This window comes from Pteronotus mesoamericanus, unplaced genomic scaffold (genome assembly GCF_021234165.1).
Source record: "Pteronotus mesoamericanus isolate MK-2021 breed Mesoamerican mustached bat unplaced genomic scaffold, CSHL_Meso_final scaffold_125, whole genome shotgun sequence".
In the NCBI taxonomy this organism is placed as follows: domain Eukaryota; kingdom Metazoa; phylum Chordata; class Mammalia; order Chiroptera; family Mormoopidae; genus Pteronotus; species Pteronotus mesoamericanus.
Window position 1 is genome coordinate 11,258,967 of NW_026555304.1, and position 288,358 is coordinate 11,547,324.

The window sequence follows — 288,358 nt, forward strand, 5'->3', positions numbered from 1 at the left end:
TTCACGACTCCAGGCCGCGCAGTGCAGGGCTCAGGGGAAGTCCCCTCGGAGTTGCTCTCCACCCCGGCTCCCGCCTCGACCTCAGGCTGGGGGTTCTCCAAGCCACCTTGGGGCGCGAGCCCCACTCCAGCCTGAGATCCACAGTAGGCCATCTCCCCACAGAACTCATACGGTGGTGGGCACGAGGACCCCCCCACATCTCCACCCCAGGGCCAAGCCCCGGCCCCAAGCCCAACCCACCAGGAGGACCCTGGAAACTCAGCCAGGTCCGAGGGTCAACCCAGCCTGGCTCCGGCCCTCCTGGCCCATCGCCTCCACCACCCGGTGGGGGCGAAAAGGCAAAGTCGGAAGCCAGGTGTCCCGCCATTGTAAGGACGGCCGGGGGCCTGGTGAAAGGAGGGCTCTCCAAGGCACAGCTCAACACTTCTCCCCCTCCCCAATCCCACCCACTAGCCTTGACCTCTCCTTTTGTTTTCTAGATTGGTGGGTTATTTTTATTCATATTCATTTTTAAGATAACAACAATAATGCAATGAATGAACATCTTGTCTTTCTCTTAGGAATGTCAAGTACTTTCTATAATAGAATATATGAGTATAGTATTAAAATAGTTCCCTTAGGTTAATGTGAGATGAGCTGGTAGATACTTTTATTTTTATTTTGTAGGAAAAGATATTATAGCACATACCATTGGTGACCCACTGGCTCCGTATCACTTCAGTGCTGGCCTGCCCCTTTCCAACTACCAGGGGCCTTCCTCCCTCTGCTGAGGACAAGCAAGGCCATGGTTCCCCACTCACTGCAGGCAGAAGTGCTAAGGGGAAGCAGCCACCCTGCTCCCACAGCATTTCCTATGACCAGTTGCAGTTGGAATATAAATACCCCAGCTCCCCCTACCTTCAGCAATGTAATACCTTTGCATTGTTAAACCTTTGCAGTGAGTCCTATACCATTTCCCACAGTTTCTACACAGAATTAAACTCCAGCTTAATTCCAGGGCAGTGGGCTTAATCATCTGTCCTTAACTGGATGCCACCTCTTCCCTTGCTGCTTTACTCTGCTCTGTATTTCTTATAACAACATGTGCTGGTAAATTGGTGCTCAAAACATAAAGAAAACAAACAAGCAAACAAAAGACCCCGCAGTGATGTGTAGCACTTGCTGATTTCCATGGTATAAATACTATTTCAAGCTCTCAATGTGACATCACTGGACTAAGAGGAGACGTGAACAGACAGCGCTTCCAGCCAGTGCAGCACATGGCGCCCTGTGCCTCCTAAGGAAGTCTCTTTCTGGATTTACTCCTAGGGGCACACAAACTGAGACAGGAAAAAAAATCCAGATAAACTAGATAATTTCCTTCAGTGTGGACACTTGGTCAGTGGCTAAAGGAATGCCTTATTATTATCTAGCAAATTAGATGGTAAGATGTGACATTATTATGTTAGTTATTGATACTTAGGTTTTATTTGTCAAGGAGTAATTCATTAAATAGATGCTTTATACAGAAAAGCAGAAAATCCTATATTGCAACATTCTGTCATATATATTCTTTCAAAAGGCCTGATTTCTCTCCATTTATTCTACTTGCAGTGTCAGTTTCACTAGCCCTGGACTCTTCTTTGCTTATGTATTTAGTGAAATTAATTTTGCACAGTAAGATTAAGAACCATAATATATTTACAGGTTTTTTTTTTTTAGTAGAACAGAAATAAATTAATGTCTTGGGCTTTTCCTTAAAAAAAAAGTTGCTAAAACATATTTAGAACCTCATAACTTTTGAGATCACTGCCTTGAAGTCACTTCTTTAAAAGAAATTTTTGCCACTGCCAAGAAATTCCAAGCAGCTCCTTCTCCTTTGCAACGTGGGCTCTATGTTGCCAAGCACATGAAGCCTAATCTGCAGGAATTGCCCTCCAATGTGCAAAATGAAAAGATTCCAACTATCTGAAACATTCCGTCTTGGCCTGCTGCAAAAATGGGTCAGTGTGCCAAATATGATATGTGATATGAACTGGATGCTAAGAGAAACTTGGATGACTGATTCATACACAGTTTGCTGAACTTCTAACAGTCTGCTCTTAAGAATTGTTTCAGGCTTCTCTGGTAGAAACACTTGCAAGTATCACAGTTTAACAGTAAATAATCATTTCCTTCAGCTCTATTGATCCTGCATACAAATTTTAACTTCTCCTTAACTATGTTTCTATTTATGGCTCTCTCAATATCCTCTTCTATTTAAACCTTCTTTATTTTTTATTTCATATATTGTACCTAAATTGCTCATCTTCCACCCAAGGAGTCCAGGACTATATAAAGCATTTCAGTTCTGAATGCAGTAATTTCTGTATGATGTTGTGACACAGAAGTAGGTACTGGGTCTAATTATGCAAATTAAGAATGAATAAATTAGGCTATTATCAAACTGTTTAGGCCTAAAAAGAGATATGGTCATTTAGTTCACTTAAGAAAAATTTACTAAATGCCTACTTTGTGTTGGGAACTGGACATGCTAAGAGTAGTACTCTTAGTGATTTCAGAGAAGTTATTATCTTAGTGGTTTGGTTTGTAACCCTGGTCAATGGTTTGCTTGTGTCTCCTTCATAACATCTTTAATACCATGTCTTGTATTTATCAATTTCTGTATTTACCTTACCCCCCTTCATTAGATTTTAAGCACTTTCAAAACAGATGCTTGGTTTTATACATATACCATTTATCTAAGTGCCTAGTAGGCACTAGAGAAATATTGTTAAACCAAACTGAATTGAGAGTGAATACCTTATTTTTTCTTTTTGGGTCTGAGCTTGAGCTTGCAACAGAATTTAGAACTCATGACTTCACATTCCCACCTGCTTTACCCTCTATTTGTAACAATTTGTGTTGTAAATGCCTTTCATGTCTAAAGAGTTTATTATTAATGGGATGACTCTCCTGTTTAATATGGCAACATGTATGAATGTCTACTTAGATAAAATTTTTTTAAAGTGTTAGACTTTCTTTTGACTCAGCAGGTTGGTTCTTTCGTTGGCTTCTATAACTGTCACCCAAAATTGTGGGTGGCAAATATGCTGCCTGTGGACCATATGTGTACTCTAGGCCATATTCAAAACACAGAAAGTTCTTGAATTCCAGATGTGACCCAGGCTTCTGGTACAACTTGCCTAAGAAAAGCCATGCCTAAGAGATTCTGAGCCAGTAATGAGGCTTGTCCCTGAAAAATGCATTGCACACCCTTACCGCCTCGCAGTCTATACCCTTCAACTCAGCGCTCAAGCTTCAGCCTGTTTTTAATTGGGTACTTGGGAATCCACAAGAAATCTTTGCACACATTTTTATCTTTCTTACTCTTTCCTCCAACTCAATTCTGTCAGCTTTTGTTCTGGTACCTTCTTCTCTTTACTTTATTTAATCCTCTCATCTCCTTCTCTGTTTCCCTATCCCATCCTCACTGAAACATTAAATCCAACACCCTAGTTGGGCCACATTGACTTAACTTTTCCATAGCCTTCCATCAAAGGTATATAATCCTGTGATATTAATTAAATAGGAGTGTATAAAATGAATACCACAGGAACAAGATTAAAGCCTATCAACTTTGTGGATGATACATATGTTGCATTTGTGTTGTCAGTTTCTCCTCCTATACCTATGGTGTACTGCACATTGCTACTGTATCCTGGAACTTCAACCACTAAGCCCGGACACAATTCAAAAGTCCTTCTTAACACTGATTTTCAGGTATCTACTACCTTCAATCAGAGCTGGCCCACAATCTGACATTTTTTTAAAAAATATCTTCTTTTGAATTCCTTTTCTTGTTGGGTGGGAAGAACTAGTCTTTAAAGGAGAGTTTTCTTCAAGGATGATTTCTAGGCCTCAGCAGCATGAGCATCCCCTGGGAAATTGTCAGAAATATTAATTCTCTGGCTCCAACCTAAACCCAGAGAGTCAGAAACTCTGGGGATAGAGCCCAGGAATCTGTATTTTTTTATTGTGGTAAAATATACATAGTATAAATTTTCCCTTTTAACCATTTGTATACTATATAATTCATTGGTGTTAAACACACTAACATTGTTGTGCAACCATTACCACTAACCATTTCCAGAACTTTTTTATCCTCCCAAATAGAAACTTTGTACCCACTAAACAATAAACCTCCCTTTTTTCCCACCCCACTCTCAAATCCCTGATAACCTCCATTCTATTTCTATCTCTGTGAATTTGCCTCTTCTAGGTACCTCATATAAATGAAATCACACAATATTTGCCATTCTGTGTCTGGCTTACTTCACTTAACTGTAATGTTCTCAAGGCTCATCTATGTTGTATCATGTACCCAAATTTCATTCTTTTTTATAGATGAATAATATTGCATTGTATGTATATACCACATTTTGTTTATACATTGATCTGTTGAACATTTTGGTTGTTTCTATCTTTTAGCAATTGTGAACAATACTACTATTAACATTGGTGTACAGAATGTTTGAGTCTCTGCTTTCAATTTTTTGAATATATATTAATTGCTGGATCATGTGGTAATTCTATGTTAACTATCTCAGGAACTGCCAAACTGTTTCTCACTGTGGCCACACCATTTTACCTTCCCACCAACAATGTACACAAGTTCCAATTTCTCCACTTCCTTGCGAACACTTGCTTTCCTTATATTTTTTTAATAATAGTCATCCTAATGGGTGTGCATTGATATCTCACTTGGTTTTGATTAACATTTCTCTAATGATTAGTGATCTTGAGCATCTTCTCATATGCTTATTGACCATTTGTATATCTTCTTTGGAGAAATACCTATTCAAGTCTTTTGACTATTTTTGAATTGGGTGGTTAATTTTTTGTTGTTGAGTTTTATGAGTTCTCAGTACCTTCTGGATATTAATCACTTATCAGATAATGTGATTTGGAAAAATTTCTCCCACATTGTGGGTTATGTTTTTACTCTCCTGATAGTGTACTTTGATACACAAGAATTTTTAATTTTTATGAAGTTCTACCTTTTTTTCCTTTCCTTTTCTTTTTTCTCTTCTGTGCTTTTGGTGTCATGTCCAAGAAATCATTGACAAATCCAATGTTATAAAGCTTCCCCCCTCATTTCTTCTAAGATTTTCATAGTTTCAGTTTTTATGTTTAGGTTCTTATTTCATTTTGAATCAATTTTTGTAAGTGGTACAAGAAGAAGGTGTAGTTTCCTTCTCCTGCTTGTGGGTACCCAGTTTTCCTAGCACGCTTTATTGAAAAAGAACTGTTCTTTTTCCATGGAATGATCTTGGTGGCCCTGGAGGAATCTTTGTCTTAACTAGGGTTCTAGATAATTCTAATGCACATTCAAGTTTGAGAAGCACTGTTCTGTGTATCCTATCCTTTATCTTACACTTAACGAATCTCAGATTAGGACAGTCATAACCAAAACGCCTTCCCGATACACAAAAGGCATTTTACCTTGAAATTACAACCAGCCTCACTGTAATAACCTGATGGGAACCTTAGATAACAAGATTGTTTATATCAAAAAGGAAAATGTTACCAACTTAAATCCATTCTTGCTATAACCAGAAGTGATTCACTGAATGTTTTATTGTGTTGCCCTTTTAGAATTAACCACAAAAAAGAAAAAGACCCATGACATTTGGTGAATTAGGCTCTAGAAATCAAGTTTACAAACAGATACTCTTAAAAAGGTTTACACACTTTCTGAAACATTTTACCAAACTTGATCTTAAACTTGTTTATGGTAAGCAATGTTCATATCAAGTTTAGTGTAGTGAGTTAAGACAACTAAAATTTTAAAAGCTCTGCTGAATTATGTATTAAAGCCTGATTTGAACCGCGCTAAATTGGTACTTAGCTTTCATGTATTAATGAAAAAAAGAGTCTGACACATCATAAATAAATCTACTTGTATAGTAAAAAACCAGCTTTTATACAGCCAAGCTAAATCAGCCACATCTAAGTGTGGCAACAATATGAATGTCCAAGCTTGGTAGCAATACCCAGAAATTTATCATCGACATAGCCCTGGAAGAGAAACGGTTACATCAGAGCTGCCAAACATGTCAAAATTCAGTGACACAGATTGATTTCTACTTGTTATATAGATATCCAGGTTTATTTAACTGACAAATTAGGCTTTATTTTTTAGTTAAATATATCTTTCAATGGCTGGTCATCATCCAATCTTGAAATAAATGTTACTTGATTAAAGTAGTAAAGGTTAAAACGTTTAAAGCACATGCTGTAGATTTCAAAAATCAAGTCAATATGTGTAAAGGGAAGAATTATTAGAGGATTTATGAAATCTGGCCTGAACAAATTAATTCATCAGTTTAGCCAAAGGTCTGTCAATGAATTCAAGAACCTTTTCAAAAAGGGAAACATCTGTTGCAATTTAAGTTTCTGTTTATAAGTGAATGTTGTGGATTACTCTTTCTGAAAAAGAATACAACAGTTTACACAAATGTATTTGAAAGCTAATTTGAAATTATCCTCTGTCTTTGAGGATGGGGGGCTGGCAATCCTTGGGGGACTTAAACTATTACTGTACTCTCCACCCTTTCCTGGTGACGGAAGGGCATTTGACTCACTGGGACTGAAAGATATTCCAATAAACCATGATGTCACAGTCTACAAAGAGATCACTGTCTAAATGAGTATGCAAAGCCTCTACCTGTGTTGGATTTATTTAAATGATGTACTTGATGGGAAATGTAAAAGTACTTCCAACTATATACATACACGCACACATCATATAATACACATATACATATATCATATACATACATATAGACATACATTTCTGCTTCACACATTTAGAATCTAACCTTCAAATAAGAATAAATTTCACTTTACATATTTTGAGCTAAAGTGGGTATCACACATATATAATAGATAAGGAAACTGAAGCTCAGAATCATTGCATGAATTTGTTCAAGAATGCACAGCTAGCAACTGGCAGGACTTAAACTTGATCTAATGTCATTTGATACTAGAGCATTGTTCTTCCTGTTGCAACACATTACCTTCCTACCATTCCCAGCTGTGTTTTCATAAATAATGAGGGCTCATCAGAGGTCATCGACCCTTGCTACTCAAAGTGTGATCTGTGGACCAATAAGTAGCATTGGCATTTCTTGAGAGCTTGTTAAAATGCAGAATCTCAGGCCCCACCCCAGACCTAATGAATGAATCAGAATCTACATTTTAACAAGATCCCCAGGTGCATATTATTGTTTGAGAGCCTGTTTTAAAACTCACTTTGGGAAACCAATGCTAGAATTTACATCCTAAAAAAAGGAACTGCTGAAACCCTTAAGATTTAATTTCAACTTTCAAAACAATAATTTTCTTATATTTCAAAGACACATAATGATTGATTTGTGTAGATTTTGTTCCAGACTTATTCAAAGACAGAAGATTCACTAACTATTATGGGCTTGAGACCAATTCTTTAATTTTTCTTTAGGAACTGGTTCAATACTACACAGAAGAAATCTGAGCAATTTACTGTTGAAAACAGTCTTCAAATCATGAATAAAACTTTTTAAAAGACTTTGCTAACTTAAGTTCAAAACTCATAGCATCTTCTATTTCTTTCAGCTTATGTTTGGTAATGTTTATGGTTTTTATCGTAATTAATTGTGGGGAATGTATAGCTTTTAGTTTGCTCAAATAATAGTGATCTCAACTCAAATCAGCAAACTTCAAAACAGACTCCCAAAATTTCTCATATTAAACATTGAAATAAATGTAAGTTTTACATACATTTAAGAAAGATGAATAAAAACAAGATAATATTTTTCCAAATTTCTCATTCCAATTCAGGGTTTCTGGTGGCCAGAGCTTTCCCTGGCAACACAGGGTGCAAAGTGGGACCCCTGCTGGACAGGGCACCTTTATATCACAGGGTACATCACACATGCTCACACTCTCCCAAGGTTCGGACAGGCTAGACACTCCAGTTTACATAATGAGCATCTTTTGGAATGTGAGAGGAAACTGGAGTCCCCAGAGAAAATCCATGCAGACATGGGGATAATTTGCAAACTTCACACGACAGTGCCCCCAATCCAGAAGTGATTTGTTTCTCAACATTACAATGAAAGGGCACTGAAGGAAACAGTGTTATTCCAGGGCCTGCTTTACTGCTATTAGAAACAACTTCACTCCAAATTAAAGTACTTCTATTACTAACTTTGATTAACTCCCTAAAACTAAAATCATTCCTAGGCAAAGATATATTTTTATTAGCAGAATGGTAGAAGACAACTTCTACTATCAAAAGCTTTAAACAAGCCTGTGGCTTCATAATAGCCAGCCCCCAATAGCAGAAGTTGAAGAGTCAGTAAATTTTGGTTTTGGAATCTTTGTGAACTGCTAATTTGAACTTGCTCTTAGAAGAAACCCATAGTCACGTCCAAGTCCTATCTCTGTTATTTCCTGTTTGATAAAAATCCATAGAATCAAACTGTGAAATTCTAAATTGTGTCTCTGATTTACCTAAGTGTAGCAGAGACCCTGCCCAAAACAATGCCATTATTGCCATGAAACATGGGCATCATCAGATATATCAAGAAACTTTGCTCCTCGAGGTCTATTCACATGGGAATCCAGGGAACTTTGGTGGAAGGCTGGAGGGTGTGAGTTATTGTAGGAAGACAGTGTTGGCATTTAGTTCTTTCTTAACTACCTTCACAGGTAGTTGGAGCAGAAAGAGGCAGACTTGAGTATCCTGGAAGCTGGGGGAGGATTCAGTGGGTAGAGCAGGCAAACAGCAATAGACATAAGATAAAGGAACAATACAAGCCAAATATCTCAGAGCTATCCAAGTAAGACATGTCCAAACCTGTAAGAATTTTTATAAGTTTATTTCAGCCAAACTGATGACAATCGGCAGGAAGCAAAATCTCAAGGGATTGAGAAAATGTTCTGGAAAATAGCAGTTTTACCATTACTTTACATATCAGAATCAAAAGGCAAGACATAGGGAGTTTCATGGAATCAACTGCTGACAGCTTAGAGAGTTGGGAGAAATCAAAGAGGGATAAATCTGGGACTGGATAAAAAGTAAATGATAGACATATCCTTCTCTTACATAGGTGGATGCAGGATAGTTAACAGTTAATAATGAACATGATAGCAATCATGAGATTTGTGGTCTTCTGCCCTGGTTGGTTGTGCTTTGAGGGGTCTTAAAAAAAGGAAATTACTTGCTATTCCAAAGGCATGCTATCAGATATGTTACCCTAGATGCCAAAGGGTAACAGACAGGTTAGTTCAATTAAGGTAAAGATTGACCTTTGTTAGGGAAAAATACTGCCCTAGTGTAACTGAGAGGTCTGGCTAGATTGCTGGGCAGAGGGGAGGGACACCCAAGAGGGGCTGGGACATGCCAAAGGCAGTGGATTGAAATCACAACCGAAACCACATGACAGACTTCCTTATCTCAGAAAGGGTAAACAACTAAGCAGCTCATGACACAGCTTGCACAGAGCATGTGTGGGCTGAAAAGGTCACAACATACATGTAACAAGGTGATGCTCTCATCCCAGGCAGAGATACTGTGACCTTGTGTGGCTATAAAACCCTCCTTTGCACTTCCAGATCATGGTGGCTGGAGGAGGGGCAGGGACATGCTGCAGGCTGATGCATATGGTGGACATTAGCCTGAACGGTTAAAAAAATTGGACACTCCCACAGCATGTAGGATTTGGGGGCAAAAGATTTAAAACAGAGCAAGCAGAAACTTGACCCTTTTGGTGTTCCTCTTGCCCTGCCCAGTTCTGGGTAGGGGATCAGGTGTTTGAGAGACCCAGCAGACACCAGGCCCTGCTCGTGGCTCTTGTCTTGCTCTGCTTGCACAGTGGGGAGCAAGCCCACTCAGGGCGCTGAGGTCCCTGTGCTGCAGGGCATGGGTCTTAGACAGCTCCCATTTTTTCACCCTGAGAGCAGTGCATAGATGCATGGGCCTGTGATGTTCTCTGGCCCCAGGGATGCAAGCGGCCTTGGGTGCCAGGGCCCTATGGACAAAGCCTGTTTCTTACAACCAGCCATAGTGATCTGGCAGTGCACCCCAGCCCCGGGAAAGAGAATCAGGTGCGGGTGAGGCAATGGAGATGCCAACCACACAAGTGTGCACTCGGAGAGAGAGAGAGAGAGAGAGAGCGCGCGCACACGCACGCACGCGCCTGGAGCTGGAGAGTTGGAGACTCATCCATGTAGCAGCCTTGGACTCCAAAAGGACAGATAAGAATGATATCTGGGCATGGCTTTGAATTTCAGTCTTTTTGGGAACAAGAGGATTTCTATGTTTTGCAGAAGAAGATGAGGATGGCTTGGAGCAGGGGAGGCTCCAGTGCCCCCAGATCAGGCATCTTGTTAATAAAAACCTTTTTCCTTCCCCACCAATTTTTGTGTTTGCTGTGTACAGCAGCAGGCTCCCACTTTGTGTATACTCCCACTTTTTGTTGCCGGTAATACTAGTACGTGACTACCAGTCACAATCCATTTTTAGTTAGAAAGTTTTAATTTCAGACCATACTATGTGGTTACTCTCTGTCTCTGAGTTTATAAGGCTATCACATATACCTCCCCTGAGCTTGTCAGGTTTAGTATGTGGCCCATTTTTCATCCAAAGAGCCAACCTCAGAGAGCAAGAAAAGTTTCATTTATGTAAGTCCCAAACAAAGGACTCACAGTTAAACACAGCATGAAATGAGAATGGGTGTGACACTATCAGTTATTGCACACAATGAGATAGCACTATACACACAGCAGAATAACTAAAATGAAAAGATTAGCACTTCCAAGAGCTAGTGAAAATGTGGAGCAACTGGAACCCTTTTTCATTCCTGAAGGTAATGTATATTAATATACCCACTCTGGAAAACTCTTTAGCAATATGAACAAACATATATTTCATGACCCAGCAATTGTATTCCTATATCACAGAAATAAGTGCATATCCCAGTTTCCAGTCTGGCATATAAAGAGTTTGGGAATCATCACTCTATCCTAACAACAAGTAAAAAGTTGAATAGAAAAATAAACAGCTCTTAAGATGTGTCAGCAAATGAATACAGGGCAAAGTACTACCTCCAAAACTGGAGAGATAAAGAGGCCAATACAGAGATTCACAACTTTTACTGGAGCTGAAACTCATGAGCAGAAACTTCCATAAGAATAGTACCAAAGTTGGAAAACCTGAACTATAACTGACAAATTGCTGAAGGGTCGAAGTGAACAAATCTGAGAGTTGAAAACTCTAGAGGGGTCTAGTCACTGGGGGAGGGGCACACTTGTAGTTTTACCTCAGGAGCTTTAATAAGTTCTATGGTGAATATCAAAGAAAACTCCCCTCACACTTCCCCCAAAGGAGAGGGGAAAAGAAGCCATTTTGAAATAAGCCAGAGCATTATGTTTTTCTTAACAAAATCTGCACAAAGAGAAACTATTTTACCACAGTCTAACCAACTGAGTCTTAATAGAGCATAACCAACCTGGGGGAAAGGGAAAACCCAACTCCAGTTTGCTCTAGCCATCCCATCCCATGTCAGGAAAGGGGAAAAACTGAGAAGCATTTGTGAAGTTTACAGCTCAGGGTCACAAGCTCACGAAAAGTTTGAGTTCTATTCATAAGACATGGAATGCTTACCCTCCTCTTATACCACAACACCAAAAGTCTATTTACTGGAGTTCCTTTTACCAAATACATTATATCTATTTATCAAGAAAAAATTACAAGGCATATCAAAAGGCAAAAAGCACAATCTGAAGATGCAGAGCAAGTATCTGAACCAGATTCAGATATGGCAGGGATGTTGGAATTATCAGACCATGAACTTCAAACAACTGATTAATATGCTAAGAGCTAAAAGTAAAATTATTTCTCTACTCACAATATTCCTGACACCAAATGCATAAGTTTTCCACACTGAGAAATTCTCCAGTTTCTCTGGGAACAGCAATTGGCTATCCTACAATTAAATTCAATTCTGATACTAACTACCCAGGGTTAGCACATTCTCCATAGGCTAAGGGCTCAGTCCCATGAGACTATCACCCACTTCAGATGCCTAATTAAAGTAGTGGGTCCCCAGGTCATCCATTGGTCACAGATCAGGAGTTCCCACAACCCTAGCCTCAAGTTTGATAATTTGCTGTAACAATTCACACAACACAGGGAAACACTTTACTTACATTTAATGGTTTATTTTAAAAGACACGAATTAACAGCCAGATGAAGAGGCACATATGGTGATGCCTGGGAGGGTCTGCAGCACAAGAAGTTCTGTCCCCATGGTTTAGAGTGTGCAACACTCCTGGCACATGGATGCCTTCACCAACCTGGAAGGCGTACAAACTCCATCACTTAGGATTTTTATGAAGGTTCCATTACGTAGACATGATTAATTAAATCATTGGCCATGAGTGATTAACTCAATCTGCAGTCCCTCTCTTCTCCTTGGAGTTCCGGAGGTGGGCCTGAAAGCTCTAACCCTGTAATCACATGGTTAATTCTTCTGGAAACCAGCGCCTGTCATCCAAGTCACCTTATTAACATAAACTACTGAATGGTTGAAGGGGCTTATTATGAAAAACAGAAGACATTCCTATCACCCTTATTACTCAGGAATTTAGAAGAGTTTTAGAAGTTCTGTACCACAAACCAGAGACAAAAAAGAAATATGTATTTCATATTATATCACAATATCACAGGGCTCTAATGAAAAAAATTAGACGAGAGACTAAGAGATGGATGATATAAGCAGACAGATGGAAATTCTAAGAACCAAAAACCAATGCTAAAGAGAAAAAAAACACTGTAACAGAAATAAATGTCTTTGATGGATACATTAATAGACTGGACATGACTAAGGAAAGAATCTCTGAACTTGAAGATATATAGATAGAAACTTCCAAAACAGAAACAAAGAGGAAAAAAAAGACACAATATCCAAGAACTGTGGAGCCACTACAAAAGGTGTAACATAAGCACAATGGGAATACAAGGTAGAGAAGAAAGGGAGAAAGGATCACAGGCTATACTGGAAGTAATAATGACTGAGAATTTCCCCAAATTAATGTCAGACACCAAACCACAGATACAGGAAGCTCAGAGAACACCAAGCAGGATGAATGCCCACCCCCAGAGCCCAGAAAAAAAATACACCCGAGCATATTACATTCACACTTCAGGAAAATCAAAGAAAATAATCTGAAAAAAGAATGGGAAAAAAAAATACTTTAACTATGAAGGGACAAGGATAAGAACTATATCAGATTCCCATCAGAAACCATGCAAGCAAGAAGAGAATGGCGTGAAATGTTTGATTTGTTGAGCAAAAACACCACCAACTCAGAATTCTGTATCTTTTGAAAGTATCCATCAGAAGTAAAGAAGAAATAAAGACTTTCTCAGACAAACAAAAACTTCAAATTTGTTTCCAACAGATGAACCTTGCAAGAAATTTTAAAACCAGTTCTTCAGAGAGAAGGAAAGTGAAGTAGGTCAAAAACTAGAATCATAAAGTAAGTTTTTCCTTACATAAAGTAAGGAAAAGCAATGGAGAAGGAATAAAGGAAGGTAAAGTAAAAAATTTTATTTTCTTGTTCTTAATTGACCTAGCAGATAGGAGTTTGCCCAAAATAATAATAGCAGCAATGTATTTAATAATGTATAATATATATGTATGTATATATGTGTGTGTGCTTATGTACAAGTAAAATGAATGACAACAAAGATACAAAAACAGGAGGGAAAATTAGGATTATCTTGTTATTATAAGGTACTTATACTACCCTTGGAGTGGCATAGTGTTATTTGAAAGTGGACTGGGATTAGCTGTAAATGTATATTGCAAATTGTAGGGCAACCAATACAAAAAGTAAAAAAAAAAAAAAAAAGAGGCATTATCACTATGCAAAGAAAGAAAAAAAAGGAACCATATAAAATGCTCAATTGAAACCACAAAAGGCAGAACAAGAATTGAATTTAAACATAGAAACAAAATAACAGTTGCTAAGACAGTATAAATTATAATAAGTTCTCATCAGAAGAAAAAAAATTTTTTGTAACTATGTATAGGATGAATGTTAACTAGACTTACTCTGGTGATCATTTTGAAATATACACAGATATTGAATCAGTATGTTGTACACCTGAAACTAATATAATGTTATATGTCAGTTATACCTCATTAAAAGAGGAACAAAGGCAACAAATTGAAAACAGTAACAAATATGGTAGATATTAATCCAACTATATAAATAATCACTTTAAACATCAATGGTCTAGATATAGTATTAAAAAAGAAACTGTCAGTGGATCCAAAACCAAAACTCAACTATATATTATCTACAGAAAACCATCTTAAGTATAAAGATATATTTATATAAATAGGTGATATAGATATATATACAGATATAGATATGAAAAGGGAATATACACCATACTAACACTAACACCATGCTAATCAAAAGGAAGCAGGAGTAGCTATATTAATTCAGAGAGAGCAAGAAAAGTTGTCAGAAATAAGCCCCGGCCGGGTAGCTCAGATGGTTAGAGTATCTTCCTAAAAAGCCAAGGTTGCAGGTTTGATCTTCAGTCAAGGCACATACAAGAAGCAACCAATGAATGCATAAATAAGTGGAAAAAAAATCGGTATTTCTCTCTCTCTTTCAAATCAATAAATAAGTTTTAAAAAAGAAATAGAGTATTCCATAATGATAAAGGGGCTAATACTCCAAAAAGATATAACAATTTTTAACATGTATGTACCTAACAAAAAAATTTCAAAATACACGAGGCAAAAACTAATAGAAATTCAGGGAGAAATAGGTGAATCCATTATTATAGCTGGAGACTTTTACACTCCTATATCAGAAATGTACAGATCTATCAGGCAGAAAATCAGTAAATACATAGCTGATCTCAACAGAACCATAATCAAATGTACATACTTAATATCTATAGACTACTTTGTCCACAACAGCAGAATACGTATTCTTAACCTCACATGGAACATTCAACAGGACAGACCACACTATGGAACATAAAACACACCTTAACAAGTTGCAAAAAAGAGAAATTTTATAATGCTTGCTCTCACATACAAGATAATTAAACTAGAAATCAATAGAAAAATAGCTGGAAAAGCCCAAAATACTCGGAGATTAAACAACATACTTCTACATAAATCATATGTCAAAGAAGAAATCTCAAGAGAAATTTAAAAATAATTGTAACTAAGTGAAAATGAAATACAACATCAAAATTTATGAGTTTCAGCAAAAATATAATTAGGGAAAATTAATGGTATTGAATGTATATATTAAAAAAAGAAAAATCTAAAATCAATAATATAAACTTTCACTTAGGAAACTAGAAAAAACAGTAAATTATATTGAAAAGGAGAAGAAATGAAATAATTAAAAATTAAAACATAAATTAATAAAATTGAAACGGGGAATCAATGGAGAAAAATCAAATCAATGAAACCAAAACCTGGTTCTTCAAAAAGATCAATGAAATTGATCTACTTGGGCTAAGTAAGGGAAAAAAGAGAAGATACAAATTACTAATGTCAGAGCTTTTCACAGTGGCGGTATCATAGCCAATGTGGTTTATTTGAGGTGCAATTATTGTTAATTAAAAATTTTTCTCAATACCCCACTGTGACAACTTGAAGTACAGTTGGCACTGGCAATTTCTGACAGTCTCTACAGAGGAAACAAACAAACTACTAATGTCATAAATTAAAGAGAAGACATGACTACTCATCCCACAGAAGTTTAAAAATAAAATTAAGAAATATTATGAGCAACTCTATGTCCACAAATTTGATAATGTGGTGAAACATCCAAACTTGAAAGAGACAATCTGTTAAAATGGACACAAGAATAGACTATCTGAATAAGCCTGTATCTATTTTAAAAATGCAATTAATAATTAACAACCTTCCAAAACAGAAATTATCATGCCCCGATGCATTCACTGGTGAATTCTACTAAATATTTATGAAAGAAATGATACCAACTCTCTACCATCTTTTCCAGAATGTAGGAGCAGAGATTCTTCCTAACTTATTCATCAAAAGCTAACATGAAAAGCAAAGACATTACAAGAAAAAAAAGAAAAAACTAAATACCCCTCATGAACATAGACGTAAACATCCTCAACAAAATATTTGCAAATTGAACACAGCAATATACAAAAAAGAATTATGCACCACAATTAAGCATATTTATCCCAGACACCCAGGGCTGTTTCAACATTCAAAAGCAATTAATGTAATTCATCACATAATCAGGATAAAAAGAAAAATCACATGATAATATCATTAGATGCAGACAAAGCATTTGACAAAATCTAACACACAGATTAGAGATTAAAACTCTCAGCAAACCAGGAAGAGAGGGGAACTTCCCCAACTTGATAAACAATACCTACCAAGAAACTACAACACATTATACTTAATGGCTAAAAACTAGAAACTCCTTATCAGATCAGAATCAAGGCAAGAACATCCCCTCGCACCACTTCTTTTCAACATTGTACTGCAAGTTCCAGCTAATGCAATAAGAAAACGAAAGAAAATATAAAGTATACAGATTGAAAAAGGAGAAATAAATACTGTCTTTATTTGCAGATTACACAATTGTCTACGTAGAATATCTGAAAGAATTTTTAAAATACTCCTGGAATAAATTAGTAATTATAGCAAGGTTTTAGAACACAAGATGAATATACAAAAGTCAATCGCTTTTTTTAATAAACCAGCAATAAACAAGTACAATTTGAAATTAAATACTCAATACCATTCACATTAGCACCCTCAAAATAAAATATTTAAGTGGATATCTTATGTTTACAAGATCTATATGAACACTACAAAACTCTGATGGAAGAAATCAAAGAACTAAATAAATAGAGATATCATCCAAGTTTATAGATAGGAAGGTTCAATATCATCAAGTTGTTCACAACTAGATCTACAGATTTAATGCAATCCCTGTCAAAATTCTAGCAAATTATTTTTTGGATATGAACAAACTGACTCTAATTTTTTTATGAGAGGCAAAACACCCAGGAAGGCCAACACAATATTGACAGAGAAGAACACAGTGATAGCACTGGCATTCCCTGAATTCAAGAATTACTATAAATCTATAGTAATCAAGTGGGAATATCAGGAAGTAGACAAACAGAATAGGCAAATAGATCAACGAAAACAGAACAGAACCCCACAAACAGTACCACACAAATATATTCAACTAATATTTGACAAGGGAGCGAAAGCAATACAATGGAGGAAAAAAAATAGTCTTTTGAACAAATGGTGTTATAACAATTATATGTCCACATGCAAAACAATATATCTAGACACAGAACTTACACCCTTTACAAAAATATAATACTGGGTTGGCTGAAAAGTTCATTAGGTTTTTTTCTGTAAGATGGCTCTAGTTCTGCTTAGTTGTCTTTAACTTAATTTTAAACAATTTTGTTAGGCTGTATTATGACAGTTGTCATATAAGCATGCATTTTAAAAAGCTTATCAAGATTGGTGATTTTTTTTTGTGTAGCTATTTTAATATCGAAGATGGAAGAAAAAAGCAACCTTTTTGGCTTTATTATTTCTAGAAGGGTAAAAATGCAACTGAAACACACACAAAAAAGATTTCTGCAGTGTATGGAGAAGGTTCTGTAACTGATTGAACGTGTTAAAAGTGATTTGTGAAGTTTCCAGCTGGAGATTTCTCACTGGACGATGCTCCACAGTTGGATAGACCAGTTGAAGTTGATAGTGATCAAATCAAGACATTGAGAACAACCAACATTCTACCATGTGGAGATAGCTGACAGACTCAGAATATCCAAATCAATAAAGTTATTGGTGAAAATAAAAAATGTGTCTTTTATTTTATGGAAAAAACTAAATAGACTTTTTGGCCAATCCAATAAAAATAAATCCTAGAACTAACATTAAAATGTAAAACTATAAAATTTCTAGAAGATAACATAGGAGAAAATCTAGGTGAGCATGGGTACAATGGTAACTTTTTCAATACAACACTGAAGGCAAAATCCATTTAAAAAAAAAAGAATTGATAAGCTGTACTTCACTAAAATTAAAAATGTCTGTTCTACAAAAGACATTCTTAAAAGAATGAGGAAACAAGCCACAGACTGTGAGAAAGTAGTTGCAAAAGATGCATCTGATAAAAGACTATAATCCAAAATATACAAAAAGCCCTGGCCAGTGTGACACAGTGGGTTGAGTGCCAGCTTGCAAACCCAAAAGTCTCCAGTTCGATTCCCAGTCAGAGCACATGCCTGGGCTCCAGCCGGGGATATGCAAGAGGCAATCGAATGATGTTTCTTTTACACATTGATTGTTTCTCTTCCTCTCTTTCTCCCTCCCTTCTCTCTCTTTAATAAATAAATAAATAAATAAATAAATAAATAAATAAAATCTTCAAAATATACCCAAAGCCCCGTAAATCTCAACAATAAGAAAACAAACAACACTATTTAAAAAGTGGACCAAGATCTGAATGGAAACTTTACTAAAGAAGATATACAGATAGAAAATAAGCATGTGAAAAGATGTTTTACATTATATATTAGGAAAATGCAAAATAAAACAACAGTGAGACACCACTATACACCTATTAAAATGACCAAAATCCAGAACACTGATAACATCAAAGGCAGAGCCAAAGGAACTCTGATTCATTGCTGGTGGGAATGCAAAATGGTACAGCTATTTTGAAAGACAGTTGGCAGTTTCTTACAGAACTAAACATACTTTTACAATCCAGTTATTTATTGTACTTCTTAGTATGTACCCTAAGGATTTAAAAACGTACATCCACAGAAAAACCTGCATACAGATATTTACAACAGCTTTATTCATAATTGACAAAACCTAGAAGAAAAGAAGATGTCTTTCAGTGGTTGAATAATTAAATAAACTGGTAAATCCAGATAATTCTGTATTATTCAGTGGAAAAAAAAAATGAGCTATTGAGCAAATGAAGTAACATAAAGGAAATTTAAATATATATTACTAAGTAAAAGAAGCTAGTCCAAACAGTCTACATACCGAGTGATTTCAACCACTTGACCTTCTGGTAAAGGCAAAAGTAAGCAGACAGTAAAAGAATTAGTGGTTGCCAGGGGTTAGGGAGAGGGGAGAGATGAATAGGCAGACCACAGGATTTTTAGGTAGTGAGACTATTCTGCCTGATATTATAATGGCAGATACAAGACTTTACACATTTATTAAAACCCATAGAATGTACAACACCAAGTGTCAACCCTAATGTAAACTACAGACTTTGGGTGATACTAATGTATCAGTATAAGTTCATCGTTTGTAACAAATGTCTCACTCTGGTGCAGGATGTAGATAGTGGAAAGGTTGTGCATATGTGTGAGCAGGAGATATATGGGAAATGTCTATACCTCCTGCTCAATTTGCTGTGTGCTATATATATAAAAAAAAGTGTACTAAAACAAAAAAAGTGCGTATGCCCATCAAAAGACATATTTGGTACCAATCAAAGCAGCATACTAGAAATATAAATAGTGCATTTGCATATAATGGACTACTACATAGCCAGAACAAACTACAACTGATGTGACAATGTGAATGAGTCTCACATAAAAGACAAGAAAGGCTGCAGTGGCTGGTGTGGCTCAGTGGATTGAGTGCCAGGCTGTAAACCAAAAGGTCACTGGTTAAATACCCAGTAGGTCCCCAGTAGAGAGCACGAGAGGCAACCACACATTGATGTTTCTCTCCCTCTCTTTCTCCCTCCCTTCCCCTCTCTTTAAAAATAAGTAAATAATTAAATAAATAAATAAGAGATTGGGTAGCCAAGTGGATAAGAAAACATGACCCATATACAGGCTGTCTACAAAAATCCACCTTAGAACAAAAGATTCACACAGGTTGAAAGTGAAGGGGTGGAAAAAAATTTTCATGTAAATGAAAATAAAAAAAGAGCTAGGTAGCAGTACTTATATCTGACAAAGTAGACTTCAAAACAAAGACCATAACAAGAGACAAAGAAGGTTACTACATAATGCTAAAGAAACTGATCCAATAAGAGGATATAACCTTTGTAAACATACATGCACACAGTATAGGAACACCTAAATATTTAAAGAAAAGCTTGGTGGTCTTTAAGAGAGATAGCGACAGCAATACAGTCATAGTAGGGGATTATAACACACCATTGTCATCAATGGATAGATCATACAGACAAAAAAATCAGCAAGGAAACAGTGACCTTAAACTACACATTAGAATCAGATGGATTTGATATTTACAGAATATTCCATCCCAAAGCAGCAGAATATATTTACACTCTTCTCCAGTGTACATGGAACATTCTCAAAGATAGACCACACATTAGTACACAAAATAAGTCTTAACAGTACATGAGTGGATAAAAAAGCTGTGGTACCTTTATACAATGGAATACTACATGGCTGTAAAAAAGAAGGAAATCTTACACTTTGTGTCAGCATGGATGGACCTGGAGAATATTATAGTAAGTGAAATAAGCCAGTCAGAGAAAGACAAATACCATATGGTCTCACTCTTATGTGGACAAAATAAACTAAATGGAACAAAATAAATGGATAAACAAAATAAAACCAGAGGCATGGACACATGAAACAGATGGATACATTTCAGAGGGGAAGGGGAGTTGGGGAGAACTGGAAGAGATTAACCAAAGAATATATATGTATATATGCAAAGCCCATGGACACAAACAACAATGTGGTGTAAGCTGGGGGTTGGAGGCTTGGTGCAGGGAAAAAATGCGGTAAAATGAAGGACATCTGTAATAGTGTCAAAAATAAAAAAGATAAGGGAATATATAGTTTATTGTTCCATTTTCATCCACTTTAAAAGCAGGCAAAACTAATCTATAGTGATAGGAATCAGGATCATAATTACCTTTGGGCAGGGGGAGATTTGAGCTAGGAGGAAGAATGAAAGAATCTTGTGGAGGGATGAAAATGCTCTTTATTTTGATCTGGGTGGTCGTTATTGTCGACCTGACAGACCCTGACAAGCTTAGGGAGCTACCTGACAGTCCTGACAATCTCAATACTGAAATTAACTACATGGGATGTTCTGATCATAAAAATTCCTAACTGAGCAGGTTATGATGGGAAGTCACATTTTAGGCCTATAATAATAGATTAATCTTTACCTTGAGCATGCCCTGTCCTTTTTTTTTTTTTTTTTTTTTTTTTTTTTTTGGTGAATCTAAGATAACATACTTCAAATGTCAGAATGATCTCTTCTCTAGGCCTCCAGAGATAAACACCCCCATACCAGAGCGAGGTAACCCCAACATTCCTCATTGTTATCTTTCACCTACATACTTCTGTAAACTATGAATGTTAAATGTTAACTGTTATGCCCCCATCAGTGTAAGAGAAACATATATCTCTCCATTTTGCTTTTTATCCAGTTCTAGATTCTCCCAGTTTGCCTTCTCCCACCTCCTTAATCTGCTACAAATAGATTTCATGTAACCTTCCTTACCGCTTCTCCTTTAATTCTAATGTATACAATGAACTGTAAAACTGCTACTCCCCAGAGCATTATTTCAATCATTTGAGATTTTACTTCCAGATCTGGTTCTCAGCCTTGGCTCAAATAAACTGTTCAAACCTTTCCTTAGGTTTGGAATTTCTTTTGTCAACATTGCACTGATGTATTCATACAAAATTCGTTGAGCTGCACACTTAAGATTTGTGCACTGGACAACATGGAGTATTTCCCTCAGGTTGTCCTTCAGTCTTGTCCCCATGTTATTAAGCCATGGTTTCAAGAAGAAGGATATATGGCGGTCTTAAATTGAATCCTGTGGAACACTGAGAGCCCAGGGTGCTGGCAGCTTTTGTGATAAAAGGAGGTAGCACCAGCAGCAATGAAGAGGGCCCTTTGTATACAAAGCACTATGCTCGCCTTCAGGCATTTACAGCTTCAATTCCAACAACAGCAGGAACAGCACCTTTAGTTAAATAGTTATGGCCATGGTGATATCACAGATTTTTTTTTTTAATATTTGCCAGGACTAAATACTTCATTACTGAGGTGGAAGGAGAAAAATGGAGGCTACCTTCTGGAAACAGACAGATGAAGAACAAAATGTTAGCCTCATCATTATAGAGCAAAAATGAGAATAATGGAATTTATACTACTTAACCTCAGGATTAGAATGGTTTATTCATCCCGTAAAGGCAGGGTTAGGAAACCCCAGCCCCCTGCTCCCCTGTAATGACCAAGTCCTTACCATTTACCTCATAATGAAGAACAACCTAAAAGCACATGTCTTCTTTAAGGAAGCAGATCCCAACAATAAAGAAGGAGAGAGGAGCTAAAGTCCAAGTCCTCAGTTCATTATCCCATGCTCCCCACTCAGGGAAGTCACTACCTCCCAGAAAAGGAGAGAGAGGAAGGCGGGACTGTGCCACACCAATGGGTGTACTCTACCTAGAAACCTCAGGAGTGGGAAATGAATGCCTTCTAATAACTGCCTCAGATGTCTGGCAAAAATATGAGAATATAGAGTGTCTGCAGAGCAGACAGTGAGTCATCATTATCATTACGGTCAATTGCTGGTCAGATGATGATATGGCCTTGGAATTAGATTATAATAGAAATGGCCATCCTGAATTTAGGACATTTTGTGATAGCATATGGTGGTCATCATCTTATGTTATGGTCCTGAGAGGGCATCAGGAGGCAACAGGAGAAACATAATATGTTTTGTCTATTCATAAGAAAGAAAAAGGTAGCCTCAGGTTTGGATCAAAATGTAATTGCCACAACTTGAGGTGCCTCTTGCTTGGAAAAGAAATAGGCCTTCTTCTTATGAGGTGGTATGGTGGAGGATGAGATATAGTCTCAATGAGGATAGGTCTTTTATCTGGACAGACAGATGCCTCATGAAGAAGTCAAACCCACCCTCTCTCCTGTCTAAAATGGGCGCAGGATGCTGGCCAGGTCTGCTGGGAGAAGCCTCCAGTTACAAGGCATGAAAAAATCTCAGTGTCCCAGAAAGACACATGCTTTTATGTACAAAATAAGCCTAAAAGTGTAATGTTATTTCAAGATGAGAGTAAGTGAACTAAAGTGCTGTAAAGTTTTAATGTAAAGATGTAGAATTGCCAGAGTCATGTGAACAGTGTGTGACAAGTACCAAACTTCAAGTACTTTACAAAAATTGTGCTTGTGACAATTTATTTTCAGTTATTACCGAATAGTATTTTCTTAATGTTTTAGAAATTAATATTTTTGATAATCATTCATATTTCTACCTATAATAATTCATTTAAATGACTTTAAAATCTGTTACATTAAGAGCCTTATCTAGACACTATAATTACTTCCAGAATAATGTAGCTCTAAGTTTATAATGAAAGTCAACCACAACATCACAAAATAGAATTCACTTGAATGATACACTTTAATGTCTTTGGTTTGTTTTAAAACCAAAATCCCACTAGTTCATAGCAACTATGCCATAAAATATAAATGGAGGGTTTCAAATCCTCTGCTAGGCAGATTATCAAGACAATGATTTAGGTCACTCTTCAAGAGAGCAGAGGTGCTCTGGTGGAAGGGTCAGAAAAGAGCCTGAAGGTACACAGAGAAGACTCGACCAGAAGGGTCACCAGTGAGGAAGTGATTGGGACTACAAGAGCAACTACAAACAAAGGAGGGAAGGTTGTTACACCACCCCCGTTTCACAATTTTGCAAATTGTGGGTCTAAACTTCTAGCAAATCAAGATGGAGAATTTATAATCAGATACTTAAGGAAATTCTTCAAGTTTTGCTTTAATCCTTGGCATAGCTTCCCTCTATGCTCTGGATTGTTGCAGCAGTGAGAATCTGCAAGCAAAAGACATTCTTCACAGGAACAAGAAGAACATAAACTATTCTCTTTAATATTGGCACTATTTTTTTTCTTCCTGATTTATTCATTCATGGGCTTCTTCAACTGTCCTGAGTCTGTGGGAAAGAGTATTTACCAGTTAGTCGTTGAATGCCTATTTATCCCCTCCCTGCACTATTAATCAAGAGAAGCAAATTTTTCAACGTCTGAAAGTCCATTTAAAATGTTCTTTGTATGACTCACTTGACATGTTCACTGGTGTTAAGCAATCTCACTATGACTAACCAGCTTTTCTTTTGACATTTTCCAGTAGAAGAAATGAGTTATTGTACAGAAGTTTCCCTTCAGGTGGCCTTTACTTCAATCATAACAACAAACTAATTCTACAATGGGAAACTTTCATTTCAAGAGATTAAAATGTTATATTAATGCAAAGTGCTTACTGCTACCAAGTTCTTCCTCTCAAAATAGCAGAAGACAATGACTTTCTGTTGCTGCAGGGATTTTTAAAAAAGAGTTCTTTACTTGGCATCCAAGAACATGACTTTTTTAGTGTTTCAGATTTTCAGAAAATTAAGAACATTCCTTTTAAGAAGCTATCATCAGCATAAGGTCTCTGAACGCAACTGACTGAAGGATGGGCTTTTGAATGCAAGGTGGAAATCTACATTCAATTGAAGGTAATTAGATAGCTGCTATTTAATATTAAGTTGCCAAAAGGTCCAGGTCCTCTCTTCCTAACTGTCCTGAAGAACCTGATATATTATTCATAGTAAGTTTCAAAGCAGACCTGGACCATGAAGCACTTGAGAATGGGTTGACAGTTATGGGAGCTCTATAGTGTAAGATGAAGCTGCAGTGATGGACTGGGTTTGAGAATATGATAGAGGGACAATGATTAAGTACTTTTCGATGCTCCCAGGGCTTGTTGGAAGCCACAAGGTAATATAACAGATTTTCACAACATGTTTTTAAAGCAAAGGGAAAAAGCAAAAGGACGAGAAAGGTATATAGGGTAGTAGAACAAAAGAAAGCTAAATAGAAAAAAAAAGTGTATTAATTGTAGATTGAAGGTAATGATAATTAAAATTATTTAACATTAATTGTTTAAATTTTCAGTACTAATTTAGGTCACAGCACATCACATAGTTTATGTATAGACCTTGTTTTAAATTATATAATTACCATTATATTTGTTAAAACACCTGAATTAAGTAAGTAACTTATTCCTGGTCACATTGCTTACTATTGTATCAATAAAAGCCAATGCCAGGTATTAAGGAAGAAAGTATCACCATGGCACAACACTAACAGACATTTCTTGAGCTCAGTGTTTCACTTTTATATTTAACAGGTAGACCAATTTGCTACTAAGTTTGTTTCTCCCACCTGAGCTCTGAAAGAAGCAGCATCCTCTGGGAAGCATTTTGGCTTGATGCAGTACTACAGAGATGCCAAGACACAATTGCAGTGAGATCCACACTTCCTCAGGTAAATTCAACTCATTAATGTGCTATGTTAGCTAAATTGGAAAATATTTATTCAGTTGTCTTGCTTACAAAGATTGTTAGATTTTATACAAAGTAAGAATTTCATCTGATTTCTCTATCTAAAATTAAGTGAAGGTTGGATGTCTATGATATTAAAATAATCAAAAATATGCTGATCTTTATGAGCTTAAACTTGTGTAGTGTTCTAAGCCATTAGCATCCTTATTTATCCTTAGAGCATACAAAATGTGCAGAAACACAGATTATTGATATTGTAAAGCCAGCTGCCTATATTTTAACGATGATTACCATTATTTCCTTAGCATTTTATTTAGTAACAGGCTAATGGTATTCTTTGTAAAGAGTGCTTGTTAGTTCTTGAGTGCAGCTCTGTATCTTCAATAAAGAAAATTCCTTTAGCCCTGACTGGTGTGGCTCAGTGGATTGACCGCCAGCCTGCAAACCGAAAGTCTGCTTGTTCAATTCCCAGTCAGGGCACATGCCTGAGCTGTGGGCCAGGTCTCCAATAGGGGGTGCACCAGAGGCAGCCACAGATTGTTGTTTCCCTTTTTTTCTCCCTCCCTTCCCCTCGCTCTAAAAATAAATAAATTTTTAAAAAGGAAAGAAAATTCCTTTAGATCCTTTCTTAAAAATCTAAAAGGACCCTTTTGTTACAAATGCTTAAATATTTTTTCCCCAACTTTTTATTGTGAACATTTTCAGACATAGGGAAAATTAAAAGGAAAAATGCAATGAACATTCATATTACTCCTACAACTATTATGTAGATTCAACAACCATCAACACTTTGTCCTACATGTTTGTGTGTGTGTGTGTGTCTGCTGATCCATTTCAAAATAAGTAGCTGACTTCCTAAAACTCCTAAATATTCCAGCTGTATCTCTTAAACACAGAGCATTCTACTACACAATCACAGTATCATTAATACCTCCAAGAAAATTAATTATAATTCTGTAATACTATCTAATACCCAAACCATATATAAATTTTTTCATTTTTCCCAAACCTATTCTATGTATTATATTGTATAGCTGGTTTTTGGTGTCTCTTTAGTCCCTTTCAATTTAAACAGTGTTCGCCCAAGCTCTCCCCAATGATCAGCACACACATTTTCTTTTCTTGGCACTAAAGTTTTAAAGTGCCCAGGCCAGTTGTTTTTTATAATGTTCTACATTCCAAATACATTTGATTGTTTCTTCAGTGTCATTTAACTTATTCATTTTTCTTGTGTATTTCTTGTGCATTTTAAGTTTAGTCCTTTAGATCCATCTTTAACATTTGATCGACGTTACAGCTGCTTATATTGGCTTTTTTACCATTGAATGTACACATACTTGGCCTTATCCAATAAACTAAGGTCTTTCAGATTTTGTAAAATGTAAATGCCACTAACTGAGACTTCTTTCCTGTACTTTATGATTTCTTAGCAAAATATGGAGCACACATTTGCCAATTGAATCATGCCATTCATATTCAACCTCTTTGCAGTCTTGTAAGCAATCCAAACATTTTCATTTAGTGTGGGGTATACTACACTAAAAATATCATTTTCCTGTCAGTGTGCCATTTTTTTCCTTAGCATTATCTGTCTTGTGTTTTTAATTAAATATATTCTTCTCTACTAACAGGTAATTAAAGTCTTAGAACTATCTAGACAGTTGGTTATCTGCTTCTAGAATAACAACATTTCATGAATACCTAAAAATGAATAAAATTTATAAAGCTAACTACATTTTTATTGCATCAAGTGTGAGGGAAATATTTATGCTACTTCTATAATGTATAATGAGTAACATGAAGTAAGACAGTGTAAAGAGATGTGGAACTGGTAATTAACTCAACCTATAATTACCTGTAAACTGATGTCCAAAAGTTTCAGAGTCACTGCATATTAAACTAATTACAAATATATTACAATTGATAAGTTTGTTTTTTAAATGCTTCTCAAGATAAGATGAAAGCTCAATATCTATTCATGACTTATTTGACTGGAAAATGAGCCTTACATAGCTAGCATACCTGTTTCTGGCCCAGAAGGTCAAAACTCAGTTACAAAAACAAACAGTAAAATGTACAATCTGAGTTACTATACAGCACCTTGCATCTGAGAAGCATTAGATATAGTATAGAAGAGGAGTAAAGAGAGAAAAGGAGATTTTAAAAATCTATTTAGTCATTTAAATTGAAAATTAGAGAGCTGGTAAGGTCTTGAAGTACATTATCTGAAGAGGAGGCCAGAGATCTGAAAATCAATTATTTAAAAGTTGATTTACCAATTTTCAAAAAATTAATTTTCACCGATACCCTTCTTGAATATATTTTCCCACTGGGAATAAATTATTCTTATATATTCAATTAATTCATTCAACAGTTATTTTTTATCCTCACCTGAGGACATTTTTTATTGCTTTTAGATAGAGACAAAGGGAGAGGGGGTGGGAGAGAGAGAAAGAAACACATCAATGTGAGAAAGAAATACCAATTGGATGCATTCTTGTAAGCACCCTGACCTGAGTCTGTGTCCTGACTGGAAATTTCACTCTACAGGTCGACTTTTCAGCCAACTGAGCCACACCAGCCAGGGCTCAACAGATATTTATTGAGTGCTTACTATGTCCAGGCTTCTGTGTGTTTAACCTATAACAGGGAGCATCAATAACAAAAAGTCACTGCTCTCATCATTTAAGGCACATAAACAATGGATACATAAAATATGTAAAAAATATCATCAGGTAGTGATAAACGCCACAAAGTCTCACCCATACTTCCTCTTCCTTTCTTTCCAGACTAAGTATCAGTGGTCTAGATCTGACTTCCATCCCTTAGAGAGGAGCCAGGGAAGCTAAAGTGCATGATAAAAACCTCTTGTGAAAACTAAGCCCGGGGCTAGAGCAGAACATCACTGAGCATCTTTGCTGTTAGAATACTTAATTTTTGAGTCACAGCAATTAAACTCTCTTTTTAATATATGATTTAGTTTTACAGACTTGTTTGGTAGTCACGGTTTCAGCTAGTAGGACAGATAAATCTTCAGGAACTCTTCAAAAGTCAGACAAAAAGGACCTGGATAAAAATATCTAAATAGCAGAGGTCAGTTTCAGGAAATTAGATAACCAGGATCAGAGACTTAAGGACTGGTCTTTGCAAAGGAGCCTTTGCATGCAGGGACTTGGAAAAAAGAAAAGAAAAAATAATCCAGTGACATTCACAGTCACGCTGAGTGACAAGAGAAGGCAGGATAACTGAACCAAACTTTTTCTATACTGTTGCTTGCTAAATTTTAGAACCAAGTATAAAGAAACTGAGACCAGGTTCTCAGATCAGGATAACCTGGTTACTTCAAATTAGGTCCCCATGATCTTGAGCTTTTGGCTTCACTTGCTATCATTACCAAGGCATTCCAAGGTGGCCAGACCAGCCTTCTTCCCAACCCTGTCACCTAGGGTTCTGGTTCAGCTCTTTAATTATCTACCTCACTGCAATGACCTGATGCAGCTGCTAGTAGCCTCCTAGCTTCTCTGATGTCAGCCTAGCCCAGGACTGGGTTTTTATACTTACAGTACAAAAAAGGTGTTGGGCCTGCAAATTTAAAGCCATAAATAAGGACTGTAATGACTTAAAGTGGAAATAGGAATAGATACTTAAGGAAGCTGCAAGAGCAACAAGAAACCAAGAACATATAGAACTGTATTTTAGACACCAGGGGTTTTCCCAGACCTATTGTCACTGTTTCTTGGCAGTAGCTTCAATGATTACTCCATCAAATGAAAGTATGAGGAAATCTGAGAACCCAAGTTGTGTCCCTAAAAGCATTGCCAGTACTCAAATAAACGTTGACAGCTTAGATCAGCAGGAACTCTGGGAACATCAGCAATGACCCCTCTGTCTCTGGAATGTCATTCTCTTGCTATAAACCTTAGTGGGTTCCTACTCCCGTTGGAATAGTGGACTCTTTAGCCTTGCTTTCACTGTCCTCTGAGAGCTCTCTCTTACTAATCCCATTTGTGCACCAAATACTCCAGCAAAACTTTAATCACTGTGTTCCACACCTGACATGAATCTTTTCCATTTTCTAACTTTTCTCAGTTTACTTTCTATTGAATAACATTTTATTTTACTTGCACATCTATTTTTCAATGCCAGCTAAAAATGCCACCCTTTCCAGAATACTTTTTTCCTGATTATACTTATCTCCAATTATACCTGTATCTTTCTTGCCTACTTCACTCAGTATTCTTTTAACTCCATAGTTAAATACGTCTTGTCATCTACCAACATTACACTGCACATTCATCAGGCACAGAGATGGTATTTTATTAGCATTTTTGATTGACCACAGAGTTGAACTAATCATATTCCTTAGTTCATATTAACTAATCATTACAGTTAAAGCAAAACACCTAAATTAGATATTTGTTTCTTTTTATCTCATTCTCCATTCCTATTTCCTTTCCCATTACTCTCCCTCTCCATAGTCATCTGCTTAAATTAGTTTGATGTATAACTGAAAGGTATATGTTATCTTGTAAAATATAGTGTTCTACTATATTTTAGTAGACTACATTCTACAATACTTCTTCCTTCTTTATAAATCATTGGATAATAGGAACTACTCCTGTTGTTCTGTGGTTTGTTATGACTTCAAGCTGCCAAAGGGTATTCCATAGTATGTCCCTTTATTCATCCATTCCTCCAGTGATGAACATGAAAATTTCATTTAGTGTTTGTTACCACAAACAGTGCTTCAATGTCTCTGTGAAAATTCCCATAGATTATATATAACTAGGTAAGGGATGGCTGGTTTGGAAGGTAGATGTATATTCAGTATTACTAAGCACTGAAATTTATTAACTGTACCAGTTTACTTTTACCAGCAGTGCACATGAGTTCCTGTTTTATATCCTTGCAAATACTTGGCCTTATCTGATCTTCTAAAGCTTTTTAATCTAATGGATCACTTGTTGTAATTCATGAATTTGTTTAAATTATTCTCATCTGAGTTTTAATGAATTTGAATATTCTTCAAATATACTTTAGCCATTTAGGTTTCCACTTATGTAATTTGCCTGTACAGTCGGTGCATTTTCCAGTGAATTTTCCTTTTTGTTATTGATTTGCAGAAGTTTCCTTACATGTTCTAAATATAACCACATAGGTTTTAATTTGGCCATGGTAGTCCTTATTGAACAATTTTGATGAAATTAAATAATCAATTTTTTACCTACTCATCTGTGCTTTTTATATCTTGTTTACAAAGTATTTCACTATAACACCAAGGTTATAAAGTTATCCTATATTTCTTCTTATGCTTTATAGTTTTACCATTCATATTTAGGTCTTTAGTCCATCTGAGATATGCCTCTATTTCTTCAATAGTTAGAGTATATATGTATGTCTGGCAGAAGATATAGATCTGTTTTGTTTTTCTCAATATGGTGGACTAATTTTCTCATTACCACATAGTAAATAGCTTGTGCTTTTCTTGGGCTTCCATCTGAGGTCTCCATTCTGTTCCATTTCTTCATTTTTCTCTTTTTATATCAGTACCATACTGTTTTGATTACTATAACTTTGCTGTATGAGGTCTGTCTGGAAAAAGTCCAGCCATTGTTAATACAACAAGAACGGTTTGCACAACATTGATGTAACCTGGCAGCCAAGGAGAGTGGATTGGAATGTGCATGCCTGAACAATGATGATGTCACTGTACTAGCCAGTGGGGGTGGTAGACGCCATTGAGTAAGCATGTCTACCGTGTGACTGTCTCATTCAAAATGACTGAATGAGTAGAGCAATGAATCTGCATCAGATTTTGTGTTAAGCTTGAACATTCCTCTGTGGAAACTGTTTGGATGATTCAGAAGGTAATAGGCAGCTTCATCACAACAATGCAACCACCCATGTAGCACGTCTTGTGTAGAGTTTTTTGGTGAAACATCAAATCACCCAGGTGACTCAGCACCCCTACAGCCCAGATTTGGCACCATGTTACTTCTCGCTCTTCCCCAAACTGAAATCACCTCTGAAAGGGAAGAGATTTCAGACCATTTATGAGATTCAGGAAAGTATGATGGGATAGCTGATGGCAGCTGGGAGAACTGTGTGAGGTCCCAAGGTATCTACTTTGAAGGGGACTGAGGCATCACTGTCGTAGGTACAGTGTTTCTTGTATCTTGTGTCTTCTTCAATAGATATCACTATTTTTCATATTACATGGATGAATACCTTCTGGATAGACTTAGCATATCTTAAGTTTTGGTAGGGCAATTTCTCGCCTTTTTAGTCTTCTTTTTCAAAGTTGATTTAGCTATTTGTGGATCTTTATTTTTCTATATACATTTTAAAATAAGTATTTGAAGTATTCAAAAACACCTATCTACAATTTTGATTGGCATATTGTAGAATTTATGCATGATTTGGTGGAGAAATTGATATTTTTAGAATATTATCTATCCATGAGGGTAAACTATTTGTCCGTTCATTTAGAACTTTATGTCCTATAATTAGGTTTTAAAAAATTCTCCAGAGATATTTTGCGTATTATTTTTAAAGTTTATTACTAGGCACTTCGTACTTTTTTTACTACTCTGTATAGTAGCTTATTTCCTACTAAGTTTTTAGATGGGCATCACTGGTGCACAGATATGTTACTGACTTATAAAAATTGATCTTCTATCGAGCATCTTTGCTGAACTTGCTGATTTATCTTCTTGACCTTTTGTCTTTTTGACAATTATTAACATTGATTGGTACTCTAGACCTTTTTATTGTTGCCGTTTGTATTTCTTTTGTGTATTTTTCAACACTTTTAACTTCTACCCTATTGTTTTGTTTTGTTTTAAAAGTTTCTTATCTTTGCATTTAATGTTTTGTTTTGTAATTCAATATGAGTACCATTTACATTTACTGTAATTACTGTTTTGTCATTTCTGCCTTTCATATTTCCCTTTATTATCCTGCTTCTTTTTCTTCTTCCTATTCTTTCTGCTCTTCTTCCAAATAGATAACAATTTATTCTGCTGGTTTGACATTTATATTCTGATCTTATTTTTCTAAGGAGCTAGCTCTAACTTATTAAGACCTATTTTTACATTTTTCTTATTTTTCTATTTTCAAAGTCATCATTATCTATTATCTTTCCACAAACAATACAAATAATTTATTTTCTCTTACCACTTCTCAATTCTTCCCTGAAATTTTTTGATTCACATCACCTAAAACTTCAGTTTTGGATTGTTATAAATGTGTTTTTCTTCATTTTTTTCATCTTTTTTTTCTTTTTTACCTTTTGTTCCTTAGGTCTTGTCTTTACTTTTTTATACAAGTACAAATTTTTAAAAAGTTATTTGTTCACTCTTACTTTCCTCATCTCTATAACATCATACTGAATTGACCTCTTTTCTTATTGGAGCTCTTCTTTCAAGTCTTGTATTTTTTTTAAAAACTGTGATAAAATACACAGGACAAAATTTACCATTTTAACCATTCTTTATTTTTAAATTGTGGTAAAATACCTACAGTGTTAAATAAAATTTGCAAACATAACTATTTTTAAGTTTGCAGTTTAATAGTGTTAAGAACAATCACACTGTTGTGCAGCCATCACCACTCTCCATCTCAGGATTTTTTTTCTTCATCCCAAACTGAAACTCTGTATCCAACAATCAGTAAGTCTCCATCCCCTCCTACCTCTAGACCCTGAAAACCACCATTCTACTCTCTGTCTCTATACATTTGTCTCTGCTAGGTCCCCCCAAATAGATATAATCACAGCATTTGTCCTCTTATGTCAGGCTTATTTTTTTAGCATAATTTCTTCAAAGTTCATGCATGTTACAGCATGTGTCAGAATTTTCTTCCTTTTTGAGGCTGAAAAATATTCTATCGCATGTATGTATTCTATTGTATCATAGGTATATACTGCGTATTGTTTATCCACTGGGTATCTTTGACCTTTTAGTTATTGTGAATAATGTTGCTATAAACATGAATATACGAAAATATCTGTTTGAATCTCTGCTTTCCATTCTTTTGAGTATGTACACAGAGGAGAACTTATAAATTAATGATAATTCTAGAATCTAGAATCAGATGATAATTCTATGTTTAAGGTTTTGAGGACTAGCATACCATTCTCCACAGTGGCTGCACGATTTTACATCTACATTCTCACAAGCAGCGCATACAGTTCCAGTTTCTTGACATCCTCACTAACACCTCATGTTTCTTTTTTTTTAAATAGCCATCTTGATGGGTGTTAAGTAAGGTATTTTATTGTGTTTTTGACTTACATTTGGCTAATGATTTGTGGTCTTTTTTAAGATTGAACATCTTTTCATGCGTTTATTGCCTTTGGAGAAATGTCTATAAAAATCTTTTGCCCATTTTTGGATTGGGTTGTTTGCAGACTGTTCATTGCTAGTGTTTGGAAATGCAATGATTTTGGCATATTGAATTTGCATCCTGCTACTTGTTGATTTCATGTATTAGTTCTAAAGCCATTTTTGTGGAGTTTTTAGAGATTTCTACATATAAGATCATAGCACCTGGAAACAGATAATTTTTCATCTCCCTTTCTAATTTGGATGCCTTTTATTTATTTTTCTTGCCTAATTGCTCTGGCTAAGACTTCCAGTACCATGTTGACTGTAAGTGGTGAAAGCAGGCATCCTTGTCTTGTTCCTCATCTTAGAGGAAAACCATTGAGTATAATGTTAGCTGTAGGTTTTCCAATAGTGTGCTTTATAACGTTGAGGTAGTTTCCTTCTATTTCTAGCTTGAGTGTTTTTATCATTAAAGGGTACTGAATTCTATCAAATGCTTTTATTGCATCAGTTGAGATGATCATCTTTTTACTTCATTCTGTTCATGTAGTGTATTATTATATTGATTGATTTTTGTATATTGTAGCATCCTTGCATTCCAGGAATAAATCTTATTCGGTCAGGGTGTATAACCCTGTTAATATGCTGTTAAATTTGGTTTGCTAGTATTTTGTTGAGGACTTCTGCATTAATACTCATAAAGAATATTGGTTGGTAGTTTTCTTAGTCTGGCTTTGATGTCAGAGTAATGCTGGCCTAATAGAATAAGAATGTTCCTTTCTCTGCAGTTTTTTCGAAGAGTTTGAGAATGACTGGTATTAATTTTTCTTTAAATATTTGGTAGAATTTACCAGTAAAGTCATTTGGATTTTGGACTTTGTTTGTTGACATATTTTATTACTGATTCAATCCTCTTACTAGTTATAGGTCTATTCATATTTTTTATTTTTTCATGATTTAGCCTTGGTAGGTTGTATATTCCTAAGTATTTGTCCATTTCATCTGTTTTATCCAGTTTGTTGCTGTACAATTGTTTATAGTACTCTTATACTTCTTTTTATTTTTGTAAAATCGGTAGTAAGATCCTCTTATTATTTCTGATTTTAGTTATTTCTGTCTCCTCTCTTTTTCCCTTGGTTAATATAGTTAAGAGTTTGTCAATTTTGTTGATCTTTTTTATTTTCTCTATTGTTTTTCTATCTCTGTTTATATCTGTTCTAGTCTTTATTTCCTTCCTTTTGCTATCTTTAGATTTAGTTTGTTCTTCTTTGTCTAGTTCCTTAAGTTACATTGTTGATTTGAGACCTGTCTTTTCAATAAACTTCTCACTTAATATACCTGTGCTGCATCCCGTAAGTGTAAGTATGTTGTGTTTTTAATTTTTCCCAAGATATTTTAAATTTCCCTTGTAATTTTTTCTTGGACTTATTGGTTAAGAGTGTGTTTGTTTAAAGTCTATAAATTTGTGAATATTTTAGTTTCCTTTCTGATGTTGATTTCATTTCTTTCCATTATAATTGAAAAGCCACTTCGTTTGATTTAAATCTTTAAAAATGTATCAAGTCTTGTTTTGTGGCCTAATGTATTCTTAAGTCCACTCTTTTCTTACCTAGCTTTTCTGTAATTTCTCTATCCATTAGCAAAAGTGGGGTATTAAAGTCTTCTACGATTGTAGCCAAGGGGTTTTTTGGGTTGTTTTTTTTTTTGTTTGTTTGTTTTTTTTGCTGTTGTTGTTTTTGAAGAACAAACCCAGATTTATTGCTCCAGGTTAAACCAATGGACACAGGTTTTGAGAGAGGGGCGCAGAAAGTTGGTGAACATGTCCTCAGGGCCATTGCTGACTTCTCAGAACCCTGGGAAGCTGACCCATGCACTACAGATGTGCTGGTCACCTGCTCACAGGCCAGGCCATACCCCTCTCCCCCAAAGTTCAAGCTGCACCCCAAAGCTCTGGGGAGCAGGGCTTCTTCTGTCCTCAGTGCTGCCCCTGGAGTCAACTACAAAGGTGTGAACATGGAGGCGGAGCTGTGTTCTTAAAAGGCATCTTGGTAGAAGAGGAAGAGGCTGCCTAGTTCTTGGTGGGGGGCCTCAAGCAGCACCAGCTTCTTGGGGATGCTTGTGCTGGTTTTCATCATGTTCAGTCTTCTGGATCGCGACTTTTATTTCTAAGAGTCTATAAAATTTATTAATATTTCTTTTGTAATTCATTTCAATAGCTAGGGAGTTTTTGTAAGAGACAAATAAGAAATAGGTATTTAATAGAATTTAACATTAAACTGAGCTTGTTCCTTTAAATGGTTTATGGATTATATGAAGTAGAATATACACAGCTAGGAATGGAATCATGCAAATTATCATTGGTTTGTATGCTTATATCTGGAGACTGAGAGATATTAGTCTCAAAAACACAGCAACTCTTTATACATGTCACTTATCACACTGTACTTGGTCTACTGCCTTTTCTACTCTACTAAACTATAGCCACCTTGGAAGGACCATCTGTTTTAAGAGGAATAATATAGATGACAAAATTTGTACTGTACTCCTTTAGACTAGTATACATACCACTATATACTAATTAGAATACTTAAAAGTCACTATACAATAATTAAAATAGAAGTGGAAAGAAGTGGTAGTTTTTCTTTTTTTCCTTAAGAATATTCATTTAGGATATTCTCAAGGGAAACCATAGTGACTATAGTTAATAGTGACTGTAGTTAATAATATATAGCACAGTGGCTATGGTTAATAATACTGTATTGTATTTTGAAAGTTACTAAGAGAGATCTTACATTTTCATCACAAGAAAAAATTTGTAACTGTGTGTGGTGATAGATGTTAATTAGACTTGCTGTTACCATTTTTCAATATATAAAAATATCAAACCATTATGCTGTATGCCTGAAATTAATATTATGTCAATCATATCTTAATACCTTAAAAATAATACTATTTATATGAATGAATGTTAAGTTAAAAAGTGAGAATAGGGATTTTTCTTTGCTTAAATCATTGTTGTTATGGTTGTAGGCTTATTTTGCTTAGTGGTATGATTTTTTTCTAATGATAAACAACCATGTGTGAATCCCATCATCATAGTTTCTGCTTCTCTAAACTACCATCTAAAATAATAGCAATAATGCCTGCCTTCAACAGTCATGCAAATTTTACAAATTGTCAAGATATAATCTTTCTTGAACATAAGTAATAAAAAAGTTGATAGAAAAAGAAGAGATTGATCCTCCCATGGTTGTGAATATAGAATGCATCTGGACAGTTCATAGCTATAAGAGGTATTATTGTCACAACATCAGTAAATGCAAACAGACATTAAGAAAATGCTCTGGCTGGTGGAATTCTTTCAGGCTTTAGATATTGAGAATTTGTTTATAAAACTGAACTGTATAAATAACTAACAGTAAGAAAAATAAAGCCCATGTTTTTCCTCAGAAATTGAATGAATTATCGAAATTTGAGAAGGTGTTAACAGTCTTGAAAATATGAATTCATTGGGTTTTTTACTTCTACTGTGCAAAAGTAGTGTGGGATATTTCAACCAGTCTGCCAAATAATCTATGCATAAATTGGAGAGAGCCATTCCCCTGAAAGAGTTGCTTTATATTAAAAAATAGTATCCAGTTTAAAAATAAACTCATTTAACTTTTACATGCTTTTCACATTTCCCTGTCTTAATTAGTTCCTCACATTAATTTATTAACCAAACACTATCAGTTCCTAGATCATGCCATCTCATTCAAACATATTGATGAATATAGTGCAATGTGCTAAAATTATTATTATGAAGGAAGCATAATATTATATTGGCTTTCAGGAAAAGCTTTTATTCAATTCTGCACATCCTATAATAACTACACTGTTTCATGGCTCCTAAGGTATTGTTCCCTTTTAGAACATATTTGATGCAAAGGGTAAAAGTTTCTTCTTTCTTACGGCCTAGTAGTATTACATTTTACCCTTTGTGACAGTATGGATGGACCTGAAGAACATTATGCTAAGTGAAATAAGCCAGTCAGAGAAAGACAAATACCATATGATTTCACTCATATGTGGAATCTAATGAACAAACTGAAGTAACAAGCAAAATAGAGACAGACTCATAGATGGAGAACAGATGACAGCTAGTAGATGGAGGGGAAGGTGACGGGGTGGAGGGATTGAGCATAAAGGAAAAAGGACTCATGGACAACAGTGTGGTGATTGCTGGGAAGAGGAGGGTATAAGGAAATGAAATGATAATGGAAAAAAATACAATAAAGATTAAATTAAAATATGTAAAAATAAAAAAGAACATATTTGAAATGTAAAACTGGCAATGGTCTTTACAAAATACATAGGCATACTTTAAAATTTGAACTTGAACATTTTATGTGTGTATATAGCTTCTTTTTTTAAACAGTTGCCTTGTTTAAAGAATCTAAGCAATGAAAATTCAGGTAGTCTTGGCAGGTGAGGTGATGTGGTCTAAAATAACTTAGAGAAAATGTATCTTTAACAGGAATCACATAGAATTTCAGGCTTGAAATGGACCCTATAGATCATGTAATCTGAAGACCATTAGGGGAGTCATGGTAAGGACTGAAAATATTTTCACTCTGTAATTTTTAATGTGATTCAGAGATTGATGTTTCTATCCTGCTTAGTGAAGGCAAATATATACTTTATTCATTTATTTATTTATATTATCTAGATGTTATTCAAGTGTAATTCTCGTCACTACTTTAATTGGATCTTTTGGGGGAAAAGATTCTCTTAATATGTAATACATTTTTGCACTTAACTTCTTGGAAAAATACATCTTCATTAGTATTTATCTAGTTGGGCAAAAAGTCTTTTTGTTGTACTTGTATCAGCTAATTTCCTATGCTACCACACTCTTGAATAAATATGAGGGAAGGGAGATATGGATTTAGTCTAAATATTGTTTTTCAATATTTTATCTGAAATTGTATTCAATTTTCAATATACACAGTTTTCAAAACAGAGTCTGGGCATTCTAAAATATCATTGTAACTAAGCCTGTATTGGCGTATTTATTTAAAGCAATAGTAACCTACTGATTTACATATAACTTTTAAACTACCTGTGTCATTTCTATAATGCTAACTTAAAGTTGAGTAGCATGTTCTTATATGGATACTGCTTGTGTTTTATGCTGATAGTTTTCATAATGAATTAATCATATATTATAAACAACTTTTATAAGTGTTTTGCATTCATAATTTTTCTGTTTGATTACCATTAAGTCAAAATCTTACATTAACACTATGCTAAAAGAAATACTTCAAACATAACCATATAAGCATCATTTACATGCAAATTTTGACATGCAAACAATAAATACAGTTTAGTTATTTAAAGACTCAGAATAAAGACATATCTAGAAGGCAAAAGCTTCATATATATTTCTACAAGTGGTATAATTATACCACTTGCTTCATTATTCTATCACTTTACCACACATTCGGTATTTGATGGTTGTATTGGGCTGACTAGAAACTTTGAATAGGAGAAAAGAACTTGTTGAGTTGCGCTTTTTTCTTTCTAAATTTAAATCTTTTAAAAAATTTTATAGTTTTGCATTTTATAGGTTTTCATTTACTTGAAATTTAATTTTGTGTTGTGTTAAATAGAAATTCAACTTCATTTCTCTCCCCTGTGAAAAATGAATCATTCCAGTTTTGAATTTATTTATTGAATAGTTGCTCCTTTCCTTTCGATCTCTTACCACAATTGCCTTGATTACCCTTGGCACTTCATAATTTCCCTTTACAATTCCCTTGTCAATGTCTGGAGGAAAAATTGCAGGCAGTAATTTGATAGGGAATCACACTGAATCTGTAGATTAATTTGAGGGAAAATTGACATCTTTATGATAATAAATTTTTACCATGAACAGAGTATATATCTACTTTTATGTAAATTTCCAATGAAGTTATTATTCCCTTATTCCCTCTACAAATATCTTGCATATATTAGAAAAATGTCTGTCCTAATCCTTTGCCCATTTTTAAAATCTGAGGGGGTTTTTGTTGTTGTTGTTATGTTTTACAAGTTCTATCCTAAATGTAAATCCCTTATCAGATATATGATTTGCATATATTTTTTCTCATTCTGTTGGTTGCCTTTTTATTCTGTGACTAGTGTTTTTTGATGCACAAAATTTAAAATTTTTCATAAAGTCCAATTTGTCTAATTCTTTTGTTTCTTATGCTTCTGGTGTCACATCCAAAAATTTATTGCCAAATCCAATGTTATTAAGTTTTTCTTCTGTTTTCGTCTAAGAGTTTTATTGTAATAGGTCTTAAATTTAGTTCCTTGATCCATTTTGAGTGAATTTTTGCATATGATGTTAGGTAAGGATCCAACTTCATTCTTTCACATATGGATATCCAGTTTTCCTAGCACTAGTTAAAGAGATTGTCCTTTCCCCTATTGAATGATTGTGGCACCCTTGTTACAAAATCATTTGACCATCCATGTATGTGAGGCTTTATTTTTGGTCCCTCTATTATATTCCATTTATCTGTGTGTCTGTCTTTATGCCAGTAACACAGTGCTTTGATTACTGTGGCTTTGTAATAGGGGCAAGTGTGAGTGTTCCAGCTTTGTTCTTCTTTTTCAAGACTGATTTTGGCTATTCTGGGTACTTTGAGATTCCATATGAATTTGGTAGATTCCATTCCATTGAGAATGACACCAAAGTGTCATTGGGATTTTGGTAAGAATTATTACATTGACTTGAGAGATTGCTTTTGGTAGTAATGGACATCTTAACAATATTAATCTTCCAAACCATGAACATGAACTCTGTTTCCATTTGTTTATGTCTTTAATTTCTTTCAGGAATGTTTTGTAGTTTTCAGTGTACAAGACTTCCTCTCCTTGGATAAGTTAGTTCCTAAGTATTGTATTATTTTAGATGATATTGTAAAAGGAAATATTTTGTAATTTTTCAGATTGTTCATTGTGCATAGAAATACAATGATTTTCTTGTGTTGACTTTATATCCTACTAGTTTGCTGATTTCTTTTATTACTTCTAGCACATTTTTGTGAAGTTTTTAGGACTTTCTACACATAAAATCATATCACCTTTAAACAGAGATGATTTTACTTCTTCCTAATTTGGATGACTTTTATTTCTTTTCTTTTTTTCTTTTTCTTTTTCTTTTTTTTTTGGCCTCATGGCTAGGACTTCCAATACAATTCTGAGTCTAAGTGGTGAAAGCAGTCATATTTGCCTTGCTTCTGATCATAGATGAAAAGCATTCATTCTTTCACCATTGAATATAATGTCAGCTATGGGTTTCCATAAACAGGTTTTGTTATGTTGAAACAATTTCCTTTTATCCCCAGTATGTTGTGTTTTTATCATGAGTGTTGAATTTTGTCAAGTTTTTTTCTGCATCAATTGAAATAATCATGTTTTTTTCATTCATTTTGTTAATGTGGCATATTATTTTGATCAAATTTTCATTGTTGAAGCATGCTTGCATTTCAGAATAAATCCCACTTAGCCACGGTATATGATCCTTTTAATATGCTGCTGAATTCTGTTTGCTAGTATTTGGCTGAGGGTTTTTACTTCAATATTCACAGGGTCTTAGTTTGTTGTTTTCCTGTAGTATCCTTATCTGGCTTTGGTATTAAGGTTATGCTTCCTGATAGAATGAGTTAAAAAATGTTCCATCCTCCTCAGTATTTTAGAAAAGTCTTAGAAGGATTGGTATTAGTTCTTTAAATGTTTAGTAGAATTCACTAGTGAAACCATTGAATCCAGGAGTTTTCTCTGTTGGGAGATTTTTGATTACTGATTCAGTCTCCTTACTGGTAATAGGCAGATTTAGATTTTCTATACCTTCATAAGTTAATCTTGGTAACTTTTGTGTTTTAGGAATTTGTCCATTTCATAGAGGTTGTCCATTTTTTTGTCATACAGTTATTCATATAGTTTCATACCCTTTGGTATCTCATAATGTCCCCACTTTCATTTTTGATTTTAGTAATTTGAGCCTTCTTTTTTTTTAATTTTATTTTTTCAAATACATTTGTCTCTGCCTACCCCCCACCACTTTCCCTTGCCCTCTCCCTCTTTCTCTCCCTCAGCTCTTCCCCTTTGGTTTTGTCCATGAGTCCTTGCTATATGTTCCTTGACTTTCCCCTTCCCTTCTTTTTCCCAGCCCCCACTCCCTCCTTCCCTCTTGTCTCTGTTGATTTCTTTTCCTTTCAGTGTTGCTGGTCTTATTTTCCTTGCATCTTTGTATTGTTGGTTAGGATCCACTTATAGGTGAGATCATATGGTATTTGTCTTTCGCCCCCTGGCTTATTTCGCTTAGCGTAATGCTCTCCACTTCCATGCATGCTGTCGCGAAGTTTAGTAGTTCTTTATTTCTTTCTGCTGCATAGTATTCTATTGTGTATAAGTACTATAACTTTTTGATCCAATCATCTACTGATGGGCATTTAGGTTGCTTCCAACACTTGGCTATTGTAAATTGTGCTGCTATGAACATTGGGGTGCATAGGTTCTTTTGTATTGGTGTTTTGGGATTCTTAGGATATAGTCCCAGCAGAGGAATCACTGGATCAAAAGGCAGTTCCATTTTCAGCTTTTTGAGGAAATTCCACACTGCTTTCCACAGTGGCTGCACCAGTCTGCATTACCACCAAAGTGGACTAGGGTTCCCTTTTCTCCACAGCCTCGCCAGCACCTGTTGTTTGTGGATCTGTTTATGATGGCCATTCTGACCGGTGTGAGGTGGTACCTCATGGTGGTTTTGATCTGCATTTCTCTGATGGCTAGTGATGCTGAGCATCCTTTCAAATGCCTCTGGGCTCTCTGTATCTCCTCCTTGGAAAAGCATCTGCCCAGGTCCTTTGCCCATTTTTTGATTGGATCGTTTGTCTTCTTGGAGTGGAGTCGAGTGAGTTCTTTATATATTTTGGAGATCAAACCTCTATCTGATGTATCATTAGCGAATATATTTTCCCATATGGTTGGCTCCCTTTTCATTTTGCTGATGTTTTCTTTAGCCGTGCAGAAGCCTCTTATTTTGATGAGGTCCCACTTATTTATTCTTTCCTTTATGTCCCTTGCTTTAGGAGACATATCAGTGAAAAAACTGCTGCGTGGGATATCTGAGAGTTTCCTGCCAATGTTCTCCTCTAGGACTTTCATGGTTTTGCGACTTATATTTAAGTCTTTTATCCATCTTGAGTTTATTTTTGTGTATGGTGTCAGCTGATGATCCAATTTCAATTTTTTGCATGTAGCCATCCAGCTCTCCCAACACCATTTGTTGTAGAGGCTATTATTGCTCCATTTTATGCTTCTGCTCCCTTTGTCAAATATTAGATGCCCACAGAGACCTGGGCTTATTTCTGGGCTTTCTATTCTGTTCCACTGGTCTATGGGTCTGTTCTTGTGCCAGTACCAGATTGTTTTTAGTGGCTTTGTAGTAGAGTTTGATGTCTGGTATTGTGATCCCTCCTATTTTGTTTTTCTTTCTCAAAATTGCTGAGGCTATTCGGGGTCGTTTATGGTTCCATATAAATTTTTGAAATGTCTGTTCTATTTCTGTGAAATATGTCATTGGTATCTTAATAGGGATTGCGTTGAAACTAACAATTGCTTCGGGTAGTACGGATATTTTGAGGATATTAATTCTTCCAATCCATGAGCACGGTATATGCTTCCACTTATTTGTGTCTTCCTTAATTTCTTTTTTCAATGTTGTTTAGTTTTCTGCATACAGGTCTTTCACATCTTTGGTTAAATTTATGCGTAGGTACTTTATTTTTTTTCTTGCTATAACGAATGGTATTTTTTTTTTCTGATTTCTTCTTCTTCTATTGAAGTGCTGGTGTACAAAAATGCCTTTTATTTCTGAATGTTGACTTTGTATCCTGCTGTTTTGCCAAATTCACTTATTAGTTTGAGGAGTTTTTTGGTAGAGTCTACAGGGTTCTCTATGTACACTATCATGTCATCTGCAAACAATGATAGCTTTACTTCCTCCTTTCCTATTTGGATGCCTTTTATCTCTTTCTCTTGTCTGACCACTGTGGCTAGGACTTCCAATACGATGCTGAAAAGAAGCAGTGAAAGCGAACATCCTTGTCGTGTTCCCGATCTTACTGGGAAAGCTTTCAGTTTTTGCCCGTTGAGTATGATGTTGGCTGTAGGTTTTTCATATATGGCCTTTATTATGTTGAGGAATGCCCCATTTATTCCCATTTTGCTGAGTGTTTGGATCATAAATGGGTGCTGTACCTTGTCAAATGCTTTTTCTGCATCTATCGAGATGATCATGTGGTTTTTGTCTTTTCTTTTATTTATGTGATGTATCACATTTACTGATTTGCATATATTGAACCCTCCCTGGATGCCTGAGATGAATCCCACTTGATCGTGGTGGATAATCTTTTGAATGTATTGCTGGATGCGGTTTGCCAATATTTTGTTGAGGATTTTAGCATCTATGTTCATCAGCGAAATTTGCCTGTAGTTTTCTTTCTTTGTAGGGTCTTTATCTGGTTTTGGGATCAGGGTGATGCTGGCCTCATAGAAAGAGTCTGGCAGTCTTCCCTCCTCTTGGATTTTTTGGAATAGTCTGAGAAGGACAGGGGTTAGCTCTTCCTTAAATGTTTTGTAAAATTCTCCTGGGAAACCGTCTGGCCCTGGGCTTTTGTGTGCTGGGAGTTTCTTGATTACTGCTTCAATTTCCCCAGCTGTTATCGGTCTGTTCAAGCTTTCTGTTTCTTCCTCCTTCAGTGTTGGAAGATTATACTTTTCTAAAAATTTGTCCATTTCATCAAAATTTTCAAATTTCTTGGCATATAATTGTTCATAATAGTTTCTGATGATCCTTTGTATTTCTGTGGTATCAGTTGTTATTTCTCCTCTTTCATTTCTGATATTATTAATTTGGGTCCTCTCCCTTTTTTTCTTGATGAGTCTGCTTAAAGGCTTGTCAATTTTATTTATCTTTTCAAAGAACCAGCTTCTGGATTGGTTGATCCTTTGAATTGTTCTTTTTGTCTCTATGTCATTCAGTTCTGCTCTAATCTTGACTATTTCCTTCCTTCTACTTGCTGTGGGATTTATTTGTTGTTGTTTCTCCAGTTCTTGAAGTTGTAGTGTTAGGTCTTTTATTTGAAATGTTTCTATCTTTTTTAGGTAAGCCTGTATTGCTATGAACTTCCCTCTCAGGACCGCCTTTGCTGTGTCCCATAGGTTTTAGACTGTTGTCTGTTCATTTTCATTTGTTTCCAGAATTTTTTTGATTTCTTCTCTTATCTCATTATTGACCCAGTCATTGTTTAATAGTCTACTGTTCAGTCTCCATGAGTTTGCAAGTTTTTGAAGTTTCTCTTTGAGGTTGATTTCCAGTTTCAAGCCCTTGTGGTCCGAGAAAAAGTTTGGTATTATTTCAATTTTCCTGAATTTGCTGAGGTTTGCTTTGTGTCCTATCATGTGGTCTATCTTTGAAAAATTGCCATGAGCATTTGAAAAGAATGTGTATTTTTTTTCTTTGGGATGTAAGGTTCTATATATGTCAGTTAAGTCTCTTTGATTCAGTGTTTCATTCAGTGCCACGATATGTTTATTAATGTTTTGTTTGGAAGATCTGTCCATTTTTGACAGTGGGGTGTAGAAATCCCCTCTTATCAGCGTGTTGCTATCTATATCTTTTTTGAAGTCATCCAACAATTTCCTTATAAATTTGGGGGCTCCTATATTGGGAGCCTATAAGTTTACAATGTTTATGTCTTCTTGATAGATTCTTCCTTTAAGTATTATAAAGTGCCCCTCTGGGTCTCTTTTTATGGCCTTTGTTCTGAAATCTACTTTGTCTGATACAAGTATGGCAACCCTGGCCTTTTTCTCATGCCCATTTGCTTGGAATATTTTTTCCCATCCCTTTACTCTCAACCTGTGTAGGTCTCTTGCTCTGAGGTGGGTCTCTTGTAGGCAGCATATGTGTGGGTCATGTTTTCTTATCCATTCAGCTACCCTGTGTCTTTTGATTGGGGCCTTTAGTCCATTCACATTGAGAGATATTACTGATAGAAACTTACTCATCTTTTCTCTTTGTACCTGTGTTCCTCTCTCTCTCATTCTTTTCCTTCATCTGCTTAAACCAGTCCCCTTAGCATATCTTGGAGTGCTGGTTTGGTAGAGATGTATTCTTTTAGCCTTCTCTTGTCTGGGAAACTCCGTATTTCCCCTTCTATTTTAATGGAGAGCCTAGCTGGGTAGAGCAGCCTTGGCTGTAGGCCCTTGCTTTTCATGACTTGGAATATTTGTTGCCATTCCCTTCTGGCTTGTAGTGTTCTGTTGAGCAGTCAGCTCCCAGGTGTATCAGGGCCCCCTTGTAAGTTACTTTCTCCTTTTCCCTTGCTGCCTTGATGATTCTCTCTTTGTCTTTGACAGTTGCCATTTTAATGATGATGTGTCTTGGACCTCTTTGAGTCCCTCTTGAGTGGGGTCCTCTGTGCCTCCTGGATCCACGAGAGCCTTTCTCTCCTCAAATTAGGGAAATTTTCCATCATTACTTTTTCGAGGAGGTTCTCTATCCCTTGCTCCTCTTCTTCTCCTTCTGGTATTCCTAATACGGATATTATTGCATTTCAGGTTGTCCTGCATTTCCCTAAATGCCTCTTCATTCTTTTTGAGCCGTTTTTCCATTTCTTGTTCTTTCTGGGAGCTTCTTTCTACCTTGTCCTCCATCTCACTGATTCGATCCTCAGTTTCATCCAGCCTGCTTTGGATTCCTTCTACTGTGTTCTTCAATTCAGAAATGGTATTCTTCATATCCTCTTATGTCTTCTTGATAGTTTCTATGTCCTTTTCCAGGCTGATATAGTTTGCTGTAAGATCCTGATAGTATCTCTGCAGTTTCTCACAGTTCTCTTTGAGCTGGCTGAGCTCATTGAGCTTCCTTAGAACCATTGTTTTGAATTCCATATCTGATAGTTCCCTTGCCTCTATTTCATTTAGCTCTCTCTGTGGGAGTCCCCTTTTCCACTCATTTGGGGGGGAACTTCTTTTTCTTCCCATTTTTGTGAGAGTCTGTTAAGTAATTTACTTATTTTTTTAATTTATTTTTGCTTATGCTTCAATTGCGCTGTCTAAATTTCCTGATTTTGTGGATTAAACTTCTATGGTGGTAGGTGGGTCTTTTATTTATTTATTTATTTTTACTTTTCTTTCTGGGCCTGCTTCTGATGATGTCAGTTGTTGACCCTATATGACCTTGGGTTGTTTGTTTGAGCCTTTCAGGAGTCTATTGTCTGTGTCTGTCTCCTGCTTGGGGCAGTTCTGTGACCCCTTTGGTTGGGGCTGCACTATATTTTGGGATTGCTCTGCACTCTCATGCCGGCTCCTTGATCGCGCTCTCCGGCCAGGCAGGATACCCCGCCCGCCTGGGCTCTCCTGTGCTTGCCCCAGCCCAGGGGGCTTATTCACGACCTCGCGTACTCGTCTGGCCCCCCTGGCCGGCGAGCTCCCCGGCACTGGTCAGTTTAGGGTCTTCTATTGTGTGTTTTCCCTGCTTTTGGCTCTTTGGGTGCGTTGCTTGCCCTCCCCAAATGGGGACTACGGAAATGGGAGGAAGTCAGCTCCAGGACTCCCCGGTTAATCCTGTCTCCGGTCTCTCCTCGGTCTGTCCAGGGACTCTGGGCAGCTCTGTGACCCCGGGCAGCTCTGTGACCCCGAGCAGCTCTGTGACCCCTTGTGGCCTGGGATCTACTAATTTTGTGAGCCACTCCGCAATCGCCGGCCGGGCAGGTAAATTTACGCCTGCCCTTGCCTCTCTGTGCACTCCCTCGCAGGCCATATTTGTGCCAAACTGTGGGAGACCTTGACAGCCAGTGCAAGCGTTCGCCAACTCTCGCCGGTCACTCGGTGCAAGTGTGCGCGCCTGCACTAGGTGGTTTTGGGGTGTCTATGTGTGCTTTTCGGCTTTTGGCTCTTTGGGGGTGTGGCCTCTTCCCGCACAATGGAGACTAGAGCAAGGGGAAGGAGTCGAGACTCCCCGGTTCCTCCTCCCGTTCTTTTCCCAACGCCTTCATTTCTAGTCTCTCCTCAGGGGTCTCTGGGCAGTTCTATGACCACTTCGGCCAAGGATCCACCCCCTGTGCAGACTGCGTTTCAATCGCTGGCAGTCTGGTTCGTGCGCGCCCCACTTCTGCCTCTTTGGGGTCGTGCCTTTCGAGCCCACAATGGAGACTACAGAACGGGGAGGGAGTGAGGACTCCCCGGTTCCTCCTCCTGTTCTTTCCCCAATGCCTCCGTCTCCAGTCTCTCCTCAAGGCTCTCCCAGCCAGTCTGCACTTAGCCCCCCAGCTCACACACGCACAAGCTGTGTACAGAGCGCGCAAAAGGCAAGTTAACTGATTCCCTTATGCCTGAGCGAGATGGTAGCTGCAGAGTGGGAGGTGCGTTATCACGGGACTCCACTGGCTGCCCTGTCAGTTCTCTTCATAAAGTTTTCCTCACCAGTCTTTTCCTAGGCACCAGCCCACCCTGCTGCCGCCTCTACCCAGAAATCAAGGAGGGTGGCTGCTGCTGCAATTTTTGCGTTGGCCCTTTAAATGTCTCTTTGCATCCCCAGCCTCCTGTCTCTGGCAGAGAGTGCCCCTAAGCTTTTCAGGGTTGCGTTTTGTATTTTCTTGGTTTTACCTGCTGTAGTTTAGGGGTCCCTGTTTATGATTCAGACCCTGTTCTTCTCGGGGGAAGCTAACTGGTTGTTTCAATGTCCCTCTGGTGCTAGTTCCCGTGGGCACCCAGACCACCCTCTCGAGCCTCCCCCACACTTCTCACCCGTTGGGATGTGTGAGAGTCGAATCCACTGTCCATGGCTCCAAGGCTCCTCTCCCACTATCGTTCCATTGTTTTCCAGGTGATTACTCCACTATTTAGTTGCAATTCCAGTTTGGTCTTGGGAGGAGGTCGGTGTGACTCCCATTCACTCCTCCGCCATCTTCCTAATCCTGAGCCTTCTTTTTTTTACTCCATCTAGCTAATAGTTTATCCATTTTGTTGGTCTTTTTGAAGAGCTCACTTTTTTCCATTGCTTTTTTCTATTTCTTAGTTTGTATTTTATTTATCTTTGCTCTGATTTCCCTCCTTTTGCTAGTTCTGTAAGTTGTAAAATTAAAGTTGTTGATTTGAGATTTTTCTTTAACGTAAATATTTACAGCTATAAATTTCCCCTTTTCACTGCATCTCACAAATTTTGGTACATTGTGTCTTCATTTCCATTACTAAGTATTATCTAATTTCCTTTGTTATTTCTCTTTTGGCCAATTGATTGCTTAAGAGTATAATGTTTAATTTCCACAATTTTGTGTATTTTTCAGTTTTTACTTATTATTGATTTCTAACTTCATCCCATTGTGGTCACAGAAGATAATTATCATACTTTGTATGATACCTACATTTTAAAATCTATTGAGACTTAATTTGTGACCTATTATATGGTCAGTCTATCCTGGAAAATATCCCATGTGCACTTGAGGAAATGTGTATGCTGCTGTTGTTGGGTAGTGTTCTGTAGTCTGTTTGATATAGTTAGTATATTAAGTCCTGTGTTTCCTTAATTTCTGTCTGTTTTTTCTATCCATTACTGTGAGTAGGGTATAAAACTTTCCAACTATTATTACAGAGCTGTCTATTTTCCCCTTCAATTCTGTCAGTTTTTGCTTTATATATATTGATGGTTTGTCATTAGTTGCATAAATGTTTATGATTGTTATATATTCTTGCTGTACTGGAACTCTTATTTAGTGAAAATCTCCTTCTTTGTCTCTTGTAACTTATTTGCTTTAAAGTCTATTTTGCCTGATATTCACATAACCACCCTTTGCTCTTTTTTGCTTAATACTTGCATGGAATATCTTTGTCCATCCTTTTGCTTTTAACCCTTTTGCGTCTTTGGATCCAAATGAGTCTCTTGTAGAGAATATATATTTGGTTTCTGTGTTTTTCTGCATTTTGTCAATCTGTGTCTTTTGATTGAAGACTTTAATACATTTATATTTAAAGTAATTAATGACATCAGAGGCAGATCGAGAAAGAAAAAACAACGGTCTCCTACCATAGAAGTTCACACCACAAAGTCAGGAAATCAAGGCAGATCAATTTAAGAAGCAGAAGCAAAAAAGAAAAGTCTTACAAATAATGGGAAGACAAAGAAACAACCCCAAGTCAAAGGGCAAGGAGGAATCCCCAGAGAGAGAACTAAATGAAATAGAGGCAAGTAAACTATCAGATATTGAGTTAAAAACAACAGTTCTAAGGAAGCTCAAGGAGCTCAGTGAGCTTCGAGAGAATTACAAAAAAACCACATGGAAACTATGAGGAACCTAATGCAAACTATATCAGCATGAAAAAGGACATAGAAACTATCAATAAGAGACAAGAGGAAATGAAGGATACAATTTCTGAATTGAAAGACACAGTAGAAGGAATCAAAAGCAGGCTAGATGAAGCCGAGGATTGAATCAGCAAGCTGGGGGATAAGGTAGAAAAAGCTCCCAGAAAGAGCAGGAAAATGGAAAAAGACTCAGCAAGAATGAAGAGGCATTTAGGGGAATGCAGGACAACCTAAAACATAATAATATCTGTATACTAGGGATACTGGAAGGAGAAGAAGAGAAGGATGGAAACCTGTTTGAAAAAGTAATGATGGAAAACTTCCTTAATGTGAAGAGAGAAAAAGTCACACAAGTCCAGGAAGCACAGAGGGTCCCATTCAAGAGGAACCCAATGAGGCCCAGTCCAAGACACATCATCATTAAAATGGCAAATATCAAAGACAAACAGATAATCCTAATGACAGCAAGGGAGAAACAGGAAGTAACATACAAGGAAGCCCTGGTATGGCTAGCAGCTGACTTCTCAACAGAAACACAAGCCAGAAGGGAATGACAAGAAATATTCCTTCCAAGTAATGAAAAGCAAAGGCCTGCAACCAAGACCGCTCTACCCAGCAAGGCTCTCAAAACAAAAGGCTAAATAAGGAGTTTCCCACACAAAAGAAGGTTACAGGAATATGCCTCCACCAGACCAGCATTGCAAAATATGCTAAAGGGACTGCTTTAGGAAGATGAAGAAAAAGAGTCTATGAATACCCAGTTCCTTTCACAGTCACCAATACTTGGTATTGTCAATATTTTTAATACTTATTAATCTTATTTAATACTTATTGTGACAGTGATATATTTTGTTACTTTATTATTTGTTGAAACTAAACTTGTTTTTGTATATTTCTTGCCTATTTCTATATATTTTTAAAAGTTTTAAATGACTTTTAGGTATCCTTTATTCATTTTTTGAATAAATGTTTGTAGAATTAAAAAAAAAGTGTTAACCCTTTTTTTAGTTGTGCTGAAAATACTTTCCTATTCCATTACTTGTCCCTTTTTTTTAAATGTATAGTACTGTATAGTCTTCAATATTTAATATAGTCATATTGGCCATATTTTTCTTTATAGCTTCTGGGTTTGAATAGCTTCTGGGTAAGAAAAATATTACTTGGTATTTTCTACAAAAACTCCTTAGACTTTACATATTGATTTTTAACTCACCTGAATATTTTTTTGTATAATATGTGAAATAGGGCTCTATATTTTTATTTCAAGTAATAGTAGTCCAGGCACCTCATTTGTCGAATAAGCCTTATTCTCCCCATTGATTTGAAATGTCAATTTAATCATATATTACATTGTTAGACAGATATATGTTTGTTTCTAGAATGCTCATTTTATTTCATTGCTCTACTTGATTATTTCTGTGCTGGTGTCATGTTGTGTTCATTGCTGAGACTTTATGATGGATTTAAATGTTTTAATATTTTATAATGGATTCTGACATTAATAAAATAAATAAAATCAATCTGCATTTTAAAAAATAAGGAAAGATGGAACTCCTACCTTTTGCAACAACATGGATGGAACTGGAGAATATTATACTAAGCGAAATAAGCCAGTTGGTGAAAGACAAATACCATACGATCTCACCTGTACATGAAACCTATTCAACAAAATAAACCACAGACATGGAAACATGGAGCAGACTGAAAGTGACCAGAGGGGATGGGGAAGGAGGACAATAATGGAAAGAAGGAGAAGGAACTAAACAAAGAACATGTATGAATGATCCAAGGACATGGACAACAAAGCGGGAATTGACTGTGGGAGAGGGGGGCAGAATGGGATGGGTGGAGGAGGGCAAAGAGAAGAAAATTGAGACAACTGTAATAAAGTAAACATGATTTAAAAGTAAAAAAAATTTTTTAAAGGATGAAAAAAATAATGATGGAGGGACTTACAACTGCCATTGTGCTATTTTATACATGCTCTCATTTCCTGCATTACTATCTTCTTTTATGTTTAATCGATGTTTTTATAATGAAATGTTTACTTTTTTCATATACTTTTGTATGTATTCTATAGCTATTTCATAGCTACTGTGGAGATTATACTTAATATCCTAAAGACTTCATTTTGAATGTACATCATGTAAATTTCAACATATGAAAATTCTTCTTCACAGCTCTCTCCTGACCCTTTTAGTTTTTGATGTCACAAAATTACACTTTCATATATTTTATGATTGCAAACATAAACTAATAATTCTTACAAGTGCATTAGTCTCCTAAATCAAGTAGAAAACAAGATTTGGACTTAAAACCAAAGTTATAGTAGTACTAGCTTATGTGCCAATGATTATTTTTTCCTTTAAACTTAAATAATATAAAAAACAAAATGTACCATTACAATAATACTAGCTTTTATAATTTCCTATGTATTTACCTTTATTGAAATCTTTATTTCTCTGAACAGCTTTGGGATACTCTCTAGTGTACTTTTAATTTTATGTTGCCGGACTCCCTTGAGCATTTCTTGCAGGCAGGTCTAGTGGTCACAAACTCCTGCTTTTGTTTATCCAGAACTGTCTTAATTTCTCCCTCACTTTTGAAAGACAGTTTTGGTAGATATGGGATAATTGGTTGACTATCTTTCTTCTCTTAGCACTTTGAATATATCAGTCCACTGTCTTCTGGCCGCCAAAGTTTCTGTTGAGAAATCTGGTCATATTCTTGAGATTCCTTGTATGTGATGATTTGCTTCTCTTTTTTTGCTTTCAAGATTCTTTCTATCTTTGACTTTTCTCATTTTGATTATAATGTATCTTAGTGTGAGTCTCTTTGATTCATCTTACTGGGAGTTTGTTGAACTTCTTGGATGTTCATATTTATGTGTTTCATCATTTGGGAAATTTTCAGCCATCGTTTCTTCAAATATCCTCTCTGCTCCTTTCTTTCTTTCTCTTCTCCTTTTGGACTCCCACACTGTGTGTATGGGTCTGCCTAATGGTATGCTGCGTGCCCCTTAGGCCCTGCTTACTTTTCTTCAATTTTTTTTTCTTTATGTTCTTCAGCCTCAGTAACTCCCATTGTCCTATTATCAAGTCCACTGATTCTTCTTCCTGCTCAAATCTACCTTTGAATATGTCTAGTGAGTTTTTCATGTCAGTTATTGTACTTTTCATTTCCAGAATATTTTGTGTTTTCTATCTCTGTTATTTCCATTTTGTTTACACATCATTTCATTGACTTTCTCTACATCTTCCTATAGTTCTCCGAGCATCCTTATGACAGTTGTATTAAAGTTTTTGTTCAGTACACCTGCCATTAGGTGTTTTTCAGGGACAGTTTTTGTTGATTTATTTTTCTTTGAATGGGCCACACTTTCCTGTTTGTCTTGTGATGTGTTTTGTTCAACAGCGGACATTCAAATCTAAAAAGTCTTGGAATCAGATTCTTACCCTTCCCCAGGGTTTGCTGTTTTGTGTTTGTTTTTCTGTTTATTTTTTGCTTATTGTGATGGTTGTAGGCTGTTTTTGTGCCAAGAATCAAGAATCAATCTGAGATGTAAACTTAGTATCTTCTTTTTTTTTAATCCTCATCCAAGGACATTTTTTTTTCATTGCTTATAGAGAGAGAGAGAGAAAGGGAGAGACACCAATGTGAGAAAGAAGCATCGGTTAATTGCTTTCCGTACACACCCAGACTGGGGATCATATGTGTCTGGACTGGGGATTGCACACATCTGTGCCCAGACCAGGGATTGAACCTGCAACCTAGGTATGTTCCTTGACTGGTAATTGAACCCACATCTTTTCAGTTATGGGACGATGCTCTAACCAACTGAACCATACTGGGCAGAGAGGGTGGGGTTTGCAGTAATGGGGTATGTACAACAACAATGGCTTGCTCCTATTTTGTCCTCACCTCTGTGATCAGAAGAATTAGCAATTACAGCACAGATCCCCATTATGTAGAGGATAGAATCCATTTTGCCTATCCTTTCTCCCAAAGGCTTTGTGCTAGCTGCTAAAGGAACACGTTCATACCCCACTGGCTGGGAGTGGGGTATCAATTATTGATATTATACTAAGATCTAAAATTGACAAACACTAACTACAATTTACAGTACAAGTCTTCTCCTGGAAATTGCAAGCATCCAACAGACTCTATAGTTAAAAAATAGGAAAATAAAATCAGTCCTGGCCAGGTGGCTTAGTTGGTTGGAGCATTGTCCTGTATGCCAAAAAGGTGGTGAGTTCAATTCTGTCAGGACACATACCCAGGTTCAATCCCCGGCTGGGGCACATATGGGAGGTCAACGTTTGATATTTTTCTCACATTGATATTTCTCCCTCTTTCGCTCCCTCACTCCCTTCCTCTGTATATAAATTCAATAAAAAAATATATCCTCAAGTGAGGATTAAAAAAATAGTTACAGCAAATAAATCCTGTCAGTGCAATTGTTGTTTAACTAAGGAGAGAGACTTGTGGTGCTTCTTTCTCCACCATCAACCCAGAATCTGCCCCTGAACAATCACAGCTATGATTCTTCCTTTATAACATCTATAATTTATATCTAGCTTTCCTTTATTTTTGAAGGTACCAGGACCAATGGTGAACAAACATGGTAAAAACAGACAGTGTGTTCACAGTTTTAAGAGGTGTGTGTACCACTTCACCAAGTAGTGTTTACTGCAGGTTTGGAAAAGTCACCTTCATTCAGTAAGAAAGTTTCTTTCTATTGTTATCTTCCTAATATTTGGTTGAATTTTATAAAATGATTTTTCTATCGAGATAATCTTTAGAATTTTCTTTTAATCTGTTAATAAATCACTATACTAGATAATTCAATTTTAAGCTATACTTACACTCATGAGACAAACTCAACTTCAACATGATACATTATTGTTGCTGTTAGATTCAATTCACTAGTACTTCATTTTAAAAGTTTTTAAATATTTTCACTTATTTATTTTTAGAGAGAGGGGAAGTGGGGAGAAAGAGAGAGAAACATCAATTGGGGGGAGAAACATTAATCAGCTGCCTCTTGTATTACCCCAACCAGGGACTGAACCCGCAACCCAGACATGTGCCCTGACCAGGAATTGAACTGGTGACCTTTCATTTTGCCAGATAGTACCCACCAACTGAGCCACACTTGTCAGGGCTGACTTAGAATTTTTGCATTTATAATCATAACAGTTTTAACAGGCTTGTAATTTTTGTTTGCCAGGCTAGCCTTATTAGACTTTGCTGTCAAGAGTTCACCAAGTTGATAAAATAAGTTAGGAGTACTCTTTTTCCCTTCTATTCTCTGGAAGAGTTATAATACTGAATCTCTCTATTTGGAAGAATTTGCCAATATAACCCTGTGGATTTGGTCTTTTCTTAGAGGGGTGTTTTCAATAGTGACTCGTTTGTTTTTTTTTAATAAACAGTTGTAGTTTTGTTCAGAGCCTCTTTTCCTTTTTGATATACTTTACAGGAAATATACATAAAACTTGTCATGAAATTGTTAATACTAAACTCCATAATTTTCTAATCTTTTTTTAAATTAATTTATTTTTTCAAATACATTTGTCTTTTGCTCTATTTTTCATTCCTAATGTTTTATTGTATTTTTTTCTCTTTACTTGAGGCATTTCACCAGTGGTTTGCCTACTTTATCATTCTTTTCAGAGTTAACTTTTGGCTTTGTTTTTCATTTCTATTGTATTTTTATTACTTTCATTAATTTATTATTTTTCTTCTATTTTCTTTAGGACTAGATTGCTCCTCTTTTCCAACTTCTAGTGGAAGCATAGGTCATTAATTTTCAACCTTTCTTCCTAATACAAATACTTCTTACCTGCAAGAGTCAATTTCCCACAAATTTTGATACGCAGCATTGCTATTATTATTCAGTTGTAATAGCTGTTGAAATGACAGGACTCCTGCTATGAAATCAGAATATAAGTTTATTTATTTGCTACCCTGCTCATTCAAACCCACTTTGAAGGCAAGTTTTTCTCCATACCCTTGAAAAGAAATTGGAAAAAAAAACATATGGATCTTCTGGACTCTCTCAATTAAAAAACACACTTCCAGTCACTAGACAAACAAGCAAAATCTCAATTTGGCAGTTAATGAGCCCACAGTGATAGTAAAATTGAGACTTCAACACTTACCCAAATTTGAAGCTCTTGCCCAACCACAGTTCATTCCTGCTATAGGTGAGTTGTGTGCAGTGGACAAAGTAGGGGGTGATTGCTTCTTTTATATGACTTAAGCCTCTGCTTTCCTCCTCTACTTGCTAGGACGCTTCTGACTTTTCCAGGACCGATTTGGGAAAAGGATATAAGGTAAGGTACAGGAAAGGTCTTATTTAATACTGGCATGAGATTGGATAGTCCCTCCTCGGACATCTTTCCCTTACAGGATGCTTTCCTGTGTTCTTCAGAGTCACTACTTTACCCCTAGGCATCCGGTTGCCCAGGTCCCCTATTGAGGTCATCTTGAAGTCTCTGCTGGACTCTCCCCTAAGCTCCACACTGCTCCAGAGGAAATGTGCATCCTTTTTTCACAATAAACTTCAACAGTAAGGTGTACTCAAATGCATCAACCTTTCTTACTCAACCTCAGAGCAGTTAGCCAGCCACAGTACTTGTCTTCAGATTTATTTCTTCTTTTAAAGTATACTTTATTGATTGTGCTATTAGTTCTTTTTTTCCCCTCCTTTATCACTCGCCAGCCTGCACCATCATCTGTCCAGCATTTCCCCCCATCCTTATTTCTTGTCTATGGGTGGTACATGTAAGTTCTTTGGCTTTTCCATTTCCTATACTATTCTTAACCTTCCCCTGTCTATTTTGTACCTACCAATTGTGCTTCTTATTCCCTGTACCTTTTCCCCCATTCTACCCACTTCCCTTCCCTGCTGATAATCCTCCATATGATCTCCATTTCTGTGATTCTGTTCCTGTTCTAGTTGTTTTTTTTTTTTTTAGGTTCAATTATTGATAGTTTTGAGTTTGTTGTCATTTTACTGTCCATAGTTTTGATCTTTTTTCTTACATAAGTTCCTTTAACATTTCATATAATAAGGGCTTGGTGGTGATGAACTCCTTTAACTTTACCTTACCTGGAAAGGACTTTTCTGCCTTTCCATTCCAAATGATAGCTTTGCTGGGTAGAGTAATCTAGGTTGTAGGCGACCTAGAGTAATCTAGGTCCTTGCTTTTCATGACTTTGAATACTTCTTTCCAGCCCTTCTTGCCTGTAAAATTTCTTTTGAGAAATCATCTGATAGTTTTATGGGAATTCCTTCGTAGGCGACACTCTCCTTTTCTCTTGCAGCTTCTAAGTTTCTCTCCTTGTCTTTAATCTTGTGTAATTTAATCTTGGGTAATGATGTGTCTTGGTGTATTTCTCCTTGGATCCAACTTTGGGACTCTGTGCTTCCCGGACTTGCATGTTTAGTTCCTTTGCCAGATTGGGGAAGTTTTCCTTCATTATTTTTTCAAGAAAGTTTTCAATTTTTTGCCCTTCCTCTTCTCCTTCTGGCATCCCAATGATTCAGATGTTGGAACATTTAAAGTTGTCCCAGAAGTTCCTAAGCCTCCCCTCATTTTTTGAATTCTTGTTTCTTCACTCTGTTCTGGTTGAATGTTTCTTTCTTTCTTCTGTTCCAAATTGTTGATTTGAGTCCTGGTTTCCTTTCCTTCACTGTTGGTTCCTGTATATTTTTCTTTATTTCACTTTACATAGCCTGCACTTCTTTATTTTGTGACCATACTCAATCATTTCTGTGAGCTTCCTGATTACCAATGTTTTGAATTCTGCATCTGATAGGTTGGCTATCTCCTTGCTGCTTAGTTTTTCTGGAGTTTTGGTCTGCCATTTGGGCCATATTTCTTTGTTTCAGTGCTCCTGTTACACTGGAAGGGGTGGAGCCTTGAGTATTCACCAGGGCAGGGCAACATACTTTGCTGTGTTGTGGCATTCTATGTGGGGGAGGGGTCAGTGAGGGAACAATACTGCTTGCTTGGCTCTCGTCCTACTTTCAGTCACTTCCCTTGCTTCCTGCAAGTGGATTATGCTCTTTCAGGTGCTGATTCCCATGTCGGTGGGTTTGTGTATGTTCTACAACCCCACGGGCCCCACCAACAGACTCTCCTATGAGACTGGGAGTTTCTCCTGCCGCTGAAACCCCCACAGATTTTTATAGCCAGAGGTTTTGAGGCTTTAGTTTTCTGTGCTGCAACCCTGGGTTGTGCAGTCTGTCTCACTCCCCAGTTGTTCCTCCTGGCTTATCTGCATGCAGTTGTGGGATATCCTGGTCTAGCAGCCACCGGCCTTGCCCTCCGTTTCACCAGCTGCTGCCTTGCCATGTGTCCTTGCTTCCCTGGCTTCCCATCTCTGCCCCTCCTACCAGTCTGCATGAATGTTTCTTTAACTCCTTGGCTTTAGGACTTAAACAGAATTCGATTTTCTGGCAGGTCTGGTTGTTTTTTGTTTTTAAATTGGTTGTTATCCTTTTTTCGGTTGTGCAAGGAAGTGTATCTAGCTATATCTCCATCTTGGCCAGAAGTTCAAATTTATTTCTAAGGTTTGAGTGAAATAGTCATCATGTCCCACAAATTTCAGGGGATGAGTATCAAACTTTCCAAGTGATCCTTCTGAAGGCCCTTGTTGTTGTGTTAAGATATGGTACTTAGCAATAGCCCCATCAAAAATATATTTTTCTCTTCCCCTAATCCCCCATCCCTATCCTCTAATGTCTCTCATGCAACCCATTTATATCCTTAATGTAGTCATAAAATCTATGTTGATGACTTCCTTTGAAAACCTTATATGTAAGACTGTCTTGCATTAAAATGTGAGGTTTGTCATTTTAGGGTATCAACTGAAAGTCTAAAAACATTTTTTAAAACTGTTATATATTTATTTTCTTTTTTCCATTATGACTTTTTTCCTGACCCATGTTATTTAGAAGTGTTTTTAAATATCTAAATATATCTTTTAAAAATGTATTAAAAATATTGATTTCTAACTTTCATGGGATCAGAGAACATGATCTGAGTGAAGCAGATTGCTGGAAAGCCGTTGAGGCTTGCTTTAAGACATGGTTCATGGTCAATTTGTATAAATATTCCCTAGGTGCCTGTGAAGATATTTATTCTCTAACAACAGGAAGGAGTATTATATATGTCCACTAGATCAAGACTGTGAATTGTGTGGTTTGATTCTATTTTTTTTTAAATCTGAAAATTACTGTAATGAATATTAAAAATTTCAACTGTGTTTGTGAACTTATGTTACTCCTTGAGATTCTGACAACTTTCATATATTTGAAACTATTAATAAGTGGAAATAAGCTGAGAACCTTTCAACCTCCTTGGTAAACTATGCTTTTTACATTTATATGGTTAACTTCTTTATCCTTGTGGCTTTTTACATTAAGCCTTGTTTTGTCTGATATTAATATTCTGAGCTATTCTAAGTGTTTTTCTTCACTCTTTTCCCAATATATCTTTCTGCTTTACTTTCAACTTTGTTTTTATTTTTTTAGGTGCATGTCTAGTACATAGAGTTGTATTTAGTTTTTATCTAATCTGAGAGTCCTTTTTACCAGGGAAGTAATTAGAGTCTCAGTTGCAACTTCAGACCCTTTGAGAGCTTTGAGAAGCCATGTCTTCTGTACCCACAAGACTGTTAAAACTTAGACCTTTGGTAACTGAGGTAGGCAAATGCCTCCGGGACAGCAGTGACCTAAGTGCCAGCTTAATAAATTAGTTTTCAGCTCCTTCCTTATGTTTGGCCTCTGAGTATTTTACATACTTTTTTGCATTTTGATTATTTTCCTAAAAACATTTCAACCTGAAGTTCTTGGTGTTTTGTTAGAAGATTTTTAGGTTTTGTTACCTGATGTGAGATAAGAAATAGTATATGAAATACAGCCACAGGTTTTAAATTTTCAGATCTAAAAATATCTTGTGTGAAATATTTTTATATACCTCTCACATTAGAATCAGAATCAGGAATCATGTTCTAGTTCTGATTTTGTAACCTTGGGTAAATCACCAAATAGTTCTCAAACTATTTTATTATTTCTAATATTGAGTATCAATGAGTCTGAAGTGAAAAAGTCACTGGTGAAGGAAGACGTAATAATACTCATCATATTTCTAACACTGACCTACCATTGACTGTATATCTATACCTGGCTCAAGCCTCAAATTGTCCTTTTGTTGGCCCGAGTTTGTTTTTTCAATTGTAGTTTAAAAAGTAACATAAAATTTACCTTCTTAACCATTTTTAAGTGTAATGTTCAGTAATGTTAAGTATGTTTATTGTTCAGCCTGGACTTTTAAACTTTAAGGTTTAGGTTGTTTATTGTTAAAGAAGGACCCTTCTGTTTTTACCATCTCTACCTTTATTTACCTCTTCATCTTTAGTCATCTTTAGTCCTGTCATTCCTTATGCTATCATTATCTGGTTTCCCACCCCCTCTACCATGCCTCTTTTTGTAGGTCTAGTTTTGCTAGATCCTTCTTTCCCAATGGTTTTGCAAGTGATTTAATTATTCAGCATTATGAATATTGACTTCAGGAATTCATGAATATTTTGCAAGCCTTTCAATTTCACTTTGCAGTGATTAGCATCATAATGTTCGATGTTCACAACATCAGCACCTAGGCAAGGATGTCCTTGCTATGGGCTCAGACTAAAATGGCTGTTAAGTGGAAAGTGAGGGAATGGGAGAGTAATGTTTGAGAATGTCTAAATTTGTGAGGCATCTAATTCACTAAAACATATTTTTATGTCATGATTATTTTTGCTTTATTATGCATAACTATGGTGATTATGTTAAATATTAGTACTCAGAAAATGAGGTCACCTCCTTTTTTGTAAGTCAAAGGGGTGTTCCTTCCACTAGATGATCTTTCATTTAAATCAAGGTTTACTTTTAAATTTATCTTATGACTTCTATTTAGAGGTCAGATTTTTAAGGATCAACATCATAAATCTGTGGACCTCTAAAAACTTAAGACAATAGTATTGTAACTGAGCAGACAGGGGCCTTTTCACATGGTGCCTTGGTGAATGACCCAACAATCAATGCTGGAAGAAACAGGTTTTTATTTGCAATATTCCAACCTTGGGGGCACTGGGAGTACTTCAGCTTGGAGCCCTTTTCTTTCAGGAGACCCAGCACTTCCCTTACTCCCCAAAAGGCTATAAGCTAAAGGCACCCAAAATTTCCCATTTCCTTATCTTAAGCCAGTTGTTGTGCAAACCGTTCTCTAGTCCCTCTGGAAAGGTACCAGAGTTGCCATCCTCACACAGCAACTCTCTCCTCCAGGATCTGGGGTAGTTGACATCAGCCCCCACCTAACAGTCCAAGAAAGGAAGTGCTGTGTTACACTGGATCATGGTGAAGTCCAGAAAACGCACAAGTCCCAAGACCCCAGACTGAGTCTGGGTCTACAAGGCAGCAGGCCAGCTTCTTGCAAGAAAGGGTCTTTGGTGGCTTTGGAATCAGCTAGAGCAGGCACGATCAGAGCAGCAGTATATCTCCTTCCTTACTATACCAGGCCCCATGATAGAATCCTGACTACAAACTACATAGTTGCTTGCTTACTCCTCCCTTCACATGGCTGCTACATCATTATTCTCCTTCCTCACGGCTCCCTGCTTACTATGCTCTTTCTAACCTGCATGGCAGTTATCTCACCACCAGCAACATGGCTCTCCCTTGTGGATACTTGCCCTTAGTATAAATCCTGACCCAGAGCTTCCTATGTGACTTCATACTTGGCACTATACATACTGAAGGCCATGTAGGCCTTTACCTGGGTGGCAGCAGAGCTTCCCTTCAGGAAGTGCATGACTATCACTTGACATTGTTATGAAAAGTATCTTAAGCTATATCATCTGCTTGTCCACTTCCCTCAACCATGAACTGTGAGGGAACATGCTCTGTACCCCATTTCAGTATTACACAATTAGTCATTTCAGTGAGAGAAGAAAAAATCAGACTTCTCTGGTAGTTGTAGGAATTAAGTAAGCTTGGTTGAAATTTCCATTTGTGACTGATTTTAGAGAAAATATGAAAAGTTTAAGTAAAACACACATATTTCATGAATTCCAAGAAGCAGACTTTTTTCCTGTCATTCGAAATTGGAGATATTTTAAAATTTCCAATTAAAATCAAGTTACAATTACAATCAGCAGGTTCCTCCTCCCAGCCCCCCACTTTTTAAGGCTATACCTAAATAATATGCCTTCAATCCATGGTGTTTTAAATTAAAATGTAGCACAAGCTCTGACAAGTATGGCTCAGTTAGTTGGCATCACCACACAAAGTGAAAGGTCGTTGGTTGATTCTTAGTTAGGGCACATGCCTGGGTTGTGGGCTTGGCCCTCCGTGAGGATGCATACGAGTGGCTCAATGTTTCTCTCCCTCTCTCCCCATTCCCCTCTCTCTAAAAGTTAATAAAATCTTAAAAAAAAAAGAACCTAGCCCAAAATTCCAATTTAAGTAATAATGTGGTACCAACTATTCATCAAAAATATTAAACTTTAGAATGACTATGGAGAAGCAACTTTCAGGTGGATGCACTGCATTGATAACAATAGTAATAGCAATACATATATTCCTTACTATGACCAGGTGCCAAGTAAGCAGCCATATAGTTTTCCTCATTAAGTCTCTGTGGGAAGCAGAATATAATCCCCCTCCTCCCCCCCAAAAAAGACGTTCACATCCTAATCTTTGAAGCACATGAATGTTACTCTACATGACAAAGAGAATTTGTTGATGTGATTAAGGGTACAGATCTTGAAATGGGAAAATTAACCTGGGTTATTCAGGTGGACCCAATCTTATCATATGAGCCCTTAATATCAAACAATCTTTCTCAGCTGCAGGTGTGACTACACTAGGAAGGGTCAGAAAGATGCAACATTGCTGGCTTTGAAGTCAAGATATCTAGAGAGCCTAGCTTATTCCAGAAGCTGGAAAAGGGATTCACCTTAGGGCCTCCAGAAAATAATGCAGCTCAGCTGACACCCTGATTTTAGCCTAGTGAGACTCATGTAGCACTTCTGATTTACAGAACTCTTAATAAATCTGTGTTGTCTATAATACTTTTGTGCTATTTCAGCCACTAAGTTTGTGGTGACTTGTTACAGCAGCCGCAGGAAACTAATACAGGTTTCCTAATTCAGGCTAACCTAATTCAATAAAGTGTTGTACCATATACAAAAACATTTTAACAAGTGAATGAACCATTTCTGTATTAATCTGTTAAGTCTGGAACTGTATTAGATACGCAGTATCCATTTAGCTCATAAGCGGTATACTGCCTTTAATATGCTTACAAAAACAGACTAAATATAATGTGTTATACAGACCACTGGTAACTTTATACGAAAAAACATTAAATTTTTACACTTTTACCTTTGCCTTCTACTTATGGCATGTGTTGCTGGTTTTGTACTCCCATTAGACATTGATGACTTACTATTTTTTAGTGTGTTACTCAATAAAAATGCGCTAAGTTCACTCGGCCTCCCATGGGTGTCTCGAGGCGTGGGCGCTCCACATGGCTGAGGCAGCACTCGAAGAGGGCCTCGCTGGCCTCCTCAAGTTCCTGGTTCGCACTTTGAAGGAAGTAAGCCAGACCGCGGGGGACTACTGTCTGCTACCAGGCCGCTATTCTTCTTACCCGCCCTTACAAGACAACGGCAGGACCAAGCCTGTGAATTTCTTCCAGAGTTCCTTAGAAGACGCAATATACTGCGCCACGTGACCGAGCGATATCGCGACACTTACAACAACCACGGACTTCCGTGTTACAGCCCTCTAGGGGTAGAGGAGACAGCAGGAAGATTGCTCCGCCCATCTAATGCAAGATTTTGTTCTCGCGGTGACAGTTCGGAAGCTTGATCTCGCGGCATTTTCCGACCCAGGGCTGGAAGTTGTGGTGGGCGATACAGGGAGGCTCAGCTCAGAGAGGGAGGGTTGGGGTTCGGCAAGCACATCGGCCGTTCTCCAGCGGCGGTGGGGCCCGAGACGACTAGGTGAGCGCCGCCTTGTCATCCTCCACAGCGCCTTCCGGCTCTGCCGCTGCCTCGGACGCCACCATTCCCTCTCACTGGACCGCATCAGACTGCACCTTTGCTCCCTCTCTCCCCGTGGTGTCGGGGTCTAGGGGGGCGATGTACGGAGGGACTGCGGGAGGTGGTGTTGGCCGCGGTTCTCCGGCTGGCCTCCTCCTTGCGGTATCCAAGAGCAACCAGGCGGCCAGGCCCCACCCCCTGGCCAGATGGATCCCTCCACCCCGAACCCCGGCGCTGAAACCGCCTGCAAAGGTATAAGCTTTGAACTTGGCGATCTGCTGACACCTGTCTTAACTGCGTTGGGTTGGACTGGTTTCTGCAAGTTCCCTTAGGGTTGGGATTTTACCCTGTGGCTCTTCTGCATAACAGCCTGAAATTGTGAACCTCTCCAAGGCTGGGGCCAATCCTTTGCGATTCAGTCGTGAGAAAACCTGAAATCTGGAGTCATACTGCCCTTGGATCTACTACTGGCTCTGTTACTTGCCGAGCAACTTTGGGCAGTTTTATCATCTGTCAAATTGGGATCCTTGCTGAGTTCTTGTGGTTATTAAATGAGATGGTATATGCAAAGCACTTACGTGACCCAGCGTCTGGCCCATAGTAAGCGCCCAGTAAATGTTTGATATTTTTATTCTTTGTCCTTGTGCACCCCAGTTTCCTGTGAATGGTAGAAGATTGTTAAGTAGATGAAAAAATGTTAAGATATTTAGTTCAGTTTACTTTACAATACAAGGAGCTTGATATACGATGTATTGAGTCCAGAGCCTTGATGGAGTCCCCAAGAGAGGGTTTAAGGAGGATTTGCTTATCTGCCACAAGTTATCTGGGATGTATTCTTGCCCCCTAATCAATAGCTTTCATTATAGAGATATAACAAAAGCTTGAGTGCTGGCTCTGTGCTCAGGAATATGCCGATCATTTACGTGCTTTTCCTTGAGGAAGATCTTGATCTCATTAAATAGATGAAGAATTCAGAGCTAAAGTTCAAAGAGGTTTATGTAACAAACCAACATTCTGAAGGCCAAAAATGATGACACTTTAACCTAGGGACCACGAATATCAACGCCTATAGAAACCTGGCAAGTGAAATAAATACATGAAGTTACTGAGTGGAGATTATAGCGAATAGGATTCTCATGCCTCGGATAAAAGGAGCAGAGGCTACTCAGTTCCAGGGAATTGTTCATTCATGTGTGAGCTGGTACAGCACGGTAGCTTCAAGATCAGATAGCTTGGTTCATATCCAGGCTCTGCCACTTTATAGCTGTGTGGCTGTGGCCAACTTGGTTAATTTATATCTGTTTCACCGTTTGTAAAATGGAACTGATAATATTACACTAAGTAACGAAAGGGTTGTTGAGAAGCTTAAACTACTAATCTAAAGCAAATGCTGGCATACATAAGGCCTTCAAATGTTAGCTATATGTAGGTATTTGTTAATTTTACAAGTACTTGAGCTTCAAACATTGTTCTCAGTGCTCAGGTTGAAGTGGTAAACACAAACTAAGCCCTGCTCTAGGGAACTTATATTTAAGTTGGGGAAATAAACAATAACAGGTACTTAATATTTTTCTCTGAAAATGGAATAAAGCAGGGTAAAGAAAAAGAGTGGCAGGGAGTGCTATTTTAGATTGGGTGGTCAGAGATGAAACCTCTGAGAAGATGCCATTTAAGCAGAGACCTGAATGAAGTGAAAGAATGAGTCACTTTGGTGTTTAGGGAGAACGTTGCTGGGAGGAACAGAAAGCTCGGGCCCTGAGGTAGGAGCATCTGTGCCATGGTGAGGAATAGCAAGGAGGCCAGTTTGGAATGCAAGAGGGAGAGCAGGTAGGAAATGAAGTTAAAGAGGAAAACAAGGACCAGATCACAAGGAGTCTTACACTCACTGCAACCCCATACCCCATTCAATCCAACATGAAATCTTCCCAATTTAAGCTATTTATTCTGAAGTTTGAATCTTGAGAGATTCGAGCCCCAGCTCAAGCTTAACTTACTTAGTTCTGGAAATTAGCCATACTCAGGAACGAAATTGATTTCCATAATTTTTTGTGTGAAGCCCATAGGCTTCTGCCCATGCTGTATCGTTTGACTGACATACTTTTCTCAGACCTCCTTCCTTTTTATGTTGTTCCCTCAGTACTCTATCTTACAGCACACTGTTCTCTTCTTCCAGAGCACTTATTATATTTTAATGTTTGTAAACTTTTTCATATGTGTTTCACTCAGTAAATATCAAGGATGCGTGAGATCAAAGATGTGTTTGTTAATAAATTCAGCACATGTTTATTGAATGCCTACCGTGCACTCGTTATGGGGATAAAATTCTGAACAAAGACATTTTCTTTGAAAAGTTATTTTCTAGTGGGAAAGATATAAAAACAAGTAAACATGACAAATATTGTGATATATGCTATGGAGGCAATACAATAAAAAACTAGTGAATAATGGGGTACCCTACTTTAAGTAAGGTGGTCAGAGACAAAATTTCCGGGGGGGGGGGTGCAAGTAACATAAAAACAGCTGAGGGAAGACCTGCTTAGCATGTTTGAATGAAGGGAGAAGTTGACAGATTAAGTTGGAGAAGTAAATAGAGGCAGATTATACAGGGGTTTATAGACTATATAGTAAGGAGTTTGGACTTATGTTTTTGTGCAGTGGATGGTTATTGAAAGATTTTAAGTTAAAGATTTGCTAATTTGTATTTTTAAATAGTCAGAATTGCTGCTATATGGAAAATTGGATTGAAGGGTGAAATAGTGGCAGCAGAGAAAATGGTTAGGAGCCTGTAGCAGTAATTTAGGAGAAAGCTGAAGCTCAAGCCAAAGGTGGCATGCATGCTTTAAGGCAGAAGTTAGCTAACTGTGGTTGTGGGCCAAATCTGGCACACTTATTTTTAAAAGATTTTATTATTTATTTTTAGAAGAAAAGGGAGGGAGAAAGAAAGGGAGAGGAACATCCTTGTGCGAGAGAAACATCAATCAGTTGCCTCTCACACACCCCCCAACTGGGGACCTGGCCCACAACCCAGGCATGAGCCCTGACCAGGAATTGAACTGGCATCCTTTTGGTTCTCAGGTTGGTAGTCAATCCACTGAGCCACACCAGCCAGGGCTGGCACATTTTTTTTTTTTTTTGTAGATGAAGTTTTCTTGGAACACAGCCATGCCCTTATGTTTATGTGTTGTCTGGCTGCTTTTGTGTTACAAGGGCAAGAGACAGGATAACCTGCAAGACCTAAAATAACAGCTAAAACCTAACTGTACCGAATAGTTTACTGACAGTTGTTTCAGAGAGTTGTTTCATGGAGGAAAGTAATACACTTTTGAAGACATTCTGATAGATTGGATGTAAGGAGTAATATAAAAAGAGGAATAAGGGTGGGCTAAAGGTTTTCTACCTTGAAAAGTTAGTTACACAGTGATGCCATTTAATGAAATTCAGGAAGTCTGGTTCTCAACAAGGTTAGTCACTATAATTTTTAACTTTTTTTTCATTTTGTACCCATCATGTGGAGTAGTATCTGGTTAATAATTGGTGTCAAGATGTAGATTCTGAATAATAAATAAATGAATTTTAGATCTTTAAAAATTAGAAGGTATTTTCTGAGTAGGCAAGCAAATCATGTGAAACAGAAATAATGTGTTAAGAATTGCTGTACGGGTTAATTTAGATTTTAATGCCCAAAGAGTACTATTTTGGTAATAGGGCCCATTGATCTATGTGTAATTCCTTGTAAAGTGAATCAAAAATTTACTTTAATATTCAAACTTTGTCTTTTAGAGTAGTGTAGCATTCTTAAATAGTTTGGATCCAAATATTAGAGTGGGAGAACAAATTTTTCTCTGTACTTCTGATTGCTATGCAAAAATATAATGTTACTAAAATTAGTGGGAATAATGGTTTTACTTTTGAGGACCAACTGATAGGAAATAGCATAATGAGCTATTCTTAAGAGAGTATAGACATACTAGTCATATCATTACATAATCATGAATGCTATAAAAACCTAGCTTGAAATAATCAAGAAGACTGTAGGAAACTGTGCCAGTAGTTATCTGATCTCAGTGAGAAATGTATAACAAAAATAATTCTTACTGTTCTTACAGTTGGATCCATACAGTTCTTCTGGGATTCTTGTTATAAGAAATTCCACTTAATTTCCTCTACTTGGTACTTTTTAATTGTACCAATAGTGTATTCTATAGAGACTTCCCTCACCATTCATGGTGTTATATTTTCTAAATAGAAAATAAAGTAGCTGTACAATTAAACACAGAATAAATTCATGCATGTAGAGGTCAGTCTCTTCAAAAAATAATAGAATCTTAACAGAAAGAGATCTTAGAATTCATCTGTTTTTTGTTTGTTTGTTTTGTTTTGTTTTTTTAAGACTCTACTCTTTAAAACCTAGAAGGGAAAAAACCTTGACAAAGCTGGTACACATCACTGAGTTGGAGGTTAGCTGTATACATACATATAAAGCAACAGTTTAGAAGCAGCAGTATTGATAGTGAGAAGAAACAGCTATCTCCAGAGAAAGACAATGAAGTAAATATAAAAAAGCAGACAGAAGAATCACAAAAGCATTGCTGTCCAAAGGATTTTAGTTTATTCCTTACCAAGTTCTAGTCAATATTACTCTACCATATCCTGAATGCCACCATGAATATTTAAATCGGTGGTTCCAAACCCCAGAATCACTGTGCAGCAGAATTAGTTTTTGAATTCGACGATAACAACCAAAAAAACTAATAAAACCAGGTGCCCATGGCCCATATCCACTGAGTCAGAATCAAAAGAGGTAGTGTCCAGGAATGAATGGGGACATTATGACACAACCAGGGTGAGAACCACTGGAAAAAAATTATGGACCCTTTTTCCTGCTTTTTATAGGAGAACATCTGATGATATATTTTAGGAAAATATCTATACGTATCATATGTATAATTTATCTTGTTTTAGTAATTTGGAAAGAGTATTTATGTGAGGCTTTTTTTTTTCTCATAGCAGTGGATAAATTAGGTGGTAGTTTATAAACTAGATTTGGAAACTTTATTCTCTTCTTTATTATTACAGACATATGGTATCCAGGAGAAAGATGTCTTGTCCCTTCTCCAGATAATGAAAAACTTTGTGAAGCAACCGTAAAATCCATAACAGTGGATGAAAATGGGAAGTCATTTGCGGTCATCTTACATTCAGATTTTCAAGAAAGTAAAGTACCTCTTAAAAGACTTCAAGAAGTAAAATCTGTTAAAGATTGTTCCAGGAATTTCATATTTGATGATGAAGATTTAGAAAAACCTTATTTCCCAGACCGAAAATTTCCATCATCTGCTGTTGCTTTTCAGTTATCTGAAGATGGAGACTCTATTCCTTATACTATTAATAGGTATTTGAGGGACTATCAAAGGGAAGGAGCCCAGTTTCTTTATGGACACTTCATCAAAGGAAGAGGGTGTATTCTTGGTGATGATATGGGACTTGGAAAAACAGTACAGGTAATTATTTTAATTACTTTATAATTAAAATTCCATAAAGCCATTTCATCATATACATGAGTATATACCATATGAAAATTTCTATTTTTATTCTCAGTTCTTATGATAGCTAGTGTGTATGTGTGTTTCAGTCACCTGACAGTAAAGTCCTCAAAGTTAAGGACAGTGCTTTAGTCATTATTTTGACTTCAGTACTTACTTAGTATTTATGAAATATATTATTCAAGATAATGTTTTGGTATAACATGGCTTGATTTTACCTTTGGTGATACTAGTACTAAAATAATCAATTATATTTATAAGATAGTTTAACTTTCTTAGTAATGCTTTATGGAAAGAAAGCATCTTGACATTTGTTGAGCTCTATAGCATGGTTAAATTGATTCTTGCAAGTCTTCTGTGCATACTGTGTCAGAAGTTTCTTAACCTGGGATCCTGAGCCACTAGGAAATCTATTGGTGGACTTCAGAGAGGCCACCAATTTCCCTAAAATGTGTGCTGGAATTTGTATGTATACTATATACTTTTCTGCAGAGAGGATCTGCCTAAGTTATCTATTGCTATATAATAAATTACTCCAAAATTTATTAGCTTAGAAATGATACACATTTATCATATTGTAGTTTTTGTGGGTCAGAAATTTAGGTACAGTTTAGCTATGTCCCTCTGGCTCTGTTTCTGACAAGGCTGCAGTCCTAACTTGGAGTAGGGAGCATCCACTTCCTGGCTCATGTGGTTGTAGGCAGGATTTAGTTCCTTGTGGATTGTTTGACTGAGGCCTCAGTTGGTTCCTTGCCACATGGGCCTCTGATTGGAGCTTTTCACAACGTGGCAGCATACGTCATCAGGGAGAGCGACGGATGGGGGCAGGAGAAAGCACTATTAAGACAAAAGTGATGGTCATTTCTAACCTAATCACAGAATAGATAGCTTCTCACTTTTTTCCATATTCACTTCTTAAGAAGCAAGTTGCTAGGTTCATCCATACTCAAAGGGAGGAGATTAAACAAGATTATGAATACCAAGAGGTGGGGATTATTTGGAACTCGGTCAGAAACTACCTACCATGGGATCCTTTGCTTTCATTAGTTTTTCAAAGAGGTTTATGATCCTAAGAGTTTCAAGTTCTGAATATAGACTTTATACTAAATAATCATTCTGGATTTACAGGAGCATTTGTCTAGTTTGTGATTAAGTCCCTTTGTGTTTCCTTCCTTATAAATGAATTTAATCTATTTCATTTTTCATTACACCTTCTTTAAGACTCAAAGGTAAGTGAAAAACTAATTTAACACTCAGAAGTAGCCAAATAATGCAACTATGTATAAAGCTATGGTGTAAAAAGCTAGGGTAAAATTAAGTCCTTCAATAATCAGTGTATTACTGTCAGCCATATGCTCTGTTCCTCTAAATCTAAGCAATGTACATAGTGTTGGGCTTGCACATTGGAGGTGCTAAATAATTGCTTGCAGAATAAATGAATTTGCTTTCTCGGGAGAATAGGTGGAAGAAGAAAGAAAGGAGCCTTTTGGAAACTACTGTCTGTAATTTTGGAAACTACTGTCTGTGACCAAGATACACAGATGAATACTAGAAGAAAATAAATAGTAAAACCATTTTGTAACTCTTTACATATACTTTTACTATTTTTGCTCATGCTAGGATGTTCTTTCCTACACTTCTTTGATTAGCCAATGCCTGTTCATCTTCAAAGTCAGAAACATGAGGGTGCTGCAGAAACTGACCTGGAGTTTTAGAATGCCTACCCAAAAATTACTAGTTCAGATTCTTCTGGATGCTTAGGTTCAAATTTAGTTTTCATCTCTGAAGCCCATGTTACAAAGGAATTCTCTTTATTTCATTTTTCATAGAAGTATTTTTAAAGTGATTTTACTGCATAATTTTGTATTACCTGACACACTGAAATCATTGGAAGGCTTTGAGTTCTGTTTTGTGTTGTGAAAGTCTTTAAGGGCTCGTCTCCTGAAGATCAGGAAATAGTACTAATTTTGATACTTAGCTGGATTTGTCTGATCCTTGGAGACCTAGTTCTCTGTCTCTTGTAACTCAGAGACTAATTTCTACATAAATAGGCAGTTTGGGAGACCCATATAAGACAGAGCTTCTTTAGATGTAATGACTAAGTCAGTTGAAGAAATGTGAAGAACAGTTAATGAGTTCACTAGAATTTCAAAATGCAGTAGAATTAGGTCTATGAAAATGGACCACTGACATTTACTCTGAACTATAACATTATCTTCTTTTTTTTTTTGATACTTTAATTAATTTATTCACTTTTTAAATACATTTGTCTCTGCCTTCCCCCCACCTCTTTCCCTTGCCCCCTCCCACCTTCCCTCCCTCAGCTCTTCCCCTTTGGTTTTGTCCATGAGTCCTTGCTATATGTTCCTTGACTTTCCCCTTCCCTTCCCTTTCCCTGCCCCCCCCTTCCCTCTTGTCTCTGTTGATTTCTTTTCCTTTCAGTGTTGCTGGTCATATTTTCCTTGCTTCTTTGCATTGTTGGTTAGGTTCCGCTTATAGGTGAGATCATATGGTATTTGTCTTTCGCCCCCTGGCTTATTTCGCTTAGCATGATGCTCTCCAGTTCCATCCATGCTGCCGCAAAGTTTAGTACTTCTTTTTTCTTTCTGCTGTGTAGTATTCCATTGTGTATATGTACCATAATTTTTTGATCCAGTCATCTACTGATGGGCATTTAGGTTGCTTCCAACACTTGGCTATTGTAAATTGTGCTGCTATGAACATTGGGGTGCCTAGGTTCTTTTGTATTGGCGTTTTGGTGTTCTCAGGGTATAGTCCCAGCAGGGGAATCGCTGGATCAAAAGGCAGTTCCATTTTCAGCTTTCTGAGGAAATTCCACACTGCTTTCCATAGTGGCTGCACCAGTCTGCATTCCCACCAACAGTGGACTAGAGTTCCCTTTTCTCCACAGCCTCGCCAGCACCTGTTGTTTGTGGATCTGTTTATGATGCCCATTCTGACCGGTGTGAGGTGATACCTCATGGTGGTTTTGATCTGCATTTCTCTGATGGCTAGTGATGCTGAGCATCCTTTCAAATGCCTCTGGGCCCTCTGTATCTCCTCCTTAGAAAAGCATCTGCCCAGGTCCTTTGCCCATTTTTTGATTGGATCGTTTGTCTTCTTGGAGTCAAGTCGAGTGAGTTCTTTGTATATCTTGGAGATCAAACCTCTATCTGATGTATCATTAGCGAATATATTTTCCCAAATGGTTGGCTCCCTTTTCATTTTGCTGATGTTTTCTTTAGCCGTGCAGAAGCTTCTTATTTTGATGAGGTCCCACTTGTTTATTCTTTCCTTTATGTCCCTTGCTTTAGGAGACATATCAGTGAAAAAATTGCTGCGTGGGATATCTGAGAGTTTCCTGCCAATGTTCTCCTCTAGGACTTTGATGGTGTTGCGACTTATATTTAAGTCTTTTATGCATCTTGAGTTTATTTTTGTGTATGGTGTCAGCTGATGATCCAATTTCAATTTTTTACATGTAGCCGTCCAGCTCTCCCAACACCATTTGTTGAAGAGGCTGTTATTGCTCCATTTTATGCTTCTGCCCCCTTTGTCAAATATTAGATGTCCATAGAGACCTGGGCTTATTTCTGGGCTTTCTATTCTGTTCCACTGGTCTATGGGTCTGTTCTTGTGCCAGTACCAGATTGTTTTCAGTATAGTGGCTTTGTAGTAGAGTTTGATGTCCGGTATTGTGATCCCTCCTACTTTGTGTTTCTTTCTCAAAATTGCTGCGGCTATTCGAGGTCGTTTATGGTTCCATATAAATTTTTGAAATGTCTGTTCTATTTCTGTGAAATACGTCATTGGCATCTTAATAGGGATTGCGTTGAATCTATAAATTGCTTTTGGTAGTATGGACATTTTAAGGATATTAATTCTTCCAATCCATGTGCACGGTATATGCTTCCATTTATTTGTGTCTTCCTTAATTTCTTTTTTCAATGTTGCATAGTTTTCTGCATACAGGTCTTTTGTGTCTTTGGTTAAATTTATGCCTAGGTACTTTATCTTTTTTTGTGCTATATCGAATGGTATATTTTTCCTGATTTCTTCTTCTTCTATTGCATTGCTGGTGTACAGAAACGCCTTTGATTTCTGAATGTTGACTTTGTATCCTGCTGTTTTGCCAAATTCACTTATTAGGTTGAGGAGTTTTTTGGTAGAGTCTACAGGGTTCTCTATGTACACTATCATGTCATCTGCAAACAATGATAGTTTTACTTCCTCCTTTCCTATTTGGATGCCTTTTATCTCTTTCTCTTGTCTGACCGCTGTGGCTAGGACTTCCAATACGATGTTGAAAAGAAGCGGTGAGAGCGGACATCCTTGTCGTATTCCCGATCTTAGTGGGAAAGCTTTCAGTTTTTGCCCTTTGAGTATGATATTGGCTGTAGGTTTTTCATATATGGCCTTTATTATGTTGAGGAATGCCCCATTTATTCCCATTTTGCTGAGTGTTTTGATCATAAATGGGTGCTGTACCTTGTCAAATGCTTTTTCTGCATCTATCGAGATGATCATGTGGTTTTTGTCTTTTCTTTTATTTATGTGATGTATCAAGTTTACTGATTTGCGTATATTGAACCATCCCTGCATCCCTGGGATGAATCCCACTTGATCGTGATGGATAATCTTTTGAATGTATTGCTGGATGTGGTTTGCCAATATTTTGTTGAGGATTTTAGCATCTATGTTCATCAGCGAAATTGACCTGTAGTTTTCTTTCTTTGTAGGGTCTTTATCTGGTTTTGGGATCAGGGTGATGCTGGCCTCATAGAAGGAGTCTGGCAGTCTTCCCTCCTCTTGGATTTTTTGGAATAGTCTGAGAAGGACAGGGGTTAGCTCTTCCTTAAATGTTTTGTAAAATTCTCCTGGGAAACCGTCTGGCCCTGGGCTTTTGTGTGCTGGGAGTTTCTTGATTACTGCTTCAATTTCCCCAGCTGTTATCGGTCTGTTCAAGCTTTCTGTTTCTTCCTCCTTCAGTGTTGGAAGATTATACTTTTCTAAAAATTTGTCCATTTCATCAAGATTTTCAAATTTCTTGGCATATAATTGTTCATAATAGTTTCTGATAATCATTTGTATTTCTGTGGTATCAGTTGTTATTTCTCCTCTTTCATTTCTGATATTATTAATTTGGGTCCTCTCCCTTTTTTTCTTGATGAGTCTGCTTAAAGGTTTGTCCACTTTATGAATCTTTTCAAAGAACCAGCTTCTGGATTGGTTGATCCTCTGAATTGTTCTTTTCGTCTCTATGTCATTCAGTTCTGCTCTAATCTTGACTATTTCCTTCCTTCTACTTGCTCTGGGATTTATTTGTTGTTGTTTCTCCAGTTCTTCAAGTTGTAGTGTTAGGTCTTTTATTTGAAATGTTTCTATCTTTTTTAGGTAAGCCTGTATTGCTATGAACTTCCCTCTCAGGACCGCCTTTGCTGTGTCCCATAGGTTTTGGACAGTTGTCTGTTCATTTTCATTTGTTTCCAGAAATTTTTTGATTTCTTCTCTTATCTCATTATTGACCCATTCATTGTTTAATAGTGTACTGTTCAGTCTCCATGAGTTTCCAAGTTTTTGAAGTTTCTCTTTGAGTTTGATTTCAAGTTTCAAGGCCTTGTGGTCTGAGAAAAAGTTTGGTATTATTTCAATTTTCCTGAATTTGCTGAGGCTTGCTTTGTGTCCTATCATGTGGTCTATCTTTGAAAAACTGCCATGAGCATTTGAAAAGAATGTGTATTTTTCTTCTTTGGGATGTAAGATTCTATATATGTCAGTTAAGTCTCTTTGATTCAGTGTTTCATTCAGTGCCACGATATGTTTATTAATGTTTTGTTTGGAAGATCTGTCCATTTTTGACAGTGGGGTGTTGAAATCCCCTACTATCAGTGTGTTGCTATCTATATCTTTTTTGAAGTCATCCAACAATTTCCTTATAAACTTGGGGGCTCCTATATTGGGAGCATATAAGTTTACAATGTTGATGTCTTCTTGATAGATTCTTCCTTTAAGTATGATAAAGTGCCCCTCTGGGTCTCTCTTTATGGCCTTCGCTTTGAAATCTACTTTGTCTGATACAAGTATGGCAACGCCAGCCTTTTTCTCATGTCCATTTGCTTGGAATATTATTTTCCATCCCTTTACTTTCAATCTGTGTAGGTCTTTTGCTCTGAGGTGGGTCTCTTGTAGGCAGCATATGTGTGGGTCATGTTTTCTTATCCATTCAGCTACCCTGTGTCTTTTGATTGGGGCATTTAGTCCATTCACATTGAGAGATATTACTGATAGAAACTTACTCATCTTTTCTCTTTGTACTTGTGTTCCTCTCTGTCTCATTCTTTTCCTTCATCCCTTCTCCCTTCTCCCTTGCTGCCTTGAGGATTCTCTCTTTGTCTTTGACATTTGCCATTTTAATGATGATGTGTCTCAGAGTGGACCTCCCTGGGTCCTTCTTGAGTGGGGTCCTCTGTGCCTCCTGGATCCATGAGAGCCTTTCTCTGCTCAAATTAGGGAAATTTTCCATCATTACTTTTTCGAGGAGGTTCTCTATTCCTTGCTCCTCTTCTTCTCCTTCTGGTATCCCTATTATACGGATATTATTGCGTTTCAGGTTGTCCCGCATTTCCCTAAATGCTTCTTCATTCTTTTTGAGCCGTTTTTCCATTTCTTGTTCTTTCTGGGAGCTTTTTTCTACCTTGTCCTCCATCTCACTGATTCGATCCTCAGCTTCATCCAGCCTGCTTTGGATTCCTTCTACTGTGTTCTTCAATTCAGAAATGGTATTCTTCATATCCTCTTGTGTCTTCTTGATAGTTTCTATGTCCTTTTCCAGGCTGATATAGTTTGCTGTAAGATCCTGATAGTTTCTCTGCAGTTTCTCATAGTTCTCTTTGAGCTGGCTGAGCTCATTGAGCTTCCTTAGAACCATTGTTTTAAATTCCATATCTGATAGTTCCCTTGCCTCTATTTCATTTAGCTCTCTCTGTGGGGAGTCCCCTTTTCCACTCATTTTGGGGGAACTTCTATTTCTTCCCATTTTTGTGAGAGTCTGTTAAGTATTTTTGTCCTTTACTTTTCTTTCTGGGCTTGCCTCTGATGATGTCAGTTGTTGACCCTATAGGGCCTTGGGTTGTTTGTTTGAGCCTTTCAGGAGTCTAATGCCTGTGTCTGACTCCTGCTTGGAGCAGCTCTGTGACCCCTTCGGTCAGGGCTGGGCTATTTTTTGGGATCTCTCTGCGCTCTCACGAGAGCTCCTTGAGCGCGTTCCCAGCGCTGCAGGGTCCCCCACCTGCCTGGGCTCGCATGTGTTTGCCCCAGACCAGGGGGCTTATTCGCGACCTCCCGTGCTCATCTGGCCTCCCTGGCACGCGAGCTTCGCAGCACTGGTCCGTTTAGGGTCTTCTATTGTGTGTTTTCCCCGCTTTTGGCTCTTTGGGTGCGTTGCTTGCCCTCGCCAAATGGGGACTACGGAAATGGGAGGAAATCAGCTCTAGGACTCTCCGGTTAATCCTGTTTCTGGTCTCTCCTCCAGGGACTCTGGGCAGCTCTACTTATTTTGTGGGCTGCTCGGCAATCGCGGCGGGTAGGTCAATTTACGCCTGCCCTTGCCCCTCTGTGCAATCCCTCGCAGGCCGTATGGGTGCCAGTCTGTGTGAGGCCTTGCCGGCAGGTGCAAGCGTTCGCCAGCCCTCCTGGGTCACACACACGCTCGCCAACCCTCGCCAGTCACTCGGCGCAAGTGTGCGCGCCTGCTCTGGGTGTTTTGGGGGTTTCTATGTTTGCTTTTCGGCTTTTGGCTCTTTGGGGGTGTGGCCTCTTCCCGTGCAATGGGGACTTCGGCAAGGAGAAGGAGTCAGGACTCCCCGGTTCCTCCTCCCGTTCTTTCCCCAGTGCCTCCGTTTCTAGTCTCCCCTTAGGGGCCTCTGGGCAGTTCTGTGACCCCTTCGGCTGAGGATCCAATCCCTGTGCGGACTGCGTTTCAATCGCAGGCAGTCTGGTTCATGCGCGCCCCGCTTCTGCCTCTTTGGGGTCGCGCCTTTCCAGCCCACAATGGAGACTATGGAACGGGGAGGGAGTCGGGGCTCCCCGGTTCCTCCTCCCGTTCTTTCCCCAACGCCTCCGTCTCCAGTCTCTCCTCAAGGCTCTCCCAGGCAGTCTGCACTCAGCCCCGTAGCTCACAGGTGTACAAGCTGTGTGCGGAGCGCACAAAAGGCAGGTTAATTGATTCCCTTATGCCTGAGCGAGATGGTAGCTGGAGAGTGGGAAGTGCGTTATCACCCGGGCTCCACCAGCCGCAGTCTCAGTTCTCTTCACAAAGTTTTCCTCACCAGTCTTTTCCCAGGCACCAGCCCACCCTGTTGCCGCCTGTACCCAGCGATCAAGGAGGGTGGCTGCCGCTGCAACTTTTGCGTTTGCCCTTTAAATGTCTTTTTGCATCCCCAGCCGTCTGTCTCTGGCAGAGAGCGCCCCTAAGCTTTTTGGGGTTGCGTTTTGTCTGCATTTTCTCGGCTTTAGCTGCTGTAGTTTAGGGGTTCCTGTTTATGATTCAGACCCCGTTCTTCTCGGGGGGACGCTAACTGGCCGTTTCAATGTCCCTCTGGTGCCAGTGCCCGTGCGCACCCAGCCCACCCTCTCGAGCCTCCACCGCAATTCTCACCCGTTGGGATGTGTGAGAGTCGAATCCACTGTCCGCGGCACCAAGGCTCCTCTCCCACTATCGCTCCACTGCTTTCCAGGTGATTACTCCATTATTTAGTTGCAATTCCAGTTTGGTTTTGGGAGGAGGTCAGCGTGACTCCCTTTCTCTCCTCCGCCATCTTTTTAAATCCACATTATCTTCTTTTATTCATTTTATTTCCTTCTTTCTGATATCATCCCTTTAGTTTACCCCTTCTTACATTCTAACTTGGCCATAATATGAAATTGAGCTCTTTTTTAAAAAATTATATTTTATTGATTATTCTATTATAGTTGCCCCAATTTTTCCACTCTTGCTCCTCCCCACTCAGCATCCCCCATGCCCTTAGGCGATCACTACACCATTGTCCATGCCCGTGGGTCATGTGTATAATTCCTTTGGCTAATCCATTTCCTATACTGTAGTTTACATCCCCTTGGCTATTCTGTAATTACCAATTTGTATTTCTTAATCCTTTCACCTTTTCATTCATTCTCCCCCTCCCCCTTCCCATCTGACAACCATCAAAACATTCTCCATATCCACGATTCTGTTTCTGCTCTTCTTGTTTGCTTAGTTTGTTTTTTACAGTCAATCGTAGATACTTATGTATTTATTGCCATTAATTGTTCATAGTTTTGATCTTTTTCTTAAATATGTCCCTTTAACATTTTGTATAATAATGGTTTGGTAATGATGAACTACTTTAATTTTGTCTTGGAAGATCTTAATGTGCCCTTTGATTCTAAATGATATCTTTGCTGGGTAGAACAGTCTTGGCTGTAGGTCCCTGCTTTTCATGACTTTAACTATTTCTTGCCAATCCATTCTAGCCTGCAAAGTTTCTGTTGCGAAATCAGTTGACAGTCTTATGGGAACTTCTCTGTAGGTAACTGTTTTATTCTTGCTGATGTTAAGATTCTCTCTTTAACTTCTGACATTTTAATTATGATGTATCTTGGAGTGGGTCTCTTTGCATCTATCTTGTTTGGGATTCTCTGTGCTTCCTAGACTTGCGTGTCTATTTTCTTCAGGGAAAATTAGGGAAGCTTCCTTTCATTATTTTTGCAAATAGATGTCCAATTTCTTGCTCTTTCTCTTCTTCTTCTGACATCCCAATAATGCAAATGTTGGAATGCTTGAAGTTTTCCCAGAGGCTACCTAACTGTTCTTGTTTTTATGGATTATTTTTTCTTTTGGTTATAATTGGTTGTTTTGTGCTTCCTTATGTTCCAAATTATTGATTTGACTCCCAGCTTTACTTTATTCACTCTACTGCTGTTTCCCTATAAATCATTCTTTATTTCAATTAGTTTGTCCTTCATTTCTGACTGGATCTTTTTTATGTTGTTGAGATCCTCACTAAGTTCCTTGAGCATACTTACTATCAGTGTTTTGAACTCTGCATCTGATAGATTGCTTAATCTCCATTTTGTTTAGTTCTTTTTCTGGAGTTTTGACCTGTTCTTTCATTTGGGCCATGTTTCTTTGTCTCCTTATTCTGGCAGCCTCCCTGTGTTTGTTTCTATGTTTAGGTAGAGCTTCTATGACTCCCTGTCTCGGTAACATGTCCTAATGTAGTAGCAGTCCTCTAGGGTCCAGTGGTACAGCCTCCCATATCACTGAAGCTGGGTACTTGAGGTATGCCCTTAATGTGAGCTAAGTACACACTCCTCTTGTAGTTGAGCATTGATTGCTGTCGGCAGGTCAATGGGAGGGAACTACCCAGCCAGTCAGCTGCAAGAACGGTCTGTGAACACTTACTACCAACCTCCACCCTCTGCGGAGGATCAACTGTGCAGGGGCAGGGAGATGGTGCCCTGATGTGGTCTGTAGCTGTCCACGGGGTACCCATTCTCTGGGGTTTCTCAGGTGGTGCAGAACAAGGTCAGCCCCAGCCAGGGCCACTCTTCCTGAGCTGTAAAGCAATCTGAGATGGCTGCTACGTGTTCTGGGCTTGGAGATGCCCAGGCAAAGCCAAACTGAATCTAGGCTGGCTGCTGCTAGGGCTGGGCCTGGGGCCACTTAGCAAGAGGTACGCGGCTGGGGGCTTACTCAGGCTGGCTGCTGCTTTTTTTGATAGGATTTAGGAAGTTGGGAAGTATGAGCCAAGCCCAGCCATTCATATGGAAAAGTCACAGTTAACAGTTTGGATGGGGCTGTAAGTTGGGTAACACAGAGTCTCGGGATCTTCAGGGCAGGGCAAACAGTGTTGATGGAGTCTCAGATAATGCACCTGCCTGCCAGCCCTGGGGCTCTTTGGGGAGGAGGAGACTCAGAAAAGGGATAGTGGCATCTGCCCTCCTTTCTGTCTGGGAGAAAGGTGTCCCCGCTCTCACCTTGATGGCAGACACTTCAGTTCCTCCCTGTATGCTATTGGTGCTTTTCAAACTACTACTCCAGTGCTGGAGCTCAGAGGGAGTGAGTCTGAATAAGTTCATGTGTGAGATCTTTTAGGGTAACTGCTTGGGACTCCAGAAATTTCTTCCACTGACTCAGCCCCTGCTGGTTTTTGCAGCCAGAAGTTATGGGGACTTATCTTGCTGGCATTGGAACCCTGGGTCTGGGGCCTGGTGTGGGTCTGGGACTGCTTGCTCCTGAGATAATCCCTCCCAAATTTTTATCCACCACATGTGGATGGGGGACCAGCCCATTTTGCATCTCCACCCCTTCTGCCAGTCTGGATGGATATGGTTTCTTTAACTCCGTAGTTGTCAGACTTCCATTCAACTTGATTTCTGATGGTTTTAAGTGATGGTTCTATATTTTAGTTGTAATTTTGATGTAGTTGAGTGAGAAGGCAAGCAGTGTTTACCTATGCTGCCATTTTGATCCAAGCTCTTCTTTAAAAAAAAAAAAAGAAATCTTGCTTTACATACCAAATAAAATTTGCCTAATTTCTAATTTAAAAGTTGGAACATTTAATATTTTTCATTCTTCAAAGGATGAGTATTAAAAAATGCCTGTTTGATTTAGTGACAAAGAAATCATTGGTATCTTGAGAAAGAGCGATTTTGTTGGCTATTTGTAGGCATAAGCCAGAATGAAGCAGGTGAAGACATGGGCACAGGAAGTATCCTCACCTCTATAAGAAATGTGGCTTTGAAAGGGAACCAAAGTAATTTAGTAGTAGCTGAAGGAGGATGGGATTTTGAAGGAGTTTCTTTTTTGTTTGTTTTGTATCATTTAGGAATAGGGGTAACTTGTGTATTTTTTAAGCTAATTAGAAGGATCTGGTTAATATTGAGCATGGTACAACATACATAAATATATGTGTAGCATATAATACAAATATGCATGTATGTAGTATACAGACATACATAAATATGCAAAAAGTGGTATCATTACTATCTTATAAACTGATTTTTTCCCAACATCCTATAATGAAACTTTTCAAACATAGAGAAGAGCAGGAAAAATTGTGCAATGAATACCCACTACTTAGATTCTGTTAATTTTCTGTTTCATCGTATATAGTTTTATCAAATTATGTGTCCATCCCCCAAGCCATCTTTTGTTGCATTTTAAAGTAGCAGACATTAGTATATTCTGTCCCCAAATACTTGAGCATGCATATCATTAGCTAGAGTTCAATATACATTTATAGCTCTTCTTTTCATTTTTGAAATAAAATTTACAGTGAAATGACAAATCTTAAGTATACTCACCATTCCATGAGTTTTGACAAATATGCATCTCTGTGTAAGCCAAATAAACCCTCTCAAGATATAGAATATTATCATAACTTCAGAAAATGTCTTCATTTCCCTCCCTTGCCCTGCCACAAGCCTGACGAGGCAATCATTGTTCTGCTTTCTTATGTCATAGATGATTATTTTTGCCTTTCATTATTGCATTGTATAGATACTTCATTTTGTTTATCCATTCTTCTGCTGATGAACTATTTGTAGGTTTTAGCTATTATGAATAAAACTATTTACAATTTTTAAAAAATTTCTCTTGGGTAAATAATAAGGAATGGAATTCTTGGTAATAGAGTTAATGTATGTTTAGTTTTATAAGAAATTGCCAAATCTTTTTTCATAGTGTTGGTACCATTTTGCATTCCTTTCAACGTTGTATGAGAATTATGGTTATTTAATATCCTCATAAAATTTGGTTTTGTCAGCCTTAATTTTAGCAGTTTTTTTAGGTGTGTGTTTGCTTGTATGTGTTAGGTATATGTGTATGTGTTTGCTTGTGTGTTGTTTATATACTTTATTAAGGTGTAGTTGACATACAATAAACTATATAACTTTGCAGTATACAATTTTGTAAGTTTTATACATACACACACACCAAGAAATGATCACTACAATACTATACACAAGATAATAAATATATCTATCACCCATATTTTTCTCATGTTCATTTGTGCCTATATATATGTTCAACACTGATGAGTTATCAACTATGATTTTCACTTTTAGTTTTTGATTGGACTAAGAAATTAAATTGGGAAGAAGTACAAAATCCTAGATTTTTATGAAAATTTTCCAATATATTACAGGATTCTCACATCTAATTCAATAGGTAATTTGAAAATGACATCCTTCTATACATTTACATTATATTTAATTAGCTAATTAACTATAATAAATGATTTCAAATGGACTGTACAGGTTTGGGAAACTGACCTTTTATATCAAATAGCTCAAATGATAGGAAGGGAGGTAGAATGGGAACTTACTATAGAGCAGTGCTTTCTCAAAATTGTGATATCTGGACCAGAAGGATGAGCCTCTCCTGGGAACTTATTAGCATTTTAACTTCCAGGATCTTACTCCAGACATATTGAATCAGAAACTCTGGGAGTGGGACTCAGCAATCTTTGTGTTAACAAACCTTCCAGATAATTTGAGGCCCTCTAAAGTTTGAGAACCTTTGCTCAAACTATTGTTTTTCAGAGGGGATGGAAAACTTCAGTTAATTTGGTGATTTGGTTCAGTAAAGTTTAGTTAGAAGGTTAGGGTGTTTAGTCTATGTGAATATTTATACATATGATGATGACCATTTTACTAAACCATAAGCAGGAATCTCCAGCCTACAGGAAGAGAGCTCAAAAAGTACACAGATAACAGTCAGCTGAGAAAAGCAGCAGGGCTGTTCTCTGCCAGAGACAGGCGGCCGGAGATACAAATAGCCTTTTAAAGGGCCAATACATAAATTTTTATTTGCAGCCACTTACCGTGGACTCTGGCAAAGGCAAGGGCAGAGTGGGCTAGAGATGCTGGAGGAGAGACTGGGAAAGGAGGCTTTGGGAACAGAGCTGGGAGAGTGGCCGGCAGGATCTCGGTGCTGACTCCTCTCCATACAGAAGCAACCATCTTGCTCAGGCAGACCACTCCCCTGAGTGGCAGCAGCATGAAAGGACCCAATAACCCCAACCCTAGGAGGGACTCTGCCCTGCCCTCTGGTGTCTAAGCTGGCCTGCTGAGTGCAAAGTGACTAGTTTAACAACTGAAGGAGATAGCCACAGACAGTAGATTCCTGGAAGTCTCGAACAGACTGCCAAAGGTCAGACAGGGTCAGCATCTGACAACATCACAGGCAGATCCAGAAAAAAAAACAGAGGTCTCCTACTATAGAAGTTCATACCACAAAGTCAGGAAATCAAGACAGATCAATTTAAGAAGCAGAAGCAAAAAAGAAGAGTCCCACAAGTAATGGGAAGACAAAGAAACAACCCCAGTTGAAGGGAAAGGAGGAATCCCCAGAAAAAGACTAAATGAAATAGATGCAAGTACTATGAGATATTGAGTTCAAAACAACGGTTTAAAGGAAGCACAGTGAGCTCAGGGAGAATAACCAAAAACTACAGGGAAACTAGGAGGAACTTACTGCAAACTATATCAGCATGAAAAAGGACATGGAAACTATCAATAAGAGACAAGAGGAAATGAAGAATACAATTTCTGAATTGAAGAACACAATAGAAGGACTCAAAAGCTGGCTAGATGAAGCAGAGGATTGAATCAGCAAGCTGGAGGACAAGGTAGAAAAAAGCTCCCAGAAAGAGCAAGAAAATGGAAAAAGACTCAGAAAGAATGAAGTGGCATTTAGGGAAATGCAGGACAACCTGAAACATAATAATATCTGCATAATAGGGATACCAGAAGAAGAGGAAGAAGGGATAGAAAACGTGTTTGAAAAAGTAATGATGGAAACCTTCCCTAATTGGAGGAGAGAAAAAAGTCACACAAGCCCAGGAAGCACAGAGGGTCCCATTCAAGAGGAACCCAATGAGGCCCACTTCAAGGCACATCGTCATTAAAATGGCAAATAGCAAAGACAAAGAGAGAATCCTAAAGGCAGCAAGGGAGAAACACGTAATAACATATAAGGAAGCCCTGATACGGCTAACAGCTGACTTCTCAACAGAAACACTATAAGCCAGAAGGGAGTGGCAAGAAATATTCCAAGTCATGAAAACAAAGGCCTGTAACCAACACTGCTCTACCCAGCAAGGCTCTCAATTAAAATGGAAGGTGACATAAGGAGTTTCCCAGACAAAAAAAGACTAAAGGAATATACCTCCACCAAACCAGCATTGCAAGATACGCTAAAGCTACTGCTTTAGGAAGATGAAGAAGAGTCTATGAATACCCAGTTCCTTTCACAGTCACCAATAGTTGATATTACTAATATTTTTTAACACTTATTAATCTGTATGTGATAATGATGTGTTATTTTGTTACTTTATTTGTTGAAACTAAACCTGTTTTTGTATATTCCTTGCCTTTATTATTTTTAAAAAGCTTTAAATGACTTTTTGATATTCTTTTTCCATTTTTTGATTAAATGTTTGTATAATTTTTTCCCTAAAAAAACTTATTAACCTTTTTTTAGATGTGTTGCAAATACTTTCCTATTCTGTTATTTGTTCTTTAATTTTTTCTATATGTATATTACTGTATAGTCTTCAATATTTAATATAGTCATATTGGCAATATTTTTCTTTATAGCTTCTGGGTTTGAATATTTTGAATATTTTACCTTAACTCACCTGAATATTTCTTTTTTGTATAACGTGTGAAATAAAGTTTCAAGTAATTTGTTTTTTGTTATTTTTTTATTTCAAGTAAGAGTGGTTCATGCACTTTATTTGTTAAATAAGCCTTATTTTCCTCATTGATTTGAAATATCAATTGAATCATATATCACATTGTTAGATATATACATTTGTTTCTAGAATGCTCATTTTATTTCATTGGTCTACTTGATTATTTCTGTGCTGGTGTCATGTTTTAATTGCTGAGACTTTATGATGAATTTAAATGTTTTAATTTTTTATAATGGATTTTGACATAAAAAATAAATAAATAAAATCAATCTGCATTTAAAAAACAAAATGAAAGAAAAAAAAGAAGGAAATCCTACCTTTTCTGACAACATGGATGGAACTGGAGAATATTATCCTAAGTGAAATAAGCCAGTTGGTGAAAGACAAATACCATATCATCTCACCTGAAAGTGGAATCTATTCCACAAAATAAACTAATGAACAAAATAAACCACAGACATGGAAACATGGAGCAGACTGAAAGTGACCAGAGGGGATGGGGAAGGAGGACAATGGTAGAAAGAAGGAGAAGGGACTAAACAAAGAATATATATGAATGACCCATAGACATGGACAGCAGAGTGGGAATTGACTGGGGGGGGGGGGGGGGGGGGGGGTGCGCCGAGTGGTATGGGTGGAGGAAGGTGAAAGGGGAAAAACTGAGACAACTATAATAGAATAAACATGATTTTTAAGTAAATAAGTTAATTAAATTTAAAAATAAAATTTTAGAAATGGATATGATATAGTCTTGTTCAGCTTCTATTTTTTTAAAATATTTTATTTATTTTTTTAGACAGAGGGGAAGGGAGGGAGAAAGAGCAGAAGAGAAACATCAGTGTGTGGTTGCCTCTCGTGCGCCCCTCAGCTGGGGACCTGGCCTGCAACCCAGGCCTGTGCCCTGACTGGGAATGGAACCGCGACTCCTTGGTTTGCAGGCCACTGCTCAGTCTATTGAGCCACATCAGCCAGGGAGCTTCTTAATAAAAGAAGAAATTGAGACAGGAGTACTAAATAACTTCTCTATCTAAGATCGTGTACAGGAAGTAACTATTTTCATTTTCTTTCACTATTGTTTTTCATCCTATTTACCCTTCGTTGCCTCTCTCTTGGAGTCTTATATTCAGCTTTTAATCAACTGCATTCATTTAATGAGTTGATATTTATTAAGTTCCTTATATGGGTCAGGCCCTGTGATAGGCAATGAAAAACCTAATATAAATGTACACAATCACTATACTTACAGTTCACAGATGGTGATAAAAAGAAATGAAATCAAAGGGTCATCAGTTAGTCTGGTAAGTGGAAAGGAAGGAAGAATAAGCCTGCCTGTGGGCATCAAGGAAAGCTTTCCAGGGATGTAGCTATTTTCATTCTTTGCTTTTTGTTGAGTGTACTTTTGAAAACCAAACAAAATTTAGAACTAATTTGAGTGATATTGGTTAAGACATTCAGGGCTTTTTTCCTCTCGCTTTTTCTTTGAAGGCATAGCTCTAGTACGGTGTTCAAAAGGTTCATCATAAAAGTTCTCATTCAATGAATCAAAATTATTTTTAATCATAATTTGGTAATTAACCTTCATAGGCACAAAGTCTTAAAAACTACTATTAAATAAATACAATATGTTATACATAATATTTGCCCATCTGCTTTCTGAGCAGCAGAGGAGAGACAGAAATTTGTAAACTATAAAGATTTTCTTTGAATCTTTTTTTATACTAGTAGATATTACATAATCAAAGATGTCACCTCTGAAGAATCATTTTTAAAACGGTATGTATAATAAACTTCAGTCCTCAGAGAAATGCTGGTATTGCTGATAATTACAGCTTTCTTAGGTTATTATCAATACCATTTTCTGGATAATATGATCTTATATTCAAAAGCTATACTAACATCTAAAAAGTTCTTTAGATCACAAGTCATGTTGTTTACTCAGGAATATACTAATAAAGAAAAAACCAATGATGACTGTATTTTCGTTCATGGATAAAATGCCATAATATTCATTGTGAGAGACTAATTAACCTCCAGAGCTACAAATCCTTTAAAAAAGAAACAAAAATGCCCTCATGTTTTAAAGATATATTGCCTTTTTTTAAATTTGGCCTGAAGTTCAGATTTTAGGAATAGAACTTTCTAAAGATAAATGGGATAAGTCCCGTTTCAAAACAGCACTTTGTTATTGTTTTTAAGCAATCAAAAATCATACTTTTTGAAGTATAATTCAGAGTACTCTCACTTTTCTATCTCCCAGAGAGATGAAAAATAAGGAATGTAGGCTTTTTTTTTTTGTCATTTAAGAAACAGTTTTTGCTATGTCTTCTCTTAATCTAAGGGAAGGTTTGTTGCATTATTTTCCTGCATCTGATTTACTCTGTATATCATGAGGTGTCTGTATGTGAGAAATGGCCCATAAAAATGTTTGCCTGACATTTATAATGGAATGCCTGTAAAAACAGGAAGTTTTCTCAGAGTGTTATTTTATTTCTGAAACACAGTTTTTCAACTTTTACTATTCTATAGGTGTCTTATTTGAATGCTTATTTTTGTTTTTTTTTCATCTCTAAACATAATTTTAAAACTATTTCACATTTTAAAATGTTCTAGATTGGTTTTGTAAACCTTCACTGTAAATATATCATTCACCTGTGACTTAAGATTTCAATTGACCTTTACTATATTAGTGTAGGATGATAGAGATAACTAGATCTCTACCTTTGTTTTCTCAAAGTTGGGGCCAGATGACAGAGATTACACTTCCTAGTTCCCTTTGCATGTCTTGGGATTGTGCTAGATTCGGTCAACAGAAATGAGGGTGGAAGGGCTGAGTGCCAATTACAATCCTAGTCCTCCTGTGCTATTCTTCCCATTCTCCCTTTATCTCCCTTTTAGATATTGACACATTACTGCTAGCATTACCTTAATATCATGAACTAAGTTTCTCAGTGATTTTAGTTAGACTCTCCAGTTAGTGTGTATTCAGTTGGATTCCAGACTGCTGGTGGATAAAAATAAGCCTTTCATCTAATGTTTTTCAGCACCCAGCACAATACCTGACATATAGTGGGTTATATTTACACACACACACACACACACACACACACACATTTTTATTAAATATACTCATGAATTTTAAGTTGAATTACATAATTTTAATGTTTTTACAGTTATAGCTTACATTTAATGATTCCTATATGCCAGGATCTATTAGAGATGTTATCCATTAAATATACATGTTAATTAGGCATTAGTGTCTCAATTTTATTGATGAAAAAATTGAAATTTGTAGAGTGAATGAAATTTATAGAGTTAATCTGGCCCAAGGTCAGATTTAATGCTGGTTAGTCAAACTCCAAAATCTTTGCTATTGACTCCTGCATTACAGTTTCTTATATAATATGAGTTAGGAATGCAAATTTTGCTAGAAAATTTTAAGACTAAGCACAGGTCTAACTGTTCTTGTATATCATTAGTTTATAATCTTTTAGGTAACAATTTGTTGAAAATCTACTGTATTTATTGTGATAATATTGGGTTGGCGAAAGTCTTTATGGTTTTTTCCATAAAGTAAAAGACATATTTTTCCTTTTTACCAATAACTTTATTGATTAAGGCATTTTGAGTATGGCAGCTATCTCCTGCGTGGTGTAACATTGATTATTCTCAATTAACATTTCAGTTTAATCACTATCAATTTCAACTGGTCTACCTGACCATAAAGCGTTGTCGAGCAAGAAATCTCCTGCACGAAGCTTTGCAAACCTCTTTTGACACATTTGATCAGTCACAGCACCTTCTTCATACACTGCACAAACCTTCCTTTGCATTTCTGTTGTGTTTTTACCTTTCTTGAAATAATAAAGCATAATATGCCAAAAATGTTATTATTTTCTTCCATCTTCAATATTAAAATGGCTACACAAAAATTCACCAATTTTGATAAGTTTTTATTTTAAATGCATACTGATATGATGGCTGTCATAATGCAATCTAACAAAATTGTTTCTAATGAACTTAAAGACAACTAAGTGCTACTAGAGCCCTTATGGAAAAAAACAGATGAACTTTTTGGCCAACCCAATACAAAATTGTATAAAGGAAATAAAGCCAAGCTTTCTAACCTAAGTGGAATGATGCTAACAAAAATAGCTCCTATTTATTTAATCATTTATACATACTAGCTTCACATTTTACATATAATTTTTACTTTTTTCAAGAACTAAAATAATATTGATGATACCAAAAACATACAAATGCATTCTTATAAATAAACAGGCTGTAATTTTTTCACTTAAGTGAAATTCATGTAACAGTAAACATTTTAATGTACACAATTCAATGCATTTAATGCATTTATAATGTTCAACCCTTATCTCTCTCTGGTTTCAAAACTTTTTCATCACTCCAGAAAAATACCCTGTACCCAGTAATCATCTATGTCTTCCCCTCTCCTGCCATCCCTAGCAAACACTATTTGGCTTATTATCCCAATGGGTTTGCCTTTTTTGAAGGAATCATACAATTTTGGTTTTTTATATCTGGCTTCTTTGACTGAAAGTTTTCAAGGTTCATCCAGGTTGTAGCAGGTATCAGTACTTCATTCTCTTTGTAGTTGAATAATATTCCATTATATGTAAATACTACGATTCGTTTATCCATTCATCCTTTGGTAGATATTTGTGTTGTTTCCCCCTTTTGGCTATTATGAGTAATGCTGCTATAACATTTGTAAAAAGTTTCTGTGTAGATACATGCTTTCATTTCTCTTGTATATGTACCTGGGAGTGGAATTACTGGGTGATACGGTAGTTCTGTTTTTAATTTTTTGAGGAACTGATAATTCCATTTTCTACAGTGGTTATACTATTTCTTACCAGCAGTGTATGAGGTTTTCTATTTCTCTACATCCTTGCCATCATTTTTTATTTTCTGTTTTCTTCATTGTTACTATTCTAATGCATGTGAAGTGGTGTCTCATTATAGTTTTGATTCACGTTTCCTTAATTACCAATGATGCTGAACAACTTTGCATGTACTCTTTGGCCATTGGTAAATCTTCTTTGGAGAAATGTGTATTCAAGTTGCTATAGATTGAATGTTTGTGTCCCCCCACCCCAGATTCATGTGCTGAAACTCTAATCCCCAATGTGATAATATTTGGAGATGGGTCCTTTGGGAGGTAATTAAGTTATGAGGGTGGAGTCCTCAAGATGGGATTAGTCCCTTTGTAAGTAAAGAGTAGAGACTCCAGAGAGTTTGTCTCTTCTCTCCACTCTCCATCATCTGAGGATACAATGAGAAGACTGCCATCTATAGGATTAGGGCTCTCAGCAGACACCAGAGCAGCCAGCACAGTGGTCCCCAACCTTTTTGGCACCAGGACCAGTTTCGTAGAAGACAATTTTTCCACAGATCGGGGACTGGGGGCGCAGGAGGGAGAATGGATGGTTTGGGGATTATTCAAGTGCATTACATTTATTGTGGACTTTATTTCTATTATTATTACATTGTAATATATAATGAAATAATTATACAGCTCACCATAATGAATAATCAGTGGGAGCCCTGAGCTTGTTTTCCTGCAACTAGGGGTGATAATTACCATCTGTGGGTGATAATATGTATTTGCAGCTGCTCCCCAGTGCTAGTTATCACAGCCTCAGCTCCACCTCAGATCATCAGGCATTAGATTCTCATAGAAGGGAAACCTAGATCCCTTGCATGCGCAGTTCACCCTAGGGTTTGTGTTCCTATGAGAATCTCGTGCCACTGCTGATCTGACAGGAGACAGCTCAAGCAATAATGTGAGGGATGGGGAGCGGCTATAAATACAGATGAAGTTTTGCTTGCTTGCCTGCTGCTTACCTCCTACTGTGCAGCCAGGGGTGGGGTGGGGGGGACCCCTGAGCCAGCACACTGATCTTGAACTTCCTAGCCTTCAGAAGGGAGAAATAAAAGTTTGTTGTTGAAGCTACCTATTCTATGGTAATTTGTGATAGCAATCTTATGTGACTAGATATAAAGTCCTTCACCCATTTTTTAAACTGACTTTAAATCAAAAGATACCTTGAAACAAATGAAAATGAAGACACAAAATCCAAAATCTGTTGGACACTGGGAAAGCAACTCTAAGAGGGAAATTCATAGCATTACAGATCTATCTCAAAACAAAACAGAACAAGAAAATCTCAAATAAACACTCTAACGTCATACTTAAAGGAACTTGAAAAAGTGAGTAGAAGGAAGGAAAAGAAGATCAGAGCAGAAATTAACAAAATAGAGTCTAAAAAAATGATGCAAAAGACCAATGAATCCAAGAATTGGTACTTTGAAATGATAAACAAGATGGACAAACCTTGAACCAGACTCCTCAAGAAAAAAAGAGAAAGGACCCAAATAAATACAATCAGAAATGAAAGAGGAGAAATAACAACTGACACCAAAGAAATACAAAGGATTGTAAGAAAATATTATGAACAATTATATGCCAACAAACTGGACAACCTGGATGAAATGGATAAATTCCTAGAAACATATAATGTTCCAAAAATAAATCAGGAAGAATCAGAGAATCTGAATGGACAGATTATACCTAATAAAATTAAACCAGTAATCAAAAAATCCCAACAAACAAAAGCCTTGGACCAAAACACTTCTCTCTCAAACTACTTCATAAAATTCAAGAGGAGGGAATGCTCCGAAACTCATTTTATGAGGACAGCATTATCCTAATTCCAAAACCAGGTACAGACACTGCAAAGAAGGAAAATTATAGGCCAATATCCCTGATGAACATAAGTGATAAAATCCTCAACAAAATATTAGCAAATTGAATACAGCAATGCAGCAAAAAGATCATGCACCATGATCAAGCAGGATTTATTCTGGGAATGCAAGGTTATCCCAACATTTGCAAATCAGTAAATGTGATTCACCACATAAACAAAATGAAGGATAATAACCACATGATCATATCAATAGATGCAGGAAAAGCATTTGATAAAATCCAGCACCCATTTATTATCAAAACTCCCAGCAAAAGGGGAATAGGGGGAACATACCTAAACATAATAAAGGCCATATATGACAAACTACTGCCAGCATCATACTCAGAAACTCTTAAGTGCCCCTCTTAAGATTGGGAAATAGACAGGAATGTCCACTTTCACCTCTGTTCTTCAATATAGTACTGGAATACCTCACCACAGCAATCGGACAAGAAGGAGAAATAAAAGGCATCCAAATTGGAAAGGAAGAAGTAAAAATCTCTTTATTTGCAGATGACATGGTATTGTACATAGAGAAACTCAAAGATTCCACCAAGAAATTACTAGAATTGATAAAGGAATTCAGCAAAGTAGCAGGATACAAAATTAATATCCAGAAATCAGTTGCAGTTTTACATGCCAATAATGAACTAACATAAATTAAGAAAACAGTCCCACTCATAATTGCTTCAAAAAATAAAATACCTAGGAATAAACCTAACCAATGATGTAAAAGACCTGTACACAGAAAATTATAAGACATTGAAGAGAGAAATTGAAGAAGATACAAATAATTGGGAGCACATACCATGTTTGTGGATAAAAAGAATGAACATCATTAAAATACATCTACTTCCCAAAGCAATCTGTAGGTTCAACACAATTCCTATCAAGATTCCAACTATGTATTTCACAGAACTAGAACAAATATTTCAGAAATTTTTATGGAACCACAAAAGGCCCCACATAGCAACAGCGATCCTGAGAAGAACAAAGTTAGAGGAATCATGCTACCTAATATCAAACTTTGCTAAATGGCCATAGTAATCAAAACAGCCTGGTACTGGGATAAAAACAGACATATAGATCAATGAAACAGAATAAAGTGCCAAGAAATAAACCCACACCTTTATAATCAATTAATATTTGCAGAGGAAGCAAGCACATACAATTGGCTAAAGATAGTTTATTCAGTAGATGGTGTTGGGAAAACTGGACAAATACATGCAGAAATATGAAAGCAGACTACCTTTTTATACCCTATATGAGAATAAATACAAAATGGATCAAAGACTTAAATGTGAGACCCAAAACCATAAAAATTCTAGAAGAAAACATAGCAAAATTTTGGACATTGCCTGGAGAAATTTTTTATTGGATATATCTCCTCAGGCAAGGGAAACAGAAGAAAAAATAAACAAATGGGACTACATCAAACTGAAAGTCTTTGCACAGCAAAGGAAGTCATCAACAAAATAAGACAGCCCACAGAGTGGGAGACATATTCACCAATACATCCAGTAAGGGGTTAATATCCAAACTTTATAAAGTGCTTAAAAAACTCAACACCAAAAATAAAAAACAAACAAACAAACAAAAAACCAAATAAAAAATGGGCAAAGGACCTGAATAGAAACTTCTCCAAAGAGGACTTACAGATGGCCAATAGACACATGAAAAGAAGCTCAATATCACTAAATCATCAGAGAAATGTTAATTAAAACTACAATGAGATACCATCTCACACCTGCAGAATGGCTATCATCAATAAATCGACAGACAACTAGTGCTGGTGGGATGTGAAGAAAGGGGAACCTTTTTGGACTGTTGGTCGGAATGCAGATTAGTGCAGCCACTGTGGAAAGCAATATGGTGATACCTCAAAAATTAAAAATGGATCTGTCTTTTGACCCAGCGATCCCACTTCTGGGAGTATATCCAAAGGAACCCAAAACACTAATTCAAGAGAACATAAGCACCCATATGTTCACTGCAGTGTTATTTACAATCATCAAGATATGGAAGCAGCCCAAGTGTCCACTAGTAGACAAATGGATAAAACAACTATGGAACATTTACACGATGTAGTTATACTTGGCCATAACGAAGAAGAAAATTGTACCCTTTGCAACAGTATGGATGGACCTGGAGAAAATTATGCTAAGTGAAATAAGCACAGTCAGAGAAAGACAAATACCATGTGATTATTTATGACTTCATATGAGTGAAATCATAGGGTATTTGGGGAATCTAATGAACTGAACTATCAAGCAAAATGGAGACAGACTCATAGATGGAGAGCAGATGACAGTTTGGGTGGGGAGAGGTTAAGGGGTAGAGGGTTTGAGCAAAAAGGTAAAAGGACTCATGGACATGGACAGCAGTGTGGTGATTGCTGAAGGGAGGAGGGTATAAGGGAACTAAATGGTAATGGAAAAAATACAGTAAAGGTTAAATTTAAAATATAAAATTAAAAAATTTCAAAAATATTTTATCCTTATTTTTGATAATTCAGTTACTTTAATAGATATGAAGCTATTCAGATTTTTCCTTTCTTGCTATGTTTTGGTTAGTAAATTTTTTTTTCAAATAATTTATCCATTTTATGTTGTCATATCGATTGACATAAAGTTATTCATGACATTCCTTTATTATTCTTCTAATGTTTGTGAGATCTCAGTGATACCTATCTGCATTCTTAATGGATACTATATATTCTCTATTTTATTCTTGTTTAGCCTGACTTGAGGTGTATTGATTTTGTTGATCTTCTCAAAGAAACAGCTTTTAGCTTTAATTTTCCTTACTGTTTGTTATTTTATCGATTTCTGCAGTTGTCTCCATTATTTTCCTTCTGCTTACTTTGGATATTTTTCACTCTCCATTTTCTAGTTTGTTAGATAGAACCTTGGGTCATTAATTTCATACCTACCTTCTTATATTCTAAATTTATGTTCAAGTGTTGCTTTATCTGCATCCCACAAATTTTTATGTCTTATATTTTTATATTCATGTTTTCAAACTTGTGATTATTTTTGATCTTTGGGTTATTTACAAGTGTACATTTGACTTACCAATATTTATGTATTTTTCCTAGATATATCTTCATTAATGTTTTCTAATTCCATAGTATCTAGTCTATAAGATTTCAGTATTTTGAAAACTTATGGGAGTTCTTAGCGGCTCATTTTATTGAACATACTATACGCATTTCAAGAGAATATGTAGTTTACAGTTGGATATAGTCTATAAATATCATTTAGCAGGTCAAGGTGATTGATAATGTTCAGATTTTCTTTTTTTCTTGTTAATTGCTGGGAGGGAACTTAAAATTTCTTACTACGTTTGTGGGTTTGTTTACTTTTTAATTCTAACAATTTTGCCTTCATGTATTTTGAAGCTGTTATTAAGGTCATAAAACTTTATGACTGTCATATCTTCCCAATGAATGGGCCTTTTCATCATTTTGAAATATCTGTTTCTGAAATCTATTTTATCTGATATTAAGATAGCCCCTCCTGTATTCTTATGCTTAGTGATTGCATGGTATGTCTTTTTCGAACTTTCAGAAAGCTGTGTCTTTATATGTATTTACAGTATATCTCTTAAAGATAACTTATCCATTCTTGACAATATATTTAATTGACATGTTTAGTGCATTTATATTTAATGCAATTCCTGTTTTGTTTGGATTTGGATATACCATTTTATTGTATTCTGTTTGAACAGACTGTTTTCTGTTTTACTGTTCCTTCTTTCCTCTCTTTTTTGTGTTAATAGATTTTTTAGAATTTCAGTTCTTTTATTGACCTTCTATCTATTCTTCCTTGCATTACTTTTTGTGTGTGTGTGTGGTTGTTTGAGTGATAAAAATACGTATTGTCAAATTTTCACAGTGTAGTAAAAGTTAATGTACCACTGTATGTAAAATGTAAGTATCTTATAATAAAGTAGGTCACCCTATTCTTATTTTAAGGAAAGTAAGAGCTAAGAAAGTTAAGTATAATACCTATCCTACCTAACACCTAATACCTAAATTTTGAAGGTGAAATCAAACTTCATTTCTAAAACCACCCAAACTTGGTTTTTGTATATATGCCTTTTAAAAATACATTTCTGCGTTCCATTTGCTGATATTTTAAAAGTTTTGCTTCTATATGAGTAAGAGGAATTGACCTGTGAATTGCTTGTATTATAATATTCATGTTAGGTTTTTTTTTTTTTTACCAAAGTTATGTGGAACTCATAAAATGAGTTGAGAACATTTCCTTCTTTCTCTAAACTTTGGAAGAGTTTTTTTAAGATTGGCATTGGATAGACTTGGTTGGTGAAGCTACCTGACCCTTAGTTTTCTTTGTGGAAGGATTATAATTTTGTATTTAAATTTCTTTACTAGTTATATGAATATGTAATTTTTTTCTTTTGGGTCAGCTTCAATAAATTTGATTCTGTTTCTTGATTTCATCTAAATTTTCACATTTTGGGCATAATATTGCTTATTATGTCCTATTTATATTTTTTTTGTATTCTCATAGATTTTCTTTTTCTATTATTTTTGCTAGGGATTTATCATTTTTAAAAATCTACACAAAATGATAATTTTGCTTTGTTGATTCTTTTTATTGTATGCTTTTCTGTTTTATTAATTTCTTTTTAAATATTCTGTTATTTCTATAAGTTTTTTGAAATAGATTCTTAAATATCTGATTAGCAGCCCCTCTTCTTTCTTAATATATGCATTTAAGTCTCTAAAGTATGACTTTAGATGTATTCTACAAGTTTGATATGTAATTATTACTTGTTATTTTTCAACTTAAATTATTTTCCAGTCATCATTGTGAGTTCTTTAAACCATATTCCTTACTTTCCAAACATTTGGGGATTTTCTGCTTATATTTTTGCGGAAAATATTTTAAATTATTACGAGATTCCTCTATTGGGGTCAGAGAACATATTCTATATGATTTCTGGCTATTGAAATGTATTTAAATTTCCTTTATGACATTACATGTCAATTTTGGTAAATATTTCATGTGATACTGTAGTGTTCCAAAGAATTTCAGAGATAGGTTAGCACATGTTTTATAGACTACAGTAAACCCTTTGACTTCATTGATCATGAAAAACTATGGGTTACTCTGAAAGAAATGGATGTGCCTCAGCACTTCATTGTCCTGATGTGCAACCTGTATTGTTTACAGGGAGCCACTGACAGGACAGACTATGGAGAGATACAATGGTTTCCTTTATGCAAAGATGTCAGGCAAAGGTGCATTTTTAACCGCTAGTTTAACCTGTATGCAGAACATATACAAAAATTGGGCTAGACACGGAAGGAGGAGTAAAAATTGGTGGAAGAAATGTCAATAACTTATGATATGCAGATGACACCATCTTACTGACAGAAAGTAGCAATGATTTGAGATGACGTCTGATGAAAATGAAAGAAGAAAATGGCAGAGCAGGACTACATTTCAATATTAGGAAGACAAAAATCAAGAAGTACACAGCTTTAACATAGACAATGCAGACATGGAAATTGTTAAAGATTTTGTTTACCTTGGTTCAGCCATCAATTTAAATGGAAACGGCAGGTAAGAAATCAAGAGAAAACTGAGACTCAGAAGGGCAACAGTGAAAGAATTAGGAAAGAGCACAAAGAGCAAAGATGTGTCATTAAAGACCACAACTAAGATCATCCACACTCACATACTATGTACAGATAATGAAAGTTGGACAGTGAAGAATGCTGATAGGAAAAAAGTTGATACATTTGAAATGCAGTGTTGGAGAAGGTCTCTAGAGATACCCTGGACTGCCAGAAAGACAAACAAGTGAGTCCTAGAGCAAAGTAAGCCTGAAATTTTCCTGGAGGCAATACTATTTCAGGTGTATCATGAAAAGGTATGGTTGTTTGGAAAAGACAATAATGCTGGCAAAAATAGAAGGTAGCAGGAAAAAAAGGAAAACCAAATATGAGATGGACAGACTCCGTAAAAAAAGCCATAGGCATAAATCTACAGGAGCTGAGCAGGGCTGTTGAGGACAGGACATTGTGCACATCACTGATTCATAGAGTCACCAGGAGTCAGAGATGACTCAGCAGGAGCATATAATACACAAACTTTAAATGAAACTATGTTTTGCAGCAGCATGCAGTGTTCTATCAGTTGTTCATTAGGTTAAGTTTGCTAACTATGTTATTCAAATAGTCTATATCTTTACTGATTTTGTTCTCACTGAGTTATTTCAAAATCCACCAGTGTTCTGTAGATTTGTTCACTTTCAATTCTTGCATTCTTCTAGTGATTACCCCAGAGATTACAACAGATATTCTTGATTTGTCAAAATTTAATATAAATTAGTACTTTTATTTTTGCCTGGACAGCATAGGGACCTCTGAATATTATAACTATACTTGTGCCCTTTCTAACTGATATATATTTATTGTCATATATTTTCATTCTTCTGTTCTTTAATCCCAGCAAAATATGTTTATTATTTTTATTGCCATTAATTTTTCCCTGTATCTCTTAGTGTCTACATAGGATCATTTTCTTTGTGCCTGAAAATATCCTTTAGTTATTTTCTTTAGTGTTGCTTTTTTGGGTGATGAATTTTCTCAGTTTTTGTTTGTCTGAAAGTATCTTTATCTTCATTCTTGAATGATAATTTAACCAGTTATAAAACTAGATTGCTTTTATTTTCTTCGGCAGTTTGAAAATATTATTCAATTATATAGTGTCTCCCATTTCTTTTGCTGCAAGGTCAGTTATTTGTCAAATTGTTGCTTTTTTGTAGGTCATCTGTTGTTTTTTCCTCTGGTTGTTTTAAGATTCATTTTTAACGTCTCAACTTTTGAGCAGTTTTTAATTATCTACTTGTGGATTTTTAAATTTTTATTTATATTTATGGCTTGATGTTCTTAATGGATCTGGATTATATGGCTTGATTTTTTTTTCACTTTTAAAAAGTTACCAGCCTTTATCTTTTTAAATTCTCCTCCTCACCATTCTTTTTCTTCTATCACTTGGGATTGAAATTATAGGTATCCACACTCATGCTAAAAATAGTATTTTCTTATAGCATTGCTAATTCACCTTTCTTTAGGTTTTAATATTTATATATTTTAAAGTAATAATCAATTATTTCCCCTCATATGGATATCTCATGCTTTTCCCCTTGAAACTTTAAAACAACCCTGCCAATACTATTTTTGCTGTTTTCACATATTTTTACCATTATACAAAGAGGTTAACTAACTGGCCCAGGTTCACATAGCTGCCAAACAACTCAAGTCCAATTGATTATTTCTTGCTCTTCATTATATAAGGTTATATTTCCTTTTTTCTATATCTGTCTTACTTGATTTTTGTAATGATGTGTGTGTGTGTGCGCGCGCGCGCAGCACGCATGAATTAGCTTATCTTAAAATAGTTTAGTATCATTCTACCTATATTTACTGGGTAAACAGATACACAAATTTATGAGCTAAATATTACCCCTTGAAGGAATTTCTTCTTTTTACATAGAAAAAAGAATATACACAGTTTATTCTAGTAGAGAATATGAACAGTTAGTTTCCATGGATCAAAACAAATTAAAAGATAATGTCCTCATTGATGAGATCAAGGAATAATTCATTAAGTACGTAGAACTTATCATGAAAGATGTGGCAATATGAGAATTTTTTTAATTGTATTTAAGGATAACATGTATATTATACATTTGTTTTTTAATGCAAATAAAGAAAACCAGTACTAGAGTTTGTCACTAATTAGGTAGGTAGTCATTTAAGCAGTAAAATATTGTCCATGATGTTACATATTGGTTGAAAAAGGTTTTTTTTCCCCAGGTTATTTCGTTTTTGGCTGCAGTTTTGCATAAAAAGGGAACTCGTGAGGATATTGAAAATAACATGCCAGAGTTTTTACTAAGAAGTCTGAAAAAGGAACCTCCTTCTTCTATAGCAAAAAAGGTAAGGTATCTAGGAGCATATGTGTACAATTCATGAAGCGTATATTGCAAAAACATAGAAAATTTTAAATACAACACATTATATAAAATTCAAACATAAGAATTTAAAAACATTATTAAAATATTTGTTTTAAATCTAATTTTTGAAGGATTGCCAATTGTATCCTCAAGCTAAATATTATTTACTCTTGGAGTGACAAAATATAATTTCAGGTTGAATTTGTTTTGGGGTTTCAGTCTTTTGCTTGGCTAGGTTTATGTGATTCATTTCGATTAATTTGTTAAATATCCATGAAATGTGCATGTAAAGTTAGTTGAAGTTAGTTATACTGTTTTTATTTATGTGAGAATGGAAAGGAGACAGTTGTTGATATTGGTAGCAAAGGTGCATCATTGACATTTAAAGTTGCTTAGAAAACTACATTTCCAAATATGAAACAAATTTTTCTTATACAAGGAACATTGAAGTTGGAATCAGAAAGACTAAGGTCTAGGCTTGCCTCAGTCTCTCTGCCTATGGGACAATGAATACTATTCATGTTGATATGTCAGCTTTCTCCTTTGGAAATCTGTTTCTAAATATCACACACATGATTTTTGTAAAACAAAAAGATAAGATCTTTCTAACAAAATAACGAAATGCAAAAAAAAGTGTGCTATATTTATGTGTCTGACTTTTATATTCCTCAGCATCCAGGAAACTGGATAGAAATGAAGAAAATGATTTTATGAAGTTATTGTTATATTATGGCAATGAACCACTTTCCACAAATTTTTAAAGAGGCTCTCGCCCTGGCTGGTGTGTCTCAGTGGATTGAGTGCCAGCCTCAGAACCAAAGGGTCACTGGTTAGATTCCCAGTTAGGGCACATGCCTGGGATGTGGGCCAGGTCCCCAGTAGGGGGTGCTTGAGAGGCAACCACGCATTGATGTTTCTCTTCCTCTTTTTCTCTCTCCCTTCTCTCTAAAAATAAATAAATAAAATCTAAAAATAAAAAATAAAAAGAGACTCTCATACATAAGATTGTTGAGAAGTCCAGGTTTACTCTTGTGTGTTATTAGGGTTTTTCAGTGCAAAACTTTGAGAGGTACTGGCTTAAAGCAGGAGTGTCCAACCTTGAGTTGTCTTGGGTCACACATTAAATTCACTGTGACGTGTAATCACAAAAAAAATCTCATAATGTTTTAAGTAATTTATGATTTTCTGTTGGGCCCCACTCATAGCCATCCTGAGCTCCAAGTAGCCCATGGGCCACAGGTTGGACATCCTTGGAAAGTATTATAATTATTATTACTTTAAATTTTCTTTATTATATTTAATAGCATCAAATGGATCCTGAATGTCAAATTAAATTTGATCCTAAAAAACATTATGAACTTACTGTGTTTTAAATCTCCAAAAGTCCAAGTGCTGTTTTTAGCCCTGGATTCAGTTGTTTTTTGCTTCTAAATGTCAATGTGGAGCTTACATATCTCTAGTATATCACTTGTGACAATTAGCAGAGGGGAGAGAAAAAATAGGGAAAGTAATACTTTAGATATTTAAAAGTATTTAAAATATTTTAGAAAGAACAAGAATAGGAGAATAGAGAAATGAAGATTTATTTGATGGTGTGATAAAATATACTCGTAGCCACCTTAATTAACATTAATGGCTGCCTCTCTCCCCTTCCTTCCTTCCTCTCTCCCTCCCTCCCATTCTCTCTCTCTCTCCATGCATTATTATATACATATTACACATTACGTATGTGTAATCAAATTACATATATAATCAAATTCCTTGCTAAAATATACATTGCTGTTTTTTTCCTTCCTCCTTCAGTTAAATCCTTAATTCATTTACTGTATTTTTAATCTTTTCTTGTATTTTAATAAATTCCATTAAGGCTATAAATGTTCCTTTGAGTACTTATTTTGGCAGTATTCCGTAGTTTTATATATGTAGTCTTTTCATTATTCTTTTCTTAATTATCTCTGATTTTAGTTTTTGTTCTGTTTTACGTAAGTACTTCTAAAAAGGAAGTTTTAAAATTTTCTAGCGAATACGTATTATTAGGTGGGGGAGTGCTAGGAAGGCTCAGCCTTTGTTGTTGATTGCTTGTTTTGTTGCGTCAGATGAGGATCCAATCCTGACCTGATTTTTTTTCCCTTGGAAAAGAGATTTTCTTTTGGTTTGAAAGTTTTTAAGATTTTTTCTTTATTCATGAAATTTAGAACTTTTCTCAGCCCCAACATTCACTGTAGAATTCTTCCAAAAAAAAGCTCTCCTGCTTTAGAAAACTATATGCAGTACTTTATATAGGTGAAGTGGAGTCCTGATGCCAGAATTAGCTTCTCTAAAGGAAATGACTGATATAATATTCTCCCTTTAATTAATAACTGCCATTCCTTTTGTTTTCTTATAAAGAAACACAGCTGATTTTTGTATACTGCAACTCTACTGAATTTGTTAGTTCTTACAGATTTTGGTGGACTTTTAAGAGTTTTCTATGTGTAATACCATGTCATCTACAGAGACCATTTTACTTATTTCTTTTTAATTTGGATGCCTTTATTTCTTTTTCTTACCTAATTGTCCCAGATAGGAGTTCCAGAACTATGTTTACTAAAAGTGATAAAAGTGGACATCTTTGTTTTGTCACTGCTCTTAGAAGAAAATTGTGTACCTTTTCACCATTGTGTGATGTTAGCTGTGGGTTTGTCATACATAGCCTTAATAGTGAACTACATTCCTTCCATACCCTAGTTGCCTAGTTGTTGAGAGGCTTTTTTTTAATCATTAAAGGATGTTGAATTTTGTCACATGCTGTTTCTGCATCGTATGCTCATTCTGTCATCTATTGAGATGATTGTAAAATTTTTATCCTTCATTTTGTTACTGTGATGTATCAAATATTGATTTGCATAGGTTGAATTATCCTTACATCCCAGAAATAAATTCCATTTGTTCATGGTGTATGATCCTTTGAATGTACTGTTGAATTCCATTTGTTAATATTTTGTTGAGGATTTTTGCATCTGTGTTTATCAGAGATGTTGGCCTGTACATTTCTTTTCTTGTAATACCCTTGTGGGGTTTTGGTATGCTGGCCTCATAAAATGAGTTTGAAAGTGTTCCTTCCTCTTTTATTTTTTAGAAGAGTTTGAGAAGGATTGGTGTTTTTCTTTAAATGTTTGATAGAATTCTTTAGTGAAGCTGTTTGGTCCTGGATTTTTCTTTGTTGAGAGATTCTTGGTTCCTGATTCAGTCTCTTTACTAGTAATTAGTCTGTTCAGGTTTTCTATTTTTTTCATGATTCAGTCTTGCTGGGTTGCATGTTCCTAAGTATTTATTCATTTCTTCTATGTTATCTAATTTGTTGGCATATAATTGTTCATAATGGTTTCTATTGGTCCTTTGTATTTGTCTTGTCAGTCATAATGTCTTCTCTTTCATTTCTAGTTTTATTTATTTCAGTCATCTTTCTTTTTTCTTAGTCTAGCTAAAGGTTTATTAATTTCCTTTATCTTTATAAAAAATTAGCTTTTAGTTTCATTGATCTTTCCAATTGTCTCCCTAGCCTCTATTTCATTTATTTTCTATTCTGACATTTATTTCCTTTCTTCTACTGATTTTGGGTTTAATTTATTCCTCTTTTTATAGTTTATTAAGTTTTAAAGTTAGGTTTTTTTATGTGAAATCTTTCTTTTTTCTTAAGATGAGCCTTTATTATCTCTATAACCCTCCCTCTTAGAACTGCTTTTGCTACATCCCCTAAGCTTTGGTGTGTTGTGTTTCCATTTTCATTTGTTTCAAGACTTAAAAAATTTTTCTTTTGACCTGTTGGTTGTTCAGGAGGAAATTGTTTAATCTCCACATATTTGTGAATTTTTCAGTTTTTGTCTTCTAATTGATTTCTAGTTTCATACCACGTGGTTGGAAAAGATGTTTGGTACAATTTGAGTCTTCTTAAACTTACTGACCTGTTTTGTAGACTGACATATTATGCATCCTGGAAAATATTTTTTGCGTGCTTGAGAAGAATGTGCATTCTGTGGCTGTTGGATGAAATGTTCTATGTATGTCTGTTAGATCAGTGTTCTAATATGTAGTTTAGGTTCAGTATTTCCTGACTTTCTGTCCAGATGACCTGTCCATTGTTTAAAGTGAGGTATTGAACTCCCTTACTATTATTGGATTGCTCTAGTTTTCTCTCTTCAAACCTGTTATTATTTGTTTTATGTATTTAGATGTTCTGATGTTAAGTGCATAAATATTTAAAATTGCTGTAACTTCTTGGCAACATAATTATCTAATGATTTCCTTTGTCTCTTGTTACAGTGTTTGACTTAAAGTCTATTTTGTCTGATATAAATAGAATTAACCCTGCTTTTTTTGATTTCCATTTGCATGGAGTATCTTTTCCTATTACTTTACTTTCAGTCTATGTGTCCTTAAAGCTAAAGTCAGTCTCAGGCAGACAACATATACTTGGGTCTTGGTATTTTTGTATTTTCGATCCATTCAGCGACTCTTATGTCTTTTGATTGGAGAATTTAGTTTATTTACATTTAAAATGTCATTCCTTTTATTATTACCCAGTCCTTTAAACTGCCTCTGCTTTGTTGAGTTTTTTGTTGTTATTGTTTTGTTTGTTATTGTTATCATTTTTAGGTTCCATCTAGGAAAACTCACACTTTTTTGAAGTGTCCTATTTCATAGGTATTTGATGAATTCCTCAGTTCTTCAAGTAAGTCTGTTCTCATCTGTTCTCACACTGTTCTGATCTGCTGGAAGTGTGTTCTTCCAGGCATTTACCACTATTATTTATTTATTTATTTATTTTAATTCTTTGTTATTTTGTTTCATTGGCATCAATAAATACATGTGTTTAGTTAATCATTTGAGCTGTTCCATAAAGAAAATTTTTAATGGGATTGCCAGCTCCATGTCATGTTATACCTCAGAAGTAAGTCCAAACAAAAGTTATAATTTTGTGTAATGAAATTCTTAAAGGAAAAATTCATGTTGGCCCATTGAAAACTTAGTGTACTTTTAAACATTTTTGTTCTTTTGTTGATTCTAGAGAGAGGGGAAGGGAGGAAGAGAAACATCTATGCGAGTAAGAAACATCAATTGGTTGCGTCTTGCATGTGCCCTGACTGGGGACCAAACCCTCAACCCAGGCATATGCCCTGACAGTCTATGAAATAGCTAGAGAAGATATAAATGACTTTATATTTATTATGCTAATGCCATAATTGCAATGGAATCCTGTAAAATTAATGTTGGAAGTCCTTGAAAACATCACTTTAATGAATTGAATGTTACACTAAGAAGTGGTAGGTTTGAGGTATGTGTTTCATATATGTCTCATACATTTTAAAACTTTTTAAGTATGAGTAAATCATCTAAGAATGAGTGAATAGATGTTTTGTGCTAAGAATAAATCTTTTGTCCATTATATATTTTGAAACTATTTCTATATATTTTAAAAATTTAGGTAGTTAAATATATCTGTCTTTGTAGATTCAGGGTTTTATGTCTGCCCCAAAAAGTCTTTTGTACACTGAGACTGTAAATAAATTTGCCATGATTCTTTTATAATGTGTATGATTTGATTTTACACGTTTATATCTTTGTTTGAGCTGGAATTTATTTTGCTACAAGGAATGATCTAATAGTCTAGTTTCATTTTTTCCCCAGATGGTTATCCAGTTACCTTAATGCCTTTTGTTGAATAAGCCCTATTTTTCACAATGATTTGAAGGGTCACTTTTGAATAAAACTAATTTATATGCTTGAATCTATTTCTAGACATATTGTTCTATCCTATTTACTTATTTGTTCATTTCTCTTTCAGTACTAAACAGTGAATTATTTTAGCTTTAAAAGTATTTTATTTTTGGTAGGACTAGTTTCTCCTCAGATTTTCTTAACTTTCTTCTAAAACCCTATTGATGTTGATATTAGTTGGTATTACATTGAATTTATAGGTTTACATAGGAAGAATGAATATCTTTACAGTATAGATACTGTATATCCAAGAGTTATTATTTGTCCCTCATAGTTTCTAGTTTTCTTCATATGACCCTATATCTTGATCATTAAGTTTAACTAGGTATTCTATTTTTTGGGTTGCTATTACAAATGAAATTTTAAAAATTTTATTTTCTAACTGTTATGTTTTTGTATATATTAAAGCCATATGTGTTTTATAAATTCTACTTTCTTATACTATTTATAATAGTTAAATTTTACTGTTCAGTTAGTTGGTTTACCTGTTTCCTGCAAATCATTATAATTTCGTCATTACCATTCTCATATATTATATACTTGTTTAATTGCAAGAGTTGATAGTTATTGATTTGCTGTCCATTGATGTTATATTGGTTTATAAGTTTCTGTTTTGATACACTGTTTCTCAGATTGTAGTACTATTATCGTGTTCCTTTGCTATAAAGGATTTGGAGGGGCTCCTGACTACAGTGTATTCTAAATGTTAATTCTCATATATTAAGTAGCCAAATAAAAAGTTATTAACTATGCACAACAGGGTGTGAATTAGATTGGGCATTATTGAAAGAATTGATTATAAAGGTTACTACAGAGAATATTTAGAACTTTGTTACTTAGTAGTACACTTGTCATATAATTGTCCATTTGTGTGCATGGGTGAATGTTTCCTGAACTCCTTGCTGATAACAAAATCCATAGATATTCAAGTCTCTGATATAAAATGACATAGAACAATGCATACAGTCATCCCTCCACATCCACTGATTGCCAGCTGTGGATCAAAAATACTGTTTATGATCAGTGGTTGGTTAAATCCACAGATGTGAAACCTGGGTACAGAGATGGCCAACTGTTTATTTATTGAAAGGATCCAAGTATAAGTGAATGCACACAGTTCAAACCCGTTGTTCAAGGGTCAACTATATGGCAAACATTCCAATTTATGGTCTGCAATTTCTCTCTGTAAGGTTACATTTTATTTTTCACATTGATATCTCACTTCCGGCCATGTGCAACCTTTGTTACAGCTCAGTTAGTATGGCATTATCCTCTGAATATACAGTGCTGTTCCTACATTGGAATTGAAATGCAAGGTTTCGTTTTATTTCTCATTTGAACACCTTTGTTTTCTAGGCATACTGCAAAGTACTGGAATGACAGTGGTAAATAAAGTGTCTCAAGATCATGGATTTTCCGATTTAGGGTGCTAACATGATGTATCATGGCAATTAAGCGTTTTGGACTTAGGCATGAGTTCAAATACTTACTTTGACAGTATGATCTTGGGCATATTTTTAAACACTTTAGTTTTTTCATCTCTAAAAAGGAAATATTAAATATTTCTACTTTATAGCATTTCTATGTAAAGTCCTTGTGTTAATGTCAGTAAACTACTTTGCACAGTCGTTGGCTCACAGTAAGTGCTCAATAATGAGAATGATGTTGTTAACACTAGAACTATTTCTGTCACAAAAATCATCATATATAAAACATCTGTGGGTGTCTCATCACTATCCATACCACATCATTTTTTAAAGTGTAGTGCATGAAGAATCAAACTTTAAAAGCATGTGCCTCAATAATTGAACTACACTTGTTGAAAGGGATGAAAAATAATTCAGTATTCTCTAGTTGCACTGTTAAACATGGCCTCTGTTAATTTTAGTAATATTTAAGTGAGCAAATTTTAATTTATTTGTATTATATTTTAGATTTAGTTTTATAAAATTGTTTCTTAGCTTCAGAATAAGAAATAGAGTTGCTTTGTGTGTATTGACTTAGCATTTGGACCCTGCTTTCAATTTTATTGTTTGGCTTCCTTTGCTAAAGAAAGGTCTTTCACAATTTTGAAGACCAGTAATGACTGTAAGAAATGTCTTAATTTTTAAACCTCTTCTGGAACCTTCAGGCTGTTGTTTTCTAGAAAATCTTTAGTTCCATGCATCTTTGATTAATGACCCCTCAAGTAAAAAACCACTCAAAGTGCTCAGATAGAATTTGGACCCAACATTTTCATCTTGTAATATACAAAAAAAGGGGAGGTGAGGAGACACAATAATTGGGCTTAGTTCTTATAGCCCCAGTTTTATATTTAAAAATAGGAGAAAAATAGAAGTCTCAGCATAAATTCAAAAGTACTTTAAGCAAATCAAGTATGATGAGAAAGTACTTATAGTATATGCTTCATGATGGGGTGGGGAAAAGGAAATCTCACATTTAGTAAGTTGGTCTTGTGTTCTTTTTCTTCTTTCTCTTTCCAAAACAGGAACAGATTTGACATCTTATAGACGGCAAATGGCATAGCTGAAATAGTTCACAGACGAGAATGAAGAAGAGTAGTCTTAGTCTTACATTATTTTTTTTGTTGTTAAACTGAAATTGTTCAGTATGTTTAATTGGTTCATCTATATCAAGTAGGACAAGTATAAAACTTTAGAAAAGAAATTTATAACCCTATTAAATATAATAGCTTAGGAGTAGTGGGAACAGTGAGAAATAAAAACATTAAACATTAAAATGATTGATGACAGCAGGATTAGGGTTCATATGAGAAAGGTCAGTGGAACTTTGAAACATTCGTGTGAAGACTTAACAGAGATAATTGGTAATTTTGACAAGGACTGCTTTAGCAGAGGCTTAGGGCAGAAGTTGCACTTACATGAGTCAAGAGAGAACAGTAGGAAAGTCAGTAGAAATAAATATTGATAACTCTTGAGGACCATTGTTACAAAAGAAGTAAAGCAATGGAGGAAAGCTAGAGAGAAATATGAGGTTAAAGAAGAGGTTTCTTTGGTATTTTTTTTAACCCTGGGAAATATTAAAACATGTTTGTGGATGGATATTGTCAATTAAAAAGTGAAAATTAATCATGTAGGGGAGAATGCAGGCAGTTTCTCCAGCATTGACTTTAGGTTGGCAAGAAGATAGGAGCTATTGTATATGTTCAGATTTTAACAGTGCAACTAGAGAATACTGAATTATTTTTCATCTCTTTCAACATGGTGATTAGACATTATATAACTTATGACGCGATCACCCTGATAAATCTAGTACCTATCTGACACCGTACCTAGTTATTACAACATTATTGACTCTATTCCCTATGCTGTACTTTATATCCCCTTGACTTCTTTTATAACTGGAAATTTGTACGTCTTAAGCCCTTCTTCCTTTTTATCCATCTCTTCAATCTTCCTCCAGTCTGGCAACTACCAAAATGTTTTCTGTATCTATGTGTATTTTCTGTTTTGTTTGTTCATTTATCTTGTTTTTCAGATTCCTCATGTAAATTAAGTCATATGGTATTTGTCTTTGTCTGACTGAGTTCACTTAGTATAATACACTCGAGGTCCATTCATGTTGCAGATGGCAAGATTTCATTCTTTTTCTTTATCCATTTATCTGTTGATGAATACTTAGGATGCTTCCATATCCTGGCTATTGTAAATAATGCTGCAATGAACCTATAGATGTACTTGTCTTTTCAAATTAGTGTTTTGGATTTCTTCAGATAAATACCCAGAAGTAGTCTATTTTGTCTGATGTAAGTGTTAGTACCCCAGATTTTCTTTTCATTTCCATTGTCATTAAATATTTTTTCCATCCCTTTACTTCCAGTCTTTGTGTGCTTTTCCATCTGGAGCAAGTCTCTTGTAGGCAGCATGTGTAAGGATCTTCTCTTATCCATTCAGCTCCCCTATGTCTTTCAATTAGAGCATTTAATCCATTTACATTTAAAGTAATTGATAGATATGTAGTTACTGTCATTTTGTTATTCATATTTTTATATTTTTCTTCTTTAAGAAGTATCTTTAACACTTCTTGAATTACTGGTTTGGTGGTAATGAGCTACTTTAGCATTTTATTGTCTGGGAAGCTTTTTGTCTGTCCTTTGATTCTAAATGATAACATTGCTGGGTAGAGTAATCTGGGTTGTAGGTCCTTGCTCTTCATCACTTTGACTATTTTGTACCAGTCTCTTTTAGCCTTCCGAGTTTCTGTTGAGAAGTCAGCTAACAGTCTTATGGGAACCCCCTTTTAGGTAACTACTTTTCTCTGTGGCTTTTAAGAGTCTCTTTGTCTTTAACCTTTTGCATTTTAACTATGATGTGTCTTGGTGTGGGCCTCTTTAGTTTCATCTTGTTTGGGACTCTCTGTGCTTTCTGGGCTTGTATGTTTGTTTTTTTTCACTAGGTTAGGGAACTTTTCCATTATTATTGTTTTCAAACAGGTTTTCAATTCCTTGTTCTCTCTCTTCTCCTTCCAGTACCCTTATTACATGAATGTTGGTACACTTGATGTTGTCGCAGGGGCTCCTTAAACTATCCTCATTTTTTTCAGATTCTTTTTTCTTTTTGCTGTTCTGATTGGGTGTTTACTGAGACCTTATTTTCCAAATTGCTGATTCAATCATCTGCTTCATCTAATCTGTTAATTCCCTATAATGTATTATTCATTTCAGTTATTGTATCCTTCATTTTTGACTGGTTCTTTTTGTGTTTTCTATCTCTTTGTTAAAGTTCTCACTGAGTTCATTGAGCATCCTTATAACCAGTGTTTTGAACTCTGCATCTGATAGAAAGCTTGTCTCCATTTTGTTTAGTTCTTTTTAGGGAGTTTTGTTTGGTTCTTTCATTCGGCCATGTTTCTTTGTCTCCTCATTTTAGCTGTCTCCTTGTGTTTGTTTCTATATATTAGGTAGAGCTGCCTCATCTCTCAGTTTTGTAGAGTGGCCTTATGTAATAGTTGTCCCTTGGGGCCCAGTGGCACAGTCCCTGGTCACCTGAGCTGAGTGCACCAGAGCTGTGCCTTGTATGGGTTGTGCATGCCCTCCTATCTTAGTTGACCCTTGATTGCTATTGGCACATCAATGTGAGGGGTTGACCCTCAGGCTTATTGGTTGCGAAGACTGGCCATGACTACAATGGGGGAGCTATTATGCAAGGTCTGAACCTACAGAGCAGAATTCACTTTAGTGGGGCTCTGGTGCCTGCTGAGTCTGCCCTTTGGGTGTGTCATCTGTGGAGGTTGTTGGTGGTGCTCTTGTGTGGTCTGAAGCTGTCCACCAGGTGTGTTGGTTTTGGAGCCTCTTGGGAGAGGCTCTGGTACAGGCCACGGTCATCCACTGCTGAGCCCTGCTCTGGACCACTTGGTATAAGCTACACTAATGCACATGGTTGACATTTGTGCCAGGCTTGGAGGTGCCTGGGAGAGACTAAGCTGTGAACTGAGTCCAGCTGTTGCTTGAGGCTGCTTTAGCAAGAGGTACTCAGCACACCAAGGCCGGGTGCTGCTTGTTTGGGGTTTATGAATCTTTGAAAGATTTTAGACAAATCTGCAGCATGAACCAAGAAAGATTGTATGGGAAAGCCACTGGAATCAGCTTGGATAGACTTGAAAGTTGGGTGGGATGGAATCTCAGGGAATTATTAATATGGGGCAAATGGTGTTAGCTAGGTTGATGAAGACTCACATATGGCCGAGTGGGTAGAGTGCTCACCAAAGGAACAATGGCCTCTTTCAGGGAAAAAGCTGCTTCTCCAACCCACATCTTTAAGCCAGACAATTCAGTTCTTCCCCATATGTCCCTGGTGCCTTTCAAAATGCTTCCCCAGGACTGGGGCTTAGTGTGAGTGAGTCCATCAACAATAAGTCCATAAGTCCATGTGCGTGTTCTTTAAGAAGAATGCCTGAGGAGGCTCCAGCAGCCTGCTGGCCTCCTCAGCCATAATCTTGGCTGGTTTTCAGAGCCAGAAGTTATGGGAACTTCTTTTTCAGGAACTGGAAGCCTGGACTAGGGACTCAGGTGTGGAGCTTGCACTCCTTGCTCCTCAGGGGAGACCTCCTCAACCCAAATATCCCTCCTGATTTTTAACCCACATGCGTGTGTATATAGCCAACTCATTCAGCATCTCTGCCCTTCCTACCAGACCCAAGATGGTTCCCTTGGTATGTCCTTAGTTACAGGACTTCCGTGAAGCTACACTTGAGGTGGTTTCTGATGATGATTGTTCTATAGTTTAGTTGTAATTTTGATATGGTCGTGGAAGGAGGCAAGCGCAGCATTTACTTATGCTGCCATCTTGACCAGAAGCTTCCAGGTTTTCTTTTAACTGCTTTGATTTTTTTAGGTCTTCAACTAACAGTGTATGAACACAGGGGGAAATTAAATGGGCTAGGGCAGTGGTCCCAACGTTTTTGGCACCAGGGACCAGTTTGGTGGAAGACAATTTTTCCATGGCGGGGAGCGGGGATGGTTTTGGGATGATTCAAGGACATTACATCCAAGCTCACCTCGTGCTGTGTGGCCCAGTTCCTACCAGGCCTGGACTGGTATTGGTCTGCAGCCTGGAGCTTGAGGACCCCTGGACTAGGGAAATGAAACGGAAGAGAGCTCTGGAAGACCATATGTTTCAAGAAAAGTACCTGGACTGCTTTGCATATTTATATTACCCATTTGACCCTTGAAGTTGTAATTGGGATCCTGATTATACCTTTTCTCTGTTTTGTAAAATTACTTCTCTTTTATGTATCAACTCCTTTTTGGGGGGAGAAATAAAAAATAGCTGTTACTTTAAACAAGATTAAATATCTATTTTGTCCTAATAAAAGGCTAAGTAAACAATAAAGTTTTTTTTAATGGTTTTCTACCTCCAGATATATCCAATTTCTCAGTTGTATTTATTATTATTAACTCAAGTGTCATAAATCAAAAAATAAGGCTATTGATAATCCTGGATTTCACTTTGGGATTTTTTCATTTTTAGAAAATATATCAGAATTTTTTTTCTTTTTTTAGATGTTCTTAATAGTTGCTCCTCTTTCTGTCCTCTACAACTGGAGGGATGAATTGGACACCTGGGGATATTTCAGAGTCACTATTTTACACGGTAACAAAAAAGACAATGAACTGATTCGTGTAAAGCAGAGGAAATGTGAGATTGCTCTAACAACTTACGAAACACTGCGCTTATGTCTGGATGAACTTAACAGGTAATGGTAATTGAAATGATTGCATTATTATTCTGCTTACATCAGTTGTATTTATCCCTTTATATTGTAATTTTTTAAAAGCTCTAAATATTCTTTGGCAGGATTTCATTTCATTTCAGTATTATTGATATTGGCAGTCTATAATAATTAACTTCTTTTCTAAGAAGGAAAAGCTGCATCAGACTTACCAGTTTCTTATTCTGTTTCTTCTATTACCTCTCCAAACAGTGCCTGTTAAAGAATGGTAAGACTTGTTCTAAACACAACCTTTTATGCACATGGTGCCTCAAGACTAAGACAGTCATTTTCATGAATGAATTTAATTAGATGAGTCTGTTGTGAATGAAGAGTAGCAAAAAAAATGCATATTCATATTGAAAAGCATTGTTCCAGTTTCCCTATATCCTTGTCAACACTTAATATTGTCTATCATTTTTTATTATAGCCATTCAAATGGTTTTATAGTGGTATCTAATGACTATTGTTGAGATCCTTGTCATGTGCCTATTTTTCCATTTGTACCTTTGTTGCTGAAATATGTATTAAAATCTTTACTCAGCGTTTAAATTGTATTGTTTTAGCTTGTGTTGAGTTGTAATAGTTTTTTACGCCTTCTGTATACATGTTCTTTACCAGGCTATGATTTACAACTGTTTTCTCCCATTTCTGTAGCACTTTTTGTCATTTTCTTAATGGTGTCTTTAAGACCAAAAGCAAAAGTTTTTCTTTGATGAAATCCAATTTATCAATTTTGGGGGGTGTCATATCTAAGAGATCTATGCCTAACCCAGAGTCACAAGATTTTTTTCTTACGTTTTAAAGTTTTATGGTTTCAGCTCTTATATTTAGTTCTATGGTCTATGTTGAGTTCATTTTTGTGCATGGTGTGAGATGTGAAGGTACAAAAATACCTTTTCTCCTGTCTTCTAAGTTCTTCTAACTGGGCCAATAATCAAATTGACATGAGACATATTAATAAGAGAAAATGTCCAAAATTCATTATGGATGTACATTTGGAGATGCCATAAGATATGAGACCTGAAGACACATTGGGCAGTTGCGGTTTATATGTCATTTTGCACAGAGAAGAAGGAGGGCAGCAGTCTGGGATTTCAAAGAGAAATTAGGCTCTTTACAAGTAGATAAGAAAGAGCAAACATGGTAAACAAATTTTTTCTGGGCCACCTAGAAACAGTGGGACACAAAGGGGAATTTGGCAAACAGAATTTTGTTAGATCCTCCCTTTTTGTCACACTTGATTCATTTGTGTTCAGGTGATTATGCTAACATGAATATGCCAAGATTCTCTTCTTGAAGTAGGTTTTTCTATCTGAATTCCTTTTCTTTCTTAATAACCACTTTAAAATCAATATCCCAAAGGCATGCTTTAGGGTGGCAAAATTTTGGTTCCCCTCAGAGATGAGGGTCTAAATTATTTTTCTTTCATAGAACTTCCTGGGTTTTTATTTATTCAATGTTTTATACTCAGTCGTAGTCATTCTTAACGATACTCAAAATTTCTGATTAGCCTGGAACCTGTGTCCTTTGGACATGCCCCCATTTATCTTTGGACATCTGTGCTGCACACTTGCAAACAACCATTTCTCCATGGAGCTCTGGTTCCTTTTAGAGGATTGACTACTATGGGTGCTCATTGCTACTGTGACAACAACCAATTTTAAACCTTTGTAGTGGATAGAGCTATATAATACAACTTCTAAAACCATGAGTTTATAATGGTGTTTTCTCTCAGATTTAACATTGCAAGTATTGCTTCCTATATTTTATATTTATTTCTCTTGTTTATCACTTTAAATTTTTTTGTCATTTTAGTAATGTTTAAATGAGTTTTTATTTCACCATCATTACACAGATTCTCTATACCGTTTTGCCTCCATCTACATTTTATTTTCAAGTGTTATCCAAACTGTGACCATTTAACTAACTAGGTGAGAATGCAATGGACTTATCAGAGAATAGAGAGGAAAAATGTCCAAAATTTTCATAGAGAAAGCCACTTTGTAAAAATTATATAGGCTAAAAAAAAGATGTTTTCTCAACATTCTCCCCTTTTTTTTCTCACTTTATAGTTTGGAATGGTCAGCTGTCATTGTGGATGAAGCTCATAGAATCAAGAATCCAAAGGCTAAAGTAACAGAAGTTATGAAAGCTTTAAAATGCAATGTTCGCATCGGCCTCACTGGAACCATTCTTCAGAACAACATGAAAGAACTGTGGTGTGTTATGGACTGGTGAGTGCTACACTTTTTTTTTTTTATTTAATACATCCTTAACTTAATGTTAGCTTGTTTGCTAATTATTACTTTCTGTGAGAGAAAAAAATCACAATTATTTGTCTGTTTACAGAAACGTTTGATCCCAAACATAGTATACAAAATAGAGTCCCATGAAAAACCTATCTGTACTTTTGTTCACTGAAGTAAATCTCTGAACTTATTTGCCAATTTTATTATCATATAGTTATTTACTGAAAAAGTGTCATAAAGAGAGAATGTTATATTTATTTGCCTATTTTATTGCTGTCATTAACAAACAAGTGAGTTTAGTTTTTAGAAGCAGAAAGAAGCGAATGTTTTTCCTTTTACATAATTCAGTAAAGCCCTAATATTTTTTTATTGCCTTTATGAAGGGCTGTGCCAGGACTTTTAGGTAGCAGGATCCACTTCAAGAAGCAGTTTTCTGACCCAGTAGAACATGGTCAGAGACACACAGCAACAAAAAGAGAACTAGCTACTGGCCGAAAGGCCATGAAAAGGCTTGCAAAAAAAATGACTGGATGCTTTCTCAGGCGTACCAAGACTCTAATCAAGAATCAGTTGCCTAAGAAGGAAGATCGGGTGAGAACTGCTTTTGTATATATTATTAATTTCTAATTGTGTTTTATTTTTTCCTGAAAAAAATTTTTAAGAGGAAGCCTCTCTCCTGTGATATTTCGTGAATATAATTTTTTTCCCTTTTACTCAGTGTGAAAAAAATTGCTTTATGGAGAATTTCAGAAAATATCAATTAAGCCCAATCATTTTCCTTACTAACTTTACTAACCTGTCAGCTAATAGGTATATTGTTGGTATACATTACACTCATTTCTCCTATTTTGGAACAAAATACTTTCTTTTCTTTTCATTTAATTGCATTTTTCTTTGTTTTCAGTGTTTTTATTTTTTAATCATGTTTATTCTATTACACCTCCCTCTGTTTTTCCCTTTTGCCCTCCTCCCCCACCCCACCCCAGCCCCACCCCAGCACCTCCTACTCCCACAGTCAATTCCCACTCTGTTGTCCATGTCCATGGGTCATTCATACATGTTCTTTGTCTAGTACCTTACTTACCCTTCTTTCCAGCACTGTCCTCCTTCCCCATCCTCTCTGGTCATTTTCAGTCTGCTCTGTTTCCATGCCTGTGGTTTATTTTGTTGAATAGATTCCGCTTATAGGTAAGATTTTATGGTAACTGTCTTTCACCAACTGGCTTATTTCACTTAGCTTAATACTCTCCAGTTCCATCCATGTTGTTGCAAAAGGTGGGAGTTCCATGTCTCTCTCTCTCTTTCTTTCTTAAATGCAGATTGATTTTATTTATTTATTTAAATGTGAAAATTCATAATAAAATATTAAAAAATTTAATTCCATTATAAAGTCTCAGCAATTGAAACAACATGACACCAGCACAGAAATAATCAAGTAGAGCAATGAAACATAATGAGCATTCTAGAGACAAACATATGTATCTAACACTGTAATATATGATTCAATTGATATTTCAACTCAATGGGGAAAATAAGGCTTATTCAGCAAATAAAGAGCCTGGACCCCTATGACTTGAAATAAAGCAAATATAGAGCCCTATTTCACACATTAATAAAAAATATTCAGGTGAGTTAAAAATCAATATGTAAAATCTAAGGAATTTTCGGAAAAAATACAGAATAATATTTTTCTTACCCTGAAGTAACATATTCAAACCCAGAAGCTATAAAGTAAAATACTGACAATATGACTAATTTAACATTTAAGACTATACAGTAATATACATATAGAAAAAGTTAAAGGACCAGTAATAGAGTAGGAATGTATCTGCAAACATCCCAAAAAGGGTTAATAGTTTGTTTTTGTTTTTAGGGAAAAAATTCTACAAACATTTAATAAAAAAAGGGTAAAGAATACCAAAAAGTCATTTAAAGCTTTTAAAAAAATAATAGAAATAGGCAAGAAATACACAAAAACAGGTGTAGTTTCTACAAATACTAAAGGAACAATTAAAATAACATCATTGTCACAATCAGATTAATGAGTATTAAAAATACTGGTAATATCAAGTATTGGCTACTCCAAAAGGAACTGGGTATTCATAGAAACTTTTCCTTCATCGTAAAGCAGTCCCTTTAGCATATTTTGCAGTGCTGGTTTGGTGGAGGTGTATTCTTTTACCCTTCTTTTGTCTGGGAAACTCCTTATTTCGCCTTCCATTTTAATTGAGAGCCTTGCTGGGTAGAGCAGTCTTGGTTGCAGGCCTTAGCTTTTCATGACTTGGAATATTTCTTGCCATTCCCTTCTGCCTTGCAGGGTTTCTGTTGAGAAGTCAGCTGCTAGCCGTATTGGGGCTCCCTTATATGTTACTACCTTTCTCCCTTGCTGCCTTTAGGATTCTCTGTCTTTGATATTTGCCATTTTAATGATGATGTGTCTTGGAGTGGGCCTCATTGGGTTCCTCTTGAATGGGACCCTCTGTGCTTTCTGCTCTTGTGTGACTTTTTCTCTCCTCCAATTAGGGAAGTTTTCCATCATTACTTTTTCAAACAGGTTCTCTATTCCTTCCTCAACCTCTTCTCCTTCTGGTGTCCCTATTATACGGACATTATTACGTTTCAGGTTGTCCTGCATTTCCCTAAATGCCACTTCATTCTTTCTGAGTCTTTTTCCATTTTCTTGCTCTTTCTGGGAGCTTTTTTCTACCTTGTCCTCCAGCTTGCTGATTTGGTCTTCAGCTTCATCTAGCCAGCTTTTGAGTCCTTCTATTGTGTTCTTCAATTCAGAAATTGTATTCTTCATTTCCTCTTGTCTCTTATTGATAGTTTCCATGTCCTTTTTCATGCTGATATAGTTTGCAGTAAGTCCCTCGTAGTTTCCCTGTTGTTTTTTGTAATTCTCTCTGAGCTCACTGAGCTCATTGAGCTTCCTTAGGACCACTGTATTGAACTCAGTATCTGATAGTTTACATGCCTCTATTTCATTTAGTTCTCTTTCTGGGGATTCCTCCTTTCCCTTCGAGTGGGGCATATTTCTTTGTCTTCCCATTATTTGTGAGACTCTTCTCTTTTGCTTCTGCTTCTTAAGTTGATCTGTCTTGATTTCCTGACTTTGTGGTGTGAACTTCTATGGTTGGAGACTGCTGTTTTTTTCTTTCTGGATCTGCCTCTGATGATGTCAGTTGTTGACCCTGTCTGACATTAGGCAATCTGTTCAAGACTTCCAGGAATCTACTGTCTGTGGTGGTCTCCTTCAGCTGTTAATCTAGTCACTCTGCCCTCAACAATCAGGTTTAGGCACTACAGAGTGGGAAAAGTCCCTCTTGGGGAGGGGGGTGCAGCTTTTGTGTCCTCTCACACTGTTGTGCTCAGGTAAGTGGTCTGCCTGAGCCAGATGGCTGATGCCAAATGGGGAAGGAGTCAGCACTGGGATCCTACGAGCTACTTTCTCCATTCTCTCCCCAAAGCTCCTTTTGCTGTCTCTTCTCAAGTGTCTCTAGAACACTCTGCGCCCCTTTTAGCCAGGGATCTAATATCTGTGGCTGCCTCTCTGTACTCAGCAGTCAGGCTTTCGCACCACTGGGCCAGGGCCGAGTCCCTCCTGTGGGTGGGGCTGTTGTGTCCTCTCACATTGTTGCCGCTCAGGGGAGTGGTCTGCCTAAGCAAGATGGCTGCTGCCACACGGGGAATGAGTCAGCACTGGGATCCCGCTTTCTACTTCTCAGTTCTCTCCCCAAAGCCTCCTTTCCCAGTCTCTCCTCAGGAGTCTCTAGCCCACTGTACCCCTATCTTTGCCAGAGACTAGGGTAAGTGGCTGCAAATAAAAATTTATGCACTGATCCTTTAAACATCTCTGTGTCTCCAGCTGCTCATCTCTGGAAGAGAGCATCCCTACCACGTTTCGTAGCTGGCTGTTCTCTGTGTACATTTTGGGCTCTGGTGCTATAGGCTGGAGATCCCTGCTTATAGTTTAGGCCCCAATCTTCTCAAGGGGATCCAACGGGCCACTTCAATATCCCTCTGATGCTGCCTCCCTTGGGCTCCCCCCTCCCACCTTCTCGAGTCTCTACTGCACTTTTTACCAGTTAGGTTGTGCTAAGCTGATTCTTCTGCCTGTCCGAGGTTATAAAGCTCCTCTCTTGCTATTGTTCAGTTGTTTGTTCCAGGTGATTTCTCCAGAATTTAGTTGTAATTCCAGGTTTGTCCTGGGAGGAGGTCAGTGTGACTTCCGTTCACTCTCTACCATCTTGATTCTAGGACAAAATTCTTTCTGTATAGTTCTTCTTCAATGAAGAAAGAAGAGTTTATCTCCATAATGGGTTTTCTGTTCATATTTTATAACTCCTCCATTGTCTACTCTCTACAGCTCAGTACATTCTTTAGTACCTTAATTCTAGCTACAAGACCAAGTAGTTAAAAACTTTTTGTTATTATACTTTTGTTTCTTATAGAATGCCATTTTCAGTGACACAACTAACCTAATTCTACAACTTTGTAGGAAAATTGCTATTAAAGTCTATTAATTGTTTAAGGAAATATGAGAATTTGACGTCAGGAGGATTTTTTAAAATACAGCAGTTCTCTTTTATAGTTTTTGTGTGGTTCTTCTATCTCAGACAATGGAAAAGGATTCTATAAATTACTATAAACTAAGTCTAGCTAATGTTGTCCCAAATAACGGCAATCCTATCAAATACCCTCTGGTCTTAGGGTAGCCTGATGATCATTACTTTCAAAAGATCGAGTTGCAACAAAAATATGATGCTGATCTGCAAGTTGGGAAACTGATATAACACTTGTCTTTTTGATCTAAAGCAAATATTATTTAATTGGAAAATTTCATGAGCTTCCACTTTTTAAAAATGTTTTGTTCAATTTAATGTATATTATTTAGTTGTCTATCTAGTAAGGACAACAAACCATAAAAATATGAAAAGAAAGTTCTACAAAAAAGTTTAGAGATTGGGTTCTGAAATCAAATGCTATAGATTTGAATCTTCACTCCCCTACTTATGAGTTTTATGACCTTGAAGAATTTGCTAAGTCTCTCAAACCTTGATTTCTTTATCTTTTTTTTTATTTACTTTTTAAATACATCTGTCTCTGCCTCCCCCCCACCTCTTTCCCTTGCCCCCTCCCACCTTCCCTCCCTCAGCTCTTCCCCTTTGGTTTTGTCCATGAGTCCTTGCTATATGTTCCTTGACTTTCCCCTTCCCTTCCCTTTCCCTGCCGCCCCCCCCTTCTCTCTTGTCTCTGTTGATTTCTTTTCCTTTCAGTGTTGCTGGTCATATTTTCCTTGCATCTTTGCATTGTTGGTTAGGTTGCGCTTATAGGTGAGATCATATGGTATTTGTCTTTCGCCCCCTGGCTTATTTCGCTTAGCATGATGCTCTCCAGTTCCATCCATGCTGTCGCAAAGTTTAGTACTTCTTTTTTTCTTTCTCCTGCGTAGTACTCCATTGTGTATATGTACCATAATTTTTTGATCCAATCATCTACTAATGGGCATTGAGGTTGCTTCCAAGACTTGGCTATTGTAAATTGTGCTGCTATGAACATTGGGGTGCATAGGTTCTTTTGTATTGGCGTTTTGGTGTTCTCAGTGTATATTCCCAGCAGGGGAATCGCTGGATCAAAAGGCAGTTCCATTTTCAGCTTTCTGAGGAAATTCCACACTGCTTTCCATAGTGGCTGCACCAGTCTGCATTCCCACCAACAGTGTACTAGGGTTCCCTTTTCTCCACAGCCTCATCAGCACCTGTTGTTTGTGGATCTGTTTATGATGGCCATTCTGACCGGTGTGAGGTGGTACCTCATGGTGGTTTTGATCTGCATTTCTCTGATGGCTAGTGATGCAGAGCATCCTTTCAAATGCCTCTGGGCCCTCTGTATCTCCTCCTTAGAAAAGCATCTGCCCAGGTCCTTTGCCCATTTTTTGATTGGATCGTTTGTCGTCTTGGAGTAGAGTCGAGTGAGTTCTTAATATATCTTGGAGATCAAACCTCTATCTGATGTATCATTAGGAAATATATTTTCCCATACGGTTGGCTCCCTTTTGATTTTCCTGATGTTTTCTTTCGCCGTGCAGAAGCTTCTTATTTTTATGAGGTCCCACTTGTTTATTCCTTCCTTTATGTCCCTTGCTTTAGGAGACATATCAGTGAAAAAATTGCTGCGTGGGATATCTGAGAGTTTCCTGCCAATGTTCTCCTCGAGGACTTTGATCGTGTTGTGATTTATATTTAAGTCTTTTATCCATCTTGAGTTTATTTTTGTGTATGGTGTCAGCTGATGATCCAATTTCAATTTTTTGCATGTAGCTGTCCAGCTCTCCCAACACCATTTGTTGTAGAGGCTATTATTGCTCCATTTTATGCTTCTGCTCCCTTTGTCAAATATTAGATGCCCACAGAGACCTGGGCTTATTTCTGGGCTTTCTATTCTGTTCCACTGGTCTATGGGTCTGTTCTTGTGCCAGTACCAGATTGTTTTGAGTATGCTGGCTTTGTCGTAGAGTTTGATGTCCAGTATTGTGATCCCTCCTACTTTGTGTTTCTTTCTCAAAATTGCTGCGGCTATTCGGGGTCGTTTATGGTTCCATATAAATTTTTGAAATGTCTGTTCTATTTCTGTGAAATACGTCATTGGTATCTTAATAGGGATTGCGTTGAATCTATAAATTGCTTTGGGTAGTATGGACATTTTGAGGATATTAATTCTTCCAATCCATGAGCACGGTATATGCTTCCATTTATTTGTGTCTTCCTTAATTTCTTTTTTCAATGTTCTATAGTTTTCTGCATACAGGTCTTTTGTGTCTTTGGTTAAATTTATGCCTAGGTACTTTATCTTTTTTCGTGCTATATCGAATGGTATATTTTTTCTGATTTCTTCTTCTATTGCATTGCTGGTGTACAAAAACGCCTTTGAATTCTGAATGTTGACTTTGTATCCTGCTGTTTTGCCAAATTCACTTATTAGGTTGAGAAGTTTTTCGGTAGAGTCTACAGGGTTCTCTATGTACACTATCATGTCATCTGCAAACAATGATAGTTTTACTTCCTCCTTCCCTATTTGGATGCCTTTTATCTCTTTCTCTTGTCTGACCGCTGTGGCTAGGACTTCCAATACGATGTTGAAAAGAAGCGGTGAGAGCGGACATCCTTGTCGTGTTCCCAATCTTAGTGGGAAAGCTTTCAGTTTTTTCCCGTTGGTATGATATTAGTTGTAGGTTTTTCATATGTGGCCTTTATTACGTTAAGGAATGCCCCATTTATTCCCATTTTGCTGAGTGTTTTGATCATAAATGGGTGCTGTACCTTGTCAAATGCTTTTTCTGCATCTGTCGAGATGATCATGTGGTTTTTGTCTTTTCTTTTATTTATGTGATGTATCACGTTTACTGATTTGCGTATATTGAACCATCCCTGCATCCCTGGGATGAATCCCACTTGATCGTGGTGGATAATCTTTTCAATGCATTGCTGGATGCGGTTTGCCAATATTTTGTTGAGGATTTTAGCATCTATGTTCATCAGCGAAATTGACCTGTAGTTTTCTTTCTTTGTAGGGTCTTTATCAGGTTTTGGGATCAGGGTGATGCTGGCCTCATAGAAGGAGTCTGGGAGTCTTCCCTCCTCTTGGATTTTTTGGAATAGTCCCAGAAGGACAGGGGTTAGCTCTTCCTTAAATGTTTTGTAAAATTCTCCTGGGAAACCGTCCGGCCCTGGGCTTTTGTGTGCTGGGAGTTTCTTGATGACTGTTTCAATGTCCCCAGCTGTTATCGGTCTGTTCAAGCTTTCTGTTTCTTCCTCCTTCAGTGTTGGAAGATTATACTTTTCTAAAAATTTGTCCATTTCATCAAGATTTTCAAATTTCTTGGCATATAATTGTTCATAATAGTTTCTGATGATCCTTTGTATTTCTGTGGTATCAGTTGTTATTTCTCCTCTTTCATTTCTGATATTATTAATTTGGGTCCTCTCCCTTTTTGTCTTGATGAGTCTGCTTAATGGCTTGTCAATTTTATTAATCTTTTCAAAAAACCAGCTTCTGGATTGGTTGATCCTCTGAATTGTTCTTTTCGTCTCTATGTCATTCAGTTCTGCTCTAATCTTGACTATTTCCTTCCTTCTACTTGCTCTAGGATTTATTTGTTGTTGTTTCTCCAGTTCTTGAAGTTGTAGTGTTAGGTCTTTTATTTGAAATGTTTCTATCTTTTTAAGGTAAGCCTGTATTGCTATGAACTTCCCTCTCAGGACCGCCTTTGCTGTGTCCCATAGGTTTTGGACAGTTGTCTGTTCATTTTCATTTGTTTCCAGAAATTTTTTGATTTCTTCTCTTATCTCATTATTGACCCAATCATTGTTTAATAGTGTACTGTTCAGTCTCCATGAGTTTGCAAGTTTTTGAAGTTTCTCTTTGAGGTTGATTTCGAGTTTCATGGCCTTGTGGTCTGAGAAAAAGTTTGGTATTATTTCAATTTTCCTGAATTTGCTGAGGCTTGCTTTGTGTCCTATCATGTGGTCTATCTTTGAAAAACTGCCATGAGCATTTGAAAAGAATGTGTATTTTTCTTCTTTGGGATGTAAGGTTCTATATATGTCAGTTAAGTCTCTTTGATTCAGTGTTTCATTCAGCGCCACGATATGTTTATTAATGTTTTGTTTGGAAGAATTGTCCATTTTTGACAGTGGGGTGTTGAAATCCCCTACTATCAGTGTGTTGCTGTCTATATCTTTTTTGAAGTCATCCAACAATTTCCTTATAAACTTGGGGGCTCCTATATTGGGAGCATATAAGTTTACAATGTTGATGTCTTCTTGATAGATTCTCCTTTTAAGTATGATAAAGTGCCCCTCTGGGTGTCTCTTTATGGCCTTTGCTTTGAAATCTACTTTGTCTGATACAAGTATGGCAACGCCAGCCTTTTTCTCATGTCCATTTGCTTGGAATATTATTTTCCATCCCTTTACTTTCAATCTGTGTAGGTCTTTTGCTCTGAGGTGGGTCTCTTGTAGGCAGCATATGTGTGGGTCATGTTTTCTTATCCATTCAGCTACCCTGTGTCTTTTGATTGGGGCATTTAGTCCATTCACATTGAGAGATATTACTGATAGAAACTTACTCATCTTTTCTCTTTGTACTTGTGTTCCTCTCTGTCTCATTCTTTTCCTTCATCTGCTTAAACCAGTCCCCTTAGCATATCTTGGAGTGCTGGTTTGGTAGAGATGTATTCTTTTAGCTTTCTTTTGTCTGGGAAACTGCGTATTTCTCCTTCTATTTTAATGGAGAGCCTAGCTGGGTAGAGCAGCCTTGGCTGTAGGCCCTTGCTTTTCATGGCTTGGAATATTTGTTGCCATTCCCTTCTGGCTTGTAGTGTTTCTGTTGAGAAGTCAGCTCCTAGGCGTATCGGGGCCCCCTTGTATGTTACTTTCTCCTTCTCCCTTGCTGCCTTGAGGATTCTTTGTCTTTGACATTTGCCATTTTAATGATGATGTGTCTTGGAGTGGACCTCCTTTGGTCCCTCTTGAGTGGGGTCCTCTGTGCCTCCTGGATCCATGAGAGCCTTTCTCTCCTCAAATTAGGGAAATTTTCCATCATTACTTTTTCGAGGAGGTTCTCTATTCCTTGCTCCTCTTCTTCTCCTTCTGGCATCCCTATTATACGGATATTATTGCGTTTCAGGTTGTCCTGCATTTCCCTAAATGCTTCTTCATTCTTTTTGAGTCATTTTTCCATTTATTGTTCTATCTGGGAGCTTTTTTCTACCTTGTCCTCCATCTCACTGATTCGATCCTCGGCTTCATCCAGCCTGCTTTGGATTCCTTCTACTGTGTTCTTCAATTCAGAAATGGTATTCTTCATATCCTCTTGTGTCTTCTTGATAGTTTCTATGTCCTTTTCCAGGCTGATATAGTTTGCTGTAAGATCCTGATAGTTTCTCTGCAGTTTCTCATAGTTCTCTTTGAGCTGGCTGAGCTCATTGAGCTTCCTTAGAACCATTGTTTTGTATTCCATATCTGATAGTTCCCTTGCCTCTATTTCATTTAGCTCTCTCTGTGGGGAATCCCCTTTTCCACCTATTTGAGGGGAACTTCTTTTTCTTCCCATTTTTGTGAGAGTCTGTTAAGTATTTTTGTCCTTTTCTTTCTGGGCTTGCCTCTGATGATGTCAGTTGTTGACCCTATACAGCCTTGGGTTGTTTGTTTGAGTCTTTCAGGAGTCTAATGCCTGTGTCTGACTCCTGCTTGGAGCAGCTCTGAGACCCCTTCGGTCAGGGCTGAGCTATTTTTTGGGATCTCTCTGCGCTCTCACGCGGGCTCCTTGAGCGCGTTCCCAGCGCGGCAGGGTCCCCCACCTGCCTGGGCTCGTATGTGCTTTCCCCAGACCAGGGGGCTTATTCGCGACCTCCCGTACTCATCTGGCCTCCCTGGCACGCGAACTTCGCAGCACTGGTCAGTTTAGGGTCTTCTATTGTGTGTTTTCCCCGCTTTTGGCTCTTTGGGTGCGTTGCTTGCCCTCGCCAAATGGGGACTATGGAAATGGGAGGAAATCAGCTCTAGGACTCTCCGGTTAATCCTGTTTCTGGTCTCTCCTCTAGGGACTCTGGGCAGCTCTACTTATTTTGTGGGCTGCTCGGCAATCGCGGCGGGTAGGTCAATTTACGCCTGCCCTTGCCCCTCTGTGCACTCCTTCGTAGGCTGTATGGGTGCCAGTCTGTGTGAGGCCTTGCCGGCAGGTGCAAGCGTTCACCATCCCGCGTGGATCACACACACGCTCGCCAACCCTCGCCAGTCACTCGGCCCAAGTGTGCGCGCCTGCTCTGGGTGTTTTGGGGGTGTCTATGTTTGCTTTTCGGCTTTTGGCTCTTTGGGGGTGTGGCCTCTTCCCGCGCAATGGCGACTACGGCAAGGAGAAGGAGTCGGGACTCCCCGGTTCCTCCTCCCGTTCTTTCCCCAATGCCTCCGTTTTCAGTCTCCCCTCAGGGGCCTCTGGGCAGTTCTGTGACCCCTTCGGCCATGGATCCAACCCCTGTGCGGACTGCGTTTCAATCACAGGCAGTGTGGTTCATGTGCACCCCGCTTCTGCCTCTTTGGGGTCGCGCCTTTCCAGCCCACAATGGAGACTACCGAACGGGGAGGGAGTCGGGACTCCCCGGTTCCTCCTCCCGTTCTTTCCCCAACGCCTCCGTCTCCAGTCTCTCCTCAAGGCTCTCCCAGCCAGTCTGCACTCAGCCCCGTAGCTCACAGGCGTACAAGCTGTGTGCGGAGCGCACAAAAGGCAGGTTAATTGATTCCCTTATGCCTGAGCGAGATGGTAGCTGGAGAGTGGGAAGTGCGTTATCACCCGGGCTCCACCAGCCGCAGTCTCAGTTCTCTTCACAAAGTTTTCCTCACCAGTCTTTTCCCAGGCACCAGCCCACCCTGTTGCCGCCTGTACCCAGCGATCAAGGAGGGTGGCTGCCGCTGCAACTTTTGCGTTTGCCCTTTAAATGTCTTTTTGCATCCCCAGCCGTCTGTCTCTGGCAGAGAGCGCCCCTAAGCTTTTTGGGGTTGCATTTTGTCTGTATTTTCTCGGCTTTAGCTGCTGTAGTTTAGGGGTTCCTGTTTATGATTCAGACCCCGTTCTTCTCGGGGGGACGCTAACTGGCCGTTTCAATGTCCCTCTGGTGCCAGTGCCCGTGCGCACCCAGCCCACCCTCTCGAGCCTCCACCGCAATTCTCACCCGTTGGGATGTGTGAGAGTAGAATCCACTGTCCGCGGCACCAAGGCTCCTCTCCCACTATTGCTCCACTGCTTTCCAGGTGATTACTCCATTATTTAGTTGCAATTCCAGTTTGGTTTTGGGAGGAGGTCAGCGTGACTCCCTTTCACTCCTCCGCCATCTTTCCCCCTCTCTGATTTCTTTATCTTTTACATGGGGGAGATGATAACAGTGCCTCACTCATGGTGTCGCTCTAAAATGTGTGACATGAAGGAATTTTTCCGTAAATGTTATTACAGGTTTTAATAATAGCAAATGAACAGTAAAATACTGAAGAATTTAACTAAGGAGGTAAAAGACCTGTACACTAAAAACTTGAAGACATTAATGAAAGAAAATGAAGTCACAGATAAATGGAAAGATATCTCATGTTAGTGGATTAGAATAATTAATATTGTTAAAATGATTTCAAACTATGCTACAAAGCTATAATAAACAAAACAGCATGGTACTGGCATAAAGACATACACGTAGACTAATGGAATAAAATAGAAAGCCCAGAAAAAAATCCATGCATATACAGTCAACTAATATTTGATAAGGGAGCTGATAATACTTAGTGAAGAAAAGATAGACTTTTTAATAAATGATTGGGTATTCACGTGATAGAATGCAGTTGGACTCCTATTTCACACCATTCACCAAAAATTAACACAAAATGCATTAAAGACTTAAATATAATACCCAAAGCCATAAAACTAGAAGAAAACATAAGGAAAGAGCTCCTTGACTTTAGTCTTGGAGGTGATTTTTTGGATATGACAACAAAAGCACAAGTGAAAATAAACAAATACTACTATGCCAAACTAAAAACCTCTGTATCACAAAAGAAACATTCAACAGAATGAACAGGCAACCTACAGAATGAGAGAAAATATTTGCAAAGCATCTATCTGATAAGAGGTTAATATTAAAAATATAAAAGGGATTTATTTATACAACTCAATAGCAATAATAATCTAATTAAACAATGATCTGATCTGAATAGACATTTTTCCAGAGAAAACATACAAATGGCCAACGGATACATGAAATGATGCTCAACATCACTAGTCATCAGGGAAATGCAAACCAGAACCACAATTCGGCATTACCTCATGCCTATTAGAATGGCAATTATGAATAAGACAGGCAATAATAAGTATTAGTGATGATGTGAAGAAAAGGGAAGCCTGGTGCACTGTTTGTGGGAATGTAAGTTAGTAGAGCTACTATGGAAAAATAGTATGGCAGTTCCCCAAAATTAAAACTAGAACTACCATATGGTCCAGCACTCCCACTTTTGGGTATATATACAAAGGAGATGAAGGTAGAGCTATCTGAAAGTCCATGCTTATTGCTACATTATTCACAATAATGAAGACATTAAACAACTTAAGTGTCTGTTGACAGATGAATGGATAAAGAATTTGTGATACACACACACACAAACACACACAAACACACATATGTAATGGAATATCATTCAGCCATAAAAAAGAAGGAAATCTGTAAGTTTGAAGACGTGGTCAGACCTTTAAGTCATTGTGCTAAATGAATAAGTCAGACAGAGAAAGAAAATGTTGTATGATCTCATATGTTGACTATTTTAAAAAGCCACACTCATAGAAACAGTATAATAGTGGTTGCCAGGGGCTACGGAGCAGGGGAAATGGATAGATATTAGTCAAAGGATACAACCTTCAGTTTTAAGATTAATAAGTTCTGGAGATCTAATGCATAACATAGTGACTTGTTAACAGTACCATAGTGTATACTTGAAAGTTGCTAAGTGAATAAATTTTAAATGTTCTAATCACAAAAAAATTAATATGTGATCCCGCCCTGTGCTGTCTAAGCCACCTGCTGAGTGCAGAGTGGCAGCCACAGACAGTACATCCCAGGCTAAAAGGGGCACAGAGTGTTCTAGAGACACTTGATGAGAGTGGATATGGAGGATTTGGGGGGAGAACGGAGGGAGTAGCTGTCAGGATTCCCATGCAAACTCCTCCCCAATATGTAGCAGCGTGAGAGGACCCAATAACCACACCCCCAGGAGGGAATCGGCCCCACCCTGAGCTGTCTAAAGTGGCTTGCTGAGTGCAGAGTGACTAGATTAACAGCTGAAGGAGACCACCACAGACAGTAGATTCCTGGAAGTCTTGAACAGACTGCCTAATGTCAGACAGGGTCAACAACTGACATCATCAGAGGCAGATCCAGAAAGAAAAAAACAGCAGTCTCCAACCATAGAAGTTCACACCACAAAGTCAGGAAATCAAGACAGATCAACTTAAGAAGCAGAAGCAAAAGAGAAGAGTCTCACAAATAATGGGAAGACAAAGAAATATGCCCCACTCGAAGGGAAAGGAGGAATCCCCAGAAAGAGAACTAAATGAAATAGAGGCATGTAAACTATCAGATACTGAGTTCAATACAGTGGTCCTAAGGAAGCTCAATGAGCTCAGTGAGCTCAGAGAGAATTACAAAAAACAACAGGGAAACTACGAGGGACTTACTGCAAACTATATCAGCATGAAAAAGGACATGGAAACTATCAATAAGAGACAAGAGGAAATGAAGAATACAATTTCTGAATTGAAGAACACAATAGAAGGACTCAAAAGCTGGCTAGATGAAGCTGAAGACCAAATCAGCAAGCTGGAGGACAAGGTAGAAAAAAGCTCCCAGAAAGAGCAAGAAAATGGAAAAAGACTCAGAAAGAATGAAGTGGCATTTAGGGAAATGCAGGACAACCTGAAACGTAATAATGTCCGTATAATAGGGACACCAGAAGGAGAAGAGGTTGAGGAAGGAATAGAGAACCTGTTTGAAAAAGTAATGATGGAAAACTTCCCTAATTGGAGGAGAGAAAAAGTCACACAAGAGCAGAAAGCACAGAGGGTCCCATTCAAGAGGAACCCAATGAGGCCCACTCCAAGACACATCATCATTAAAATGGCAAATATCAAAGACAGAGAATCCTAAAGGCAGCAAGGGAGAAAGGTAGTAACATATAAGGGAGCCCCAATACGGCTAGCAGCTGACTTCTCAACAGAAACCCTGCAAGGCAGAAGGGAATGGCAAGAAATATTCCAAGTCATGAAAAGCTAAGGCCTGCAACCAAGACTGCTCTACCCAGCAAGGCTCTCAATTAAAATGGAAGGCGAAATAAGGAGTTTCCCAGACAAAAGAAGGGTAAAAGAATACACCTCCACCAAACCAGCACTGCAAAATATGCTAAAGGGACTGCTTTACGATGAAGGAAAAGTTTCTATGAATACCCAGTTCCTTTTGGAGTAGCCAATACTTGATATTACCAGTATTTTTAATACTCATTAATCTGATTGTGACAATGATGTTATTTTAATTGTTCCTTTAGTATTTGTAGAAACTACACCTGTTTTTGTGTATTTCTTGCCTATTTCTATTATTTTTTTAAAAAGCTTTAAATGACTTTTTGGTATTCTTTACCCTTTTTTTATTAAATGTTTGTAGAATTTTTTCCCTAAAAACAAAAACAAACTATTAACCCTTTTTGGGATGTTTGCAGATACATTCCTACTCTATTACTGGTCCTTTAACTTTTTCTATATGTATATTACTGTATAGTCTTAAATGTTAAATTAGTCATATTGTCAGTATTTTACTTTATAGTTTCTGGGTTTGAATATGTTACTTCAGGGTAAGAAAAATATTATTCTGTATTTTTTGCGAAAATTCCTTAGATTTTACATATTGATTTTTAACTCACCTGAATATTTTTTATTAATGTGTGAAATAGGGCTCTATATTTGCTTTATTTCAAGTCATAGGGGTCCAGGCTCTTTATTTGCTGAATAAGCCTTATTTTCCCCATTGAGTTGAAATATCAATTGAATCATATATTACAGTGTTAGATACATACGTTTGTCTCTAGAATGCTCATTATGTTTCATTGCTCTACTTGATTATTTCTGTGCTGGTGTCATGTTGTTTCAATTGCTGAGACTTTATAATGGAATTAAATTTTTTAATATTTTATTATGAATTTTCACATTTAAATAAATAAATAAAATCAATCTGCATTTAAGAAAGAAAGAGAGAGAGAGACATGGAACTCCCACCTTTTGCAACAACATGGATGGAACTGGAGAGTATTAAGCTAAGTGAAATAAGCCAGTTGGTGAAAGACAGTTACCATAAAATCTCACCTACAAGTGGAATCTATTCAAGAAATAAACTAACAAACAAAATAAACCACAGGCATGGATACATGGAGCAGACTCAAAGTGACCAGAGGAAATGGGGCAAGAGGACAATGGTGGAAAGAAGGGGAAGGTACTAGACAAAGAACATGTATGAATGACCCATGGACATGGACAGCAGAGTGGAAATTGACTGTGGAAGTGGGGGTTGGGGGTGGAATGGTTGGAGGAGGGTAAAGGGGTAAAACTTGAGACAACTGTAATAGAATAAACATGATTTATAAATTAAAAAAATAAAAATAAAATGTCATTATGTGAAGTAATGGATGTGTTAACTAACCTTATTGTGGTAATAATTTTGTAATATATATGTGTGAAATTATCACATTGTACTTCTTAAACTTACACAATGTTTTATGTCAATTATATCTCAATAAAGCTGGGCAAAATAACAACGCAAATTTCCCTCCATACCTTAATCATCAACCTCTGTCTTCTGTATTCTTTTTTTATTTTTATATGTACTTTTGTATTCAAGTACAGCCAAGATATAGCTAATATGTTATGTATAGTTTTTTAAAACTCTATCATTGTTTTATATGGACAGCCCTGTATTTCTTTTGATGCACATTTTGTCACTTTTTACAGTAATATTTATTGTAGCGATATACACATATAAATATTTATAAATAAATGACTTTTCCCTTTTATTCACATTGCTTAAAACTCTATTACGGGTATATTTAGTTTTATGTCCTTAATTACATACGGCTTTGACTAGAAGAGTTTTACCAGTTTCCAGTACTCCTGGAAATAGTAGGTAAATTGTATATCCCATAACATATAGCATTATTTTATCATACTGTTTTTGAAATTGGACACAAAGTAGCAACTTGTAGTTGCTTTTATGGGTATTTACTTAACTATTTTCATTACTAATCTTAGGAATTTATAGGAAGATATTAAATACAAATACTTAACTTATGTTTAGTAATATGAAGTTTTTGATATTTTTCTAAGTTTTTAAAGTAGTTCTGTAATTAGAAGTCTTACCATTGTTCTAAAATTTTTCATTGTTCATTATCTAGTTTCTGATTTGACCTAAATTTTAATAATGTATTTCCATGATAGACTAATAATGTAGAACCCTAAAAAGCCCACAATTTTGAGAAGTATACAGGGTGAGGGAAAAATAGGTTTACAGTTGTTCGTATGGAAAATAATATGATAATTAATAAAAAATAACACAAGAATAAACTTTGTATTTTGTATGCTCACAACTGTGAACATACCTTTACCCAACCATTAAGGAGATCTCATCAGTAGTTTTTTCATATTTTGATTCCTTTTAATTAAAAAACAAACTCTTTGAGATATATTTGAAAATAAAGTTATAATTTGTATAGTTTAGAGTAGGGTGCTGGCAAAAATTATGGGAGATTATGGAGAAATTGCTGTAATCGCATATCTAGAAGAAAAATAGTTTATGAGCAATTTTCACTGTTACAGTCTCTGAAATCTGATGTACATTGTGATTATCACTGTAGAAAAAAATACTAATAATTACCTTGTGTTTTTCTTGGCAGATGGTGTATTGTTCTCTAACGGATTTTCAAAAAGCTGTCTATCAAACAGTATTAGAAACAGAAGATGTGACTTTAATACTTCAGTCTTCTGAGCCTTGTACCTGCAGTAGTGGCCGGAAAAGGAGAAATTGTTGTTATAAGGCAAGCATTTTAATTTGATATCTTTACTATCTTATTTTGATTATATAGTATTCTGTTGTAAGTAGCAGGTAAAATAAATTTTCCTCAGAAAGTTCCTTACTTTAGAAGCCGTAAGTTAATAAAAAAAGATAGTTTTAAAAATATTTTATAATATCAAATAGTAATCATAGCAAAATACAAGATTCAAATATATTTTCAAAAAACTAGTTTTTGGCACTGGCTGGTGTGGCTTAGTTGGTTGGAGCATCATCCAGTAGCCGTTGGATTGCAGATTCGATTCCTGGTTGGGGAAGGTCCCTGCATTGCAGGTTCTATCCTCAACCCTTCCAGGCATGTGCGGGGGCAGCCAATCAATACTTTGCTCTCACATCGATGTTTCTCTCTCTCCTTTCCTGTTTCCCCTCCTTGCTCACTAAAAACAATGAAAAAAATGTCCTTGGGTGAGGATAAAAAAAAAAAGCAAACTACTTTTTGAAAGTAACTTCAATTTGATATTCTCTCTTTCAGTTTTTTTTGGGAAGTGTCTTACTTTCATCTTGAAATTTCATTTCATTTTCAGGAAGTCTCACATTCTACTAAAAAACTTACTCTTTCATCATAGGCTTAAAATATTATTCTGATATGAGACATAGTATTATTTTAATAAAAACTATATATAATATAGAAAATATTTTTATTCAGAAACAAGTATTTTTTACTTTCTATATTTCCCTCTTTTACCTCTATTTTATTATAAAATTACCTGCCATATAACACTATACACAAACGGACCTACATAAATATTTGTATAGATTGATACTTATTCTCACTCTCATTTATTTTGCTGCTTTTAACCACTTCATTTTTTTTGTAATAGTTCAGATTCATAGCAAACCTTGGAATATAAATGAGAGGAAAGAGTAAAGGGATCTGTACAACACTACCACCTTACCATATAGTTTTATTCCCAGGAACCTCGTACGCCAGCATTTCTGTGATTGTATCAGGAGGATAAATACTTTCTGGAATGAAGACATTCTCCTCTCTTTTGTTAAAGATATCACTGTGTTATGGTTCACCAAAAGTATGATTCCTTATTAGTGTTTCATGGATATTTGGTATAAAAAGTTGATCATCATTTTCTCAGAATGTATTGTGCCAATAGTAACCCAATAATAAACATTACTGCAAGTGATATATTTATGATGTAAGTAGTTACATAGTCATGTTAGTCCTTTGCTTGTTTTTATTTTCTGTATTTCTCTGGTTACAGACTAATTCCCATGGTGAATCAGTGAAAACTTTGTACTTCAGTTACCTCACAGTCCTTCAGAAGGTAGCTAACCACGTCTCGCTACTGCAGGCTGCTGGTGCCTCCAAACAGCAGGTTTGGGTTGTCTTTTAAAATGTCTTTGTGATGCTATCTATTATAAATATTTCATATGTGATATGAAATTTCCTAACCAAATATCTTTGTTATTTTTGTATGAAATACTGACTTGTTCATTTTTTAATTTATGTGTTAAAGAAGTACATGCACTTAAGTTTTTAATCAAAGTAAGAAAATTTAAACTTAAGTTAAAATAACTCTTTTTTAAAATAATTTTGCATTCAACTTATATGGGTTTAAATGTGTTAATATTTCTTTTCATTTTCCTCTTCCTTTTAAGGAAATACTGATCAAAAGAATATGTGATCAGGTATTTTCCAGATTCCCAGATTTTGTGCAGAAAAGCAAAGATGCAGCCTTTGAAACACTTTCTGATCCAAAATATAGTGGAAAAATGAAGGTAAGAGCTCTTCCAATTTGCATACACATAAGGATGATATACAAAATATTTATCAGATGGTATGACAAGGACACCAGCTAATCAGAACAGATGCCCAATTGTTCAGAAGAGATGGTGGCCAAAGACAAATGGTCTACTTGTATCTGCATGCACTAGCTCACTATGATCCTGTATCTGGTGGGTTCCTAATTAGAAGTAGTTATATCAGATATACTTCAAACTTTCCTACAGTATTGTATTCATATCCTCTTTAAAAATGTATACTGTTGCCGCATGTATAATAATGTGTCTTCAAATTTTTAAGGAAATAATCTGCCACATACATAAATGCTAATGCCAGGTAAGAGGATGAGGAGAGGTAGGATCTCTGAATTAGGAAAAGAAACCTCTTGAAGAGTTCTCTAAGTTCTCTATTAGAATTGTAAGGATTTTCAAGGCCTCTATGTCTAGACTGAATTTTCTGTCTCTTTTTTTTTACGTGCCAACCTAGATTTCAATGTTGCTCTATTTCATTTATGCAAGGGAGCATTTGTTGTACTCTGGGAAAGTGACCTATAGGTGTGCTCTTGGTGAGGAATTACTGAGGGAGGAGTATGAAAGGTGATGCTAGGTTCTCCAACAGTGACCCATTCCTCTGGGCATTGTCTGTAAATACTGACAGTTTCTAGCTTCCTTTTGGCAGAATTCAATTGTTTTACCCCTTAGTAACTATCGAGAATCTTCTTTATGGATTCAAGGATTTTTACAGAGCAATTTCCAACTCAATATTTTAATTAACAAAAGTAAGTTATTTCTTTTGGCAAAAAAAAGGAAGTAATTCAAAGCAGGTGGTTTTTTTCTTTGAAATTCTGGAAATATTTTTAGCAGTTAATCTGTGCAAGCTCACCATAGTTTAGTTTGTCTGGACCACTAAATTCAGTGGTATAAAATGTAAACTTGGAAGATTACCTTAAAACCTGATGAGTGTATTTCTTTTTTTTACAGAGATATAATTGGCATGTAACATTGTATTAGCGTATGTATACATATACACATAAAGATTTGATGTATGTAAATATTTTGAAATAATTACCACAGTAAGTCTAGTTAACATCCATCACCTCACGTAGTTACAGTATTTTTTTCATGTGATGAGAACTTTTAAGATCTACTCCCTTTTAAATTTAGTGTGGTATTGCTAACTACGGCCACCATGCCGTACAATACATCCTCAGGATTTACTTATCTTATGGAAGCTTGCATTTTGACTTCCTTCACCCATTTCAACTATCCTCCACCCCCTGCCTCTGGCAACTACTAATCTGTTCTCACACCTATGAGTTTGATGTTTTGTTTTATTTTAAGGTTTCACATATAAATGAGATCAGATAGCATTTGGCTTTGTCTGACTCACTTCACTTCCCGTAATTCCCTCAAGGCTTTTTCATGTTGTTGAAAATGGCAGGATTTCTTTTTTCTTTTTCTTTTTGTTTTTAAGGGAAGGGAGGGAGAAAGAGAGGGAGAGAAACATCAGTGTGAGAGAGAAACATCAGTGGGTTGCCTGTCACATGTGCTTGATGGGGGACCAAACCAGCAACTCAAGGCATGTGGCTTGGCCAGGTGATGAACTGGTGACCTTTCACTTTGCAGGATGATGCCCAATCAAATGAGCCACACCAGTCAGGTCGGCTTTGCTTCTTTTTTATGGCTGAATAATATTGTTATCTATTCATCCATTAACAGAAACTTATGTAGTTTCCATGTCTTGGCTCTTGTAAATAATGCTGCTGTGGACATGGGAGTGCCGATCCATATGAACAACTGTAACCTACTTTTGCCCCCCCCCCCCATACTGCATTTGTATATTAGGTCAAATGATTTTTTTTTTGGTGGACTCTTCAGGGTTTTTCTATATATAACATGTAATCTACAAATAGAGGTAGTTTTGCTTTTTTTCTGACTTGGTTGCTATTTATTTATTTATTTGGCCCAATTGCTCTGGCTAGGACTTCCAGTACTATGTTGAATAAAATTAGCAAGAGTAGGCATTCTCTTCTTATCTTTCTCCTGATCTTAAAGGACAAGCTTTCGTTTTTCACCATTAAGCATGTTAGCTGTGGGATTGTCATACATGGGCTTTATTATGTTGTGGTATGTTTTTTATACCCACTTTGTTGAGTTATGTATTTTTAAAATAAATAGGTTTGTGCTGATGAGAATACTCTATATTTTCACGATATATATTTCAAATCTAATTATACTTTATAACAATAGTAAATTTATTTTTGGCACCCATTAATGTACACTAAGTAATGAGCACTAAGTATCTCATAACTGTTCTTTTTTTTAATCCTCACCTGAGGGGATATTTTTATTGACTTTAGAGACAGAGGCAGTGGGGGGAGAGAGAGAGAGAGAAACATCAATGCATGAGAGAAGTACCAATAGGTTGCCTCCCACCTGTGCCCCTACTGGGGAATGAATCCACAACCTAGGTCTGTGCCCTGACCAGGAATCAAACCCACAACCTTTGGTGTATGGATGACACTCCAACCAACTGAGCCACCCAGCCAGTGCTAATTATTCCATAATTTAAACCAGTAGAATATTTTCCAAAATCATGGCCTCCTTTGAAAACTTCATTATCTATTCCTATTTATTTGAATTTTATTCATTTTGACTCTTCACTAAAAAGTTACTACTCTTGAAATTAAATTTTATAACTCTGCACTTTAATTAGAGTTATATATTTAGTAATAATGTCTGATTAAGATAATTACTGCATTTTCATTTTATTAAGAGTTTTAGAAGCGTAAAAACAAGCATAAATTGTTGCTAGAGGCTAAGTGTCTTTATGTGTGAAGGAAGCATGTAATTTACTTGTTTTGTGAGGAAGCACCAACAAATCAGAGACGATGATAAGCTACGGTTATATTTTTAAGGCTGTGTTTCATCATTTGATTAGGAACATGATGTGGTGATTTAGCAATTCAAAACCTACAAGCTTATTATGGAATTATTGCCTATAATTCCATAGGCAATGGGTCAAGAACTCCAAATGCATGTACTTCTTTAATTCAGGTGACAAAAGATCGTAGTTCTATTTCTCTTATTATAGGTTAGCCTGCAGAAACAATTTATTCACTTCATAGCCTCAAAGCTACACTCATGAACTCCAGCTCTTTCTCTTAAGCATGGAGGACCTCAACTACTATTCAAGGGGATGGTTACGAGTTGCACTCATTTCCCTGATAAGAATACTCACTTTTCTTTCCCTTGAGAAAAATGTTGCAAAGCCACTTACTGTGGGGGGTGGGGAAAAAAAGACTAGGACATCCAGTTTAGCACTGCTGGAATCATACAAGGGTCATTTTAATCTTTGTGCCTCACTAATCTGAGCCAAGGTAGATCCAAGATTTCTTAACTGTGATCATCCCCAAATTTAAGATTCATTTTTAGGTGGATTGTCCAAGTCTATGAAGGATAAGCAGATAATAAAACACTGGGCCTGTATTGTTAAGACTGCAACCTATAGTGACTACACTCATTTCTGAAATTTCCAATAAGGGATATTAGTTTACAGTTATGTATTTAGGTAATGAGTCATTTGTTTGTTTGTTTGTTTGTACAAGCCTAATAAATACCTTCAGTCCAAAAACATTCACTATTTTTTTTTAAAAAAGATTTTATTTATTTATTTTTAGAGAGAGGAGAAGGGAAGGAGAAAGAGAGGAAAGAAACATCAGTGTGTGGTGGCCTTTCATGCTTCCCTTACTGGGGACCTGGTCCACAGTCCAGGCATGTGTCCCGATGAGGAATTGAACCAGTGACCCTTTGGTTTGCAGGCCGGCACTCATTCCACTGAGCCACACCAGACAGGGCCACTTTTCTTTTTACTTGTAAGATATTTAAGAACACCTGAAAATGCAATAGGTATGCTATCCCAAACAATCAGAGTGGATTTCTATGCAAAAAACCTTGATTTAAAATGTTAATTGTCTTTGCCCTGGTTAGGTGGTTCAGTTGGTTGGAACGTTGTCCTATGCACCAAAAGGTTGCGGGTTTGATCCCTGGTCAGAGTGTGTATGGGAGGCAAATTTGATTGGTTGAATCATGTTTCTCTCTCTAAAATTAGTAAAAACGTATCCTCAGATGAGGATTAAAAGAAAAAGAAATGTTAATGCCTTTAAGAGAACAAAAAGACAAGCCACAGACTGGGAGAAAATATTTGCAAAACAGTAAGTAACTGGTATCTAAAATGCACAAAGAACTCTTAAAACTTAACAATAAGAAAACAAACAATGCAATTTAAAAATGGGCCAAAAAACTGAATAGGCACCTCACCATAGAAGATATACAAATGGCAAATAAGCAGATGAAAAGATGCTCAACATTATATGTCATTAGGGAATTACAAATTGAAACAGTGAGACACACTGCACACCAATTAGAATGGCTAAACCCAAAATACTGACACCCCCAAATGCTAGCAAGGATATGGAGCAATAGGAACTCATCTGTTGCTGATGAGAATGCATAATGGTGCAGCCACTTTGGAAGACAGTTTGAAGTTTCTAATAAAGCTAACTATACTCTTACCATAAGATCCAGCAGTTACGCTCATTGGTATTTACTCAAATGAGTTAAAAACATGTTCATGCAAGAACCTGTATACAGATATTTATAGCAACTTTATTCATAATTGCCAAAACTTGGAAGCAATAACGATGGCCCTTCAGTAGGTAAATAAATAATCAAACTGTGATCTGTCCAGACAACGGAATATTGTTTAACAATAGAAAGAAATGAACATTCAAGCTTATAAAAAGACAGAGGCACCTGAAATGCTCATTTATAAATGAAAGAAGCCAGTCTTAAAAGGCTACATAATGTATGATTCCAACGATGTAACATTTTGAAAAGACAAAACTATAGAGAAAGTAAAATGATCAGTGGTTGCCAGAGGTTTGCAGGGAGAAAGGCATAGATAAAGCGCAGGGACATTTTAAGGTAGTGAAACTATTCTGTATGATACCATTATAGTGGATACGTGTCATTATACCTTTGTCAAAATTCATAAAACTGTATAACACGATGAGTGAACCCTAATGTGAACTATACAGTTTGGTTGAGAATAACATCAGTATTCATTCATCAGTTGTTGTTAATGCACCACCCTAATGTAAAGAAGTTTATAGGGAGAGCTGTGCCGGGGAAGGATGGGAGTGAGTGGAAGAGGGAGTCCTTGGGAGTTCTCTGTACATTCTACTGAATATTTCGCTCTGAAAAAATAAAGTATTAATTTTAAAAATTAATGTATTATTTGAAATTAAATACATATGCTTTATATAGAATCATTTATTTTATAAAAAATAAAGCTAAATGCCAATAAAACTCCTTTATATGTTTTCTAAGTATTAAAATAATGTGTACCTGATCTGTGACATTTTTACTGAACAGTTGATTGGTTATCTGAGTAGATTTTTATTTTAACTTCAGTTTTTTTATTTTTTTATTTTTTATTTTTTGAGGGACTGTAGGGTAGAGGTCAGAATGAGGACAATGTCTTCTGCTCAAATATTAAGAGTTATATTGAGTATAAATTTTTTTATTGAAAACATTAAATGTTTATCATGAATAAAAATATTACTTAAGTATTTATTGCAAAGCTCAAAAAAACCTTATACTTTGTTCAGAAAATTCCTTTTCTTCATGGGTTGCTTTTTCACAGTGTTCTAGAGCTGTCATTGACAGATGTGGAAATGCCTATTTTTTAAATAATATTATTACTATTATTCACAGGCTTTGGATTATTTGCTTCCTCCCTAAAAAGCACCATGTGTAGAGGCAGCCTCTTGGTATTTTGAGGTCAAAATCAAATGTGGAAGTCAGGGCTTACTGTAAAATAGAGAAACAGAGAGGAGAAAATGAGAAGAGGTAGGTATCTGACTGATAATTTTAAGAAAATAAATATCAAGAGAGATTTTAAATACTTCCTAAGAGAAATGCTGCTCTCTAATTTAGTTTCTAAACATATTGTAGGTATTAAAAAGTGTATTTTAGAAATTAAATTAATCCATTAAATTTTGTCTCATAATCTGAAATGATTTCTTTTTATTAAAACAAGATGAAATGAAATAAAAGTCTTTGGGAACTTTACCTCATTATTCACAATATGATGATTAACATTTCATATCATATCTAATACTTTATTTCTCTAACTTGCCAACAATGAAGGGAATTAGGAAAGCTGACTGAGGTTATGTTATACAAAAATACTTTTAAGAAATTCTCAAGTAATGTTTATATGTATAGAGTATGCTCTTAATTGGAACTGGTTCACTGATGTTCTGTGGTTCATTTCCAGGTCCTTCAGCTGCTTTTAAGTCATTGCAGGAAAAACAGAGATAAAGTTCTTCTTTTCTCCTTCTCCACCAAGGTGAGTTTGGTCTGAAGTGTATTCTTGATCAGCCCAGCCTTAACTCCTGAAGCAGAAAACCTCAAATAAAATGGCATCCAGCCATAGTTTCTGTCTTATACACACTGTAGGAAATGGTAGTGAGGTAGCTAAGTGACTTTTAAGTCTCAGTTATATTAGGGTTCCTGTCAAATAGCAAACTCAAAGATAGATTTTTAATTTTCTGTTGATGTTTTTGTTGATAACTAAAATGTTCCTTAAGAAATTTGAGATTTTAAAAAGTAGGAAATAGCATAAATAAATGAAATATATTTATATAAATGATTTGTCTAATACTTTTCTTTTTATTTGGTTTTAATTTTAAAAACTGAAGATTGATTTTTTTTCAAAGAACGGTTGCTGAAGGTTAATGTCAGTTTTAGAATAATAAAATATATGGGTTAGAAGTCAGAAAAATATTTGTTGTTCTTGTAATTGTAAGAAAGAAATTGTGAGCAGCAATAATTAATACTTAGTAAATTTTATCTCTGTTATGGTATGAAGCTTACTAAACCATGAATTTGCTTTTGTCCATGTCTGTACCTTCCCTCTAGTTGCTTGATGTGCTGCAGCAATACTGTATGGCATCTGGGCTTGATTACCGACGACTTGATGGAAGTACAAAATCAGAGGAAAGAATCAAGATCGTGAAAGAGTTCAACAGTACACAAGATGTTAATATTTGCCTTGTTTCCACAATGTAAGAAAATAAAACTTGGTAACTAGATTTTTATCTAATTGCTTTTAAGATTTAGGATAATTTTAAAACTATTACTGAATTTTCAGTGGTTATGCTTATATGGCTTTGTTTTATTTGACTTAAGGAAAAGCAGCAAAAATGCTATTAATTATGATTGAGATAACAATTTCTTGAGTTTCACATAATCTTTTCTCTTAATTCCCTCATTATCACTGAATTCCCTTATAGATGTCTGTGTTTTTAAAGATAATAATCCAAAAAATAGATTTTTTAAAAGAATTTTCTGTAGTAGTGTTCTGACTCATGTCTGTGGTGAGAACAAGGCTGAATTAAGTAATTGAGTTATTAATCAAATAACAGAGAATCATTTGTAGCATTGGATTGCAACCTGTGGTCAAGGAGCCCTAGAGAGCTGACAGGGCCTGGCAAGCCAGGCAGTTCCCTGCTTTGTCTCTACCTAATCTCCACCAGAGCAGCTCCACATTTGTATCTTTTATTAAAGTTAAATCAGTTCTACCACTTGTTTACAAGTCTCTAATTAAAATCTTTTAAAGAGTACAGACACTTTAGATAAAGAGTTATCGGTAAGTCAATATAAACACCTAAGTAAAATTAATCTTTTGGAGGTTAACAGATCTGTAATAGTGGTATCTAATGTAGTAAGTATTTTGTAGATTTGCTCCCACTGTCTTTTAAAAAGAATTTCAAAGGGTTTTAAAAGTAAAATTATGTCTTGTATAATGCAAAAAATAGAAATAAGTAAAAAATTACTTAAATGAGGAAGAAAATGATATATATATGATGAGTGAGCTATCAATACTTACTCTTGAGCACTAAAATTACTCTTGAATTCTTGCAACTAAGGCAAAGGAGAGAAGCTCTGGATTCCCAATTTCCTGTTAATGAACTCAGGTTGTATTTCTCACATGAGTCCTTACATACAGAGCATTAAATGACATAGAATACTACCTTCAGTTAATTTTTATAAAATAAATATAAGTATTCTTAAGTTTTTCAAAGTAATAAATGCCTTCAACAGTTCAAACAGTACAGAACTTATGATAAGCAATTATCTCTCAGTTAACTCCCCCAGTCTAATTTGATGAACTCTGCCAAGCTCATAATTATTCAACTGTATTAAAAATTGCTATTTAATATATCCATTGAATTTTTTATTTTTAAAGACTGAATTTTTCATATTTAGAAGTTCTATTTGATATTTTTCAAATCTGCCTGATTGATTTTACTTATATTTTGTTCTTTGTGGTTTCTAGCCTTTCTTTTATTTCTTTAGTAATTTTAATCTCTCTTAAAATATCCTTTCGGTGACGTTTTTGCTCTGTTAACTGCTGTACTTGGAGGTGCTGATTCTTTATTTGATGTTTCCTCTGGCTTTTGCTTATGGTAGAAGGTTTCTTCATACATTTTTCAATTTATTATTTTGAGCTAATATTCAGTGGGTCTTTATCCTCTGCAGAAATCATTTTATTGTAGGAGTTTTCCACTACTGTGGTTTTACATTGACTTCTGCTAGGAATCCCAACAAAAGGAAGGGAAGAGTCTTAGATCTCTATTTTCCTGTGACTGAATTCAAGGAGTATTTTGTTGCATAAGTCTTTATACAGTAAAGGATCTTATATAATAGAATAAATACATTCTTCCCCTGTGTTTTGCAAAAGACATGTCAGCTCAGTTTTTGTTTTGTTTTTCTCATTTTGCAATAGTTTATATTTAATTTCTAGATTTTGTAGCAAAAGAATTATTACATCATTTCACCAGAATCCTAAGTCTTCTTTATCTTTTCATTTATCAACATTACACAGCTTGGATTCCGTCATGAAAGAGGAGGACTTAGTCTACTTACACTACTCTCTCCCCACTTTTCACACAGTCTTTATTATTTTTACTTTTATTATATATCTATAAATTTATTTTGTAACTTTAAATAAAGTACTTCAATTTTTTATGTTTTAGCCCATCTACTTCCTACAATATCTTCTAATTGCTTGTAATGGGTGGTATTAGCATTAGCACGCATCCACGTTTTCTTCTACTTTTATCAGCTCTTCATATTATCTGTCAACTATTTTAACTTTTACCTCATGAGGGGTGTAAGGATTTTTCACAGAGTCCTGCAACAATAACCAGGTTTTCCATGTTCTGCCCATAGGTTAGCTCTAAAATTTAAAAGCTAAAAGACAGCATTTACATTATTATGATTTTGTAAACATTGTTTAATGCTGCACTCACACAGTGCTAAGATAATTTCTCTGAATGTTTTGACCTCTTGACCAGTTTAAGGAGAACAATCTTAACATCAACATCAAATGAATTCTTTTTTCTAAAACTTCATTCATCATCTTATGTTTACACAGCTCAGTTTACTTCATGTTTAATCGTAAATTTCTTATTGTTTTGCCCTCAGTGTATTTTTGCCTTTTATATTAATAATAATCTTTAATATATTACTAGTTCATGTTCACACTTTCTTTATGTTAACTCCTCTGTTTCTTGAAGAACTTTCTCCTGAAGGCCTGATAACTATTATCTTGAAGTTTTTTTTCATTGCTCTTCTGCATTAGATCCACATCTTCTGGATTTTATGCCATCTTTTTGGTTTGCCTCCTTGTTTCACTGGAGAATATCTTTAAGTAACTTTATAAATCAAGATTACAGAAAGTAAATTTTCTGCATCTTTGAATATCAGAAAATGTCTTTTATGTGCTCTCTCACTTAATTGTTACTTTGGCCAACTGAAGGATTCTAGATTGAAAATAATTTCCTCTCAGGTCATGGGTGGTTATTAAAGCATTGTTTTCTGGTAGTTATATTGCTGAATAGATATCTAAGGCCAAGCCGACTATCATTCCTCTTTGGGAACTCACAAAAATTTCTCTTTATCTGTGGTATTCTGAAATTTTATAGTGATATTTGAGTCTTGATATGGGTCTTTGTTCATTGTGTTAGGCACAATCTGGAGGCTTGTAGAAAATTCTCCTTGATTATTTCTTTGTCAGTAGATTCTCTTCTGTTTTTCCAGTGTCTCTTTTTGTTCTCACATGCCAATTTGTCAGATTTTAGAGCTCCTATATTGATTTTTTAAATCTCTGTACTTTTCTTTCATGTTCCATGTTTTTAATCCTTTTGTTCTATATTCTAAGAAATGTTATTTTCCAATCTTATTATTTTATTTTAAAGAATTAATTTTTAGTCTAAAATATTCCTAGCTTTTCAAGCTCTTTTTTCCTCTGAATTATCTTTATTATAGAATATCTATACTGTAAAGCCTAGCTTTTCACAATTATCTCATTCAGTTAATTAAAAAGGGTCATCTGGCATTTTTCCTTGGGTTTGAGATTTTTATTGGAATCATTGAATTTATAAATACTGTGAGAAGAATTGGCATTTTTATGATAGTGAGCCTTAAGTTTTCACAGAAAGATTACTTAAGTGAATATTTTGACTTTTTATAATAGTTAAGTCTTTTTTTTATTTTAAAGGTTTTATTCATTTTTATTTTTGATTTACTTTTTAAATCATGTTTATTCTATTACAGATGTCTCCATTTTCCCCCTTTTGCCCTCCTCCACCTATCTCCCACAGTCAATTTACACTCTGTTGTCCATGACCATGGGTCATTTATATATGTTCTTTGCCTAGCCCCTTCTCCTTCTGTCCACCATTGTCCTCTTTCCCCATCCCCTCTGGTAACTTTAAGTCTGCTCCATGTTTCCATGCCTGTGGTTTATTTTGTTCGTTAGTTTATTTTGTTGAATAGAGTCCAGTTATAGGTGAGATCATATGAATTTGTCTTTCACCAACTGGCTTATTTCACTTAGCATAATATTCTCCAGTTCCATCCATGTTGTCACAAAAGGTAGGAGTTCCTTCTTTCTTTCTTTTTTTTTAATGCAGATTGATTTTATTTATTTTTTAAATGTCAGAATCCATTATAAAATATTAAAAAATTTAATTCCATTATGAAGTCTCAGCAATTAAAATAACATGACACCGGCACAGAAATAATTAAGTACAGCAATGATATAAAATGAACATTCAGAAACAAATGTAAGTGTCCGTCTAACAAAGTAATATATGATTAAATTGATACTTCAAATCAATGGAGAAAATAGGGCTTATTCAACAAATAAGGTTCCTGGACCACTATTACTTGAAATAAAACAAATATAGAGCCCTATTTCACACATTATACAAACAATATTCAGGTGAGTTAAAAATCAATGTGTAAAATCTAAGGAGTTTTCAGAGAAAATACTGAATAATATTTTTCTTACCATGAAGTAAAATATTCAAACCCAGAAGCTATAAAGTAAAATATTGACAATATGACTACATTAAACATTTAAGACTATAATAGTTAGGTCTTTACACGGTAAAGAATCTTTACTACAGTCTGGAGGCTTGTAGAAAACTCTCTTTGATTATTTCTTACAATAATTACTACCTAACAGTAAAACTTAATTAATTGAAGGCATTTTTGTGGAATATTAAGATATAGTTAAAGTATAATTTTTGATATTGTTATTTGATATAAGAATAGCAGGACCTAAGGAATGAATAGCTTGCATGCACATTATAGGTCTGTCTTAATATCAGTCTTTAGCATGAAGAGGTCTATATTTTATGTTATGGCTTAAGGAATAGGCCTCTGCTGTTAGTCATATGACAACACAGTTGCAGATCTGAATTGTGTTATCATAAAACAGAGAATCATCTTGTCTCCAGAGATAGAGTTTAGAGGGTTTTTTGTTTGCTTGTTTTTTGAAAGGAGCTTTGTCTCTGCTGTAATTCAGCCAGCCTTCAGTTGTATCAGAATCTCTTGGGAGATCACTGTATCAACTGGTAGAGGCTTTTCTGTGGCTTATATAGGGCATCTGAGATAAAGTTATATCAAACCTTAATGACAGCAAGCTAACTGAAACAGCTGGTGATTTATTTTTGGTGGTCATTTAAGTATTATAAAATATTTCTTAATGTTTAATTTTATTTTAGTTATAACTTGATTTTCATGTAATCAATTATATAATCTAGTGAACCTTGTTTCTTCCATTTTTTCTATCACAATATTAGATAAACTTTTAAGTTCTCTTCTACTTCCTTTGTGTCAAAGTCCCACCAACTCCCCTAATTTACCCATTACTTTTATCCTTTCTAAAACTCTCCCTATCCCAATTCACTCTTTTCTTTGTGTTCAAGTCTCTGTGGTATCTTTATGCTATCACCTCTATGTCATTTTTCAAAAGATATCATTCGTTTTCTATTGTACACTTAACTTTAAGTCAGTATATTTTGGGTTTGTCAGGGAATATTTAGGTGCCCCTAATTATTCCAGTCCTGTGAATCATAGTTTGAAAGGCTCTTGAGAAAAATAATTTAATATTTCTCTTAACCTTATACCAGAAAACTGTATCTTAACTGCCTCAGATATATTAGGGCATTTTTTTTTTTGTTAAATGTCCCAAAAGAAAGAGATTCTAAACCACTCTTCAAATAAATCATTAGAATCATGTATATACCTATTGTTAAAACCTGCCTCCAATTTTTTATTTTGTTACATTATCTAACCAGTCTCACACCCCTTTGTTCAATTTAGTTGTCTTCATTGAAACTTACTTAATGTAGGATAAGAAAAATAACAGACCTTTTTTTTCTTTTCACCTGTGAGGAGCACTATGAGCAATAAATGCTTTACTGGAGTTATGCGTAAAGTTTTCATGAGCATTTAAAGATTAGGTATATCAAGAAAGACCATAAAAACATGAGGATGTTTAAACTGGCCCTTTAAAGATAAAATTTCACTAGAAGGAAAAGCAGGTTTACATAAAGGCCATTTTAGGCAGAGATAACAGCATAGGTAGAAAAATGACCAGGGAATTGAAGTGGTTAGAGCTTAGGATACATGGAGGGAAGAGCTGGTATATCACTAAATATGAGGAATCATTAGTTAATTTAACAGAAACCATATTGAGTGTTCTATGACATGTCCTGGGGAAGAAAGGCTGTAAAAGGTTCAGATCCAGCTCTTTTAAACTTTGTAACTAAAAAAAAATATGAGGATGGAGTGAATAGTTCAGACATGTGTAAAAGGGTTCTTTCAATATAGTATGGTAAATGCCAGCAGAAGGAGGCACAAAGGAGAAATATTTACTTCATCCTTCATTAGTAATGCTGAGGGACAAGTAGTTAGCCAGGCAAAGAAGAGAGCCAAGAAAATTGCAAGTAGTGTATGAAGGCAACTTTAAGTATAGTGGTAGTTCCCTGAAATAAAGTCCAAGTGTACAAGAATTAGTCTCTGATGGATAAGAGTAAAGGTATTTAAAACAGAGGAATGGCATACTTGTTTTCATTTTTATATTCTGTGCTTAAAAAAATTTTATGTAAGATGAGAATGAATTTAAGGTCTGAGGTAAGGGAAGATAGTTAAGAAGCCAGTGAAATAATATCAGAACTTATAGGTGCATTATAATAAGGGCTTGAAATAGGGTAGGGGAAATAGGAATGGAGAAAGGCCTAGAGAAAAACATTTTTTGAGCTAAATTTGACAGGATTTGCTATTGAATAGCTTTTAAATTTTTGTGGGGGGTTTTCCCCTTTAAGTCTGTCAGTGACAAATTCTCTTAGTTTTTCTTAATTTAAGGATATCATAATTTCCTTTCATTCCTGAAGGATATTTTTGCTAGGTATAGAATTCTGGATTGACAGTTCTTTCAGCACTAGAAAAACGTTGTACTGCTTCCTTCTGGCCTCCGTGGTTTCTGATGAGAAATCTGCTGTCATTTGAATTGGTTTTTCCTAAAAATAATGTATTTCTCTCTCTTACTTTCAAGAGTTTTGTCTTTTATTTTCAAAGGTTTAATTATGATGCATCTTGGCATAGATTTCTTTGGATTTATCTGTTTTGGAGTTCATACAGCTTCTTTAATGTGTAGGTTTATGGCTTTTTCCAAATTTGGGAAGTTTTTAGCCATATGTCTTCAAATACTTTTTCAGTCTCTCTTTTCTCCCTCTCGGATTATAATGATATGAGTATTAGCTCTTCTGTTACTGTCCCTCAAGTCTCTAAGATGATGTTCATTTTATTTTCAGTATATTTTCTTTCTGTTGTTTAGATTGGGTAAATAATATTGACCTGTTCTCATGTTAATATATTCTGTTCTCTGTCATTTCCACTGTACTATCAAGTTCATTCCAGCAAGTTTTGTAATTCAGTTCTAAAATCTTCATTTGGTTTATCTTTATATCCTCTCTATTTTCTTTACATCCTGGTCTTTCAATTTACATTGGAAAGTTTACATCCTGAAACTTTCAATTTTTAGTTTGTTTCAAGCATATTTGTAATTTCTTATCAAAGCATTTTTATTATAACTGCATTAAAATTCTTGTCAGATAATTCCAATATCTCATCCATTGTTTTCATCTGTTGATTGTCTTTTCTCATTCAAGTTTGGATTTTCCTAGATCTTGCTCTGACTAGTAATTTTTTTATTGTATGCTATGTACATTTTTAGTATTATGTTATAAGACTTTATATCTCCTTTAAATCTTTTTTAACCAGACACCATGCCAGACACAAAAGAATGGAAACCCATGTATTCTACTTGGCCTGTATTGAATCCTGAGAGTGAGGTCCTTCATTGCTCTTTCTGGATGGTCCCCACTGACACTGAAGATGGGGACCTAGTTATCACTGGGAAGAAAGGAAAGTCCCAGCTACTTAATCAGTCTTCCCTGACACCACACCAGCAGGGGTTAAAAGTGTCTCAATACATTGAAGCAAGGTTGGAAATATAGTCTCTTCACATAGTCTTAACTGACCAGGTTGAGGGAAGGCCACAGATCTTTTTCTGTGGTCTTTGCAGGAATAGGCTGGTTATTATCTAACATTTTTCTGACTTAAAAGGCTACATATTTCCTTTTTTTCACTAAAGGAAGAAGGATTTGCTTGGGGCTTTTTTGGTCTGTGATTCCTGGCATATCCAGTTCACCAGCTTTACCAAAACCCAGTCTGGGGTATAATAGCAAGAAAAAAAAAAAAGCCAGGAAACTCACTGCTATGTCATTGTTCATGTCATAATTCCTAGCCAGTCTGTGTTCCCTCTACCTTTCAGTGCCTTGTGTTTATTTTATATATAATACCCAGGGTTTCTCTTTAGCTGCACTTAATGGAGGAATAAGGAGAAGTATATCTACTGGCTTGATTTTTTTAAATGTGCATATTACTTTATTTAGCTGCAATATACCTATTTTGCCATGTATGATGTGCACCCACATTTTGACACACATTATACATGGGATTATTATGCTCATTATTATAACCATGGTATGTAATCATTATACCCATGTATAATGTGCATCCTTATTTTTCCCTCAAAAATTTGGGCAAAAGAACTGCTCATTATACATGGCAAAATACAGTACTAACAGTTTTTAAAAATTATGATAGGAAAATTTTACAGAAATAGTATTTGAGTATAACCACCATAGTCTACTTACATGGGTTCTAATGGCCAAATTTTTTAGAGGTAGTCTAGAGTTGTAGAAAAAGAATATTTCATAGCTATTTTATTTGTGACATATTTGTGTTTTAATCTCCTTTTATGATGTGAATGCAATATTGTGTTGATTTGGTTATAGAAATCTGGCACAATTGAGTTATAGGATAATTTTTTTTTTATTATTTTAATGTGCTCTGTTTCCTCTAGGGCTGGTGGACTAGGCCTCAATTTTATTGGTGCCAATGTTGTTGTATTATTTGATCCTACTTGGAATCCAGCCAATGATCTTCAAGCTATTGACAGGTATAATACTGACAAAACGTAAAGTGGTTTGCAAATATTTTTAACTGAACATTTTTCTGAATTGGTTAGGTTGTTTATCATATGACTCTGATTAGAAGATAGGGAAAACCTTGTTTTAGAAAGCTATTTAAGATAACCATGGAGTTCTGAATCCAACAAGCAGGCTCATAATACCTATTTATGTTTCATTCACCTCAAAATCCCATTATTTTGTCAGAGTTGACTTAAGAAGAAAAACTGAGTCTGCAATTCTTCAGGAAAATAGGAAAGGTTACTATTAGTAGATCAGAAGTATCAAAACACTCTTGCAGTACAGAAGGAAAACAGGATCTATATGATCAAGAAACCAGCAGAGTAAAACCATAATCCAAAATTGACAGAAGAGCACAAAGAAATGAATATATTAGAACACAAATAATTACTTAAACAGGAAAGAAAACATACATAGATACATCTTGGTGATATTTCTAAGTTCCATACATAAAGAGAAGTGTTACAAGATGCCAGAATGAGAAAGAGAGGGAGAAAATTATTTATAAAAACAAAGACCAAAACAAAAAAACACCCAGTTTATCACAAAGAAATTTGTGTTAATGCATATATGATACATAAAGCAATTATGTGTGACATCAGTAGCATACAGGTAGGGCCAGAGATGTAAAGAAAGGTTTTTAATGCAACTAAAGTTAAGTTGGTATCAATTAAAAATAAATTGTTATAACTTTTGGATGTTATATGTAATATGCAGGGTAACCACAAATATGTATATAACACATACAAAAGGAAATGAAAAAGAAATTAAAATATGTCACTAAATAAGTCAGGTAAACACAAAGGAAGGCATTAATGGATGAAACAGGACAAAATAGCTCTAAGGTATATAGAAAACAAAATGGCAAAAGTAACTTCTTCCATATCATTAATTACTTTAAATACAAATGGATTAAATTCCCTAATCAAGAAACATAGATTGGTAAAATGGATTAAAAGTATTATCCAACTATATGCTGTCTATAAGACTCTCATAGGTCTAAAGAACATACATAGGTTGAAAGTGAAAGATAAAAAAAGATACTTCATGAAAAGAGTAACCAAAAGAGAGGGGAGGTGGTTACACTAATATCAGACAAAATAGACTTTAAATTGAAACCTATTGCAAAAGATTAACAAGGATGTTATACAATGAGAAAAGATTCAATTCACTAAGAAGGTATAACAATTATAAACAAAAAGTGCACCAAACATCTGAGTCCCAAATATATAAAGCAAATACTGACAGTATTAAAAGTAGAAATATCTAGCTCCACAATAATATTAGGAAACTTCCATATACCACTTGCAATAATGGATAGGACTTCCTGTCAGATAATCAATAAGGAGAGGACTTAAACAACACTTAATACAAATTGGACCTAATATACATATATAGAACTGGCCTCACAGCAACAGTGTAACATTTTTCTCAAGTACTAATGGAACATTTTCCACAAAAGATCATATAGGTCACAAAACAAGTCAATAAATTTAAAATGATTGAAATTATACTTTTTTTTCCAATTACAATAAAATAAAAATGAAGTTGATGGCAGAAGAAACACAAGAAAATTCACAGGTATATTGAAATTAAACAACACACTCTTAAGTAACCAGTGGGTCAAAAAGAAATTGCAAAGGAAATTAGAAAATATCTTGAAAAAATTAAAACACAACATATTGAAACTTATGGGATGCAGCAAAAGCAGTACTAAGGGGGAAATTTATAGCTATAAATGCTTACATTAAAAAAGAGGAAAGGTCTCAAATTAATGATCTAACCAAACACCTTAAGGAACTAGAAAAAGAAAAACAAACTAAGCTCAAAAGCAGCAACAGAACGGAAATAAGTAAGATTGGAGCAGAGATTAAAAATAGAGACTATAAAACAAACAAAAAAAATTAAGAAAACCAGGCGTTGTTTTTTTCAAAAAGATCAACAAACTCAACAACCCTTTAGCTAGAAAGAAAAAAAAAAACACAAATAACTAAAATCAGAAATGAAAAGAGAAACATTACTGTTGACTTTATGGAAATATGAAGAATTATAAGACAGTACTATATATAATTATACATCAAGAAATTGTACAACTGAGAGAAATGGACAAATTCCTGGAAACTTCCAAGCTACAAAGACTGAATCATAAATTAAAAAATACGACTACATCTACAACCAATAAAAAGATCCAGTCACTAATCAAAACTGCCAACAAACAAAAGCCCAGGACAAAGATGACTTTACTGGTGAATTCTACCAAATATTTAACGAAGAATTAATACCAGTCTTTTAAAAACTTGTCCAGAAATTAGAAGAAGAAAGAACACTTCCTAATTTATTCTATGAGGCCAACATTACATTGATACTAAAGCCAGACGAAGACCTATAAGCAAAGAAAATCACTAACCAATATTTCTTATAAATATTGATGCAAAAATCCTCAATAAAATACTAGCAAAGCAAATTTAACAGCATATTAAAAGAATGATACAACATAATGAAGTAGGATTGATTCCTGGTTTGACATGCAAAAATCAATCCATGTAATATACTATATTAACAGAATGAAGGAAAAAGATACATGATCATTTAATTAATGAAGAAAAGGCAATTGACAAAATTCAACATATTTTCATGATAAAAACACTCAACAAACTAGGGATAGGAAGAAACTATCTCAACATAATAAAGCCCTCTTATGAAAAACCACAGATGACTTTATAATGGTGAAAGAATGAATGCTTTACTCTAAGATCCAGGAACAAGGAAAAGATTCCTGCTTTCACCACTTCTGTTCAACATAGCCAGAGCAATTAGGTAAGAAAAGGAAATAAAAGGTGTCGGAGGTGGAAAGGAAGAAAAAAAGTGATCTCTGTTTACAGGTGGCATGATCCTATGTATAGGAAACTCTGAAGGTTCCACCTGCAAAAAAACCCAAAACAAAACAAAGAACAGTTAGAGCTAATAAATTGATTAAGGAAAGTTGTAGGGTACAGAGTCAACATAAAAAATCAGTTTATTTTCAAACACTAGCAATGAACAATCTGAAAAGAAAATTAAGCAAACAATTTCAATTAACAATAGCATTCAAAAAAAGAAGAACCACTTAGGAATAAATTTAATAAAGGAAGCAAAGAACTTGTACACTGAAAACCAAACACATTGCTGAAAGAAATTAAAGAAGGCACAAATAAATGGAAAAATATCCTGTATTCATGAATTAGAAGACATACTATTATTAAGGTGTCGATACTTATCAAAACTATCTATGAGTTCAGTGCAATCTCTATCAATATGTCAATGATGTTTTTACAGAAGTAGAAGTAAAATGTTTTAAGAGACCACTATGAACATGAATTTATGCCAATAAATTGGATAGCCTAGATGAAATGGACAAATACCTAGAAACATACAACCTACCAAGACTGAATAATGAATAGAAAAATCTTAATAGACCTGTACTGACTATCAAGATTGAATCAGTAATCAAAAGCATCCCAAAAGCCCTGGGCAGCTCAGTTGGTTAGAGCATCATCCCCATACACCAGATTTGAGGGTTTCATCCCCCGTCACCAAATCAACCAGTGAATGCACACATAGGTGGAACAACAAATTGATTCTCTCTCTCTCTTTCTCTCTCTTCCCCTCAACTCCCCATCCCTACCTCACTCTCTCCTTTCCCTTCCTTTTTCTCTAAAATCAATCAAGCAATCAATTAAAAAGAAAAAAAAACCCTCAATAAACAAAAGACTAGGACCACTTGGCTTCACTGGAGAATGCTACCAAACATTCAAAAAGAATTAACACCAGTTCTTCTCAAAGTCTTCCAAAATATTGAAGAGGAACACTCCCTAACTTAATCAGTAAAGTCAGCATTACTCTGATACCGAAACCAGGCAGATGATGATGATGATGATGATGACGGCGACGACGATGATAATACCAACCATTATTTTTATGAATATTTATGTAAAAGTCCTTAATAAAATACCAGCAAACTGAATTAAGTAGCATATTAAAATAATGATACATTATAACCAAGTTAGATTTATTCCTGAAATGCTAGGATGGTTCAACATTCTATAAAATCAAGCAGTGAAACACATCACATTAACATAATCATCCTGATACAGAAAAGGTTTTGACAAAATTCAACACCCTTTCATGGTAAAAACACTCAACAAACTATAAATAAAAGGAAATTACCTCAACATAATAAAGGACATTTATGAAAAACCCACAGCTATCATCATAATCAGTGGTGAAAGATTAGAAGTTTTTCCTCTAAGAACAGCAATAAGGAAACAATTCCTGTTTTCACCACAAAGAAACAAATATGATTGAACTAATATGAGGTACCAAGGATTGGCAAATTCATAGAAACAGAAAGTAGAATAAATGGTACTAAAGGTTAGGGGTGGGAATAAAAAGTTACTGTTTAACGAGTACTATTTTTCAGTTGAGGAAGATAAAAAAGTTCTGTAAATAAATAGTCACGGTGGTTACACAGTAATGTCATTGTACTTAAGTCCCTGAAGTGTACATTTAAAAATAGATAGGAGCTTCTAGTCAAGATAGGAGCATAGGTAAACCTGATACTTGCCTCTTCTCACAATCACATCAAAATTACAACGAAACTATAGAACATCCATCATTGAGAACCACCAGAAACTGAGCTGAATGAAGTCCTACAACTAAGAACTTAAAGAAGAAACCACATCGGGACAGGTATGAGGAGGAGATGTGTAACAGGCTGGTCCCACATCCGGAGGGATAAAAATCCAGAGGGATAGCTTATCCATGAAGGTCCCCGTGAGGAGCAAAGGGTCTCAGCCTCACACCAGGCCCCCCCACCCAAAGTTCCAGTGGCAGGAAGAGAAGTCTCCATAACTTCCAGCTCTGAAAACCAGTGGGGATTTAGGCTGAGGAAAATGGAAACTTCTGTAGTCCCAGACAGTTCTTAAAGGGCCCATGCAAGTACTTACTCAGACTCATTCCCTCTAGGCTCCATCATGGGGGCAGTATCTTCAAAGACACCAAGGATGTACCAGGAAGAACTAAATTGTTTGGCATCAGGGCAAGAGCTAGAAGGAAAGCTTTTCTCCCAGACAGAAGTGCTGGCAGAAGCAGTGTTCCTTTGCTGATCCCTCCCCCAACAGAGCTGGCAGGCGGGCACCATGTATAAGGCTCTGTTAACCTGGCTCACACTATTTGGTCCACCCCATACAACTTTCAGGCCCACCCAAGCTGCTTTCCAGTTGTTTTTCCATACAAATAGCTTGTCCTAGCTCATGCTTCAGATTTTCCTAAATTCTCTCTCTCTCAAAAAAAAGCAGCATCTGGCCTCAGCAAGCCCCATACCTCTTGCTAGGTGGCCCAAGGCCTGGCAGTAACAGCAGCGAGCTTGGGTACACAGCTTGGCTTCACCTAGGCACCTCCAAGCCCAGCACAAGTAGGGGCCATCTGCAGATTGCTTTGCAGCTTAATGCTGGTGGCCCTGGGCAAAACACTGGTGGTGGCTCACATCGGCCTGCACCTCCTGGGAGGCTCCAAAGCCAGTGCACACAGTGGACAGCATCAGACCAATCTGAGCACCGACATCCAGCCACCACCATAAGTGACACACTCAAAGGGTGGACTCAGAGGGCACCAGGGCCTTGCTGAACTAAGTACCATTCTGTGGAGTGGGCCACTGCACAGCTGGTCCTCGACAGTAGTCAGAGGGTGGTGGTCAGTGATCACACCCCATCCTTGAGCTGATTGGCCTTGGTAAATCCTTACCATTGATGTGTCAACCACAATCAAGGCTCAACTATAAAAGGAGGGTGTACACAGCCCATATGATGGGCATACCTCAGGTACTCAGCTTGGGTGATACAGGAGGCTGTGCCACTGGACCTTACAGGACACCTACTACATTAGGCCACTCTACCAAACCTGGGATATGTAGCAGCTCTACCTAATACATAGAAACAAATACAAGGAGGCTGCTGAAATGAGGAGACAAAGAAACATGACCTGAATGAAAGAACAGAACAAAACTCCAGAAAAAGAACTAAACAAAAGGGAGACAAGCAATCTACTAGATGCAGAGTTCAAAATGCTGGTTTTAAGGATGCTAAATGACCTTAGTGAGAATCTCAACAACATAAAAAAGAACCAGTCATAAATGAAGCATACACTAATTGAAATAAAGAATAATTTACAGGGAATCAACAGTAGAGTGGATGAAGCCAAGAATTAAATCAGTGATTTGGAATATAAGGGAGCAAAAAAACACTCAATCAGAAGAGCCAGAAGAGAAAAGCATCCAAAAAAAAAAAAGGATAGTATAAGGAGCCTCTGGGACAACTTCAAGTATGCCAACATTAGCATCGTGGAGGTGCTGGAAGAATAAAAGAGAGAGCCAGAAATTGGAGATCTGCTTGTGAAATAATGACAGAAAACTTCCCTAACTTGGTGAAGGAAATAGATATACAAGTCGAGGAAGCACAGAGAGTGCAAAATAAGATGAACCCAAAGAGGCCCACACCAAGACGCATCATAATTAAAATGCCCAAGGTTAAGGACAGAGAGAATCTTAAAAGTAGCAAGAGAAAAGCAGTTAGTCACCTATAACGGCAATCCCATACGGCTGTCAGCTGATTTCTTAACAGAAATTTTGCAAGCCAAAAGAGATCAGCAGGAAATATTCAACTTGATAAGCACAACCAAGATTGCTCTACTGAGCAAAGCTATCATTTAGAATCAAAGGACAGATAAAGAGCTTCCTGGACAAGGGAAAGCTAAAGGAGTCCATCACACCAAACCAGTATTACATGAAATGTTAAAGGGTCTTCTTTAAGAAGAAGTAAAAGGTAAAAAAATATGGACAATAGAATGGCAATAAATGCTTATCTATCAACAATTGAGTCTAAACAACAAATAAACAAACAAGCAGTACAGAAACAGAATCATGTATACAGAGAACATTTTAGTTGTTGCCAGATGGGAGAGGATTGTGGGAATAGGTAAAAATGGTGAAGGTATCAAAAAGTGCAAATTGGCTGTTATAGAATAGTCATGGAGATGTAAAGTACAGCATAAGGGATAAAGTCAATAATAGTCTAATAACTAGGTATGGTGTCAGTTAAGTGATATTTATCAGGATGATCATTTAAGTTATGTCTAATCACTGGGGTGTACAGCTGAAACTAATATGATAATGTATGTCATCTGTAATTGAAAGTAAAAAATATTTTAAAATAAAAATAAAAGCTTTTTGCCTTCAAAAATAGTTAAAATGATTAAATTTTGTTATGGATATTCTACAATAAAAATAATGAGGAAATCAAGAGAGGGAAACTGATTACTTAGAAATAAATAGCAATGAAATTACTATGAATCAGTATTTAAGTTCTGTTGCTAATTTAGAGTTTTAAATTTATTTCTTAGAAAAGAAAGATGGAAAGTAAGTGAAAGAAGGATATCACTTAGCAAAGTAGAAAAATAAAGTAAACCTAGAGAAAATAGAGGAAATTGCATAAATTACTAAGTTATTAAAATAAAAGCAAAACATAACAAATCAAAATTTTCATTATTCATTGGAAAGAGGAAAATAGACCAACTTTTGAACAGTCTAATCTGAGGGGGGGAAAAGGCAAATCCACAAGAAAGCTTAGGAAGCAGAAAGGCCAAATAAGCATCAAGAGTATTTATTTATAACATCCAACATTTTCTAGAATATAAATGATTAAGATTGATTGAAGACATGAAAAAATATTTAAATAATCTTAGAAGTAACTGAAGGTAGAATCAAAGATGTACTTCTTTATGAAGGACTTAGTCCCAGTTTTTTGTGGTGTTTTTTTAAATGGAGATATTTCATTTATTTTTCAACGTTATACAGATAAACATCAAAAATACTTCCCAGTATTCCCTTGAAGTGCAGTGCTGTGGTACACAATGAACATTAGCTGACAGTAAAACTAAGGAAGCAGCGTTCCTCTTCTCTTCCCTCCCCTTTCATTGACTCTGTTAGGAAGAACCAAGAAAAGAAAATCATACCATGTAACAGTTTCTCAACACTTGTCTCTACATGATAAAAGACTCATGTTACATATCCCTCCCTGCTGTATATACTAAGAAACTGGTGAAACGTAAGGCCAAAGTAACATGTATATAAGGTTTTGGTCTGTCAAGATTAAAAAATATGTATTCTAACAGAATCTGTCCCATTCTTTTGGGTGACTGTATATTCAAAAGACTTTTCTTAAATCCATTTTTAATTTTTTTAGACCCCAACTCCACTGTGGGAGAGAAGGGGATTATGAGCACTCCTGTACGTAGGCTGCAGGATGGAAGCGACAGTGCAGTAACTTACCACTCTCTGTGCCATGTCACCGGAGCCCCCACTCTCCTGTGGAGGTATAAGGTTGTTGGAACTCCATGATACCCTCTTGTAAAGCCCTTTCCTGTGAGGAGGAATGGGTGAGGGAGGCAGAAGGAGCACCAGCCAAAACAACATAGAGTAACTTTACAAGGTCAAAATTAAATGTCCCCCAAATTGTAACATTTTCCAGCATGAAGCAGTATGGCCTTGCCCTAGATCCCCCTGGTGACTGTAACAGGTATTTGGAAGCAGGTGACCTCATTCTGAGCATCCAATAAAGCCTCCACCTGGGAGAAACTCAGTGACTAGACCCATAGTTAACCAGTGTTGTGAATCAGGTTAGAGTTTTAATTAGTACTGTGGTTCCTATCAAAACACCTGGGGTACTAGTCAACCAAGTGATTCAGTCAGAGCCCATGGAAATCTCTGTGGATGAGGACTATAAATCTGCACTTCCTTAGGGCTTACTCCTTTAACTCCTTTTGCCCACTTTTTAAAAAGCAGTTTCACTGATGTATAATTAATACACAATAAACTGCACGTGTTTAAAGTGTACAATTAATAATTTTTGATGTATGTATACAAATGTGAAACCATCACCACGAAAATAGTGAATATATCCATCACCCTCCAAATTTTCCTTGCGCTCCTTTGTAATCCATCTCTCCTGCCCCTCCCTTGGTCCCTATTCCTAAGCAACCACTGATCTGCTTTCTATCACAGTGGATTAGTTTGCATTTTTGAGAGTTTTATATAAATGAAATCATTTGGGAACTTTCATAAGTTTAAGCTTAAGACCACCATAAAAGAAAAGGCTGAATTTAAGAAAAGTTTTTGGACAATGGAAGGTGATGTTAGTAACAAAAATGAACTAGATATGTACATTTTTCTATAATACTTGTCTCCTACATGAGTGGACTTTTTATATGAGTTTCTACTTTGCATTATTATTAAATACTATAGCATATCAAAACATAATTTTTTTCAAAATTAAAATTTTACTAATGTTCCATTTTTATGTCCCAAAGATACTGCCTGAATGCAAAGTTGTTTCACTTGATTTTGGTTTTCTTTTGTTTTTAATCTTTTTTGCAGAGCATATAGGATTGGGCAGTGCAGGGATGTCAAAGTCTTTAGACTGATATCCTTGGGAACCGTGGAGGAGATCATGTACTTACGACAGGTATACAAGCAGGTAAATATATTTCCCTTCTGATTAAAAAGTAATCATTTGCCTGTTCTCAAACATTAGGAACAGATTTGCATAAAAATATATTTTTAATTATATTCTACCTATAATATGGCATTTAATAAGATTATGAAATATACTCTAGAATATACTTTTATAAAACATTCTTATTTAGGTTCATTGAACTTTAGAGCTGAAAGTTTCTTAGAGCAGTACTTCTTAAATTTTAATGTACACTCAATCAAGTAGGGATCTTTAAAATAATAGATTTTGTCCTGGCTGGGTGGCTCAGTTGGATACAGCATCATCCCATGCACCAAAAGGTTGTGGGTTCAATTCCCATTCAGGACACACACCTACTTTGCGAGTTTAATCCCCAGCCAGGAAGCATATGGGAGACAGATCTGTGTTTCTCTCTCACATCAATGTTTCCCCCTGTCTCTCCTTCTCTAAAATCAATAAACGTTTTCTCAGGTGAGGATTAAAAAAAAAAAAAAAATACAGATTTTGATTTAGTAGGTTTGTGTGGAGCCCAAGATTCTGCATTTTTAACAAGCTTCAAGGAGTGCCAAACACTACTAGTCTGTAGAGCACAATTAGAATAGCAAGGTCACAGTTTCCCAATTTGTGGGCCAAACATAACGTTATGCCATCAATGGGATAAGGATTCCCTGAGACATTGATCCCACAGCTCTGAGCAGCAAGATTATCTAAGCTGGAGTCGTCCAACCTTGAGTAACAACCTCTATTTACTCCAGGTAGATGTTACCATTTTCTATATGTGCCATGACAAAAAGAAGAGTGAGGAGAAATGCCTTAGAGATAGCTAAAGCAACCATTTCAGAGCCAACCCAGTAAGTAGAATTTACAATCAACTGCAAGTGCCCTACTGTGCTGGCCCTGTTAGTATTCATTTAAAATTGCATTAACTCTTTAGTATCCTTAGGGTATCAATTACTATTCCATTTATGCTTCTAAATAAAGTTTATTTAGTTTAGAACTGCTGACTTGAGAAGATCTGGAATGAGGTTCAAGTTTAATTATAAATGTTAAATTTGAATTACTCCCTATATATTGAGTTGGCATCTCTTTAAGAGCAAACATCTGCCACATGTGGTGGTAGTTAACCTAAGAATGATCCAATCTTAAATTAATGCTGTTTTCTTAATTCTAAAAATAGAATTGTACACAGCAGTTTTTGTTTCTTCTTAAAGCATTTAGCTCTGTAAAAAGCCTTTCATCTTTTTGTTCCTTGGTATAACACAACCACTTAAAAATTACTTTTTTAAACATATTTAACCAATCTTAGAAAAAATAGGATATTATTTTTTCAACTTCGAAGCAGTTCTTTAGAATAATATCTTAACCTATCACAAGTAAGAGTTTTTCCTCAACATGTAATTTTTCTCAGTCCCATTACTACATATATATACAGGGTGGGGGAAGATAGGTTTACAGTTATAATTAATAAATAATAGTATGAGAAATAAACTGCTTTGTGTACTCACACTGTAACCTACTTTTGTTCTACCCTGTATATACTTTTTAGCTATACATCTAACTCTATAGTAAAATAAAATGGCCTGTTATATAATGTATATTATATAATATATAATAAAAAGGCTTCAGAAGATGATGCTAATTTAGGTTTTCAGAACTTTGTAGGATCTAGTTACTTATTAAAATATTTTTTAATTGTGAGCTACTTGGGGAAGATTCAGCCAGGCAACTTGGTAGACACAAAGATAAGATGGCAGACATGTGAGGAAAACACATTAAATGTGATTTCAAGATTGATTGGAGTTTGAACCAAGGGTACATGTGGCATGCACACTCTAGGCTCTCAAGTGTTCCTCAGGTCTTTTGGGGAAAATAAACATCCAAAAATGACATTTAGAAAAAAACCTATAAAAATGTTGGGAAGCAAGAAGAATTTCTTATGTGATCCAGAAGTTATAAGAAATCCTGAAGGACAAAAAACAATTGAGATCCTATTAGAGGAAGAAACTAAGCTAATAAACTCAGTCAGGAAAAGGCTACTGAAAAAGGTAAGTGTAACTTCCGAATAGTCCAAGGTTAGAGTTACCAGATACTGGAAAAATAAGGGAGCATGGGGGTAGCTGTGGCACTCATTCTTTAGATTATCACTGATGACCTAACAAGATGGTTTAACACTTAACGGTATTATCCCATTGTACCAAAATGCAGCCATCAGAGGTGTCTGTTCTCAAGAGGAACGATAATTAGAAATATTGAAAGCAAAAAAGCGAGACAGGCTCCAGATTTTTGCTGAAATCAAAAAGAAAGTTCTTACCATTGCCCAGGAGATTAAATACTCGCACATCCTCCACTTTGAATTATCCTGAAGTAGGCTGAGATAAGCATGTAAGATATTTGAAGACAGATGAATACCCAACAAAAAATAATTATTTAACGATTTAGGAAAATAAACACTGAAAATGGCCCTCAAAGATAATTAGGTTCTAATCCCAGAATCTGTTTGTGTTCCTCTGTATGGGGAAAAAGGTATCTTTGCGGATAAGATTAAATTCATGATTTTGAGATTAGGGTGAATAGCCTGGATTACCCAGGTGGGGCCTAAATTACAAGTGGCCTAATAAGAAAGAAGCAAATGGAAATCTGACACAGACAGGAGAAGACGAGGCAGTGAGACCACAGAGGCAGAGACTGAAGTGATGTAGTTTTAAACTGAGGCATGCTGGCAGCAAGCAGAAGCTGAACAGGAAAGGAATGATTTCTCCCCTAGGGCATCTGGAGAAAGCACTGCCCTGCCAAACCTTGAAGTCAGCCCAGTGATACAGATTTCAGAGGTCTGACCTCCAGGCTGTAAGAGTATATCTGTTTTTTAACCCACCAAGTGTATGAAGATCTTACAGATGCCATAGGAACTAATAGCAGACACTCAGAATTAGAATTTGCCGCAAAGAAAAGAGAATTAATAGAAGAATTATGAAAGAAATATAAAGAATATATTCAAATGGTGAGTGAGTTTGTAGGACCCTGGAAACAACAGTGTACTTGGAAAAATAATCCATTAGAAACCCCCAAAATGAAAAACTTCAAAGATAGGCTGAGTGGCAAAGAGCAAAGTTTTTATCTAAAAGGAAGGCACAAGAAATTCTACATTACAGAGCAAAAAGAGATACCACGCATGGAAGAAGAGTTGAGGAAATGAAGGCTAGATCTAGAAGTTCCAGTATCAGCCTTTTAAAATGGTGTTTAGGGAAAAAAAAATTTATTTAAATTTTTTAAAATTAGTTTACATTCGATATTATTTTGTTTTACCTTCACTTGTACAGCACAGTGGTTAGCCACCATTATATCAGTTTTAGAGTTGAAGAAGAGAACAGAAAAAAAGAGGAGGGAAAGCCCCAAATAAAAGAAACATGTAAAACATAGAGAACAAGTCCATGGATTATATGGGCCCACCAAGTGCTTAAACGGGATGAATGAAAATAGATCCACATTTAACACTATCTTTCTATAATTGTAAAACATCAAAATAAAGTGAAAAATCCTTGAAATTTTCAGAGATAAGCTTTTTTGAGAGGAAAAAATTATCTACAATAGTAGTCGAATTAGATGGACATCTTAGTTCTTTTTTTTCCTCACCTGAGGATGTTTATTGATTTTAGAGTGAGAGAAAAGCGGGGGAGGAGAGAGAGGTAGGGAGAGGGAGAAACATTGATGTGAGAAACACTGATCAATTGTCTCTTGTCCGCACACCAACTGGGGATCGAACCTGCAACCTAGGTATGTGTCCTGACCAGGAATCTACCCCACAGCCCTTTGGTGTTGGGGATGATGCTCCAACCAACTGAGTCACCTGGCCAGGGCGACATCTAACTTCTTATTAATGATATTTGATACTTAGGAGCAACAATTTCAAATAAGGGGAAATAATAGCCCTATATTGTCAAGGAGAGTGAATTATTAATTCAAAACTTTCCACAAAGAGTCTAGCCTAGGTGACTTCAGCTGTGAATTCTATCAAACATCTAATACTCTTTTTGGAAACAGAAGAGTAGGGAACACTTACAACTTAACTTTAGAAAGATAGATGAATCCTGATACCAAAACTTGACAAAGACATTCCAAAAACTGAAAATTACAGGCCAGTATCTCTCATAAACATAAATGTGAAAATCTCTAACAAAGCCTTAGTTAGTTTAATTGTGCCCTTCCCTCCCATCCCCCCAAAAAAGATATGTTAAAAGTTCCAACCTCTGGCATTTGGAATGGAATCTTATTTAGAAGTAGGGTCTTTGCAGATACAATGAAATTATGATAAGGTTACACTGGAATAGGGTGGGCTCTAATCCAATGATTGATGTCCTGTAAGAAGAGGGAAATTTGGACACAGATGGACACAAAAGGAGAATGCCAGGTGACAAGGGAGACAAAGATTGGAGTGATGGAGCTGCAAGCCAAAGATCACCAAGGATTACCACCCACGACCAGAAGCTGGGGGGAGTAAGGAAAGAATCTTTCCTTAGAACCTTCAGAGAGACCATGGCCCTGCGAACGCCTTGATTTCAGATTTGTAGCTTCCAGAACTGTGAGAGAATAAATTCCTGTTGTTTTAGGGCACCAAGGTTGTGTTACTTTGTTAAACAGCCTTAGGAAACTAATGCAGCCACTAATTTGACTATATTTTTATATGAAACTTCTATATGACAAAGGAACTCTAAGGCAATTTAAAAACAAGACTAGGAGGAAATATTTGCTGTATATATATGATACAACAAAGGATTAGCATTTACCATATATAAAGAACTTCCACTTTCTATATAAAACAATAGAAAAACTATGATTAGGTATTTCACTAAAGGAAAAAAATACGAATTGCTATCACATGTATGAAAAAATGCTTAACCACAGTTGTAATCTAGAAATACAAAATAAAATAAAGATTGTGTTCTGCATGTTCTTCTATCAAGGCTTTTTGTTTTGTGAGGTTTTTTTTTTATTTTTTTAGGGAAATAGGGAGATTCATTGTTCATTGTTGGTGGGTGTATTGTAAAGAGCTATTCATATACTGTTTTTGAGAATACAATTTGGTACATTTATTTTAGAGGCTAATTTAACAGCATTTTAAAACACACAGCACCTTCTCCCTATGTACCTGACAGTAACACTCTCACATATAAACAGTGAAGGATGACAAGGATTTATATTCACTGTCGTTAGCCTTTGCTTAAAAAAATTAAAAATGAAACAGCCTAAGTGCCCAATAGTAACAGAATAAGAACATGAATTCATGTATACCCATATTATGGTATACTCTGCACAACAACAAAAAAATTATAGAGCAGATGTGCTAATGTGGCAAGATTTCTAACACATTTTTAAGTGGGGCAAAAAAAAACAACTTGCAGAACATGTGTGGCAGTTGTGTTTATTCATAAAACTATTCGATATTTCTGTTTGAAAGAGATCTGGAAGATACACCTTACCAGCTCACTGGTGGCTAGACTGATAAGGAATGGTCTGTATTGTTCAAGGGGGACTTCACTTTGATATGCTTTGTTTGCATTTTTGGGGGTAATACATGCAGATATTTTACACTTTTTAAAAATAAGAACATCGTCTACACAGCAACTTTACTCCTTCGGGTTTGGAACATTGTGTGTAATCTAAGTTTGGCATTCAGAAATTCATATTTCATATATATATATATAATTTATTTAGAAATAAGTTTGTATATACAGGAGAGTTGCAAGAACAGCACAAAGAAGTCCCAATAAACTTCACCCAAATTCCCTGGTTGTTATCATTTTACTCCATTTGCTTTCTCTTTCTCTCAGCTGTGATCTTTATTCTTTTTCTGAACCATTTGGGAGAAAGTTACATGTTTATCATCTCCAAGTTGTCTAGTGTATATATCACCTCCAAATTGTCTAGTGTGTATTTCCTCAAAACAAGAACACTTTCCTATTTATATATACATATAAAAGTAGTTTTAGGCATTATAAACACTTAATTTTACATATTGTTCTGCACCTTGTTTCCACTACCCCCCACCACTGTCCTCTCAAAAACCGTTATCCAATTCAAAAAAACTAACATTGATACATTACCTTGTAATCCGTAGAACCCATGTGATTTCAGTTTGCCTGGTAATGTTTGCTTTTTCCTTACTGGTTCAGGACCCAAACCAAGATCATAGTTACAGTTCTTTTTGTGTCTCTTCAGTTTTCTAACACCTGGAATAAGCTTTTCTAGCCTTTCATGGTCATGATAATTTTAACAAATAAATCCACTGATGTTTCCTCATGTCCAGACTCAAGCCAAGAAGGCTTGGCATGAGTAAGTATGAAACCATGTAGCGCTCTACTCATTGCATTGGTCAGAAAGCACGTGGTGGTGACCTTTCCCCATTGCTAGTGATGTTAAACTTGATCACCAAGCGAGCTATGTCTGCCAGCTCTCTCCACTGCTAAGTCACTGTTTTTCTGCTTTGTAATTGATAAATATTTCATGGAGAGATCTCTGTGACTGTGCTAATATCCTGTCCCTCATCAAACCTATACGCATCAGCCTTAGCATTATCTGATGATTCCCACCTGAATCAGCCACCGCTATGATGGTTGTCAGATGGTGATTCTTCTATTTCCATTATTCCTGTTTTTTTAAAAAAAATTAGTTGGCATTCTAACATAAGAAAGAGCTTTTTCCCCTTCTTTTTATTTATTTAACCTGTGTTGACTTATGGGATCATATTTTAGTAACATTACAACTCATTGAATATCACTATTTACATTGATATTCAAACTATCTCATTTTTGGCCAGTGGGAACCCTTTCGAAGTGGCTCCTGTGTCATTTTGACAAATGGCCATAATTCTTTTTGCACTTCCTTAAACTGTGGTGAACTGAATAATTGTTCCCCAAAAATGTCCACCTCCTTATCCCCTTAAACCACCTGGATTATCTGGGTGGGCCCCATGTAATCAGAAAGATTCTTACTGGGGGGAGAGGGGCAGAAGGGTCAAACAGAGAAGTGACAGCAGAAGCAGAGAGGCTGATAGGGAGATGCCACGCTGCTCTTCTGGAAAATGGAGAAGGAGTCATAAAACTCTTAATATGATGAACATTCCTTTTTAATTCCTTCATATCTTTATGTTGTGGATAAATCCAAGCATTTTGTAGCCTTGTATGAGTTTTTCTTAAGATGGAAACCAAGCTACATTTTCCAATTCCTGATTTTTTCCCCCTATCCTCTTGAATTCATTGTGATTTTAAAAATATATATAGTTAACCTACAGATAGATGCATCTGGCCTTCACTTTTACTGGAACCACTTTGGAAAACTTATTTTAAGTACAAAATAATGTGCCTTTTATAAGTTTTGTGATAAAACTTTGGTATAAAACTTATAAAGTTTCAGATTTAATGCTTACAAATTACTTTGGTAGTATATTTTGTAGTAATATTTAGTAGTTCTACAGTCTGACAATACTGTGTAAAATACTAAGGTAAAGTTAGTAGCAAGAGTAAAATCTTCAGGTAACCAGGCCACCAGATACATCAACTGCTATTGTGATTCTATATTCCCAGGACTGTAGCCCATGTTTCTGGGACATTGATATGGAACTGAATAAGCTGATATTGTTGATCTATAACTTATTCAAAGTAAGGTCCCAAGAGTCTTGTTTTAAGAGGAACATCCTGGAGGTGAAAAATTATTGCAAGTATAAATTTTGGATTCAGCCCAATCCAAGTATAAATTCTAGAAATGACAATTTGTAGCAGGGCAGCTGTGGATAGGCACTTAATTTCTCTAAACTTAAGTTTCTTTATTTCTAAAATAGAGCAACTCCAGTTAGTTAGTTAGTTTGTTTGTTTCTAAAAGGGAGGTAATATCTTATAGGCTCGTAAGGGATTAAATGAGAGAATATAAAAATGCTGTACATGCAGTAAGTGTTCAATAAATACCAGTAAATTATTAAGAATAATTTCAGTTGTCTGGAGTAATTTATTACAGTGCAAATCAACTCTGACAATAATCACAATAACCTATGATTTCTTATTAATCCTTCTATCAACAATAGGCTGAAGTTGGTTTTCATCCCGTGCATTCTTTGTTTCTTCTAAGAAATTTTAAAGTGTACATGGTATTAATCAGATTGTGTTTACATTACATAGTAAAATATCCAGTCAATAAAGAAAGACTTTAATGTTGATATGACAGTGATATATATCCTTAAGGGTTCCATGTCAGTATTTTCTCTATATTCATAATTGTTTCAGAAATGCAGTGTTTCTAAACAGCAGTTGAGTTCTTGCTATTATTTGACAATATAGCGATCACCACAGTTAGTTTAACACCAACATGGTTATCATATAATCACTTCAGATTATAATTTAGTTTCGGTAAGGTGGCAATTAGTTCTACCAGTTTTGGTAGTACCTATTGTAATAAGAGTCTAGAAAGGAGAAAATTGTATCCAAATGTATGCCTATGTTATTAAACATTTTATATCAGGTGGATAGTCCTTAGAGATGTGATCTTGACTGAGTTGGTAGAAACAGATAAAATAGGAAATATAAGAGCTCTTCTTCAATAAGATTGGCCATTATTTCATCATTATGGCAACATCTGCTGGGGAAATTAAAATAAAATGTCCTCCCTAAGGAGAATCTGCCTGCTCCAGCTAAAGCAGTGTGTATACATGGAATGCCAGGAAATTCTGACATATTGTTGGAGCAAACACTTCAAAAATATCTTGTTTTTTCTATTTTAGCAACTTCACTGTGTGGTGGTTGGAAGTGAAAATGCCAAGCGGTATTTTGAAGCAGTTCAAGGATCAAAAGAGCATCAAGGAGAGCTTTTTGGGGTCTCTAATCTCTTCAAACTAAGGTCCCAGGGGTCTTGCCTTACAAAGGACATCCTGGAGGTGTGAAATTGTTCTCTGACCTTTTCAATAATATTTTAAACATGGTTTTCTCCCTCAGGAAACTTGAAATATAATTGGTGGTGCCTTTTCAGAGAAATTTTTGGTTTTCTTTTTAAAAATGCCTTATGTTTAGAATTTCTACTTTTTGAGAAATAAGAAATAAATTATTGTACCTCTAAACTAAGATTTTCCCATGCGTAGTTATAAATAATGTACACACACCAATACAGATACATGTACTAGATGGTGTGACCTCCAATGCCATTTTCAGACTGGGAAAAAGAAGTTTATTATTTTGAAACAGCTGTTGAAGTCAGGAACTAAAAAAAGAGACTTTCCTAAATAAACAAAAATATAAAATGTGTTTTGATTAAGTTACCAAATACTCCCTGAGATGCACTCTCATGTCTCATGGAGATTTTTGTTTTCTGTTCCCAATAAAAATTCCACCACTAATATTTCAAACTCTACCAGTTGTGTTCATCCTCAGCTTACAGATGTTTCTTATTCTTCAAACAGGGTATTTATAGCCTTTAAAAAAGTTATTTAAATTCTGTAATATATCAGTCTACTAAGGATATTAACCTATTTTCTGGTTGATATTGATATGAGAATCATAATATCCTAGACTGTTATCATCTTTTCAACCTCCTCACCCCATCATATATATATGAGGAAACTGAGTCTTGGAATTAAGGACATTTTCCTTAACTTCCAAGACTTTGTAATAATAAAATGTATACATCATTTGTTCATTAGCTACCGTAAAAAAGTTCAAGGAACAATTGGTCCCTGTCCTCAAGGAACTGAGACCATCTTGATGGGAGGTGGGACAGAACATCTACATAATAAACATGAAACATCAGAAAGCATATGTAAAGCAAGTAGCAGTATGATTCTGACCTAGTGCTAACCAGTGATCACTGAAGGATGGTTAGCAGGAAGGTGTGTATTATTTGTATCCTGTGAATATTGCCAGTGCTATATAATGTCTGGTGTCTACTGCTGAGTATTTTACAGTAATTGTTTGATTCTTAGTTGAGTGACCCATTTAAAGTCCCCTTTCTTTGATCTCTTTCATATTTTTTAGTATGCTGCTGCTCATTACGGACTTGTTTTTCCTATTTCTTTTCTCTAACCTACTTGATCAGCTTGTTTGCCCTCCAGGACCCCCTCAGATCTTACCTCTATCTCAGAGTACTGTACAACATACCAGCCTATATTCATCGTTCTAATTTGAAATCATTATCTATAAAATATATCAACATTATATCACTTATTCTGTCTTCTGTCATCGTTTATTTCTCTGTTTTAAGAGAATGACCACCGATTCCTTTGTTAACAAGTATTAACAAGTGTTGGGTAAGTCATATCAGTATGACAAGTTATTAAATAGAAATTTCTCTTGTTGCTGGTTGTGCTAAGTATATCTTGTTTCTTCTCCAGGAGTATTTGTTTATTAATGACAGGACCCTCAATGTCTTATTTTGTTTGCGGTTCTTGCTAGGCAAATCATTGGCCCTCGGTTATTAATTATTAAGTTAAAATTGCTCACTTGTTGTCAACCAAAATTTAAAATTATTCAAGCCTGGTTAAATTCATGTTGCTTTTGTCCAAACAGTGTTTTAAAATATCATTATTCCAAACCCTGTATAATGAAAGCATATATATTAACATAAAATAAGAATTTCACTTGTGATTCATTTTGATTTTTAAAGGCTGTAGAAAATCCTTTTTAAAATGTGTTAAGATGTGGAAATTTGGATTTATATGACATTCAATCTGATGATTTCTGAGCAATTTAGTTCTATTTTTCATTGACTTTTAAATCTATATCATAGTTTCTCTTTAAAGTTATATCGACAGTTCACTTCACAAATATTTATTGAGTATATATTAAATGTCAGATATTGTTGATAGAGCTACACATACAGAAATGAATAAAATACAAAAAGTCCTGCCTACAGAAAATTTACATTCTATTTAATGGAGACAAATAATAAGCAGAAAAAAATAAATGAATTATAGCATATATTATGGTGATAGGTTCCAATGCTACAAATAAAGCAGGTAGAATATGAATAAGTTCTGGAGACCTAATGCACGACATAGTGATTATAGTCAACAGTACAGTATTGTATACTTCAAAATTGCTAAGGGACTAGATCACAAATGTTCTTACCACAAAAACAATTATAATTATGTGACATGATAGAGATGTTAGCTAAAGCTGTGGTGGCAATCATATTGCAATTGTAAATGTAAAAATCAACATGGTGTACACCTTAAATGTGGACGTGTTATATGTTAATTGTACCCCAATTTTAAAAAATGAGAGTGGGAAGGAAAATAGGGAGACTATCAAGGAAACAGCGTTTCATTTATAAATGGAGTAGCCAAGGAAGAGTTCACTGTGAGATTACATGTGATCCTTTGAAGAGACTAGGGAGGAAGACATGATTTAGCCATAGGAACAAATGCTAAGGCCATGAAGGAGGAGAATGTCCAGCATGATTTCAGAATGGCAAGGAGGCCGGAGTGGCTGGAGTGGAGTAAGCAAGAGAGCAAGGGATGGGGCCAGGGAAATGACAGGAAGCAGGGCATATAAGAACTTTGACTTTAACTTCGAGGGAGACAGAAAGCAATTAGGGTTCTGAAAAGAAGACAGAAATAGTCTGATCTATATTGTCTACATTAAATATTAAGAATTAGACTGTAGCTCTGGTCAGTGTGGCTCACTTGGTTGGAGCATCATCCCATAAACCAGAAGGTCACGGTTTCCATTCCTGGTCAAGGCATATGCCTGGGTTGCCGGTTCCAGCACATAGGAGAGCCAATGGATATTTCTCTCTCACATTGATGTTTCTCTCCCTATTTCCCTCCCTTTCCCTTTCTAAAATCGGCAAGCATGTCCTTGGGTGAGCCTACAAAAAAGAGAGAGAGAATTACACTGAAGTACAAGAGTGGAAACAGGAAGTGAAATAGGGGGATAATGCAATAATCCACCTTAGCGAGGACAGTGGTTTGGGCCAGGGGATAGTGGCGATGGATTAGATAGAGGGTATGAGAAAAAGAGAGGAGCTAATAATGACAACTCCAAGGCGTTGGGCTGCATTGCAGCAAAACCTATCACAGAGGGGTTCTGATCACTTGAAAGATTTCTGGTACTGCCAATAGGATCTGTTGTAGCCATTTTAATTCTGTTGAAAAGAAGAAAGGCAGTCCTGGGAAGGAGGCTCCTCACTCCCTTGCAGTAATAACCCCGAGACATTGGAGGAAAAAGTATAGCAACTTACGAATTGCTTGTAATTCTCTAAATATCTTTAGGGGAAATTCTTCCTTGTTGCCCTGGATACCAGGTGGCTGGAACCATGCCATTGGTGTGTCTGTATATTCATAAGTTGGACATTTATAACTCTGGTGATGGTAGTATTGTTTCCCCTTGTTCTATCAACAAATAAAGCCTTAACAAAAGAAATACATAAATTTCCTTTTGAAGGAAAATTAAATATTCAAGAATTTAGGCAAGTAAATATTTCTACTTGAAATGCATAAATACTTTCCCAAAAGGTATAGCAAACCTGTTACATAATTAAGACCTTTTTTAGTTTCATATTAGGATGGACCTTTCCATTTTGATGTTTACTATACCTAATGAATCAATAAACATTTTAATAAATATGAACAATAAATACACTAGCAATGTAGGCTAGCATATCAAGTTCCCAATGCTCAACAATGACCTGTGCTGTTTCAAATGTAGACAGTATGTCCTTACTATAATTATTATATAGACATGGTTATTATAGAATCATTACTGTGAATATATATATTTTTCCACCTTCTATCACCTACTAGAGCTTTTAATAGAGTTGACTGAAAAGTATTAGTAGTGGTATATCTGAAAAAATAAGCTTTAAAAGAAGAAATAAGAGTATTTTATGGACCCAGCAGGCTTTCGCTGTGCCACTCCAGTCCCTAAGAATTAAGTTTTTTTAAATGTTATATAAAGTGTATATGAGTTCCTTAATTAGCAAATTGAAAAATAACATTAAGAGGGTTCAAGTAAGCTGCACTCAGTTCTTCTGAACTCAGTTTTAGCATGCCATTGCTGTTATCTGTTTTTTTTTTTAGCCCCATATTTTACACAGTTATTTGCATTATTTACAGAGAGAAGGCCAAGTGGAAGCAGGGGTCATGACAGCCACAACATGGTTGAAAGAGGAACCTCAAGTACACAAACTAGAAACAGTAAGCAATTTTTTAATCTATTGCCCAGAACTCCTAGAAAGCATGTACCGTGACAATTTTAAGTTTACTTTCCTTTTTCCTTCATTTTTCAATGTGTAAAGAAAAAGTCTTTTTAAAAAAAGTTAAGGACACAAAGTCAGAGGACTATCAGTGAAATTAATAATTTAAGGTAATTTAACATTTTTCTAAGGTTAATATTTATTGTATTATTTTCCATTACCATTTAATCCCCTTATAACTGCCTCGCCCCAGCAATCACCACACTATCTTCCATGTCCCTCAGTCCTAAAAACAAACTCCGGAGCACTCTTCAGGCATTTATATCTAGACTGGAATTTTAACTGTACCAAACTGTAAATCTAAAATTAAATACACTGTGTAGGTCACCAATCCAAATTAAATAAATAACTTTTACTGAACAACAAATTAAATGGAAATATAGCAATCTAAGTGTATTTAAGATTATTAAATCCAAACATCAGACTTATTCTCTTTCTTAAGTAGATATGTTATTTTGAGTCCTTGACCTAATAATCTTTTTAGTAATTTGTCATCTCACATACTACAAAATATGTATGTGTTATCAAAGGACATTTTTAAAAGTAAAGAAGATATGTAGAAGATTTTTTTCTTATTGTAGTTGCTGGTTTTTCTTGTTTGTTTTTAGAGGTTTAGTAATTTTATACTAGCTCAGTGATTTGGAATATGGAGTCAGTATTTTTCTGAATTTATAGAAATACATGAATATCAAATGTTGATAGAGGTATTGCTAGATAATATTTTCCCCAAAGCTTTTACTAATAAAGCCTCAGGTTTTTGGCGGGGTGGAGGGGTTCAGTTTTTCTTGGCAAAAATCTACAATTTTCTTTTTTTTTATTCTTGTTCAAGTACAGTTGTCTCCATTTTCCCGCCACCACTTTCTCTCACCCCTCACTCTCAATCCTTCCCCACTTTGGCTTTGTCCACGGGTCCTTTATACATGTTCCTTGACTTGACCTTTCCCCTTCTTTTCCCCCATTACCTCCATATCTCCGCCCCTCTGGTTACTGTCGGTTTGTTTTTTATTTCAATGTTGCTGGTTATATTTTGCTTGCTTGTTTGTTTTGTTGAGTAGGTTCCGCTTATAGGTGAGATCATATGGCATTTGTCTTTCACCGCCAAGTAAAGCCTCAGTTTTAGGAAACTAAAGGATATGCTGAGCTCTGACTGATGTGAAAAAATTAAATATTGATTTAAATTTGTACCAAATTTTGCTTCAAATATTTTGAATATTTTTTTTATTTCTGGTTGTCAAGATCCTATTCAATCTTATTTTTATTTTTAATTGATTAGAAACATTTTTCCAGCTGTGAATTATTTTCTTTGTTAACTCCTATTTGTTTCCCTCTTAGAGCAGGATTAGAAGCATCTGCTAGATTCCAGTAAGCAATAAGTTGTGTGCTTTTGACTTTAGAGGCCAGAATGGGTCCCGGCCTCTGATAAGCTGACTACTGGGCTCTATCTTTTTCTTATAAATAATTTGGTCATGTGGCACTCTAGTTAAAACTTTTATTTATTTTGGACAGTTATCCAACTTGAAAAGAGAAAAGAGTGTACCAGACTATAATATTAAATCCTTTACATTTGTTTATTAAATGTACTTTTACAAAATAACAAGTAATATACTTGTACAAATTATCTGCCCAAATTTATTCCTTTCCAGTGTAATAGATGTGATGTCATTGCCTTGATATTTTCTAATATTTTTTCCATTGCTTCTTATATAGCCTGGAGAGCCTGACTATCAAGAACACAGAGGGCCAAAACAACCTGCATGTGGTCTATGCAGTGATTTTAGCGATGATGAATCAGTGGAAAACTCAAGATTAAAGTCTACTAAAAACAAAGTATCTGACTCAAGTAAAGCTTCAGGTTCTCCTGGACAGCTTACTTTACTCCAGTGTGGTTTCTCTAAATTGCTTGAGACAAAATGTAAAGCAGTTAATGGTAGTGATGAAAATATTGCATCGGATAATGAAAGTTCTGATGAACAGCCCACATGCCTTTCAACAGAAGCCAAAGATGTTGGTTGTGAGAAAAGTCAAGTCCCTCTTGGTACTTCAAAACATCAGAAATTAGCCAACATCCTAAATCCAAATGAAAAATATATTTTTGATGAAACTGAAAAGATTTTAGAACAGACTATTTCTTCTGAGTCTTATGATAACAAAAGTTTTAAAAATACAACTGACCACCATTGCATTTTACAGAATTCTGTCACAGAATCAGAAGATAGTGATGTCATCTTTCCCACACAGTATACAACTCAGAAATTCCATGAGGATAGTATAAGTTTCAAGCAGCCCAAGGACGGATTTGAAGATTCCGAAACAGAAAACTCTGTAAAAATAGCAGATAATAATGATTATAGAAAGACTGATGTCAGAGAAAGTGGACTAATTTCAAAACAATTAAATCCTAGGAACCCGAAATCTATTATGGAAAGAAAAGGTAGTAGTGATATTAGCGATGAGTCTGATGACATTGAAATTTCCTCCAAGTCAAGTGTAAGAAAACAAAAAACTACTAGTTCTTTGAGGTTTAAGAGAAAAAAGGAAAATAAAAAGGAACTTTACACTTTTCCTAAAACAATGACGAAAGCAAACCAACTGTATGCAACAGGTGAAGATTGTAATTCTCAGGCTATTGATGCTTTTTCATCCTCAGATGACGATTTTTCTGTTAGCCACATCAATTTCTCTAAACAGAAACATAGACCAAAAACTTTAAAAGATAGAATTGGTTTCTCTCCAAAATTGCCTGGCCATAAGAAAAACAGCACTTTCGTACCAAGAACACCAATGAAATTTTCAAATGAGAGAGCTGTCAATCAAGAGCAGATGTATGAATCAATGGATAAATTTTTAGGTAACTGCAGATAACTTTCTGAAAACTTTTTTTTAATATGTTTGTTTTGGAAATCAAATAGTTATGTGAGAGATTCTTGAATTAGCTTGTAAAATAGCTAATGCTACATTGAGGCACAAATGAGGAACTTGGGTGGGCGGCAGAAAAAAGGGAAGACCACCTAGGTCAAGATAGAGAAGTTTGTCATCCCCGCCGGACCCCTTACATATGCCCCATTCTCCTAACTTTTATAATAATTATTTTTTTGCATTTTTATGGTTTTTATCACACAAATGTGTATCCCTAGACAAAGTTTGGTCTCTCCCCCTCCCTCTTTTTAATTTTATAGAATCTCTTTTATTCTATAGTATTCTTTCTTCATCCCTTCCATTTCCATATGATTTCTCTAGGCTATCTATAGAGTTTTCCTCAATTTGAATTTTGCTAATTATGTTCCTTTGGTGCAGCTGAGCATATTCCTCTACCCTCTATATTTCCTGAAAATGAGCCGTATCTGAGACTGTATCAAACTCAGGTTAAATTTCTTTGACAAAAGTTACTGTTTGGGAAGGCTACAGGAGGCACAAAATGTTTGCTGATCTTTATTTTTTTAATCCTCACCCTTGGATATGTTGCTTTTTTAAAAAATTAATTTTAGAGAGAAAGAAACATCAATTGGTTGCCTACTATACATGCCCTGATGTGGATTGAACCTGCAACCTAGGTATATGCCCTGACCAGGAATCAAACCTACAGCCTTTGGTGTACTAGACAATGCTCCAACCAACTGAGCCACCCAATCAGGGCACTGGTCTCTTGGCAGCCATTGATGCTTAATGCCTGTAACTATTTATTCATTCAGAGTAGCAAAACATTTTCTACTTCTCTCATTTCTGTTTTGTTAGAATGCTTCTGTAAGGACATCCTTGCATTTACTGTTACCCAGTGGTACAGTTCATATAAAGAACAGGGAAAAGAATTCCTTTCTTTACCAGCTTTTAATATAATAAATTGATCCCTTATCATCCCTAGAGGGAATGATCTTTCTAAAAATCATTATGAATTAATTGATTGAAACACATTTAATGGATCTCAATATACTGCAATTAATATCATTTTTGATGCTTAATTGTCTCATCTTTGCACAGTGGGAGCCTTTGCACATGAGCATTTTGGTTCCCAAGACCCTTTGACATCATGCTCGTCATCTCAAATTGCTATCTGATATTAAGACTGTTCTAGGATCATCTCATATATTTTCTGTTCCAGACAAAAAGTCTTGGTTTCTTTTAGTGAGAAATCATGTTTCAAGACCACAGTCTTATGCTAGGAATGATCTTTGCTACTACTAGCTTGGTTATTATTTCTGGGCCTTTTCAGTGCATAGATTGTATATGTGTGCATATACACGCATGTATATAAACGTGTGTATATGTGTGTATGTATGTATGTTAATATGCATATTTATCTACACATGTATTTTATGTATGATAATACTTCATGAGTTTCTATTGATACTTCCATATTTATATTGATAATTTGAGACTATAAAGTTTTTACTAAACCTCTTCTATATTATATTTGTATACCATTTTATCTTTAATGTTAATTCTGGTTCTTAAGCATAAGCATATGAAATAAGTAATTTCATAATTACTCATTTGTTTTATCCATATTTTATAAAAGTCAAAAAAGTAAAAATACCAATACTACTACATTATGATTCTTGGAAACGTGCTTTCCCATTTCTTCCTATTTTAAAAGCGGATATACTGTGTCTATAGTGTCAGAACATGCAGGCATCACATAATATTGCCTTCCCTTCTTAGACTTAATTTATTATTGGTTTGCAGATAACTCTCAATTTAATGCTCCCCATTATTCCTTATAGCAATGTTTCTCAAGTCATTTTGGTTTTCTGAAGCTTATTTTCTAGCAGATGTCTCAGGAAGTGTTCATGAGAATAATGTTCCCTGAGATTCTTGTTTATAACAGTTCGTGCCTTTTATACTTAAAAGTCATTTTTACTAGATATAAAATCCTTGGCTCACACTTTCTTAAGTATTTTAAGTATGTAGTTTTATTTTCTTCTGGCATGATATATTGGGGGTGGGTGGGTGGGGGGGGTGGGGGGGTGGGGGGATGTGTGTGTGTGTGTGTGTGTGTGTGTGTGTATTTTCCTAGGTGCTCAAAGGGGTTTCTTTTTCTTTCATTAATGTCCAGAACTTTTACTAGGTTGTATTTTGGTGTTTGTCTTAATCAGCTCAGGCTGCTATAACAAACTACCATAGACTGGGTGGTTTAACATTTATTTCCCACAATTCCAGAGGCTGGGAGTCTGAGGTCATGATGCCAGCATGATTAGGTTCTTGGTTAGGACACTTTTTTATAAGGGTACTAATCCCATTCATTAGGGCCCCACCTTCATGACCTTATTGTCTCCCAAATGTCTAGCAAATCTCAGCACACTGGGGATTAGGACTTCAACATATAAATGTTGAGGGGCTGCGGGGGCGGGGGTGGGGGGGGGGGGGGGGGCGGTACAAATGCTCAGTCCACAGCAGTGTTGGTTATTCAATATTCTCATAATGTAGTTTCAACTTGGTTTTTATTTTAGGAAAACTTTCTTGTACTAGTGTTTTTAGTTATTTGTTTTATTTCTTTTCTTTGGCTTTCTTCTTCAAGGACTCCTATTATTCAAATGTTCAGTCTTCTTTACCTGTCCTCAGGATCTGTCACATTCTTTCAAATCCTTTTTCATATCTTTTTCATTTCTTTTTGCTTCTAAAATATTTTCTTCTGTTTCTCTTAAATCATTATCTATTGTGTTCATTCCATCTTATGTTCCTTTTAGTTTAGTCTTTATTTCTGAAATAATTTTTTTAATTTCTAAGTTTTTTTTAGTTCTGTCACTCATTTGTAAGTTATTTTCATTCTCATTTATGTTGCTGGTTCCTGTGTTTTATCATTTTCTGAAAGTCCTTTACATCATTTTGAAATCAGTTATGATTTTAATCTGTTTTGTGAGCACATATAAAAGACATGTTTTAATTATAGGGATAAATTCTGCTCCTTACTCTCTTTTTTCTTTTAATAATTTTTATGAGATTTGACCCTCTTGCTTATTTCTATAGAAAAATTTTCCCGGAATTTTAAATGAGGCAGAATGTAAGAAATGTTTTGTAATGTCACAAGGATCCGTATCTGTGGTTTTTCTATAGTGTTCTCTCTATCCCTTTCCCCTGCTCTGCTCTAGACCTTCTCTTTCCCTCATTCCTGTTCTTCCGATTCTGCTCATTTTGACTCCCTTCCAGGAGTTTTTGCTCATTGTGTGGCCCTGACCTGAGCGTCCTGGTGGGTCAGTTTGGGAAGTTCCTAAGTGCTAGCTAGTTCCAGCCCCTCAGGCTTTCTTACCTTAGCCCATGCACTCACACAGCTCTGAAGAGTAGAAAACTTTCCCAGATTCACTGCTACCTCCAATTGGTCCATTGTCCTTCCCAGTGAATACCTGTTGGCTATTCTGGGATCTTCTGTTCTCACATCTATCAGATGCCATTCTGTTGCTTCCTTCTTCCTGCACGCAAAACCTGATGCCATGCAGAATGTGTAGCTCTTGGTGAATTTTCCCCACTTGCTTATATTTTAGGTCTCATAGGACTATCTTGTCATCTGGTTTTGTTGTTAGTGCTGTCCATGGCTTTTGGTTCTGCTCTCTAGCTGCTGTGTGTTCTCATGTAAGGATTCAGAATGATTGAAGAACTGCTTCCCCTGACACCACCATGTGCCAAGCATCTGATTAGTGATTTTGAGAGTTAGTTCAAAAGTGTCTGACTCATTCCCAAGAGCTACGTGAAAGAAGCTAGTATATAAGCAAGGATACAATGATACAGAAACCTTAATCATTGTGAGTAACTTATTCTCAAATCAAGCTTTTTTTTGCAGTTATTAGTAGTCTCATTTAATCATGGCAATATGTATTTTGATACCCTTGTTACTAAGTGCTGGACTATTCTTTGGTTTGTGTGCTACAGTTGGATTGTAGATTTGAGGAATTATTGCATAAACTATTTTTAAAATCAGCTAAGGCTTTTTCGTTTGTTTTTTTACTGTCCAAAAGGTGTCAAAAGTTAGTGTGGAACTAATGCTATTTTGAGTAAGGCATAAAAACCTATCATGAAAATTAAGAAAAATCTGACTAATTTTGTACCAGAAGAATCCTTATGAAGATTTAAACTGTTGCCATAAGGAGAATATTATCTTAGTTGTTCTTTCAGTCATTTTATTTAACATCTTGTTTTCACATGATTGGCGATTTGGGTTGAGAGAGGTTCAGGACTGAAACAGCACAAGTGTTGAAGGTCATAATCGAGGTTCATTGCCAGAGCTGTTTGAGAGAGCTTTTACAGACCTCAATTCTAGCCTTCTTTTTTATGACCACAGTTTAAAAGTAAATTATAGGTGCCTAGAAGCAAAGCAATAAAGAAGTAGCCATTTTTTTAACTTTTTTCAGATAAAAGCTATAAGTTAATTTTTTTCATTTCCTAAAAAGCTTCCAATTTTGACATTCTCTGGGCATATGTACAAAAAAGACAGAATATAAACAGTAAAACTGAACAAAGCCAACCAAACGAAACTCCCTGGTCATAAACCCTTTGCTCCCACTTCATCACTGTAATCAAGTACATGTTTAAAGAAACAGATGAGGCTTGCACTGTTCTTTAAATTTGTAAATAATTTTTTTTAAATAACTGGAAAACAAATTCATAGAAACGACCCTCCACCATGATTTTTGTGTTGGCCAAAACTCTCATTTCTGATTTAAGTCTAAAGACTGTTACCTAATCTTAGATGTTCTCATATTGATGCAAGGGAAACGTCCTTTCCGAGTTAACCCAGACCAACACATTTGAATGGTTTTTCTTTTTAATTTTTTTAAAAAGAACATTATAATATTAATGGACAAACAATGTGTTTTGAGGATTAAAAACAAAACAAGCATAACTTTTTTAGTGTATTGCTGATAATTTCTAAAGTATACATAGAACCATATTGCATCACAATGAGACATCACTTAATAAATATCAATTATGTCCTAGATGGCGTTCAGGAAGTGGCTTACATTCACTCGAACCAGAATGTGATTGGATCAAGCAGAGCTGAAAATCAAATGAGCCGATGGGCAGCACGTGACGTATTTGAATTGAAGCAATTTTCCCAGGTTCCTGCTAACATAGCTGTTTGCATTTCAAAGGTAAGAAGCATGGGGATACTGTCATCTTTTGTTTTTATCTCATTTTCATAGAAGTTACTCCACAGGATCTTCTCTTGAGTACCATCTTCAAAGGTAGCTACTAAAATTATAAGTGACATACGAATAAGTGTAAAACAACATTATATGGAGCACTGTAGTCATTGAAGATGTTTTATAGTACAAGACAAATCAATATCTAAATATCTAATAATTTTGAGTCGCTTAATAGTTTCCCTCAATAAAAGTTTGCTAGAAATGAAGAATCTGAGGGAATAATGCAGTTAAATCAAAACCAAAACAAGATTTCCTCCCAAAATTTTCATCCAAAATGAAGACACACAGAAACTAGCTTCATATGGAATTTACTTTTTCAGTGAAAGGATTTTTATAATGTTAAAAGTAATAAATACTTTTATGGGCTTTTCTCATTTAAAATTGCTGTTATATAGAAATAAGTCTTTATATAAACATGATATTTATTCGCAGTCACTTTCATCAAAGATTTTAAAAATATTTTCTCTCTTTAGCTTATTAATCCTTTATTCATTCCTAAAAACTTAGTGTGTGAGGAGCAGTTTTTCTACTGCTTTATGTGTAGGAGCTAAAAATGCATACTGTATAAACCAATGGTGCTTAGTTTCAAGTTAGCATTACTCTTAAGAATGAAGGGAAGAAAATGCTTCTAACTACCAGCTTTCTTCATTTTTTTGTACCTCATCTGGTTTGACAAAGGATTTGGATTGTCTTAACGATAAAATCATAATGGCAAATGAAATTCAGGACCAAGAGAAATATAAGTTAAGCTGGAAGTTGAAGACTGGGAGAAAGTTAGAATGCAGATATATAGGACATAATGTTCTTACCCAGATATTTTTTAAAGGACAAATTTGATTGAGTTGCCTGGTAGACAAAACAAAGGAAGTAAGCAATTTATTTAGTGTGCTCCCAACTAGTGCATTTGGAAATGTGTGTGGGCAGTTTGGGTGGTCACAATGACTGAGTGCCCGACTGGCATTAATGTCTGGAGGCCAGGGATACTAAATGGGGTGTGGGGGTGGGGTAGGAAGAGGGACATCCTACTTGCCAAGAATTGTTTTGCCCAAAATGCAGTGACACCCTGCTGAGAGATACTGAGCTAAATGGTTGTCCTTAAAGGAGGGGGAGTACGGGGCGGGGGCGAGGACTGTAATACCATCTCTGCTAAAAAGGAAAGCTTTTTCTAATATGATGGAAGTTTTTCCCTGGGATTTTAAATGAGTACCACTGCATGATCTAGTGAGCAGTCAGTTGTCTATATAAATAGAGTATATGAGATAACAGACTTTGAAAGGCTGTACTTTTAGTATTTTTTAATATAATCCAAACTTCCAATCCAAAATTGAACTCATGAAAAATCATGCTATTTTTTCATATCCTACAAATATACTGTCTCTCAACCAACAGTATAGACAGCATTTCTACAGTTTGACTATCTTGTGGGAACTATCTGGAAAAGGTCATCAGAAATACATAGGTTTGTCAGAAATTTGCTTTATTAGAATGAAGAGCATATTGGTATCTTTTAAACAGATAGGCAATTTTTTATTAGCTTTTTCTTTAAATGCTCCTTTCTAAACAAACAAATTTTAATGGGAAAAAAAGTAAGATAGCTTGGCAAACTTTGTAGTAGGTGTTAATGAAATAATTTAACTGTATATTAGGCATTAGCTCATTTAAGTATCTTTCAGAGAAGAAATTTACAGGCATAGAATTTCTCCCAAAATGGATCTGAGAAGAAGCCCTTAGATATAGAAGCAATAAAAAAAAGTCCCTTGGGAAACTTCTCAAGGAAAGTTGTAAAAATGAAAATGCTGCACATTTACTTTGTCTTTAATTGGCAGGGAGTGAGAAGGGCAAGAGGGAGTTTCTTTTATCCTTATATTAACAATACCAGAAGTTATCAACCTTTTCCAGCCCCAACATTCTCGAAGTGGACAGCACAATCTTATCAGAAATCTTGTTTCTTCACAGTAATGTTCATAGTAAGGGATATTTCTTACCAGGAAGCAAATTGTAGTTTCCTCCCCTGGGGTTTCTAATATGCCCTTTGAGGCCATGTATCTCTGCCATCACATGTAGACCAACTTAGTAGATCTTTTTCAGGGAACAGGAAGAAATGTGTTGTTTCATGACTAAATTGTGGTTGGTATAAAATATTCAGGGAAGTTTTAAAGCCATTAAGCAGGAGATCCAATCTTAGGCCACCACGAGTGCTAGCAGGCCAAGAACTGTATGTGTAAAGATGCTCATTTCAGTGGCTAACTTCTTTAACTCAATACTTGATACAGTGAAATTCCAACAGGATAAGATTCAGTCCATCAGGTTTGACCCTATACCAGTTAGTGCATCAAGTTAATCGTATAGCTGTACTTTTAACATCTTGAAAGTTGTAATTATTACCTATATACAAAAATTACTCAGGGACAATATTAGAATCTTGCCATTAAAAAAGAAAGGTCTTGCTTGTTATATGAAAATCAGAATTTTCAAAATAGATAGTGATCCTACATATTTGCAATGTTTTTAGTTTTTCACCAATGTCAGAAACTAAAGCTACTATATTTTTGACATAAAAATATAACCCCTGAGACATACGTCATGTTTTTCTCCTTTTACATTAACTGGAAATAAATAAATAAAAGAAATATGATGAGTCCGTCTTCAATTTGTTGAACTCTGTTATCTTCCAGAGGCAGAAGGAATTTTGATGGTTATAGCTAGCCTATGGCATGGACTCTACCCAGAATGTCAAAGAATTTGAATTCTAGCTCTATGTCATACTCCTTGTATGACCATGAGAAAGTTACTTACCTTCTCTGAGCCTCAATTTCCTTGTATTTAAAATACAGGTAATTTTGTTGTTTGCTTCAAAATGTTTTATAAAAACTATATTAAGTAATACCTATAAAATGCTCTGAACAGCACCTGACACAAAATAGCACTCAATGAATAACAAGTATTGTTATTAGTATCACTGGATAAGACCAATGTCTTTTAATTCTCTTAGAGTTTTTGACCCCTGGGGGATCAACAAGGAAAAATCCAGAAACAGTTGTATGCAATCACATTTAACTATAAATAAAAGAATGGGTGATACTAGAGAATCTGAGGCTTTGGACTTCCTTAAATTTAAAAAAAAAAAAAAAAGGAATGTTCATTGAAGAGTATTTTTCAAAATTTTATATGTGACTATTAAGTTTTTGTTTATGAAAATAGAAGGCCACTCAGTACTTTATAACTTACTTTATGATAGTCTATATTAGAATTTAAGTTATTAGTAATGCTTTTCCTTAAAGCTGATAGATTTATTTTCTCTTTAAATTCACCAGTTGACATGACCACTCCTAGTTTAAGCTGCCTCCCTTGGCTGCTGACTGACATTCAGATGAGTGAGACGTCACTCTGCCATCAGGACTAGTCTTTTTATTAGTCTTCAGTTCCTTATCTTTATACATAATATTCTGGGTTTTCCTCATTATAATTCTTCTGGAAACTAAATGCTCCTTCAGTAATGTCAGGGAGATAGAATGATGGTAATGTTGTTTTTCTCTTCACTGAAACTATTTGTAAAGATGGTTAAATTATGGATTTCTGGAAAAATGTTTAAAATAATATTATTTCACATAGATGAGATATTGATGGCATCTCAAAGCCATCTTACAGAATTTCTGAGAAAAAATGTTCACAATCATTGATTTCATCATATCTGGTCAATATTACTTCAACACCTTTAATGAGTAAATCATTGAAACATTGGTTAGAGATATGTATCTCACTCACTGAAAGGTTTTGCAACTTTAGTGGTGGGTGGCAACAGTAATCTAGCAGTTTTGAAAAATATTAAAAATAGGTATGGGAAGAAAAGAGAATAAACTAAGGTGAAGGGAAATGAAGCAGGGTGAAGATAAAAGACACTCAGCCATAGTGTTAAAAAAATTTGCAAACCTCTCTCTTCTGAAGATTCCAAAAATCCCCAGACCTCCCACCTATAGTACAGTGTCTTTCATCTGGGACTCACATCAAGAATCTTTTGATTACTGAGAATCCTTCTGAGTGCTTCATGTCTGTCACCAAAGTTTTATTAGAGACCTTTACTTGTGTTTGAAAGATTTTGTGTTTGTATGTGTGCATGTGGTCTGTGTGTGTGCACATGTGCTTCTGCAGCCCGATGCACATGTGTGGCCTCACTTCCTAAGAAAACAAATGCTATTTATTTGTATGACGGCAGTACCTGATTGACAGTGATCCCAATTTGCAAGTATTTCCCTTTCCAAGTTGAGTCTAAGTTAAAACCTTTAGCTAAATTGCACAGATATATACTAAATGGAAAACTTACAAAAGAGAGGTAACGTCTGTCAAAATCCTAGATAAAATTCTGTGGTCTTTCAGAATTTTTGTCCTTTTGATATAATTCTTGATAACCAAAATGATGAAAGCTATGAACCTGCTTTTCAAATTCAACTACGTATTAAGAAAAGGCTAATACATATACACTACTGCCTTTTCTATCACTCCTTCGGTTTCTTGTAGTTCATACTTTTATAAATAATTTTTACTTAAGGGACTCATTTTATAGATGTCTTGAATGAAAACCTACTACTCCTAAAATAAATTTCTAATTGTACTTCTGTTATATAATATTACAAACAATATAAAATAAGAGCTCGTTTTGCCTTAAATTGTACTTCGGTATTTTAGAACCATTTCTGAAGACAGCTTATTTTAAAAGATGAGATGACTGATAACAAAAGAGAAAACCTGTGTGATTTAGGGTTAAGCTCAGACCAAAAAAAAAAATTTTTTAAGCATTTGAAGGGACAAATAATACCTTTATTAGAGTTAATTTATTCTTTTGATATGTGGAACTATGTCTCAAAACTTAGCTATACCTGTTTGAGATGTGGTGTGTGCCTCATTTTTTCAATCAACTGCATGTTTTCAACTTAAGTTTACTTAAAGTTTTCTGAAAAGAAATGTACAAAGACAGCATTCAATTAAGGATTAATTGCTATGGCAACTGAGATGTGGCGACTGAAAGGGGGAGGATGTATTCTCCCCTCAGTTTCCTGCCAGCTGTCATAGTCAACCTCTGCTGCCTGAACCCAAGCCAAAATATAGACTGTGACCAACTCTAAGAAACTATATCTGTATTTTTATAAATTGGTACAAGTATCAGACTATAAAAGAAGACTTAATCCTCTGAATTGGATGACAGACACTTGGCACTCTCTCCAGCATTTGACAGAGAAATAACGGGCCGCTTTGTAGTAAAACCTGGATTAATAGTAAACCCTTCTTTATGTTATTGCACTGCGGTGTAAATGAGAGAACTAAGCATGCTGTCAGCCTGGGGGTTGTGGGTGGCGTGGGGGAGGGTGCCTTTTATATAACCAGTGCAGGTTTAAGCACTGTTCAGAATACTGTAAATGCAAAATATTGTGTTAATAAGAACTTCTCTTTCTTGTATTTGCATTAGATTGGCATTTTGTAGATGACTTAAAGGATTTCTATGAGCTATGGTGGATTTGATTGCAGTATGTTTATACAGCTTTCAGAGTCAGCAAGGAGGTATGGACTGTTTACAATAAGCAGACTTTGGGACGATATAGCATTCCATTATCCTATTTTTCAGGATAGTGAATGGCATGATGGTTTAAAGTAATTGTTCACAAATGACTCATTTATGAAGTAGTCCAGTAAGTAAGGTTTATGGTTTCAGCATGTAATGAAATTAACTCTTACTGGGTGGGATTTTTCATGGTCTTATCATTTTCCTTTTTATAACTAGATGTTGATTTTATGGTGTTTTATCAGGAAGTTATTCTTTCAAGTAATTTTAGTAAAGATCAAGGTTTTTTAGATTGTGTATATAAACAGGGTGGGGAAAAGGTAGGTTTACAGCTGTTCATGTGGAAAGTAATACCATAAATAATACATCCAGAAGGAGGACATGAGTACAATAAAATAATACAGTAATTAATAAATAATACAAGAATAGACTCTGTTTTGTGTGCTCAGAACTGCAAACCCACTTTTGCCACACCCTATATGTTTGAAATTCTGTGACTAGTGTTGACATAAAAAAAAGGCCTCTGTGTTTCTATCTTTAGAACTAGGATTGATTCAAAACAATAGTTTGTCATTTCTGATGAACACCTGTTACCTAGTCAAAGGAAGAAGAATCCAGTGTTAACTATAAACATATGTACCTATTCCCCTCCTAGCTGGTGGCTATGAGAAGCTGTGGCATCTTTCCTCATAATGATGTTACCAGGATTAGTAGAGTAATGTGACTAATGTGTTCATAACACATTCAACTCCCCCAAAGAAAGACATTAAAAGTACTCACAATATAAATTCTTATTTTAATTATGTTTATTTATTATCAGCAGAGGTCATGAGTGAAGCTCCCTCTTATTCTCTACAATGACCTATTATTATTTTTGTTGTCAATAGTACCAATAATAGAATATGTTAGAATACCATAACATAAACCTAGTCCAGTCCATTCCTCTAATTACTTAGATGGACTTCCTTGAGCTATGGCTGATTTGTCATGGCAAAATACAATAGAGAAAAATTGTATTTGAAAGGAATTATAAACTAATTTGGCAATGGACCAGACTAACTAAAATAATCTTTGGTTATTAGGAAACAGTTTAATTCTAACTCTTCTAGTTGGTCATTGTTCTAATTGCATAGAAGATAGATATGGCTTCTTTGAACAATTTCTCTGTTTAGAATAGCCGAAAGATTCTAGATAGTTAAAAAAAAATACTATTTCTTCAAATAATGACTTCTAAGGAACAAGAAAAAAAGCTTAGAGATATCTCTTAGAGATATAAGGCCTCATTGAACTCTGATTGACTACACCTAGTGACTTAAAGAATGTTAAGTGCTTAGCCCTTTTCAAATTATATTTTATCCCTTTATGAAAACCATGGTATTGATTGGACATGGCCACTTAATGGAAACACCTATTGCCTTGTCATCTGAGAATCCTGCCTCTGCACATATAAATTCTGAATTTTTATTGGATGAATAAAGCAAAATTATAAGGCTAAGGAATCATAGTATTTTAGAACTTGAAGGAATCTTGGAGACTATGTATTTAATGCAAATATCTTATTTTACTGATTTTTTGGAATAAGAGAGTCAGTGGCTTCCATTAGGCTCAACAGTGGCAGTTACCTTAAATCACTATAGTATCAATCCCCCTGTCTTCTCTTGGGTATTTTCCTCATTTCTTTTCGTTTCTATTTTGTGTGGGAGGTTTTCCTTTTTTTTTTACTCCATTTTACTTTTCCAATACAATAAATCAGTCTAATTTTCCAAGATAACTTGCCTGTGAAGTATTATCCTCACTTCAGCAAGTAAAAAAATTTTAAGTGGTTTAAACTGTCTTTCTCATGAATAACTCATAGTTGTTCTGATAATTTGATATTGTTCAGAGTTACCACTGAATATATTTAATCAGCCAGAGGAAGCGGTCCCTTCTTATCTGAATGAGAAGTGTTCTCAGGTTTGCCTGGCATTCATGTCTTTGATAAATTCACTCAGTCTGTACCTCCAATCATCACCTACTGTCTGAGCCTCCATTCCAGGTGAACTCAGTTCAAGTTTTGCTCTCCTTCCATGTATGTTGCAAGCTGCTGAAGGATCAGGAAGGACCATGGTATACATGTGTATAAACACCACCACTTAGCAACAGGCAAAACAGGAGTTCACAAAATGTGTATTGTTGGTAATTCCTGCACAGAAGTGCTACATAAAGCAGATCTCCACAACCATTCTCACTACAAGCAAGTGCTGCTCATCTCTTGGCTCTACGAATTAATATTAAAGTGGGTAAAGATTTTAGTCATGTTAGAGTAGCATAAGTGCTGGTATTCTTCACCTTTACTCATTATTTGTCATCTGTTGGCCATAGTGCTGGTATAGGAAACCCACTCAAGAAGGGAGAACATGGAGAATGGTGTCAGATATCTCTACCCCTACATGACCTTGTGGGTTTTCCTCATCTAGCACTAATAAATCTGAGAAGCCACTGTGGGACTTAATTTTCTGTTTTCCACAGGTCTATGAAATGTCTTGTGTTCTTTCCATGGCACACAAGGCCTATTGCAATCTGGCCCCAGCTTGCTTTTCCAGTATCACTGTGAGATACTCGTTCAGGATTATTGACACTATGTGCCAGGCACTGTGCTAGACACCAGGGATGTAAAGGGAAATAGCCCTTCAGCTTCTGAACCAGTCTCCAAGCATACCATGGACCTCTGTTACTCTTCCATGCCTTTCCTTCTGTGGTTCTGTTGTTTAAAATTCCTTTTCACCTGTGTTTGCCTATTGAATTCCTACCCCTTGTATCATCTGTGACATCTTCTTAAAGCTTCTCCACAGGCTACACAATACATCATTAACTAATTAAAATATCAGTGAGTCTAAAGGGAGGTTTTTCCAAGGCAGGTGATATAGCCCAATGGCATGTAAGGATTTGGGCTCTTTAATTTTTCTGCCCCTTCTATCCTTAGTAAGTTAATTTTTACTCAGTCTCCAGGCCTTTTGCCTCCTGCCCTAGGGTGATGACTGCATCTCAAGAACTCATTTCCTCATGCAAATGAATCCAAAGACAGGAAGGTGTGGCTGGCTTTATTTATGCGGGGTGGAAATCTTTCTGGAAGAATGTGATTGACTAGACTAATCTCCATTTATCCCAAAAAACTAAGAGAGTGATCCACCTTCCCTGAGCACAAGTCTAAGAGAACCCCAGTTTTGCTCAGACAACAAAGAGGGAGGCAGTATCTGTTGATAGGTCATCAACAATACCCGATACCGTTTTCCTGGTGAGACTGTAAAATTCTTTTTGCATTAGGAACTGCATCTTAATCTGTGTTTTATTCCCAGGACCTACTGATTTTAATTGAATTTCCAGTAGATACTGAATAAAGCCTCAGAGATTCTATAAGTAAAAATGTGAAGAATTACTCTAATTTATTGGTATAAGCATGAATTCTTGTATGGTAGATTGGCTTTTGGAGGGATAAACATGTCTGAACTGCAGTCCTTGATCTAATATGGAATTTGTAACATTTTTTGCAAACTGCCTGATGAAGATAATACTCATTTTCACATAACCAGGGTCAGTTCTCACAGCTTTTATGGCAAGATTGTTGGTAAGTTGATGTTTTATTTTAAAAGTGTCAGTCATCTTATAGCCAAGTTACTGTCAAAATCAAATTTCACTTAACTTGTAGACAGTTTTCATGACTATTTAGCATTAACTACTTCAAAGTGGAATTATTCAGTATTTAAGGCTATCCTGTTACTATTGCCAGGTAAAATAATAAATACCTTAAGAGGAAGAACTTTTTACTTTGTTCATAAAAATCATTTGGTAAATATCTTCCAAAAATTATTTTTAGTTGTGTTTTATAAGTTTATATTCACTTATTGAGAGCCTGTAGGGCACATAACTCAAGATTCTGTACAAAAAAATCTATATATGGTTGCTTTCTCGATTAGAAGCACATATGGTCTACTTAAATAGGTAAAATCTAAACAATCAAAAGAGTTTTCAACAGTATAGTGGCCCTACCTAGTCAAAGAGAGTGCTTTCTCTTTTCTTTCTTTCTTCTTCTTCCTCTTTTTTTTTCTTTTCTTTTCTTCCTTTTTTTTTTTTTTTTTTGAGAGGGTGGGGATGAAGGAAAAGAGAGAGAGAGGGAAACATCATATAAGAGAGAAACATCAATCCATTGCCTCTCACATGCCCCTTGACTGGAACCATACCTGCAATCCAGACATGCGCCCTGACCAGTAATCAGACCTCCGACCCTTTGGTTTACAGGATAATACTCCAACCAACTGAGCCACACCAACCAGCGCTAAAGCTCCTTTATTTTGTTGTATTTTTTTTGGAGGGTGAAGTTAAAATCTTTGACCTACATGCAGAATTGTCACTGCTTGATTTGGTATGCTATGTGTGATTACATAAAATCTTAAATCAAGATAGATTCCATTTATATAATAAATGAGAAATTGAAATAACAGTGCAAGAAAAAAATACTCAAGGAAAGTCTCATGAAGCTGGACCTTCAAGCATGGATAAGATTATGTTGGGCAGAGGCAAGGCTGAACAAATTTGGCACCAGCAATAAATGTCATGATGCATTTGTCAATAGTGAGAAGACTGGCCCAACCAGGCCAACTTCTATTGGACAACAAAGAGAATAAAGCTGCATAGGGGATAGGGAAGAGATCATGAAAGGTCCTCCATTTAGAGAAATAATCAATAAATGTTAAAATGACATGAACAGACTAAAATATTAGAGTTACTCTGGCAAGTAACTTTCCACATGTGGCATATCTAACCATTTCATGGTTGAAGAAGGCCAAGAGCTAGGACTCGAGCAGGGATCAGGAGTGGACCCCCCAAAAAATGAATTATCTTCTAGAGGGCAGGCCCCTTGTAGTACAGGCTTCCCTCGCTGAGTGAGTGCTCTAGGAACCCATGTGTGTGCTAGCTGGCATTGTGGTGAGAGGCTGCATTCAGCTTCAGTGAATTTTTTTTGAAGACTCAACACATTTTTCCATTTCATGATGGGTGATTTACAAGCACACTTGCCCACACCCCGCTGAGTGTTCTGCAGTTTTTGACCAAAACTGGCCTGACACCCTTGCCCCACCTTCCGTATTCACTGAATCTCACCTCAAGCAATTTTTTTTTGTTTGTTGCCCTGGATGGAAAAAGTCCTCAGAGGGAAACATTTTGCTGATGTGGAAGAGATGAAACAAAAAGCAGCAGAAGCACTAAAAGAAATCAAAATCAACAAGTTCAAAAACTGTTTTGAGCAGTGGAAAAGTCTCAATAAGTGTATTGCATCAAATGGAGAGTACTTTGAAGGTGACTGAAATATAAACATATAAGAATAAATACACAAGTTTTTATAAATAAATTCTGGCTTTTTGGGTCTCACCTCAGAGATATATTCATTAATTTAGACAGTAAAGCTGGGTGGAACCAAAATCTACTATTGATCATCCAGGTCATATTACCAGTATGGAGGTATCAAGTGTGTGCTGAATGAAGGCATGCCAGTTTTTTGCAGTCAAGCAGTTTGCAACATGTGGCACGTGGACCCTTAGGATATTTGAGACTCTTTCAGGAATCTGCAAGGTCAGAACTGTTTTCAGAATATTAAGTGCCCTTTTCACTTGCCAACATTTCCACAAATGGTGAAAAGCAATGGTGGCAGCAGTGCTGGCAGCCTAGCATGAATCAATGGCCCTAAAATGTACCAGTGGTCATTGGATTCTTTACTGTCACACACTTACAGAAAAAGAAAACTGGTTTCTCTTATGAATATCCTTGATGAAGCAGTAAAAATTACTAACTCTATTAAATCTCAACCTTTTAGTTATATTTTTAATATTCTGTTTGATGAATTAGGAGTTACACATAAACACTCGGGCAATTCATCTGTGAAATGAACTAGCCACTTTTTTGTGGAACACTGTTTGAACTTGAAAGAGTAACCAACAGACAAACTTTGGTTATTTAGACTTGTGTTTTTAGTAGATATGTTCTATAAAGTGAACTTAATGAGTATATCACTTCAAGAAAAATAACAGACAGTACTCGTTGCCAGGGATAAAATTCATGCTTTTAAATGAAAACTAAAACATTGAGCCATTCATCCCTGGCCAGATCGCTCAGTTTGTTGGAATGTCATCCCATACACCAAAAGGTTTTGGCTTTGATACCTGGTCAGGGCACGCACAGGAGGCAATCAATCTATCTCTCTAACATATTGATGTCTCTCTCTCTCTCCCCCCGCCCCACCCCTCTTCTGCCCCCCTCTCTAAAATCAATAAAAAACGTATCTTCAGCTGAGGAAAAATAACATTGAAAAACTTGTATTTGCCACCATGTCCATGACACCTTCCCCATAAATATTTTTCTGATAAAACAGATGGTGATAGCAACAAAAATGATTTTACAATGTTGCATAATTGAATGTGTCAACATTTTGAAGATCTGCTATAACTCAGTTAATCAGTATTTTCCAAATGAACAATGACTATTGCAAATCATGCATATGGGGGAAAAATCAGCTAAAATACAAGATATACCAGTGAATTTTAATTTTATTCATTTATTTTTGTTTAATTTTTATTTTATTTTTATTGTAATTTTCCATTACTATTTATCCCCCATAGTCTCTTCCACCTCCACCCACCCTTTCCCCCCAGTGAATTTTAATTTTAACAATATAAAAAAATTACTGGTATGGTTTCATATTTTAAATAGCCTGAGTTTTGATATAGTATCAAAAAGAACATCTACAATTTCCTGAAAAGGCTATTAAAATATTCTTCTCATTTCTACATATCTGTATGAGGCTCATTTTCTTCAGTCATTCCAACTAATACAATATTGTGGCCATAGAGGGAATGGAGAAGTAGAAAAGAGAATCCAGCTGTCTTTTTTTGGCCAGATGTTAAAGAGGTTTGCAAAAAGTAAAATATAGCCACTCTTCTCTCTCATTTTTATGTTTGTTTGCTTTGGATAATAGAAACTTTTCTGTTATTGTTAAAAAGAGTTCTTTAGGTTAACATGTAATTGGCTTATTGTTATTTTTAAAGAATTAATATATATTTTAAATTTTCAATAGCTTTGGCCTATGAAAACAAAAGAACTTTATTATCCTTAATACTTTTTAAAATATAAAGGGGTTCTGAGACCCAAAGGGGACCAAAGTTTTGCCATCCCAAAATGTGCCTTTGGGATGTTGATTTTAAACTTGTTATTAAGAAATAGAAGACTTGGAAACAACCTTTGATCCTCCCTCTTCTTGCCTAAAGGGAATTCAGATAGAGAAACCTGCTTCAGGGAGAGAATCTTCTTAGCATATTCACCTTAGCCTATTTGAATCAAGTATGGCAGACAGAAAGGATCCCAGCAAAAATCTGTTTGCTAGATTTCTCTCTGTGTCCCATTCTTTCTGTGTGGCCTAGCAAGAATTTCTTGGCCATATACTTGCTCTTTCTCCTCTACCTGTCAATTGCCTACTTTCCCTTGGAAGTCCCAGGCCCTTGCCCCTGCTGCTTCTTTGTCCAAAATGACATATAAACAAACCTTAACTGCCCTGTGTGTCTTTGGGTCTCATATTTGATGGCACCCCCAAATGTACATTCATAAAATAAATATTAGAAAATTTCTCCTCTTTATCTATCTCTGTTAATTTATTAGCCCAGCCAGAAGAGCTTAGAAGGTGGGAAGAAAGGGAGGTTTTTTCAAACCCCCAACAGACCAAAAAGTTTCAGAACTGCTATTTTGGATCATATGGAGAGTCATATGTCCTCATGGGTCATGTTTCCAATTGGCCTTTCTCTATGTGAAAGCTTTACTTCCTTTCCTAAATGACACATGAAAGCGTATCAGAATAGGAAAGTGTGAAATGATGTGGTTATAGGGAATCTACTTTAAGTTAGTAAAAAAGTGAATCATTTAGAGTTTTAAGTACTTCATTATTAATTATTATTTATTTACTTATTATTAATAAAAATAGTCTGCATCACACCTCACAACTAGTTCCAGTGTCTCAGTGTCCTTTTTGGCAGTCGCTTGAAATGTCCTTCCCTAGGTGCTGGAGAGCCGTTGGTGGCCTTCTAACCAAGACAGCCTACACCCTGTCTGGAGGCCACCGGGAGAGAAATGAGGAGCCTAAAGTGGCACCTGGGAAGTGCCAGCCACTGGGAAGGCAAGCAGGTACAGGGGCCTGCCAAGAAAGGCTTTTAAATTTTTTTTCCATCAATAGCACCCTTCTGTGATCTTTGCATATAACAGGTATCATTTAGTATAAGACCTTCAAGTGGTCTTTACAGCAAATTTTACAGTAATATAAATAAAACTCAATACGAAATTTGAACTTGCGATTAGGGCTATGCGATGCTAAGGACCTATTAATTACTCCTTACTAGAGAGTCTTTAAAGACTGGTAGAATTGTGAATTTTAAATATGGAAGAGATATTTAAGATGGGAGCCCCAGATTCAAATTCCGCATCCTCCAGATCCTGATGGGGCTCAAAAAGACATAAGACTCACCCAAATTTATGCAATATGTGTCCAGGCAAGGCCAGGACCCCAGGGCCTGTGGTGCTGAATGTGGTCCTCAGACAGCTACCCCAAAAGGCCCAGTCCTGCTCTAGGCTTTGTCTGTAGGAGTACTAAAGGGACTTTCTCCCTGACTTCCTGCCTGTGGAGGACTGAGGTTATTACTGAACGTACCACGTGGCTCATCTGCAATGATGCACCACGTGGCTCAACTGCAATTTGGTGAAGGTGATTGCCACTGTCTCACCCAGCCCTTTCCCACAGGTTGACCGCTGTGATCATGAATGGCAGTGCCTTCAGCTTAACAGATTGCAAGGAGGAGGGGCTCACATATTTCTGTTTGTAGTGTGTGCTCTCCCAAGGCTGTCACTTTGTTCTTTCTTTTAAATAGGTAAGTTTCTTGGATGATGAGAAATGGACAGTTAGTTGTGAATAAAAAAGGACCTAAGCTCAGGGCAGTCATTATAAAGTTGTCCTTTTGTGGCTCACTCAGAAAGCAAAGCAGTATGAAATCTACAGTGGTGAGCAAAAGTAGGTTGACAGTTGTAATAAAAATAAATAATACAATAAGCATTGTATATGTAGATAGATTTTAACTATAGTTACAAACTTTAATCTGCCTATCCCCTCCTCCCAAAAAAGATTTTGGATTTAAATCTTAAGTGTATTTTCAGAGTTGAATATAATTTTTAACATACAAAGAAAACTTGACTTTAGTATACAAGGTCTGTACAGAGGTATCCAGCCATGTAATATGAAAAATAGAAACATTTATTGAAGAAGATACAAGATACAAGAAACATTGTCCATAGGACAATGACGTCTCAGTCCCCTTCAAAATAGGCATCTTGGGACCTCACACAGTTCTCCCAGTCACCATCTGCTACCCTGTTGTATTTTTCTGAATCTCATCAACGGCCTGAAATCTCTTCCCTTTCAAAGGTAATTTTAGTTTTTGGAAAAGCCAGAAGTCTCTAAGTCTCAGAAGGCACCAAGTCTGGGCTGTAGTGGGGCTGAGTCACCTGGGCGAGTAAATGTTTCACCAAAAAACTCTGCACTAGATGTGATGCATGAGCAGGCACATTGTAGTGATGAAGCTGCCAATCACCAGTTGCCCATTGCTGTGGCTTTCTGAATCATCTAATAGTTTCCATGAAGGAATGTTCAAACTTAACACAAAATTTGATGCATATTTGTTGCTCTACTTGCTCAGTCATTTTGAATGTGATGGCCATACAGTAGACGTGCTCACTCAATGGCATCTACCACCTCCTCTGACTAGTACAGCGAAGTCGTCATTATTCCCACATGCGCATTCCAGTCCACTATCCTTGGCTGCCAGGTAACATCAATGTCATGCAAACTGTTCTCATTATATTAACAATGGCTGGACTTTTTCTGGACAGACCTCATATGTTTGTGGTAAGTCCTCTAACCAGCTGACTTTTCTCTAGAGGGAGGGTGAAGATAATTAAGGGTAGCTCATAATTGCTTTAGGTTTTTGTTGAGTGTTGGAAAACATTTCATACCAACAGTCAGATATCTTGAATGATTACTTTGAAGAAATGCTTTTTCACACTTGTGTGAAGATCCTTAAAAGTTTTTGTCATTTTAGACTCGGATGCCATTTGAATAAATTTGCTTGCATGTGCAATGTTTTTATAGTACTCCTGATTCCCTGCCTTGCAAAGACAAGCAAGTTTATGACTTATTATGTGTTTACAGGTTTGGCCCTTTCCCAAAGAGAGATTGCTTCTTAAATCTTTTGTTTGAACAGATATGTAAACAAGAGCATTGCTGCTTCTCAGACCTCACTAATTAAGGTGTAATGAAGAAAAAAATGAAAAAGCACTTGACTTTTTTTTAAGCTTTATGGCAAAGTAGGTGTGATCAGGTCAATATGAGGGCCTGTGGTCACATGGTATGCACACAGGTGGCAGTGACCATTAGGTGGTTTATGAAGCTCTGCACTATTCTCAGGAACAAGGGGTAGATCAAAAAGCTTCCTTCTGACTGGCAGACCTTCTAGTGATCCTAGAATCCAAACTTTAGTAACTCTTCCCACTTAGGCTGCTCAGTGGGTCAGAGCCATCAGGACCTTCTAATACTTCCAATTTTCTTAAAAACTAATCAAGCCTAATCATATGGTTAAGGGAAACCAGTACATAGGACTTTGAAACATACATTGCTGTTTGTTCTGGTATATGCTGTCTATAATGTGTTTCTAGAGAAACCAGCTCAGCACATAGACTCATTCCAAAACTGCTTAATAAAACATTTCAGTAATTTCTGGTAGCCGCCTGTGGACAGCCGGCCCATCCCATCAGGCTGTTCTGCTTCATTGTGCACTGTCCCCGCAAGATTCCCCTTCTGCAGAACATAGATGAGCAGAGGAGAATAAATCAGCATTATCTGCACCAGGAATTAGGTCTCCAGGAATTAGCCTCAAGGAAGTTCAGAACGATGGCAGAGATTACAATAATATTTTGCCTGCCAAAATGGAACTAGAGGCTGTTCATGATTGCTTTTGAAACTCACTCTCCTGGATAGTAATATTTGTTGCCCCATTTTTTACATGGGAGTGGGTTTGGGAAAAATTGGTTTCTATCAACTTTTCTCATTTCCTTGCCATTCCTACATAGGTGCCCTCTACAGTTCTTTTAGTAATTTACCTCCAAAATTACATTTTACTCAAAGACTATTGAGTTTTTCTTTTCCCTAAACATCCTCTGCACTATTTCAGTGAAGTGTCCTAGTATATAAAGATAGATTTCATATGTAGCAGAATAAGTAGAAAAAATGCTAATGTAATCATGGCTGTGAGGTACAGGGAATACTCCTTTTTATCTTTTCTCAGTACACTGACATCAAAAATTGCCTTCTGTAAACTTTTTAAGAGTCAGTTTTATTTTTTCTCACTCTTACACATTGAAAATTTATATATACCTTATCTTTAATTATCAGCTGTACCTTTTAAAAAGTAACTATTCGAAGAAAATAATATAAAGCTTAGATCTAATGCCTTGAAATATAAAGAAAGTGTACTATCAAAGATCATGTGAATATTTCATCCTATTGGTTTAAAGATGGGGAACTTTCCTGGTAGAACCAATATAAACCTAAAACAACAGTAAGAAATAAGTTGTACATAGACACCTAGGTATAGAAAACAGACTTATGATAGCCAGAGGGGAGGAGAGTTGGGGAACTGGGTGAAACAGGTTAAAGGATTAAGAACTGCAAATTGCTAGTAATAAAATAGTACCAGGGATGTCAAGTAGAGCACAGAAAATACAGTCGATAATATTGTAATAACTATGTATGGTGCCAAGTACGTACTGAAAATATCGAAGGGAAGGGACCACTTTATAAAGTATATGATTGTCTAACTATTATGCCATGCATCTGAAACTAATACATTAGTGAATGTAAACTCTAATTTAAAAATTAAATTTAGCCCTGGCTAGTGTGGCTCAGTGGGTTGAGTCCTGGCCTGCAAACAGAAAGATCATCGGTTTGATTCCCAGTCAGGGCACGTGCCTGGGTTGTGGGCCACGTCCTCAGTTGGAGGCATGCAAGAAGCAACCAATCGATGTATCTCTTGTACATTGATGTTTCTCTCCCTCTCTCTCTCTCCCTCCCATCCACTCTTTCTAAAAATAAATAAATAAAATATTTTTTAAAATAAAATTTAAAAAAAGAAATAAGTTGTACGGAATTGTGCACAGATGATTAGGTCTAGTATGGATACATTTTGGCTACTATAGAAGGAAATTTTTCCTATAACAGTGCCCTCTTATTTATTTAACCCTAATATATATCTTTTATAACTTAATTATAACTTTTATTTTACAGAATATATACATTTTTAAATTTTACACTTTGCATATACATCAGAAAAATCAATAGTAATTTTATAACTTTACCAAAATTAAATCAAAGCCTGTATTTAGGATGTTTTTATTATATAGATCAAATTAGGACTTACATAATTAGCCATAGCCCATCTTTTATTCTCTTAGACCTATTTAACTGTGGTCTGAAGGGGGTGGTGTTTGGTGTTTCCCCCTTTTAAATTCTCAACTGACTGCTTTATATAGTATGTATATGTCCAAAAGAGAAAGATATATTACTCATAAATTAGAATTACTACTTCATTATTCTGTTAAATTCAGCCTAAGTAACCCCCCCATTTTCATGCAATAATCTCATCATCAAATGAATTTTTAACTCTACATTATCTAGAAATGGTTACTGCATTCCTGACACCAAGTTTCCTTTTTAATAAAGGTTCCAGAAGTTGAATTTAATGTTTTTTATACAAATACTATAGTAGAAATACTTAATAATATCCAATAACTTATGAAAATAATCACAAATATAGCAAATACTAAGTTATAAATTATACTCTAACAGTGTCAAGTTTCCTAAAATGCTTATTAGCAGATATACTATACAAATATTGTACAAAGTTCTTGTATTCATAATTTCTTTCTTAGTATTAAAGCCATAAATCTTAAGATGTAGGAAACCTTCATCAGAATCACAAATATAGAGGTACTTTCTGATGGCCAATCTTGATCGAGAATTTTGAAGGAACTTTTAAAAGGTAAAGGAACAATTAGGGGATTTTGCAAAAACTGGGGTTTCTGCTTTCTGTATGTGTGATCACAGAATTTCCCATCAAATACAGACATAGTGTTCCAGTTGTTGGTCATTGCATCCTTGGCAGGAAAGAGAGTAGATTCACTTTGGCTTCTTAAACACGCAACCTCATCTTCTATCCTAAATTCCGAATCCAGCTCATTTTACTGAATTGTTGTTACTCGAGCCTTCCTTATATTGCTACTTGACAGTATTGCCTCAGTATCATGTAACTTTGCAGCTTTGACATAGGTGGTAATGAATGAGTTTGAGTCCAATTCACATAATCTAGAATATTTCATCTTGGCCACAGACCTTGTACTTTGCTTCATAATAAATTATAACTGTCACTACAATTGCAACTGCACTATGGCATTATTTTACCTTGTATCAGTTGTAAAAGATTGCAAAGCAACCTATTGTAAAGGATTTCATCTCTATTGGATTGGATACTATTGCAAAGGTTACTATTTTACTATAAAGTACTGAAACCAGCTTTTATAGCACAAGCAAAAAATGTTTATTAAATTAACAAAATTTTGTTTCACAAACTTATTTAACTAAAGTGTTAAAGTACCCTACTAAAATGGAAATCTGAACCTAGATAGATTTTTTTTTAATAAAAAAATAAAAGATATTGAGCCCAGGTGAGAGATGAATGCTTTTCCCTTTTTATTATTGTATAAAATAATCAGGTTTTAAAATGTATAATGTACAACAAAAACAAAAAAGATACACATATCTGATAGCTATGGTTGGAAAGGCTGAATTTTCCTGAAAAGTTTATAAAACTGATTTATGAAAAATGCATCTGTACAAAATGTAAGCTTTGTATTGCTTCCAGGGTCAGAAAGACCCATAGTAATTGTGTAAATAACTAAAGATTTTAATTTCCTGGCATTATTTCTCTGGCTTCAGAAATTGCATATATGAGGAGGGAGTGTTCTTGATTGGCACAGTTCCTTCTCTTTATGTTTACTCCCTTTACCCTCATCCAAACATTCCTCTCTCCTTACAATAATCAATAATTCTTTCTTGGTGGTCATCTAAGATAATGAGCCTCTTTATTAGGAATTTTTACCATTCACCTTGTTCTCTTGTGATGTAAAATAACTGCATCAAATCTCTTTCAAGCTTATCTTTAAAGGTCAGCACTTTCCTTTATTAATAATGTTTTAAGATTTAAGAAATTGTCTTTAAGAAAAGTACTTTCAACATTGTCCATCTCAGTCACAGTAGACTTTGAAAGAAGTCAATTTATTTTAAGAATGGCTTGCTACTAAAGAACATAGAGTTATGTCTTGTTTTTTCTTATGTTCAGTTTATTTCAGTAAAATGAACCTCAATATAAATTGAAGGGATAAATGACTGATTTTTAAAAAGAAAAATCCAAAATGCCATCTTTTTTTAAAGAACATGATTTTCAATTTTAAGTCTCAAGGATATTTTGTATCTTTGTATTTATAATTATCATTGTTCCCAACTGCAGAGTGTGGTGACAGGAACATAACAGGTGCATAGTAAATATTTGTAAAATGAAGAGCCGGTCCCTACCTACATCCATTGATATATGCCACTTCAGTTCCATTGAAGTCTTATAAAAGAAAAATCTTTCTTTAGGCAAGAACCTTTATCTAGTAAACCCTTACAGTCTTTGTATGTCAGAAAATTTCTCAAATGATAGATTAACTAGGTATAGAATTCTAGATTGACAGTTTTTTCTCTCTACATGTTGATAACATTATCTCACTGTATTCTGGTTGTGGTGATGACATTAATAAGAATTCTGCCTTTAGTTTGATTATCATTTCTTTGTGGGATATCTTGTCTTTCTGGTATTTTTAAGATATTCCCTTTAGATTCATTTTAATTTTTCTGCTAGAGAGTTTCTTTCTTTAGTTTGACAATTCATGCCTTCTTCAATTCTCTACTATATAATCTCTTTGTTGTTATCTCTTCCATTTTCTCTGTTCTGTTTTTCTAGTATTTTAGATATTTTGGTATGTCTTCTGTCTCCTATTTTTCTTTTTTCTTTTTTATTCTTTTTTTCTTGTTTAATCTCTGTGACTTCATTCTCAGTAATTTTATTCTACCAGTTTATCAATTAACATTGTAGATAGAGCTGTTAAATCTGCTGTTTAACCCATATTTTGACTTTGTTTCTATCTCTATTTTTCATTTCAAAACTATATTTCCTTTCAAGAGTTTGTACTTGGTTCTTTCTCAGACATGCCTATATATTATTCAGTTCTTGGTGATGAATTCTATCTTTTCCTTTATCTTCCTGGATACGCTAATGATTTAAAGTCTCTCTCAGAATGCTTTATTTATAGTTTCTCAGGTCTAGATTCTCACATTTTCATCTGACCATTTTCATGATGGAGGGTTTTATGTGATCCTGGTAATTTTTGCCTGAACTCCTCTCCCCTTTCCCTCAGCCAGAATCAGAAGCAGAAGCATTCTCTAGATTATGGAAGTCTTCCAATGGTATGTTTTTATATTCACCCTTCATTGGGATCTATGATTTTCACTGGTCCCAAGAGAGTTCTTTGTTAGTTTTTAGCTTAGATTTCTTTTTTAAATCATGTTTATTCTATTACACTTGTCTCAATTTTTCCCCCTTTGCCTTCCTCCACCCATCCCACCCCGCCCCCTGCTCCCGCAGTCAATTCTCACTCTGTTGTCCATGTGCATGCGTCATTCATATATGATCTTTGCCTAGTCCCTTCTCCTTCTTTCCACCATTGTCCTCCTTCCCCATCCCCTCTGGTCACTTTCAGTCTGCTCCATGTTTCCATGCCTGTGGTTTATTTTGTTCGTTAGTTTATTTGTTGAATAGGTTCCACTTATAGGTGAGGTCATATAGTATTTGTCTTTCACCAATTGGATTATTTCACTTAGAATAATATTCTCCAGGTCCATCCATGTTGTTGCCAGAGGTAGGAGTTCCTTCTTTCTTTTTTTTAAGTGCAGATAGATTTTATTTATTTTTTTAAATGTCAAGATCCATGATAAAATATTAAAAAATTTAAATCCATTATAAAGTCTCAGCAGTTAGGACAACATGACACCAGCACAGAAATAATCGAGTAGATCAATGAAATAAAATGAGCATTCTAGAAACAAACGTATATATCTGTCTAACAATGTAATATATGATTAAATTGACATTTCAAATCAATGGGGAAAATAAGGCTTATTCAACAAATGAGATGCCTGGACCACTATTACCTGAAATAAAAAAAAATATAGAGCCCTATTTCACACATTATACAAAAAATATTCAAGTGAGTTAAGGTAAATATTCAAAATATTCAAACTCATAAGCTATGAAGTAAAATATCGGCAATATGACTATACTAAACATTTAAGACTATACAATAATAAACAAAAAAAGTTAAAAGACAAGTAATAGAATAGGAAAGTATTTGCAACACATCTAAAAAAGGGTTAATAGTTCTTGGGGGGATTTTTTAGGGAAAAAAATTCTACAGACATTTAATCAAAAAATGGATAAGGAATACCAAAAAGTCATTTAAAGCTTTTTAAAAATAATAGAGATAGACAAGAACTATACAAAGGTTTAGTTTCAACAAATAATAAAGTAACAATTAAAATAACACATCATTATCACAATCAGATTAGTAAGTATTAAAAATATTGGTAATATAAAGTATTGATGACTGTGAAAGGAACTGGGTATTCATAGACTCTTTTTCTTCATCGTCCTAAAGCAGTCCCTTTAGCATATCTTGCAATGCTGGTATGGTGGAGGTGTATTCTTTTAGCCCTCTTTTGTCTGGGAAACTCCTTATTTTGCCTTCCATTTTAACGGAGAGCCTTGCTGGGTTGAGCAGTCTGTTGCAGACCTTTGCTTTTCATTCCCTGGAATATTTTTTGCCATTCCCTTCTGGCTTGCAGGGTTTCTGTTGAGAAGTCAGCTGTTAGCAGTACAGGGCTCCCTTGTATGTTACTTCCTGTTTCTTCCTTGCTGCCTTTAGGATTCTCTGTTTGTCTTTGATATTTGCCATGTTAATGATGTGTCTTGGAGTGGGCCTCATTGGGTTCCCCTTGAATGGGACCCTCTGTGCTTTCTGGTCTTGTGTGACTTTTTCTCTCCTCCAAGTAGAGAAGTTTTCCATCATTACTTTGTCAAACATGTTCTCTATCCCTTCCTCTTCCTCTTCTTCCTCTGGTATCCCTATTATACAGATATTATTACATTTCACGTTGTCCTGCATTTCCCTAAACGCCTCTTCATTCTTTTTGAGTCTTTTTTTCATTTTCTTGCTCTTTCTAGGAGCTTTTTTCTACCTTATCCTCCAGCTTGCCGATTCGATCCTCTGCTTCATCTAGACTGCTTTTGATTCCTTCTACTGTGTTCTTCAATTCAGAAACTGTATTCTTCATTTCTTATTGCCTCTTACTGATAGTTTCTGTGTCCTTTTTCATGCTGATATGGTTTGCAGTAAGTTCCCCCTAGTTTCCCTGTTCTTTTTGGTAATTCTCCCTGGGCTCATTGAGCTCACTGCACTTCTTTTGAACCATAGTTTTGAACTCAATATCTGATAGTTTACTAGCCTCTATTTCATTTAGTTCTCTTTCTGGGGAGTCCTTCTTTCCCTTAGATTGGGGGATGTTTCTTTGTCTTCCCATTATTTGTGAGACTCTTCTTTATTGGCTTCTGCTTCTTAAATTGATCTGTCTTAATTTCCTGACTTTGTGGTGTGAACTTCTATGGCAGGAGACTGCTCTTTTTTTCTTTCTGGATCTGGCTCTGATGATATCAGATGTTGACTGTGTCTGACTTAGGCTGTCTGTTCAGGACTTCCAGGAATCTACTGTCTGTGGCTGTCTCCTTCAGTTGTTAATCTAGTCAATCTTAACTGTCAGACTTAGACACCACAAGGCGGGGCAGAGTCCCTCCTGGGGGCAGGTTTATTGGGTCCTCTCATGCTGCTGCCCCTCAGGGAGGTGATCTGCCTGAGCCACATGACTGCTGCTGTATGGGGGAGGGGTCAGCACCAAGATCCTGCCAGCTACCCTCTCTGTTCTCTCCCCAAAGACTCTGGCTCTAGTCTCTCCTCAGCCATTAGACCACTCTGCCCCTGTCTTTGCTGAAGCCCAGGGTGAGTGGCTGCAAATAAAAATTTATGCATTGGCCCTTTAAAAGGCTCTTTATATCTTCAGCCACCTGTCTCTGACAGAGAGCAAGCCTGCCGTTTTGCGCAGCTAGCTGTTATCTGTGTACTGCTGGGGCTCTGGTGCCATAGACTAGAGATCTCTGCTTATGGTTTAGACCCCGCTCTTCTCAGGGGGATCCAACTGGCCATTTCAATATCCCGCTGGTGCTGCTGCCTGTGGACGCAGCCCCCTCCCCAGCCATCTCGAGTGTCTACCAACCTCATTACTGATTAGGTTGTGCTAAAGGTGATTGTTCTGTTTGTCCAAGGTTATAAGGCTCCTCTCTCACTATTGTTCAGTTGCTTATTCCAGGTGATATCTCCACAATTTAGTTGTAATTCCAGATTGGTCCTGGGAGGAGGTCAGTGTGACTTCCATTCACTCCTCCACCATCTTGTTTTTCCCCTTAGCTTAGGTTTCCATACCACCCAGGTAGTACTGCAAAATCAGATTCCACAAATGGCACAGTCTAAGCATTTCATCTTTTCACCAGTGAATCTTTCTGCAATATCTGGAATAAGAAGGAGCCTGCTTGTATCCTATGTTTCCAGTTTGGGGTTTCCTAGCTTTAAGTTGAAAATTAGCTATCCTTTTAACTTCTGCTGTTTTGGTTGGTTTGTTGTTGTTTGTTTGTTTGTTTGTTTGTTTGTTTGTTTTTTAAATCTGGGAGCTTAAATCAGTTTTCACCTCCCCTCCACACATGAAGTCCTACAGACCCTATCCAGGGGGCTACTCAGGGCCACTCACCACTATGTTACTTCTTTGTTACTGGCACCTAGAGATTTTTCTTTCTTACTTTTAAGCTCAAATATAAATTTATTGTTGTTAAATTGTATCCAGTATTCTTCTTTGGGCAATGGAATGGTCCTTATTGGGCTCTGACAAGAGAATTGCCCCAGCCGGGTTGGGAGTCCCTTTTGGATTCTCTGGGCCTCTTTATTAGCCTTATCTACAATAAGCCACCTTTCATCTGCCATCAGCAGGATGTTAAAGAGCTTATACATCTACCCAGTTTGGATAGCGAGTGACAAAACTTGAGGTCATAAGAGCTACCATTTTTTGAAGATTTTCCCTGTAAGGGGTTGGAATTATTCCAGTTCAGTAAATCTGAAGTGGAAAATGAAGTATGGGCCCAGTAGTGGACAGCAGGATGGTCTTCCTGGTTTATTCTGCCTGTAGTGTACTGCCTCAAGAGGAATTGTCCCACTCCAGATAGGAATGCTCCCTGGCTAAATTGGGTGCCTTGCCGGATCTTCAAGGGAGAAACCATTTCTTCATCATGCAGGGATGGGGCTATCACCCCTCTGGGTGCTATTTCAAGGGTATCTAGCATCAGGGATGGTGTTGAGGGGAATCTTCCTGCTGCTAATCCTGGGCCCCCCAAGTTCAGGGCATTAAAGAGACTCACCTCATTTTCCTTTTCGTCCTGTGTATCACTATCAGGGAGGAGTTTTAGAGCCTGTCCCCTTCTCTGCATCATTAGGTTGTTCCCTTTCTTTGCTGAATCTTTATTGTGTAAAGACATAAGCACCTAGACATAAGGGATATTGGCCCATTTCCCAGATTATTGGAACAATTCCAACTGTATGACGATGTAGTAATTTAGGAAACCATTTAGCAGCCATTTTTCTCCCTAGTCTAAAGTATACATAGACCAACCAGTGTTACTGTAGAAAACCAGTTCCTTCTTAGTCATTGGGTCATAGCTGTACCTGGACCGATCCTGGACCAATCTGCTAAAATTTGGCCCAGTAGGCTCCTTTTAGGAGTAGAAATAGAACAACCCCTGATGGCACAGAAGTACAAACCCAAAACCATAATCATAGAAAGGCCCCAGACAAAGTGGGAACATATAAACCAAACTTAGATCCATAACTCCATTAGTCCAAACAAGCACTCATGGGCAAGTCCTAGCATCATATCTTCTGCCAGCTGATACCACAAGTGGTCCTGACCATACCTAAATGGTACAAAGCCCAAGGGACATGAAGCCCAAGCAGCAGAGATAGCCTAGGATAGCCTACCAAATGGTACTACAAATAATCCTATCTGGACTCAAGTGGCATGAAGCCCAAGTGGCAGGAATAGAGGACACCTGGTGTGCCTGCTACCAGGTAAGTTTGACTTACTATGTTGGAGTTTGCTCCCCAGAAACCTGTTTCCTTTCACCTTGTGGATAACTGGGTAAAGAACTAGAAACTAGCCAAGTATTTCAGGGGGCTGAAGCCTTAAGAAGGAGTGCAGGGAAATTTCCTGAGGAAAGTTATCAGTAGCTGCTGGGAAGTTCCCACAGCCCTGCTCCTGGGTCACCCTGCCACAAGCAGCTGGGACCTCAGCCCAGGCCCTCCAGGACTTACTGAGGTGTCCACGCTGTCCCACTAGAGTCACCAAAAACTGTAACCAAACAAATGGAGGTTTGGCTTCCTTCCTCCGTGAAAGCCAATTTATGAGACAGGTGCTAGTACAAAAGGAAAGTTTATTCAGGTGCTATGACCAAGGAGAACAGTGGAGTCCCATCTCAAAAGACGATTTCCCCTACCTGCTCAAGTCTGCAGTTCTTGTAGGGGTTTTCCATCCAATTATTGTGCTAGCTTTTGGCATGCTCAGGTCCTGTCCATTCACCTTACTAGCTTTTGCCATTCTCAGTAAAAGAAAAAAAGCCCCAGGACTGAGCCTGGAGGCAACAGTGGCCTTCAATGTGCCCACTCCAACCGTCTTGACCAATGGAGGAGACTTCCCAGCACTGTGACTGATGTCTATGGTAACACTTCCTTTCCTTTTTTCAGACATATAAAGACAAGAAGAAGGCAGATACATTGACACATACAAAGAGAGGCCATCAACCAAGTGAAGAAGGCATTTCATTTCCTCTTTACATTTCACACCCTGTGAGCCAGAAGAAAAAGAAAGTTTACCGTACAGACCAGACCACCTTCATAATTGGAGAAACACCAAAAGGGATTCGTAGGTACGTCATCTGTAACAACATTGGACTTTAAGAATAATTCTCAAAAGAAATGTAGCTCCTCAGTAAACAAATTACTTTAATTTTAACCATACCTGGCATCTGAATATTGTAGAAAAATCTCTATTTGTACACTTTAAAAAATAAATTTCAAGTGTTTTAGATGTGCTTAGAAGGCTAATCCATGAATTGATAAAAAATGAGATTACTTTATATAGGTAAATGAAATACTTAAGTGCATTATATTCATTCACTCATTAAATATTTATTGAACACCTAATATGCACCCAGGCATTGTACTGTGTGCTGAATATACAGTGTTTAAAAAAAAAAAGACAGAGTTTACAATGCAGTGAGTGGAATGGGGGTTAGCATTGACCATATAATTTCAAAAGTAAAAATAACATAAATAAATAATTGTATAATGATTTGTTATAAGAAAGGTAGGAATAGGCCTCCTTACTGAAGAATAATGGGAATAGGAGGGAAGCACCTTCCTTTCTTTTGGGTAGTCAGGGAAGCCCTTGCTATACAGGTGACATTTAACTTGAATCTTGAGAGATAACTGGGCAAAGAACTAGAATAAGAACATCCCTGATGGGGGAAAGAGGTTTAATGTGTTTGATGAACCAAGAGAAGACTAGTGCACTTAGTACATAATGAACTGAGTAGAGTGGCAGGAGATGAAGGTAGAGGATATAGATGGGGCTGAAGTATGCAAAGCCTCATAGATTTTGGGGAGTGTTTGGATTTTGTTCCAAATGCAGTGGAAAGCTGTTGAAGCATAATATGTTTCTAAAACATATGTTTCTAAAAGATTGTTCCAGCTTCTATGTGGAAGAGGGCAGGGTGGATGAAGGAAGATCATAAGGAACTAACTAGGTGATTCTGATTTGCAATAGAGTCATTGGCAGGAAGACACAGCCGAACGAATGTGTGGGGTGTTGGAGGGGTTTTTGGGAAAGAGAAAAGACAGAATTACTCCCAACTTTCTGTCTTGAGCAACAGATTGGATTTACTGAATTGGGGAAAACTGGAAGAGAAACAAGTTTGAAGTTTAAAAAAACTCAAGTTCTCTTTTGCTCATATTAAACTTGAGGTTCTATGAAAATATTGAGTAGAACAATGGATGAGCTACTCCGGGGATCTGGGAACTAGGATCTAAATTTGGAAGTCATCTGCACAGAGATTATACGTCATGTTTCCTGCCATGAGACTGCGTGAAAAGCCTAGGAACAGAGCACAGAGAAGAGAGGGAAAGCCCCAGGGCTGAGCCTAGAGGCAACAGTGGCCTCCAACGTGATTAGGACACATAGTATGAGGTCCTGAAGTCCAAGAGAAGTGAATTTCAAGAAGGAGGGAGCTCTCAACTTTATCAGTTTTTTTTAATTGTTCAAATACATTTGTCTCCATCTTCCTGCCACCACTTTCCCCTGCCCTCCTTTCCCACCTCCCTCCCTCAATCCTTCCCCACTTGGCTTTGTCCATGGGTCCATTATATATGTTCCTTGACTTGCCCCTTCCCTTCCTTTCCCCCCTGCCCCCCAGCCCCTCAACTTTATCAAATTTTGTGGGAAAGTGCCCCCTGGAGTGGGCAACAGAGAGCTCATTGGCCTGAACAGTCTGAATAGACAGATGCTGGGACGAGGTAGACAAACAGTGAATAGAGAGAATCTGCTATAGCTCTTTAAGTTTGGATATGAAAAGTAGCAGTAGCTGGAGGGCATTGTGGGATCAAGGGTAAGCTGTTTTTGTTTTGTTTTGTTTTTTAAGTTGGCAAGATAATAGAACCTGTTCATGTATTGAGAGAACAGACTAATAGGGAAAAGAGAGATTATGCCAGAGTGAATGAAAAGTGTGAAGTGCTAGAAACAGGAGAGGGTCCTATCCAGACCACTGGTGAAGTTCCAGCCTTTGAGAGGCATTGAAAGAAAAGAGATGGTGACAGGTGCAGATATAGTAATATTTCCTCAGTTAATTGAGAATTAAAGTCATCAATTCAGAGGGAGATAGATTTAGGCAAAGAGAAGTTGTGAAATAAGTCATTTTTAAAGTAGGAAAGCAAGCTTAGTGGGACTAGAATTCCTGGGTAATATTAAGTCCTTGTTTGAGAGAAATTCTGATAAAAACTGTCTGCACAGTCATGCATACTTCATTCTGCAAGCTTCAATTGCTTAGTTGCAAACACAGAATAGAAAGATGGCTTGGGTTTTCCTAGAGGTTAATATGGCAGAAAACAGAAGCAAGGAAGATGAAGAGTGTTTGCAAAAGAGTGACTATAACATTGAACCTAAGTCCTGGCTGGTATGGCTCAGTGGATTGAATGTCAGCCTGCAAATCAAAGGGTCAGGGGTTCAAGTCCCAGTCTAGGGCTCATTCCTGGGTTGCAAGCCAGGTCCCCAGTAGGGGGACGTGCAAGAGGCAACCATGCATTATTGTTTCTCTCCTTCTCTTTCTCCCTCCCTTCTCCTGTCTAAAAATAAATAAAAAATAAAACAATAAAATAAAATAATTTATTTTAAAAAGAATATTTTCAATAAAATAAAATAAAATTGAACCTAAGCCTGACAAGGAGATAACAGAGAGCAGAAAAGTCACTGAATTGGAGGACTTGATTTCAGCATTGTCTTGGGGGTTCACAACTGAGCTGGAACATGAGATGACTGAGTCAAGGACTTAGAGGTAGTGCAGTTAATGGTAATGCCTGGCAGTATATGAGGTCATAACCTTGGAAATAGGGGCCTGGCATGGAATTGAGTCTTTGGAGTGAGGTAAAGAAATTGGTGGGCCAGGAGTCAGGTGGGACATCCACATGAATTTTGATGATAATTATTAAGAGTGATGGTAGGATCCCTGATTGGCATGGGTCAGTTGGTTGAGTGTTGTCCCTCAAGGTGAAAGGTTACCAGGTTGATTCCTGGTCAGGGCACATGCCTGGGTTGCAGGCCCAGTCCCCACTTGGGGTTGTGCAATAGGCAACCAATTGATGTTTCTCTTCCTCTCTTTCTCCCTCCCTTTCCCTCTCTCAAATAAATAAATAATTTTAAAAAATGATATTGGGAGATGGATAGAGCAACATTAACCAGGGATCAGTTACTAGCAGGAAGCCATAAGGGGTCAGTTAACAAAATGCAGGAGAGAATGGTTTAGCTGGATAGCATAAGCCTTATAAGGGGAAAGGAGTCCTTAAGAAAATAACGGTCTGGATGCAACAATGTGAAGCATGAGCACTGATGTTGAAGGGTGTGAGGTATGAGCCTTGATTTGCAAATACTACATGGGAGGAAGGCAGTATCATGAAGCAGCCAAGGGACCATTTGGCATAGGAGACACAGGGAAATTGGTAGATCATAGCCTGGTTCCACGGGTGATGAGGAATGGTCTGGAAGGTATGGCGGGTCAGATTAGATCAAGGATGTAAAGAGTAGGAAGAGATGAGAGGCCAGGGGTTACAGTAACGAAGGAGCAGAGACTGAGGTATACAGGGATAGGAGGCATGGTTGAATTGGTCCTCACGGCATCTGAGGAGGGTAAGAAAATGCTGGTGATCTGTGGGTTCCAAATGCTTCCCTTGGGGATTTGGCAACTTCTAGTCCTTCGCTGTCCCAGCAAGGCTGGTCCCTCAGCTCCTTAGCTGCTGGTGTGGCAGATTGGCTGTCAGCTGCTCACCTTTGCCCATGAAAGTGAACACCCCACATAGTTACAGCAGTGCCTCTCCTCAGATTCACAACAATGATTTTTGCAGGGTGTGCCTTTTCACTTTGGGCAATGATTTTGCTAGAAGGCCATCTATGTTTTACCATCTTTCTGGAGCACATTGCCTTCATTCCCTTTAACACTGTATATTAAAAAAAATTAAAGCATTAACAATGAATAGTTTTGCCTCTCTCCCTTTTTTCTTTACCCAGCCTACAGAATAAATGCCTCGTGTTAAGTAAAAAGACGAAGGGTATCTAATATTAAAATGCCAACATTTGAACTAGGCAAGTGTCGAAACTGTTGACACTTCCTTCTTACTAACCATCCTACATTTATGAGAATCAAAACTGTTCCATGCTACAGCCCCATGGATCATCTGAATGACGTGTTTGGCCCTACCTTCCCTTCAGAAAGCTTAGGCAGAGATAAGATGATGATTTTAGCTGTGTTCTATCCCTGTTGCACCAATTCCTCGAGAAAAAGGGGAGAGAAATTTGAATTTTTTTCATGATATAAAACTAGTCTGGATACACTTGCTGAAAGATACCTATTTTTTGTTTCCTTTCTTTTTCTCTCTTGCTAAGTGGCGTGTGAGTGTCTCTTCTAGTTTACTAAGTTTTCCTACCCACTGGTCATACCTCCTTAAATTTTAGATAAAATTCTTTTAAAACTAAGAATTTTGAAAGCAAGTTCAATTTTTAAAAATTTTTTAAGTTGAAAAATTTTATTAAATTTTTATTTTTTATTTTTTAAATATTTTTTAATTGTTCAAATACATTTGTCTCCACCTTCCCACCACCACTTTCCCCTGCCCCCCTCCCCCACCTCCCTCCCTCAATCCTTCCCCGCTTTAGCTTTGTCCATGGGTCCTTTACACAGGTTCCTTGACTTGACCCTTCCCCTTCTTTTCCCCATTAACACCCCCCCACGCCATCCTTCCCTCTTGGCTCTGTTGGTTTCTTTTTTCTTTCAATGTTGCTGGTTATATTTTCCTTGCTTATTTGTTTTGTTGATTAGATTCCACTTGTAGGTGAGATCATACATTTGTCCTTCACCCCCTGGCTTACTTCACTCAGCATTATGCTCTCCAGCTCCATCCACGCTATCACGAAGGGTAGTAGCTCTTTCTTTCTTTCTGCTGTGTAGCATTCAATTGTGTAAATGTACCACAGTTTTTTGATCCACTCATTTACTGGTGGGCATTTAGGTTGCTTCCAACACTTGGCCATTGTAAATTGTGCTGCTATGAACATTGGGGTGCATAAGTTCTTTTGAATTGGCATTTTGGGATTCTTAGGGTATAGTCCCAGCAGAGGAATCACTGGATCAAAAGGCAGTTCCATTTTCAGCTTTTTGAGGAAATTCCACACTGCTTTCCACAATGGCTGCACCAGTCTGCATTCCCGCCAACAGTGTACTAGGGTTCCCTTTTCTCCACAGCCTCGCCAGCACCTGTTGTTTGTGGATCTGTTTGTGATGGCCATTCTGACCGGTGTGAGGTGGTATCTTATTGTGGTTTTGATCTGCATTTCTCTGATGGCTAGTGATGCCAAGCATCCTTTCAAATGTCTCTGGGCCCTCTGTATCTCTTCCTTGGAAAAGCGTCTGCCCAGGTCCTTTGCCCATTTTTTGACTGGATCATTTGTCTTCTTGTAGTGGAGTTGAGTGAGTTCTTTATATATCTTGGAGATCAAATCCCTATCTGATGTATCATTGGCAAATATATTTTCCCATATGTTTGCTTCCTTTTTCATTTTGCTGATGTTTTCTTTATACTACCCAATGCAATTTATAGATTCAATGCAATCCCTATTAAAATACCAATGACGTATTTCACAGACATAGAACAGACATGTCAAAAATTTATATGGAACCATAAACAACCCCGAATAGCCACAGCAATTTTGAGAAAGAAGAATAAAGCAGGAGGGATCACAATATAGGACATAAAACTATATTACAAGGCCACTGTAATCAAAACAGTCTGGTACTGGCACAAGAACAGACACATAGATCAGTGGAACAGAATAGAAAGTCCAGAAATATACCCATATCTCTGTGGTCAATTAATCTTTGACAAACGGGGCAGAAGCATAAATTGGAGTAAAAATAGCCTCTTCAACAAATGGTGTTGGGAGACCTGGACAGCTACATGCAAAAAATGGAAATTTGATCACCAACTGACACCATACACGAAAATAAACTCAAGATGGATAAAAGACTTAAATATAAGTCGTGACACCATAAAAGTCCTAGAGGAGAACATAGGCAGGAAACTCTCGGATATCCCACGCAGCAACATTTTCACCGATATGTCCCCTAAAGCAAGGGACATAAAGGAAAGAATAAACAAGTGGGACCTCATCAAAACAAGAAGCTTCTGCATGGCTTCTTTAAAAGAGAAAATTCTTTTAAAACTAAGAATTTTGAGAGCAGGTTGGAAGGCAAAATAAAATGAGTTACAATTATAACTCATTCTGTAACAGGCAACTGCAAGGCATAATTGACTTGCATACCACTCAGATCAAACAGGATCGGAAGCAGCTCACCTCCAAGAGGTGACAGAGTGGCGGGGTCAGGGGAGAGGTCAGTACAGCAAAGGCAAAAGTCCTTTGGCAGCTGCTGAGACACCACCAAGCGTTGGATAAACAAAAGACATCAGCCTGTAACTTTGCCAATAACTTAGTCCTCAAAGCATAAATATATATTAGAAAGACCATGAACATGGATTTGGAGATGATTAATAAACAAAATAATACTACCTCTGTTGCTTCATGTGAGGTGAAAACTGGAACCATTTAAGAACGCATTGTTGCTTTCCAACAAGAATATTGGCAATTTCCAGGACACATATTTGGAAGCTTGTATTTGTGATACTAAATATTCTGTTGATCAAACAGAGGCAGCACCTGGATTTGAACAGTTAACAGGACCAGTGTGGTGAGGACTAGAAGCCACAGTGCTCACCTGAAGCCTCAAAGGAAAGTCAGGAGTGCACAGTAAGGTTTGCCACAAAAATCAAAGGAAACACAAACTTTATAGAGCCTGATCTGTATGGCAAAAAAACCCAAAAAAACCAAAAAGTGACTTTAAAGGTCCTAGTTGCACACATATGAAAAAATATTTTTACCCTCAGGATTCTCTGTTCTGTGCAGAGTAAAATAAAAAGTGAAATTGACATACAGACCTGTCATGATTTTCAGCCTTGTCCTTGGCAGTTTCTCCCTCCCCTCTATGCACCAGGTCCTCTCAGAACTAGACCTGTGTATTCTCTCTCTCTCTCTCTCTCTCTCTCTCTCTCTCTCTCTCTCCCCCCCCCTCTCTCCCCCTCCCTCTCTCCCTCTCTCTCTCTCTCTCTCTCCATCCCTTGTCCCTACCACCTTGCCCATTGCCAGCCACTGGTTTAGGTACCCCTTGTGTGCCCTGCACTAACCCCATCATGGGATTTACCACTGTTCTGGCTTGATTTTCATGCATCTGTCTCCCCCATCTAGACTATAAAATCCTTGAAAATAGGGAACTAGTTCTGGTGTATGGTTCCTACCACAGTGCCTAGCACCTAAGAGTGTTCTACAAATATTTGTTGAATGAATGAAAGAATGTTTTAAGGAAATAGTATATAAAATATAGATGTAATTCTAAAATTTTGGGACTTAAAATTATGTGCTGCAACACCATCTATGGCTTTGTTTAAAATAATGTTTACAAACGCTGGGCTTTCTTGACTCATGGCCAAATTCAGCATCAGCAAAACAATAATACCCTCTGTCTTATTTACTCTACTCAGGGTGCCATAACAAAATTCCACAGACTAGAGTTTAAATGATGGAAATTTCTCACAGTTCTAAAGCCTGGGAAGTCCAAGATCAAGGTGCCAGTTGATTTGGTTTCTGGTTAGGGCTCTCTCCATGGCTTCCAGACAGCCACCTCCTCACTGTGTCTTCTGACAGAGAGCTGTCTGGTGAATCTATTTACCCTTAATTACCTCCTGATAATACTTCCTGAAGGCTTTATCTCCAAATATAGTCACACTGGAAATTGACTAGGGCTTTAACATATAACTTTTCAGGGAACACAGTTCAGTCCACAGCACCCTCACCTCGGGAAAGGAATAGAGTCTAGTGCCCGGGGTCCCAAAACAACTCTTTTGCCTCCATCTGACCAGCGTTCCAGAAGGCCCATTTCCCACACATGCATGTAACAGCTTTAATCAGTACCTTTTAGTACTAAGAATGAAACCTGCTTTTTGAAATAGCGTCTCGTGCCTTTTTTTTCCTTAGTTTTAGAAGTGACATGTATTTTTATTTTTGTGTGTCTTTTTATTTTTTAGTTACAGTTGACATCCAATATTATATTAGTTTCAAATGTACCACATAGTGTTTAGATATTTTTATAACTCACAAAGTGATACCTTGATAAGTCTAGCACCCACCCGGCACCATACGTAGTTATTACATTATATTGACTACATTCCCTATGCTGCACTGAACATCCTTGTGACTATGTTGTAACTTCTAATTTGTACTTTTTAATCTCTTCACCTTTTTCACCCAGGTCCCCAACCCCCTTCCCATCTGGCAACCACCAGTTTGTTCTTTGTATCTATGAATCTGTTTCTGTTTTGTTTGTTCGTTTTTGTTTTTCACATTCCACATATAACTGAGATCATCTAGTATTTGTCTTTCACTGTCTGACTTATTTCACTTAGCATAATATCCTTGAGGTCCATTCATGTTGTTGCAGATGGCAAGATTTCATTCCTTTTTATGGCTGAGTACTATTCCATTCTATATATAAGTATGTACTACATCTTCTTTACCCCGTTATCTACTGAGGGACCCTTAGGTTGCTTCCATATCTTGGCTATTGTAAATACTGTGGCAATGCACACAGGGTTGCATTATTTTTAAAAATTATATGCATCCCTGTTTGGGATTTCTTCAGGTAAATTCCCAGAAGTGGAATTGCTGGGTCATAAGGTGGTTCTATTTTTAATTTTTTGAGGAACTTCCATACCTTATGTTCTCCACAGTAGCTGTACCAATTTGCAATCCAACTAATAGTACCCAAGGTTTCCCTTTTCTCAGCATCCTCACCAGTACTTGTTTGTTGATTTATTGATAATAACCATTCTGACAGGTGTGAGATGATGTCTCATTGTGGTTTTAATTTGCATTTTTTTGATGATTAGTGACTTTGATCATCTTAACATACTGATTGTGGTCAATATGTCTATTGACCATCTGTTTGCCCTCTTTGGAAAAATGTCTATTCAAGCCCTCTGCCCATTTTTTTAATTGGATTGTTTCTTTTCTTGATGTCAGGTTGTAGGAGTTCTTTATAAACTTCAAATATTAACCCCTTCTTCCATTCAGTAGGTTGTCTTTTTGTTTTATTGATGGTTTCCTTTGCTGTGCAAAAACTTTTTGGTTTGCTGTAGTCCCATTTGTTTATTTTTTTTCTTTTGCTTCCCTTGTCCAAGGAGATATATTCAAAAAATATTATTAAAAGCAACATCAGAAGGTTTACTGCCTGTTTTCTTATAGGAGCTTTATGGTTGCAGGTCTCACATTTAAGTCTTCAATCCATTTTGAGTTTATTCTTGTGTATGGTGTAAGAAAGTGATCTAGTTTGTTTTTCTCCCCTCTATCTATCCAGTTTTCCCAATGCCATTTATTGAAGAGACTTCAATGAGGTCTTTACCCCATTGTATATCCTTGTCTCCCTTGTCACATATTGATTGACCCTATAGGTGTGGGTTTATTTCTGCGCTCTCTGTTCTGTTTCTTTTATTTATGTGTCTGTTTTTTATTCTAGTACCATGCTGTTCTGATTACTATGGCTTTGTAGCAGAATTTGGTATCAGGTAATGCGATACCTCAGACTTTGTTCTTTCTCAAGACTGCTGTAGCTATTAAAGGTCTTTTGTGATTCCATATAAATTTTAGGATTATTTTTTTCTAGTTCTGTGAGAAAAAAATAGCATCTCACTTCTTAGTTTAGCATTTATACTGAAGTTGGACCAAATGGGGTAAGAAAGAATCTAAGTTTATCAGTTTAGAACTTTTGTTTAGGCTTATCAAAAAGTTGTGTGAAATTTCTATGCTGCATTTGTGTGGAAGAAAGGGAAAAGGGACAGAGAAATAAAAAATTCCTTTCTTATGTTTCATAATTTTCTCTTTGGGATTTATTAAGACTCTTCTTTGGTAACATTATCTTATGGAACTTGAGTGCAATGTAGATCTTGAAATACAGAGTATATGAATTGCAATTCTCATGTCAGTCATAAATTAGCTGACTAAAAGATTAATATGCTAAGATCCCGTAATTCCCAGGAAATACCTAATAGTATAAATTGGGATAATTTCAAAAGCTGGTGATTTCATGAGCTAAAATATTTTTTTCAGTAGTGTAAGGAAAGAAGTCACACTCTTCTAGTGTAAAATGCACTTTTGCTCTGAAATTAAGTTAATATATGCCAAAGGAGTAAGATTGCTTTGTTTCTACATTTCATATCATAATGACAAATTCTTTGAAAATAAAATGTAATAAAAAATAACCACTGGTTTTGTTTATTAAATTTCAGAAAACAATTTGAAGAAATCGCTTCTTATTTTAACTTGTCTTACGTGGAATTTGCTCAACATGTAACTAATGCCACATCAGAAGAACGACAGCAAATGCTAAGAGATTTTTATGTTACTCAGTATTCAGAAGTAAAAGATTTTTTTGTGGATACTGCTGCAGAATTCATTAAACCTGCCTATGAAGAAGGAAAGAGAATAAGGAATAAGTCTGGGAAGAGAGAATCTTTTGTAAAAGAAAGGCTGCCAGATTCTGAAACCTTGTCATTTAAAGATTCTATGAAAAAAATTTCTCAAATTTGCAGCCCAAAAATATATAAAGAAAAATCATTTAAGCCTCAAAGTCATAGATTCTGTACAGAAGAAATACTTTCTAATGATGTAGAAACTCAGAAATTACCCATAAGCTGTACCCAAGAAACTGACAGTGAAAAAAACCGCCAAGTATCCAAAGACACTGTAGCATCCAGTTCCCTGAACAGTAAGTGTGAAGCACATGAGAAAAAATTAGAAAATACCATGAAAGACCAGCAAGACCTCACAGGAATGGGCATTTCAAGAAATGAACCCCTTTACCAAATGGAAAACAAAAAGATAAAAAATCCAGTGTTAGAAAATACTTCTGTGGTAGGCTTACTCGGTGACACCTCTATTCTTGATGACCTCTTTAAAAGTCATGGGAACAGTCCCACACAACTGCCAAAGAAAATTCTTTCAAGGCCCATGGAAAAAGCAAGACAGAGACCAAAAGATTTCTGGGACATCTTGAATGAGCAGAATGATGACAGTCTTAGTAAACTCACCGACTTGGCAGTGATAGAGACTCTGTGTGAAAAAGTGCCCCTTGCTGCATCCTCCAAGAGGAAAGAGGAGCCTGAAACCTCTCTTTGGAAATCAAATGAGAACTTTTTGTGGAAAAAATTGAACTCAAGTGATACAGATGAAAACACAACCAATACACAAGAATAATATATAAACATATAAATGAATTACTACACCAATGAACTTCTGCCGTCAATGTTTACAATACTATTTCACCCTAATTATATTAACTTGAACACATTTGTCAACATATATTTTTATTGAACTCTTGCTCCAGGATTTTTTTAAAAGTCTAAAATGTTACCATGTATTTGCTTTCCTTGATATCTTCTTTGATCTTTTTAAAAAAATGATTTTATTATAATATAAACCTGTTATGGAATGAAAAAGATTCTGTATTTATCAGGAGACTCAGGGCATATCTCTCACTGAGTAATTATATGACCTTAGGTGATCACTTACCCTGGTGTTCAGCTATTTCCTAATAGGAAAGATGAAGGGCTTGAACTTGATCAATATGAGCATCCTTCTAGTTTAAAAAGCTTTGGTTCACTCCCCCAGATTCCATTAAATTATAAGCCAAATTATGTTCACACAACCCTCCCAATCAGGTGCACACTGATGTGCTTCTTTCTTACTAACATTTGGGAATTAATTAACTGTTTTCCTTTACCTTTGGTATTATGTACTATTGTTGTTAAATTACTTTAGATGACATTAATTACTAGAACTGAACATACGGTATTACATTAAAGTAGTAAGTTTATAACTGCTCAAAGGGTTAGTGTTGTATAAATTTACCATATGAGATATAATGCTGAAGTAATATAATTATTACCTTAGCCACAAAATGCCCATGGCAACTTTTTAAGTATTATGATTTCATCAGTATAAACCTTTGTATAGTACTTTTGTATTTCTCAAGTATAAAGAAATGAGTAAATATTTCATTTTATTTGAAACCGATATTTTGTTGGATTTAATTTATATGGTTTATACCCAATGGAATGTGCTCATTGCTGAATTCCCTCATTCAGAAACATTCAGTCAGCCCCTGACTGTACTGTGCTAGAAGCTCAGGATGTACAGGTGCAGCACTACTACAGGTAAAAGAGAGGGACCCCTGTCTGTGAAGAGTTGTGATCATGAAGCCTCTGACCTTGTGCCTGGCACGCAGTAGCAGTGACCTGCAGCTTCTTCTGACCCACATTCACATGCTCTAGAGAAGCTTTCCTTCAGTTGAGCTCACAGGCTGATAGGAGGAAGTGTCCAGGAAATAGCCATGAGCCAGGAAATTGTCATGTTCAGAGATCGTTGTTGCTGTGTTGAAGGGAGAGGCCCTCAGAAGACCCAGGAAGAAGAGCCATTGCTCCTTAATGAATAAAAAGACAGAAGGAAATCTCTCCTCAAGGGACTGAATGACCAAGTAGGTTTTTCTCTAGGGCAAAGTTGAGGGCTCTGAAATATATTTTATATCATACCAGTATAGATGTGTTAATACATACATATCATTGAAATACAATATTTATGAACTACTTCTCTTAAGGCATGCAATATACTTTGGTATTTTCTCTTCTTTTGGTTCTCTGCATGTATTTATTTTTAGTGTTCTCACAACTCACTGAATGGATTTCATGACCCACTAATGATTAGGAACCACAAATAGGAAGTCACTGTTTTAGCTTATGTAAAGTTTTGGGTTTTTCTGTGGGGTTAGGTTTTTTTCCTACTTGGAGGTGAGTTGTGTCCAGATTTACTTGACCCATAAATATTGTTAGCCCCATGCAGTCAGCTATATAGGAGCTATCCTTCTTCATCTCAGTTTATATACCAGACAGTAGAGTTCAGGCATTTTAATAAAAATATATCTTTAATAAAATAAAATATCTTTTAAATTTTTACATAGGCATGACCTTAGGATCATAAAATTTTCATACAAATATCAGCTCTATACTCTTCAAATATTAATAAAGTACTATTAAAGAGATTTTGATTGGTAATAGTCAAAATGAGAGCAAATATACAGACATGGAGTTTAAATTACTTCCCAACGGTTGCCAGTGAGACATTTGTCATTATTATCATGCAGAAACAGTGTGCCAAGCAGAGCACTGGGTCCAATATGAAAAGATACTGGTCAGAAGGTTCCAGAAGGGGATCTGGAGCAGTGGAAAATTTACTCAGCCATAGATGAATCTGGGAATAGACACTGTGAAGGGTCAACAGTAAGAATCCTTCCTACCCACCCCACTGGTGTGCCACCAGGTTCTGCCAAGTAAACGGGACCACAGGCAAATCCTGGGGCTTCTTTCAGCCTCATTTTCCCTTTATACTTGAGACGGACTGAATCAGTGGTGTTCAAGCATTTTATTAAGCATTTGAACTCTATCTTAACTGGAAGTTCAACTACGTAAAGCAATTAAAATGGAGGTCTTTGGTTCAAGTAGTATCGCTGTGGCTCCATAGAGCACTAGTTTGGAAACCACAGGGATGAGATCATTACAAAAAAAATTTTTCCAAATTCGTTTCATGAGTCTATTCACCACAGCCTGTTTTCTTTACCTCTCTCTAAAGTAATTGTTACTGGACAGAGAAAGCCTGGCCCTGAGTGGGTCTCTCTAGGGCCAGCTGTAGTGTGCAGGTTCTTGACTTCATGTAGGAAAGATTTCACAACACAAGTCCAAGTGACTATGAAGATCTGTTTATTAAAGCTGGGGCTGGTAAAACAAGGAAGGGCTTGGCATAGAGGAAGCAACAGGAGAGCCTAGGCTGGGCTGCTATAGCCCACTGGGAAGTCAGAGAAGAGGGGGCCTTGGGGACAGGTTCAGGGGATTAGCCTGGGACAAGCTGCCAGCTGCCCATTGTCTTAGAATTTAGGAGATGCATGCCTGTGGGGAAAGAATTTGGGGGTGGGGGGGTGGGGTTGAACAGGGGAAAGGGAATGGCCTGGGCTGCACCCCAGAAGGAGGGCACACAAGCTGGGTCCTATGTTTTGAGCTTTTATCTCTGTTGCAGGCGAAATAAGGGAGGTGTCAGGGGAGGGTTTCAGTAGAATATTCATCAGTTTTCCAGGTGTGCTTTCTCAAGGTCATGGCCTCCACTGATTGTCAGTGCCAGAGGAGGGGGTTATTAGCCATTGAAGCTGATCCTAGTGTTGCCCCTCTGGTTTTGCTGCTTTTCTGGGCCTGGAGCTGAAATACAACTGAGGCCTAGATGTTATCTCTAGGGAGGTGACCTTTTGTACCTGGCTGTATATTGTTCAGCCACTGCATTCAGCTGTCTGTCCCTATGCCACTTGCCAGCCAAGGAATTTTCCTGGCTTCTTACTATCCTGTCCAACAATGATACAGTTTCTGGCTGCTAGCACTCAATACACAGTTATTAATATTAGAAGCTGAGGCAAGATATTGAGAGACTTTTGCACTTGAATTCCTCAGGGTTCTCTTAAAGCCCTGAAACTACTTCTTTGAGTAAATTAACATCTGCAAGTGGTGTGGCTGCCCTTAGTGTTCAAGGCAAAGGAGACTTAGTTTGAAGAGATAAGTTGGTGATAATATTTTTTTTTATCAGTCCACAGAAAATGAGAAAGCCAAGGGCTATGTAGGGTTGTTTTTAAAATTCAATGTGCTCAGTTTTAAAATTCATTTCTTAAGTATATTTTACTGATTATGCTATTACAGTTTCCCCCCTTTGCCCCGCTCTGCCCAGTATACCGCTTCCCTCCAGCAACTCCTGCCCCTTAGTTCATGTCCATGGGTCGTGAGTATAAGTTCTTTGACTTCTCTGTTTCTTACACAATTCTTAACAACCCCCTGTCTATTTTGGTCTACCAATTATGCTTCTCAATCCCTGTACTTTTTCTTCATTCTGCACCTTCCCCCTCCCAGCTGATAAGCCTTCGAATGACCTCCATGTCTATGATTCTGTTCCTCTTCTAGTTGTTTGCTTAGTTTGTTTTTCTTTTTTAGAATCAGTTGTTGATAGTTGTAAGTTTGCCATTTTAATGTTTATAGTTTTGATCTTCTCTTTCTTAAATAAGTCCCTTTAACATTTCACATGTAATAATGGCATAGTGATGATGATCCCTTTAGCTTTACCTTGTCTGGGAAGCTCTTGATCTGCCCTTCCATTTCAAATGATAGCTTTGCTGGAGAGAGTAATCTTGGTTGTAGATCCTTGCTTTTCATCACTTTGAATACTTCTTGCCAGTTCCTTCTTGCCTAGAAAGTTTCTTTTGAGAAATCAGCTGATAGCCTTATGGGAACTCCTTTGTGGTTAACTCTCTGCTTTTCTCTTGCTGCTTCTAAGATTCTCTCTTTCTCTTTAACCTTTGGCATTTTAATTATGATGTGTTTTAGTGTGGTCCTCCTTGGGTCCAACTTGTTTGGGACTCTGTGCTTCCTTGGCTTGTATGTCTATTTCTTTGGCCAGATTAGGGAAGTTTTCTTTCATTTTTTTCAAATAAGTTTTCAATTTTCTTGCTCTTCCTCTTCTCCTTCTGGCAACCATATGATTTGGATGTTGGCACTTTCGGAGATGTCCCACACTCTTATTCTCTCATTTTTTTGAATTCTTATTTCTTCATTCTGTTCTGGTTGAATGTTTATTTCTTCCTTATGTTCCAGATCATTGATTAAAATCCCGGCTTCCTTTCCTTCACTGTTGGTTCCCTGTGGATTTTTCTGTATTTCACTTAGTGTAACCTTTATTTCTTCTCTTACGTTTTCACCATACTCAATGATTTCTCTGAGAATCCTTATCACCAGTATTTTGAACTCTGCATCTGGTAAGTAGCCTATATCTGTTTTGCTTAGTTCTTTTTCTGGGGTTTTATTGTGTTCTTTCTTTCTTTTTTTTTAAATGAATTTATTTTCTCAAATACATTTGTCTCTGCCTTCCCCCTACCACTTTCCCTTGCACCCTCCCTCAATCCTTCCCCTTTGGTTTTGTCCATGAGTCCTTGCTATATGTTCCTTGACTTTCCCCTTCCCTTCCATTTCCCCTGCCCACCTCTCACTCCTTCCCTCTTGTCTCTGTTGGTTTCTTTTCCGTTCCGTGTGGCTGGTCTTATTTTCCTTGCATCTTCGTTTGTTGGTTAGGTTCTGCTTATAGGTGAGATCATATGGTATTTGTCTTTCGCCCCTGGCTTATTTCACTTAGCATAATGCTCTCTTGTTCCATCCATGCTGTCGCGAAGCTTAGTAGTTCTTTTTTTCTTTCTGCTGCATAGTATCCCATTGTGTAAATGTACCATAATTTTTTGATCCAGTCATCTGATGAGCATTTAGGTTGCTTCCAACACTTGGCCATTGTAAATTGTGCTGTTATGAACATTGGGGTGCATATGTTCTTTTGAATTGGCATTTTGGGATTCTTAGGGTATAGTCCCAGCAGAGGAATCACTGGATCAAAAGGCAGTTCCATTTTCAGCTTTTTGAGGAAATTCCACACTGCTTTCCACAATGGCTGCACCAGTCTGCATTCCCGCCAACAGTGTACTCGGGTTCCCTTTTCTCCACAGCCTCGCCAGCACCTGTTGTTTGTGGATCTGTTTGTGATGGCCATTCTGACTGGTGTGAGGTGGTATCTTATTGTGGTTTTGATCTGCATTTCTCTGATGGCTAGTGATGCCGAGCATCCTTTCAAATGTCTCTGGGCCCTCTGTATCTCTTCCTTGGAAAAGCGTCTGCCCAGGTCCTTTGCCCATTTTTTGATTGGATCACTTGTCTTCTTGGAGTGGAGTTGAGTGAGTTCTTTATATATCTTGGAGATCAAACCTCTATCTGATATATCATTAGCAAATATACTTTCCCATATGGTTGGCTCCCTTTTCATTTTGCTGATGTTTTCTTTAGCCGTGCAGAAGCTTCTAATTTTGATGAGGTCCCACTTGTTTATTCTTTCCTTTCTGTCCCTTGCTTTAGGAGACATATCAGTGAAAAAATTGCTGCATGGGATATCTGAGAGTTTCCTGCCAATGTTCTCCTCGAGGACTTTGATGGTGTTGCGACATATTTAAGTCTTTTATCCATCTTGAGTTTATTTTTGTGTATGGTGTCAGCTGATGATCCAATTTCAATTTTTTTGCATGTAGCCATCCAGCTCTCCCAACATCATTTGTTGAAGAGGCTATTATTACTCCATTTTATGCTTCTGCCCCCCTTGTCAAATATAGTTGCCCATATTGGCATGGGCTTATTTCTGGGCTTTCTATCCTGTTCCAGTGGTCTATGGATCTGTTCTTGTGCCAGTACCAGATTGTTTTGACTATAGTGGCTTTGTAGTATAGTTTGATGTCCGGTATTGTGATTGCTCCTACTTTGTGTTTCTCAAAGTTGCTGCAGCTATTCGGGGTCATTTATGGTTCCATATAAATTTTTGAAATGTCTGTTCTATTTCTGTGAAATACATCATTAGTATCTTATTAGGGATTACATTGAATCTATAAATTGCTTTGTATAGTATGGACATTTTGATGATATTAATTCTTCCAATCCATGAGCACGTTATAGGCTTCCATTTATTTGTGTCTTCCTTAATTTCTTTCTTCAATGTTGTATAGTTTTCTGAGTACAGGTCTTTTACCTCTTTGGTTAAATTTATTCCTAGGTACTTTATTTTTCTTGTTGCTATATTGAATGGTATTTTTTTTCCTATTTCTTCTTCTTCTATTTCATTGCTGGTGTACAAAAATGCCTTTGATTTCTGAATATTGACTTTGTATCCTGCTGTTTTGCCAAATTCACTTACTGGGTTGAGGAGTTTTTTGGTAGAGTTTACAGGGTTTTCTATGTATACTGTCATGTCATCTGCAAACAATGATAGTTTTACTTCCTCCTTTCCTATTTGGATGCCTTTTATTTCTTTTTCTTGTCTGACCGCTGTGGCTAGGACTTCCAATACCATGTTGAAAAGAAGTGGTGAAAGTGGACATCCTTGTCATGTTCCCGATCTCAGTGGGAAAGCTTTTAGTTTTTGCCCGTTGAGTATGATGTTGGCTGTAGGTTTTTCATATATGGCCTTTATTACGTTGAGGAATGCCCCATTTATTCCCATTTTGCTGAGTGTTATGATCATAAATGGGTGCTGTACCTTATCAAATGCTTTTTCTTTGTCTATCGAGATGATCATGTAGTTTTTGTCTCTTATTTATGTGATGTATTATGTTTATTGACTTGTGTATATTGAACCACCCCTGCATCCCTGGGATCAATCCCACTTGACCATGGTGGATAATCTTTTTAAAGTATTGCTGGATATGGTTTGCCAATATTTTGTTGAGGATTTTAGCGTCTATGTTCATCAGCATAATTGGCCTGTAGTTTTCTTTCTTTGTAGGGTCTTTATCTGGTTTTGGGATTAGGGTGATGCTGGCCTTATAAAAAGTGTCTGGGAGTCTTCCCTCCTCTTGGATTTTTTGGAATAGTCCCAGAAGGACAGGGGTTAGCTCTTCCTTAAATGTTTTGTAAAATTCTCCTATGAAACCGTCCGGCCCAGGGTTGTTGTGTGTCGGGAGTTTCTTGATTACTGCTTAAATTTCCCCAGCTGTTATCAGTCTGTTCAAGCTTTCTGTTTCTTCCTCCTTCAGTATTGGAAGATTATACTTTTCTAGAAATGTGTCCATTTCATCAAGATTTTCAAATTTCTTGGCATATAATTGTTCATAGTAGTTTCTTACACTCCTTTGTATTTCTGTGGTATCAGTTATTATTTCTCCTCTTTCATTTCTGATATTATTTATTTGGGTCCTCTCCCTTTTTTTCTTGATGAGTCTGCTTAAAGGCTTGTCGATTTTATTTATCTTTTCAAAGAACCAGCTTCTGGATTGGTTGATCCTTTGAATTGTTCTTTTCGTCTCTATGTCATTCAGTTCTGCTCTAATCTTGACTACTTGCTCTGGGATTTATTTGTTGTTTCTCCAGTTCTTGAAGTTGTAGTGTTAGGTCTTTCCTTTGAAATGTTTCTACCTTTTTTAGGTAGGCCTGTATTGCTATGAACTTCCCTCTCAGTACTGCCTTTGCTGTGTCCCATAGGTTTTGGACTGTTGTCTGTTCCTTTTCATTTGTTTCCAGAAATTTTTTATTTCTTCTCTTATCTCATTATTGACCCATTCATTGTTTAATTGTCTACTGTTCAGTCTCCATGAGTTTGCAAGTTTTTGAAGTTTCTCTTTGAGGTTGATTTCCAGTTTCAAGCCCTTGTGGTCTGAGAAAAAGTTTGGTATGATTTCAATTTTCCTGAATTTGCTGAGGCTTGCTTTGTGTCCTATCATATGGTCTATCTTTGAAAAACTTCCATGAGCCTTTGAAAAGAATGTGTATTTTGCTTCTTTGGGATGTAAGGTTCTATATATGTCAGTTAAGTCTATTTGATTCAGTGCGTCATTCAGCTCTACAATATCCTTACTGATGTTTTGTTTGGAGGATCTGTCCATTTTTGACAGTGGGGTGTGTTAAAATCCCCTACTCTCAGTGTGTTGCTGTCTATATCTTTTTTGAACTCGTCCAAGATTTTCCTTATATATTTGGGTGCTCCTATGTTGGGTGCATATAAGTTTACAATGTTTCTGTCTTCTTGATAGGTTCTTCCTTTAAGTATTATAAAGTGTCCCTCTGGGTCTCTTTTTATGGCCTTTGTTTTGAAATCTATTTTGTCTGATATAAGTATTGCAACACCTGCCTTCTTCTCTTGCCCATTTGCTTGGAATATTTTTTTTCCATCCGTTTACTTTCAATCTGTGTAGGTCTTTGGCTCTGAGGTGGGTCTCTTGTAGGCAGCATATGTGTGGGTCGTGTTTTCTTATCCATTCAGCTATCCTGTGTCTTTTGATTGGGGCATTTAGTCCATTTGCATTGAGAGTTATTACTGATAGAAACCTATTCATTTTTTTCTCTTTGTACCTGTGTTTTTCTCTTTCTCACTCTTTTCCCTCATCTTCTTAAACCAGTCCCTTTAGCATATCTTGTAGTGCTGGTTTGGTAGAGATGTATCCTTTTAGCCTTCTTTTGTCTGGGAAACTCCTTATTTCCCCTTCTATTTTAATTGAGAGCCTTGCTGGGTAGAACAGTCTTGATTGTAGGCCCTTGCTTTTCATGACTTGGAATATTGTTGCCATTCCCTTCTGGCTTGTAGTGTTTCTGTTGAGAAGTCAGCTCCTAGGCATATCGGGGCTCCTTGTATGTTACTCCCTGTTTCTCCCTTGCTGCTTTGAGGATTCTCTGTCTTTGATATTTGCCATTTTAATGATGATGTGTCTTGGAGTGGGCCTCATTGGATTCCTCTTGAGTGGGGCCCTCTTTGCCTCCTGGATCCATGAGACCTTTTCTCTCCTCAAATTTGTGAAATTTTCCATCATTTCTTTTTTGAAGAGGTTCTCTATCCCTTGCTCCTCTTCTTCTCCTTTTGGTATCCCTATTATGTGGATATTATTGTGTTTCAGGTTGTCCTGCATTTCCCTCAATGCCTCTTCATTCTTTTTGAGCCATTTTTCCATTTCTTGTTCTTTCTGGGAGCTTTTTTCTACCTTATCCTCCATCTCACTGATTCGATCCTTGGCTTCATCTAGCCTGCTTTGGATTCCTTCTACTGTGTTCTTCAATTCAGAAATGGTAGTCTTCATATCCTCTTGTGTCTTCTTGACAGTTTCTATGTCCTTTTCCAGGTTGATATCGTTTGTTTTAAGATCCTGATAGTTTCTCTGCAGTTTCTCATAGTTATCTTTGAGCTGGCTGAGCTCATTGAGCTTCCTTAGAACCATTGTTTTGTATTCAGTATCTGATAGTTCCCTTGCCTCTATTTCGTTTAGCTCTCTCTGTCGGGAGTCCCCTTTTCCACTCATTTGGGGGGAACTTCTTATTCTTCCCATTTTTGTGAGAGTCTATTAATTAATTAATTAATTTATTTATTTTTACTTCTGCTTCAATTGATCGGTCTAGATTTCCTGACTTCGTGGATTAAACTTTTATGGTAGTAGGTGGGTCTTTTTATTTATTTATTTGTTTGTTTGTTTATTCTTTACTTTTCTTTCTGGGCCTGCCTCTGATGATGTCAGTTGTTGACCCTATCTGGCCTTGGGTTGTTTGTTTGAGCCTTCCAGGAATCTACTGTCTATGTCTGATTCCTGTTTGGGCTGCTCTGTGACCCCTTTGGCCAGGGATCCTCTATTTCTGTGGATCGCTCTGCACTCTCACGCCCGCTCATTGAGTGTACTCGCCCCAGCCCGGGACCAGTGTACTCGCTCTACCTAGCAGGCTTGCCTGCCGCCTGGCGCACACCCAGCACTGGTCAGTTTAGGGTCTTCTAGTGTGTGCTTTCCCCACTTTTGGCTCTTTGGGGGTGTGGCCTGCCGCGCAAAATGGAGACTATGGAAATAGGGAGAAGTCAGCTCTGAGACTCTCCGGTTAATCCTGTCTCCAGTCTCTCCCGAAGGGTCTCTGGGCAGCTCTGTGACCCCTTCAGCTAGGGATCCACTATTTCTGCGGACCGTAATTGCCAGCCTTCTGGCTCCCGCGCTGCTTCTGCCTCTTTGGGGACGTGGCCTGCCTGCGCAAATGGGGACTACCGAATGGGGAGGGACTCTGCTCCAGGGATCTCAGATAATCCACCAGTTTTTTCCCCAACCCCTCTGTCTCCAGTCTCTCCTCAAGGCTCTTTATGCAGCTGTATGTCCCCTTTGGCCAGGGATCCTCTATTTCTTCCAGCCAGTCTGCACTCAGCCCCTAGCCCACATGCCCACAAGCTGTGTGCAGAGCACGCAAAAGGCAGGTTGATTGATTTTCTTATGCCTGAGCGAGGTGGTAGCTGCAGAGTGGGAGGTGAGTTATGACTGGGGCTCCGCTGGCCGCTGTCTCTGTTCTCTCCACAAAGTTTTCCTCACCAATCTTTCCTCAGGCACCAGCCCACTCTCCTGCTGCCTCTACCCAGAGATCAAGGCAGGTGGCTGCCACTGCAAATTTTTGTGTTGGCCCTTTAAATGTCTCTTTGCATCTCCAGCCACCTGTCTCTGTCAGAGACCACCCCTAAGCTTTTCGGGGTTGCGTTTTGTCTGTGCGTTTTCCTAATTTCAGCTGCTGTAGTCTCGGGGTCCCTGTTTATGATTCAGACCCTGTTCTTCTCAGGGGAAGCTAACTGGTTGTTTCAATGTCCCTCTGGTGCTGGTGCCTGTGAGCACCCAGCCCACCCTCTCGAGCCTCCACCGCACTTCTTACCCATTGGGATTTGTGAGAGTTGAATCCACTGTCTGTCCGCAGCTCCAAGGCTCCTCTCCCTCTATCATTCCATTGTTTTCCAGGTGATTTCTCCACTATTTAGTCACAATTCCAGTTTGGTCTTGGGAGGAGGTCAGTGTGACTCCCATTCACTCCTCTGCCATCTTTTCCTCATCCTTACAAAGCCCTGTTCTTTCATTTGGGCCGTATTTCTTTGTCTCCCCAACTTGGCAGCCTCCCTGTGTTTGTTTCTGTGGATTAGGTATAGCTTCTTTGACCCCCTATCTTAGCACACCACTTAAGTTGTAAGGGGCAGAGCCTTAGGCATTCGCCAGGGTGAGGCAACCCACTTCACCACTTTGTGGCACTGTGTGTGGGGGAAGGTTCAGAGAGGCAACAGTACTGCTGCCTGGCCTCTGGAGGCTTGCCTGGCACTTGCCCCATTTCCAATCACTTCACCCACTTCCCATGTGTGACTAATGCCCTTCTAGCTGCTGCCCTGGTGCTAAATCCCAGAGTGCGTGGGTTTGCATACATTCTAGGACCATGTAGGCCTCTTAAATAGACTCTCCTGGGAAACTATCAGTTTCTTCTGCCACCCCAACCCCCACTGATTTTTATAGGCAGAAATTGTAAGGCTTCATCTTGCTAGTGCTGGAACCCTGCAGTACATGGTCTGGCCTGGGGCTGGGATTGCTCACTCCCAAAGTATCCCTTCTGATTTTTATCCACCACATGTGAATGTGGGACCACCCATGCCACCACCACCACCGCCTCTCTGCACTGCCCCCTGTTCTCTCACCCCAGCTCCCCTTCTCCATCCCTCCTACCAATCTAGATGAATGTGGCTTCTTTAAATCCTTGGTTGTCAGACTTCCATACAGTTCAATTTTCTGGCAGTTCTGGGTGTTTTCTGTTTTAAGGTTAGCTGTGATTCTTCTTATGGTTGTTCAAGACGGCAAAGTGTGTCTACCTATATCTCCATCTTGACCAAAAGTCTGTTTTAAAACTGAAGTTATTCTTTTTGTATATTAATATAGCCCTGTTTTAATGAAATGATAATAGATCACAGTTTGGGGGCTTTTTCACTGTCCTTGATATAAAAGATGATAACCACATGTCAATTCCCAAAAGTTTTATTTGACATTACTAGTCTATAAAATCCAAAAGAACAGGATCACTCTCTGCCTCAAGGATAATTTTTTAACATATAAGGGAGGGAATAGAGCTCCATGGTTATTATGTCATAAATACAGTCAACAGCGAGTCTGGGAGCAACCAAAGAAGTCGGTGAACCTATAAGATTCTGTAAGGTCCATTACTTTCCAAGAGCACAGAGAGCAGAGCACTTTCTAGACTCCTCACCTAATTCTCATTTAATCATCATTGATGTGGTTCCATCCCCTACCTGCTTTTGCAAAGCATTCTCCAACTAGGATTTCTGGGAGGCCTTAAAGGGGAGGCTGGTAAGCTTGGAACATGTCTTGCTGTGAGTGACAGCCCCTTGCACTTCCTTCCCCACCAGATGCTCTCCCATGTGGTATTTGTGGCAGTAGAAAGAACAGCTCACTTTTTCTCTGATAGAGAGCAACCATGGGTGCAAAGTTTTAAGTGAAAACAGCTCTTTGGGCATTTACTCTGTGCCCCTAGGCAAAAGATTAAAATTGGCAATCAGAGGCTGTATGGTTCTGAGCCCCAAAGTGGCAAGTCAGACCCCATGCAGAGACTTTTTACACATAGGTGCCCAGGTCAATCCCTAGGAGATTCTAGATCAGGAGATCTAAGGTTCAGCACTGGCACCCAATTTTGTTTTTGAAGCTTCACAGTAATTCTGATGTGCTAATATCTTGTCTAAGACTTTGTCACTGGGCTGGACTCACCTGCCTGACCTCTCTGCTAAGTGAGCCCCTCTCAGCCCCCATGTGAAACCAGCAGACCTGCCACTGAGCCCATGCTGTAGCCACTCTGCATTTTTAGGTCCCAACTTGTTAAGGTTCCAAGAAAATATCCACCATAGTATTGTTTCTCTAATTATACTTTGTCAATATAGACTTCATTTACTTTGTAGCAGGTTAACACATTGTGATGGTTGTATTTACCCCCCTAACTGTCCAAATATAAGACCAGTCTTAATTATATGAGTATGATACCTTCCTGTCATTGACATGGATATTGTCCAGTTGGTCTTCTTGGTTTTGTATTGCTCTCCATAGTAAAAAAATCAAGAGTGCCTCTTTCTAAGATGTCTTTTTGGCTTCCTCAATCTCATTGAAAGATATAACTGAAACTCATTCTGTATTCTTTTAGCTTGTTTAAACAAGGGAGAAAGTATGCATCTCTGAATTTCATTAATGTTTCTAAAGAAATTCTAGTAAGTCATCCTGTAAAATTAAAATATGAATTAGTGACCTCCCAAAAATCTTTTAAGTTTGGATTTTATTTTTTTTGGATGCTTCTGGACTGAAAGATAAACTTCAAAAGAAAGCTCATAATAGCTAATTCACCTTTTTTAATTTGTAAAACTATTATAAAAGCATTAAAGACAGCAAGAGGGCAAGATGGCAGAGGAGTGAATGGAGGTCCCACTGACCTCCCAGGACCAATATGGAATTACAACTTAATTGTGGAGAAATCACCCAGGACAAACAACTGAACAATAGCGAGAGAGGAGCCTGATAACCTCGGGCAGACAGAAGAATTGGCATAAGCACAACCTGACTGGTATGGAGTCTGGTAGAGACTCAAGAAGGCAATCTGGGTACCCACGGCTGGCAGTGCCAGAGGGATATGTAAATGGCCAGTTGGATCCCCCTGAGAAGACTGGGGTCTAAACCATGAGCAGGGATCTCTAGCCTACAGCACCAGAACACAAAAACTACACAGGTAACAACCAGATGTGAAAAGCAGCAGGCTTGCCCTCAGCCAAGACAGGTGGCTAGAGATGCAAAGAGCCCTTTAAAGGGCCTACACATAAATTTTTATGTGCAGCCCTGAGCTCTGACAAAGAAGTGGACAGAGTGGATTACAGACACTGGAGGAGAGACTGGGGAAGGAGGCTTTAAGGAGAGAACTGTGTGAATAGCCAGCGAGATCCTGGTGCAGTCATCCCCCATGTGGCAGCAGCCATCTTGCTCAGGCAGACCACTCACCTCAGTGTCAACAGTGTGAGAGGACACAGCTCCACCCCGAGAAGAGACTCTACCCTCATCAGGTGGTGCTTAAGCCTGACTGCTAAGTAGAGAGTGTCAACCACAGATAGTAGATCCTTGGCTAAAGGGGGTGCAGAGTGGTCTAGAGACACTTGAGGAGAGACTGTAGAAGGAGGGCATGGGGAGAGGATGGAGAGGGTAGTTGGCAGGATCCTGGTGCCGATCCTCCCCCATATGGTAGCAGCCATCGGGCTCAGGCAGACCACTCCCCTAAGCAGGACCAATGTGAGGACACAATAACCCCGCTGCCAGGAGGGACTCTACCCCACCCTGTAGTGCCTAAGTCTGACTGCTGAGTGCATAGTGACTAGGTTAACAACTGAAGGAGACAGGCACAGACAGTAGATTCTTAGAAGTCTCAAACAGACTGCCTAAAGTCAGACAAGGTCAACATCTGACATCATCAGAGGCAGATCCAGAAAGAAAAAAACAGTGGTCTTCTACCATAGAAGTTCACACCACAAAGTCAGGAAATTAAGACAGATCAATTTAAGAAGCAGAAGCAAAAAAAGAAGACTCGCACAAATAATGGGAAGACAAAGAAACATCCCCCAATCTAAGGGAAAGGAGGAATCCCCAGAAAGAGAACTAAATGAAATACAGGCAAGTAAACTATCAGATATTGAGTTCAAAACAATGGTTCAAAGGAAGTTCAGTGAGCTCAGTGAGTTACAAAAAACAACAGGGAAACTAGGAGGAACTTACTGCAAACTATATCAGCATGAAAAAGGACATAGAAACCATCAATAAGAGACAAGAGGAAATGAAGAATACAGTTTCTGAATTGAAGAACACAGTAGAAGGAATCAAAATCAGGCTAGATGAAGCAGAGGATCGAATCAGCGAACTGGAGGACAAAGTAGAAAAAAAAACCCTAGAGCAAGAAAATGAGAAAAGACTCAAAAAGAATGAGGAGGCATTTAGAGAAATGCAGGACAACCTGAAACATAATAATATCCACATAATAGGGATACCAGAAGGAAAATAGAGGAGGAAGGGATAGAGAGCCTGGTTGCAAAAGTAATGATGCAAAATTTCCCTAATTTGAGGACATAAAAAGCACACAACTCCAGAAAGCACATAGGGTCCAATTCAAGAGAAACCCAATAAGACCCACTCCAAGACACATCTTAATTAAAAAGGCAAATATCAAAGACAAACATAGAATCCCAAAGGCAGCAAGGGAGAAGCAGAAAGTAACATACAAGGGACCCCCAGTATGGCTAGCAGCTGACTTCTCAACAGAAACACTACAAGCCAGAAGGGAATGGCAACAAGCATGCCAAGTCATGAAAAGCAAAGGCCTGCAACCAAGACTGCTCTACCCAGCAAAGCTCTCAATTAAAAAGGAAGGTGAAATAAGGAGTTTCCCAGACAAAAAAAAAAAAAAGCGGGGGGGGGGGGGGCTGAAATATACACCTCCACCAAACCAGCATTGCAAGATCTGCTAAAGGGATTGCTTTAAGAAGATGAAGAAAAAGAGTGAGAAAGAAAGGAACACAGGTACAAAGAGAAAAAAATGAATAAGTACCTATGAAAAATAACTTTAGATGTAAATGGATTAAATGCTCTAATCAAAAGACATAGGGTAGCTGAATGGATAAGAAAACATGACCCACACATATGCTGCCTACAAGAGACCCACCTCAGAACCCAGGACCTACACAGACTGAAAGTGAAGGGTTGGAAAAAAATATTCCAAGAAAATGGACAGGGGAAAAAAAGCAGGATTAGGAATACTTATATCGGACAAAGTAGATTTCCAAAAAAAGACTGTAAAAAGGGACACAGAAGGACACTTCATAATACTCAAAAGAAGTATCCATCAAGAAGACATAAACATGTAAAGTTATATGCACCCAACATAGGAGCACCCCAATATATAAAGAAACTCTTGGAGGACTTCAAGAAAGATATAGACAGTAAAACAGATAGTAGGGGATTTTAACAACCCATTGTCAACAATGGATATATCTTACAAACAAAATATCAACAAGGATATTGTGGAACTGAATGATGCATTAGATCAAATGGACTTAACTGACATATATAGAACCTTTCATCCCAAAGAAGCAAAATACACATTCTTTTCAAATGTGGGTGGAACATTTTCAAAGACAGACCACATGATGGGACACAAAACAAGCCTCAACAAATTCAGGAAAATCAAAATAATACCATTTTCTTGGACCACAGAGGCTTGAAACTAGAAACCAACCTCATTGAAAAAACTCAAAAACATTCAAACTCATGGAGACTGCATATCATGCTATTCTTCAATGAATGGGTCAATGATGAGATCAAAGAAGAAATCAAAAAGTTTCTGGAAACAAATGAAAATGAACACACAGCAGTCCAAAACCTATGGGACATAGACAAGGCAGTCCTGAGAGGGAAGTTCATAGCAATACAGGCCTACCCGAAAAAGATAAAAACTTTTCACATAAACAACCTAACCCTACATCTTCAAGCACTGGAGAAACAACAGCAAAGCCCAGAGCAAGTAGAAGGAAGGAAATAATCAAGATCAGAGCAAAATTGAATGACACAGAGACTAAAAGAACAATATAAAGTATCAACAAATCCAGGAGCTGGTTCTTTGAAAAGATAAACAAAATCAACAAGCCTTTAAGCAGACTCATTAAGAAAAAAAGGGAGAGGACCCAAATAAATAATATCAGAAATGAAAGAGGAGAAATAACAACTGATACCACAGAAATACAAAGGATTGTAAGAAATTATTATGAACAATTATATGCCAAGAAATTTGAAAACCCTGGGTGAGTTGGAAAAATTTCTAGAATAATATAACCTTCCAACAATGAATGAAAAAGAAGCAGAAGGCCTGAACAATAAAACCTTGTGAAATTGAAGCAGCAATCAAAAAACTCCTGGCACACAAAAGCCCTCGGCCAGACAGTTTCACAGGAGAACATAAAACATTTAAGGAAGAGCTAAGCCCTGTCCTTCTCAGACTATTCCAAAAAATTCAAGATGAAGGAAGACTCCCAATCTCTTTTTATGAGGCCAGTATCATCCTAATCCCCAAACCAGATCAAGACACAACAAAGAATGAAAACTATAGGCCAATATTGCTGATGAACATAGATGCTAAAATCCTCAACAAAATATTGGCAAACTGCATCCAGAAATACCTTAAAAGTATCATCCACCATGATAAAGTGGGATTCATCCCAGGTATGCAAGGATGGTTCGATATTCGCAAACCAATAAATGTAATACATCTCATAAATAAAAGGAAAGACAAAAATCACATGGTCATATCAATAGATGCAGAAAGCATTTGATAAGGTACAGCATCTATTTATGATAAAAAACACTCAGCAAAGTGGGAGTAAGGGGACATGCATCAACATAATAAAAGCCATATATGAAACACCTACAGCCAACATCATACTCAATGGGCCAAAACTAAAAGCTTTCCTACTAAGATCAGAAACAAGACAATGATGTCTGCTTTCACCGCTTCTATTCGAGATATTATTGGAAGTCCCAGCCACAGTGATTGGACAAGAAAAAGAAATAAAAGTCATCCAAATTAGAAAGGAGTAAGTAAAATGGTCATTGTTTGCAGATGATATGATTGTGTATATAGAGAACCCCATAGACTCCACCAAAAAACTACTCAACCTAGTAAGTGAATTTGGCAAAACAGCAGGCTACAAAGTCAATATTCAAAATTGAAGGCATTTTTGTACACCAACAATGAAATTTCAGAATCAGAAATGAGGAAAAAAATCCCACTTGATAGAGCAACAAGAAACATCAATTACCTAGGAATAAATTTAACCAAGGAGGTAAGAGACCTGTACTCAGAAAACTACACAACACTGAAGAAAGAAATTAAGGAAGACACAAATAAATGGAAGCTTATATCATGTTCATGGATTGGAAGAATTAACATCATCAAAATGTCCATACTACCCAAAGCAATTTATAGATTCAACACAATCCCTATTAAAATACCAGTGACATATTTCACAGATATAGAACAAACATTTCAAATATTTATATTGTACCAAAAAAGACCTCAAATAGCCTCCGTAATCTTGAGAAAGAAAACAAAGGTAGTGGGATCACAATACCTGATATTAAACTATACAACAAGGCCACTGTAATCAAAATAGTCTGGTACTGACATAAGAACAGGCACATAGATCAATGGAATAGAATAGAGAGCCCAGAAAGAAACCTAAGCCTCTATGGTCAATTAATATTCAACAAAGAGGGCTGAAGCATAAAGTGGAGTAAAAATAGCCTCTTCAACAAATGATGTTGAGAGATCTCGACAGCTACATGAGAAAAATGAAACTCGACCACCAGCTTACACAATACACAAAAATAAACTCAAAATGGATAAAATACTTATATATAAGTTGCAACACTGTAAAAGTCCTAGAGGAGAACAATAGGCAGGAAACTCTCAGATATTCCACACAGCAATCTTTTCACCAATATGTCCCCTAAAACAAGGGACATAAAGGAAAGAATAAACAGATGGGACTTCATCAAAATAAGAAGCTTCTGATGGCTAAAGAAAACATCCACAAAATGAAAAGGAAACCAACCTTATGGGAAAATATATTTGCCAATGACACATCAGACAAGGGTTTGATCTTCAAAATATATAAAGAACTCACATGACTCCACTCCATTAGAAAGAAAAACAATCTAATTAAAAAATGGGCAAAGGACCAAACAGACACTTCCCCATGGAGGACATACAGAGGGCCCAGAGACACATGAAAAGATGTTCAACATGATTAGCCATAAGAGAGATGCAAATTAAAACCACAGGCAGATACCACTACACACCGGTCAGAATGGCCATCATAAACAAATCAATAAACAAGTGCTGGTGAGGTTGTGGAGAAAAAGGGAACCCTAGTACACTGTTGGTGGGAATATAGACTGGTGCAGCCACTGTGGAAAACAGTTTGGAATTTCCTCAAAAGGTAAAAATGGAACTGCCTTTGACCCAGCGATTCCACTGCTGGGATTATACCCTAAGAATCCCGAAATACCAATTCAAAAGAACCTATGCACCCCAGTGTTCATAGCAGCGCAGTTTACAATATCCCTGTACTGGAAGCAACCTAAGTGCCCATCTATAAATGAGTGGATCAAAAAACTATGGTACATTTACACAATGGAATGCTACGCAGCGGAAAGAAAAAAAGAGCTACTACCCTTCGCAACAGCGTGGATGGAACTGGAGAGCATTATGCTAAGCAAAATAAGCCGGGGATGAAAGACAAATACCATATGACCTCACTTACAAGTTGAACCTAATCAACAAAACAAGCAAGAAAAATATAACCAACAACGTTGAAAGAAAAAACAAACCGACAGTAACAAGAGGGAAGGAGGGAGGGGGATAACGGGGAAAAGAAGGGGAAGGGTCAAATCAAGGAACATGTATATAGGACCTGTGGACAAAGCCAAAGTGGGGAAGGATGGAGGGTGGAAGGTGGGGGTAGGTGGGGCAGTGGAAAGTGGTGGCAGGAAAATGGAGACAAATGTATTTGAACAATAAAAAAAAAGCATTTATAAGAACAAAAAACCTTAATTTTTCAAAACATAAATGCCAATATGTGTTCCATAAGAACCTCTGATGTCACCTGATCAGAGCCCCCCTGTCCTGCTTACCTGCCGGCGCCCTCACTGTGCTTCCAATAGCGGACTCTGTCTTTCTGCCCAGCCAGTACTCAGTGCCCTATCTCCCCATTGTGGCCCTCTGGGCAAAGCTCCAGGTTCCTCCTGGGTCAGTCCCTGACACCCCTAAGTCCATCCCTTCTCCTTATGCATCCAGTTCACAAATCTCATGGAACTCTGTCTAATGCCCTGTGCAGCAACCTAATAGCTTTCCCTCCTCAATTCCTCTCCCCAAGAACTGCATCATACTCAGGCCTCTTAACTCTCCCAATTCCTGTTTTAGTAGATCCCTCACTATCCTGCTCCACTTGGGTGGGGAAATCCTTTCAGCGAAGTTCAGCAGCCTGAGCAAGGTGGAAGGAAGCTCTGAATACTTGGGACACTCCAGAAGCCAGATCACCAGGCAAAGTCATCCCTGGCAACAATTCAGTAACCTGCCAGAGAAAGGCACCGCCAGCCAATCTGCTTGCAGAGGTGCCATTTACCTCCTGCAATAGCCCAGAACTGTCATATTGCCCTGAGAAGCACAACAGCTTCTGCAGTCTTTAGGGCATAACAGTGTGCTGGGACATGTTGGGGTGGACAAGCAGATCTCAGGAAACTTAGTGTCCCTTCAGAGGGCATGTGAGGAAGGGTCCAAGACCCACCAAGGAATGCAGGCACAAATGGGTGCTGAGTGCTGGAAACAAGGTAGGTTTCTAAAGTCCAAAAGGGGGAAAAGAAACATGCTTTGGGCTGGAATGATCAGAAAAGGCCAACACCAAATTCTTGGACTGGGTTGGTGACCAGGCCTGAAAGAACAGGAAAGCCAGAACATCACTTCCTCCAGCCTCTCTTGGCCTTTAAAACCCCAGATGTGCAAGAATGTGGGCCTAGTATAGAAGTTCGTGTTTTGGATTGGCCAAATATATACAACCTAACTTCCAAGGTTGGGGGGTGGGGGTTGGAGACAAAAGGAAGGAAAGGGACAGGGGTGGAGGGGTGGGGGAAGGGGAGGGACAGGGACAGGGACAGGGACAGGGAGAGAAAGGCCAAAGTGCCCGGAGATCCAGCAGCGCCTCGCAGAGATTTCCCGCCGGATTCCGGCCCGCACACAATGCCTGAGCCAGGATCCGGGAGGGGAGGCTTTGGCCTTTCCTCCCTGGCATGTCACTCTGTGGGATGGTGTCCTACAGCAGGAGCCGGGTTGCTGCTCTGCCCCGCACTCAGGTCTTCAGGAGCGCCTCCATTGGAGAGTCCATCTCCTGGGTCCGCAGATATTAGAGAGCGTGTATAGGTAGAAGTTGCGTCCAATAAAGTAAACCTCCCTTAAACATTACTGTGAGTTTCCGGAAGGCCAACCGCCGCTGAGGATCGTGGCTGGAAACCCCTCTGCGGTGCCACCAAACCTTGGCTGGAGATTCACCGCCTCCTCCCCCCGCCCCAGCAGGAGAGGCAATCTGCTTCTTTGAAACAGGGTCATTTTCTCCTTTTGAGGAAAAGAAAAAGAAAGCTAATGAAATTACGCTCAGGCTGTATTGATGGAAGACATGAAAGCAAACTCCAGGGGCTCGCGCCTCGAGGGCTTGTTATCTGCCATTAACCACAAACCTCAGGAAAGTCCCCAACTCTCTGGATGAGCAAGAAGCGATGGGTGGTCGGCTGCGGCTCTCCACCGGGCCCGGGTGTTTGTCCGCCCCGAAGAGGGGGGCAAGGAAGGTAGAGGGGCAGCCTTTTGTGGGGTTTTGCCTCCCTCGAGTTTCGGGCGCCTGAAACGTGTGATAATCCCCAACCCTTGGCTCTGGGGTAGGACGCGGAAGTTCGCACGCGGTAGGGCAGGCGGCAGCGGATCCTGGAACAGCAGTGGGGGTAAGGGGAATCCCCAGATTGCGATGGGCGGGGCGGGAGAGGCCGGGACCAGGGAATCCCTTACTGGCGGTGCGCGAATTCTTCTGGTGCTCACAGACCCCAGAGAGCGACTCACAGGCTGCGATGGACTCCGCGCGCCGACCCCTGCGGGGTCAGAATGTGGGTTGCCGAAGCGAGCCCCTCCGCCGGCCGCCGCCGGGCCCGATGGGATTGGGCCGGGAGGACCCCTCCCCTGCCGCCGGCTCCCTCCCCGTCTTGGCCACGGCCGGCGCGCGGCTGCCGGGTGTGAACTTCCGCGGTTCTTGCGGTCTGGCCGGGGGCCCGCGGGGAAACCGGCCTCAGCCCGTCTAACTGAGCTCCTGGGAAGCTGGAAGGCGGAGGCGCGGGGAGGTGGGCGGAGTGGGATCTCTGACTGTGGACGATGCAGAAGGAAGGAAAGGAGCTCAGCTACAGGGACAGCCTAACGGGGCCGAAGCGCACTGTCAGCCAGTGACTTTGGGCGGCACCGCCGGGCACACTGGACAGCCGCGAAGCTGCTGGTCCATGGAGGAAATCGGGCTTAATGCCTCACCGCCCCTAGTCTGAGCCCAGCTGCGCCGCGAAGCAGGTCCCCCATGTGCATGAAATATGCCAACCCCCACCCCTGCGTACACCGCGCCTCCGGGCCTGCTGCTTCTGCCTCAAGTCCCCAGCCACACGTCTCCCGTCCACACACCCTAAGATCTTCCCTGAAGCTGCCTTCCCTACCTTCCACCTCCCTCGGGCCATCAAAGCTGGTGCCCTTGGCCAAGTCTCCGGTCCCAGCCTGTTATCAAGTTCTAGAGAGAACATCTCCAAACTATTTCTCAAATCCCATGGCCAAGGGCCCGAGTTCCCCCGCCTCTACCTTTCATCTGGACGCCTGCAAATTTCTTCCTGGATTCCTAAACTTCAGCCTTCTCCCTCCCTAATCCATTTTCTACATTGTTTCCCCCAAGAGCAGGTTAAAACACCAGTACCCCAATGGTTGTAAACCTCATAAACCTCTGGTGAGCAGGCCTAGAGGGGTTGGGCTCCAAGAGCATGGGCTCACATTTACTGAGTACTTACTATGTGCCATTTGATAAATATTACAAGTGGATTTTCTCATTTAACTGCCTAGCAACCTGTCTGGGTATTATTATCATCTCTGTTTGTAGAGGAAGAAACTGAGGCACAGAAGGTCACACGGCTTGTGAGCAACAGAAGCAATCCCCAGCCAGGCTGTCTGCCCAAGTCTGTTTCTCCCTTACAGCAGTGCTCTTCTGCTGAAAGCCCTGAACGTCCTAACAAGCATGGAATGACCTACTGCACCAGCTTTGTCTGGGGACCTGGTGGCAAAGACTATCTGGTCCCCAGACAAATCTGTTAACTAAGTGGATGGGACAGGTGGATGTTAGGTCCGGTTTGATCTGGAATTCCTCAGGCCCCCCCACCCTCCCCCGCCTTGCTCTTCCACCTGACTTTAATGAATTAGCCGTCTGAGTTTATGGGTATGGACAAGTTAGAACAGTCTCTATATTTGGCTCCTTCTCATTCTCACCTGACAGCCTCCTATACCCTCCTTTTGCCTGACAGCATCCTGGAGACACCACAGGTGTCCTAACCGCAAGGCAGACGTGTAACATTCTCCTCCCTTTCCCACAAACACAGGCTCCTTAGAGCCCTCCATACCCAGCTTGCCCTCCCATCCCCAGCCCTGCCAAGCTTTAGTCTCTGGCCACTTCCTTTGCATGTGAATGAGGCCTTGTCTGGGCTGCCTTTGTCCTGGGAGTGGTGGTCTTTATTAATTAGTGGCTGGGAAATCAGAAGTCAGCAGCACCCCTTCCAGGACCCGCAAATAACACAAGGGTCCCTTCCTGCGTAAGAATTAGAGTGATTCCTCCCCACCTGCCCTACTGTGACTGGCCTAAAGTAGGCAGAGACTTGGAGACAACAGTAAACAGGAACCATCTGACTAGTGTTTGCTCTAGTGAATCCCAGTTTTTCATGTCTGTGAATTTATCTATTATATACTACTTATGCTTTTTTTTCTTCCTGGAATACATATCCTACTAGAGGTGCTATTGCTATTTTATATCATTGTAATTAATTTTTCTGTATAGATCAATAATATGACATTCGAAGGGTACAAAAGAGCACACAGTTTTCCTCCTCAGCCAGAGGCAAACTCTACTGTCTCTCAGTGTTACCAGCTTCTTGTGGGGCTTTTTCAGAAATCATCCACACATTTATGAACAAACCAATGCTTTGAAAAAAATCAGTGCAATTTCAGAATGGAGCACTGAGATTCTCAGCACTGAGCTTGTGTCATGCCCAATGACACACACTCTATTACCCAATCAAATGGGACTGGGGCAGGAACGGGGTTGGGGGGTGTACGCCTCAAATAGAGACTGAAAGATTTACCCCCATCTCCTCTGGGTGCAGAACAAGATATCAGGGGGATGTGAAATACACGAGAATTAAATAAGACTTGAAACCATCCTCATGGGAGGAGTTGTTGGGTGCTGGAATCTGTGAATACAATATAACCATATATTCTAACAACCCCCGGGTATCCAAGAAAGACTGGCTTTCTCTTTCTAAAGTAATTTCTCTTTCTAAAGTAATTTCTCTTTCTAAAGTAATTTCTTGGTCAGTTTGGGGGGCTCCCATTTCTCAGCTTGTCTCTCATCTTTCCTAGGATGCTGCCTTCAGTCAAGGGGTAGTATCACACCACGCACTTACCATTTATTTTCATGCTTCTAACTAATCCGTATATGGGTGTTCACAAATCTTCACCATAACCCTTGACCTCTCTGAGTTTCAGACACACAGCCCCATTGCTTTGGTGTGACTGTAACTCTTTGGATGATCTACGGGTGCTTCACACTTCTGTCCAAAGAGAATTCTTTATTTTCAACTCTACCTTCAACCTTCTCCTATATTTAACTCGCAACTCAATGATTTTACTGTCAGTCATTGACCTTAATACCTAAATCTTATCACCACCATATTTTTCAGATGCTCATTTCTTTCACTATATTTACTCAGTAACTGAGACTTATATCTGCAGTCTACCTCCTCCTTTCCAATATGTACCACTGAACTAATGCCTGAACCATTGCAGTGGCTTCAAGTCTTTCACTTCTTAAGTCTTCTAGAGAAATCTGTTGTATCTGGTAGAACTCTTTTGATGCAAATGATACAAACTAGCCTAAGGAAAAAGGATCATTGCTGGTGTTAGGCTGATTTCAGGAGTGACTTGGTATAGAAGTTCAATGGAAATCAAGCCTAGTGTCTCCATCTCAGACCTCGGTTCTCCTCTCATCCAAAAGCTGGCTTCGTTCTCAGGCTGCTTGAAAGGGCAAAATGGCAGCAGAAGCTCTGGCTGATGTGCTTCCAGCTCCAAGTCCTACAGTAAAGAGCCTGAGCCACATGTTACCTTCACCCCCCTGCTGGGGAGATAGCCCCCTCTGAATCTCATGGACTGAAAATGGAGGAGGGGGGGATGGAGGCAATGACCAGGAATAGCATGAATTGACGCTGAGCAAACACATCAGAAATCCACCACACACCTGACTCCACATAGAATCCTTTAACATTAACCCAAGTCAAACTTGTGGCAATCGAAATTTTGTCAAGATGATTTGACTTCTGTCAATACACAATTTTCATTATTGTTGAGCTTTCTCATTTAGTTTATATTGATATTTTCATCAGTCATCTTGTGTAAGAGTTGAAATTTAAAAATGATCATCTGGATTTATCTATTAACTGGCCAGGAAACTGAGCAGTGCTGTGAGAGTGCGTCAAGTCAGACCTAGGGAGAGAGAGAAAGAGAGGGAGAGTGCTTAGGGGGATTGGACGCACAATGGATCGGGCACACTCAGCAGTGACCGGTAGGATCAGAGGGGCTGATAAGTCCCTCTCCTTCCACTTCATACTCTGGACTTCAACATATGGCACACACATATATATCACACACACACCACATACCATGTGCACACCACAGAAACATACAAGGTCTGTCCAGAAGGTATCCTGCCATGTAATGTGAAAAGTGGAGACATTTATTGAAGAAGATACAAGACACAAGAAACATTGTACATAAGACAATGACATCTCAGTCCCCTTCAAAGTAGGCACCTAGGGGCCTGACAAAGTTCTCCCAATCACCATCAGCTGCCCCATCTTATTTTCCTAAATCTCATGGGCAGTCTGAAATCTATTCCCTTTCAAAGGTGATTTTAGTTTTGGGAAAAGCCAGAAATCTCAGGGTGCCAAATCTGGGCTGTAGCGGGGGCTGAGTCACCTGGGTGATTTGATGTTTTGCCAAAAAACTGCATGAGACATGATACATGAGCAGGCATATTGTCCTGATGAAGCTGCAAATCACCAGTTGCCCATAGCTGCAGCCTTCTGACTCATCCGAATAGTTTGCGTGGAGGAATGTTCAAGCTTAACACAAAATTTGGTGCAGATTTGTTGCTCTACTTGCTCAGTCATTTTGAATGCTATGGCCACACAATAGATATGCTCACTCAATGACGTCTACTGCCCCCACTGACTAGTACAGTGAAGACATCCTTGTTCACACATGGACGTTCCCGTCCACTCTCCTTGACTGCCAAGTTACATCAATGTCATGCAAACTGTTCTCATTATATTAACAATGGTTGGACTTTTTCCTGATAGACCTTGTACATTCCACATGAATGTCACACACCATATAAACATGACACACATTCCACACACATACCATACACACCACACCAACACACATACCACATAAACACCACAGGCCATATAACATGACACGCACCACACACATCACATAAATACAACACACACAACACATAAACATACCACAGACGTATATATACCACATGTACCACACACATGCACATACCACACACACAATATACACCACCAGCAAATATACACACACACACCATGCTTTGCTCATGAGTTTCCCGACTGTAGGTTGGTCCTCAGAAGCAGTCTCAGGACAAGTGTTGGTCTGTATGTGTTATGTTAAAGAAGTGCCCCCAGGGGAGCTGGAGAGAAAAGGAGAAGGCCAAGCAAAGGCGTGATTTCAGGCTGCTTTAGGTGGATGCATGTTCAGCCTGATCGTGCAGAGGACTCTAGAGTGTAAGTGGTACTCTGGAGTTTTCCTAACCTGAGGCCAGAGAGACTGCACTTCCTACTTCTGCATCTGGGAGTCAGAAGTGTCTGGGAGTTCCTAGAATGTCACACGCTCACGAACCTCCTCCTCCCTGGTGGCTCTCAACCAATGGCCAACACTGCCAATTCCATTCCAGTCAAGATGGGTGGTTGTTCAGAGTTGCCACTTTTAGAGGGCCTTCCTTCCTTCCATCTTTCCTTCTTTCTTTCCTTCCTACCTTCCTTCCCACTTCCTCTCATATCACTTGTGGGATCCTGGCTGAGATTACAAATGGAGGCCCTGGCTTATAGCCTACCTTCCTTTTCTCCCTGCCCATGGCTCCATCACTCACTGAGGGTACCCCACCCACAATAGTGTGGACATCCCAACTCTATTTCTGCAGCTCCTTGGCCACCCCTGGCTCAGCAGTCCATATAGCAGACACATACTCCAGGGAAGAGACCTTTCCAAGCCTTGGAGACAGTGGAGTATTTTCATTATTTCTCTTTTTCTCTCTCCTTGGATAAAAGCTAAACACTCTATTTTCCTTATTTTGTATTCCTAAACATTTTAGTATGCATACTAAGAACGTCAAACCTGTGGGTAATCAGTGTTTTTACCCTCCTTTCAAACAACCCAAGAACCTTGAACATTTTAACTCTGAGCTTCCTGTCCCAACTTATATACTCTTTTTGTTATGTATTATCTCTTTTTAAAAAACCCACAAGATGTTGTTTGTTGTTTTATAAAGATAATTCTGTTTACATTTATGCCCATGTTTTTACTTTCATTGTTGATCAATCTTATTGCTTCTCAGACTGTCCATTTGAGACCTTTTCCGACTAGCTGAAGTATATCCCAGAACTTTCTTTAGTTAGTGTTTGTTAGAGAAAACACTCTAAATTTATCTTTTTCTGAAAAGTGCTGGTTTCAGCACTTTACTAACTGGTTCACATCCTAAAGAACTTTCAAACAGCTTTTGTATTATCCAGAAAGAGTGGTTGACAAAAAAAATAAAAGAAAGAAGTTGACGACTATTCAGTGAATGGAAAGGTGGAGGCAATGCTTATCAACTGCTTCTCTTGGGTCTTCTGTTGTGCAAATACATAAAAAAATACAACTTTGAGAAAGTCTTGCCAACAAAAGAGAAAATGATTCATTATTATCTGAGTTTCTTTTATATGGTGCTCACCTCTTTCTGATACTTACAAGATGTTTCAGTTCCCAAATGGCCAAAAGCATTTGGTCATCTGAGCCTCATCAAAAGGATCGTTTATACTCTTGGGCTCCATCTCATCACATCCTACTGTTAATTCACCTTAGTCTGGTTTCCAGCCTCATAATTCTGCCTAAACATCTTTCACTGAATCATCAGTGGCCACCATATCAATTCAGGTCCTCCCAGAGGCTGACTCAGAGGTGGAGTTAGAGAGAGGTACATGAGATTCATTGGGTAACACCTATGGAAGATACAGTGGAAAGGAGGAGGAAGCAGGGGGAGTCTTCCATTGCAGATCTGTAACCTGCGAAGGAGAGAGGTGGGGAAGGAAGAGGGTAGGAAGCTTGATGGGCTGCAGACAGCTCTGAGAATGTCTGGGCAGCTCAGATGGAGCTGTAACGCAAAGTTTACTCACACAAATGTGAGTCCTTCTATTACCATTCTGCCCATTCGCTGGCTGAGGGCTTTCCTGGGGGAACATGTCCCTGCTCAAACTCAGAGGCAGACATGAAGGCACCCACAAGGAGAAGCCACCAATAACTGCACTCTTTGGTGCAGGTTTTCTCTTGAAGGGAGATCTGAGTGGTATACCTCCACCCTGCCACAGTCACTGTGGAAACAAGTCCAGTGAATGTCTCTCAGCCCTCTTCTCAACAGACCTCTCTGAAGCTCCAAGGTTGTTGACGTGTTCCTTCTTCTGAGACCCCACCTGACCTGGGTTTCTATACCTTAGTGTTTTCCTGGTTTGCCTCAAATGTTGATGGCTGCTCTTTCTGAGAATTCTTCGCAGGTTCATCTTCATCTACATGGACTTTTTATGTTGATATTGTCCAAACCTTGTCCCTAAGCCTCAATGTTCTCCCCTAGATGATCTCACCCACATCCATGGCTTAAATTACAATCCAATTTAGGACCTGGTCCTAAATGGGAAGCTGTCTCAGGTTCAGTGGGCAGCTTTATTCAGTTTTGTTCATTTCCTCTCTTTTGGGCTCTCAGCTTTCTAAGAGCACACCGCATCAATGATCAGTTCTCTGATCTGAGCTGAGCACACTACACTCAAAGGTGCTCTCTAACCTGCAAACTCACACGGAATTATGGTACTATGGTAACAGTTGGCAGGCTGTTATTCCTGAAGTATAACTCTGGTCATCTATTTTCTAGAGAAAACATCCCAAATCCTAATCTCCACATTAAAAACTCAGTCCCAAATGCATTTTCCACTATTCCCCTTCATCCACTCTGTTCTGGCTCAGCATTTCCCAGAGCTGTGTTCCTTGGAACACTAATCCCCTTTAAGAGATAAGTTGATGCTCCTTGAAAAAGGTCGAGTTTGGAAGATACTTGTCTGGAAGTTTAAAATATACTTTCCCACATTAAAGGTTCTGAGAAGCATAACTTTTTTAAACCAGTTTTCCCAACTGACTTAGCCACAGAGTCTTTTTTATTTTCTCATTATACCTTATTAAATTCCCATAGATCATAGATTCCTATATTCCACACTATGTAGGTATCCAGGCAGGTGGAGCAACTTACTCTTCCATCTCAGAGAGGTTGTCCTCAAGTTCTTGCTACCAGGATCCCCCAGTAGAGTGGAGCTCTGATTTGCATCCTTTTCAAAGCCTGGCTCTTCCCCCTTTTCCTTCTATTCTGTGAGCTACTTAGAATGGTTCCAATCAACCCACCTTTCTGAATCAAGTTATTCAGGCTAAGTTCTGTTGTTCACAACTAAAAGACTCCCTGACACCTCAGGGGACAAAAGCCAGTAGAGACCTCATAGTCTCAACTGAACATTTTTTAAAGGCTCCTTAACATTTTAATGGATAAATGATGTGTCATGTATCTGCACAATGGGATACTGTACAGCTATGAGAATCAACTGTCTTCAACTATATGCAATAATATGAATTTCACAGATTAACTAGGAAAAAAAAGCTAGACAATATAAATTCATTTATACGAAGGTGAAAAAGACACAACTAATCTATGCTATCGGACAGCAGGATGGTGGTTACCACTGGAAATGCAGGGGATACAAGAGGCTCTCCGACTGCTGTTCTGTTTCTTAATCTGGGTGCTGACTTCCTGGATGTCTTCAGCTTGTGAACATTCATGAGCTGTGCCTTTGATAGATGCAATTCTCTGTATGTATGTTATCCTCCAATAAAAACATTTGGGGGTCTCAGAGAAATTATTCCCATTGAGGATTCCATTGACAAAGCCACCCAAAGCAAACATGTTGATTTCAAGACCAATGGAAACAGAATGATCCCCCTAGTTTCTTAGCTCACTCCAAGTATATTTGTTTCTCACATTTGTCTAAATATCTATGCCCACAACTTTTATATTTCTGCATATATTGAAGAGTCATAATGTTTTAATTGCATTTTTTATTTTTTCTATTTTATGATGCTATGACATCCTGGGGCTTTGCAGACCCAGGGAGGGATAGCCCTTCCCAGGGTTAGAGAATTCCTAACGATAGCAAACACCTTGCCAATGAGCATGCCTATTATATGCAAGCAAATGCATCCGGAGCCCTACTCAGAATCACCTCCTCTTCTGGCTTTTCTAATCCTGGAGGCAGTGTTCATCAGCCTTAATCACCAGGAGTGGACCACTAGGGGTATCACTATAGCCCAGAGCTCACAAAATTAGTCCAACCATTTCATCCTAAATCTGCTCAGCCACTTACCCTGCCTCGCCCATTCCTTCCCAAGAAAGCCACCATAAAAACTTGTGACGATTATTTCTCCTCTTTCCTTCTTACTAATGGATCCTAGGCTTCCCTGTGTGGGCCTGTGTGGTGTGCTGAGCCTCCTGTTTTTACTGGAAAGGGGACATGGCCCAGAGCATAGTATGTGGGTTCATGACTTCATGTAGGAAAGATTTCACAATATAAGTCCAGGTGATTTTTAGAGGATAATGTTTATTAAAGCTGGTGATAGTGAAACAAGGAAGGGCCTAGGATAGAAGAAGCAACAGGAGAGGGACTGACTAAGTAGAGATACGAACCTGGGCTAGGCTGCTCTAGTTCAGAGAAAAGTGGGCCTTGAAGATGGTTCAGGAGGTTAGCCCAGGCCGCGCTGCCTCTGCCTATTGCTCCCTGATTGCAAGTCTTGTCGGAACCCTTAGGGTTTAGGAGGTGCATGACTGTGGGAGAATAACAAGGGGAAGAGAAAGACACAGGGACTCGTTTTGGGGGGTTTTAAAGGCTGGGGGTGGTTAAGGGATGTCTTAGGAGAGGATCTCAATAGAATATTCATCAGCTTTGTACTGATGAACCAAAATGAAATGTATTCCCTTAACTTCATCAGTCCTTGGGTGCGGTTGGCAAATGGCACTAATTGGATTTCTGCTATCTTTCTCCCTGGATAGAATGATTTAAGCTATTTACTTTCTGGCTGTGGAGAATGCAAACCATCTACTTTTAAGTGCCCTCAGTTTAAGGAAAATAGAATTTACTACATGGCTACAAACTGCTGTTTAACTATCTGTCCGTTTCCCTATTCTGCTTGTCCTGGCTCACTAGCCTGTCTCGCTGTTCCTGGGGACCTGTGAGTATAGACTCCTTCCTTCATGACAGTCACTTCTGTCATGACAGTCATTTCTACATGTCTTACCAACATGATAAAAGCCAATGTCGTGTACATGTTAAAACACATTCATTCACTCCATAGTATTTCAAAGCACCTGCTGTATTTCTGGCACTGTTTAGATGCCAATGATGGAGCAGGGAGCCTGCAGACAAGGTCCCTGCTCTGGCGGGGCTCACGTCTAGGGCAACAAAGACAATAAACAAGCAAGGAAATAACTATTTCCAGGGAGACTTAAGTGATATTAATGAAATAGGCCAGGGTAGGTCATTTTGTGTTGGTTTGCCTGTTTGTTTTAGGGTTGTTTGTTTGTCAGTTTGCTTTTAGGAAGACTAGTCAGGGAAGGTCTCCCTAAGGATGTGACATTTGAGCCAAGGCTGGAGTTGTTGTTTGTTCACCAAAGACCCCCAGAGGTCTGTGCTGGGTGCCTGGAGGCATCCAAAAGAACAAGAACCATGTATCTCCTGCCGGCACTCAGCCAGAACAAACTCTCTCCTTTTCTCAACAAGCAAAGGAGGGCTTCAGTCCAAGAGAAAATAATTTTCCAGCATCAGCAAAGTCCACGGCCTAGTCCAATCAAGTTGTCTTCCAAATGCTATAAACCTGAGGCGCCCCAGCACCAGGACCCAGGGGACAGGTTGACTACATGCCAGAACCCTCCGGGCAGCAACCAGCTTGAATATGTGTTTACATATTTGCAAATAAAAATGAAGTGCCCAAATCCTTGAGCACTTTTTTCTCCCCTTCCCTTGGGACCCACTGCCTAGTTCAGCTTAGCAGTAACATACACCTTCTCTGGTCACTGCAGATCTGAACCTCCCACCCCACCCTCTGCCCACGCCTGGTCAAGCTGGCCCTCTGCTGTCCATAGCACACAGACATGCCCATCTTTCTGAAAAAATTAGATCCACCTTACTGTGGACAACACTGAAATCAAATAAGGGTAGAAAAATTACATCACAGGCCCCCAACTCCTCAGTGGTACATAATGGGTCACTGACCAGACACAGGTCCTCTAAAGGCCTGCAGCTGAATGATACCTGTGCCTGGGGACAGGGAGGGGGTGGCAGCTTCCACATTCCCCTTCCTCAAAATCCTCAGGCTGGGCCTGAGTGTCCCCCACCGGGAACGCTGTTTCCACACACAGCTGAGCCCTGGACCCAGTATCCCATACGCTTCCCTTCATCGAAGGAAGACCAAGTTCCCCAGATCTGAAAAGTGACTCCCGTGCTTTCCACTGGAACCTCCTGAAAGAGCCCCATTTCATTTGGGGCAATGGGACCTGGGCCAAGAGAAGCCTGCTTTGCTAAAATGGAAGTTGCATTTAGCACTTCGCTCAGGCTCCTTTTCCACAGCCTCTCTCCCCTCATAGGGTTTGTGCCAGTGACAGCTTCTTTGGAGAACATTTCCTATGAATCCCGGTCCTATCGCTCTAACTGGTTTGTTTATCTTTGCCTCAAATTCCAAGAGTTTGTCTCTCACCGTACAGCTCTCTGGTGGGTGTGTTTAGCTATTTATACAAATGCAGCCCTCAGCTTTGATAGTTATCCCATGGGAGTCTTTTCAGTTGCCAGTAACGTCACGTCCCTGAGCTACGAAGACTCCGACACACCGCTCATACTTCGGAGCAATTTAAAAGCAACAGAGAGCCCACCAAGCACAGAGGCTGGCACCGCCACAGAGACTTTCTGTGTGGCCATCACACAATGCTGGCCATCTCTTCACATGTCATTGTCCTCCACAATCCCCACCAGGCCCTTGATGGCATGTGAAAGGCCCATTCCCTTGTATGGAGGTCAAATCTCAAATTCTCAAGCTGCTCAGCTGGCTTAAAAATGTCAAAAAAGAATCTTTCTACTTATCAACCATTTTATATATCCCCAATTAAGCAGGAAGTCTGCCTCCTGTTTAATCTAACTGCCAGGCCTCAGGAGTTGCAAGTCGGCAATTTAATAACCTATACGCACAGGCACTTCTTTGGATAAATCAAAGCTTCCATGGAAAGTGCCTAAATCCTATAAAAAGTAATTTATTTGCTTATCCACAAAATTATAATATTCATTTTGTTTGTGTAAACCCACCAGTCATCAGTCATTAATATATGAACCGCAAGAAACCGTTTCAAGTAGGATTTCATCCCAGACATACTTTCCAGTTTGAATCTGACATATTATACCTGGGAGGATTGCAGGAAACCATAAATAATTCCTAATTCCTATGTTGGGTTTATGTATAATAAAGATTTTTTGTTGTTTTAAAACACATCTATACACACACACACCCCAGAAGGCTGGGAATGAGCAATCCAGGAAGGAAGGGCAGCCTTAGGACAACACTGCCTCTTCCAGGAGCCGTCACAAAATAAAAGAGATGCCCCTTTCTATCTTTAGTTATAATTTGGGCCGATTACAAAAACTTATTTCGGCTTTGGGCACATGGTTTGCATCAAGGTCCCCAGAGCAGGATCTCAGACATGCTGGCAGGAAACGCGAGGGTTTCCCCTGCCGGTCGGAGCAGAGAGGCCAAGGCCAGTGAGCGGCCAGCCTTGGGAAGCAGCCCGGCTGCCCGGGGTGGTGATGCCGAGCTCCGCTGGGCCTGCTCTCTGGGAAGCACATCAGAGGCTGGCCCAAAGCCCCTGTTTCAGCTCCCAGGCTGAAAGCCCATGGAGTTTGTGCAGGTTGGGGACAGGGGTGGGGTTTCTGGCTGTGGGTCCCCAGACGGTTCACACCCTTAGGCCCTGTTATCCAACAGCAGCCCACTGCTTGGCTCCCTCAACCATCAGCTTTAAAGAACCCCTGGATTGCTCTGGTTTGCTAATGTATCTGGAGGAGGAAACAACACATGGCAAGTGGCAGGAATACCTTCTAGGGATCATCTGAGGGGTGTCAAGCAGACCATTTGCCTAAAGCTTCCCCACTATGGCCCATCAAAGTGCCTGACTTTCTTACTTTTAAAGTTTCTTCCATTTACCTTAATGCAAAAAGAAAAAAAAAAAAAGCTTATTTTCCCTCTGGCTAATCATACATACAATGTGGAAATAATGATACCTAGACCTTCAGAGGAGGCTCCCTAAAAGGCGCCTTTCACAGACAAGCAAGACTTAGGTTGCTGGGACAGGGTAAAAGGCATAGCAAGTAAAAGGACAGCCTGTGCCCTGGACAGCAGACGCAGAGGCCCCAGGGCTGAGGGCAGAATGGCAGGTCCGTCCACAGGATGAGGAGGTGTGATGCTGGGCAGAGATACCCACTGGAGCCCAGAGGGCTCCATGTGCCCAGCTGAGGACTTTGGGATTTTTCTGGAAACAAGCAAAAAACAACTGAAAGGCTGCACAAGACAGACACAAAGTTAGACTGACTGTTGAGGAAGATCACAGTGGCCACGGGGTAAGACATGGGGGGATGAGGGTGAGAGGGCCGGCGGGAACACCGCTGAGGAGGGAAGGGGATGCTGGGCGCAGTGCAGGGAGCATCTGTGCTGTACCGTGAAGGGCCCATTCTGTGTTCTTTCCAGTCCTTCCCGGAAACGTACTTCTGTAAAATGAATTACCACGAAAAAGAAATTTTAGAAAGACATACAAAGTACACACTCTGATTTTTAATCAAAAAAATTCATTCAGGTAAAGTACACATAATATAAAATGTACCATCTTAGCCATTTTTCAGTGCACATTTCAGTGAAGTGCCTTCACATTGTTGTACAACCAGTGACCCCACTGGTCATTAAGCAACAGCTCCCATTTCCTCTTCCCACCAGCTCCTGACAACAATTATGCTACTTACTGTCTCTGTGAATTTGACTATGCCAGGTACTTCCTATAAGTGGAACCATACAGTATTTGTCCTTTTGTGACTGGCCTGTTTCACTTAGTACAATGTCCTCAGGATTAATCCATGTTGTAGTATGTGTAAGAATGTTTATTCTTTTTAAGGCTGAATAATATTCCACATCTTGATCATCTTTACATCTGTCAATGGACACTTGGGTGTCTTCCATCTTTCAGCTATTGTGAATAATAGTGCTATGAATGTGGGTGTAAAAATATCTTTTCAAGTCCCTGCTTTCAATTCTTTTGGGTATATACCCAAAAGCAGAATTGCTATATCACATAGTAATTTTATTTTTAATTTTTTGAGAAAACACCATACTGTTCCTCAGTGGCTACACCATTTTGTAATCCCAGCAGCAGTGCACAATGGTTCCAGTGTCTCCACATCCTCACCAGCACTTGTCCTTTTCAGATCTTTTGATAGTAGCCATCCTGATAGAGACAAATACCAATTTTATATTACGTATAAAATTATCCTGTTGCTATGTCAGTTTTAAATGCTTTTAAAGGCTTACTCTCAACTTCTGCACTTACAGCAGACCAGTAAAAGACATTTCCCAAATCGATCCCAGTCTGGGGACCAGGCTGTGAGTGGCACCGCATGGGCGATGCCTATCCCTGGGAGCAGAGAGAGGAGGACCAGAGAGTGAGAGCCAACATTTGCTGAGCTTCCACTCTCTGGTACTATCTGTATTTGTCACTTAATCAGCACAAACTGATAGAAAGTAGATGCTGTTATTATGTCCAGTTTATTGATAGGAAAACAGAGGCAAGTTAGGAGCCCTACCCAGTGTCAGCAGGTCGGGAGATGGCAGAAGCAGCTGTGATCCCCAGCTCTATGGTCTCAGCCATTTTTGTTATTGTTTTCTTTTTCAAGATTACATAATTGATTAGCTATATAGGGAGAAAGATGGAAGTTCTCCCAGCTCCTGGCTTGAATGACTGGGTGGAGCGGGATGCCAAATTCTGAAGGAAATGTGATCGGTCTATTTTTGGGCATGTTGAGGTTCACGTTCATGTGTGTCATCCAGGTGGCAGCACTGCAAAGGGAAGCTGGGTAATAGATTCCAAGCTCCCGAACAAGGACGGGGCTCAGAGTGCAGTTGAGGAATGCCAGGGCGAAGATAACATGCGTTTCATGATATCCCTCAAAGAGACCAAGAACATTTTAAAAAGAAGCAGAAAAGCCAGAGAGGAGTGAGGAGCCAGAGGAGAATGGGGTAGGGAGGTATATTCAAAAGGAAAGGAGGTATCACCAGGGAGTTTAGGGCTGCACAGAGGCCACACAAGACAGGATAATCCAAGGCCTGTTCCATTGGCTCTGTGCTGTTGACAGTGTCACAGAGGCCACGGAGTTGGAGGCCAGGTTGCTGCTGTAGGTTCAGAAGTGGATGGTGGAGGGAAGGGTGCAAAAAGTGACCAAATGTGCAGACCACTCTTTCTAGAAGTTCAACTGTGAAGTGGAGGAGAAATAGGACAGTCTATGAAGGGGAGTTAGAAATGTCTCCTAGGTGTGTGTGTGTGGGGGGGGGGGGTGGTGAGCAGAGATTGGGCCAAGGATAAATTATTATGTTGTTTTGTCTTTAAAAAAAAAAAAAGGCTGGATGTCCTGCCCGGGTGTCTCAGTTGGTTGGGACGTTGTCCCATACACCAAAACAACCGGTTGTGGTTCAATCCCAGGTCAGGGCACATACCTAGGTTGTAAATTCAATCCCCAGTTTGGGTAAGGACAGGAGGCAACTGATCAATGTTTCTCTCCCACACCAAAGCTTCTCTCTCTCTCTCTCCTCCACCCCTTCCTCGGGTGAGGATTTTTTTTAAAAGGCTAGAATAAGCACAAGTTTTTACATAGTTGGTGGGAGTGGGAGGTGGAATACACTAGGAATCCACTAGAAAGACTGATTGAAGGATGGGGAACTGAATCAAGAATGGTTATTCTTGAATAAAAGGGGAGAAATTCCTCTTCCCCTAAGATGATAGGGAAGGAAGATAGTGTACGATATAGATTTATATCATCAGTGGAGTCAGAGGCAAATTGCCCCCTGAGAGGAAGAGGGGGATGGGTGGTATATGGGACTGAGGTGAGAGGTGGGCTTTGGATGTGCCACCCAGATATAGCAGCGAGAGTCACCTGGGATCTTGGGGAAGATGCCCTGGAAGCAGGAAGAGCTTGGCTGAGCTGGAGATAACATGTCAGCATGGTCCACACGTCCTGTCTGTGGGATTTGTCTCCTTCAAGGCTCAGCTGCCCAAACACCGGAGCAGAGAAGGTAAATGACAAGATTCATCTAGGGTTAAGGTTTCACAAATTGTATCTGGCTGCAGTCAAAGGGGCAGTGAATGCTGTCATGAGAGGGAAAAGATGAAGTGTTGAGGTTTTAAAATGTGTCCACAAATTATTTGATACTCCCTTCTGTAAAAGACAGTCTCATTTCCCTACCTTTCAGTGTGGGCTGGACTTAGTGACTTGCTTGTAAGGAAGAAAATGTAGCAGAAGTGTCAGTGTGTGACTTCCAACTCTAAGTCACAAAACACTTTGTGGCTTCCTCCTGGACCACTTGTTCTGTTAGGGGAGAAGCGAGCTGCCATGTCACAAGGATGTTCAAAAATCCCTTTGGAGAGGGCCTTGCGGCGAGGAGGTGGTGCCTCCTGTCAACAGCACCCTGGAGCCACCTGGGACACAGACCTTCCAGCCCCGGCCCAGCCTTCAAATGACCACAGCCTTGGCTCACATCTCAACTGCGACCTCCTGAATCACAGCCGCCAACTAAGGCACAGAAACTATGTGAGATAATAAGTGTTTGCTGTTTTAAGCTGTTAAGCTTTTGTTATAAGCTTTTGCAAATTGTTATAAGCAGTAGATAACTATATACTGCCAGTCTGTGAGAGTAGAGAAGATGGGATTGATCCAGGGTCAAGGTTTGGTAAGTGGGTCCTGGCAAAGGCTAAAGGGGCAGATAGGTAGGAGGATCAGTGGCATTAGCAGAAGAGAGTGAAGTAGGACTAGAAGGCACCTCATATATGAGAAGGAAATGAAGAAGTCACAGCTCTGGAGGTCTCTGACATCATAGAGCACATGAGTGAAAGTGGGGGTGAGTGGGCAAGATAGAGAGAACTCAGAGAGTGGGGTTTGCTGTTTGAGGGGAATGTTTGGGGGACAAAGTTAAGGAAAGGTGAGGGTCAATGGTGTTAAGGCTCATGGACAGTGGAGCTGTCACTAAACAAATGTGGGCTGCCCACCTCGGAACACAGGCATAAGAATGTGCCTGAACACAAAGGATGGTGGGGAAGGAAACGTATCTTTATTAAGGTATCGCGCAATTTGAGGAAAAGGGACTTCCCAGCCCCAGGCTTCTCTCTTCCACAAAACAGAAAATTCCCATTTGTTCCCCCAAAATATTGAAACCAAAAACCATGCCCAGAAATTCTGCTCTGTTCTTATCTGTCCTTTTTGCAGCCCAAGGCTGCTAAGCAGATGGGTTTCTAGCTTCAGGCTCCCTCCCTGGAGTCCACGTGCAAGAGGCTGGCACCGCATTGCCACGCCTCTGCCCCTTCCTGTGTGAGGGGCCCAGACCACTGCGGACCACTGCAGCCAGCCATGCAGCGGCTCCATCTGCAGGGCCCACAAGCTCTGGCCTGTGCATCTGTGTGCAGATCCCAGAGGAGGAGAAGGGGCTAGTCTCTGCCCGCCCTCTGTTCAAATCTCCCAGTGCAAACTTCCATGCACTCTGGAAGGGTTCAGCTCCCCAGCCAATCCCTACTTTTTCCCAGGCAAGTCTGGCAGGTCTGCACCTCATCCTGGTGTCTTGTTAACCTTTATGTACTCATGTCTCTGTGTTCTGTGCTTTCCACTTCAGTCAGGAACCAGAAGTGGGTATGAGGGCTTTTCCCTTCGTCCACCACACTCCGGCCCCACACAGATTTCCTGCGAGGCCTGCTCCTGCCACATCTTTGCTCTGGGGCAGGGAAATATGTCATTTTGTGCCACTCTAGCTTGTTTCCCATTGCCTCAGGCGACCTCCTCTTACAGCCCCTCCCCTCTGCACAGTGATCTGGCCAAATCTACCTGTATCAAAGCCAGCAAGGGCAAAGGTGGGGCTTAGTTTGGGGAGAAAGGCTTACCTTGAGATTCCAAAGATCTCAACATATATGGGGGAGAGGTTCAAGCCACTAGATGACAGGGGGTAAAGGTGACTCCTCAGATGGCATAATTGCCTGCAAACAGCCAAGAAGAACAGTCATAATGCCCGCTGCTCCAGAGGGCTGCACCCAAGATTGCAGGCCAGGAGAGAGGAGGCCACAGGGGGCCAGCAGATGGAGTCACTCCCAGTGCGGGACACTCCCATTTGTAGGATACCAGGGACACCAATAAACACACTGTGAGAGGGAAATGATTTTCAGAGAAACAAAGTCCTACCAGCCCCTCCGGCCTGATTCTCTTTCCCATACTGGTGTCACCTGTGTTGTGCTGAAGTGATGGGACTCTAAACATCTGAGGAAGGATCCTGATCTTCCTCTCGTCCTGTCCCCCGACCCCCCACCCCAAACACACACACCATTTCTTTTTCCTTTGGTAGGCCCCAGTGTGACCTCCACCAAGGCTGTTCCACCTTTTTGTGTCCACACCTCCTTCTGTGGGTCATTGTGTTCCCCATGCCCACTTTTCCTGCTGAGGGCCTTTGCTACTGAGTCAGCAGGAGGGACCAAGAGCCACTCCTCTCTCTGGAACTGGCTTCTCTGCTGGAGTCTGTCTTCACTTACATGAGTTTTCCCAGGGGCCTGTAGTTTCCCAGGCAAGTGTGCATCCCGCAAGAGGACAGTGGTCACTGCTCAGCCGGGCCCACACTAGAGCTCCATACCTTGACCCAGAAATCCTAATATCTGTTTCTATATCCTGAAACTCACAAGGTTCCCAAGTCTGGGTTTATCCCCCCAGCCGAATGCTTTCGGAATGACAATGGCAAGTCTTCAGATGGTCCCCTGGCCTCTTCCTTCACACGCAGTCCACAGCCACACCATCCTATGCAATGACATGAGTGACAGCATTTGCAGAGAAGTGAACATGCAACATGACAAAGCCAAAACACCTTTTGTAAAACTGTTAGCAGTCAAAGGCCAGGCTTGCAATGCCCTTGGACATCATTCCTCTCCCTCTGCTTTTACAGTTGTTTATGTTGAAACAAGTCAACGCGGAGCTGGATAACAAATGAATTCCAGCTTGAGTCTTGGCAGGGTTTGTTTTGCTTGAGGGAAGTTGTTTATGCTAACGCCACCCCCCCCCCCACCATGGTTGGATTTATATTATACAGAGTCTTGTCCATCATCTGGATGCTGCTGTAAACAAGATAATCTTTGTCTCCCAGGAATGGGCCTGATGCCAATAACTTTAAATAAACACAAGCACCAGTTTTGTATTTACATTGTCTGAGGTAACCGCTGGCAAGAGTTTTCAATGGCGCCACAGGCCCCTCCCTGGCTAAGGTGGTATCGGCTTTCGGGACTAATCCTGCATGTGGAGCACTCACTGAGGAAAAATATTTCTTACTTAGCAGATGAATGCTACACCCAGACCTGCATTCTTCTGTGTGGTTTTGGCATTTTTCAATTCCATCAAGTTAGCATTGCCTCTTTTTGTGTTGGATGGAGTAGGCGGGGGTTGGTGGAAAGACCTTAGATATGTACATTGAAATCATGAACTCAAGCTACTGATATCGTCAATAGTGAGGCTTTTGGTGTCCATGGGATCTGAGGACTGTACTTTTAACAGGGCTGTGATTTTGCTCTATGGAAGACACTGGTGTGTTGAGTTGCATTCCATGCAGATCATAAATGGAATTTTGCAGAAGTCTGAGTGTCTGTGGCAACTCCAAACCAAGCAACCACGAAAACATACAACTCTTCAAATAGTAATAAATTATCTCTGTGAAGGAGTGAAGAGAAAAGCAATTTTCTTGCTGAGCCTCCCAACAAAGAAAATAAGACCTACGTTGGCTGTGTGATTCACACTCCCAAGCCTCTTTAGGAACAGACTGAAAATGTCTTTTGCAGTGGTAACTATTTGGTTAATATTCCAGACTTCACATGGAGGACATAAAAATCGGTGCCTAAGAGCTAACTAACTAGGCTTCTTGTGGAATATCATTCTGCTGAAGGATGGTATGGGGGGAGGGTGGTAAAAGGGAGTCTGAACACTCCATGTAGAAAAACACAATAGGAGGGAGATCTTTATAGTCCCTTGTTTGACTTCAGGTTTGAAAATCTTTAAGGTCTAATTTATAAACTGTCAAATGAATATGAACAAAATAAAAGAGTCAAAAAAGCAGTCCACTTCCTAAGTGTGTACAGACACACCTTGTGTTATTGCCACTCACTCTACTGTTCTTCACAGACACTGAAGATTTCTGGCAACCCTGCATCAAAGCAAGTCTATTAGCACTATTTTTCCAACAGCATTTGCTAACCTCATGTATCTGTCACATATTGGCAATTCTTGCAATATTTCAAGCTTTTCCGCCATTATTATATTTGCTATGGTGATCTTTGATGTTACTATTGTAATTGTTTTGGGGTGCTAGGAACCTTCCCCCATAAGACAGTGCCCTTAATCTATAAATGCTGTTGTGTTATTACTGCTCCAATGACAAGTGGTTCCCCTGTCTCTCTTCCTTTCTGAGGTCCTCCCCATTCCTTGAGGCAAGGGAATGGGGACAAAAGTATTGAAATTAGGACAGTTAATAACCTGGCAGTGGCCTCTAAGTGTTCAAGTGAAAGTGAAAGGAAGAGCCAATTTGTGTGGCAAACTTCATTGCTGTTATATTTTAAGAAGTTACCAACTGCCACCCCAACCTTCAGCAACCACCACCCTGATCGGTGAGTAGCCATCAACACTGAGGCAAGATTCTCCTTCAAAAAGATTTCTTCTCACTGAAGTCTCAGACGATTGCTCAGACGGTTAGCAATTTTTAGCAATGAAATATTTTTAATTAAGGTACATACATTTGTTTTTAGATACAATGCTATTGTACACTTAATAAGCTATAGTATAGTGTAAATATAACTTTTATGTACATTGGGAAACAAAAAATGTCATGTGATTTGCTTTATTACAATATTAACTTTATTCTGGTGGTCTAGAGCTGAACCTGCAATATCTCCAAGGCATCCCTGTACTTTATGGTGTTTGGTTCTTTTTTATTCAAAAGAAATGAGACATCAGACCAACTGGTCTAGACCAAAGGTCTATCAACCTTTGCCCAGACTGTAGGCATGATGGGTAGGGTAGTGCAGGGTGGGGATGAAGCCTGTAAGCCCTGGAGCTGGATGGTGCAGGGATAAGCTTGGCTTTTCTTCTTTCCTTATGAGCGACTGCAAGCAAGTTATTTAATCCATCTGTGACTCAGTTTCTTCTTCTGTATGATAAGGATTGATAATAGTACTTAGTTCATATGACTGTTGAGAAAGGAGTGAGTCAACTTTAGTGCAGCATGATGTGAGCTATTACAGTACTTCTCTGACGGGCCCCATCTTGCCAAGTGTGATGTGGACACATAGCAGATACACCAAGTAGATCCAACAGAATAGCAGTATCAGTGAGGACTCAGATGCAAAGGACAGAATATACACTACCCAGTTTAAGTGAATTAGGCTTAATTAAGCAAAATAATGTACAGAATCAGTGGGAGGGCTGGAAAACCACCTGTACGTTGAGCTTTCAGGGATGTCCCAAAGCCACCAAGAGCTGTTCCCTCTTCTATAATTGAGAAACAGCCATACTGCTGCCAGCTCCAACAATCACACCTGCTCACTACCATCTATCTCAGCTAAACAGGAGGCCCTAACACTCTTGATGTCTGCAATCTGACTGGAAATCACAGATGCTGACCCTCACCTCACCCTCATCTCCCAAGTTGTCCACAAATTTGAACTCACATGTAAAAGCTCAGGTGCAAAAGAGTTTGGTAAAGTTATTTAGTGTCCAGGCCCAGCAGATAAGGACAGTGAGTTAGAAGAAAGGTGGGAGAAAGGCTGAGTCCCAGCTCCCATGCCACCACATCAGCCGTGAAATAAATACTTAGGGACAGGAATGTGGAACAGGACTCATGTGTCCCCTTCTCTTCTGACCTTCATTGTCCTTGGGCTCCCTAGCATTTGTCCCCATGGATGAAACTTATTTTTGTTCTAAAAAGCTGTGTTCTTTTAGACCAGTGCTGTAAAAAGTAATAGAAGAGTCCAGGAGTTTCTAGGAGAGAAAAGTGAAAAATATGAATGGAGTCAAAGCAGATATCACCGAGTATCTAGAAATATTGGAGGGTAAGTATATTTGTTAAATAATTTAATAAAATCAAGTCATCTTCTGTTGTTCAACTAAAGTCAGTTGTCTATGTTGGTAGGATTCTGTGGAATATCATTATGGTATGAAAATAGATTTATTTTTACTGGTTAAAAATGAAACTACAGAAGTGGATGCCACAAAATTACCAGTGTTTATTTCTGGGTAGTGGGACTAAAAGTGACTATGATAGTCTGTATGTTTCTTTATATATCTATATTAATTATACTATCTATAGGAAAGTGGTTCATACGATTTTTAAACCAACCATCCAAAAACAAAACTTGATCTCTCTCTCTCTCTTTCTTTTCTTTCTTTCTAATCTATTAAATCATTTGCAGATAGTTTAAAAGTTCTCACCACTAGGTTAATACCTATGGAACTAATAGATCAGTAAACATTTTCAAAATATTGTAAACACACAATATTTAAACTAAATTATTTGCTTGTCGAAGGCTAGATTTTCTCCTAATTTCTTGAGTGAATTTTCCATCACCTTCTTGAAAATAAAATGCAGACTTAGAAGCTATGTTAAAGTTACTTCTGGTTTAACTTGTTTCTCTAAAAACAATGACAACAGGCAAAGCCCAAGTAGTAGATTGTGTTAAAGATTACAGTGATTTTTAACCCTCAGAAATGTGAAGAGTATTCTCCCCAAGGTAAGGTAAAAGCAGGTGTTTATTAAAAATATAGTGTATGTGTGCGTGGACCACAAGTTCACCACAGGTTTTCCTGTAGAAGCTTGGTTAGCCTCCTAAGGCCCTTGAGGTGGTATTATGCTCTTTGTTTCATTGATGCTGAGGAAACAGGTTGGGAGACGTTGAGTGACTTGTCAAAGACCACACAGCCCTCTGAATCCGAGGAACCACATCTGCCTAAGACAAGCATGTGTCCCTCTTGCCCCACCTGTCAGCTAAGGATGGTGACACACGTCTCATCAGTTTGCTTCCTGCAGCTATCCTATCATTGCTCACCAGCTAGATGCCCACTCCTCAGCCCAACGTGGGTACAGATCAGGGAGCCAATGTGAATGGGACAAACACCACTCACAGGCACCCCTCACATCTCCATGATTCTCAGTCAGACCAAAGTCCCCCACCCAGGACCCCTCCGGTCCTTTGCACCCTGAGTTTTCCAGCCTTTGGTCACTGTGTGACTGATGCTTGGGGGTCGAGGAAGGGAGGTATCTATGGGACCAAAGCATTGTTTCCTGCAAGTTAGAACTTTATAGACCAGAAAAATTTCAGTTTGCCAAGTTTTTATTTTTTTTTCTCAAAAAGACATTTCATTCATTCAGAATTATAACTTTAAAAACAAATTAGCTTCATGGGAAAGTCACTGCCCTGTCATTCTTTTCATTTTGCTATAGGTAGGTGTGATGACCACTCCTAGCCCCTGGAAACTGTGAATGTGTCACCTTCCATGATAAAAGGAAGCTCAGGCAGCAGATATTGGGTTGGCCAAAAAGTTTGTTCTGTTTTTTCCATAAACTGGTTCTCGTGGTGCTTAGTTGTCTTGAACTTCATTTGAGACAACTTCTTTAAATTATATTGTGACAGCTGTCATATCGCTAAAAGTCAAAATTGGTGAATTTTTGTGTGGTATTTTAATATTGAAGATGGAAGAAAATAAATGACATTTTCTGAACATTATGCTTTATTATTTCAAGAAAGGTAAAAATACAACTGAAACACACACACACACACACACACACAAATGTGCAATGTATGGAGAAGATGCTGTGACAGGTCAAACATGCCAAGAGTGATTTGTGAAGTTTCATGCTGGAGATTTCTCATTGGACAATGCTCCACGGTCAGGCAGACCAATTGAAGTTGATAGTGCTCGAATTGAGACATTAATTGAGAACAATCAACATTATATGACACAGGGGTTACCTGACATAATAAAAATATCCAAATCAAGCACTGAAAACCATTTGCACCAACTTGGCTATGTTAATCACTTCGATGTTTGAGTTTCACATAAGTTAAGTGAAAAAAGCCTTATTGACCATATTTCCACATGAAATCCTCTACTTAAATGTAACAAAAACATTCCATTCTTAAAACAAATTGTGATGGGCAATAAAAAGTAGATACTTAAAATAATGTGGAAAGGAAGAGATTGTGGGGCAAGTGAATTGAAGCATCACCAACCACACCAAAGGCTGATCTTCATCCAAAGAAGGTGATGTTGTGTATATAGTGGGATTGGGAGTGAGTTCTGTATTATGAGTTCCTTCCAGAAAACCAAACAATTAATTCCAACAAGTACTGCTACATATTAGATGAACTGAAAGCAGCACTCGATGAAAAGCATCTTGAGTTAGTCAACAGAAAACACGTTATCTTCCATTAGGATAATGGAAGACCACATGTTTCTTTGATGACCAGGCAAAAACTGTTACAGTTTGGCTGGGAAGTTATGATTCATATGCCACATTCACCAGACATTACACCTTTGGACTTCCATTTATTTTGGTCTTTACAAAATTCTCTTAATGGAAAAAATTTCAATTCCCAGAAAGACTGCAAAAGGCAATGGAACAGTTCTTTGCTCAAAAAGATAAAAAGTTTTGGGAAGATGGAATTATGAAGTTGCCTGAAAAATGGGAGAAGGTAGTGGAACAAAATGGTGAATACGTTGTTCAATAAAGTTATTGATGAAAATGAAAGATGTATCTTTTATTTTTACCTAAAAACCAAAAAAGTTTTTTTGGCTGCTCAGGAACAAGCCTTAAGACAGGGAGAATATTTTGGATTATCCAGGCCGGTCCAATGGAATCACAAGTGGGAGAAGGAGGCAGATGAGGAAGATGGAGTGATGTCACATGAGGAGGACTTCCCCACACTTGTGGCTGTGAAGACGAAGGAAGGGCAGTGAGCAGAGGAACAAGGGCAGCCTCTAGAAGCTCGGAAAGGCAAGGGAATAGATTCCCCCACAGGGGTTCTGGAAAGGAATGCAGCCCTGGATATTACCCCAGTGAGACTTCAAACCTACATAACTGCAAGATAGCACATTTACATTGTTGTCCACCACCAAGTTTGTGGTCATTTGCTACAGCAGCAGTAGAAAATAAGTACAACCAGTGAAACTTCATCGTGACCTTACAGAGGCTGAGGGCCTCTAGCTTTAGGAGCTCATCCTAAGAAGAGCCTGTCAGAATTTCCCATTCTACAGGACATTTTGCTTAACTAGGTAAGATGCTGTACACAAAGTGCTCTGCCCAGGACCTGGCAGGCAAAACCATCTAAAGCGGAAAAGTCTAGCCCCTACCTACATCTTGTTTCCGAAGGCACAGCCTCAAATGATGGACACACTGCCCCAAGAGTGAGTCATAGGAGGGCCAAATGAAGAACAACGAGGTAGAACATGACACATGGTGCGGGGATGGGGAACGAGAAAGGTCAGAGGAAGAGCCGTTCAGGGGCTGCTGGGTTCAGAAATGCCAGCCCAAGCCCAGGAGTGAAGACTGAGGTTGCTTACAAATGTTGCTAGGGTCATAGTAGTTGCTTGATAAATGATAGCTATGATGTCAATAATGGCATCACTACCATTTTTCATTGTCATTATTCTAATTTTTTAACCAAGGAAACTGATCTGGTTCATTTTTAAGAAAGTGATGACTCTGAGGCTAAGACAGAGAGTAACTTTAAGGCCAGAAGAGTTGGATCATAAAAAGAACCATGAGGAAGCTGCCGGACACACAACCCCTCCCTAGTCTTGGAATGTAGAGTCTTTGGTACTTCCATGTAGGTGCACCTCCCTTCCTAACTCCCAAGTCTTGCAGCCAAGGAGAATGAAGCTTAGATATCCAGTGACTTACTCAGACTTTCAAAACCAGTATGTGCTGAAGGTTGGAGCTCATCCTAGGCTTGTGTACAGCCAGGAAGATGGGGTAATTTTCTTTGCAATAAAAACCAAAATAGTTTTATGGAAAAATCAGCACACTTAGTTGGATCCCTAATTTTGGTTAAAACCCCTGATCCTCCAAGGTGTCATTAGTCAGGGTAAGTAGAAGTGACTACAGTAACAAACAACCCCTAAACATCAGTGGTTTAGCATGTGAAAAGTTTTTCCTTGATTATATCTCAGCCCAGTATGTGAGGGTGAGTACGCGACTTCATTCCACACACAGTCATTCAGGCACCGAGATCCCTTCGCCTTGTGGCTTGCCTTCCTCTAGGTTTTAGGAATGTCTCCATTCATCCAGTGGATGAAGGAAAAGGACAAAGATCTTGTGTTGGGGGGAGAAATAATACAGAAAGATCCCATGTACTGTTCACCCCGTTCCTCTCCATGGTAACATCTTACAAAATATCATCATGTTTTACATGATGTTTTACATCTAATACAACATCATGACCAATGCCAACATTAATTCAGTCAAAACAGAAAACAACCCCAGCACCACAAGCACACCTCATGTGGCCCTTTTATAGCCATGCCTGCTTCCCCCCACCCCCAACCTCTCCCTCTTCCACCCTTGGAAACTGAGAATCTGTTCTCCATCTCTGTAATTTTCTTGTTCTAAAAATATACATATGTGGAATCATACAGTGTGTAACTTTTTGAAATTGGCTTTTTTCACTCAGTAGAATTCCCTGGGGATTCTTTCAGGTTATGACATGTACTTAACAACAACTTGTTCTTTTTTATTGCTGAATAGTATTCCATGTTGTAGATGTAGTACAATTTGTTTAACCATTCACCTATTAAAGGAGATTTCCATTTTTGGCTACTATGAATAAAGGTGCTGTAAACACTTTTACAGAGGTTTTTGTGTGAACATAGGTCTTCATTTCTCTGGGATAAATGCTGAGGAGTAGACATGCTGGTGTGGAAGACAGTTGCTTGTTCAGCTTTATAGTCCCACCTGGAATGGATGAGTGACCCCGTTTCTGTAACCCTCACCATCATTTAGTGTTGCCACTATTTTTTTTATTTTAGCCAATTTGATAAGTATGTGGTGATATCTCATCGTCATTTTAATTTGCATCTCTATGATGGTTAATGATATCGAGCACCTTTTCACATGCTTATTTGCTTCTGTATATACTCTTCTATGAAAAGTCTCTTCATGTTTTGGGGGTGGGGTTTTTTTGGCTCATTTTCTAATTAGATTGTTTCTTTCTGACAATAGAATTTTGAGAAATCATTATATATGATCTGGATGTATAGGTATATGGTTTGCAAATATTTTCTCCCAGTCTGTATCTTGTCTTTTCATCCTCTTAACAGTGTCTTTCTTAGAGCAAACGTTTTTAATTTTAATGAAGTCTAATTTATCATTTTTTTCTTTTGTCGACTATGATTTTATGTAAAGCCTAAAAATTCTTTTGCCTAGCCCTGTACCCCAAAGATTTCCCCCTATTTTTTCTAAAAGTTTTGTTTTACATTTAGGTTCGTTACCCATTTTGAGTTCATTTTTGTATCATGTGGAGGTTTTTGTGCACTGGTCCTGGGCACAGCATGCATCACTTCAGTTCACATTTCCTGGGCCAGAGCCCAGTCACATGGCTCCGCCTGACTGCCAGGGGTACTGGGAATGTAGTGCAGTGGTGTGCACAGGGGGAAGAGAGGCACACAAGTGCTGGGTACGGCCGAGCGCTACAGTCTCTGCCAAACCTATTTATATTGTCCAAAAAAGCTACTCCTTTCTCTGCCACTGTGTTCCAGAGTATTTACCAAATACCTGGGAAATGGCAATGTTTCTGGACCTGGACCATAATAGATGTTTGGTAAATATTTGTTGACTTAAAGAAAAGGAGGGGGAATCTCCCTTTTTCTTCACACCATCCTGCAGGATAAGAATCATGGTCTCTGTTTCACTGTTTAGGGAAGGTGTGTTTTCCTGCCCCTCCTGGGAGACCTGTTGATCTAGGTGTGGCCTAGTGGGGTAATCGATGAGAGGATGGGTCTTTTGGAGGGCATGTGGGAGTCTTTGGTCTCTTTGGACTCTTTGGCCCGTGGTCTTCCTAGTGCCCTGGAAGGGTTAGAGGGACAGAGGTGCAGGCACAATGACACCAGGAAACCAAAATGTGGGACATCTGTTTTGCAGGGAGCCAGGTTAGCAGGTAAAGGGGCTACAGAGCAGCTCTTGATTGTGTGAGTTCATTATGGGAGGTGACACCATCACCAAAGGTGGCAGCTGGCTCTGTCAACCCAGGAAGGGAATTGAGGGGAGAAACTTCTTGGATGTTCAGTCACCACTCAGCCAGGAAGCTCTCAGTTGGCCCCCATTCCATCTTTGTGGTTCCTGCTCTGGCCTGGGGAAGCTGGAGTCAACAATCTCCCCAGCATGCTAACAGTCTGTGTAGAAACTTTGGGAAAACCTGTGAAAGAGAGAGAACTCATTCTACTGACCAGCTGTGTTGCTTGAGGTTAAGAATTTGACCACTTAAGATGTCTTGGAACTATGGAGCTTCTTCGTTCCCAGCAAAACCAGAACCTCTGGTCTTCCAATTTTGTGTTTATTCTTGGCAAAATCATCTCATTTCAAAAAGTGTGAGTGTAAGAAGTAGGAATGCAAACAAGTCTTCTCTTCAGGTCTCTCCCTTTGAAGCATGCTAGTGAGAAGCCAATGGAGCCAGCCATCCCATCCTTCCCCTCCTCCCCAGGGGCAATGGCTCCACAGTTCTGGTAGCAGGAGAACTGCAAAAACTCTTTGCAAGCTTTGCCAAGCCAGACATGACAGTGATGCCTCCTAGGCTGTGGCTTTGGGGAGCACATCCTTTAAGAAGGTGCTGCCCTAGGCATCTGACTAGGACTGGGGAGCTGGGGGCTTGGGCTGGGCACCCTCTCCCTGCCCTCATCCTGCATACTTAGGCCAGTCACTGTACCTGGGAAGCACTGTAAATACCTCTGGAAAGAACTGCCTCATTCTCTCTGGCTCCATTGGAGCCTACGTGTGAAAGTTCAACAAGGAGCCCTGGCTGATGTGGCTCACTTGGTTGGAGCATCATCCTGAAAAAATGAGAGGTCTCAGGTCCAATACCCAGTCAGAGCACATGACTAAGTTGGAAGTTTGGTTCCCTGGTGGGGGCGCATATGAGAGACAACCGATCAGTGTTTCTCTCTCACATCAATGCTTCTCTCCCTTGCCCCCTCTCTAAAATCACTAAGCACATCTTTGGGTGAGGATTTTTTTTAAAGTTCCAAAAGGAAAAAAGAAAACCTAATATCTTTCAAATTTCGAACAGGGCCCCATCTGGTCATTGCATCTGAAGTTTGCAATCAAGGGGCAGATATACCATTTTGCCCCAATGTCTCCTGGCATAAGTTTACTACTCCTAACAGTCTCTTACTTGTGCAACCCCACGTTCCTGTGTCCAGCAATGACTCATCTGATAGAAAGAAATGCTCTGTGCAGACAGAACGCCTGACCCCTGGAGCTGTTCTCAACCCATGGACTCCGAAGTCACCACAAACCTGGCCTCATTTTGGGGGAAATGTGTTTCTTGCCTCCCCACACAGAGATGATTTCAACAACTGCATTCAGTTCTGCCGATTTCTTCTCCCCAGCTGAGTTTAGGTAGCCCTGGCTTCTCTGCGAGATCCCTTTAGGCTGGGGGTGTGGGCGTACACTGGAGTTGTCCATTTTTTCAACAGTTTCTTTTTAACAAAGGGCCATCTAAGCCCTGAACCCCCCACCCCCACCCCGCCCTCAGCCTTTGGCAGGGACACTGCTAACAGGCTTTCACTGCCAGTTTTTCAGTGAAGGGGACCAAAGTTTTGTCAGCCCAAAATGTTCCTTTTGGGATACTGATTTTAAGCTGGTTATTAGGAAACAAAAGATGGAGAAAGAACTTCTGACCCTCCCCTGCCTAAGGGAATTCGGATGGAAAGGTCTGCTAGGGGAAGGGAAGCAGCATTTTCACCTTAGCCTATCGGAATCAAGCGTGGCAGACAATAAGGATCCATGCAGAAACCTGTTCTGCTAGATTCCCCTCCATGTCCTGTTCTTTCTGGGTGGCCCAGCAGGAATTTGTTTGCCACATGTTCGCTCTTTCTCCTCTACCTGTGAATTGCCTACTTCCCCTTTGAAATCCCAGACCCCTGCTCCCACTTCTCCTTTGTCCAAATAGTATATAAACAAACCGTAACTGCCCAGTGTGTCTTTAGGTCACATTCTTATGGACCCCGCATGTCCATATGAATAATAAACTTTGGAATTTTCTCCATTTAATCTGTCTCATGTTAATTTGATTATTAGCCCAGCTAGAAGAACTTAGATGCATGGGAGGAAAATTACTTTTTTATACCACCCCTGCCCCAACATCAGGGTGAGGAGGAGGAGTGAGGGTGGGATGTGTGTGGGAGAGGGAGAAGTGGGGAGGGGCAGTGCAGACTTCAGAAATGTCTCCGTGTGTGGTCTGAGGCTAGTCCTCATTTCATGAAATCCATGCTTCATTCCTGGCTCGGTCAAACTTTGCGCGTCACTGAATGAGTCCCTTATCCACTTTCCAAAACACTGAAGAGTTTTGAAAGGGCTCTGTGGGTAGACAGTTACTATCAGCAAAAAGCAAACAAGCCAACGTATTTAGCCAAACATTTTAAAATATTTAAACATAATCACCTTCAGCTAGTTGTACACAGTCGTGGCCAGCAAGGAAAGAAGGCAGGAGGAAAAACGCTGCAAGTGTTCCTTTCAGTGGCTCTGCTTTTCCCTTTGCGGGGCCGCCCTTGGCTAGGAAGGGAAGTTTCTTCCTCTCTTGGGGCTGAGCTGCCCCAGCAAGAAGCTGGAAATGAAGACCTGTCTGACCTCCAAGGACGGGAGACTCCTGGGGGCAGCCTGCTGTGAAATTCACTCACAGACCTTTTGTAATCAGATGTGGTTTGAGCCTGAGGTAAGGCAGTGCTTCCCCACCCTTGGAAAAATAAAAATGTCCGGGCAGCCCCTCCTTGTATGAAAAGCAAGCTCTCTGACGGCAGCATAATTAAAATGCTGAGCTGGGAAGCTGTGGGTGTCCGGAGCCAGGAGCAGGTACAGCCCATATGCTTCCAAGCGTACACAACCTGGCACCCACTTCTGCTGCTGACGGCCGCAGAATCACCTTCCCTGTGGCTAGCAGAGACCGCAGCCTGCCAGGCCACCACCCTCCTGTGGCAGGATGGCACCAGACACCCGCCCACCAGGCCTCATTCCACCCACTGTAAGTGGCTTTCTGGTTTATGGAGCAAGACAGAACTGTAAAGTCAGTCATTCTCATCGGCCAGAATAAAACCAACCCTCCACCTCAGCCCGAGCCAAAGGAGACTTCTAGAGACCTCCCCCAGGCCCACCCCAACCAGCCAGGCCCCTGGCCGGTGCCACCCAGGGCTCTGAATGGGCTCCCTGTCTGCCAGAGCAAACAAGCTCCCCGTGGGCTGGGCCGGAGGTTACCAGGGACCCAGAGGACAGGGGACTTTTTCTCTCTGGATGTTCCATTAGGGAAAGCCTGCCAAGACGTTTGCCAAGGGATTTGCCAAGGAGTCCAACTGCTCCAACATTATGGATTCACCGATAAATAGCCCCATTCAAGGAAGACAAGGCCCAAAGGGCTTTTATAATGCAACGGCTTCCCTGTGCCCCAGCCAGAGCCACCTCCCCATCCACCCAGGCTGCCACCCAGGTTTACTCCCTGCGCCAGCCTCACACAGCTTGTCTGCCTCGTTTCTGAGTGTGCTGGGGCACACAGTTTCCTAGCTCTAGCTTCCGTTTTAGCTATCTGTGAAATGTGGGTTTTGATATCTGACTTGCAGGCTGTTGTGGGGCTTAGATAGAGCCTGGCCTTGGTAACTCCTCAGTGAACGGCTGCATTGTTATTAGTCACACCTTGAAGCCATGCTGGAGCTGCCCGGTGACAGCAGGAGGCCCGAGGCCCTGCAACTTACTGTCCACCTTCCTGCAGAGCCCTGGGGACTGATGGGTGGACAAATGGGGACACGTGATGGGTGGACAAGTGACGACAACGTGTGGATGTCTAACATTTCCCGACTGCATAAAACTCCTCCTTCAATGTCCAGCCCCAGAGAAGTATGCTCTCTGTCCTCACCCTGCCCCTGGGCCCTGGCTTTAGGAACTTCTAAGGTCCCTTCTCACCAAGCCCTGCATGGCCCTTAGCTCTGGTGCAGCCCCTGGAACCCCAACCTTCAACAAACACTCAGAGCTGGAGCTCCAAGTGCGGCCTAGAGGAGCCTTGCACTGGTTGCGTTGGCAGGAGACAGGTGAAGGCAGGGAGGACCCATTTCCCTACAAGCCCCTCCCCTCAAACCAGTTGTCTCACGTGTCAAGAGACTGTCCTGTGACTACCTTCCAAGGAGACCAGAAGAACGTGGACTGCTGAGTCTGTGGCCCAAGGGGCAGGGGATGGGGGGCGGCGATTGGACACCATGGAATCCCTTAGACAACTGTGCCTGCCATTCAGAAACCTACAAGGTAAGGAGAACAAGAGTGTTCTGTAAAAAGTAGGTGTTCAGTAAATGTCTGCTGACCTCACCAAGTTTATCCTGAAAAAGGAGGGCAGAAAAAAAATGGTTTAAAATGGGGCTGAAAGGAGGGCAAAACAGGGCTGGGTTGGGTGGAAAACCTTTCAAACTGGAGGTTATCAGAAACAACTCTGGTGCACACCACAAGGTCAGGAACTGTGTTAACCTGGGCAGATGGCGCTTCAGTCCCTGTGATACAAGGAAGACAGGCCCTGGCATGTTCACAGAGTCAGAGCACAGTAAATACCCCTGTGTGTCTTACTCTTCTGCAGAGGTAGGACTGGAACCCATGTCCCAGGCTTCCCAAGAGGGCTCTCCCTGTTCCATCCCGTGCAATGGTGTCTCCATTTGAGACCAGGGGTCTGGGTACCTTTATTTGTCCCTCTTTAACATTCGGTTCCTGGGCCTTGTCCCGTCCTGTGGTGCTGCCTCGCTGCCGGATGGAACATCTCCAAGAGTCCATGGGCTCAGCTGTTGGCTGGCAGACTCCTTAAGCTGGACAGACACAGCGATGACGGCCAGGCCCCACATTCCAGCCAGGAGACTTCTGCCCATGAAACCTGCACGTGAAAAAAACTGCAAATCTCCAAAACAACCATAAATGGAAACTGATTAAATAAGTTAAATATACCATACAATGGAAAACAGTACAGCCAATAGCAATAATAACCCAGATCTCTCACATGTAGAAAGGCAAATCAGTAAGGGCCAGAGTTATGGGTACAGAAAAATTCCTTTTCTATAAAGAGAAAGCACATAATCTTTCCTGGTTTAGGAGTCAACATTTTTCTGCAAGTGTTCAATTGTTAGAAGTTCCACTGGGGGAAAACATCTGGGATTTCACTGTACATTTCTCTGCACTTTTTTAAAATTATTATTATTATTATTATTATTTTAACTCTAGGTACATAGTGCTTTTAGTTTAAATGACAAGAGCCACATGTGCTGGTTACCTAAGGTTAAAGACCCTTGGACTGACGGAGTTTTATCTGAAATAAAGCAGGAGTGGATGGGTGGGAAGGAAGCGAGAGTGCCTGAGAGCTGTCAGTGGCTCACAGGTAAAACAGCTGTTTTGAACCACCTCCCAGGAAAACCCCCTCCGGAGGTGCAGCCTTCTCTCGTTCCAAACCAGGTCTAACTTCCTCTGGTTTACCTGCTCTCTGCTCTGGGGAAAAAAAAAAAAAAAAAAGAGGATTGCAGTCACCCCATATTTCCTGAGTGCCTCCTACATGCAGCTTTCTATAATGAATGCAAATAAGAGGTAGCTGCTAACTTCATGGGGTTTCCAACTCACCAGCAGCTGGCCCTACTGGAGAGGTCAGAAAGTTACCGTAACTAAGGCACAGCTGATTGGACTCAGACAACAGGCCAGTCTTGGTGTCTAAAGAATCTACTCTGGATCAGAACACCTGGATTTTATTCCTGGCATCACAACTAGCTGGAGGCTAATTCATGGCAAGTGGCTTTTCCTCCTTCATGGGTTGGTTTCCTCACCCACAGCATGGGGCCAGGGTGGGGTGGTCAGGCGGTATATACTTGGAGAAAATATTGTGCATGTAAAAGTACCAGTCAATAAACCTCTGTCTCGCATATGTGCTTAGGTAAACATATGTGTGTTTATTTGGGAGTCAGGTGATTTGGGAGACAATAGGAAAAAGCCATGTCCATCAAATCAAGGTAAGTAGAAACAGGAGGTAAAAGAGAATTTGGAACAGGGATGGCCTGCTGGACAGGAAAGGGAGAATCTTTTTGTGTGTGATGTGCTGTGAGGAAAAAGAGATGTGGGTGGGTATAAGAAGAAAGGGAGGAGCTCATAGGCCTCCCCTCCCTCTGGCAAAAAGATGGATCTGAAAGTTTGGAGTTTATGTGGAAGAAGGTACAAGAAGAGGATTGACAGGAAAGGATTATTGAACTCTAAAATCTATCAAATCCTAGAAAGAGAGAAGGACCCATGATCTGGGCAGAACAGTAAAATGGGACATTAGGAGCGGAACACCAAGTTTTGAGCGGTGCGTCGCTGGAGGAACTCTCCTCTGGTGTGCAGGTGCCATAGTTCTCTGATGCTCTGCGGGCCTCTTGGAGAGTGTTATTATATATGCCAGCAGACCCACACCCAGGTCTGTGCTCTGTTCCTGGGCTGTCCGCAGGTCAGCTGAGCTGTTTTCTAAGGAATTCAGAGATTGCAGTGGGAAAGAGCCCATAGAAAGAATAGTAGAGAGGATGGCTGAGTCTCAGAAAAGGCTCAGGGGAATGCTCTCTGCAAGTGCTTTCTGCTCTGTGAAAACCTGTAACTGAACACCAGGCTTACCAAAGAGAAAAATGAGAGGTGGAAGTTGGGGTGTCCTGGGGGGCAGGAGCAGAGAAAGGTCAACCAACTCTTATGATCAGGGAAGGTGGTTTCACCCTAAAGTGCTTGCAGAATCTATTCTAAAAATACTAGCCACCATTTACACATGGCAAGCCACCTCTCTGACAAGCACTGCTTAAGCTTATTATGGTGAATTCATTTAATCCTCACCTCAGCCCTGCAAAGCGGTTGATGATCATTCTAATTCTAGTTTTATAAATGAGAAAACTAAACCATAAACTGGTTTAGTGACTGGCTTACCGTTTCACAGATAGTAAGTATATTAGTTATCTTTTGTTATCTAACAAATTACCGCAAACTTAGCAGCTTCGAACAAAGCCCATTTATTATCTCGCGGCTTCTGTGGGTCCCAGCTCAGCTGATGATCAGGGTCTCTCATGAGGCTGCAGTCAGCCGGGGCTGCGGTTTAATCTGGAACTCAGCTGGGGAAGGACCTGCTTCCAAGTTCATGTGCTTGTTGGCAGGTAGCAGCTCCATAAGTGCTGTTGGGGGCCTCAGTTCTCAGCTGATTGCTAGCCAAAGGCCACCTCATTTCCTTACTTCACAGGCTGCTTTTTATGCTTCCTCACAGCATGGGTGGCTCACATTATCAAAGCCAGAGGGGTAGAGGATCTTCTGGCAAGAAAGTGACAATCATGCCACGTAATCATGAAAATGACATCTCATCACCTTTGTCATATTCTGTTGGTTAGAAGCAACACAAGTTCCCACACACACTCAAAGGGAGAGATCACACAAGGGCAACCAGAGGAGGCAGGATCTAGAGGGCATCTAGAGCTTGGCTGCCACAGTAAGCTATACTGGAACCCAGGCAGCATGGTGCAAAAGTGTAGATACCTTATCACAGTGCTCTTCTCCCAGAGATGCTTTCGCCATGTCTGTGTGGCACCCAGCTCCTTGATGCCTGAACCTGAGCTCATCTCATCTTTAACACGCAGAGCCATTATCACAAGTAGCATAGCCTCCCCTGGTCTCTAGCCAACAAATTAAGGAAGAGTACAAGCTACTATGGAAGGATTCTTGAACTCTCCAGATTTTATCAGGCAGGGTCCCTGTAGGAAACTCAAGGCACACTCAAATTAGGATAATTAGAGGAGGTTTCTTTGCAGAGGGGCTACTTACAAGGTGTGGGTAGCTGCAAGGGGACCATGCAGTGAAATGTTACTGGCACCAGACTTAATGGATGAAGGAAGGGGAGTGTATGGGAACCTGGGAGGAGAGTTGTGAGGAGGATAACTCCTTGAGAGACAACTGCAGGTAGGAAGTCAGAGCAATGAATACTCTGGCCCCCTTCTCCCCTCTCATTCTCATCTCCTTCTGGGGCCCTCATTGGCCAAACCCACCCAGAAGCCTGGGGGTCCAGCAGGTGTAGAAAGCAGTCCACACAGGACAGACTCACCAAGCTGGAGCTGAGCAGGGAGGAAGGAGGCTGGGGGAGGTAGGTGGTCAGAAAACAAGATACCCCAGTTTAAGTGTTTGCCCAGTTTAACCTTCACCTCTTGGGAGAGGGAGGACTTAAAACTAAAGTTTTAATGGCAGGGAAAATTGAGTGTCAATAAAAATAAAAATAGAACTAATTCCAGTTTTAGGTAGGAATGTATAGTTTGATTCATCAAAAGTTTAATTTGTCCCAAAACTTTCAGAAGCACATGTATGGCCAATGTGAAAAAGGTATTGCTTTGTGTAATTCTAAAGCTTTTGTAGGTTGTCACTGTAAATCTAAAGTCTAAAACTTAATTTATAATAACAATATTGTGGTTATTGTTATAAGAGTTATATGGCAATTTTATATCTTACAGATCAGCTTAAGTGTATTCTCACTTAGGCACAGTCTAGTCTATTTCATGAAAGCCATCAATTTCATTGACACTTAAGGAAACCATCAAAAATAAGGAGTTCTTTTTTTTAAATCCAGTTTCAAATGAATTTAATATTATACACAATTAAAGAAGATATTATATATTTCTGTTAGTTAGAAACTGATCTCTATAATAAAATAGATTTTAAATTCAATGCATGTCATTATTAACTGCTAAGGAGAACTTAGTTCTTGTCTGCCTTAAAACAAATAAGTAATTTTTTTTAAAGTATATTTTATTGATTATGCTATTATAGTTGTCCCAATTTTTCCCCCTTTTCCCCCCTCCACCCAGTACCTTTTCCATCCAGCAATCCCGCCTTAGTTCATGTCCATGGGTCGTGCATCTAAGTTCTTTGGCTTTTCCATTTCTTGTACTGTTCTTAACATCCCTCTGTCTATTTTGTACCTACCAAATATGCTTCTTAATCCCTACACCTTTTCTCCCATTGTTCCCCTTCTCCCTCCCAGTTGATAACCCTCTGAATGATCTTCATATCTATGATTCTGTTTCTGTTCTAGTTGTTTGCTTAGTTTGTTTTTGTTTTTTAGATTCAGTTGTTGATAGTTGTGAGTTTATTGTCATTTTACTGTTCATAGTTTTGATCTTTTTCTTAGATGAGTCCCTTTAACATTTTATATAAGGGCTTGGTGATGATGAACTCCTTTAGCTTTACCTTGTCTGGGAAGAATTTAATCTGCCCTTCCATTCTAAATGATAACTTTGCTGGATAGCATAATCTTGGTTGTATGTCCTTGATTTTCATCACTTTGAACACTTCTTACCGGTCCCTTCTTGACTGCAAAGTTTCTTTATAGAAATCAGCTGATAGTCTTATGGGAACTCCTTTGTGGGTAACTCTCTGCTTTTCTCTTGTTGCTTTTAAGATTCTCTCTTTATCTTTAACCTTTGGCACTTTAAGTATAATGTGTCTTAGTGTGGTTCTCTTTGGATCTAACTTGTTTGGGACTCTCTGTGCTCCCTGGACTTGTATGTCTATTTCCTTGGCCAAATTAGGGAAATTTTCTTTCATTATTTTTTCAAATAAGTTTTCATTTTCTTGCTCTTCCTCTTCTCTTTCTGGCATCCCTATGATTCAAGTGTTGGCCCCTTTGGAGATGTCCCAAAGTCTTCTAATACTTTCCTCACTTTTTTTGAATTTTTCTTTCCTCATTCTGTTCTAGTTGAATGGTTATTTCTCCTTACATTCCAAATCATTGATTTGAATCCCAGCTTCCTTCCCTTCACTGCTGATTTCCTGTGCATTTTTCTTTATTTCACTTTGTGTAGCTTTCATTTCTTCCCTTATGCTTCTGCTGTATTCAGTGAGATCTCTGAACATTCTGATCACCAGTGTTTTGAACTCTGAGTCTCATAGGTTACCTATCCACATCACTTAGTTTTTTTCTGAGGTTCTGTTCTGTTCCTTTATTCTGGGCCACAGTTCTTTGTCTCCCCATTTTAGCAGCCTCCCTCTGTCTATGTACTAGGTCAAGCCACTTTGACTCCCTGTCTTAGTACACCTATTAAATTGTATGGGGCAGAGCCTTGGGTATTTGCCAGGGTAGGCAGCCAGCTCCACTGCTTTGTGGTTCCATGTGTGAGGGAGGGGTCAAAGAAGGGGCAATTTCTGGCTGATTTCTGGGGGCTTGCCTGGCAGTCACCCCGTTTTCAGTCACTTCACCCACTTCCTGTGTGCAACTGGCACCCGTCCAGCTGCTGCCCTGGTTGTGGTTCCCCGAGTGGATGGGTTTGCATACACCCAGGCTCTCCTGAGAAACTGGCAGTTTCTTCCACTGCACCAATCCCCACTGATCTTTACAGGCAGAAGTTATGAGGCTTTATCTTCCTGGCACTAGAACCCTGGGCTGCACAGCCTGGCCTGGGGCCGGGATCACTCGCTCACAAGGCGTCCCCCTGATTTTTATCCACAACACATGAATGTGGGACTGACCATTCCACTGGCTGCCACCGTCACCTCACCACCGCCACACTGTGTCCTTGCTCACTGTCACACTGCATCCTCTCTGACCTGGCTCGCTAGCTCCACACCTCCTACCTGTCTGGATGAACCTAGCTTCCTTAAATTCTTGGTTGTCAGACTTCCATACAGTTCAAGTTTCTGGCAGTTCTAGGCATTTTTCATTTTGAAATTAGTTGTGATCTTTCTTGCGGTCGTGCCAGGAGGCAAAGAATGTCTTCCTATGCCCCCATCTTGACTGGAAGTTTTCAAATAAGGGATTCTTAAACAGGCTCCAGTATTTACCTGGTGTGGAGTCATTAGTTTCTGGGGTCCTCCTTTTTCATTACAGAGGCCCATATTTCATTAAACAACTAGGAGATGCAAGAGGTTAGTCTAATAGAGAGTCTGTTCTGGCTGTGCTCAGAAGAGGCAAAAATGTGTTGCTCTTCTTATCATCATTGAGCCAATATATTATCCACCAGAAGGCTGCAATCCATCCATGGGCTAGAATACTAAGCAACCACTACAAAAATGATACAAAAACTTCAGTTGATATGTGAAGATATTCATCATATATAACTGACTGAAAAAAAAAGTCTACAGAAGACTATTGTACAGTGAAACTCAATTTTTGAAGAAATCAAATATGTATACGTGTGTCTCTGTGTGCAAATGTGTGTGTGGTGTATTTTCCAGTTGTGAAGAGTAGATATGAAAATACTGTCAACAGTTATTAGGGAGAGTACCAGGTAATTATCATTATCCTTTTGTTTAGCTGCAGTTTAAACATCAACACGTAAATATCATATAAAAGTTTGTTATAAACAAAAACAAAAACCTCTGCTTATAACACATTGGAAATAGAGTAAAGCAGCAGGCTCTCATGGAGCACAGCTCTAGGGGCCTTCGTCATATTGTAATCTCTTCACCTTGTGCAAAGGAGGCCTCTTAGAATCCTCAATCCACCCCATGCTCATCCTGGTGCTTATCAAAAATATGCACTGTGATAGGCAAGGAGAAAAGACCAGCCCCTGTGTCCCATCAGAGAAGGCTGAGGGGTTCCAGATGAGCCAACTGGACACAATGGGCCAGTCTAAGCCAGGGCTTTTCTCTATGCCTTTTACATTGTTTCTTCCCAAGACCACTAGTGTCAGGAGCTAGTGGTTATAATGTTGGTAATAACTCTGGAATTCTGACTGTACAACTTAAACCTGGCTTTGGTCTCTGCCTTCTTTGTGTTTCACTTCCTATCCACAAGTAGGGATGCCGTTTCCTCATCCAGGAAACAAAGAAGTTTTTCTAGGTGTCCCTGAAATTGTTTCTCACCCCATCTTATTCTAGCTGAACCCCAGATGAGAAATATTAACCAATATGGAAATATTAACCAGGCCTGTGTTCCTTTCATTAAGGACATTTCCAGATGATATAAGGCCTTCTCACTTCCCAGCAAAGCATCATTGTAGAGATGTGCTGTCTGAGCTCCCTGTGTGTCCCTCTTCCACATAAAAAACAGTTTTGAGGAGGTCTCCTCTCCCCAGCATTTCTCTCCTGAAGGCAATGATTTTTGTTGCTTTTCAGTTGCCTTTCCCAGTCCAGATTCTATTATGTTCTATTAAACGGAAAATCTGTAAAATTTCCCTTTTTAGAAATGTTTCAGGTTGAGGAGGTTTTTTAAAGCCATGGAACTCTTGATGACAAATAGATTCACTTTCAGCATATTTTTTTTGACTTCTCTTCAAAAGAGTGGGGGTGGAAGGATAGAGAATATTTGATAGCTAAAAGCCCAAACATAGAGGAATTGGGCCCATGTTCTTTTCTTTCCAAGTATTATTTCCCTACTTCCGGAATATATTTTCCATGCTGTTCCATACCTTAGGTTTAACTTCGGTATTCTCAAACCAGAGCTGAAAATGAAATACATAGAGTCAATGCCCAAAGTCCTGCGTCAGTGGCAGTCAGGAGTGCAGAGGAGCCCCCCATTCTCATAGACTGAGTTTAAGCATTACCCTCCACCAGGTCCCTTGCTGCTTTAATTCATCATGAGCTACCACTGCTGCTCTCAGGGAAACACTCCTGAGTGGTAGAATGGTCAAAAAAGAACTATAGAAAGGCTGAAAGGGAGAATCAGAAAAGAACATGGACAAAGATGCAGCCAGGACAAAATGCCTAGGGCAGCAGCACCTTCCAAAGGCACCACACCCTTAGGTGCAGGGGACAGCACTTGACTTGAGTGATTCATTTGTTGGGGAAATGAGTCGCATGAAGGCTTCATTCCAAGCATCAAGACCTTGTGGTCCTGACATGGGGATGAACTTACAGATCAATGGAATAGAACTGAGAATCCAGAAACAAACACATTTGTCTATGCTCAATTGACTTTAGTCAAGGACATCAAGGCAATTCCATGGGGAAGATTTGTTTTGTTTTGTTTTGTTTGTTTTGTTTTCAACAAATGGTGCTGATACAGAAGGATAGCCACATGCAAAAGATCCTACAGTGTAGGGGGCCGCTTTGAGTGGTACTGGGGACTGTAGTCTTGTGCAAGCTGGGGCCCAGGAGAGGCCCCATAAGACTTGGCTATAACACTGGTAATGCTGTTGATAGGCAGGACCTGATAATAACTCTGAGGGCCCCCAGTGGAAATCAGGCCTGGAAGTTAATTATACTCCTTGAAGCATGCTTTGTTTCTCCCTCAAGCTCTGTTAATCTTGTACCAGATAACCAGCTCAAGTCTGGGAAGGAAATTTATAAAATTCCTGGCCCCTGACCCAAATCCCATCTGGCACCAAAATGTTTACTTATCTGAAACCCAAGCAATTCAGTGTGTTCCTGCCATTGTCTTCTTTAAACATCACCTATTCTCTGTAAGCTTAAGTTATTGATGTAATTAGATTACCTTTACATTCCTGCTACTTATCCCCGGTTTGTAACCTTCTCAATAAAAGCCATTGAACACAGAGGCTCAGGGCATTCTCCACTAGAGGGAATTGCCTTCCCCCTTCCTTCACAGGCAAACGGTGTCTGGAACAACTCTCCTATCCGCAGCAAATCAGGGGAATTCGCAGGCCAGAGTCCCCCATGCTACAGTAAAAACAAAATTAACTCAAAATAGATCAAAAACCTAAATGTAAGAGCTAAAACTATAAAACTGTTTTTAAAACCATAGAGCTAAATCTTTATAATCTTAGATTAGACAATGAATTCTTAAGTATAACACCAAAAGTATAAAAAACAAAGAAATAGATAAATTGAACTTCATCAAAATTACAAACTTCTGCACTTCAAAGGACCCCATCCAGAAAGCAAAAAGAAAATCCACAGAATAGAAGAAAAATATTTGAAAATCACATATCTGATAAGGGACTTACATTCAGGCTATAGAGAGTTATTTCAAGTCAGTAATAAAAAGCCAAATAACCCAACTTAAAAATGAACAAAGGATCTGAAGGGACACTTCTCCAAGGAAAATATGCAAATAGCCCATGAAAAGATGCTTCATATTGACAGTCTTCAGGAAAATACAAATCAGATCCACAGTGAGACCAGGGCAAAATAGAACATAAAAGTAACTTAGAAGCTTAAGCTTCTAACATTCCTCTCCCTCATGCATCTGCCTTCCCAGTCCCTGAGAAGTAAGTGAAGTAACTGCATCCTGATTTTTATAAGAATCACTTCCTTCCCTTTTTTAATAGTTTTACCACATTTTAGTGCATCCCTATGCAATAAGTTTTGCCACACAATAGTCTCATTTTACGTCTATCTGTACTCTATATGAAAGGGACCAAATTGTATGCATTCTTTTATGATAATTTTTTAAAATTTTTAAAAATTGACTTTGATTTGAGAGAGAGAAAAACATTGATTTGTTCTTCCACATATTTATGCATTTATTGATTCCTTCTTGTATATGCCCTGACTGGGAATCAAACCTGCATCCTTGGATGACACTCTAACCAACTGAGCTACCTGGCCAGGGCTCAGATAAATTTCTTTTGCTTAACATTGTTTGTGGGATTTATACCTGCTGATGAACATAGTTGTAGTTCACTGGTTTCTACTGCTGTACAGAATTCCATTTTATGACTATATCACAATTTGGGGATTATCATGAATATTCTTATATTTGGCTCCTGGTATATCTATAGAATAGTTTCTCATAGGTACATATGGGGTTGGCAAAATCTTAAAATGTCTCCCAAGATTTCCCACCCTAATCCCTGGGCCTGTGACTATGAAGAGACAGCACATCCCAATCATGTTAAAATACATGGCAAAAGAGATTTTGCATATGTAATTAAAGTTGCTAATCAGCTGGCTTTGAATTATTCAAAAAGCAGTTTATCCCAGGGGTCCTCATCTAAACACATGCACTCTTTAAAAGCAGGGGGAGTTTTTCAAACTGGTCGCTGAAGAAGTCAGAGAGATTTGAAGTAGGAGAGAGATTTGATGTGCTGTTGCTGGCCAAAGAGAGTGACTCTCTTTCCTCACTGATAGTGAACAAGGAAATGGAGACCTCAGTCCTACAACCACAAGGAACTGAATCCTGCCAACAACCTGGATGAATTTGGCTGTGGATTGTTCCCCAACACTCCAGGTAGGAGCACAACCCAGCTGACACCTTGGCTTTCACCTTGTGAGAGCTTAAGCAGAGAACCCAGTCATGTCCATATGACTTCCGACCTATAGATCTATGAGCTAATAAATGTGTAATATTTTAAGCTGCAAAAAGAAAAAAAAAACCCTCACCATGAAATACCATTTAATACCTACTTGGATGGCTATAATAAAAAAAAATAATAACAAGCGTTTGCAAGGATGTGGAATAATTAGAACACTTGTACACTGCTGGTGGGAATGTAAAATGATTCAGTCACTTTGGAAAACAGTCTGGCAGTTCCTCAAAGGATTAAAGCATAAAATTATATGTACCAGCAATTCTACACCTAGCTCAATACCCAAGAGTGTTCAAACAAAAACTTGTACATGAATGTTCACAGTAGCAAAAACAATAGCCCAAAAGTGGAATCAACCCAAATGTCCATCAAGGGATGAATGGATAGACAAAATGTGGTCTATCCATCTAGTGAAATGTTATTCAGCAGCAAAAAGGAGTCGTAAGGGTTGTAAAAAAATAGAGGGGGTGATCAAGGGTAAAGAGATGACCGTAAAAGGCATTAAGTCCTCTTGGGCAGCACTTGGATGAGATCGCATACAAGGGGAAGTTCCTCACAGCATGAAACTGTGCATAGGTTTATGGCCAGGGGCCCACCATCCTGGAGGGGAGGGAGGCAAAGGAAATCCAGGGAACAGAAAATGACCTTAGGTGTTAGGTGATGTTGCTCAGCAGCAAGGCAGGGAGTCTTTGGGTAAGAGAGCTCTGAGGGCCGTAGCAGCTTGGGACCTTAAAACCACAATTTACCAATGGATAGCAGATGCTAAGGGTAGTTTTGCAGGGTATGCAAAGCAGGCAGCCCATAAATGGCTAAAAATATGTTTGTTTGGTTATTCTTAAAACAACTGGAAGTGTAAAATTTTGAGTGTGACACCAGTGAGCTTTTGAGCTATGTGTTCTTAGCATGCTGTGAGGAAATAAACAGCCTCAGACCACCATTGGTTCATTTGCATAACAGGAAAGAGGTTCTGATAACTGCCACAACATAGATAAACCTTGAAAGCATACTAAGTGAAAGAATCCAGTTGCAAAAGGCCACATGTTGAATGAGTCCATATGAAATGTACAGAATAAGCAAATTCAGAGACAGAAAGTACTTTCGTCGTTGCCTGGGGTTGGGGTGGGGGGTGAGAAGATGGAGGTGCTAGATAAAACGTATGTGGTTTTGGGGGGAGGGGGATGAAAGTGTGCCAAATGTGACAGTGGTAAGGTTGCACATATCTGTGAATATACTAAAATTCCATTGAATTGTACTCTTTAAATGTGTGAATTGTATGTATGTAAATCATATCTCAATAAAGTGTTCCAAAAGGAAAAAACTTACAAACAGAAAATCCCCTCCCCCCTACAGCCCCAGAGTCCCCTTTCATGGGCAAGTCACCACCATGGTTCAACAGGCCCCGGGGCCAGGCCAGAAGTAGTCCTGCTCCCAGCCTAAGGGAGTCACTAGATCTGAATTCTCCAATGGTATGAACATTGTACCCTCATTGATGAGTAGTAACAGAGCACATATATTCTTTTGTAATTCAAACTTATACAAAACTTAGAGAAAATATTCAAGAATACTACAAAGAACTCCATATAACCTTCAGCAGATTCACCAGATGTTAGCATTTTGCCTCATGTGATTTATATCTCAGATAGATAGATATACCTATCTATATCTATATATCTCCAGAATTTTTTTTCCAGAACTAGTTGGAGATGCTCTCTTAGCCTTAAATGCTATAGTATAAACTCAGAACTAAAACATTCTTTCATGTATCAAAAATTCAAGAGATTTAGCATTGATAAATTGCTATTATTATACAATTTACCAACTGTTCTGATAACATCTTTGTGGCATTCCCCGACCCTCACCCCATCCACGGTCCAATCCAGGATCACACATTACATAGGTTTGCCATTCATTTTAGTTTTCACCTGGTGCCCATTTTCTATTTTTGTCTTTTATAATATCCATTTCTGGAAGAACATGGGCACATGGTTCTGCAGAATGCCTTCGGTCTTGGTCTGATATGTCCTCGTGAAAAGATTTGGTTTTGCAATTTTAATAGATATCAAATAATGTTGATATTGTTGAATGTCAGAATTATTCAATATGACCAAAAATAACAGGTCTTCATCCATGGAAGCAGCAAATGCTATCATATATGGGAAAAGGGTCTTTGTAGTTGTGATGAAGTTGAGGATCTTGAGATGGGAAAATTATCCTGGATTATTCAGGGGGGCCTCAAGTGCACCCATGAGAATCCTCATAGGAAGGAGACAGAGAGAGACTTCACACCAAGAGAGGGGGAGAAGGGGATGTGTACACAGAGTCAGAGCCTGGGATGGGGTGGACACAAGCCAAGGGACGCTGGCCGCACCAGAAGCTGGAAGAGGCAAGGAACAAGTTCTCCTGGAGACCTGTGGACACCCTAATTTGGGGACACTGATTTCAGACTTCTGGTCTCCAGAACTGTGAGAGAATAAATGTCTATTTTTTTAGCCACCCAGTCTGTGGTAATTTTTACAGCAACCACGGGAAACCAATACAGCAGAAATAGCACTGAAATGCTGTTGCATCCTTCTAACTGCAGCATTTCAGGAGGCCCAGAATGTTGGTTTGTGCTAATTGTCAGTGTGTTAACAATGGTCACTTAGTTAAGGAGATGTCTTCAGGCTTCTCCACCAAAAGTTACTCTTTCTCCCTTTTAAATTAATAAATAATTTATGGGGAGATACTTTGAGACTACGTAAATATACTGTCTGCCTTCATACTTTTCCCAACTAGTTTTACTATCTAATGTACCTAATTAATCATTACTGTTGTGGTTGCAAATGGCGATTTTCTAAATCTAACTAATTATAAATTTATTAGTTGGCATTAGACTGTAAGAAATCACATTTCTCTCTACATTTGTTTCTTTATTTCTTCATTTCTATCAATTTAGACTCAGAATATACTGATTTATTCAAAATATTATGATTGATTATAAACACTGTTTAGTGTTTTAGACTATCCTAGACTTTGTCAATGGGGGATACTTTAC

General features: G+C 38.0%; 2 protein-coding genes and 1 non-coding gene across 3 annotated transcripts in view; 2 read left to right on the plus strand and 1 right to left on the minus strand.

Annotated features, from left to right (window-relative positions):
* LOC129082304 (POU domain, class 5, transcription factor 1-like) overlaps window positions 1–367 on the minus strand; it is a 1,088-nt gene extending 721 nt beyond the window's left edge. The window contains 2 exon segments of the mRNA XM_054587962.1: window positions 1–184; window positions 187–367. The exon segment at window positions 1–184 is cut by the window's left edge and continues 721 nt beyond it. Of these exon segments, the coding sequence (XP_054443937.1) occupies window positions 1–184; window positions 187–367 (365 nt within the window).
* Window positions 368–15,606: 15,239 nt separating this feature from the next.
* On the plus strand, window positions 15,607–15,747 carry LOC129082399 (U4 spliceosomal RNA). The gene has a single exon (XR_008530415.1). It is a non-coding gene; the product is annotated as a U4 spliceosomal RNA (small nuclear RNA).
* A 48,378-nt stretch (window positions 15,748–64,125) lies between these two features.
* ERCC6L2 (ERCC excision repair 6 like 2) lies at window positions 64,126–220,873 on the plus strand. The gene is made up of 19 exons (XM_054588097.1): window positions 64,126–64,545; window positions 69,370–69,794; window positions 100,202–100,324; window positions 113,120–113,313; window positions 115,404–115,565; window positions 115,964–116,171; window positions 133,100–133,240; window positions 134,493–134,606; window positions 134,890–135,009; window positions 141,356–141,427; window positions 142,000–142,145; window positions 150,869–150,964; window positions 160,462–160,561; window positions 169,323–169,475; window positions 173,646–173,726; window positions 175,493–176,633; window positions 181,709–181,863; window positions 208,631–208,812; window positions 219,095–220,873. The coding sequence occupies exons 1-19, from the start codon at window positions 64,500–64,502 to the stop codon at window positions 220,059–220,061; spliced, it is 4,626 nt and encodes a 1,541-aa protein (XP_054444072.1). The 5' UTR covers window positions 64,126–64,499; the 3' UTR covers window positions 220,062–220,873.
* The last annotated feature ends 67,485 nt before the right edge of the window (window positions 220,874–288,358 follow it).

Bases quoted from the DNA above. Each gene is read 5' to 3' on its own strand.
- ERCC6L2 (XM_054588097.1), top strand. From the start codon at position 64,500: ATGGATCCCTCCACCCCGAACCCCGGCGCTGAAACCGCCTGCAAAG. The intron at 115,566-115,963 runs GTGAGTGCTACA...GCCTTTATGAAG, and splicing joins CTGTGGTGTGTTATGGACTG to GGCTGTGCCAGGACTTTTAG. The intron at 208,813-219,094 runs GTACGTCATCTG...ATTAAATTTCAG, and splicing joins ACACCAAAAGGGATTCGTAG to AAAACAATTTGAAGAAATCG.